The sequence below is a fragment of the Saccostrea cucullata genome, unplaced genomic scaffold, assembly GCF_032062105.1.
Source record: "Saccostrea cucullata isolate Sc308-1 unplaced genomic scaffold, CSIRO_AGI_Scuc_v1 ctg7, whole genome shotgun sequence".
Taxonomy (NCBI): domain Eukaryota; kingdom Metazoa; phylum Mollusca; class Bivalvia; order Ostreida; family Ostreidae; genus Saccostrea; species Saccostrea cuccullata.
This window is the reverse complement of record NW_026935080.1, coordinates 35,697-324,054: the sequence shown is the minus strand read 5'-3', so window position 1 is coordinate 324,054 and position 288,358 is coordinate 35,697. Positions and strand designations below refer to the sequence as shown.

The 288,358-nt window shown below is 34.6% G+C and overlaps 19 protein-coding genes across 25 annotated transcripts; 13 read left to right on the top strand and 6 right to left on the bottom strand.

Moving 5' to 3' along the window:
* The first annotated feature begins 30,294 nt into the window (after positions 1–30,294).
* LOC134241820 (ciliary microtubule inner protein 1-like) lies at positions 30,295–34,529 on the top strand. The gene is made up of 3 exons (XM_062723842.1): positions 30,295–30,582; positions 32,285–32,366; positions 33,590–34,529. Exons 1-3 carry the CDS (start codon positions 30,506–30,508, stop codon positions 33,848–33,850), a joined length of 420 nt encoding a protein of 139 aa, XP_062579826.1. The 5' UTR covers positions 30,295–30,505; the 3' UTR covers positions 33,851–34,529.
* LOC134241819 (lysine-specific demethylase 8-like) lies at positions 34,525–36,082 on the bottom strand. The gene has a single exon (XM_062723841.1). It carries the CDS (start codon positions 36,041–36,043, stop codon positions 34,787–34,789), a length of 1,257 nt encoding a protein of 418 aa, XP_062579825.1. The 5' UTR covers positions 36,044–36,082; the 3' UTR covers positions 34,525–34,786.
* A 4,827-nt stretch (positions 36,083–40,909) lies between these two features.
* Positions 40,910–46,633, top strand: LOC134241818 (chromosome transmission fidelity protein 8 homolog). Its single transcript, XM_062723840.1, has 3 exons — positions 40,910–41,009; positions 41,149–41,269; positions 46,295–46,633. The coding sequence occupies exons 1-3, from the start codon at positions 40,987–40,989 to the stop codon at positions 46,526–46,528; spliced, it is 378 nt and encodes a 125-aa protein (XP_062579824.1). The 5' UTR covers positions 40,910–40,986; the 3' UTR covers positions 46,529–46,633.
* LOC134241817 (beta-catenin-like protein 1) lies at positions 46,531–56,295 on the bottom strand. Of its 2 annotated transcripts, XM_062723838.1 has the most exons (16): positions 56,195–56,295; positions 55,715–55,885; positions 54,621–54,727; positions 54,353–54,491; positions 54,027–54,125; positions 53,714–53,807; positions 52,397–52,488; positions 52,192–52,264; positions 51,187–51,245; positions 50,879–51,027; positions 49,957–50,135; positions 49,597–49,694; positions 49,065–49,283; positions 48,859–48,931; positions 46,920–47,027; positions 46,531–46,800 (listed from the first exon to the last, which is right to left on the bottom strand). In XM_062723838.1, the coding sequence occupies exons 1-15, from the start codon at positions 56,222–56,224 to the stop codon at positions 46,939–46,941; spliced, it is 1,671 nt and encodes a 556-aa protein (XP_062579822.1). In that variant the 5' UTR covers positions 56,225–56,295; the 3' UTR covers positions 46,531–46,800; positions 46,920–46,938. The 2 variants fall into 2 exon arrangements, with proteins under 2 accessions (XP_062579822.1, XP_062579821.1); XM_062723837.1 differs by having other exon boundaries at positions 46,531–47,027.
* Positions 56,296–56,308: 13 nt separating this feature from the next.
* On the top strand, positions 56,309–67,847 carry LOC134241816 (zinc finger CCCH domain-containing protein 18-like). Its single transcript, XM_062723836.1, has 18 exons — positions 56,309–56,482; positions 57,575–59,330; positions 59,604–59,639; positions 59,862–60,003; positions 60,384–60,466; positions 60,942–61,043; positions 61,310–61,452; positions 61,931–62,075; positions 62,468–62,526; positions 62,626–62,748; positions 62,852–62,953; positions 63,053–63,145; positions 63,317–63,385; positions 63,513–63,770; positions 63,961–64,181; positions 64,658–64,839; positions 65,618–65,732; positions 66,295–67,847. Exons 2-18 carry the CDS (start codon positions 57,585–57,587, stop codon positions 66,519–66,521), a joined length of 3,846 nt encoding a protein of 1,281 aa, XP_062579820.1. The 5' UTR covers positions 56,309–56,482; positions 57,575–57,584; the 3' UTR covers positions 66,522–67,847.
* A 622-nt stretch (positions 67,848–68,469) lies between these two features.
* Positions 68,470–97,774, bottom strand: LOC134241822 (uncharacterized). Of its 3 annotated transcripts, none has more exons than XM_062723847.1 (16): positions 97,625–97,774; positions 87,603–87,746; positions 86,758–86,939; positions 84,972–85,036; positions 84,011–84,396; positions 81,205–81,280; positions 79,260–79,614; positions 79,059–79,166; positions 75,905–75,992; positions 75,570–75,602; positions 73,448–73,714; positions 73,132–73,352; positions 72,619–72,801; positions 71,439–72,352; positions 69,443–71,173; positions 68,470–68,515 (listed from the first exon to the last, which is right to left on the bottom strand). In XM_062723847.1, exons 1-15 carry the CDS (start codon positions 97,638–97,640, stop codon positions 71,035–71,037), a joined length of 3,177 nt encoding a protein of 1,058 aa, XP_062579831.1. In that variant the 5' UTR covers positions 97,641–97,774; the 3' UTR covers positions 68,470–68,515; positions 69,443–71,034. The 3 variants fall into 3 exon arrangements, with proteins under 3 accessions (XP_062579831.1, XP_062579829.1, XP_062579830.1); XM_062723845.1 differs by lacking the exon at positions 97,625–97,774 and adding an exon at positions 87,844–87,985; XM_062723846.1 differs by lacking the exons at positions 75,570–75,602; positions 97,625–97,774 and adding an exon at positions 87,844–87,985.
* Positions 89,742–90,371, top strand: LOC134241836 (octapeptide-repeat protein T2-like). Its single transcript, XM_062723862.1, has one exon. It carries the CDS (start codon positions 89,742–89,744, stop codon positions 90,369–90,371), a length of 630 nt encoding a protein of 209 aa, XP_062579846.1.
* Positions 97,775–97,843: 69 nt separating the features above from the next.
* On the top strand, positions 97,844–121,163 carry LOC134241821 (protein ELYS-like). Of its 2 annotated transcripts, none has more exons than XM_062723844.1 (39): positions 97,844–97,957; positions 98,336–98,501; positions 98,781–99,037; positions 99,915–100,044; positions 100,529–100,669; positions 100,826–100,894; positions 102,366–102,474; positions 102,582–102,701; positions 102,895–102,979; positions 103,538–103,703; positions 103,947–104,076; positions 104,201–104,291; positions 104,676–104,769; positions 104,895–104,956; positions 105,217–105,342; positions 107,007–107,097; positions 107,210–107,299; positions 107,466–107,606; positions 107,864–107,968; positions 108,318–108,411; positions 108,526–108,646; positions 108,777–108,890; positions 108,996–109,097; positions 109,301–109,491; positions 109,644–109,738; positions 109,947–110,128; positions 111,735–111,882; positions 111,979–112,114; positions 112,221–112,289; positions 112,496–112,588; positions 112,673–112,857; positions 113,737–114,100; positions 114,184–114,296; positions 114,408–116,026; positions 116,134–116,992; positions 117,222–117,257; positions 117,391–117,453; positions 119,785–120,187; positions 120,454–121,163. In XM_062723844.1, the coding sequence occupies exons 2-39, from the start codon at positions 98,390–98,392 to the stop codon at positions 120,617–120,619; spliced, it is 7,272 nt and encodes a 2,423-aa protein (XP_062579828.1). In that variant the 5' UTR covers positions 97,844–97,957; positions 98,336–98,389; the 3' UTR covers positions 120,620–121,163. The 2 variants fall into 2 exon arrangements, with proteins under 2 accessions (XP_062579828.1, XP_062579827.1); XM_062723843.1 differs by having other exon boundaries at positions 117,219–117,257.
* Positions 121,164–122,444: 1,281 nt separating this feature from the next.
* On the top strand, positions 122,445–128,911 carry LOC134241814 (uncharacterized). Its single transcript, XM_062723835.1, has 4 exons — positions 122,445–122,707; positions 123,117–123,191; positions 124,698–126,664; positions 128,524–128,911. Exons 2-4 carry the CDS (start codon positions 123,158–123,160, stop codon positions 128,590–128,592), a joined length of 2,070 nt encoding a protein of 689 aa, XP_062579819.1. The 5' UTR covers positions 122,445–122,707; positions 123,117–123,157; the 3' UTR covers positions 128,593–128,911.
* Positions 128,912–132,849: 3,938 nt separating this feature from the next.
* On the top strand, positions 132,850–141,811 carry LOC134241812 (general transcription factor IIH subunit 2-like). Its single transcript, XM_062723833.1, has 14 exons — positions 132,850–132,950; positions 137,487–137,601; positions 137,851–137,937; positions 138,088–138,193; positions 138,616–138,721; positions 139,454–139,544; positions 139,785–139,872; positions 140,019–140,095; positions 140,196–140,226; positions 140,474–140,531; positions 140,710–140,813; positions 141,070–141,172; positions 141,326–141,365; positions 141,522–141,811. The coding sequence occupies exons 1-14, from the start codon at positions 132,895–132,897 to the stop codon at positions 141,657–141,659; spliced, it is 1,200 nt and encodes a 399-aa protein (XP_062579817.1). The 5' UTR covers positions 132,850–132,894; the 3' UTR covers positions 141,660–141,811.
* Positions 141,812–141,962: 151 nt separating this feature from the next.
* Positions 141,963–148,894, bottom strand: LOC134241813 (pleckstrin homology domain-containing family B member 2-like). The gene is made up of 6 exons (XM_062723834.1): positions 148,771–148,894; positions 144,640–144,757; positions 144,051–144,196; positions 143,726–143,835; positions 142,247–142,357; positions 141,963–142,151 (listed from the first exon to the last, which is right to left on the bottom strand). Exons 2-6 carry the CDS (start codon positions 144,704–144,706, stop codon positions 142,106–142,108), a joined length of 480 nt encoding a protein of 159 aa, XP_062579818.1. The 5' UTR covers positions 144,707–144,757; positions 148,771–148,894; the 3' UTR covers positions 141,963–142,105.
* On the top strand, positions 148,012–166,754 carry LOC134241811 (neprilysin-like). Its single transcript, XM_062723832.1, has 22 exons — positions 148,012–148,327; positions 156,547–156,692; positions 156,809–156,838; positions 156,968–157,129; positions 157,381–157,464; positions 157,724–157,938; positions 158,230–158,409; positions 161,254–161,349; positions 161,501–161,640; positions 161,855–161,948; positions 162,451–162,579; positions 162,772–162,870; positions 163,027–163,104; positions 164,334–164,437; positions 164,543–164,601; positions 164,707–164,758; positions 164,871–164,938; positions 165,214–165,347; positions 165,745–165,810; positions 166,015–166,113; positions 166,223–166,299; positions 166,542–166,754. The coding sequence occupies exons 1-22, from the start codon at positions 148,299–148,301 to the stop codon at positions 166,639–166,641; spliced, it is 2,241 nt and encodes a 746-aa protein (XP_062579816.1). The 5' UTR covers positions 148,012–148,298; the 3' UTR covers positions 166,642–166,754.
* Positions 166,755–167,146: 392 nt separating this feature from the next.
* LOC134241839 (uncharacterized) lies at positions 167,147–184,610 on the bottom strand. The gene is made up of 15 exons (XM_062723866.1): positions 184,501–184,610; positions 181,991–182,141; positions 181,645–181,884; positions 181,409–181,547; positions 181,199–181,306; positions 173,693–173,884; positions 173,252–173,371; positions 172,946–173,145; positions 171,213–171,353; positions 170,809–171,045; positions 170,437–170,575; positions 170,220–170,327; positions 168,918–169,109; positions 167,640–167,759; positions 167,147–167,495 (listed from the first exon to the last, which is right to left on the bottom strand). Exons 2-15 carry the CDS (start codon positions 182,123–182,125, stop codon positions 167,290–167,292), a joined length of 2,277 nt encoding a protein of 758 aa, XP_062579850.1. The 5' UTR covers positions 182,126–182,141; positions 184,501–184,610; the 3' UTR covers positions 167,147–167,289.
* A 1,052-nt stretch (positions 184,611–185,662) lies between these two features.
* LOC134241810 (uncharacterized) lies at positions 185,663–190,889 on the top strand. Of its 2 annotated transcripts, none has more exons than XM_062723831.1 (8): positions 185,663–185,767; positions 186,756–186,904; positions 187,709–187,936; positions 188,139–188,277; positions 189,135–189,242; positions 189,442–189,630; positions 190,018–190,146; positions 190,434–190,889. In XM_062723831.1, exons 2-8 carry the CDS (start codon positions 186,767–186,769, stop codon positions 190,643–190,645), a joined length of 1,143 nt encoding a protein of 380 aa, XP_062579815.1. In that variant the 5' UTR covers positions 185,663–185,767; positions 186,756–186,766; the 3' UTR covers positions 190,646–190,889. The 2 variants fall into 2 exon arrangements, with proteins under 2 accessions (XP_062579815.1, XP_062579814.1); XM_062723830.1 differs by having other exon boundaries at positions 185,665–185,771; positions 186,764–186,904.
* Positions 190,890–192,683: 1,794 nt separating this feature from the next.
* Positions 192,684–220,204, top strand: LOC134241809 (active breakpoint cluster region-related protein-like). Of its 2 annotated transcripts, XM_062723828.1 has the most exons (25): positions 192,684–194,537; positions 200,078–200,193; positions 200,607–200,744; positions 202,300–202,491; positions 203,615–203,728; positions 203,868–203,901; positions 204,233–204,285; positions 204,502–204,621; positions 205,294–205,415; positions 207,530–207,597; positions 209,642–209,751; positions 210,269–210,334; positions 210,768–210,915; positions 211,379–211,440; positions 211,681–211,723; positions 211,964–212,032; positions 212,542–212,741; positions 213,099–213,155; positions 213,451–213,560; positions 213,782–213,843; positions 214,169–214,246; positions 214,702–214,728; positions 216,611–216,745; positions 217,304–217,409; positions 217,729–220,204. In XM_062723828.1, the coding sequence occupies exons 1-25, from the start codon at positions 192,995–192,997 to the stop codon at positions 217,967–217,969; spliced, it is 4,014 nt and encodes a 1,337-aa protein (XP_062579812.1). In that variant the 5' UTR covers positions 192,684–192,994; the 3' UTR covers positions 217,970–220,204. The 2 variants fall into 2 exon arrangements, with proteins under 2 accessions (XP_062579812.1, XP_062579813.1); XM_062723829.1 differs by lacking the exon at positions 214,702–214,728.
* A 4,651-nt stretch (positions 220,205–224,855) lies between these two features.
* Positions 224,856–242,051, top strand: LOC134241808 (uncharacterized). The gene is made up of 16 exons (XM_062723826.1): positions 224,856–225,006; positions 226,149–226,344; positions 226,494–226,607; positions 226,817–226,939; positions 229,964–230,130; positions 230,665–231,573; positions 231,683–233,131; positions 233,276–234,440; positions 234,527–234,653; positions 234,886–235,039; positions 236,552–236,714; positions 237,025–238,322; positions 238,527–240,011; positions 240,175–241,240; positions 241,329–241,436; positions 241,521–242,051. The coding sequence occupies exons 2-16, from the start codon at positions 226,149–226,151 to the stop codon at positions 241,529–241,531; spliced, it is 8,535 nt and encodes a 2,844-aa protein (XP_062579810.1). The 5' UTR covers positions 224,856–225,006; the 3' UTR covers positions 241,532–242,051.
* Positions 242,052–247,561: 5,510 nt separating this feature from the next.
* Positions 247,562–253,974, top strand: LOC134241807 (metabotropic glutamate receptor-like). Its single transcript, XM_062723825.1, has 5 exons — positions 247,562–247,729; positions 249,828–251,273; positions 251,478–252,750; positions 252,844–253,059; positions 253,149–253,974. The coding sequence occupies exons 2-5, from the start codon at positions 249,834–249,836 to the stop codon at positions 253,181–253,183; spliced, it is 2,964 nt and encodes a 987-aa protein (XP_062579809.1). The 5' UTR covers positions 247,562–247,729; positions 249,828–249,833; the 3' UTR covers positions 253,184–253,974.
* Positions 253,975–259,798: 5,824 nt separating this feature from the next.
* LOC134241806 (RPA-interacting protein A-like) lies at positions 259,799–265,555 on the bottom strand. Its single transcript, XM_062723824.1, has 7 exons — positions 265,425–265,555; positions 264,319–264,486; positions 263,982–264,066; positions 262,254–262,374; positions 262,050–262,113; positions 260,623–260,760; positions 259,799–260,226 (listed from the first exon to the last, which is right to left on the bottom strand). The coding sequence occupies exons 1-7, from the start codon at positions 265,506–265,508 to the stop codon at positions 260,197–260,199; spliced, it is 690 nt and encodes a 229-aa protein (XP_062579808.1). The 5' UTR covers positions 265,509–265,555; the 3' UTR covers positions 259,799–260,196.
* Positions 265,556–268,175: 2,620 nt separating this feature from the next.
* Positions 268,176–278,197, top strand: LOC134241804 (inositol polyphosphate 5-phosphatase K-like). Its single transcript, XM_062723823.1, has 12 exons — positions 268,176–268,363; positions 269,882–269,986; positions 270,759–270,852; positions 271,122–271,238; positions 271,575–271,682; positions 271,841–271,908; positions 272,563–272,674; positions 273,701–273,810; positions 273,890–274,052; positions 274,498–274,644; positions 276,673–276,855; positions 277,254–278,197. Exons 1-12 carry the CDS (start codon positions 268,338–268,340, stop codon positions 277,263–277,265), a joined length of 1,245 nt encoding a protein of 414 aa, XP_062579807.1. The 5' UTR covers positions 268,176–268,337; the 3' UTR covers positions 277,266–278,197.
* Positions 278,198–288,358: the final 10,161 nt, after the last annotated feature.

The following is a 288,358-nucleotide window of genomic DNA, read 5'->3' as shown; positions in this document are numbered from 1 at the left end:
CAAGCCCCGCTTCTTGTCTCTATTTGTCCCGACCCGCAAGTGATTTTTTTTATTCGCGCGATGTTACAACGCACTTTGAAAAATTACGCACTTTGAAAAAAAATTCAAAGTGTGTTAAATTTGGGACCAAATCAACGCACTTTGAAAAAATAAAATTTCTTTTCAAAGTGCGTTAATATCGACCATATTAACGCACTTTGAAAAAAAAATGTGTATGCTGTATATTCTTGTAAATCTTAGGTATAATAAATATTTGAACCTGTTGGATAACTTTTTAGTGATAAGGTCACTTCAGAAAGTGAAAGTGAGCGATTTTGATTTTTCCATACTTTGAAAATTCTTACTTTCTTAAATGTTGTATTGTACTTAATTTTTTCCTGTTTGCATGCTTTTTATGTAAAACTAAAATTTATTGAAATTTTTCAAAGTCATATCAGTTATGCAAATACATATATTTGGGTGTAGCATAGGCATCGGAACCGGGGGTGGGGGTGGGGGTGGGGGCTTAGGCACACAAATGTTTTGCAAAGATGTACATGTACATAATATAGGCACTGGAAATTAGGGCTTAGCTTGGGGGGGGGGGGGACACGTTCAGTTTGCTACAGACGGCTATGTGTGAAAAAAAAAAGTTGGCCTGAAAGACCTTCTACTCGTCTTTCCTTGTTCTCAATGAGGTTAAATCAATACATGTAAATTAAAAAGTTTTGCGAAAGATAATTATTACAAATTGATTCTCTCAATTACTAAAATATAAGTCTAGAATTTTTGTTTTAGATACATTTTTTTCAAAGTGCATTAAATTTCCCCATGGTAAAAAATGTTGATGTACACTCTTTGAAATTTTTTTCAAAGTGCGTTGAGTATGTCCCAAATTTAACGCACTTTCAAAAACATTTTCAAAGTGCTTTGATTTTGTCCCAATTTTAACGCACTTTGAAATTTTTTTTTCAAAGTGCGTTGCCACAGCGCCTATCGATGAACCAGTGCATTTATGTATAAATAAAGTACATTAACTATTTGTGATTTTTATCTCGGACAAAGATATTGAAAATGTAAATATTCAGAAACATTTACACGAGAAGAAATATCTTGCTGTGACCTTCAGTTCAACGTCATGCTCTATGTACAAGAAGGCAAGCTATTTACAAATTAATTGATGATCCAAGGATATCAACAATCCTATTCCAAATTCAACAATTCACAAAGTCTGTGGTTGATACTATAACCTTAGTAAAGACAGTCTATCTTTTAGTCAAATATTGACTGATGTTTTATACAAACTGCCAGGCCATTAAATTATTTTAAAACTGAACTGTTATGATTTTTTTTCCATTTTCCCGATCATGACAAGGAGCACACGATACGACCAATTGATAAATATGCTTGCGTTTCCTTGACACCAGGCCCCGGGATCATGAAGCATCTTAAGCTTAAGTCAAAAAATGCCTCAGATGCTGAATTTTTTTAGAGGTCAAGCAGCCAAAAATGAAAAATGCCTTCCGATTTTGTCTCATCAGTCTGCTGTTGTATGCAAATTATGAGTTTCCGTTAACAACTTTTAAAGATTTTATAGATAATTGAAATTTTGACTTAAGTCTAAGTCTGTTTCATGATCCCGGGGCCAGATCCCACCTTTTTAGAAGTCCGAGTTTGCCGCGTCTCTGCTCCCAATCTGTATTGTTTTATATTAAACGAATCTTTGAGCTGGGTTACTGTTCGTTATCTTGGCCATTTTTCATTTGAAACATTAACTTGTGGCCATACACTAGGCATCATTGCAGTCCAGTTCAAAAATAATCAACCAGTGGAAACAAACCACCAATTACGTCACATAATTCTGATTTCGTCTGCCTCTGCTAGAAAGGTGGATTGAAAAATTTCAAACTACAATGAAGCGCATTAAAGTGGTAAAATTTTCCGTTTGGATGAAACGTTCTGAGTCATGTTTTGAACGTCAATTATAACAGAATGGCACGCCCATTTCTTAAGAAACGAACAAGAAATATTCGTCGTAATGTTTTACGATACCCCACACTTTGCGACAAGCAACATAGGTTACACCGAAATGGATATTCTTAAAGTTATAAGAGAGATTTAGAGAGTTCCAGATTTTGTGAAACACGTATTGCAACGACTTTGTACATACAATGAAGTGCATTGAAGTAGTAAAATTTTCCGTTTCGACGAAACGTTCTGAGTCAGGTTTTGAACGTCAATGACAACATAATGACACGCCCATATTTTTAGAAACGATAAAGAAATATTCGTCGTAATGTTTTAGGACACCCCAATCTTCGCGACAAGCAATATGAGTTACACTGGAATGGAGCTTTAAAAAAAATTAGAAGAAAGAGTTAGACTCCCCGCTTCTGTAAAACACAAATTGCAACGAATATGTACATATTTTTGAACTTATCATATCTATTGAAGTTACCACAACACATGTTTCGGTCGAACACGTGTTTACTCGGTGTTTATTTAGACCGTCAATTTCATTGGCTTTTATATTTATGGAAAAGCTGTTCTACATGTATTCGAATAAACAAATTGACCGTTTCATCCATTTCTGAAGAAATGGGCGTGTCATAAGATGACAACAAACGTTCTAAAGATAGCTCAAAACGTTCCATTCGAACGGAAAATTTTACCACTTCAATGCGCTTCATTGTAATTATGAATTTATCATGTTTATTGGAGTTTCCATAACACATGTATCGGTCGAACACGTGCTTGCTCTGTGTTTATGTAGACCATCAATTTGATTGGCTATTATATTTTTAGAATACCTGTTCTACGGGTATTCCAATGAACCATTTGACCGATTTAAACTTTCTAAAGAAATGGTCGTGCCATTGTGTGACAATCAACATTCTAAAGATAGCCCAAAACTTTCCATTCAAACGGGAAATTTTACCACTTCAATGCGCTTTATGTAATAGTAAGATCATATGAAGAGAAATCTTCGTCATGAAGAAGATTTCTCTTTCTTCATATGATCTTATTGATCTTATTGACTTAGAACAGAACCTCAGCCAATCAAATGAATGGATTAAAAATAAACTCCTCCCACGGCTGTGTCATATATAAGGCTCAACTTGACCGGTCGTTGTACATATCGAGCACGCAATCAACATCGAACACACGCGGTTTCAGAATGGACTCCCAACCCAGTCAGGTTAGCACGAGATTATATGAAATAGCTTGATTTACTGGGGAAATGGTATGGTGAAGATATTAAAGTTACTGGAACTAAATGAATACCCATGTACAATGAAGCGCATTGAAGTGGTAAAATTTTCCATTTGGACGAAACGTTCTGAGTCATGTTTTGAACGTCAATAATAACATAAAGACACGCCCATTTCTTTAGAAACGAGAAAGGAAAATATTCGTCGTGGGACACTACACTTTCCGCGACAAGCAACATGAGTTAACTGAAATGAAGATTTTTAAATAAGAAAAAGCTATATATAGAGTTCCCGCTTATGTAAAACACGCATTGCAGCGAATTTGTACATAATTATAATTTTATCATGTTTATTGGATCTAGCATAGCTCATGTATCCGTCGAACACGTGCTTACTCGGTGTTTATGTAGACCGTCAATTTCATTGGCTATTATATTTATGATATACCTGTTCTACAGGTATTCTATTGAATCGTTTGACCGATTTTTCCTTTCTAAAGAAATGGGCGTGTCTAAATATAGCTCAAAACGTTCCATCCAAACAGAAAATTTTACCACTTCAATGCGCTTCATTGTAACAAGAATCGTAATATCTATATTTTTGAAAAATGATTGTGTTAAGATGACAAGACCCTAGTCAGCAGGAGTGGGTATCGCTGTCTTATATAAAATAAAAATTTGATGAAAATTGTGATTTAATCTGTTTTTAAAGACAAGGTTTGTCTATGATATACATGACGATGGTTGTATTTTCTGTATGTACCGAAATGTGAAAAAAATAATATTGAAAAAGGCGACAAAAGATTACAGTGGGAAAAAAGTGTAGCAAGGCCTAGAAAGTTTAAATTTCATTGTAAACAGCACGTGGGTTTTGAATAGTTTCTTTTTGTGTGCTGAACAAAGACCAATGAAGACACACCCATATAACTGTCAAGTGAACCAATCAGACACCGTTGAATTTTTCAGAAATAGAAGAATTCTTCACCATGAAGAATCAATTCTTCGCGAGAAATGGAAGCATTTGATTGGCTGAATAAGTAGGTTATGTTCTAATGTAGGATTTCAATCCAATGTTTTCTCGGCCGTCCGCGTCGAATTGTACCCGCCCATTTCATTGTCTATCATTGAATGTTTTGATTTTAACAGATAGAAATGACGTAAGCTGCATATTTCCAATTTTGCCAGTAAATGTTCCGCGGTCGTATCATAAAGGTTTATTGTTTACCGGTACTGATTTACAAATAAATCAGCACTGTTTCACATATTCACAATATTTACAATTTATTTAGTCCATCTCCATATGTTTCATCCCAACTAGGGGATCACTATCCAAGGTGAAGAAGTTCAAATGCAGAGTCTTTGTATGCCATAAGGTCAATGATGCCATCCTGATACTTTTCTTTCATTAACTGCAATCTTCTCTCATACTTTTTTGCTGGAGGTCTAATGCTCCCTCCGGCTTCCCTTTCAATCTTTTTTTTATCTCTTTCGCATTCTGTATGTCTTTGAACATCTTCACCACAATGTTGGGATGTGCGTTTTGTGCCATTCTTTTGAGTTTTCCATGCCATCCTTCACGGCTGTTGTTGGTTCGTGGTCCCTCTGTTCCGAAATGATTCCATAGAAGTCTGTCACCATTGACCCATTGTTCTGTAACATATTCTTTGAAGGATTCTGTAGCTTGAGTGAGGTCAGCTTCATCCCTGTCTTCTAGGGCTCTGAACCAAACGTCTTCAATACAGTCGAGAGGAACAGGGGGAAGAGTTGCTGCTCTTCTAACCAAGGTCTTTATACGTTGTCATCATCTTTGTAGAGGATCTGTAGTCCAGTCTGTTGAGCTTTCGCCAAATAGCTTGAGTGAAGTGAAAAAACCCCTTGGTCGTTATGCCCGGAAACACTTCTCTGATGGAGTTGTGAACTTCTGTCTCGAAGTCAGCTAGGGCACAGGTGGGTAAAAACTGTAGCGGGTCAAGGTCGTTGATTTTGTCTTGAAGAAGGGTGAAGAATCTTGTATAGATGGCTTGACTCTTTCCTGGTATTAGGGCATACACAACAGGTGTCATCACATCATCACTCAGAATACGAATATGAAGGGTGTCGATCTGGTGGAAAAGGCTGGGGCAGGTATAGGTGTCCCGTCACAGAAAAGGGTCGCTGAAGCTGCAAAGTCTCGTAGATTATCCGTTGTTGCCAATTCCAGGATCCTGCTGTTCTGAATGGTGTCGTCTGTAAGAAGAAAACGTTCCCCTGTCTCTGTTTCTGTCCATTTCCCCTCACATCGGATGTCAGCAGCTGTCTTTGGAAGTGGTGGAGTCTGTTTCTGGCGAGCTCTGTAAAGTAATGAATTGGCCTTGTTGAACGTTGGCAATCTCTCGGTGACTTCTCTGCTGGTGTCATTCCATTCGTTGTCTCGCAGTCTGTTGGGTTCTTTTGTGAAGATGGAAGGTATAGGTTTTACTTCTTCTGTGCTTCGCATTGAAATCTGGTTCATGATCTGTTTGGCAACAACCTCGGTGAGATAGAAATGTTAAGGTCATACCATTTATCAGGAAGTTCTTATTGTAAACATTTACGTCATTTTCTAGTGGACAGATGTGTCAGACTTTGTGGTATCTTTTATTTCAATTGCATTGGTATTTCACGACCATATGAATGGGAGTAAATGCATGTTGTTAATTAATATTACGTTATCAATTTAGCTAAATGAACCAAACTTTATTTCAATTGCACTGGAATATCACGATTTTCCATATGAGTGGGATTAAAATTAAAGCATATTGTTAACTGATCATCAATATAGCTAAATGTCGAATTGAAGGCCAAGGCAAGAATATTTTATTTCATATATGAAGTTCACTGGAATATATAAAATTTCCATTTGAATTGAACTAAATAATTATTAATTAATATTATGTCGTCAAAATCTCAACCTGATGGCCAAAGCAAATGTTTGTCTCTTTATATATGGAAGTTTTTGAATCAATTTTGCTTCATATGAATACAAAAATAAGTATGATATTGATGTTACGCAATCGAAAATAAAGGAAAAAAAACTGTTTGAAAAGGGAATTTTAGTTTTTTTTTCTCTACTCAGAACTGGAACAAAAACTGTAGTATGGTATTAATTTTGTTGTATCGTGATAGAAGATGCACACAATAAGAATATTGCTAATATCAAATGGAAGGAAAAGTAAACAATGTGTCTTGTTAGAATGATCATCGTTCCGTTTCGAAACCACTTTTGAAGCTATTGCTTCCATGCAACTGCAGTTAAAAAATACGATGAGGAGATTTACCTGATAACTTACAAATAAACAAATAAAACCAATTACGTGATTTACTAATAAATCTTCGGCATGGCTACAATTTAAATTAAATTGTCTACAACGAGATTACAAGTACTGAAATTACAATAAAAACAATTTTTCTCTTCGAAATAGCACATTCAGCCCCATGTGAAATTCATCTGATAATTTGTCAAATAACATAAAATGTACTAAAATTTAAATCGAATTTGTACAAAATGCCTGAAAAGGGTTTTTAAACTGCAGAAACAATATGTGTTTGAAATCACAAGATTATGTCAAAATTAGCAGCTAAAATACTTACGACTTTTCAACTTTATACACGACCATTCCCAACGATAAATTCAAGTCCAGGCTTTTTGATATCATTGACAGCTGCTTTTTCAATAAAAATGGAACTCGTAAATAAACTTCCTTTGTCACTGGTTTTTTGTAAAATAATTTTGTTTAAAAAATTGTTGATGTAGGCAAGAGAAGCTCAATTCTCCATGGCACCTGATCCCACCTCTGATGTTTTAGAGGTCTGTGTTTGCTCTGTACCTATTTTGTATTGTTTAATGGACTTTTGAGCTTGAATACTAATCTTTATCTCCATATGTTTCATTGAAACGTTATTTTTAAATAAGAATATTGTTTTATTACGACTTAAATTACATATACGAGGGTTGTTCGAAATGTTCGTGGACTTCTATCATATCTTTTTTTATTTGACGTCATATATTATCCAAATTTGGTAGAAATATTTAAACAATAAATCCATATGGTTTGTATTAAATTCTTTTAAAGTATCATGATTTATTAAAAACTTATCCGATATTTTAAAAATGAAAAACTCGGATCGGGGAGCAGGTCAAAATTTAAATACTTAAATTAAATTTAGTATTTGTTTTATTACTTCAGTAGCTAAAAGTTAATGTAATGCATTGCTTTGTTTTAAAGATATCAATTTCTATAGACAGATAGTCTTGATCAAAAAAGCAAAAAATCCTAACGGCGAAAGACGTCACGGATCAGTGAGTAGTACTGAATAAAATTTTGTCTTGCATTTGGAAACTTCTAAAACAAACTCCTAAAATGCTAAAGATTAGTGGAGAAACCAGGAAAAATGTATATAAAATGAGCCGTGTATTTGTTTATAATGGAACAGACAATTTTTGAGGGGTAAAGGCTTTGAATTGGACGATGGACGGTCTGCAAAGAAACAGATTATAGTTCAAAATCTTGTCAAAAGAGTTAGTAACGTCATGAAACTTGATGTGTGCTTCACTGTTGCGGAACTTGTGAAAGCAAAGTTACACGGTAAAGAATTTGAAAACATCTTATCTAAGGTACTCGAATTATTGTTAGCAAACTAGGTGTCGAGTGTTATGGATACGTTTTAATGAATGAGGAGTACGATGCAAACCCATCGTCTCAAGCCACGGTCCAGAGTCCGCATAAAGATCTCTCCTACAGAATGGGAGAGGATCGTACATTTTGGCCGTGGTTTGCGACGATGGATGCAGTGAGTTTGAAAAACTTTCTCGACGTGGCGTTTGACGTTACAATGTTTTAACCGTGCTACGTGGTTACAATACATGTTGCTTTTAAGATTGGCTAACATGAGTTCCATTTAATCAAATGGAATGAAATTTCACACATCTATAAAATATATGTTTCTACATATAAAAATGTGCTGATATTTTTAACTTTATAAAAATAATATGATGATGAGGAACATTGTCTGCGTATATTTTGAATAATTCCCGTATCTTTAAAATCGTGTAATGTATACATATTCAAAATCTTGTGATGTATATTCAAAATCTTGTGATGTATATGCAAATCTTGTGGTGTATATGCAAATCTGGTGATGTACCAGGTATATGCAATATCTTGTGATGTAAGTTCTATAATCTTGTGATGAATATTTTCAAAATTTTCAAAGTGGTGATGTTTTCAAGTCTGACAAAATCACAAGAGTGTATTTAGATTTATAGCAAATGATTTCTAGTCAAATTATAGGATTTTTCTTCCATATGAAAAAAAATATAACATCTTTAAAGCTATATAGAATGCTAAACTTTTGTGAAAATAAAGGATAGTTTACTTTTGTTTCTTCATAGCTTATCTTGCTCACGACAAGCTGATGAGCGTAGGTATAAGAACAATATATCACTTTTCAAAAGAATAGGTTTGTCATTTTGAATAATTTCACAGGTTTGATAATTTTCCATAATATCTTGAAAGGATGCTTTGACTTGTGCTAAATATATGTCACAAATATGTAGCATTCGTAATTTTTCTGAACAGATATCATCTGTTTTAATACCTCTTACCCATATTGATTCAACAAAAGCATTTAAAACCTTATCAGTAGCAAGAATGGAGTCTGTTAACATGAAATATCACAAAATGTAAATATCTTCTCATCGTATTTCTTTTTGAAAAAAAAGGAAAAATGTGGAACGAACTTTCTTAACACCCTTCATGTTCTATAATCTTGTGATGAATATGCAAAATCTGGTGATGTTCATTCAAAATCTTGTGATGTGTCTGACACGTCTGTTTCATATTTGGATATTCTACCATAAAAGACGTCAATGGTAATATAACAACAAAACTTTATGATAAACGCGAAGACTTAGTTTTTGTCTCCCAGTTCTAAAACGAGGCAAGCTATTGACAAACAAATGGTGAAACAGGATATAAACAATCTAATAATAGTCGATCTATACTTTGCCAATTCTATGGTCGATACAATGATCTTGTCACCAAATAAGATCTATTATTAATTCGATTGTTGGCAGACGCTTTTCATACAAACTTTTGGGTCATTATCTTCACTGGGAATTTAGTTGACTAAGAATTTTTATGGGACCGCTCGACCGGGAATGCTTATTCCCCCTTGGCACCTAATCCCACCTTTGATTTTTGGGTCTTTTTTTTTACTGTGTTCCTAATTTAAATCGATTCCATGGAAATTAAAGCTTGATTACTGTTCGTAATGTACATATTGTTTTCTATACGAAAACCAAAAGAATACAAATTGTTTTAACACAGTTCATTTCCTTAAATGAGACATACATACCTGTAGAACTTTTTTTATGCTCTTTGATAATTAGAAAAATGATACAATATTCCCAATTTATCCGGTCAGCATTTTTTTAAGACAGTGAAGTACACAGAAACTTTTCAATGGACCCTTAATCTACTTTATTTCTACATAAATGTACTGGTTCGTCGCTAGGCGCGGATAAAAATAATTAGGCGTACGTGCGTGGCGGGACAAACATCTTGTAGCATGTGGATTAACGGAATTAAGAGCATGCAAATATAAGGTATACCGGTAACTGACATGTAATTTGATTTCACGACGATGATCAATCGATTGGCTTGCGTGATAATTTTATGCATAATTAACGCCTTCGGCGTTTATACAAATTATCACGCAAGCCACTCGATTGAACACATCATGATGTCAAAAAATGAGGGAGGAAAAAAGGAAGGGTGAGTGAAAGCCCTTGAGGTGGGAAAGTGTCCATCTCCATATTTAAATTCTGTATAACTTTATCAACTACATGGACATGCCATATGGAAGGAAAAATTTGAATAAATATATTTTAAATCCATAGATATCTTTAGTATGGTTATTTCATTTCGTAAAATTGCTTATAGAATTTTAAAAAAAAATGTAAGTATGATTTTCTGAATTATTGTGCACTTTTCAAGGATAACGTTTTACACTGTAATACAATAATAAAAGCATAATCACTAATAAGATTCCTATATTTAAGCAGTGGATGATATTTTCCTTATTACACTTGTTTTGAATGAAAATAGAAGAAGGTAACATAAAAGTTAACAAGATAGACAAGGTTAAATGTTTTTGTTTTTAAAAGTGAATCAATATCAAAATGATAAAAAAAATATCTATACCCATTGAATGGTCAAGTCATGTGAATACACATATGAAGTTTGAAAGCCCTAGCACCTACTGTTTAAAAGATTTACATGTATGGCAAAGGTTAAAGTGTAGTAATTTTTGTAAAGGTATATGAAACTCCAAAGGTCAAGACCAAGAGGTCAACTTTGGTGGTACCCAAAGAAAAGTCTTGTCACAGGGAATACCCTTGTGAAACATGAATGTCATCGCACCATCCACTCAAAAGGTATGGGCAAGATTAAAGTTTTTGCGGACAAACAGACGGACGGACAGGACAAAAATGTTATACCCCCGAATCTTAAATTAGGGCTGCATAAAAATGGGAAACAAATGAGGAGATGAAGAAGAGATATGGAAGAGAAGATAAATGGCTTGAGAGAAAGTTTATGGGGAAAAAAGAGCTAGAAAAACGATGGGAAAAGTGAAAAATAATGGTAGGGTGTACGCTAATGAAGTTGAGAAAAGAAAGGATGAGGAAAAGTGTACTCACCAGTCCGTCCCAACACTCACCTACATCAACACTGGATATCTTCAAAGTTGTGATTTTCTTATTATAATGGAAAGACTAAATGTCAAAATTTAGTCATACATTTGTTGCATTATGTAATATAAAAATTCCGTGAATGTATCATTAAATTTTATTCAGTGGAGTAGGAGGAGATGCAGATAAGAGGCGAGTACCCTTCAATCAACACTTTTTAACTAGACGCGGAGGTAGTGTGAGTACTAAGCTCATTAAATGATGCCCTCGCCTCCCATATAATTATAATGGCAAAATTCATGTTTTGCCCTGGGAAACCCGTAATAAGTGTCAAATCAAAAGGGAAAATACTAGTAGAAGATGCACAATGCACTATGTAAGAAACATTCTTTGAAAGTCTCAACTTTTACTCAGTGGTATAGGAGGAGTTGCGGATAAGAGAACGATGTCCCAACGCGTAAGACGGTGTAAGGGACAGACAAACAGACGGATGGACAACCCGATCATGCACTATATACCCTCCCACTTTTCAAGCGGGGGCATAAAAATGGCAGTGCCAATGTTTTGATATGGTAAACCAGAAAAATGTTTCTTTTCAAAAAGAAAATAGGAGGTCACAATGGAATTATGCAATAATCTGCGGATGTATCAATATTTTTTTCAGTGGTATATATAGGAGGAGATGCGGATAAGATATGGGTGCCCTTCAGTAGAATATAGAAAGAATGACAGTGTCCATGTTTTGCTATGGGAAACCCGAAACATGTTTCTGATCAAAAAGTAGAATAGGAGGTCACATTGGCACTAAGTAATAAAGATTCTGTTTTCATTCTGTGGTATAAGAGGAGTTTTAGATAGATGATGGGTACCCCAAAGCGTAACAAACGGGCGAACGAACCGACAGACGGGCGGTTGTACAGACGGACGGACATCCCGATAACTATTTACCCTCCAGCTTTTCAAGCGGGAGAGGTGATAATAAGAGGTGTAAGAAAGATTCTGTGAAAGTCTCACTTATTCAGTAGTATAAGAGGAGTTGTGGGATAAGAGATGAGTACTCCAAAGCGTAACTGACTGACGGACGTACAGACGTTCATCCCGATTACTATATACCCTCCCACTTTTCAAGTGGGGATATAATAAATCTGTAAAAGTATAACTGAACTTTTTTACCACTATATTTACATTTCCAATGTCTAAATGTACTTTATTTCCCCATCAATGTATTGGCGCGGTTGGGGCGGAACAAACAGATGGACAGAAGCAGGGCTTGTAGCACGTGGATTGGCAGAACCAAAGCTTGTAAATATAAGGAATAACTGTCAGATTTTTCAATTTCATGACGATGATCAATCGATTGGCTTGCGTGATAATTTTATGCATAAACGCCTTCGGCGTTTAAATGCAAATAATCACGCAACCCAATCGATTGATCACATCATGAAATCGAAAACATAGGTAATCAGAGATTACAGAGCTCACCTCAACGAATGTTGTCTTTAAGTAAGGCAAAGTCACACAATTAACCAAAAAAAAGTGTACATTCCAAAAATGAAAATATTTAAGCAATTTTGATCTGATACTTTGAAATAGACCTACATAAAAAATTTAAACTAGTTCTTCTTCATGAAAATGTAATCAAAATCCAGCATCTGAAGCAAATTTGAGAATTTTCATCTCTTGATGAAAACTTTAACCTGTTCACTCAACCGCAAAATGTAGGTCAGATTCAGCATCCGAAGCAAGCCTGGTAGTGTGCATCCTTAGATGTATCATCCATGCAAGTTTGGTCAACATACAGCTTATAGTTACTTGGAAATGAAACATGCACCAAAAATTTTAACCTGTTCACTCAACCACAAAATGTAGGTCAGATTCAGCATCCGAAGCAAGCCCGGTAGTATGCATCCTTAGATGTATCATCCATGCAAGTTTGGTCAACATAGGTCTCATAGTTACTTGGAAATGAAACCTACACCAAAAACTTTAACCTGTTCACTCAACCGGAAAATGTAGGTCAGATTCAGCATCCGAAGCAAGCCCGGTAGTATGCATCCTTTGATGTATCATCCATGCAAGTTTGGTCAACATAGGGCTTACAGTTACTTGGAAATGAGACCTGCACCAAAAACTTTAACCTGTTCACTCAACCGGAAAATGTAGGTCAGATTCAGCATCCGAAGCAAGCCCAGTAGTATCCATCCTTAGATGTATCATCCATGCAAGTTTGGTCAACATAGGGCTTATAGTTACTTGGCAATGAGACCTGCATCAAAAACTTTAACCTGTTCACTCAATTGGAAAATGTAGGTCAGATTCAGCATCCGAAGGAAGCCCGGTTGTATGCATCCTTAGATGTATCATCCATGCAAGTTTGGTCAACGTAGGTCTCATAGTTACTTGGAAATGAAACCTGCACCAAAAACTTTAACCTGTTCACTCAACCGGAAAATGTAGGTCAGATTCAGCATCCGAAGCAAGCCCGGTAGTATCCATCCTTAGATGTATCATCCTTGCAAGTTTGGTCAACATAGGGATGATAGTTACTTGGAAATGAAACCTACACCAAAAACTGCACCAAAAATGTTAACCTGCTCCAAAAACATTAACCTGGTCATTCCTTTGCTGAAATTGCAGCATCTGAAACTTTGACTGGTACAATGAAACACACTAGAACCATCTTCCATGCATGTCTAATCAATATAGGACATAGAAGTACTTAAAAAGAAAACTGCTCCAAAAAACTTAACCTTAACCTGGGACGCCGACGCCGACGTGGACGCCGACGCCGACGCCGACACCGACGCCGACGCCGAGGGTATTACATAAGCTCCCCCAACTTCGTTGAGGTGAGCTAAAAACAAGACATTTATTCCTTAAGTCTGTACGTCCGTCTGTTTCGCTTTGGGGTACTCATCTCTTATCTGCAACACCTCTTGCCACTGAATGAAAGGATAACTGCACTTAAGGATATGCGAAATTTGCATCAAAATGCATCAAAATAAACTTTCAAAACAGACAATTGCAGAAATGATCAACATCTAATCTACAACTTTACTTAATTACAATAAATAAAAGTGCGTATTTACAATGTACGAATCTGTTTTCTGAGGTTGGGGTCAACACCATTTCTTCTATCTCCGTACGATAATGAGGACGCCCACTTTCTTTTCTGACTTTATACATAGTCAGCGCATGTTTGCCTATTGTTCTCCTTTTTAACAGTAGTTGTATATTTGCATAAGTAATGTTGTGTTTAAAGGAGATTAATAGACAAACATGCGCTCATGGTTAAAAAGTGAAAAAAACTGCTTCTTCTTTTTCTCGCTCTCTCTGTTGTAACCAAGGGTTGTGACACGTTGATTATTATAATTCACCACGTGATGTCTTTCCTCAGGTAATGTTGTGAATACCTAATTCCGTCACGTGACTTATTGATAGCGCGTTTTGTGATAACTAGGAAACTGTTGTTCGAACACGTTGAATAGTCAGCCATCGATTTAAAATATTCTTTACTTACATGGATAGGCTCATACGTTTTAAACCTTTGTAAATAATGTACTTGTGCCATACAGAATAAATAGCAAGATGGAAAATAGAGATCTCATATTTTTTAATACATGTCATTGTTATTCATCCAGTCTAATTTTAGATCCATTCTTACGATGTTAGCTCCTCCTCTTATACATACATACAATGATGCGCATTGAAGTGGTAAAATTTTCCGTTCGAATGGAACGTTTTGAGCTATATTTAGAGTGTTTATAGTCATCTTTTGACACGCCCATTTCTTTAGAAATTGATAAAACGGTCAAGTTGTTTCTTCAAATACCTGTGGAACAGGTTTTCCATAAATATAATGGCCAATCAAATTGTGGATCTAAATAAACACCGAGTAAACACGTGTTCGACCGAAACATGTATTGTGGTAACTTCAATAGACATGATAAGTCCAAAAGTATGTACATATTCGTTGCAATTTGTGTTTAACAAAAAACATTTTTTTAAAGCTCCAAATCATAATTGTCGCGATTGTATTATTACAAAAATATGTCTTAATAATTGACCTTTTTTTTCAAAACATTTTACCACTTCAATGCGCTTCATTGTAATGTTTAATCAAGGGCAGATAAGTGTAAATTCTCTGTATTCGGAAAACCGTAAGGACAAAAAACATGAAATTATTTATTGTATTACAGTCTAAAATTATTTTTAACATTTTAATTATGTGTCAAATAGACATACTTCTGTAGAAAATATAGTGCCATTGTGCCCCTCCTTTTTTACTTTTTGATCGGACACATATTTTGGGTTTCCCAGAGCAAAATATGAGGCATTTTTTCATAATATCGAAGGATACCCATCTCTAATCCGCAACTCCTCCCACTTGTATACCATTGAATATTTAATGCTACTTTCACTGATTCTTTATTACATCAGGCCATTGTGAACTCCTATTTTACTTGTTGATTTGACACTTATTTCGGATCTCCCAGCGCAAAAACATGGACTTTGTCATTATAAGTTCATGGGAGGAAGGGGTATCCTTTAGTAAGCTTATTGCTAACAGTGCCTGTATTTTTCAGTGCTATAGGAGGAGTTGCATCGTCTCAAGCCACGGTCCGGAGTCCGCATAAAGGAGAGGATCGTACATTTTGGCCGTGGTTTGCGACGATGGAGGAGTTGCGGAGAAGGTACCCTTCATTGTTATGCCTTTAAAAAATTGTTCCTATTATACAAAGGTATACGAAAAAAAGTATAAAACATTTCTAATGTTTTGCTGAGCGGGCATAAATCGATGAATTGACCGCTGAATGAGATATTGGACCGGTTGATGAGATGTTGGACCGCTTACATCACATAATGGGCGGAGCTTAATCTCATTTTCATTCGTTAGTGTTCAACAGTGACGTCCTGAGGTTACATCAAGGAAGATAGTACAAAGTACATGTACGTCAAAAAAAGAGAAAGGTATAACAAAACATTTATTGACATTTCTGGCAAAATTGGAAATATACAGTGGTTGTGCATTACGTCATTTCTATCATGTTATCAACCTCCATCATTTTGGTTATGGTAGTACCCATGACCTCTTGTTTGCATCTGTTCTGCAGGTCTTCATGTGTTATCTTCTCGAGCCAGAATATCCTCATTGTTCGAAAAGGCATGTGGATTGAAATAGCAGATCGAAATTCATTTTCAATCCCCCGCTTTTTCAAAGCAAAGAGTGAATGTATGATCCAAAAAACTTTAACCTATAACTTTTGATTTAGTAGAGCTATGACTTTCATATTTCACATGTGTATTCCTTGTGACAAGACCTTTCTTTGGGTACCACCAAATTTGACCTTTTGACCTTGAACTTGGAGTTTGACCCACTTTTACACAGAAATTTCAAACTTTTTTTGGCCATATTTGATTCTACGAAGGGTTTATACTTCACAAATGTATTGTTTGTGGCAAGACTTAACATGACAATATATTTTGATTTGACCTTGGGATTATAAGAATGCAAAAACGTTAACCTTGACCATAAGTTTTGAACTGAAAACTTTCAACTTTATATGTTAAAAATGTGAGAAGACCCCCCCCCCCCACCACCAACTTTTAACACAAAGATAGTTTTATATATTTTAAAAAACTTTAACCTTTGTCAAATATTTATTTCTCCTTAAATATTTTATATTTCACATAACCTTGTTGCAAAAAAATTCAAACTGGATACCAAAATTGAAATTATTGACCTTGACCTTGGAGATTTACATACTTATGAAAAAACTTTAACCTTGACCATAACTTTTGAACAGTGAGGGCTAGGGCTTTCGTACTTCAGATATGTAATCTTTTTGAGAAGACCTTTCATTGGATACCATTAACTTTTACCCTTTGACCTTGACCTTGGAGTTTTAACTACTTTTTAAAAAACTCTAACTTTGGTCACAACTTTTGAACATTAGATACTAGGACTTTTATATTTCACATATATATTCTTTGTGGCAAGTTCTTTCATTGGATATCAACAACTTTGACCTTTTGACCTTGACCTTAAAGGTTTACGTACTTATGTAAAAACTTTAACCTTGACCACAATTTTTGAACGACAAGGGCTATTGCTTTTATACTTCACATATGTAATCCTTGTGAGAAAACCTTTCAACAACAACTTTGACCCTTTGATCTTGACCTTGGAGTTGACCTACTTTTTAAAAACGTTAACTTTGGCCATAACTTTTTAACGGTCAGGATAAGGGTTTTCATCCTTCAAAAAAATCAACTTCAATGATAATTTCTATGAAACGACATATGATAGGATGTTCATATTAGACACAATATGTCATAAAAAATAACATCTCACCAACAAAGACACCGAAAGCGGGGGACCACAATTCTTTGAATTTGCTTGTTTCAAAATATGTTTCAATATGCATGTATCCAAAAAATGAAAATTCAAAAACTTTACTGGACATAATCGAGGGTTGATCCAAAAGTTCTTGGAATTTCTTCATATTTTATTCATTTATTGATGAAAATGGTTGAAAATTACAAAGAATATAAACACTTGTTGACTGTTGTTTAATAAAAAATATTTTAAATGTCGACGATAGAAATTCTATTTCAGTTGCCATAGAAATGGATGTTTGAAAATGCAGGTGAGACATTTACTTGCTCATTATTTTTTTCATTCTTAATGAGAAATGAGAAAAACAAGAGGCCCATGGGCGTTATAGGTCACCTGAGTATCATGTAACAACTTTCGAACAATTGAATTTGGTTTGTGTTTTAAACCAGAGGCCATAAAATTTCAAAATCTTGAAAGAGGCACCATTGCTTGTGATAACTGTACACTTAGCTTGCTTTCTTTGGTTACTTAATACCCAGAGGTAGATCAGTGTAACAAAGAGAAAATGCATTTCCACTTTATTACCAGTTTTGCACCCCAATCCACGGGAACCACTGACCCTGAAGGCACATATTTTAAAATTTAGATAAATTTCATCACAAATCTTATTTCATCATAAATGGTTGATTAATTAATACCAAAGAGCAGATGTCAAAGCATCAATTTATTTTCAGACTATCCCACCCAATACCCCTGACCCAGAATTCAAGCATTTTCACTAAATAATTCAATATATTAATCATTAGAGCCCCACCCTAACACCAGAACCCCTGATCCAATGGCCATAAAATTGACAATTTTGGAAGAGGCATCCATTCTCATCATAACTACAATGTATGTACAAAGTTCATTGGTTTAATATCCAGGAGCGGAGGTGATTTTAAAGAATCAATGTATTTTCACTACATAATCAATAGAGCCCCGCCCTAACACCACAACCCCCAACCCAGGGGGTATAAAATTCACAATTTTGGAAGAGACACTATTGCTCATCATAACTAGGCTATATACTTAGTTAGTTGTTTAATACCCAGGAACAAAGAAGAAAATTTTTAATGTATTTTCACTAAATAATCAATAGAGCCCCCCCCCCTTACACCAAAACCCCTTACCCAGGGGCAATGAAATACACAATTTGGTTGGGGCACTCTTGTTCATTATAACTATACTCACAGTCAATAGAAATGCAACACCCTAATTTTAGGGTGAAAATTATATACGGGTTATAACTATGTACCAAAAAAGTTAGGACATCTTTTACTTTGCCAAATCAGTTATTTAACAGTTGAATGAATTTCTTTCCATTACCGGAAGTTGCTTTTTAGCCCTCTTAACAGAAATCAAAATTTTGCATTTTTAATAAAATTTTAACAATATTTTGGGTTTTCAATGTTTTGAAGCTGTTAATAATAAGTATTGTACTAAAATCCCGGGAAAAAATCCTTCTTTCTTTACCGGATGTGATGCCTATCCTCAAAATGACTAATAGCAAGAAGGGGGGATGTTTAAAGAGTTATGTGTTACCTGCTAAAGTTTAATGATAACATTAAAAAATGAATGTATTTAGGTAAAAAGTAAATTCACAAAAAAATTAATGCTTCATTTAAACATTAAATGTTATTTTTAGACCTTAAGGCCCTGTCACACCAAGCTGCGTTCACACGGAGTCATTACGACTTTGTTAAATTTTTAAAATCGCCGTGGAATCGCAGGAAAATTGCACAAAATTTTCACAATATGAAGATATCACGGCGTCTCTACAGCGACGGACGCGATTCTACAGCGATCTCACGGCGTTCTACTGCGTTCCCACGGAGATCTCTCGGCGATTGACTGCGCTTTCGCAGAGTTTTCACGGCGCGTTAGGAGTTTTCACCTCGTGTTCACGGCGTTCTCACTGCGCTGGCTGCGTTCACAATACATTCACAATGCCTTCTATACTCATTGATACATATTCAGAAGGAATGTAAAACATTTTTGTTTAGAGATTCAAGTTACACGATGAAAAAACTTATAATCATGCCAAGAAATAATCTTCATGATTAAAAATGTTCTATTTAGATAATAAAGTACACGTACTAAGTTATTAGTAGTTTTATGATTACACTCCTTTTTTTCAATTTTATCGGTTCAGATGTGTTGTTAGATTTTCTTTGATTTTATTATGAATGTAAAAAAAAAATAAACATACTGAAAAGTTTTCTACAAAATTTAAGTGAAACAACAAAAAAAAAGTTCTGGTGTAATTTTCTCTTCCATTTTTTTCTCACTTGCAACAAATACGTTGGAATTATTGCTGATCAAATATGATCCCATTGCTCTTGTTTTGTGAGCTGGCTGACAACGCTCTAACAACGCCGTGAAAGCACATTGTGATCGCCAACGGACGCTGTAGAAACGCCATGGGAGCGCAATGATCGCAGTGACAACTCCGTCCTGTCGCCGTGTAATCGCAGTCGAAAAAATCACGAGACGATAAATCTCATTAAAAGCGCCGTAAAAACGCGATAGAAACGCAGTGACATCTCCAAGGACTCCGTGAGGTCTCCGTGGAAGCGCAGTCTACTATCACTGCGTTCGTGCCGTGATCATATGCGTCTTCACGGCGTTCGTACGGAGCTCCCACTACGTTGCTGGAGATCTCACCGCGCTGCTATGGCGATCATTCTACGTTTCTACTGTGTTCTTATTAGACTGCGATCACACGGCGCGTACTTTGTGCATGCCCAAAGTGATCGCCGTCCCCTGGCGTTCTAGGAGACCCTACGCGACCCTACGGCGTTCAGTGGAGATCTCGCCGCGTTGTCACGGCGCTGTAGGAGACTCTACTGCGATCACCTCGGCGTTTTGCATTTTTTGAGGACGCCGTGCAGTCGCCGTAAGGACGCAGCCCCGGTGTGACAGGGGTTTAAAACCAATTAATACCCGGTAACTCTTAAAACATCCCCCTCTTCCGACCATTTAATTAAAACGTGCTGGTCCGCCATATACAACAAATGCAGCCTGATTTCTACCATGCATTAGGTTTATTAATGTCTTAATCTGAGCGAAATTAATATTCTTTGGCATTTTTTAATGCATGTTTTTCAGATACTGCGGTCGAATTTTCTCTAACTTGGCATACTTTAGCAACTCTTGGACTTCCGGTCAAGAAACTGTCATTTATGCTATTGAAACACATGAGCCTGATGAGTCGTTATATAGTGTACATTTGCATCTGCAGCTCTTTTTTTTTCTTTATTTTGAGAATTTCCAGCATTAGCAATAAAAATCAGTCATTTTGAGGAAATATAAGCATCACATCCGGTAAAGAAAGAAGGATTTTTCCCCGGGATTTTAGTACAATACTTATGATTAACAGTTACAAAACCTTGAAAACCCAAAATATTGTTAAAAATTTTATTAAAAATGCAAAATTTTGATTTCTGTTAAGAGGGCTAAAAAGCAACTTCCGGTAATGGAAAGAAATTCATTCAACCGTTAAATAACTGATTTGGCAAAGTAAAAGATGTCCTAACTTTTTTGGTACATAGTTATAACCCGTATATAATTTTCACCCTAAAATTAGGGTGTTGCGTTTCTATTGACGGTGAGTATATATTCTAAGTTAGTTTATTTAATACCCAGGAGCAGAGGAGAAGATTTTCGAAGAATTACTGCATTTTCACTATACAGTCAATAGAGCCCCACACTAACACCAGAACCCTTGACCCAGGGGCCATGAAATTTACAATTTTCGAAAAGGTAGTCATAACTATGTACTTAAGTTTGTTTGTCTAATACTTAGGAGCGGAGAAGAAGATTTTCAACGAAATAAGGCATTTTAACTATATTATCAATATAGCTCCACCCTAACACCAGAGTCCCTGACCCAGGGGCCATGAATTTCATACTTTTGGTAGAGGACTCAGTGCTGATTACAATCATGCCAACAGTTTGACTGCTTGATGTCCAGGAGTGAAGAAGGTTTTTAAAGATTAATTTTAGTGGTTTTCGCCCCACCCCTCGGGGTAGAAGGGGGAGGGCTATGAAATTTACAAATTTTGTTCCCTTTTACCCATTAATGCTGTATTTCAAATTTGGTTGAAATTTGTTCAATGGTTCCGGAGGAGAAGCTAAAAATGTTCAAAAGTCAAGTTTACGACCGACGCACGACCAAAGACGTACGACGACGGACGAAAACATATAGTTTACTCAGATGACCAAAAAAAAAGCAGTAAAACGTCTGGAATTTTGAATTTTCACCTTGACCTTTGATAAACTAAAATTGACCTTGATATCAACAGGTGTCTTTCCTTATTTTCCAAGAGTAACAAACAGTAGGTCTTTTAATAATTTACTTGTTATATCATCAAATAAAAGTTCTTACAAACAAAACCAAAAGCTTGACCTTTTGACCTTGAACTTTGATTTGATTTTTTAACACAATTTCCACTATCTTCTACCCATGTATTACACATGGAGTTATTAAGTTGAAATGTACTTGTACTTGATGAAAAGTACTGACATAATTATGCTGTCAGGCAGAATGTAATTTAACTTAACGTTGATTCGCTCAAAATTTCTGGAATTATCAAGTTTGTGACAGCCTTATTTTCTACAATATTCCTTTCTTATGTTAAATCAATTGGATTGAATTAAATGTGCATTTTTTATTGGCAGTTTATGAAAAGTCCCATAAGAACTACAACACCTGAACAAACTTGATTGCATTGTACATCAGGCCAAAAAAAATTTATCAGAACCAGGAGCTTGGTAGCAACCATTAATATTCACAGATATCTAATGGAAAGTTTTTGAAATTTCCAATGAAGTCCTATTATCTGGAACTACATGCAATGTATGTCTACATTCATGTCAAGTTGAGTGACATTTTGTTGTATGAATAGCACATTTTGGGATTTGTTTTGAAATTTAAACAAGAGAGCCACAGGCCTTATAGGTCACCTGAGTATCATGTAACAACTTTCCAACAATTGAATTTGGTTCGTTTTTTAAACAAAAAACCATGAAATTCACAATTTTGAAAGAGGCACCATTATTTATCATAACTATACACTTGGCATGCTTAATTTGGTTACTTAATACCCAGAGGTAGATCAGAGTAACAAAGAGAAAATGCATTTGCACTTTATAACCACCAGTTATGCACCCCAATCCACAGGAACCACTGACCCTGGGGCCACATAATTATGTCAAAGTTTAAGAAATTTTATCATAAGTTTTAAATTTCATTTCATTATAAATGGTTGATTAAAACCAAAGAGCAGATTTCAAAGCATTACTTTTTTTTTTACAGACTATGTACATGTAACCAACCCCCACTCCGCAGTGCCCCTAACCAAAGGGCCCTAAAATGAACCATTTTGGAAGAGGCGCCTTTCTTTTCATCATAAATATGTACCTAGATCATTTGGATATTACCCAGGAGCAACGGAAAAGAATTTCCAAAGAATTAATGCATTTTCATTATATAATCAATAGATCCCCACCCTAACACCAGAACCCATTGCCATGAAATTCACAATTTTGAAAGAGGCAGTCTTATTCAACATAATCATGTACTTGGTTAGTTTATATAATGCCCAGGAGCAGATAAGATTTTCAAAGAAATAATGCATTTTCACTATATAATCAATAGAGCCCCGCCCTAACACCAGAACCCCTGACTCAGGCCAGAAAATTCACAATTTTGGAAGAGGCATTCTCGCTCACTATTACTATGTACTTTGTTTGTTTAATACCCAGGAGCAGAGAGGAAGATTTTCAAAGAATTATAATTGATTTTTTTTTTCAATACATAATCAGTAGAGCCCCGCCTTAAGTCCAGAGCCCCTGACCCAGACGCCATGAAATTCACAATTTTGGAAGATGCAGTCTTATTCAACATAACTATGTACTTGGTTATTTTATCTAATGCTCAGGAGCAGATAAGATTTTCAAAGAAATAATGCATTTTCACCATATAATCTATTTAGCCCCACCCTAGCACTAGAACCCCTGACCCTGGGGCTATGAATTTCACAATTTTGGTAGAGGACTCAATGCCGATTACAATCATGCCAACAGTTACACTGCTTGATGTCCAGGAGTATAGAAGATTTTTTTTATATTAAAAATTGCATGAATTTAAGTGGTTTTGGTCCCATCCCTCAGACCCCACGGGGGCAGGGACCATGAAATTCATAAATTTTGTTCCCCCACAGATGCTTTGTGCAAAAATTATTGAAATCGGTTGAGCGGTTGCAGAGAAGAAGCTGAAAATGTTCAAATGTTCAGGTACGTCACTCGTCAGCTTTTTAGAAAAGTTCACGCAGAACCTCTTACTTCCAAACTTTTTAAAATAATTCAATTTTTATAACATATCTAAATTCAAAATGTATATTACTCATTATCCAATGAAAAAACTGCTCAAAAATCCACAAAGAAGCAAGATTTATGAGGGACTATATCTTGTGGTGGAAGGATATTTAGCAGAAAATTCTGCAAATCTGCACATTTATTAAATTTGATACCTCGGAACTTTAGTCTCACATACTTTTACTCGGGGAATATTTTCCATTATGATATGCCAGGAATATTTAAAGACGACGGACAAAAACGGAGAGCAATAGGTCACCTGAGGTGACTTAATAAATCGCGCTCAGTGGCAAATAAAACGAAAATTATGTCATTATTATGATTGCTTGATCTCTTATGAATCTTTGTGTGAGAGTTTTACTGCGTTAAATGGAATATTAGTTTATTAGTTGATGATTTTATTGTTTATCTTAAATTGTTTGACAACGTCAAACAATCAAGTTATAAGTTTTGTGAAAATTTTGGGACACCTTGGCCTGAACGCGTATACTACTGATACAGACTGGATAAAAATGTATTTATCTAATTTAATCAACTGGTTTTCCAGTGGCTTGAAAATTTAATAAAAATATTTTCCTTGGAGGTTGATTAAAGGTGTGGCCGCCTTTCGGAGGATCTGAAATATAAGTGTAACTAGAAAACTGACCAGTCAGCAAGGGCCCCGCCATGGGGTAGAATTAATAGGGTGCAGCTTACGGAATGATTAAAAAATGTACGAAGAATAAGCAACAGCAACAGCAACTGTATTCTTAAAATTTCAAGATAATTCCTGAATATTCAAAAACCTGAAAATAATATCCTTGTATTTACATTAGCCAGTAAAGAACAACTTAATATAGAATGTATATTTAAACAATTATGAAGCTTGTGTTATATAAAATGCCAGCCTTCAATGAATGCAAATATCATGAAGGCTTGACCTTAACTTCAAACAAACAGTAGTTGCAGACAGAGGTTTTCATTAATCTTAAAGTGACAGATAAAGAAAAGCCTACTAAATTTTCTGCAGCAGGCTAGATAATTAATCCCAAGGGATAAATTGTACCTCTCTCATCATTTTCTTCTAAAGTTACAATAAGAACTTTTTCAGTATTAATTATAGAATGGGGATTTTATTCAACTATCCTGAAAATTAATAATATTCTTGAATTAACATAAAGTGAAAAAAGTAAATCAAAAAATCTTCTTTAATCTATTTCTTGTTATTAGAATTCAGTGAAATCCTAACTATTAAACAAAAATAAATTATAAAAATTTATATTTAAATCCACATTTCAGAGTGTTCATAGCATTCCAAATTGACTTAACTTCAAAACAAACTTCATTTGCAGACAGAGGTGGTAATTCATCTCAATTTGACAGATAAAGATAATGCTCTGGATTTTCTTCAGGAGGAAAGCTAATTAATCCCAAGGGACTCATAGCAGCATTCAGTTTACAATGGGAACATCTTCAGCAGTTATCTCTCTTTGCCAATGCTTTCGTATATAAAGTTAAGGAATCTACCCCACCACCCCAGCTCCAAACCAGGGGACATAGAGAACCAAACTTAGCATCAAAATATGTATTTCTGCCTACTGAACTACCATACCAAATTTGTACTTGATTGGGCAACCATAAAAAAGTTGCCCATTCATTCTTATGCATAGTTAAGGAATCTACCCCACCACCCCAGTTCCAAACCAGAAGACATAAAGAACCAAACTTAGCATCAAAATATGTATTTCTGCCTACTGAACTACCATGCCAAATTTGAACTTGATTGGGCAACCATAAAAAAAGTTATTAGAAGAAAACAGAAAATTTGTGGACGGAAGAGTGACAGACGGACAGACAGACAGACGGACGGACAGAGTGATTACTATAGGGCACCCGCAAATCCTTGCGGGGCCCTAATTATAAAAATTTATATTTAAATCCACATTTCAGTGTTTTCATAGCATTCCAAATTGACTTAACTTCAAAACAAACTTCATTTGCAGACAGAGGTGGTAATTCATCTCAATGTGACAGATAAAGATAATGCTCTGGATTTTCTTCAGGAGGAAAGCTAATTAATCCCTAGGGACTCATAGCCAGCATTCAGTTTACAAAGGGAACATCTTCAGCAGTTATCTCTCTTTGCCAATGCATTCTTATATAAAGTTAAGGAATCTACCCCACCACCCCAGCTCCAAACCAGGGGACATAGAGAACCAAACTTAGCATCAAAATATGTATTTCTGCCTACTGAACTATCATACCAAATTTGTACTTGATTGGGCAACCATAAAAAAGTTGCCCATTCATTCTTATGCATAGTTAAGGAATCTACCCCACCACCCCAGCTCCAAACCAGAAGACATAGAGAACCAAACTTAGCATCGAAATATGTATTTCTGCCTACTGAACTACCATACCAAATTTGAACTTGATTGGGCAACCATAAAAAAGGTTATTAGAAAAAAACAGAAAATTTGTGGACGGAAGAGTGACAGACGGACAGACAGAGTGATTACTATAGGGCACCCGCAAATCCTTGCGGGGCCCTAATTATGAAGATATTTCAGAACCAGAGGATACTCAGGCTTTTCATGAAAGAAAATAGAGAACAAGATGTGTCTGTGTAACACTGATGCCCCCGTATGGCAACATAACGAAGATTAAACTTTTCTAGAATGCAAATTAAATATATTGGTACTCAAAGTAGGGTATACTCACTGGAAATACAATTTTGAAATATGAAAGTATGCCAAAATCTCCAAGGTCAAGGTCAAAAGGTCAAGGTAATTTGTATCCAATGAATGGTATAGCCACAACGAATACATATGTGAAGTATGGAAGCCCTAGCTCTAACCCTTCAAAAGTTATGGTCAAGTTTAAAAATTTTGAAAAATAAGTCAAACTCCAAGGTCAAGGTCAAAGGGTCAAATTTCTTGATATCAGAAGAAATGTCTTGTCACAAGGATTAAATATAAAAAAAAATTAAATCACTAGCCCTAACCCTTCAGAAGTTAAGGTCAAGGTTTGTCAAACTTCAAATCACGATAGAAATCCACAAACTTTTGGATCAACCCTCGTACATAGGCGTCGGAAGCAGAAAAAAGGAGAGGGGCTAAAGCAACAAAAAATAAATAAATAAATAAACCCCAATTTTCAATGCCTATATTATGTATATTTTTGAAGAAAAGGGGGGCTAAGCCGATCAAAGTTTTACATAGAAATATGTAAGAAAATTGTTTAAAAATCTTCTTCTCAAGAACAACAAAGACATGATTGACCATACTTATATGGAAGCATCCTCGGGTAGTGCAGAGTCAAGTTTGTTCAAATCATGACCCCGGGGATAGCGGGCCACAACGGCCGACCAAAGTTTTACATAGAAATATTTAGGAAAATTCTTTAAAAATCTTTTTCTCAAGAATAACGAAGTCATGATTGATCATATTTATATGAAAGCATCCTCAGATAGTGTAGATTCAAGTTTGTTCAAATCATTACCCCCGGGGGTAGGGCGGGGCCACAATGGCCGACCAATCTTTACATATAAATATATAGGAAAATTCTTTAAAAATCTTCTTCTCATGAATAGCAAAGCCATGATTGATCATATTTATTTAGCAATCTCAGGTAGTGTAGATTCAAGTTTGTGCAAATCATACCCTTTAAGAAACGGTTGGGACTAAAACTTTTTAATTATAAAATAATTTCTTCTTTTTTTCCTAGCCAAAGTGCTCAGGTGAGCGATGTGGCCCATGGGCCTCTTGTTTTCAGTGGAGGAGATGTGGATAAGAGAAGGATGCTCACCAATATTATAGAGAGAGAATGACAGTATCCATGATTTGCTTTGCTATAGGAAACCCGAAATATTTGTCCGACCAAAATGTAAAATATGAGGTCTCAATGGCACTATATATACAACAAAGATTTTTTACAACTCCCATTAAATTTCATTCAGTGGTATACAAAGCGTTGCGGATAAGAGATGGGTACTCCAAAGCATTACAGACGGGTGAACGGACGGGCATCCCGATCACTATATAACCTATCACTTTTCAAACGGGGTTGGGGATGGTGGGGGTACATGCGAGTTTTGGAATTTGAGTTTTCATTTTGTAAAAGTTTTTGACTGCCAAGAACCCCTCTAGGATGAAAATGCAACTCCAAAAACTTATTCCACATCTACAGAACGTTAATAATGTATTCCAAATGATGAATAGGTAACTTTGAAAAATGAAATGTAATTTATAATACTTTTTTGTTAAAGATAAAATTCTCTTTGTTTAAATACTTCAAAGCTGTGCTCTTCCTTTTTTATTTTTTGATCGGACACATATTTCGGGTTTTCCCATAGCAAAACACGGACATGACCATTCTTTCAATAATATTGAAGGGTACCCATCTCTTATCCACAACTCCTCCTATACCAGTGAATCTTACACAAATTCTTTTTTTTTACTCAATACAATATTGTGCGCCTCTTGAGTTATTTTACTTTTTGATCTGTCACTGATTTCGGGTGTCCAAGAGCAAAAAGGCTTTGCAATTATAACCATATAGGAGGCGGGGGTATCATTTGATTAGTGGGCTCATAGCTCAGTACCTTTAGTTTACTATAAAAAGACGCTAATGGTAACCTAAGAACAAAACTTTTAAAATGAAATAATATATGTCAAGGGTATGCTCTATAGGCATGATTTTGCTATTAGCGCTTTTTGAAAAGAAAGTTAAAGATCAGTTTCACAGGTCAGGAAAGTGATAACATGGTATTTTACAAAAGTCAGTATGTAGAGCAATTATATCTTATGAGAAAAGAAGAAAACACTTGATGTGGCCTTCAACTCGATTAGATATATCGACGACGTGTTGTCAATTAACAATGGTAATTTCCATTCCTACGTCGATACGATATATCCTGGTGAGCTTGAGATAAAAGATACCACAGAGTCTGACACATCTGTTTCATACTTGGATATTTTACTTGAAAAAGGCGTTAATGGTAATCTAACAACCAAGCTATGTGATAAACGTGATGACTAACTTTTCTATTGTCAACTTCCCTTATGCAGCAATATACCTTCATCACCTGCATACGGAGTGTATATATCTCAGTTGATTCGATACGCAAGAGCATGCTCTACGTATGAACAATTTCTAAAACAAGGTAAATTATTGACAAGCAAGTTGATGAAACAAAAATATCAGCAGTCTCGTTTAAAGTCATCATTTCGTAAGTTCTTTGGTCGATACAGTGATGCTGAATGACGTTTCTCATACTAATTGTTAGTCCATTATTTATATACTGGATTGACGACAGATTTCTCCGTTATTTCCCGATCATGACAAGGAGCACACGGCGAGTGTGACCGGTCAGCAGGGGATGCTCACTCCTCCATGGCACCTGATCCCACCTCTGATGTTTCGGAGGTCCGTGTTTGCTCTGCTCCTATTCTGTATTGTTTTATGGACTTTGATATTGAATACTGTTCGTTATCTCCATACCCAAAAGGACCCAAAAGGAAATCAAAAGAATTGGGCAGTAAGGAATCTTTTTCTTGCCAGCGTCTACAACGGCACGGGACATCGATTAAATACGGCCTCATCCTAAGGGCTACTCTCCACGTCCCGCAGTGAGATTCGAACCCCATAGGAATCAACTGCTTACTCCGCCACTCCAGAGCAAAGGCTCTAAACACGTAACCACACAAGCGACGTGTAGCAATATGCCCTTATCACCCATGTTTGGAGTTATACGCTTTCTGTTGAATCGATGCGCAAAGATATACTCTTTCTCATGGGTAAACTATTGACAAACAAGCTGATGAAACAAGGACATCAAGACACTCAAGACAACATTCTCGTTCAAGGTCTATGTTGGATAATTTGAATGTTAAGTCGAAAACTGCATGGATGACTTTTAAAGCTTGATTCTTATCCATTATCTTCATGTTTCAAGTAAGAGACATTTATTGACTTAATTCGAGGGCAACATGCGTTTTGTCAGACCTGAGGCCGTTGGCAGACAGTTTGGTTCGAGGGTTGATAAAACGCATTTACCCGAGAACTCAGTCAATAAATGTTTTGTTACACCTTTTATTTTTTTTTATTTTTTTTACTATATTATTTTCTACTGTCTTTCGTGATATTACAACAGGACCGTCACTTTTGAACACGAACGAATGAAAATGAGATTAAGCTCCGCCATTCTGTGACGTAAGCGGTCCTACATCTCACTCAGCGGTCCAACATCTCATTCAGCGGTCCAACATCGATTTTTTTTGTCCGTCAGCAAAACATTAGAAATGTTAGCATTTTTTCGTATAGATTTGTATAGGAACAAATTTTTAAAGATGACTGTTTAAATCTTGCATCCTAGTATGTATCTGCCGGTGGTCATGGTGTGAGAATATGAAATCCCACTAATACGTCTGTACAGAAACACAAGTACAAACAGCATTATTTTTTTCACAGAAACCAACCGGTCTACCCAACAATTTAATGAACCTTTGTTACAAGTTCAATAATGTGGTTGAATAATACGGTGAACATGCATTGTTGGCCATTGACATATACCTGCCAGCGCCCCGTCTAAATCGATGTGCTTTACTATTTACTGAGAAGATTTTCCTCGATAAAGCGTTTAAAAGTAAGAGCGATAAAACAGTTTTTCTAATCTATCCTATGTATGTACCTTTAATTTGAGTTTATGGTGTCTAGTTGTGTGCCAGATTGGGGAGGTGTGCGTTACAATAGCGGTCACCAGGGACACGATAAACACAGCTTGTAACGGAAGTGGGCTAGTGTGTATTGACAGTTTCGGGGTGTTGGATTATCATATGGAAGATCAATCTTCTTAGGAATAACGATGGCAGCCGCAGCAAAACCCGGACCCTCGGGAAAAGCGCTCGCCGGGTGTAATTTCGTGGCCCAGGACCAAATTTGGTGAGTCTCCGCGTATCACTTCCTTTAGCAAAAGAAAATTATTAACATACAAGTAATTAAAATACATGTAAATTTGTTTTGATTATCTATAAGTTTAAGATGTACAACACTGTGTAATTGGTTATTTAAACTCAGATCCGTATGAAGATTTTATCTTTCTAGCTATACATTTATATACCTGCATTTATTAAATAATACGATTCTATATTGAATTGCAGAATCCATTTAATTTGAGCACCGATTTAAGTTGTTTGGATTTTAAACAGATATTCAAAGAGATTTGTTTGACACATTGATGTCTGATCTTTTCAAAAATTGCTTTAAACACTTTAAAGGCGAATTGAGTACTTGTTGGCAACAAAGTACACGAAATGCCATTTAAATAATAACTTAAGCCAAATAAAAAAATAACTTCTAAACTGTAATTTTGATACGCTTTTTTGAATGCATCATTTAATTCTTTTCTCTTTTAATGTACACAGTATGTTTAATTTTTGAATTTACAAGCTTGATGACTTTTTTCGATATCGTTGCTAATCAACAAATGTATAGAGTATTGACGAAGTAATATTTTGTCTATGAATAATAAAAGATGTTCGATTTTTTTTTTCTACGCCTTAGATCCAAGGGTAATTTACGGTCTTTCATGTAGATTTGGTCATTAAATCAAACATTTTGAATATTCAACTGGGTGATGATATAATATTCACATTTACAAGCTTTACACAGTAATTCGTACAGGCCCACATATAGGAAGCAAATTTATTTAAGAAGGGGAGGGGGGCAACATAACATTTTCAGCTTGTGGAGTTACTACCAAAAGTTCAAATTTCACCAACAAGAAAATAATAAAAATGTTATTTTTAGGGGGGCATAAGTATAGAGCAGCTATGATTAAATAATTCTCTAGTATATATTCTATATTTCGGCAAAATTATTGGGGGCACGATCCCCTCTCCGATTCTTAAAAACATAATTAAGAGTAAAGTTAATTCATCAAGACCCCCTCCCCTTTTAGGAGTAGGTTGGGACCACTTATGTAGTTAAGCTTTTTCAACGCTGGATTGATTTTTTGCTATTTTCTAGCCACAGTCCTCAGGTGAGCGATGTGGCCCACGGGCCTCCTGTTTTGTTCGTGGGTTTCATCTTCGACCTATATTCATTTACGCCATGCTGGTCAAAATAAACTCTAGATTCTGCGTATTATGCTGCATACTATTTCCTCACTATGCGCAGGGGGAAATTTTAACAAATTTACAGACGTAGACGGGGGATGGGGGTTATGAGTTCTTTTTCTAAAAATATTTCTATAAATACCGCTTCCACTCCATCTCCCCTTCCCTTCCCCATGAAAACATAAACATGACTAGAAATAAGAGCATGAATCCCCATCCCCTTAATTTTAAGAAATATGCGGAACTTCGCATATAATTTTTTTTTTACATAGTTAGTTTTTGTCATTTTTTTCATAACCAGTTGATTTTATAGTACAGAGGGGTTGACCTACTTAGTATATTCTTATTCCTCATTTACAGAATTTACATGGGGAGCGCTTAGATGATTTCTTTTAAAAACTTGTGCCGACCTTTCCCCCGTCTTTGAATAAGAAAAGATGTTGCTTCGGAGCCAATTTCCTAATTAAATTAAGACATATACGGTTTCATTTTATTTCTGATATCTAATGAGGTTTTTACATTGACAGGAAAGACCACGTTAATCATGAAGAAGTAGCGTCTAAATCTTGGCCAAACCAGTGGGGATTTCTAACCACTAAATACGAAGATGTGAGTATGTTTAAGATTTTTTATTTGGTGTTTTTTGATTGGTTACTCAACCCCACCCCCCACCCCCAAAAAAGTTACTGCCTATTTTCTTCTTTTGGAACTTTTTAAGTTTCGTTTAAAACCAGCTGAAATAAATCATATAATTTTCAAAGTCAAATCCGTTATCCCATTCAGTTGGCTTATACTATACAGTACACAAATGTATTTTTTTTTTTTAAATATCAGCCAAAGTATTCCAGGATGCACCAAGGCTACCATCTTTTTGTTCAAGAAAATCAGAAAAAGTTAATGGATCTAATGAAAATTTACTGAAGAACTAAGTGGTACCATAAATTTAATACCGTACTAGTTATAAATTTTATGATAGTATCTGAAACAAGGACTTAATGTGAGCTGGAACACTTATCAAAGCTCTATGTCTGATAAAAGGTTAAACTGACTTTTCTTAGGGCTCTAGAAATATGACTGTGCAATTTCAATTTTTCATAGTCTTTAAAGAGAAATGCTTAAAAGGGATACCTGGATTAAAGACATTTGAGTTATATTAATTTCCTCAGCACAGTGTGGTTCACAACAAAAGAATGAATTTCATCTTGCATCAATCATATTAAGAAAAAAAATCAATATGTAATTTTAATAATTCTTCAGCTAAACATTTTATGGATTTCTAGTTAGTCAAATATTTTTATGTTGTTATGAAAAAAAAATCTCTGGGTATGCATTGCGTCCTCACAATGCCAGTGGTTCTGAGTCAACACGTTGCCTCTCCACTTGGGACCCCCGGCATTGAGGAGAAGTATGCATTGTGGCACATAAGCCTCTATTTTCCTGGTTGTTTTACGACCAAAAGTGGTCGCAATTTAAGCTCCCAGTCTACATTTGCTCTTTGCGGTGAAATAATATAATAATAATAATATCTACAAAAACCTTTAAAGATAAAAAGATACATTTCAAAGGAAAAATAAGGGACCAAAATATTAGGCCAGAATATCAACAACAAATTAAAATTGCTTCCTACAGCATAGCATATTTCTTTCATTGCAAATAGCATTTCATTTTTTAAAATATAGACAGCCCCGTGCAATGACAATTACATACCTCTTAATGTATACTTAGTAACTATCAATATTTGCCTATTTACACAGATATTGCAAAGTAAATATTCAAATATTTGATCAACCTTCTAAAACTTCATGACACCATTTTCCTTTTAACAATTTCAGCTAGTAAAAGATGACTTTCCAAAGAAAGATGAATCACAGAAGGCAGACTTAAAGAGCCTAATGCAAGTTAAACCAGTCACACCCATTGAGGAGTACATTCAGGTGGATCCCTCCCCAAAACCTGTCCCTAAAACCACTGCTCAGGCCATAGGGTGGCGATCTGCAGAAAAGACCCTCCAGTTAGAAAAATATGGGAAATATGCAAAACCCAAAGGAGGGCTTGTCAAACAGTTAAATTGGCCCATGGAGGGCATTATGTGAAAATTAATGATATCACAGTTTCTTTAATGATCATGAGAAACTTGCTCATAAATATGAAACCAGTATTATTTATGACTGATTTGCCTCTGGTGCATTTTATGTGTGCTAAAATGAAATGTTTTTATTTTTCTGTATGTCAAAATCATCAGGAATTTTTTGTTTTAACTACTATATAGGAGATTTGTGAATTTTGTTAATGTGCTAACAGAATACTCCTTGTAATAAAATAAAATATAATACTGTATTAAAGGTTCATATTAGTATTAGATATGCATGTATATGTACCCATCAGATGATATTGAAATTAGAACTCATCTTTTTAATTTACCAAGTCATTTATAAAGAAAAACAGTATTGTGTAATGACTGTGGACTGTTTTGAAGTGATGTGATTTTTTTGTGCTATTTTTACGGAGATTTGATATGTTGTAGATAGATAGCCTTTTTTAAAAGATTTTTTTTCCCTCCATTTTACGCATTTAGTGTACTTTACTTGAACGTTGTATGAACAATGCACAGTCTTTCATGATAGATATAGTTTTAGAGCTACTTAATGAATGCTTTGTTATAAATCTTTATTATCACCTGTTCACATTCCATTAGTATGCACTCAGGCATGCTCTCTGTATTCAGATTGTTGTTCTTTTATCAAGAAATAAAAAATCATAAAAACAATGTAATTCAATGTTCTTGTATTAACAAGCCATTTCTTTCAAAACAATGAAGACTTTAGCAAGATTGTGATAACAAATATCCCCTACATTGAGTTACTTGTCTGCATCTTTCAAATTTAGTTGTTTGTCTTTTTTTTTAAATTCACACATATATATTCAACGTAAAGGTACCATATGAAATGACCAATTAACCCTGCCTATCAGCTTATAATTGCATTAAATAAATTTCATATGAAAAAATAAACATCAAATTAGTAAAATGTCTATTGCCACCAAAAGCTCACTGAAAAACTTACTGACAATGATTTGACAAAATGCCAGTATTCTTTGGGTATATACAACATTTCTCCAGGTTTAAGAATACATTCAGAATAACAGGCATCTTTAAACAATGGGAATTGTACATAATCAGGATTTTCAATGTCAACTTGGCTTGTATTTTTCAGTAACATGGTATCATGGGGATAAACAGATTTTGTGAATTCCGCAGAATAGAGACGAACATATTTCTCTCCAAACACTTGGGATAAAAAATTTTCTTTGGGGTCTTGATGAAGGGGGGACACAGTTCCCCCGGGACCAAACCAAGCATTAATGTCCACTTCCTCTTCGGAACCTAAGTAGCAGTAGTCTGGTATTATAATATCCTCCTTCATTTCCGGTACCTGGTCGAAAAGCTGGTGTTGAGCCAGATATCCTGTAGGAATATCCTCAGAAGAATTCTCGATGAACTTGTCAATAAATTTGCCAACAGTCATCAGGCTCTGAGTCCAGTTATCTTCCGTGTACTTTGAACCAATCTCTATGGGGACTAACCGATGTCCTGCCAGGGAATGTATTCTCTCCAGATTCCAGGACCTCGCCCCTGTCATGGCGGGCCAGTGCTCCATTAACCCAGTTAATATCACTGGGGTATGGCTTGTTAGATACTGACTTTGAAAAGTTTCTAGAGAAGGACAACAGCATCTTCTGATCTCTCTATTACTGTCCACATGTAATTTTTCATTCTTCAATTCAGACTTACATTTTTTAACTTTTTCAACTACTTCATTATTTTGAACAATTAATTTCCTTTTGCTGATTTGTTTTGTCTTTGTAAATTCTTTATAAATATCATTGAAAGCACACATTAATCTCTCAAGGACATTGTCTAAAACAGGTGCTCCCATTAATATCCCTGTATCAACCGTCTTCATTAGCTCTTTGTAGAAGTCCTCGCACGAATCATCATTTTTTGTTAAATATTTACTGACACTTAATACCGCTGATCCTATGGTATAAACATACCTCCAGTTGATGTCAACATCTTTCCAGTAACCAGTATTTAGTTTCTCCCAGGTGTAATCCAACACAGGTTTACATAATACGGATGCAGACACATAATCCCTGTTGTAGAATGTGGTGCAGCAGTAATCCAGCATCTCCAATAAAACATCATCTAACATCTGCCTGCTCTTGATCCCAGCCAGTAAATCTGCCTTATTCCCAGGGAGGAGGCTCAATATGGCATCTGTACTCATCACCTGAAGATGAAATTCTGTACATTTATATACGTTGTGTAGAATGAACAATAAAAACACATTAATCCTTCAATTTATATTGATCAAAAAAAAATTAAATATCTATAGTCAATTTTCTTTCCATATGAGAAAAATGTCTATAAGTTGTTCTCACCACAAGATCCATACAAATTTCACTCAACAGATGTTTTCTTTGTAAATGGTAATTGCCATATACTGATTTTTTTAAAAATCTTTTTCTTATTTTATATTCAATTTTTTAAGGAGCTGTAAGGAACAGCTATAATTATGTTTAGGTGATATTTAAAAACATACAGTCCAACCTATTTTATTTCAAACACAATGGGACCCAAAAAAGCTTCAAAATATCAAGATACCCCCAGTATATAGATATCAAGGGTAAATTACTTAAAGAATGTAGCATTTGGAAATCTGAATCATTTCAACATATCCAAGGTATTTAAGATACATTGTATCCGTGTTTGAGATACCAGTACTTAAGTTCAAATGTACATGAAATTGTAAGTATACAAAGCATGGTATACATTTTAAATATGTGTACTTGTGCATGTACTCCATTTACAAAACTACAAAAGCATCATAAAGTTTGCACAAAGAGCTTAGACAGTATTCTAATAATTTTTGATTTTTGATGTTATTCAGCTGACAATCACATCTCTACCCCCCCCCCCATTTCAGGTAAGGGGGTGCAGAGGAGAGTCTGAGTGGAGTACCCCCTCCCCAGAGACAAAATATCTTTTTACATGAGTTTGGGTTTAGCGGGTTCTACATGCTGACCCCAATGGAAATTAGTAGATTAAACACTAGCCTTTCCAACTAATGTTATGTATGAGAAGAACAGTAACTCTAATATATTGCAGAACTGATCAGTGTTCATTGACTCAGAGAGAGTGTAAAGTGTCTTTTGGTTTTGGAAAAAACTATGTGCACTGAAAAGGGAAATTTTATGCACTATTCAAAAAATGTTAGTAAAAGGCATTATTAAAGCTTACTCGTCTATTGTCTGAGGAACTATCAAGTAAATCAAGAGTATTTTTTGAAGTTTCAAAAATGCTTAAGTACATGCACTAAGGTTTCACACATTTTGTTCATGGATAAAGGTACTACATGTATTCCAAAATGTAGAAGAATTACATGAATTTGATGATATACATTTTATTTCTTGCAATTATGAATTGAAATTGCCATACTTCACTTCATTACATTATAATTTTTAATAGGAGAAATCTAGCTATATTTTTATTTATTTCATGTTTCTCAATACCGTATAATCTCTATTAACCACCCCGGCCGCTTAGAAAATTGGGCGGTTATTTTGGTACTCTATTTATGATATTCAATGTCATGTTTTAACTTCAAAAAATCTTTTGAAAAAAAAATAAATACAAGGAACCAATAAAATAATGTCTAACTTTACTTAAAGTGAAGATAATCCACCCAAATTATGCTACATTATACATTTTCCATAGAAAAATTGGATAATAGATAAGTTTAATTTTCACTTTCTTCAATATTTTGATACAATTCTCATTGATTTTAATCACTGTACACTGTACAGGGGGCCCTTATTTCCTGACAATTGAAAAAGACCTAAGGGGGCGTTATAGGGGCAGGGGCGGTTAATAGGGATTATACAATATTTTCATTTGTTTTTAAAATGGAGTTGTCCCTTCATGTCAAAGTTTCAGCCAAGCAAATAGATTTTATTTTTTTCTTTTCATTTGGGATGATTTAAATAAGTGTTGTAAGAAGACAACATTTATAAAATAAAAACACTAAAAATAAAATCAGATATTTTTCAATATTAGATTGCCTCCTTTTCTCATATCTGTACCATTGCTAATTTTCATGATGTTTTTTTAACTTTACCAAAATAAATGTAACAAAATCTCTGAGTTTTTAATAGTACCAATATATTCAAAATTTTTAAATTGAATGCTAACACTTTGTTTCAAAAGGTACCAAGCAGTATACTTTGCAGAACTAAATCATGGAGTTCTTTTGGTGTCCAGATAGGGCCATTTGCTGAATAGAAAATCGACGAAACGAAACCAGTTAATGCAACGCCCAAGCAATCCGCAAAATTAATGTGAAGTCAAATCGAAAGTACTTCTGGTGACAAATTGGAAGCTCAACAAAGGGTTCAGGAAAAAACATGCCATCGCGGTAACACACAACTAGCCGTCACGCTATCACAACACTGAACAACACACTGTCATGCTAACACAATTTCACACAACACGCCATCGCGTTAACATACATCAGGCTGTCGCAATAACACACAACTCACGATGGTGTGTTGTGCGTGTGTTGTGCGAACTTGTGTTAACATGGCAGTGTATTGTGCATTAGCGCAACCACGTGTTGTGCACACTTGTGTTAACGTGACAGTGGTTGTGTGTTAGCGCAACAGCGTGTTGTGCACACTTGTGTTATCGTGACAGTGGTTGTGTGTTAGCGCAACAGCGTGTTGTGCGAACTTGTGTTAGCATGGCAATGGGTGGCAGCGTGTTGTGTGTTAGTGCAATAGCTGAACGCACTTATGGGCAGCTGAAAGGGCAAAAATTACCATAATGAGAAAACAAACAGTCATTTTAATTTCAATGACCATAAAAACTTAACAAATGATATACAATGCATAATCAACAGACCTTTTCGCAGAACAAATATACATTAAAGCAAAATCAACGACCACGTACATAACAAACATATATAAATGCAAAACCAACGATCATCTATGCAGTACAAACGTACATAAAAACACGACAAATGAAAAAAAGTTAACAAACGTGCACGCGGTAAATCTAGTCTTCCAGACTCCCGGCGGTCACGGATTTTTTTTGAAATTTTTTTTTTTATTTTGATTTTGTTTTTTGTCGGTGCACAGAAACTCTTCAAACTTCTCAGGCACATTTTCTTTTTAAATTAATTCAATAATATGTAAAAACTTAAACAAATTTGCGTAATTATTACTGAATCAGCAGTATCACCTTCAAAAATGCGGTAAATGTAGTACTCCGTTATAAATATGAAAACCAAAAACGGACATCGATACAGAGAGACGTATAAGGTGTCGTAGATGGAATTAGTATTTCAGTGAAAATTGGTGGTGTTAATAAAAAAAAATGAAAATTCAAATTCATAATATCAAAATGATTTGATTTCAAAAAAGATTTTTATCAGAATTTTCATAAATATAGCTAAATCTAACATTGTACTTATGGTAAAACCATGCAAAATAAAAGTATTTCATTTTTATACATTGACGTAGCATCGTTTTTGAAAGGAGGGGGTAACCATGCAGAGAGAGAAAAATCAATCTAGCTGAAAAAAGAATTTAAAAATTGACAAGCAAAAACAAATAGGAAATAAAAACAAAATAGCCCAAACTCGAAAATCCTATTTTGTGTGTGTGAGTGAGGGTGTGTGTGTGGGGGGAGGGGGGGGGGGTAGGTTCAACTTCTTTCAGTACCAATTTCTTTCCTAATATACATGTACTACATAATCCTTTTTTGACCTTATACTCTTAAAATTAGGAAATGTTGCTACGTGCCTGTCATATAATATGTCACTGTAAAGTAAAGTTATCATAATAGATTCTTGTAATATTTAAAGAATTGGCGAAAACCAATTTATGTAACCAAAAAAAAAAAAATGATGAAATGGCCTTCAGAAGAATGAGATATTTTTTTCATTTTATGTACATTCTTTTCTTTCATTTGAAATTTTTAAGATAAATTAACCCCCCCCAAAAAAAAAAAAATTAAAGAGGGATCCGAGGTAGAACCACGTCCATGTTGTAGAGCCTGGGAACATAAACATGATGTGGCAAAGAGTTCTATGCGAAAAAAAAAAAAATGTGTGGGGAATTTTAGTGCATACAAATTATCTGGCATGTAAATGAGGGTTTTCGTTTATTAAAAAAATATACCTCAGTTTGTTGTTTTTAATCGTGATTCAAAGAAAACATCAGTATCCTTTTTTCAGTGGTTTTCGCATTTACAGCTGAGTACTAGATTTACTGCTTTTTGGCAGATGGTACTGCTGATTCAGTAATAATTTGTTAAAGTTTTTATACCATTAAATTTAATGAATTTTTTAAACCTAGTCAAAGAGTTTCTGTGCGCCGACAAAAAAGAAATCGCCAAAAAAAGAAAAAAAAAAAAAAAAATTCGGGACCGTCGGGAGCCGGGAAGACTAGATTTACCGCTTGCACGTTTGTTAACTTTTTTCGTTTGTCGTGTTTTTATGTATGTTTGTACTGCAAAGATGATCGTTGATTTTGCATTTATATATGTTTGTTACGTACGTGGTCGTTGGTTTTGATTTAATGTATATTTGTTCTGCGAAAAGTCTGTTGATTATGCATTGTATATCATTTGTTAAGTTTTTATGGTCATTGAAATTAAAATAACTGTTTGTTTTCTCATTATGGTAATTTTTGCCCTTTCCGCTGCCCATACGCACTGTTTGAGCTTTTGCAAATGGCCCTATCCGGACACCATAAATTCTACCTTCTTGTCTCAATCTTCTGTTTATTTCAGTTACCAATAACTTTCATCAATATGCATTAAATAAAAGAATTTTACCTCAGTACTCCTCACACATTCATTGCTCCAATTTACATCGGATATGCAGATCGGAAACTAAATGCTAAAATGAAACCGATCAATATCCATTACCCGGAATGATTTGTCATCGCAATGTTTATCGATAAAAAGATTTTCACTTATCATAGGCTGGCCTTAAAAATTACCTGAAAAAATATTTAAGCTGTTTATTATAAATATCAACTATTTGTAGCATATCTGATGTGACAAGTCCTCCAAAACACACAGGAAAATAGGGATTCAAAATCGGGATCGACATGCAACATTTCCAACAAAATAGCGGGAAACGTTTTTTGTTTGTAATCAACCGTAATGGTCCAAGTTTTGATTTCCATGTAAGTAAAAGTTTTCAGATCAGGTGGATTAGTAATTACTCAAAGAAGTGCATTCAACCTTCTAGAATCACCATCTGTAACTCCATATAACCACTGATAAGTTACCAATTTAAAAAGTGCATTTCTTCTTTCTTGATAGGCCTGGCAGTCAAAAAGAGTGTCCAGAATGGGCAATTATTGATCTTCAGGGAAGTCTTGAAACGAGAAAACCAGTTCCTCTTGGTGGAAAGTTTGTAGGAGATCTTCATTTTACGAAACAGGTTAACATGGTTTATTCTAGCTACATACATGCCAACTTTTGAAAATTCCCATGGGGGATTTTGCGCGTGACGACATTTTTCATAGATTTAAATTCGCGACATTTTGTCGTGAAATTAAATGATTATGACATGATCCTTTTTTTAAATTTATAATATAATTAATATCACTTATTAATACTACTAAAGGATAAAAATAACACAAAAATAAGGTTTTTCTTTCTAAAATGGAAATATTTTTGCTCAAATAGGTGCCTCTCTCACTAAAGAAGGGATAATTAGTTATACATATGTAAACTTTTTTTACCAGCTAGGACACATAATTTGGTGAAAAATTGAAAACTGTACAACTTTTGATACTGTAAAGTACTGTTTCTGGGAACATTTATGAGATTTTTATATTTTAATTAATTAGAAATTCTAATCAGATATGTAATTTAAAGAAATTTTGACAAATTGCAATGCATTTATTTTTTATTCAAAGAAATAAATCATCGGTTTTGAAGAATTAAATCATCAATTTTCTAACATAAAGATACCACCTATCCCAAAGAAATTAATTTTTTTTACAGTCTTGAACTTTGGCAGGCTTGATGGTGCTATGTGGGTATTTCTTAGTCACATATGCATAAAATATTGTAATTACTTTTGGGAGATGGGAAGGGAAAAGAAATTCTAATTGACATAGACTTTATTGTTTCATCAGGATTTTTTTCATATTATTTTAACTGGCAAACTTTACAATATTTTTTCATAATAGGTAGATAAAGTCAGCAGCTATGCTTTGTAGTTTTCTACTTTCGTTTTCAAATAACGATCTCCTTGGATTCCGATTTTATGGTTTGTTTATTATTTAGTTGTCTTTAATTTATGTTTTCAATAAAATGTCAAACAATTATCCCTTAATCTATGTGTTTCACCTTGTTTACCCCTTAAAACTGAAAAGATAATCCCCTAATTAATTGCCCCATGCTATAAGCTACGTGCACCTGGACGACTCCATGCGTTCAAGCGTGAAGTGATTTCCTGTGGCTAATTAACCATGTTAACACCTAAATAAACAATGAAACTTATCTGTGTGCATTGAATAAACAAGTCTGATATTGTTATCCCAATTGACAAAATTCAGCGGTATAGGGAAACTTATAAAATCGGAAATTTTGGGTGAATTTTTACAAATCGGGAAATTAGGTCAGTTTTTCTCTCCCGATCGGGAAGGCGGAATGAAAGGGTAAAATCGGGAGAATCCCGCCTAAATCGGGAAAGTTGGCATGTATGTAGCTAAGGATTTTTTGGGATTGGCGCTCCTCATGTGATTCTGTAAATGACAAAAGATAATTAGTACATGTAAACCCTCTATACTATAAAATTTTATAGTATAGAGGGGGTAGACCTATATATAATTATTTTTCGTCATTTACAGAATTACATGGGGAGCGCCTATGATTTTTGGCAGTCGGATACATTATATGATTATAGCTGATGGCAATGTGCAGGCACAGGTGCTGAAGGACATGACCCCCCTCCCCCAATATAGACCCCTGGACCTTTTCGATTTTTAGCTCACCTGAGCCGAAGGCTCAAGTGAGCTTTTCTGATCACATTTTGTCTGTCGTCCAGCCGTCTGTCTGTCTAGCTGTCTCTGTCTGTAAACTTTTCACATTTTTGACTTCTTTTCGAGAACCACTGGGCCAATTTTGACTAAACTTGGTACAAAGCATCCTTGGGTGAAGGGAAATTTAAATTGTTAAAATAAAGGGCCAAGTCCCCTCACAAGGGGAGATAATCAAGAAAAGACAAAAATAGGGTGGGGTCATTAAAAAATCTTCTTCTCAAGAACCACTGAGTCAGAAAAGCTGAAACTTATATGGAAGCATCCTAGGGTAGTGTAGATTCTAAATTGTAAAAATCATGACCCCCGGGGGAAGGGCGGGGCCACAATGGGGAATCAAAGTTTTACATAGAAATATAGATGAAAAATCTTTGAAAATGTTCTTCTCAAGAACCACTGGGCCAGAAAAGCTGAAACTTATATGGAAGCATCCTGGGGTAGTGTAGATTCTAAATGATAAAAATCATGACCCCCGGGGGAAGGGCGGGGCCACAACCGGGAATCAAATTTTTACATAGAAATATATAGGAAAAATCTTTGAAAATCTTCTTCTCAAGAGTCACTGGACCAGATAATCTGAAACTTATGTGGAAGCATTCTGGTATAGTGTAGCTTCTAAGTTGTTCAAATCATGACCCTCGGAGGAAGGGCGTGGCCACAATGGGGAATCAAAGTTTTACATAGAAATATAGATGAAAAATCTTTGAAAATGTTCTTCTCAAGAACCACTGGGCCAGAAAAGCTGAAACTTATGTGGAAGCATCCTGGGGTTGTGTAGATTCTAAGTTCTTCAAATCATGACCCCCGGGGGAAGGGCGGGGCCACAATTGGGAATCAAAGTTTTACATAGAAATATATAGGAACAAGAGACCCATGGGCCTTATAGGTCACCTGAGTATCATGCAACAACTTTCCAACAATTGAATTTGATTCATGTTTTAATCCAGAGGCCATGGAATTCACAATTTTGAAAGAGACACCATTGCTTATCATAATTATGCACTCAGCATGTTTACTTTGGTTAGTAATACCCAGAGGTACATGTAGATCACAGCAAAAAAGAGAAATGCATTTCCACTTTATCATTATCAGTTGTGCACCTCCCACAATAACCACTGACCCTGGGGCCACATCTTTCAAAATCTTGGAAATTTTATAAATTTTATTTCATCATGTTGTTGATTAATACCAAAGTGCAGATTTCAAAGCATCAAATCATTTTCAGACCCCCCCCCAAAGTACCTCTGTCCCAGGGGCCAGGAAATTAAGCATTTTTGGAAGAAGCAGCATTCTTCGTCATAAATATATGCCAAGATCATTGCCATTATACCCAGGATCAAAGGAAAAGATTTTCAAAGAATTTGTGCATTTTCACTATATAAACATTAGAGCCCCGCCCTAACTGTAACACAAGAAGCCCTGACCCAGGGGCCCTGAAATTCACAAATCTCAAAGAAGCATCCTTGCTCCTCATAACTATGTACACAGTTCATTGATTTAATACTCAGGAGCAAAGAAGAAGATTTTCAAAGAAATAATGCATTTTCACTATATAATCTATATAGCCCTGCCCTGCCACTAGAACCCCTGACCCTGGGGCCATTAGATTCACAATTTTAGAAGAGGCAGCCTTATTCAACATAACTATGCACTTGGTTAGTTTATTTAATGCCCAGGAGTAGAAAAGAAGAATATCAAAGAAATAATGCATTTTCACTATATAATCTATATAGCCCAATCCTGCCACTAAAACCCCTGACCCTGGGGCCATTAGATTCACAATTTTAGAAGAGGCAGCCTTATTCAACATAACTTTGCACTTGGTAAGTTTATTTAATGCCCACAAACAGAAAAGAAGAATACCAAAGAATTACCACATTTTCACTATAAAAACCTATATGGCCCCGCCCTAGTAAGTACTAGAACCCCTGACCCTGGGATCATTAACTTCACAATTTTGGAAGAGGCAGTCATTTTCAATTCAACTATGCACTTGGTTAATCTATTTAATGCCCAGGAGCAGAAAAGAAGAATTTCAAAGAAATAATGCATATTCACTATATAACCTATTTAGCCCTGCCCTAGCACTAGAACCCCTGACCCTGGGGCCATGAATTTCACAATTTTGGTAGAAGACTTAATGCTGATTACAATCATACCAACAGTTTGACTGCTTGATGTCCAGGAGTAATGAGGAAGATTTTTAAAGATTGCACTAATTTTAGTGGTTTTTGCCCCCCCCCCAGGCCCCAGGGGGGCAGGGACCATGAAATTCATAATTTTTGTTCCCTTTCACCCATAGATGCTATATGATAAATTTGGTTGAAATTGGTTTAGTGATTTCAGAGAAGAAGCTGAAAATGTTCAAATGTTTAAGGACGACGGACGAAAACAGATAGCAAAAGATCACCTGAGTTTACTCAGGTGACCTAAAAATCTTTGAAAATCTTTTTCTCGAGAACCACTAGGCCAGAAAAGCTGAAACTTATGTGCACATGGAAGGATCCTGGGGTAGTGTAGATTTCAAAATGTCTAAATTATGATCAGTGGGATAGGGTGGGGATGCATTATGTATTACAAGGGGGAAATCTGGTAAAGAACAGAATGGTCAAAGCTTCTCAGGTGAGCGATGTGGCCCATGGGCCTCTTGTTTTTATAAACTATCTTTTAGCAACATATTTGTGATGAAATCCATACCATCAACCCTAAATTACAAAAAACAAACAGTTTATAGAAATTCGTAATCCACTATAAAAGTCTATTACGAATTTCTATAAACTGTGTTTATTGTAATTTTTCGAAGAATGAATGAAATAAATGCTATTGTGTTTGCCTGCTTGAGTGACCATAAAATAAAATACAGGCATGGATCAATTGGAAAAATATAACATATATTTTAATGAAAAGTGCAAGCACTAAATTTTATTTGCACCAATCCATTCCTACTTGGATTTGTGCTAAAATACATACTGTATACAGGGAAATTTTCGCCCCTTTCGCCCTACTTTCATTTGGGCGAATTTAAAACGGGGCGAATTCAAAGAATACAGTATAATTTCTTAAACAAAACTATGACTGGGCGAATTTAAAAACGGGGCAAAATTTTTTTGCAAATGTGAAAGGGCGAAAATAAGACGGGGCGAAAATAACCCTGTATACAGTAATGTGCCAATTTTCTCATTTTATAGTATATATACACTTTTGAATTAATAGTTTTCGACAGCAGTGATGTTTGAATTATCTTTGCTTTGGGTTGCTTTTTAAAAACGTCTTGTGTATATATTAGTAGTGCTAGTAAGTCACTAGTTCGAATAATTTAACTGTGTCTCTGGACAAGCCGTCACAAATGAATTTATAATAGGCACATTATTAGGGATGGGTAAGTCTATGCATATTCAGAATTTTTTTTTTTACAGAATGTCCCTATTCTAATTATTGGACACCACATCCTGTATGGAAAGGTTGTGGACCTGGAGAAGCCGTATGCTGTTATTGTAAAAGAGAATTCCTCAGACACTGACAATCCAATGGATAGTGATGTCAAGAACGACAGCAGCGTCAACTATGTGGTGAAAGCTCTCATCAAGAAAAAGCTTCTGTTCAAACAAAGACCGAAGCCCATCATCGCTAATATACCAAAGAAACTGTGATATATATACTCTAATAGTATTATTTATTTCAAGATTTCTTCATGTATCAAACTTATACATGGATGTACATAGACAGCAATGAATAAAAATATCATAATCTGCAAATGTAAGGTTTTTTCCAGTTCAATGTTGAGTTCAAAGTTATGGTGTTGAACTGACAAAAACAGCTACACTTGATTCAGTATTGAACTTCTGCATGTTGTCATACGCTTAGTTCATGGATTCACTATTTCATGCAATACATATGTGTAAGGCTTTGAAGGACATCAACCCTACAAAGCAGAAACAAAATTCTTCCTGCTGCATTTAATCTGCATGGTTTTAGTCGCCACTGAATTTATTCTCACATTGGGTGTTGAGTTGTTTATGAATGTATCAACATAACACTGACACATTTTACTGAGTTTTCATTAGAACTTGTCCACTAGCTGCATAATTCTGTTCTGTTCTTTTTCTCTGGCTTCTGGGTCCTTCGCATCACCAATATTACCCGCATATTCTACAAACATAGCAAAATTGTATAAACAACAAAGCTAACAATATACCTGTACATGATTTTTGAGTTGGCTCGCGTAGCGAGCTACTCCTTGTTGACATAGCCGTTTCAGAGCTGTAAAATTTCTCACGCATTCATCAAGGTGATCCATACACCAAATATTATAGTTCTAGCAACCAGAAGTCTCTGTCGAGACTGTAGCTCTACTGGTTTGTACTTATCAAAAACCATTGCACTATTTTATGTATCTTTGTGTAGTCTACTTGTGTGCCAACTTATTTTGAAATCAGACCAAACCTGTAGAAGGAGTAGTGTTTTAAAGGAATTTCACAGAGAATTCTATTTTTAGTAACCACGGCAACACCGTTCACCGAAATCAAAAACCGATGCACTATTCTATGTATCTTAGTGTAGTCTACTTGTGTGCCAAGTTATACTGAAATCAGACCAAAACTGTAGAAGGAGTAGCGTTTTAAAGGAATTTCACAGAAAATTCTATTTTTTGTAACCATGGCAACACCGTTCATTGAAATCAAAAACCGATGCACTATTCTATGTATCTTAGTGTAGTCTACTTGTGTACCAAGTTATACTGAAATCAGACAAAAACTGTAGAAGGAGTAGCGTTTTTAAGGAATTTCACAGAAAATTCTATTTTTAGTAACCATGGCAACACCGTTCATCGAAATCAAAAACCGATGCACTATTCTATGTATCTTAGTGTAGTCTACTTGTGTGCCAAGTAATATTGAAATCAGACTAAAATTGTAGGAGGAGTAGCGTTTTGAAAAATTGTTTACAGACAACGGACAACAGAAATGACGGACGGACGCCGGACGCATTACTATCGCATAAGCTCTTCTGGTCTCTGACCAGTAGAGCTAAAAATTGCTTTTGCTTGAGTGATTGTATAAACTTGGATGTAAAAACTGTATAAAATTTCATACTGTTACATTGTTTATGTCTTCATGCCTTTAAAGAAATTTTTGATTAAATATCTGTACGATGTACAATTACTGCGTATGAATATATGTTCAAGCATGTTAGGCGGATGCATCTTCCCATCTGAAGTTTATTTATAATTGACCTAGAATACTCCCTAACACAAACACCTGCTGCTCTCATTAGCTGCAGTAGTGGTTGAAAAATCTTTTTTTAGAATCCAGATTTGCTGTGGGAATCTTTAAACTAATTACTCCATAACACTGACCACTGCAGCTAGTGTGCTTAAATTCATTACAGAATCCAGGTTTGCAGTGCTGCTTTTCACAGTAATATGTACGGAAGCCCATTAGTGCCAACCTGCATATACAATGTATAAAGGAAAAGCAAAATACACTTTATTTTTGAACCGAACATGGAGACTTATGATATTCAATCGTTTAAGATGCAAAATAAACTGAATATAACGTATGGTGTCCAGATGTATGAAAAAGCTAAATTAACACGAGCGAGTCAACTCGCAGGCCCTTCAGGCCTTTGATTATTCTCAAGGATAATGAAATGTTTCAGGGCGGAGGTTCTTCATTTGGACTTTCATATGACTTGAAAAATGTCCTTTGAAGAATGGTTTAGTGCAAAGTTTGTCTAAAATTGCCTATATGTATGGGGGTGGGGTGGAAAAAAAGAGATGATAATGGACAACGCAAAATACAGAGATCAATGGCTGGACTGATGGAGATGAATGCATTTCGATCCTTAAAATTCACTTGCTCCTTGGCTTAAGTGAGCTATAAAATCAGGTGATTTTTTTATTTTTTATGCAAACTGTATTACGACACCCACTTTTGATCAAAAGTTGCAGGAAGCAACTGCCTTTCAGATGAGATCTTACCTCTCATAATACTTCTGATCGATTTGACTGATCCTCCCCTCATATTCAGAATCTGCATTACTCTCTGTTTTATCTAGTGGAAAAAAATAATACACAAGTGTATTAAAAAAAAATCCTAATAATTTCATGAATACCAGAATATAGATATTTTAATAGGAAATTTTAATAACAATACTTTTAAATATCAATGATAAGAAAATACTAACTGAGGAGCCTCCGGTCACACTTATTTCTAACATGATGTAATCTACCAGCTGGAGTGTAAACAGTCCGGCATCGAGGCGTCGGATGTAGAACTCATCTTCCATATCCTCGTCCATGTCCTCTCCTCTCATCTTCAGACGATGTTTCTCCTGCTCTAGCTCTGTATCAATCAGTCGGACCTTGTCCAGGTACTTAAAATGCAACTCTAATAACCGTTCAACCTATCAAAAAATAAAAATGAAACATTTAATGAATACAAAGTAGCCAGGCAACATATAGGGGGTATTCATCTTTGATTCCATCCTCGTTGCCTAAGATATCATTGGTGTTAACATGACATTCTGGCATTTAACTTTTATAAAATCTAAAGACATTTTTATAAGTCCTTCTGTTTAACATGCATGTATATACTTTAACTTCAGTAACAGATGGCAGGGGTATGGAATTCATTTATGCAGTTGCAATATCTTACAAAATTGTAATAATCTTACAATTACATGTATTTCTGAACAGGGAGATGAATTCATAACAAACCTTTTCGTGGTCATTTTCTGTGAATTTACTGAGAAGTCTCTGCCTCTGTGTACCTTGACAATTCCTCAGCAAGGAAGCAATGATGTTAGTGATGTGTTCTGAAAGATTATGAGTAGAATTATCTTTTTTTGAGAAAAAAATCTTAATCATAGTGCTACTTACATGTATAATCAATCCTCTTATTATTACAGATAAATAATCCCCATAAGAGAGGATTTTTGAACAAAATCCCCAAAAAAAAAACCAAGGCAAAATTTCATCCACAAAAATTTTGCATCACAGTTTGGTGCAGTTTAATGCATTTTCCCATTTATCAAATTTTGGCAGCATCATTTTATTTTGGAAATCTTATTTTCATACCTTCTAATTCAGCAGGTGATGGCCCTGCTTTCCCTTTGGCAGGAGTTTTCATGAATAATGGGAAAATTGTTCGTAGTCCTAAAATGTCGACAAATTTCTGACAGTTGTCTGCCCCTTCCTGGCCTGTCATGGCATGGTTTAGAACTTTGATTGCACTATTTCTTGACATTTTCTTTTCCCTGAAAACATGAAAATGATTATAGGTGCATTTCTGAATGCTACTTAATTGTACTGTCTAAAAAAAAAAAGCACATATTTTAATGGGTCAAATTAGTTTGGATACAAAGCTTGGGAGGTCTGACCCCCCTCCTTCAAAACACATTTTCCCCCCAGTGATAACCTTGCTCAAGGACAGATAATGTAATATTTCCATTTCTAATGTTTTTCTCTGTAATAACTCTGAAAGTTAGTGGACTTGATTTCTTGATAATTCTACCTGAATTTAAAATAGGCAGGTAGATAGGTCAGGAGCTGAGTAGGCCTAATGTGCATGCAAATCTTGTGCGCATCTGTCTCTGTGTCTGACGCTAATAAGGCCAAATATGCATGTAAATCTCGTGCGGCTGCCTATGTGTTTGACTCAGTGGGCGAGGACTATTGAAATTGCCATGGGAGTCCTCGTGTAATTTAAATCTATTTTTACATTTTTAATGTCTAAATCTACAATTTTATTTCACAATGAAATGGAAATATAAGGAATCACTGTCTTGTTAGTATAGTATGCCAGGGACATCAACGATAGTGGGAAACATGGAATAATTTATGCATAACAGGCTTATCTTATGTTTCCCACTACCGTTGATGTCCTGGTATACTATACTAATTAGACAGTGATTCCTTAAATATACTGTTATTCAAAAAGCATAAATTTGAACTCCATAGAAAGTTTACAATTTCTTAATATTTTAGAGATCAATATCACCTTAACATGAGATTCATGAGCTGCAGACCTTCCCCTCGTAAGAATTTGTTCCTGTTTTCTGGCCTCATTAAGCAGGAACACAAAGAGTTAAACAGATTCTCCATCATCTCTATTTCTTCTTTGTTGGTGGCATCATGTCTCTTGTAGGCCTACAGAGATCAATATATAGACACACAGATACATAGATAGATACATGTATGTAAGGCCAAGTCATGCTTGTCAAAATCAAATTCTTATTAATATGACTGTCAATTTAAAATTCAAGCCAAATTTATAATCCAATTTACGCAAAGTTACATGTAACTTACTGCGAGCTGCTGCAAAAGTACATCAATGCCATCCAACTCCCCCAGTAACAGTCGATTGTCTGGTATAACATAAGTTTAAGCATTAAAAATGTCATTTAAAAACATTAAATTGTTTCACTTCAAATGGGCATGGACACACTTAAATTGCTGTTTTGTTATCAATTTTGAATTCTTATTCTTATCTGAAAATAGCATCAGTTCAATGAATAAGCCTTATATGCATATTCTTAATATTATAATACTCAGTATGACAATTGCATTCTTCATGATAACCTTACACCAAATAGTGCATCATACGTGTTTGAAAACATTGGTATGAGCTCTTCTATACATTTAGCTGACATTGCTCAAATCACTGTACATTGAACAACTTTTTTGCTTTTGTGCATATTTTAATTTTCCTTGATTATACTTTAATATCATTTATGAAGCAGATTTCCAATTTTCATTCAAGAGTATGAATAAATTTTACCTCATAAAAGTACATGTACAATGATGTAAGACAATCAAATACTGTAGACGTACTTTTTTCCACGGGGTCATAATTCTGCGGAATCTCAATTTCTGTTTAATCCTTGGGTAGAAAATTACGCGGATTTCTTAGACTGTCACTAAATGCCTTACATTTACATTAAGTATGCTTGGATAAATTTCCGCGGAAAATTTGTGACCGCGTACATAGCGTAAATAAATACCACGCGGAAAAAAGTACTTCTACAGTATTCTCAGAATTCTTAGTTTTTTTAAAAAATAATTTTCAAATGAAAGAAAATTCTAAACAGCTTTTAATTATATATCAGTCTGAAACTCTCAAGCAAAATATGTACTTGAAGGTCATGAAATTCTGTCAGAAATTTTAAAGATTATTTATAAAATTCAAATCTAAGTTCATGCCCATTTAAAACAATTTAAATACTTTAGACATGTAATCATTTAGCTCAAACTCAGCATTTGCTAAATATGAAACTTAAAGAAGATAAAAGAGAGGAACAAATTTTATCTTACCATCACTATTCTGTAGTAGAATGGCTAAAATTTCACTGGCATACAACTTGTTGGCATCAAATGGCATTTTAGCCTGTAATCATTTTCAAATGTCACTGGTTAACAAATCATTTTTACTAATTGCTTGGTCTCTTGGTTCTTCCTTTACTGATCATTGCTCATCATTAAGTACAGATAAATATCCTTTAGAAAAACTAATTCCCACCTTTATCCTCCTTAACAACCACTGCATCAATCCCTGCTGTGCTGCATCTGCTGACATTTCTGGGCGATATTCCAGGAGGTTCTCAATGATTGCTAAACCAGAATAATTTGAAATCAGATATTTTTAATAAGGATGTTCTTTTATTGAAACAATCTTTTACACTCTTTAATATATGTTCATTATAAATTTATATAAGTGCTGTTGAACCACAGCATGAAAGAATATCCCTTTCAAACTATCTTAAACAAGAGATGTTTGTAAAACACTTATGCCCCCCTGGGCCCCTCCCCCCATATTGAAATTTTTCCAAGTCCAAAAGGGAATAGCTCTGTCAAAAATGGTGTGATTGTACATGTACCCAAAACAGAACTTGACGAAGATAGTCATCTGATAAATCTGTATACCAAATTTCATTTTAGTATGTGCAACCTCTGCAAAGAAAATGAAAGGAAACTGCAAATAATTGGATTTTTTTTTCTAAGTCCAAGGGGCATAACTCTGTCAAAAATGGTACAATGTGAATATAATGTAGATATTCATCATAAATCTGTATTCTAAATTTCATCTCAGTATTTTCAACGGTTGTGAAAAAAAATGAATCGAAATTTCAAATAATTGGAATTTTTCTAAGTCCAAAGGGCATAACTCTGTCAAAAATGGCGTGATAGTACCAAAAACAAAACTCGACCAAGATATTTATCTGATAAATCTGTATGCTAAATTTCATTTCAGTATGTACAACTATTGCAAAGGAAATGAATGGAAACTGCAAATAATTGAAATTTTTATAGTTCAAGGGGCATAACTCTGTCAAAAATGGTGCAATTGTAACCAAAACATAACTTTACCTAGATATTCATGTGATATATCTGTATACCAAATTTCATTTCAGTATCTACAACGGTTGCAAAGAAAATCAACGGAAACTGCAAATAATTGGAATTTTTCTAAGTTCAAGGGGCATAACTCTGTCAAAAATGGTTATTTAACAGAACTTGACCTAGATATTCATGTGATATATCACAAATTTCATTTTATCTACAACGGTTGCAAAGAAAATGAACAGAAACTGCAAATAATTGGAATTTTTCTAAGTCCAAGGGGCATAACTCTGTCAAAAATGGTGCGAAATAAAGAACTTGACCTAGATATTCATGTGATATATCTGTATACCAAATTTCATTTCAGTATGTGCAACGGTTGCAAAGAAAATGAACGGAAACTAAGTTGACCGACAGACCGACCGACAGACAGACAGCAGCAAAGCAATATGCCCTCCCTTCTTCGAAGGGGGGCATTACAATTTGACAGTAATACCTAGTGTGTTGTGAACTCCATCGGCTTCCTCTTTGTTATTTTCATCTAACCTTTCCATGTTCTGCACAAGAATTGCAACAATCTGTCCATCAACCTGCAAGCAGAAGAAACAAAATAGAGAGTGCATATATGAAAATTACAAAGTTAATATACACTACAAAACTAAAGATGAGAAACTACTAATATTAAGATTATTTAGTTATACAATAAAAACCTCTTTATAAGATGAGACAATCGTGTTTTGTTGTCAATGTGTTATAGCTGTGTTTTGCTGTACAAACAAAACTGATTGTTTTGTACGAGAAATGTTTACCATGACATCTGTAAATGCTGTTGCTGCCTCATCATTTTCATTCAGTGTGTCTACATCTGTCATTTCTTGAAGCAAGTCAACAACAGCTATAGATATATCTAAGCCTAACTAAGGAAAAATAACTCTTCTAAACAAATCTTTACTTCCCTTATCACAGAAATAACAGAAAAATTGATTCATATAAATTAAACTCCTAATCACAGATCAACACATAGTTGTGACATTAAGTTAAGATCAACACCATGTTACACATACTTCTACCCTAAATTCACCAAAAAAAAATTTGATCATTGCTAGACTCCTTGTATTTTTTAGTAGAGGATATCAGTATTTTCATGTGAGAGGAGTTGTAGCAAGGACTGCACAGTATTGAGATCCACCAGAATCTGATAGAGCTCTGGTACGGTCGCAATGACATGCATTTCCTGAATTATGTCATTTAATTCAATTTCTGATTCCATAAATCTGAAAAAGTAAAAACAAAATATAAATAATTGATTTTAAAAAGAATAGAAGCTAAATGTAAGTGACTGTAGATAGATACACTTAATAAATCTGTGCAGACAGCTTTTAAATAACAATGGATCCTCTTACTTTTCTGGAAGGTCTGGATATTTTATCCTTTGCTCTTGATTTTTGTAAACTTTTTTCTCAAAATTCAAAAGCATCTTTTTGAGATTGGTTTCATCTAAAGCTTCAGTCTATATTGAAAAAAAAATAATGCAAAGCAACCTTCAGTAATAAATTTTACAGTGTGACTATTTGGGCAAAACCACTTGTTTGAATACATTAACAAAATATCCTATTGTGGTTCCATTATATTACCCCCTGGGTATGATTTAAACAATTGTATTTATTTCACTTGTAGCTGCAGAACTGTAACATTATGTTTTATATACAAAAACTGTCTTTGACACACTAATTCCGAGCCCATTTTTGCATTTTCTTTGTTTCACACTGTGCAATCCGACACCTCTATTCCGTCTGTCTCCCAGTGCATGTCAAAAAAGTCTTTGACCATAAAGCTACAGATCCCGTAATGCAAAAAATGTGCAATTTACAGTGCATGATTTGTTGCACACTGTTAGCCAAAATTTCTCCACTTTTCAATTAAGGTAAATCATCTACCTTTCACTCCCTAATTCCATGCACATTTTAAAATCAATTTGTATATTTCAATCTCCTCTCAACCCATTATAGTCGCCTCTAAAGGTGATAAACTGGTTTGGTTTGAATTGTCTGAGGGACTGCAAAAAAGTCAAATTCAAGTGAGGTTATCACTTGTACAGATGACTATAAATGGTTGGGAGGTGTATTGAATATACAGAATTGTTTTTAAAAAATATGTCTTGAATTATGAAGGGAAAGGTAGAATGATTTACCAATGCTGAACAGAGGCAAAATCCTCCCAAACAGTGTGCAAAAGTCTTGTGCTGTAAATTGCACATTTTTGCATTTTGATGCATTTCATAAAATTTTCATTAAATTTGATTTTATTTGCCATTGAAAAGGGATTATTGTCTTTCAATTGAATAAACTTTAATTCCCTTCACCCAAAACTGGTTTATAGCAAGTTGGGTTGAACTTGTCTTTGCCCCAACTGATCTGAAGTCTTTGGCTCAGGTGAATTTTTTATTTTTATTTTTTTCAAATTCTAAGTGGTTTTTAATTTTCATCTGGTTGATTACTTCTGTCTCTGCCTCCACTAACTGAAGTATTTTTTCCCTTTCCTCTTCACTAATTCTGGAGTCCTCAGAAGCTGCAGCTTGGCCTCTCTTCCTTTTATCAGCAACTGGATCTGGGATATCATCATCATGGAATCTTCTTTTGCCTTTAGCAGGTGGCAATGGTTTTTCGGGCTTCATGTAAAATGAAAAAAAAAACATATAAAGCATCAGAAACATAAATACAATACAATATGAATAATTTAAAGTTGAAATATATTGAAAAATATGGAAGCAAAACTGACAAGACTAAATTAAAACACAGCTATATTTTTATCGAGGAAATTCGAATTTTTCATTAGTAATGAAATAGCATTTCAAAGACAAGTATAATCTGTTTTTTTAATTTCAGATGAAACATTTTTCTTTTAATACATCGAATATTTTAATATATCCAATAACCAACGCTAGATTCTTTGTATATCGAGCTAAAAACGTGTGTACCTGAAAAGAAAGTAGCTCCCCGACGTCCATTTTGAATTCAGTCTTTAGACTTTTCCATATAAATGAGTGAAAATATTAGATGATCTCCGATGTATATTTGCACGTGATTTCAACAGACCAATCACAAAATATAAATGGCGACGTCTATAGAGTCGGTCAAGTTGTGAGGAATTACGGTTATTTTATTATTTTCCTGTAATTAAGACTTAACTAGATAAAATTCATAGCTTAAAACAAAACCCAAGATCACCAAATTAAAGATCGGCTTGTATTTTATTGGATCCACTGGTAAGAAAAGCACATAAATTGCGTATATATTTAGAGCACATTGTTCCATCATTATTTTCTAATATTTTATGGGTTTATAATTTCTTTTACACAGAAACTACACTTTTAATTTTTCTGATAGTGTTCATAATAAGAGGTGCTTAGTTTCAGGATGGTGTATTTTGTGTATTATTTGTTTTTTCTAGGTTTGCCTGAATACCTTCATTATGATAAAAATAACAAATAGCTAAAATTGGCACATTTTAAAAATATCATGTTGGATGTATAATATGTTTTACAGTGTGACCGTTGGGGCGAGCGCAGTTGTACCATAAAAAACACTTAAATTGATCAGCCACTTCGAACGTCAAGCCGCACGAGACATCTCGACTAGCTGTGACGTCATATGACGTCACAAAGCTCGTTGGAGCTTACGGAGACAGCCGAGCGTCTGTTTGAAACTATAGAACTAGTGCAATATTTGTCAAAAAACATTGCAGAGTTATTTCTTGTTTATTTGAAAGATTTCTACAAACTGAAAGCCTGATATATATGCTTTATGTTATTATTTATTTATTTATTTATTCGCGCAAAGGACATTGGGTAGTGCAGGAATTCTGGGAATGTTTCACAACAAAATTTGCTTGACGTATGTACAATTCCGAATTTCCTCTGTTCTTACACGTTAGTCTATTGAGCTCGCTTTGCGACGCTTGCTGCGCTCGCTATAAAAAGAGTGAAGGTACGACACTTGCTATCTTAGATTTCAAGAGGTGCCTCGTTTTACGCTTGATTTTAATCAAAGTGTATCCACACCTAGTCCTTTCCTTCCGGTGTCGTGTGAGATTTAGATTTAAAAATGATTATATAGGACCCTTCAACCGTTTTTCAATTTGAACTTGTTGTATAAAAGATGCAGTAAACCAAAACGTCCTTGTTAGTTTGCACTGAAACTGAAACTCTGAAAACAACAGAAGTGCCAATTTCTTATGATGAAAAATGTAGATGCATCCCAATAATACACTAAAAATCTAGAGAGAACAAGTTTGGCATGGTTTCTTATCTCTGTAGATTTTCTGTGTAATATAAGGACATTTTTTCTTTCTTTTTAAGTGAAATCCTAATGGATGATGATGCTAGTGCAGTAACACCAACCAGGGATGAAAACTCTGATGTTGACCATACCAGTGATGAAGTAGCAAATGGTAATGTTAACAACGATCATAATGAAGAAATTTCTGGGAAAGTTAACCTGGAAGACAATGAAATCAGTAGTCCTTCACAAGGCAGAGAAGTAGAAGAGGAACTTGGGGGAGAAGATAAACAAAATGAGGAAGATTCAACCAGTCCTAAAACTCCTCAAAGTGTCAATGATGACAATATACCTAGTCCAGGTATAGAAAAAACAAGTGAAAGTAACTGTGATGAATCTGAAAGTAAGGAAGATAATGACAATGTGGAAAAGGAGATTGAAGATGATGGAACTTGTGAACCTGAAAAGGAATCTGATGCTGATGGTGATTTGTCAGACTTAAGATACGAGGAGAATCAAGCTGAAGAAAAATCTTTAGACACTGAAAAATCCTTAGATAATGAAAATGAGATAGAGAATAAAAGTGATAATGTGAGTGAAAATTTAGAAGATAGTGAAACAGTGAATAGCGCATCTCAGGAAGATGTAGAAAACACGCAGTCTAGTAGAACTTCATTTGAAAATGCAAGTAGAACTTCACTTGAAAATGCAGCAGAAACATCAAATCAAGAAGTTTTACCAACTAGACCATTCGCTGATATTGGATCAGTTGGAAGTGACAATGATGAAGGAAGCGTTTCTGAGGATCAATTCTTAGACAGGTCAAGTCAGGAGGGGCGAAGTGATGGGGAAGCATTTCCGCCCTGTTTAACATTAAATCAGGGCAATCTTAGTAGTAGAAACATAGAGGGAAGTGATATCGACAGTGAAGAAGACAATGAATGGGATGGGGATCAAAGCAGACAAGTTGTCGAGGAAGGGGAAACAGGTGATGACAATACACAAGACTCAGTAAGAGAAAATGAGGAATCAATGGATGTAGATGAAAATTCTGGTTTAAATGTCATGAGAGGAACCGATGATGTTTCGAGTGAGGATGAAAATGAATCACAGTCAAATGAAGTGTCTCAGTCTGAGTTTAGTCAGGGAAATGAGGAAGACAAGGGGGAAGAAGATGAAGGAGAAATTGTGGATAAGAAGGAAGAGGTGGACAATCCTTTGTCACCGGCGGAGGATATCAGTGAAAGTGAGGCAGGCGAACTGTCTGATAAGGAAGAGGAGGAAGAGGAGAAAGATGTGGCAAAAGAAAAACTTCCGGAGGAAGAGGATGACTGGAATTTAGACTTAACCAAAAAAGGGGATAATGTTCAAAGTGATAGACCTCTTGCAGAGGCTGAAGATATAAATAGTCCGGAAAGTGACCTTCAGGAAAGGGAGAAAACTCCCATCAGGGACTTAGAATCAGCAGCCTCGCCAATATCTGAGGACGGTAACTTGTCAGATATTGACCTGGAGAAGCGGCGACGTGAAATGTACAATGACATATCAGATGAGGAGGATTCTTTTAGTGATGATGGAAAAGTCGACGACTATAAAGTAGACAGTGTTGTTAAAGAGTCAATCAAGTCAAGTGACACAGCCTCCAAGAGGTCAGAGGTGAAGAGAGACAGGAAGGTGGAAAAGTTTCACAGTCAGACCAGCATGGGGGAGGAGCAGGTAGAGCTGGATTATGATGAGGAAGTCGGGGAGGACGAGGGGCGGGGCCACGAGGACAAAGAGAAAATAGATGACAGCAGAGCGGGGGAAAATGAGGTCGAGAAGAAAGAGGCTGAGGAGGTAAGTGTGTACTATAAAGATAAGTAATGAAGTTATAAACATGAACAGAAATAAACAATTGTTAGATAGTTAGCATGGTTACAAACTGTTATTTATGAAGACTTTTATTTATGATTCATCAATATTTGAAATCTGTGTGCAGCTCTTCATTTTTAGTGGAAAAATTCCACAAAAATACACTGTGAAAAATATGGTTTGGCTGAAGTTTATGAAGGTAGCATTTTTTGAATGTTTTTATGTAAAAATTTAATAAATAAATTTTGTCCTCTACAGGGTGAAGCACATTCTGATGATGGTGAACTAGATGATGTAAGTATAACTAGAATTACATGTATATCGTAAAGTGTTTTCAACTTTCTAGTCTTCACTTTTTGAATTTAGATATTAATTATGCTAAAAATAAACATGTTTATAAAGTTTATGTGAAGGTATTTGATCATCTAATATTTTAAAATTCTATATTTTTGATGTCAAAAGTACACATATGCCAATAAAAACTTTTTGTTACGAAGTTCTCTGTATGTATGTTAGGATGAGGATTGTGAGGAGGGAGAAATCAGAGAGCCGGGATCCAGAAAGCCTTTTATTCCCCCCATCTGTCGATTCTTTACCAGAGGGGCCTGTACTTGGGGAAACAACTGTAGATTCCTTCATCCAGGTGTCAATGATAAAGGTCAGTTTATTTTGAGGATCTTTCATAACTTGTTTAATCCATTGTAAATTTTAATTTATATTATCACTGAAGATCACTAAATTTTTGCTTGCTACAGATGCTGTATCTTATCTTCATTTGCCGGATGAGTAGTGTCCTTAAGAATACTTACATACTCAAGAATGAAATTTTTCACTAGCACACTATCATGTATTTATAAATATAAAAGTTTTCGTGAATAAAAAGTGATTTACGGTATTATTATATTATACCATGATATTATTTGTTGTATTTGAAGTTTTAACCACAAACTTATTTGTTTCATGTTTATAAGTCACTTTTTATACAAAAAAATATCCAAACATGCCCATGATTGATGTGTTCCAAAATTTATCATGTAGGCAACTACAGGATGATTGAGCGTCCAGGGTTTGGACCTGCAAGTTATGGGCAGGGCAGTGGTCCTTGGCAAGGCCCAGGAGAGGTATTTCTAAAGGCATTGTTTACATACAAATAATGCAGTTACTTTATCTGATGTAATGTTAAATCTTTAAAAAAATAAATTAAGAATACTTTGATCTATTTTAAATGATGTCAATTACTGTAGATTTTCATTTATAAAATTTTACATCAAAGGAAAGATCCCTCTAACTACTTAAAGGGGCTGAGGGGTGGTGGCCATTTTCAGACTATTTTGACCTCCTTTAGAGGAAGAGCTCCATATAAATATATACAAAAATGATCAAATTTTAAAACTTCAATGTATGAATTTTTTCTTTGCCAAATGATAGTTGACAGCACAAGATATCGTATCTTAAAAAATAAGTGACCAGTAAATCTGGTTGTTAATTTGTGGTTACTTTGTTGACCCCCCAGCCTCATTAAAAATGTCATGGAATTAGAGCATTTCAGTGAGCAGTGTCTTGGTCTTTGTTTATTTTACTGTTGTTTCGTGATAGAAGCCTGCAGCAGAAGAGGTTGAAGAGGAAGAGTTACCTCCCCCTCCCATGCCTCCAAAAGTAGAAACAGCCTGGGAGAGAGGCCTAAGGCACGCTAAGGAGGTAAGTGGTCTGATGTTTCTTACTTATAGGATGTTTTGGTTCAAAAAAGATCAATATAAAAATATTTAGTTACATAATAAAATTAAATTTGTTAAACTGTTTTAACTTGTTGCATGAAGTTCTCTTTCTGTTAAACACAGCACAATTTGAAACAAAGTTTTGAAAATTCACAATTTTTAATTAAATTGTTCATCTGATAAATAAATTATTAAATGTTCAAACTATTATTAGAAATTTGCTGAGGATTTCACTGTTTCCTGTTGCAGCAATTAAAGAAAGCTAACATGCGAAAAGAGCAGGAAACAGATTTTGAGCACAAGCGACTTAATTTATCTGTAGAGGAAGAGCGTGAATTTAACAAGGAAAATGACCGCTACAAAACCTTGCACAGGGACCCATATTATGACCAGTAAGCTTACTGACATCAGAGTTATAGATATTCAGATTTTTTCTGCAATTTTTTCAACATCTGATTTTAGATCTTGTATTTGATAGAAAAACTGGACTTATCTTCTGAAATCAAGTAATTTCTACAAAAAATGTTCCTGCATAACTTTTAATGAAGTCCATGAACTTTTGACAATTTATTTTTCTATTGTGTCTTTTTTTCTAAATTAATTTACACATGGAGATCTAAAACAAATTATTTTCTCAAAACATTATTTCAGTTCATCATTAGACAGTTATTTTGTATTAGAAATCTACTTCATGGAAAAATAAATCACACTGTTTCTAAGTGCAAATACTTTCTACTAAACAATTGACACACACATCCTACATTTTGTTTATCCTTACAGTTTCTTTTTGCTGTGAAAATGTTATAAAAATTTATGATTAGTTTTAGAGTTCATATTTACCCCCACTTGACAGAGTCTTTAAACTTTCAGGTATGATGATGAATATTATGACAAGCTGCCATCAAAACGATCTCCTAGTCCTATTGGATGGCAGCGTGGTCAATATGAAAACTTTGAGGTCCGGTGGACCAGGGAGCCAGAGTGGGTACCACCTCCAGTGTCTCATTATCACAGGGTAAGATTCCCAGTGGGTACCACCTCCAGTGTCTCATTATCACAGGGTAAGATCCCCAGTGGGTACCACCTCTGGTGTCTCATTATCACAGGGTAAGATTCCCAGTGGGTACCACCTCTGGTATCTCATTATCACAGGGTAAGATTCCCAGTGAGTACCACCTCCAGTATCTCATTATCACAGGGTAAGATTCCCAAAGGGAATACCTCCTCTACAGTTCATGGGAAATCCTAAATTAATCATATGAACAATTGCATGATGTTACCCCCTATCCAAAATTTGTAAACATGTTAAAGTGTTTCCAATGCTAGAGGTTCCAATCAATTTTGGAAAAGAAACAAAAGGTACTGTAATGACAACAAATATTCTCAATGTTATTATATATTTTGTAGGAAAGAGAGCATCATAAATTTGTCAGGGAACCTTTTCCAGGCCGGCATCCAGCAGAAAGGTATTTTAATATTTTATGATTTTTATTGCAAAGTAATAAAATAATTAAAGAATAAAAAGTAGATAACTTGAATGTAAATGTACATTGTAATTTTGATAGATTTGAGAGGAAGCCGACCTCCCAGAGAAGTAAGCCGTGGGTAGAGGAACCTGCCCCCAGGGAGACGAGGGATGCCCCCGTACACAGACACACAGCTGATGTATGGCACGACCCTTGGAGAAGGTGAGAGTTGGAAATCAGTTATCTCAGTTCGCAACTTCTACATTTACATATATGTAACTAGTACATTTTTATGTGAGATTCATTTGCTAAATTCTAATTGCAGGTCAAAGTCACCAAAGAAGAAACCAAGAGGTTCAAGAAGTAGGTCAAGGGGAAGACGGCGATCTAGAAGATCTTATAGTTACTCATCTTCATTTTCATCAGGGTAATCAAATCTGCATAATCTTGAATAGTTTTGCACACAACTTCATACTGAGATTTAAAAATTTGTAAAATCTCTTAATACTATTAATTCTGCTTCCAGGTCATTCTCGGGTTCATCACGTTCAAGGTCAAGATCATCATCCTATAGTTCATACAGTAGTCGTTCTGGTAGTCGTACCTCATCTAGTTCAAGGTAAGTTTTCTAATCAATTGTATTCATGAAAATGTTGTTATTGGAATTAAAATGTGAATCTACTGCATCAAATCTTAAGTACAATCTTCACAGAAATTGGTTTCTAAGGGCAAAATATGGATAATGAAATATTGAAAAAAACAGAACTTTTCGAAATTCTCCCATTTTCAGATCTCCAACCAGGTCACCAATGAAACGTATGGGAGGTCCACATGGCAGACATCCTCCAGGAAGACAAGAGTAAATATCTCAAAAAATGTCCAAAAGTGTTATTTTAAAAATGTGAAATGTATAAGCAGAATTTACAAATTTGTTAATTTTATACATAATGAAATAAAAGTGTATGACCAACACATTTGATTTGTAGTGGAGGAAAACCAAGAAGTGCTATTTCTGGTCAGCAAAGACAGCCTGGACCAATCAGAAGACAGCCAAGTCAGAATCAAGGTGGTCCACCCGGCAAAGTACCACCTGGTGGTCCCCTATTGGGAAGACAACGCTCTCAACCAGGAATACCTGGGGCCCCCCAGCAAGATCTCAATCGTGGTAGGGTCCCTAAGAATAAACCAGAGCCACCCTCTCTTCAACAGCCCCCACAGCGGCTGGGCCAGGGACCACCTCAGAGGTTAGATGAGTGTTCAATTCTTTCACAGTATCACAACCAGTATTATTTCCTCCCTTATTCTCTTACAAATATTAAAAACGACACACAGCATATTAAACAAAGTTTGGCTTATGTCCAGTATTGTACATGCTGCTGCTATATTTTATATATACTTGTGCACTTGTCTTGAAACACTGGTTTTGATTGGTAGAGCTGGACGTCAGTCTCGAGGTCACAGAAGCAGCAGTGGATCTAAGTCGAGGAGCAGGTCCTCCTCGTCAGGGTCCTCGCGGTCCTCCAGTGCCAGCAGTGTGTCCTCAGCCAGCAGTCACTCCTCTAGTAGCTCCTCAGGAAGTGCAGACTCAGAGCACCTGTACCGAGGAGTGGGCGGGGCCAAAGAGGGATCACCTGTCTCTCCCAAGAAGAAGAAAGGTAGGAAACTCTTAGAAGAGAAGTAAGATTTTGCTTTTTAGCTCACCTTGATGAAGTCAAGATGAGCTTATGCTATACCGTCGGCGTCCTGGTTAAAGTTTTAGGAGCAGGTCCATTCCCAAGTAACTGAGCCCTACCCTGACCAAACTTGCATGGATGATGCATCTTGGGATGGACACTACCAGACTTGCTTTGGATGCTCGATCTGACCTAAGTTTTGGTACAGGTCAATCCCCAATGAACTTTAAGACCTACAGAACTTGCTTGAATATTGTTGTCAGGATACATACTAACTGTTAAGAAAATATGATGTGAGATTTGCATTACTTAAATTGATAACATTCGTTGAGTTGAGCTTCATAATCTTTGATTACCTATGTTTAGAGCTTATGAATGGCAGAATTTCACAAGCTTCACAAGCTTTGGTCATGCATTTCATTTTGCATTTAAGTAAAACTCAATAAATTTATTCACAGCAAAAACAGGAAAAGGCCCTCAGCCTGGTAAGCCAGAGAGGAAACCTGCAGCAACTGTTGGCAGTAGGTCCTCCCGAGGAAGTCGCAATGAACCGAGTCAAGCTCCAGTGACATCCAAGCCTAAAGATCCACTGAAGGTGGTGGGATCAAAACAGAACATCAAGTTAACTCTTCTGAATAAGGTACTTAACTGAAACATTTATAAGTACAATTTATTTAACCCCTTACATGGCATATACGCATTTCTACGCCTCTGACTTGAAAAACAAGTATAGTGTGAAAAAACATTCATAACTTTGTTAAAAGTAGACATATCAGAATAGATCTTGCACCGTTGGAAAGAGAAAATAAATACGGAAAAATAATATATAAAAATATTTTAATTGGTTGTACCAGTTTTGCTAGTTTGAGTAAAACTTTGATCACTATTTGAGCGATTTGCCATTCCTGAAATCAATGTTGGGGGGTAACACATTATATGTAAAAATGCTAAATTCTGGTACGTGTTTACATCCCAACCCTAACCAATCCCCCCAAAATACTTAAAATTAGTTTGTAAAAAAAAATGTACAACATTTCATGATTTTCAATGTCCACAACAATACAATATTTTTTTTATATATTTAACTATGCAAAAAACTAGAATGAAAATCATTGTTTAATAAATGAAAATTCCAGCATGATTATGGTGTATTTCATTGCCGTGGCAACTGAAATGAAATTTTTATAATCATTTTCAGAAACAACACAATACCTGCTTTCAGAATATATTGGTATATACAAAAATTACAAGAAATACCCCCAAAATAAATTGAAATCTTAATATCAATTTGTCTAAAAATGCTTAAGATCTTTGCCATGGAAGGGGTTAAGCATTATTCCCTATTAACACACCAGGACAGACTTTTCCAAATTTTCTTCATCAAAGTTGTATATTAATTTTGTGGCTCTTTGTATTAGCCAATGGAGAAGGATAAACCTGGTGGCATGGTGTCCAAGAAGAGGCCCTCGGTAGATGTTGATGCTCCTCCTGCCAAGAGACCAGCCCTGTCTGCACCAGTACCCTCAAAACCAGGTAAATATACAGTCAAACCTGAATCATTCAGACACAACTGGTTCCAAAGAAATTTACCAGATAAAACAACATTCTGGATTAGAAAACATTTAAAACAGTTGAATTTGCTGAGATAGACTGAATGTTTACTTCATATAAGGCAAGATTATGGAATTCACAACATCCAAATTTTAATAGACAAGCTAAGCATATCATGTTACTTTTCTTGCTTTAATTTACTGCCAGTATATGTTGGCTGAAATAGAGTTCCAGAGATCTTTCTCTGGGGGGAACAGGGAATTTTTATTATCTACTGCAGGAAAACAAAGAGACTTGGTGGTCATTGACAACCATAACACTATAAATTGCTTATACATGTACTAGATGCTGAAACAATAGTTTTGTATTACGTCATGATTTACAAGGAAAATATCAGCTGTCAAATCAGTTAAAAAATCAATTATCAAGTGAATTTGATTTCTGTGGAACTGATTAACTATGCAATCACTTACAATATTCAGTAGGAGAAAATGACCTAGGAAAAGTTTCGTTGACTTGATCTCTCCTTATGTAATTTTTACAGATAAAAAAGCAAAGAAACCAGAAAAACCAGCTGTTGCAGCTCCTCTTTCTCCTACAAAGGTTGCTGCCAAACCAACGCTTCCTACAAAGAATCCCCCCAAAGGACCCCAGGCTGCCGCTAGTGCCCCCAAAGAGAAGAAGAGCACATCCTCTCGCAGGGAGGAGCTCCTCAAGCAACTGAAGGCCGTGGAGGATGCCATCGCTCGCAAGAGGTCAAAGTTGAATTGATGAAGGGGGACATAGGATATTTAATCTCGGAACTTGTCATGGCATTCTTTTAAAGGAATGTTTCATAGATATTCACTAAGCTAGAAATATTTCTGTCATTCACACGGCCCTGTCACTTATATATCAGGTTTTAAGGATGCTTTTATGAATGATGAAAATTGAAAGAGAGAAAGAGCATGTTTTTCCCTCATGCCTGCGGATCCTCATTTTATGAAAGGAAAATATGAATACCAAATTGTTTCTGATTGCACTGATGTGCAAAGATTGAAATAGGTGAATGTGATCTTAATATCATTTTATATGGCACATAAATACTATTTGCTATAAGATATATTTGTATATGTATATATTGTAAATATCATATTGTAATTTTATAGACAATAGCATGGCAGTTTAATGAGTGTCTGTGTCTTGTAAAACAAGTGCTTGTGAAGGATTTTAATTCATTTATTATTACAATTCTTTTCTTTGTTCTCACAAATAAGTCTACAGTGTATACTGGTATTTCACTGTCCATGCAATTTATTTAGATCAGTAAATATAGTTTGTAATGACTTTGATTTCATTATATTTTCAAAATTGTTTTCAAAATGTCTCTTAAGGTCAGACGACACATTCCTCAAAAATATATAATTTTTCCTAAGAATTTGTCATTGAAGCCTAGGTACTTAAAGAAGTTTCCTCTCAAAAAATTAGGGTACCTTACCAGGCATTCGGACAATATACCACAGGGTCGTATTTCTTATATATTTCTTATGGGTTGTCTTCTGAAGGCCTGTATCACAATGTTTGGTGTACTTTTTGCAAACAATGTAGATATCAGAGAAGAATGACAAATATTAATATTTTTTATATAATACTAAGAGATACAAAACATATATTTGAGGAATGTGTCGTCTGACTTTAATAGTGTTTTGTGTAAACTGATTATTTTTCTATGATTGACTGGATTTTTTTTTTAAAGTAAGGAAACTTTGTGGCACTATAATGGGTTTAACTTTCCTAAATAGAAGTCAATATGATATTTGATTACTAGGTGAATATTCAAATGAAGGCAATGAACCTCAATTTGTACACATTTACTTTTATTACTATACACTCATTGGGATAACATATTTTGCTTTGTACAAATTTGGACTTGTATATTAGCGAAACGGAAGTTTTAAATATGTACATTTTTATCAACTTGCATGAAGCAAGTACTATAATTTCCTGCTGTTTGTCTAGCTCTTCGATATTCCACATCTGTTGATGTCGAGAGATGAATTCTGATAACCTGCCTATATTTTACTAGGATTTCAAAATAAAATCAATGATTTAAACATGGTTCTGTGTCATTTATGTATAGTACATGTCTTACCTCTTGTACGGATAACTAATTTGCATTGGAAATCTGCAGGTGTTATTTTTGTACACTGTGCAGTGTAAATGATGACTTTGAGGACACAGAGAACATGTATGTGATTGTATCCTGGCAAACAAAGATTACTGTGAACCAACTTATATTCACGCTGACTTTATTTTGCGATTTACCAGGGGTAAACTAGTTCATGATGATTAAATTTCGCGATCAAGCCCTTTTTTGGACCTTTGCCAATAGATACAGACTTAAAAGACTGGTTCGCGGGGAGAAATATTTGAGATACTGAAGCTCTCACAAACATTTCTCGCACACGAATAATAGTTGGTTTACAGTCCATGTATGGAAATAACCTTGTCAATGTCCCCTTGTTCCAATTTAGAAAGTTTCAAACAGGTCATAAATATAACTGTAAGTTGTGTTTGACAAAAGTTCATCATGGTCCTTACTGATACAGGTTTTTCTTCTGTGTCTTGAACCACCACATTATCTATCCAGTACTTAAAAGGCCATTCAGAATGTGAAAAAAACAATAGAGGTATTCTGTAAAATATATTTAATTTAACTTGTAGTAAATAATACAAGTGTTAAACAATTAAAATAGAAACAGTTTTAGGGCACTTGATTTAAAGACCTGCTTTTAATTTTGAATAGGGATGTCAACGAGTACCCGGTTAACCGGGTACTCGATCGAACGTCCGAGTATCGAATACTAAAATCGGTACTCGGTTACTCGGATGTATATTTTAAAAATATTTCTAAGCTTATTTATTAATGCATTAAAACATCGGTTTTGAAACGTAAAATGTTCATTGCACTTGTACATACAGTAATTAGGGTTTCCTATGCCTCTAAATGACCGTTATCGCCTGTGGCAGTGTTTATACAGTAATTATCGTGTCCAAACACCTTTCGACTGTCGTCTTCCCTTATATTTAGTTTGCTTTAATTATTTGTTTTCATTGAACATCGTATAAGGTCCATTATATTTAAACAAATTAAATAATTTTGTCATTCTCCAAGAAGCCGTAAATTCCATGGAGATAACTATTGCACGTGCGATTGTTGATTTGGATGCATTTGATTACATGCCAATTAATGCAAATCCTTTAAAAATCTTATGTCCATCGTTGCTCTAAACTACAACATACCGTAGGATCAAAGAGTGTACGAAGATCGTATAAATCCGCTCTGTTATAGGATAACTTGATCAAGTTTATACCGTATATATAGCTCAGACAACTTATCACTTGGACATCAAACGCACCAAAGAGTTACATTACAATTACGGAACAGATTATTTTTTAAACAAAAACACTGTGAACCATTTCTGATTTTATTTCTCGTATTTATCTGATAAATAAATTGAACTTTAAAAAATGTTAGATTAAATTTCGTCGGTTACAAACTGGTCATAATTGTTACAACGCATTTACAGGTAACCTCCCATCGGTTTTATTTCTACAAGAGTTTAAATGTTTTACAGTTATCAATTAACTTGTTCATATTTATTTACACCTTTACCGAGTACCCGGGTACTCGATAGTAACAATCAATTGACCGATCCCTAATTTTGAATGATTTTTTTGAATACATGCAAAATCAATCATTCTTTGAACCCTATTTGGACAAAGACGAAATTTCTTACATTTTTAATGTATAATGTAAAATAATATACCGGTACATACATCTATGGTTGATAAAGTAAATTTTCTAAGCATTTTCCATAGAATTTGAACCATGTAAAAAAATATGTATCAGTACATTCCATAGAATTTGAACCATGTAAAAAAATACGTACCAGTACATGTATTTATAATTAAAAGGAAAATGGTATGTATGTTTTTAAAATATTTGCTGTCTTGTACAGGACTTTCGGAATCATTCAATCTCAAGATCTCTTAATTATGACAAAATCCTACAGATCTGAGTTTACAGAACACAACCTGCAAACAGAAAATGCTAGTTTCTGGGAAGCACTGCAACAAATTGCATCTATGGTTTAACTGAAACCAAAAAAAATCTATTCAAACTATACTTTGAAAATGGTTGAAGGATATGTAATTATGTTTAATTGGATACAATGAACTTCTGATTATCAAAGAGTTATTTAACTTAGTGTCTCTGTTTTAGTCAAACAAATCCTGAAGATATGTATTCTTTAATTCAATCATAAAAAGGTTATTAAACAAGCCCAACCTTAAATATTGCATGTACTGGATATTAAACAAAATATTCATACAATTGACATTTTTTCCTCTGACAAAATTATACATCAGAGTTGAACATTGCTTCAATGGTTCAATTTTCCATCTTCTTTTACTGCTCCAGTTATGTCTCTTGTTTATATCCCTTTATATGATGAATCTACATGCAGTGCATGAAAATAATTTCTGTTCCTGAACTAAAATGATAGCACACTTCTGAAAGCACAACTAATGAAATAACCATAAAAATATTTTTCCGTGAGGAAAACATTTGTGAAAAAATATATTTTTGGCCATAATTAATGCTGTACATTTTGTTGTTTAAATTTCACAAATATTTCACAACCATTGATATTCAAAATATTGCATACTGTACAAAAGATCAATACACATGTATATATAAATTGAAAATGCAGATTAATATCTGAAGAAAAAGTTTTCCTTTCAATAAAAAAATATAACTTTGGCCTTGTGAAATTCATCACATGAAAGTCAATATCAATAGTAAATCATTAATAGCACAAATGTCAGTGTCCAATGTCACAGAAAATATCAATGTTATAAAATATCACAGAGTTGTAGAGAAGAGAAAATTAAATAGAACCATTTTCTAAATTGTTACAAAATTAAATGACCCATTTAACAAATTGTATAGGTCTGTCATTCTGAATTTTTAAAATAAAATTTCATCATGACAAACAACTGATCCTGCATCATGTTAACAAAAACTGACTTGATATGTATTAGGCTGATATTTTTGATCATATTACCCAAAATGTTTTTTTTTCTTTTTTACATTTTGAATTAATAAAGTAATGTACATGCATTTACATGTAATTTGAAAGAAAAGAAACAATCATTCAACTTCCTACAAAATATTGAATCAATTTAAAGTAAGTAAATGATTTTAGGAATGTTTGCAGGAGAAAAAATAAGAAAATGATTTTTAAGGTTCTAATTTTCCCTCTAGGGCCTGAATTTCCTCTGTCACAGTCCGGCATTCCTCATCTAAGTGTGAATACTCTTGCTCTAGTTGTTTCTGCAGACTGGGTTCACAGCACAACTTACGGTCTCTGAGGCAGATTCTGAGAAACAAAAACAAATAACTCATTTAATTTTAAATTTCCATTTCAATTTCATTTATGTTTTTACTTCTGCACATGATTAATTAAGCATATAACTTTTATTTCTTTAACTTAACAAATACTGACAATTAAATATAATTCAGGGATTACGCAGCATTCCATGCATCAATCTTAACACACAAGTCTTCTTTGCATGACTTTTTATACATATATCATAATTGTATATGAATACATGACAAAAATACTATAACTGAATGGCCCTCACCTGCGCTGTTTAAGTTCCACTAAATGAGTACGTAGTTGCTCAATTTTGCGCTTCAGTGCATCAGGACTAGCACAAGACAAGTCATCCATGATAGAATCCGATTCGAAGATGGCGGAATCACACTGGTCCCTGTTAGACTTGGAGTGTGTGATAGTTGTCAGAGTACCACTAACACTAGGGATGATAACATGGGGTAAACTAGGATCTTTGTCCAAGCCACTCAGAGTGTTATGCACATTCATACTTTGTTCCAGTTCAACAGTCTTGATATTTTCCACTGAGATTTGATGTTCCATGTTGTCATGAATAGGCTGTATATCCAACTCCTCATTGGAAGATCTTAAGTCTTTTAATGTGGATGACTGACTTGAAGAATCTGTCTCAAACTTATTTTTACGTTCCAGCGAACTATTTTCTGACCCCGCAGCACTGTTATAGGCAGTGTCCGTGGGGGTCCTTTCATCACTGTCTTCCTCTAAATTATGCCTGTCTCTTTGATTTTCATGAAGTTTAGACCAAATCTCATCAAACAAACTGCTATCATTGGCTCCCAGAAACCCTGTACTGAAGGAATGTGAAAATGTCTTGGTCATAACAGATCCATTGGTTGAAGACTTGGTAATCCTAGACATTGTAGCAGAGGATTTTCCAGAACTATTGGTTTTCACTATTGTAGAACTAAAGAATTCTTCATCTAGACTGTTAAAAGTTCTAGATTCTAAATATCCATTGGCAGTTCTTTGCACTTGTGTATAGAGTTCCCCAGTTAGTTCCCCTGGGACTCGTGGATTAGATATAGCACTATCGTTAGCGGTGTCGTCTGCTGCCTGGGACTGTTGTGACATCACAGAGATCTCCATCACTGAGTCATCAGGGTCAGAGGTCGTGGTATCAGCATGTGCCAGAATGGTCTTCTGTAAACGAATAATGAAGTACAAATTTAGAATTTTACTCAATTATTATTTATGAAGCGGAAACCTTTACTTTTGCCAAATAACCAAGAAAAAATAGCACTAGTATATGCAAAAACAGCCTTCTCTTTTGAGGTTTAGCAAAATTAGAAATTAACATCGACTTCAAAAAATTGGGGAGGGTGAAGGGGGGGAGAGGGGTGTTAGCTAGGAACAAATAATAAAATTGCTTAATTGAAAAAAAAAACTGTTTATATATGTAAAAGTACCTCATCTACTGTGTCATAAGGGAACACGTCTGACAGAGGACTGCTGAGATTGTCTGACTGGATGTCATGGTAAGGAGATTCATCATCTACCCAGAATTCCTTGAGTCCGGCAGGAAGACATTCCGTCGATGTCTGGTTCATGAACACACGCAGCCAGCATGCCATATCTTCTCTATTTAAAGGCTGAAAAAATTATCACAGCATTAAAATAGTGAATCTCTATGGGACATGGACAGTAGAGTCTATTTAGACTCTTGTCTGTAAGAAGATCCAGAAACCATTTTACTTTACATGGCCACATAATGTGATGCTTGTGGAGGATGGTTATCATTTCTCTATTCCTGCATGCCTTGATTGAAAAGATAACAATTATGTGAAAAAGACAACTGCTAAAGGCTTAGTTGGTTTGTACAATGTATATTATTTAGTTTGATTTACCTTTATGTAAACTTTACTAGTGCAAATCCTCAAGCAGATTAAGTGTGGTTTGTCTAATCAAGAGATTTAACCTACCTCTACTGTGATTTTTTCTCTGCCATTTTGTGAGATCATCAGCCCTAGTTCACTCTTAGTCTCCTCCACAGCTTGCTTCAGAACACAGGGGTACAGTGGGATTTCTAGCTCACACACAGTGCTGGACTCGTTCCTATAACACTCAAACACATTGCCTCGCACCATACACCATCGCTTACCCCACTTCCTCTTGTTGAAACTACTGTAGATATTCAGGTAACCTTGAAAATAAAGACCAAGATTTTGGGAAAACACTAGTTAAGAAATATAATTTAATACTAAAGATGAAATGATTAAGGAGTAGAGCTTTTCTTACCTTTATAAACTATTTTCCTATCACAGACCAAATCTTCTATAGAATTACAGGTATTTTTATTAAAGCTTGCTGAAGAGGCAATGGTATCTTTGGGAATGAGGTCAAGTTGGCTGTTGTTTTCACTTCCTGTTTCTACCAGGTTGCCAAGGCTACTACTGTTTGGCAAAGTGGCAGCCATTTTCTTGCCCTTGTTTTTGCCGATAGATTCGAAGAAGGAGCTTGCTCTAGAAGCTATGGAACCCATCCTACTTACTCGGTGTCGATCCTCTGAAAAGAAACATTTATCATGGTATTTTGGTGAAGAAAGTAAATTTAAAAGTTACCAGTATACAGTGTAATTGACTGTTTATATGTGGGAGCATCACTGAAATTACATTTATATATATAATTATTTCAGGAACATCACGAAGAGCTGGAATTAAAAGTCTTTTTCAACAAATTATTTCATCTTCAGAGGTCTAAATAAGTGATCAACATTTAGTAATGATTAAGTTCTAGTATATAAAAACACTCCAAAATTTAGATAAGCAGAATATCATAATTTAAGTTTATTATCAAAATATTTAATGTTTTATTCTTATCCCAAGATGCTCCATATCATAAATGTGATAACATATCAAGCATTTTCAAACTAATATTATTTTTTTTGTTAAAATTAAATCCTTGCGTATTATAATCTTGAGATAATTCATACATTCTTTTGATTACATATATTTTTGGATTTTTCATTCCCTGGTAATGATTAATGTACAGTGTAACAGTTTGGTACGAAATATTGATACTTTGGTGCAGGGGTGTGAAAAAAGTCTACACTAATTTGAAGAAGGAAGATAAAAACTGAATAATTTTGCATATATTTTGGGTACATTTTATTTATGATGTTTTACAATGAGTCATTACATCTCTCACTGGTACTAAGCCAAAACTGATTTAAATTTCACTCCTTTTTTTGCACTGACTTCTTAGTCATCTAGAATTAAATAGGGATCAGCTTATTGTTAACTTGAGCTAAATAGATTTAATAACAAATAAGGATGTCTTTAAACAGACATTTAAAAGTGATACAACACTGATTTATCATAACAAGTTTAAAATTAGGAACACGAAATATAGTAAATATGTTATTTCACACATCAATGATACATGTTTATATATGTGTACAAATACCAAGTCATGTACTCATAAAAAAAATGCCAGGGAAAGGGAAAAGTGAAAGAAAGCAAATTCTACATTCTAACATGGCAATGTTTTGGCTGAAGAAAGTTAAAGATTTATATTCCATAACATTATGAAAAGATTTATCTTTATTTAAAAATAACCCACATTATTTTAATTGCATCAAATTTCTTCACAACACCCACTCCAAAGTTTTGATTATATACCCTGTCAGACTAAAGAGTTATGCTGAGCAATACTGAAATGATTAAGTCCTAGTGGTTCTAAGGGATCCTTATTAGCACTGAAAAGCAATAAATCTAACTTTTGATCTTACTTTTTCTTACACATCAAATGAAGATTTGGATAATCATATATTTTCTATCTCTTTGATTTCAGTCTCATTTCTACAATGTATTTCACAAGATGTCAAGTATGCTCCTGAAAATGTCACAAATATTTTGGAAAACATTCATAAGGCAACTCAAAATTACATAATAAATTCCTTTGCTTGTCATTCTTAATACAATGCTAGCTATGTGTTTATAGGAAAAACCTATCATCATTTTGTCAAACTTTATGGCGCCTTTTGAAATCTAACCTTTATAACAAAATATGTGATAAATCAGTAGAAAGGCATTTGTTTTGCAGTGGAAGAACAACCTAATTGATTTGCAGATTTAGGGATAGACAATTTTTTAGTCCAGAACTTAGCATACATTATCAGGTAAAAAAAAAAAAGAATGATCATACACTAACACCTAAGTATGCAAAAACCTACTAATACCCGCAATATATCGATGTTTTACAAACTGATGCACATAAACATCCCAACGAAAATCGGCAAAATGTCAGGCAACTGATATGCAAGGTAAAAACGATACATGGGGATTTAAATTGCACACATTATACAAAGCAGGCATAAGATACAACAGGCAAAAAAAAGTAAATAGTGAGCTGTTTTAACCTTCCTCTCCGGTCACAAATAACTGAAAGAGACCTGAAAGGAAAACAGGCTTAACATTGAATTCAATCAATCAAAAAAATGAATTTAAAAGTTTCCAAAATATTGCAAGGTATACTATTCCTGGAAAGGGATATTTTTTTTTATTGATTTTTCTTTGAATTCCCCTACATCTGCTGTAGGTAAGATAATATATAGAAGAATCTGTCTGGTTACAATATATTTGATACGGCTAAGCTGTGACCTGGCCATTATATCTGCTGTGGCGCGAAATCAATTTTCTAGGTGATGTTAGTTTTATATATATGGATTTTTATGCTTTTGAAAATTTTACTTACTGCGACTTTTCCTTTTCATTGAAGAGTATTCGGTTTCAGAATTGCTGCTTTCCGTGGATATATTAGAAATGGATTTCCGGAAATCTGGCTATAAAAGAAACCAGAAGTCTCTGTCGAGACTGAAGCTCTACTGGTTTGTACTTATAGCAAAGGAAGAGAAAAGTACTTCAGCAGTTGGGAATTGAAACTTAACAACAGCAATAGACAGAATAATGATCCTTGATAAAGTCTCTTTATGTTCTTAGTGTAGTCTACAAGTTTGCGAAGTTATATTGAAATCAGACCAAAACTGTAGGAGGAGTAGCATTTTAAAGGAATTTCACAGAAATTTCTATTTTTAAGAGGGCTGTTCGGAAATTATTGAGACAATTACATTTACTCCATAAAGGACGGAGATAATTTCATGAAAATTCATCAACATCTTATAAAGAACGAATAAAACACTTAAGCAAAATTTCCAATTCCTACAATAATTAGATAAGTTTTGGTGAAGGAATAAATATGCATATATCTATCGACCCGGAGCAGCCTCGTAATGTCATTTAACGTTACGTTAGCTGTAGATTGTTTCGCATGTGAAACGATCGGGAAGCGTTTAATACTCTTCCTTCTTTGTTATTACATAATTATATAATATTACAAAAATCAAACAGTCTCTTTTCTTAAACTATGTTTCAAAAATGTATGATGTTGCTACCACAGTCAAAAATTTTCATTTGTGAGAAAGGATGACTTAGAATCATGCAGTGCCAATTTATGCAACGCGGGTGAAATACCGTAACGATATCAATACTGTACGTAATAACTCATGGTCGTCCAGATCTTTTAATTTTACTCGAGTTAAAATAATTGTTCAAAAAATGTATACCAATGAAATAACAAACCCTAACACATAAGTTTATTCTCGTTGTTATTGTTTTAGCAGGTTGTTCAGTCTTGAAAAGAGTCCTACATTGCGCTTCACAAAATTTTAGGTATGCTGGATGCTCCGCCCTTGACGTCAAAATCCATTTTTTCGTTGTTAGCAGATTTCTCTACCGCGCTTGATTTTTTTTATGATCTCCGTATTTCTGATCATAATTCCATCAAAGTTGCACAACATGAATTTGAACTAAAGCTGAAAAATTATACTTTTAAACTGAATTATTTTCGCTCACATTATGGATCCACGAAGAGTTAGAATTTTGGGGTTACATATTTTCAATATCTGATTCCTGCTTGCTCATACCCCTACTATTGACATATTTATATACCATTGTAGAGGAAATATTTAATATTTGTAAAATATTTCTTGCTCTCATTAATTTTTAGTGTATGTCAAACGTATATACCAATTTTCACCGAAAGACGTTCATTAGAAAGCAAAATATAAACAATGTCTCAATAATTTTCGAACAGCCCTCGTAGTTACCACGGCAAAACCGTTTATTGAAATCAAAAGCTGATAAATAGAATTATGTATCTTAGTGTAGTCTACTTGTGTGCCAAGTTATATTGAAATCAGACCAAAACTGTAGGAGGAGTAGCATTTTCAAAGAATTTCACAGAAATGTCTATTTTTAGTAACCACAGCAACAACGTTCATCGAAATCAAAAACAGATACACAGAATTATGTATCTTAGTGTAATCTACTTGTGTGCCAAGTTGTATTGAAATCAGACCAAAACTATATGTGGAGTAGCAATTTAAAGGAATTTCACAGAAATTTCTATTTTTAGTAACCTGGGCAACAACGTTCATCGAAATCCAAAACCGATATACAGAATTTTGTATCTTAGTGTAGTCTGCTAGTGTGCAAAGTTATATTGAAATCAGACCAAAACTGTAGGAGGAGTAGCATTTTAAAGGAATTTCACAGAAATTTCAATTTTTAGTAACCACGGCAACAACGTTCATCGAAATGATCAACTGATAAATAGAATTATGTATCTTAGTGTAGTCTTCTTGTGTGCAAAGTTATATTGAAATCAGACCAAAACTGTAGGAGGAGTAGCATTTTGAAAGAAATTCACAATAATTTCTATTTTTAGTAACCACGGCAACACCGTTTATCGAAATCAAAAACCGATATAGAGAATTATATATCTTAGTGTAGTCTACTTGTTTGCTAAGTTATACTGAAATCAGACCAAAACTGTAGGAGGAGTAGCATTTTAAAGGAATTTCACAGAAATTTCTATTTTTAGTAACCACGGCAACAACGTTCATCGAAATCAAAAACCGATACGCAGAATTATGTATCTTAGTGTAGTCTACTTGTGTGCCAAGTTATATTGAAATCAGACCAAAACTGTAGGAGGAGTAGCATTTTAAAGGAATTTCACAGAAATTTCTATTTTTAGTAACCACGGCAACAACGTTCATCGAAATCAAAAACCGATACGCAGAATTATGTATCTTAGTGTAGTCTACTTGTGTGCCAAGTTATATTGAAATCAGACCAAAACTGTAGGAGGAGTAGCATTTTAAAGAAATTTCACAGAAATTTCTATTTTTAGTTACTACGGCAACACCATTTATCAAAATCAAAAACCAATACACAGAATTATGTATCTTAGTGTAGTCTACTTGTGTGCCAAGTTATATTGAAATCAGACCAAAACTGTAGGAGGAGTAGCATTTTGAAAGAATTTCACAGAAATTTCTATTTTTAGTAACCACGGCAACAACGTTCATCGAAATCAAAAACCGATACACAGAATTATGTATCTTAGTGTAGTCTACTTGTGTGCCAAGTTATATTGAAAGCAGACCAAAACTGTAGGAGGAGTAGCATTTTAAAGAAATTTCACAGAAATTTCTATTTTTAGTTACCACGGCAACACCGTTTATCAAAATCAAAAACCGATATACAGAATTATGTATCTTAGTGTAGTCTACTTGTATGCCAAGTTATATTGAAATCAGATCAAAACTGTAAAAGGAGTAGCATTTTGAAAAATTGTTTACAGACAGACGGACAGACAGACGGACAGACGGACGGACGCCGGACGCATTACTATCGCATAAGCTCTTCTGGTCTCTGACCAGTAGAGCTAAAAATGAGATTGATTTTTTTTTCTGAAGAAAAAGCTTTTATAAGATTGAACAGAAGTTCAATTGTTCACTAAAATCAAGACTTTTTCTACATGATTATGTGATAAAACACCCTACCTTGTTGCCATACTCTCTACCATTTTCGACACCATTAAAGGTTGAACTTCTAGCTAAGTGTTGGTGCTGCCCTGGAGGAGGTTTTCCCTTACTCATGGCATTCATAAACTACAGAAAAAGAAGTTCCAAATAAAACTGTATTTATTTTTACAGATTGATAAAAAAGGCATTTAAAAAAACAAGACCAGTAATCTCCCTTACCTCTACCCACAATTGTGCCCAGTCCTTGAAATCCACGGAGAACATGTGAGTTTCCAGACTGGGGTGAAGCAGACGGACATCGAACCCTCTCTTGTTTTCCTTCTCCAGATAGGAGGCCTCGTACCCAGTCAGTTGGATGACCAGAGCGGGCTTGGACTCGCTCTTCTCTGGCTTGTAACACACCATCCTGCCATCTGTCAGTGCGGCCAGCTTCCTCGTCCAGGATAACTTCCCTTTGTACAGGAGCTCTCCTGACAGAGTCACATCTTCCAAACGTTTGTATGGAAGGGTCACGTCCCACTCTTTGGAGGAACGGCTGATTTTGGGTTTAGATGGCTTCTTCTTCTTCATTGGCCTAAAATATTATTTTTTTTAAATTTTAATTGCTTGCTGTAACCATGTTAAAACAAAACAAACAAACAAGAGGCCCATGGGCCACATCGCTCACCTGAGAATCTTTTGTCATATTGTTCTTTACCAGATTTCCCCCTTGTAATACATATTGTGGCCCTGCCCTACCCCCTGGGGTCATGATTTGAACAATTTAGAATCTACACTACCCCAGGGTGCTTCCACATCAGTTTCAGCTTTTCTGGCCCAGTGGTTCTTGAAAAGATTTTCAAAGATTTTTCCTAAATATTTCTATGTAAAACTTTTATTCCCCATTATGGCCCTGCCCTACCCCCGGGGGTCATGATTTGAACAATTTAGAATCTACATTACCCTAGGGTGCTTCCACATCAGTTTCAGCTTTTCTGGCCCAGTGGTTCTTGAGAAGAAGATTTTCAAAGATTTTTCCTATATATTTCTATGTAAAACTTTGATTCCCCATTGTGGCCCCGCCCTACCCCCCGGGGGTCATGATTTGAACAATTTAGAATCTACACTACCCCACAATGCTTCCACATGAGTTTCAGCTCTTCTGGCCCAGTGGTTCTTGAAAAGAAGATTTTCAAAGATTTTTCCTATATATTTCTATGTAAAACTTTTATTCCCCATTATGGCCCTGCCCTACCCCCTGGGGTCATGATTTGAACAATTTAGAATCTACACTACCCCACAATGCTTCCACATCAGTTTCAGCTTTTCTGGCCCAGTGGTTCTTGAAAAGAAGATTTTCAAAGATTTTTCCTATATATTTCTATGTAAAACTTTTATTCCCCATTACGGCCCTGCCCTACCCCCGGGGGTCATGATTTGAACAATTTAGAATCTACACTACCCCAGGGTGCTTCCACATCAGTTTCAGCTTTTCTGGCCCAGTGGTTCTTGAGAAGAAGATTTTCAAAGATTTTTCCTATATATTTCTATGTAAAACTTTGATTCCCCATTGTGGCCCCGCCCTACCCCCCGGGGTCAATATTTGAACAATTTAGAATCTACACTATCCCAGGGTGCCTCCATATAAGTTTCAGCCTTACTGGCCCAGTGGATCTTGAGAAGAAGATTTTTTAATGACCCCACCCTATTTTTGTCTTTTCTTGATTATCTCCCCTTTTGAGGGGACTTGGCCCTTCATTTTAACAATTTAAATTTCCCTTTACCCAAGGATGCTTTGTACCAAGTTTGGTCAAAATTGGCCTAGTGGTTCTTGAGAAGAAGTCGAAAATGTGAAAAGTTTACAGACGGACAGACAGACAGACGGACAGACAGACGGACAGACAGACGGACGGACGACGGACAAAATGTGATCAGAAAAGCTCACTTGAGCCTTCGGCTCAGGTGAGCTAAAAAGACTAATATCACAAAATAATATAATTTGAATTAGATACATACATGGAGAACATTTATATATGTCTATGATATTTCTGAATTTATGTCTCTTATCAATGAAATTTTACCCTAATAAAATTATATGAAAGTACACTATTTGCAATACAATATGTATAGAACTTCTTACTAGTTATTTATTTCATTTCCTAGAATTAAACAAGGATTATCATACTTTGGGAGTTTTATGTTCATTTTGCTTTCTAGTTCATCCTCATCACAAGATTCGTAAGAAGTCAACTCAGCATCATCTAAAAAAAAAAGGATTTTTCTGATTCACTTTTTACATGAAAATAAAAGCACTCTAGCACAAGTCAGCTATATCGAAACTGTGAATTTTCAAAACTAATTTTAATGTAAAATTGTTTATGCTTAAATGCATGGAATGAAAATTAATCTAGCTATGACAAATTAGAGAGCAATATCCCTTATAACTATTATATTTATTTAAATTTCTTTGTGCAAATTATTCCGCTGATATCAAATTCATAGTCCTTTAAATGACACAAGATACAATGCTTATGAAACTCTGCACATGCATGCTTGGGTGAAATGCATTGTGAAATGGGTTTTCCATTAGCATATTTGAATAAATATCAAGTAGCACCCTCGTAATAATGGGTGGCTATAAAAAGCATGCACCTACTCATCCTTGGCAATCTGTGGACACATAGGGTGTATTAACAAAACACTTGTCACCTTGAACAGGTTCTAAACACTTTTTTTTCATTAAATCTGCATGAATTGCATTCAATTGCACTCAAGATATACAAAGTACATGACAACAAAAGCAGGAAAATTATTTTATTTTGGGTCAATGAATCTCTTTTGTCGTGTCTTTTAAATCTCTACATGTATATCATAGGTTTGCAGCAAACAATTTAATTATAGTCAAATGAAAATGGAATAAAATTAAATTTCATAGTAATTGTATTTGCTTTAGTTGAAAACTTTAGGGAACATGATTTTATACATCTTAAGTTAAAAAACAGTACATAAGTGTGCTGATAAAGTACACGATTAATGTGTATATATATTGATATTTGATTTTTTTTAAAAAAGTCAATTAAAATTAAGGATATTTTCTTTGTGTACTTTCTACTAAAAACCATAATAGCTTGTGCATAATAATAATAATTTGCATGTACATTTCTTGGGACAACACGTTAAAATTTCATTAATAGGCTACAATTCTATTTTTACATGCAATCATTAGCTGTAAAGTAGATTTGGAATCTTTTTGCTTGCATAAAATCTTTCCTCAACCACATGAAAATACACAATTATTGACACATAAATATCATGCTGTTTAAGCAAAACTATGTAATTACACTGCATTATCTCGGCACAGTGAATTCATTAAGATGGGCGTAGGTGCTGGAGCCATTTTTTTTTTTAAATATAAGAAAAAGCTGCCATCACGTGACTTTTTCTAATGCTAGATTTTGTTGGCATGATGTTAATTTTTTACAGTTGTAATAAATCGTCTTCACTAAAACAGTTTGTTGAAGATGAACTTTTAAAGAAGAGGTGAAGGCCATTTCACAGGTATCAGAATATTTATCAAGTGTACAAACCATGACTTACAACCTTGTCACCGAAAAATGAATGCTGTTTTTCTTAAACAAGTTACATAAAAGCTTAATGTGTTCTTTCTCTACTTTACAAATTTTCTTTTTTGACAATGATATCTACATAAAGATCATAGTTAGGTTCCAAAAACGTCATTAAATAATGATATTTGTGTATGTATAGTATTTAAGTGGTGAATGCCTTTCGAGAACAAAAAAACTACATGGATTTTAATACATGTATATCTACTCCAGAATTAACTAGCTTCCTTTTAAATCATAAACACATATTTATCAAAGTAAATGGCTAATGTTGTATCTTATATTCCCCCAGAGCACATGTTTAAGCTCTTCTGTAGGGGCACTCCACCTAAATCCTTTCAACTTTATAGGGCAGAAATTATTCATTCGCACTCAGGTGTCAGTTTTAATCACGTCATTCTCTTGTTTATCTCAAACTTTTGTTTGCAGAAGAATTCTTTATTTCAAATGAAAAATGCCATGATGAAATCCATGATCTTATATCTTTTCTACAATTAGAAATTACATAATCTCCGTCCTTCTGACTCACCGAGAAGCTTTACAAAGTCAAAGATTTTATGCATAGTTAAAGATTTTTTGTGCTTTACAACACAAAATTAGAAATAGAGTCAAAGGTAAATTTCACATTTTCTTTGAAAATAGAAAGGTTCGATGCGTTTGCTTTCTAAGATCCTCTGACAAATATTTAACTGTTGTCAGCTTAAAACTTTACAGGTAGTTGACAAAAATACCTGTTTGTGGTGCAATATAAATGTTACTTCAAAAGAAAGCCCATTGCTTTAAATTACAATATAGATTTTAGATAAATAAAAACGACAAGTTATTGATGGTTAACCACAATCAAATGCCTGGAAAAAACAGACAATTACATTTAACCTCAGGGGTAATGTAATATGTTTACTTAAAATGCATAATTTCATACATGTCTAAAGAGTAAATATTACACTTGGTGCATTAACAGTTGTCAAAACAAGGAGTACATTTTTGTTTTGAACATGTCAAATATTTCATAACTTAATTTATGTTTACAATTGGTATGAAAAGTATTGAAAACTAGAAAAAAAAAACAAGTGGTGTTCTAAATTGTCAAAATAGCAATTTAAAAAAACATTTTATCCAGAACAGTACAGATTTCAAATAGTAATGATTTAAATCAATATATTAATGAAAAGGCTTTAAAAACAAATCCTTAAGCATGGAACTTTATGCCCTTCAATAATTTTAAACCATTTATTAATAAAAGGAATCAGATCAAAATCTAAGCTCTAAATGCATACTTAGAATGAAAAAGATATGTGGGTAACTCAAAGCAGGAAGAAAACACAGAAAATGAAATGTCGGAAGTTAAAAATAATTTTTTTTTTTTACCTGTCAGATCCACACTTCCCTCAGATCTTTCATCCCTTCTCTCAGCGGCATTATAAATGGTTGGGAGGCTGGGGCGGGCCGGGAGGTCAGGGGGTTTATCCCCTTTAATGGAGGACTGGCGTTCAGGAGGTTCTGGCCTAGCGGGAAATGTATTTTTGGTAATGGACCTGTCTCTCTGCAAAGGGGGCTCAGAGTTTTCTCTTCGCGGGGGTAGGGGTGGAGGTATCACCTCTGGGGACTGATCCCCCTGGATACTGGTGGTGGTGGCGTAGTCATCTTTGGTGGGGGATTTTGTCTCCTCGTATCCCCCCGACTGATCAGCTGATTGGGCGAGATTAGGGACAGGTATCTCATATAAGTCTGTCTCATCGCTATTTTTGGATTCACTACAAAGTAAATATTTTATGTTATGTTAACCTGGTTCAAAAATAGAGGTAGACTTTGCTAAAAGTACATAGCAAAGAGCATGAAAATTCAATTTTCTTAGGATAAATATATACCATGCTATCTAAATGGGCATCTGGGAAGTTTTAAAGAAATTTTTCTGACTTTTAAAGATATTTATGCTAACTCACAATCAAATAAATGTTCATATCGCTTTACAATATAGGGAACCTAATCTTTTACTTTGATATCGAAATTCGTAACATGGACTTATATTTAAGCATATCAAATTACTTATGAAACCTGTACATTGTTATATATGTGATCTCAGTTTGTGCATTTCCCTGTATCAGTAAAACAATATTTTTATCTATTTGACAAACTGGAAATGAAAAAGACAATGACAATGCAATAGAACTTCTCCCTTTTAGTTGGAAATTAAATGAGATTTCAGGGTCATGGGAAAATAAAAAGCCATCCATTCTGCATTTTGTTGTGTAATTGCTACAGAAATATAGCCCTGATATGGCACCTGGGTAAAAAGGATCTTAAAAAGAAACATGAGGCCTGTACTAACTTGTGTTCCTGCTGTATTTCTCCGTCCTGGTGATTGAGATCGATATCATCGTAAACTTTCACCTCCTGTTAACAAGAGTTAAAACAATCGTGAATTTTTAAAATCATAAAAAATCAGGAAAAAAAAAGTGGGTGAACGAAAAACAACATTCAAATATGTTTTTTATTAATCTTTTTTTTTTACTGAATCAAATCTGCTGTAACAATGATGTGTTCACTCCAGAAAATGCTACAAAGGAGACCTAAGCGGGGGTGTATTTCAAATGAAGCGAATATATTTTGATGATATCTGAATTAAAACACTTGGCTGACCAAGACCTTCGCATGTAATAATGGCGATATAATCAGGTTCCCACGACAGTCTCACAGAACTTCCATTACCCTGCTACAGTCCTTTCCCAGGCAGTCTCCTTCAAATTTCTCCCATAAAGAAATTCAGAAACACTTGAATGTGGACACACAGAGAATTTAATTTGAAGGTCATTCTCTTTGTTAAAAAGTTCATTATCACATTAAATGGGAAAAAAGAATCATTTGAGAATACAATTTTCATTCAAATTCTGGGTGTTCTATTTCACTTTTTTGTAGTGAACCATATCATAAAGTCTGTTATGACAAAAGCTTAAAATGACTTTGAATTATTATCCCATTTAATTGACTATAAAAAATTATACAAGTCTAGAGTAATAAATTGATATGTAAATATTATCAATCATAAAATATTAAAGATAATCAAACTTGAGTGACAATAATCTGAATTCATTTGAGAGTGAATAAACTATTACTATGACAATTTAATAGAAAAAAAAATGTTGTTTTGAAAAAAAAATGTTGTGTGGTCTTTAAGGATACCCAAAATCTGGCAGAGGACTTTGGGGTTTGATAATTAAAATCTTTTTGTATTTTTAATTAGGTGCTCAAATTATTTTGCAACATTAATAAAATCAGATTTAATTTGCACTTGGGGGGGGGGATTACTTTATGCATTTGCAATGAATTTCTAAACAGATATTATAAAAGTATAGATTTAGGGAAAATGAAAAAAATAACACTCTTTTGATTATACACTGTAATGATTATGATTAAGCCTTCACAATATTTATAGACATACTTTTTTTTAATATCCTACATCCTTAACAATAAGGTCCAATCTTTACAATGTACTGTACAAAGAAATTTCTCCATTAGAAATTTGGGGATGATAAATTTAAAAATTGGATATAATGCTGATGCAGGGCTTTTTCTTTTAATGAATTTAATACATGTGCATGTTACTAAGCCATACAGATGAAATGATGAGAACTAAGAGATATAACCCTCTATCCTGATTGATAGATAATCTGGTTACAATGCTTCATTTTCCTTAAATGATGGATCATTCTCAGAATATCTGAGAAAATTTCTAGAAAACTGAAAACAACACTTGCAAACCCCCAATGATCCATCTTTCTGAATGACAAGACAAACAGAGAGAAGACCTAAAACGTGTCCGAACTTCAAGGCCCAAGTCCAGTCATTATTTATCTTATAGCACCTGTTCTTAATTTAAATAAATTGTCAGTAAATTAAATAAAATTTCCTGTTTTTGTCTAAATGGCTAAACACTGAATTTTTAATTTAAAAGCAAACTGTAAAACATCTTTTATAATGACATTCATGCAATCAGATCTGAATTAATACCTGACAAAACACAGATGTTTCAAAAGGAACCTGTTTGACATTTTCCTTTGATCTAGTGATGTGTACGATGTGTGTATATTTGTAAATAAAAAGATCTAAAAATGCACCTTTCCCTCGATGGCCTCCAGTTCCTCTGGGGCGATAAACGATCGTGAAATTTCTCTCTGATGTGCAGCGAAATCATTCTCCTGCGATTCAAACAAAAAGTGGTCGTGACTTAGTGTTGGGGACTTTGGGTCACCGGCAGCTTTGATGGGGGAAGGAGAAAAGGGGGCTCCAAAGTCAGGTACTGCAAATATAGGGGGAAAAATTTGTACATAATAATACATTCAGTAGTGCATATCACGAAAGTAATAAAATACATAACAAATACATCTTCCTATGAGGTCATAGAAATTGTGTTTAGTTGTGGTGAGTTTTTATGTCAAATTATACTGCTCAGAGGTATATACTTAAAGAGAGAGCTTACCAAACCGCAGGTATACACACAAAATTAACATGTCAGATACTCTACATAACACACACTTTTAACTTTTAGTTTTACTGGAACCCCCACAGTGCAGTTTATAACTGCTTATTAGAGGAGGAAAACGTTTGGAAGACATGAGAAAGGGACATCAAAAGAACCAGGCCCTGCCAGCAAATAACTGTCAATGGCCGACAAACTGTTCATTATCCATCCCATCTAGCTTCTGGACATCACAGTTTGACTTTTAATGTCTTCTTCTGTGCTCTTTATTTGGGCCATCTCAAATATGTAAATTATACGGAAAGGATTTTATACTTCAAGGACAAGGGGACATTTTTTAAACATGCATGCTTTCCTACTTAGTGTGATATTTAAAAAAAAAAAAACTTTGGCTCTCAAAAAATCTGTTTAGATGGTAAATTTCTTGTGTCAATAGTAATTGTGTTGCGAGAGAGTCTAGTGGTGATCATCTGTATATCTTACCTTTTAATCGAGGCGGGACACTAGGTGGTAATTTTAGAATATCGAGTCTCTCCAGATAATACAGACGTTTGTTTTCTGTCTCCTCTGACAACTTTTCTCGAGCCAAATCTTGACACAGAAATTCTTCTATTCCAGGAAGAAGCTCTGAAAAAAAACAATGGAAAAACCTGTATTTTTTCATTTTTCAGTAATCCATCATTCAAAATGTCATAATTTTTACAGATTAATTAGCTGTCTGTACCTATCCAAAGGAGGTTCCAATCGACAGAACATAATGGCCTATTAGATCTGGCTGCCATTGCACCAGGTAGAAAAAAAGAGGAAGATTTTTTTGGTTTCCTCAGAAGAAAATCTTGTTAGAAAGTTTAACTGTCAGATTGCCAAGCAATCTGTAATCTTTGAACAGAATTTGTTAACAAGCTATTTGGTAGGGTAATGTGCAGCATCCAATCTGCTGAATCTACCGAACATCAAAAAAAGGAGACTATGGGGTGAAAGGATGAACTGTTTAGAATAGGAAGATATGCAATGTGTTTCTGTTTATCAAAATTTTTGGGGCAGATTGATAAAACCAGGGCTGCCATCTCTGATAGAACTGTCAAATCTATTTTATATCAAAGTCCTGACTGACGTGTAGTAGCAAAGAGCAATTGGGAGGCAATCCTAATGCCAAGTTATATTTGCACATTAAGAAACAAAATGGAATTGTATTTTTGAGCTTGAGCCAGAAGTTTTACTTTATTAACTCTTTCTTTTAAGAGCTTGATGAGAATTGGTAAGTACATGTATTATATACACTATACACAGTGCCAGAAAATTAAAATTGCTGGGTATTCAAATAAATCATTTTTATGAATTACAAAAATTCCAGCTCAACAATTCTATTTCAAAAATATTGTGTTCTAAATTTTAGATAAAAGTAACTTTTTTCTCTTAACTATCCCAAAATTGACTTGCAAGTATTATGTATTCCTGTAATATATTTATATAAATTATATGATTTATACTGATAAATTACTGATTACACATTGATGGACACCTTGATATCACAGTTTAGTAAATGAGGTATAATAAAGATTAATGAAATAAATATCTGGTGAATGTTACTATCAGAAAACTGTTTATTGAATTGACTGATAGACCCAAGGTGCCAGGTCTTTAAAATCTAATACATCATCTGATATAAGCTTTCGTAAATCTCTTTGAACAATTCAATAGCATATTCATAATTGATACATAAAAGTCAAACACATTACGTCATTAAGACTTATGAAAATCTGCTTATAGTTAAATAGTTTCACTAAATCCCTGTAAGATTTATTAAATGAAGTGTAAAGGGAAAACATGTCACAAAGATGATGAATAACCATAGAATGTACACAAGTAAAATTGGGCTAATTTCAATTCATATAATTCCATTAAGCAGGTGTAAGCTCCAGTTAATTAATTTTGCAACCCTATGTAATAATCTGAATAACTTATGGTTGTGTACTTTTCAAGCATCTTGTGTTAAATTAAAATGGCCATAAAATATACAGAGCCTAAGTATCCTGGCTATATAATCATTTGTATTAATTACGGGGTTAAACAAACTTACCCAGAACAGTGTAGAACTGTACAGTACCTGCATAAATTGCCAAACAAGGTAAAATAATTCCTCAATAAAAAATTAATTTTCTCTAACTCCCACTACAATTACCCTACTGTCAATCACAATGTGACATAATACTATAGCATAATATATGTCATTATGGTGACATCATTAGATTAAGGTGGAAGATGGGACACCTGTGTAAAATATACTGAAAAAGTAATACAAGGGGTATCTATAACATTTTCCAATTTTAAATATTTAAGAGTTTGGATTTTTTAAAGACGTTTAGAAACTGGTTTTGAAATCAGAATGTTATTAAAATTTTGAATATTTTTCATACATTACGAAGATATACAAAACAGATATTGAGGAACGTCTCGTCTGACCTTAAAGAATCATAAACCCTATAAGAGATGCAAAAAAGTCACGTTTCAATATTATATCATAGAAAGTTTTTATGAGAGGATTGAACAAGTTTTAAACAAGAAGGACATTTAGTCTGAGAGAGAGAATAAGAGAAAGAGAATGGGAGAGAGACAGAAAGAATGGAAGAGAGGCAGAAAGAGAGAATGGAAGAGAAGCAGAAAGAGAGATTATGGAAGAGAGGCAGAAAGAGAGAATGGGAGAGACAGAAAGAGAGAATGGAAGAGAGGCAGAAAGAGAGAATGGAAGAGAAGCAGAAAGAGAGATTATGGAAGAGAGGCAGAAAGAGAGAAAGGAAGAGAAGCAGAAAGAGAGATTATGGAAGAGAGGCAGAAAGAGAGAATGGGAGAGACAGAAAGAGAGAATGGAAGAGAGGCAGAAAGAGAGAATGGGAGAGGCAGAAAGAGAGAATGGAAGAGAAGCAGAAAGAGAGAATGGAAGAGAGGCAGAAAGAGAGAAAGGAAGAGAAGCAGAAAGAGAGAATGGAAGAGAGGCAGAAAGAGAGAAAGGAAGAGAAGCAGAAAGAGAGAATGGAAGAGAGGCAGAAAGAGAGAATGGAAGAGAGGCAGAAAGAGAGAATGGGAGAGGCAGAAAGAGAGAATGGGAGAGGCAGAAAGAGAGAATGGAAGAGAGGCAGAAAGAGAGAATGGGAAAGAGGCCGAAAAAGAGAATGGGAAAGGCAGAAAGAGAGAATGGAAGAGAGGCAGAAAGAGAGAATGGGAGAAAGAGAATTGGAAAGAGAGAATGAGTGAAAGATAGAAAGAGAGAATGGGAAGCAACAGAGGAAGAATGGGAAGGAGAGAAAGAGTGAATGGGGGAGGGAGAGAGAGAATGGGAGAGGAAGAGGATACACAATGCAGTGTAGTGTATATTGGCTTTTATATTTTTAAGGGAAAATGTACATGCAAATAAAACAGGTCATTTTGACCCATTTGCATTATTTTCCAGTGTATGTAAAAGGGAAAGGTTTTAAATACTGTTAATCCATTTTAACTCTTTAATCCCTTCTTGCAATCTCTAGAAGTCAAGCAGAAATTAGTCAAATTACCTTAGATTTCTGCACCCAACTGAACTTGATTATACTTAGCTGCAGCCTTAATTAATCAGCTTGTAATTGCATATAAATAAAATATATTTTCACCTTTCAGTCATGCAGCAGATCGTCAAAATCATCTAGCTCAAGTCTAACGGAACGCACATTATGTTTTCTAGGCTCCTTAGTTTTCTCAATTCATAATTACATGCAAAAAGTGCTTTATTTAAATGACAATTACTTTTAATTTTTTTCTTTTATTTATACCACATGACTGACTTTATAACTTTCTGTTGTAAAATAAAGATGGCAATGGTTTGTGCATCTTATCAAGTAAGCATTCTAGGAAAGTAAGATCTGTCATTATTCCAAATGTCAGGCCCAGAGATGGATCTTTTTCTGAATTAGGTTTTCCTCCCTGTGAACTTAAACCCCATTTCTTTGAAGACAGGTAAGAGAGATGGCTACATTCACCGTGCTATACATTACCATACATAGTGATCAATTTATAATGAATACCACTAACCAGATCTACCTTTCTCTCTTTCCTGATTAAAAACTTCTGAATCAAACAAAGCCAACAAAATAACACAATTCAGATAACTTTTCTTTTTATGCTCTTGGAAATAGCAACTAGAATTTTTAAAGAAATGCTGACATGAATTGTTTTTAAAAACAAATTTTATTCTTCAACAGAGAAGTGCATTTTTTGTAACATACACGAGATAACTTGTTGCGGTTGATCATTCATCATTTTGTCTAACATCTCGCTCTTCAGGAAAATATTTGTCTGAAAAAATTACCTGCTTTTTAACAAATAAAAATTACAGCAAAAGTTATTTAATTTTTTTTCTTGCTTAAGTTTTAACATTGAGTATAATTTGACACAGAAATGACAGAATACATACCACTGCCAATATACAAGTGTGGACATAATATTATACAAACAAGCAGGAACATAATTTTTTAAATTCCAATTTGACTAAAAAAGTTTAATTTATCCCCCTCAATGCTGATCCCCTCCCCCAAGTGCACATTCATGCATATGGTATTGCTTTTATTTTTTCACAATTTTTGACTATTTCTGTATATCAAATGGGTAAATGTTGTGATTTCTTTTGCTTCATCAAGTTTAAAAACCAAGCCCTATGTTTGATTGTTAGAATAATCACAGAAACTTAATATGCAATACAGGTTAATATAGTTTTGTTGTTGAAAACTTCTTTGTTTGCAGTAGACATTCCAAATAAAACTACGTACTAAGCAAAGAAGAACTAAATAGGAAGTACTAGCATAAGGAAAATTCTCCAGATATTTTCGACTCATTAGGAGGAGATAAATTTTGTGATGCAATCTCAGCACTATTTCACACCTCACTTATTACTTATGTATCTCTGAACAATCAAGGTTTTTGAACCAAAGGACTGAAATTGGATCTTCTCTGTGCAGGTCTTTAATTATAAGAGACAGTTACCTTCATGGTCTGAGTGTCACATACAACTAAGGTTATTTAAGAAAAACTTGCATAATTGTGCATGATGATATGCAAGAATGCATAAAAATGGAATGTGCAAAGTTGCTCATACTGCCAGTGCATGCACGTTAAGCTTTGAATGGTATATTATGGTCTGACAGTGGATACATTTTTCCTTACATGTCAAAAAAAGTATGAGGAATGTCAACACTGCACAAATGTTACTTTTTATTAACAGCATAGGACACCTGCCCTCCTTAAAATATATGTACATGTCAAGAAAACAGCACATTTTTATTCCCCCAAAGGATCTATTTGTTTCATTACTTGTGACAGAGGGCCCAAGGTCCCTACGGTGAAACTCCCATGAACCAACAGCTGATAATGGACCACAGTGTATGCAGAAAAAGATAATATTGTCAGCTACATTCTCCTTGAGACTTTGCAGCTGCACAAATTTTTTTCTGCTCATAAAAATAAAAGTCAGAAAAAAGCCCTTCTTAGAGAGAGAAAGAGGTGAGATGGGAAGAGAGAGAGAATGCTGAGTTTATGACCATCTCTTATTTGTTTATGCAGCATTTCAGACAATCCTTGTTAACCAATATCTTGTAATAAAGTACATGTTCGTGTTAATATTGACATCAGTCTGGGTCTATTTCTTGCCTGACAAGTGATAATCATATCGAGTGTCCATAATTATGTGTCATCCTTCTCTTTCCTACCCAAGTATTTTACTTCAGTGGTCAGTATCAAAATACAATGGGGAAATTTTATTTTGCACTTTTGATATAGACATGGAAAAGTGGTGAAAAAAATTTAATTTCACTCCAAGAAAAGGTGATAAAGTACTGGGTTCATTTTTCTTTGTATTAAATTCTACTTATTAGGTCAATGAAATTTAATCCCCAATTTTTGATTCAAAACGATTAAAAAAAAATTGTGAATATATATTCAGGATGGGTCACCTTTAAATCAACCCAAATTCATAATGTATGCAATGATATTCTTTATTCTTCACGCCATAAACTGGTAACAAGGTCCTTATTCTATTATCTACCTGTACAAAGAAAAACCAGGTAGATCTCACCTGAATACAGAGACAAAATTACAAGTCAGTGCACTTATGACACCTGCACAGCCCGTAGATTACACGCCCAGGTGTGTGGTTAGAGATACCCTGATATCTGATGAACAAACCACAGAAAACTGCCACCGCAACCAATCTAGTGCCCCTGACTTATCCTGTAAGACCACTCTTCCACACTGTCAAAAGTCACTGAGGTGATAAGACAGTGACCAACTTTATATCAAACACAATTGATTTCAGATTTATGATTGTATTCTTTTTTTTCTAGGGAACAGTCATTGATTCTGGTGTGGTCTCTACAGGGTTGAAATGAGGCTGTCTTAGAATAGCTGATTAACTGAGAAAGTGATCATTTGCATAGATTCTTTTTGAAGTTTAGTTTAATTCAGAAATCAAGGATATTTTATGGGTTTGTGGGATTTATGCTGAATTTACAAATGTTTTCCTTTAATTACAAAGCATTCTAGTAATGTAGAAGCTTTTAAAGAAATATCTGTAAAATGTTTAAAGCTATAATATGTATCAGAATTAGTCCAGACAAAATGTTGTCTCTTGGTATGAAAGACCTTTAGGACATGTGAATATAAATAAATAAAAAGTGCTTAGTGATATTTTAAATACCAGTAGCCAGCCTTCCATAACAAGTGCTTTTATAATATCTATACAAAAAATAAAATAAAGAACATTCCATAACTCATCTAAGTATATATCACAAAAATAACTTTTAATTCAAAGAAAAAAAATAATAAACTGCTTTTGGATAATATGAACTCACACTGTGTCAAGAAATCAGAAAAACTGACAGACAGACATACAGACAAAAGACAGATCAATCAGAATGACCAACTATTTACTTTGTTAAAAAATCTTACATCATAATACAAAATGCTGTATTACAGCCCAGCTGGCACTGTATCAGGATTAATGGTTCGTAGAAATGTCATTAAAACAGTTTATGTTCATTACCTCAATATGAGCAAACGTGTGAAATGATAAAGTAAACTATTCTTTGTGAGGTAACACTAATCCATGTGATTAATTATAAATGGAAAAACGAGGGACTTAACATAAGATATCAGCTTTCAAGTGAAGTGCTCTTATGTCTAGAATTATTGGTTATTTTTATCGATCTCCAATAATGCCACTGCAGATGGTGTATGTTACAAATTATTGCTGTAGAAATAACCATTTATGTACATTAACTGATGGCCTGTTATTATTGCTGACCAATGTATATGGACCACAGTGATCTAATGTTTGTAAATCCTGTGTTCCCCATAGAGGATGAGAGAGAGAGAGAGAAAGAGAAATAAAGAGCTTAGTGAGCCAATGCTGTCAATCAATCTAAATCCTGTTATCTTCAGCATTCCAAAATGATTTCAAATAAAGTGGTTGATAAAGGAATCAGAAGTATCTATCCATTGAAAGTAAATGAGCCCCTCAAGTATCTATTATGCAACTGTTTACATGGGGGCAAATGTTGGAGACTTCTATCATTTTCTAAACACAGCATGTCCTGAACTTAATTGAGAATAAACATCAACACCTGAAAAGGTAAACACAGACAGGAGATATGCAATAGTCCATAAAACTTGATTGAAGTATCGACAGTAGGTGTACCCATAGGACGTTAACAAATTAGTTGCATAAGTCAATCACCAATACAACATGACCTGTGGAACAAAGAAATCAAATGTTTACAAATGGAGAAGGTGTTTTACAAGGATCGCTGATGTCCCCATATCTGTTAATGTTAACTGTAGGAGCATTAGTTACTGACAATCTGCAAACATGTTGCAATCTACACAATGAAACTTAGATATAGATTTATATTTGCCCTACATTTATTCTTCTTATTAAATTACATTTTTAACTTGCATGCATGTTTGCACAAACTAAATATACAGGTAATGCATACATTACAAGGATGTTTAAATACTTTTAATAATGTAAATCTAAAGATCTTTCAAGTTTACAAAAATAAAAAGAGTTTTCCTTAAAATCTTCATTTAGGAAAATTCAACAAAGGTCCTTCAAGTATCTTACAGTTAATACAGTTCATGCATTAAAGTGATGCATTAGTTCCTGAAAACTTGACAAAACAAAATGTAAGCACAACCTTGAGAATGGAAGATGATTTTGATAAACTTATTAATGTATGGAGAAGTCTGAGTCAAATGTAAAACCCAAGGAGTCATCCTGAAATATGAAGATTTAAACATCCACAATCTGTTCAAATCACAAAATGTGCCCAAGCATTCAATACTTGATAATAGGTGAATTCCCCACAATTGATGAAAGAATCATATTTCAGCAAGGAGGTAAACAATAAATGATAAAGGAATGAGGTAAACAATAAATGATAAAGGAATTAAAGTAGTATGGAATTTTTTCAATTTTAAGTTAACCTAGCTTGTTAAAAAAGGACAAAAAAAGTAATTTCATCAGCCAAACATTTCATTCAATTTTTCTTTGGACAAACTTATATCATTATTGAATAAAATATGAAGTTTAATTCAATTTTTTAATTTGCGAAAGGTGGTTCAAATAAAATACATGTCTTAGCTCTAACACAGATTACTGTGAAATCACAAATTTTCGTTGTTTTCGAGGTATGGCGAGACCCACAAATTCATGTCCACCACGAAATGTAAAATGTTACATACATAAGTGCTCATTAATTCTTGATCCACGAAATCAAATCCCCACGAACTAAGAGATTTTCCTCAAACCACGAAAATTTGACCCCACGGAAATATTTGATTTTACAGTATCTCATTTTATTCAATACTTATAAGGAAATTGTGTTTTCTTTCTCAAAATGCCATGATGGTATTATATTATGTTTTAACACATAATGCAGTTTAATTTGCTATTTATAATACTTTTTTATTTTTCTTAAGAAAATATATTGTTTAATCTAAAAGATATGACAGTTAATTAATATCTTATTATACAGCATATTTTTTGAATTCTTGATGAATATCCTCTCTCTCTCTCTCTCTCTCTCTCTCTCTCTCTCTCTCTCTCTCTCTCTCTCCTGCTTTAAACATAAATTATCTATACATACAGACATATATATGTTATTTTCAGCACTAGATGACCCAAAGACCCAAACATCTGATTTACTGCAGGTCGGTTAGTGTCAAAGTGAGTCTCATTCAAGCTCAACTTGGCCTGAATAAAATAAAGGCTTAAAATTGAACGCTTCAAAGCTACACTTTTCACACCCTGACCACAAAAGTCCAAACCCTGTCATTTTAAAACTGGGTAGCTCATTCAATAAATCTAACCTTTAGAGGCTTGAAGTCTCAACACCTATGTGCCAAGTCATTGGACCATTATTAGCACACATGTAAAAACATCCTCAGGACATTGTCATACAAATATAAAAATAATCCTTCCTCAGCTGGTCAATCTTTTACTCCAAAATGTCAGTTAGTGTATTTTTCTTCTCTCTTTTTTCTCTTTTGACACCAACTTTATGTAAAGTTTGCTGACTCTACATGTTTTATCATTATGTCATTTTGTATAACAGTATTATTGGATGTGAACAAAAACTATTTTCTTTGCTAAAGTAATCAATGTTCAAGTTTGTATTCATATGCTGAAATGATTTTAATTAAATGCTCAGTATGTATGCTATGCATCATCTGAATCATTAAATTGAAGAACTCAAATTGAATCTTTTTTTTTTTTTGGAGTATTTTGCATTAATCAAAAATAGTTTAAGTTCTTATAACAATCAAGTTGAAGACCAAAAAAATCTGTTCTATATAACACCATCAATTTTATACTTTTTTTCTCTCCTCTCTTAAATAGATTGCAGGTTGCAAATGTCTGGCATTAATTAAATTTGTACTAGCAGAATGATAAAGAAATTAAAATGTCTTTATGGAAGTATGGATACATTTGTTAATTAGGTCATTCAAAACATGACATAATTTATAAAAATAAAATGCTGGTCTATAGTTTGATAAATTTCTCTTTTTTAAAATGAAAAATAAGGTAAGTTAATAATTATCTAGCATTAAGTAGTTAATTTGTAATTAACATGAGACATATGCTCAGAACAAAATTGATCAAAACTGGTTTCTTAAAAAAAAAATCAAAATATAACATCCTTCATGTGAATCAAAATTATGACGTTCCGCACAATTAATTTTATTTTACAAATGACATTTTAAAAGTAATTTTTTCAAAGAGAAATGTAATTTCCACATCAAAAACAACAACGACAAAAATTCACGCATCAACTTCAACTTATATAATAATAAACAGACTACTTGATGACCAGTGCTTACTGACCAGTAGGCCTACTACTGCAATATTTACATTACTGCCCATTGTTTACAAGTAGTCACCGCTGTCTAAATCATTTACCAAGTCAATTTTTTTAAGTGACGCTCACCTTCGAGTTTATCCATCTGAAGTCTACAAATTCACAGAATAAAAGTATTTGTAATCGTATTTCATCCTTGTGTTTACTTTTTACTGTCACATACTTCGATTGCACACCTTCGTCTAAAACAGCTGGAGCTAGCGTGACTAGTAAGCTGTACCTCTCACATGTAAATAGCCAATTAAATTCAAGGTATTATTTCCCCGGGAAATTCGTCAACCAATAGAATTTTACTTAACATATTGAGGTTAATGGTGCTGTTGAACCGACGATTTTTCAGGGGAAAATGAAAAGAACAAATAATTAACCCTTTAAAATCACCAGGTGAACCTTTGGACAATGGTATATGATTTTTGATTTAATTGTTAACTGTTTATATCACTGTTATATAGTTCTGTTTTTGCAGAAACTGTTTATAAATGCACGTGTTATTTAAAGATGGCGGTTACTGAAGAAGTTTCAAAGAGCAACAACCATTTTTAGATCATTAACAATTTTCAAGCATCATTTATAGCATCATTTATTTTCAAAACTTCTCAAAATGTATTTAAGATTAATGTCGAATTTCATTTACAATTGTTAGAGATTGAAATACCTGATACCAAGAGATTCATTTATCTCGAATTTTCTCTGTTGACATTTTGTAAAAGATAAATGCACCCAGTTGCCTTTAAATTGACTCTACAAGTAATAATAAGTACTTTTCATTTTCTTTTAAAGTTTCTAAATAGAAAACCAACTTAAAGAAATTGGAATATTTGATAGAGACATAGAATGCGACCAGGAACAACCCCACACACTGTATCTGCAATAAAACCATTTACTGGAACTTCCACTTCAGAAGAATTTGATCAAAGTGATGTTGCTTTTGCAGGAGTTTCAAAGGGTAATAATTTTTATTGTAATTTTGAGTTAATGCAAGCCAGATGGTTCAATTATGATCCATAAATTATTTTTCAATATAGCACTAAATCTGAAAATACAGGTGATATTTTCAGAACGAGTTCAAATAGGGAATTTTGTACAGATTTTTATAATATTAATTGCCTCCAAAGTTTAACATAAAAATTAAGAAATTGCAATATATATAGCAATATTTGTAGTTTCTCTGCATGAAATGTAACTTATCTGCATTAAATAAATTTAAATCCCATAAATATTTCAGATGGATCAATATGTTGGCTTGTTAGAGAGGCTGTTCTTGAGGTGTTGGATACAAGAACAAGCCAGTGTCTATCATCTTGGAAATTTGGCGAGATCATCTGTGATCCTCATGCCTACATAACATGTGTAAAGGAATACCATTACGGAAGCAATCGTAAACTGTTGGTTGGAGTTTGTTATTCATCACCGTGTGGTCTTCTATGTATTCTTGACATCCACCTTTCAAAGATCACCAGGACCATAGAGATCCCACAAAAGGTTATTTAAACAAAATCAAGTTCAGGGGATTTTTTTCTCCTTAAGTATGAAGTAATTCTAACCATGAAAACCCAGTCATCAGTAACAAAATTTTGATATCAATAGAAAAACATCAGCAGTACAGGGGTTCAAAATTTTTTTTGTCATGGTCAAGTCCAGGACTTAAAGAGTAAATTTTAGGCAAGTCCGAGGAAGAAATTTCAGAGTCCATATTTACCTATACATCATTAAATTTATGTTACTTATAATTTATTTTCATTTGTTGCATTGAATGAATAAAGACTATATGTATTAAAATATGTTTTAATTTTTATTTTACCTCCATAAACTGTCATATAGTCATACATGAGTATTTCAACACAATACCAGACTGATAGATTACTGGTACATTACAATAACTTTTACAAATACTCACTACTGAATAAACCATCTGTTACAATAAATAGAACTTAGAATGTGCTGTAAGTCACAGCTAAAACCGAAATTTAACAAACTCATTGCCGTTTGTTATATAGGAGGAAACATGAGAAATTGCGTAAAAGCAAGAGTCTAACCGCAACGGAAAATAAAAAGACGGATTGTATTATCGAAACGTTCGTATTGTTTTGTGGGTATTTTAACGCCAACAAACTCACCTTTTTACTTAACACATTTGAGAATTTGCTATAGAAGTTACTTTTAGCTTTACGATCATTTTTTTAACTTATAAAAAAAGATAAACAAGAAACATAGCCAAGTCCCAGGACTTTGGTGAATTCTAAATGCCGAGTCCGGATCCGGAATTTGTTAGTCCGGGACGTCGGGCTTGAGGAATTTTGAACCCCTGCAGTATTGTAATCATTTCAAAGAATTCATCTGACCATTGTTACTCTTGCAGATTTCATCGTTAGATCCTATTACAAACACCGGGGGAGATGAAAGCCCTGTTTGGGCACTGAGTGCACACTTGCGGTATTTCTATGGCATTGTTGCAGTGGGAACTAATGGTGGCATTGTGTATCTGATAGGTAAAAGAGATATGTTGTAAATCTGTGAGATTAATCATATTGCAACTTAAAGCAATATGAGCTGCATTTTTAAGAATTCTATTTTGCTGGTAAAATGTGTTATTATGATTAATCTGTATGTAATCTAAACTCTTATGATCAATAAAACCAAAATAAAGTTTAAAAATGTTTCAGAAGAAATATTTCTGTACAACCGAATATACAGTAGTATATAAGAAATCATTATTGTACAGGACGACAATAATTCAAATTTGCTTCAATCAACGCGTATTAAAAGTTCTTTCATAGCAAATATAAACAACAGAAGTTTATAAATGTTCTATTTTTCTGTCATTGAAATAGTTAATTACAAATTTGCAACATTTTTTTCCGATGTCAAACATGCAGCTCATATTGCTTTAATTAACAGCATTGTTGCCATAAGAATTCATTGTTAAAAGAATTAAATCCGTAATCAAGGTAATGATGCAAGATACATTTCCAGACATGTGCCTGGACGATGATGTGGAATCTGACGAGATAAAACCAAACAAGCTGCAGGTATTATCCCCCCGCTCACGTGACACAGAACAGAGAAGGGTGCAGGCCATGTCCAGGTCCCAGAACCTCTGTATGGTCCTAGACGGTCAGTCACAGTTTATGTCGATTTCTCAGCGCTGTCTTAAATGTGTGCTCTTGTATTGAAATATAACAGAACAAAGCAACAGTTTGTACATTCTAATATTCAGGTTATTGATAATCGTGTAAATTGTCAAAGTGATTTTTTTCTTTTATCACACAGAAGAAGCACAAGGAAATGGATACAAATACAGAAAATGTGATGGAACTGTTATGAAGACATTTAACACAGGTTCAATATTTTTACACTATTACTGTATTCATACTTAGTTAAGCAATAATGATATTTTAATTCGTGTGGCACTGCCTATTGTCATGTACTTCAAGTACATACTAACAGAAGCACGGCTCCGAATGTTCTATCTCATTATTATACGGAACAATTGATGAGGAAATTTGCACTAAATTTTTAGTGTGTAAATAAATGTACATTTGTTGTAGTTTTTAAGTTGCTTTGAATAGTTGTTGTAGTTTATGTGAATTTAACATTTCTAAGAATTCTTAGAAATACAGTATTTTTGTCTCGCCTGCGACGAATGTCGCGAAGCGAGACATAGCGACCATAGATTCCGTCGTCGTCGTCGTCGTCGTCGGCGTCCAACTTTTGGTTAACCCAAATGTCAAAGTTTTATAAACTGCAATAACTTTCTCAAATTTTATTCAGTCTTCTTGAAATTTGGACACAATATTCAGTATGGATAAAAATTTATATCCCAAGTATGATTTTGAAAAAAAAAATTCAAATTTTTCCGTATTTTTTCCTTAAGTTGGACTTAGTTTTTTCATGATAATTTATGGTGAAGACCTATATTCCAGCAACTATAAGTTATAGGGATATGATAATTAGTCAGTGGATACATCATGGGTAACCACAAACGTCAGTACCAGAATTAGGTTTGACCTACATTTTTCTGCATGAGTGACTTTGGTTAAATTTTTGGTGGAGGTCCATATCTCAGCATCTATTTATAATGGCATGATGATTTGTCATTGTACAGGTTAAAGTAACCAACAACATCAGTACCAGAATTAGGTCATTTTGACCTACATTTTTCTGCATGAATGACTTTGGTTAAATTGATAATGGAGGTTCATATTTCAGCAACTATAACTTATAGTGGCATGATAGTTAGTCAGTGGATACATCATGGGTAACCACAAACGCCTGTACCAGAATTAGGTCATCTTGACCTACATTTTTCCGCATGAGTGACTTTGCATAAATTTATGGTGGAGGTCCATATCTCAGCAACTATAACTTATAGTGGCATGATAATTTGTCAGTGGATACATGTTGTGTTCATCAGTATGCAAAAGTTATATATTAAATCCATATAAAATATACCTATAGTCAGTCCAGATAGAAACGTTTTACAGTTCTTATTAAGTCCATGACAATATCTCTTTAAAAACCAGCAAAATGACTCGATCCACTTTTTGAGTTATTCCTTCTGAAATGTCAATAAATGCTTCAGTTTATCAGACAATCATTTCTTACTAACCACAGCGACAGCAGGCGAGACACAGGGTTGCGGGCAACCCTTACGTACTTTTTTATATTAGATATTTGCAGTAGAATATTTTTGGAAAGGTTTCTCTTTATAAAATCTTGAAGAAATTAGTGACAATTGTTATGCCTTTATTTATTCATTTTAAAAAATAATATCATATTTTTTCACCTTGTTGTTTGTATCTTGACTTAGATGCTATACATGTCAGCTGCTTGCAGTATATCCAGCAAATTGGCAGTCTGTTTGTGGGTTTTAGTTTTGGCTGTTATCAAATCTGGAAACTTCATGTCCCAGTACTGGAGTAAGTTTGAAATTTTGAAATCTCACTCTCTGGATATTGGAAATTTTATTTTGTAGTTGTATTCATGGTAGTTTATATGACATTCTGTGGGTGATTTAATCCTATAGATACAGCAGCAGATTAGAGGGAGAAATGGTCCCCATCACACATGTAGCTTACCAGGAACCAGAGAATGATCCCAAAAATTTCAGCTACATCTGGGTCACAAGAAGCACTGGAGATCACCAGTATGTCAATGTTTACTCTTTCTATTAAATGATATTCATCTGACATTGACGTTTTGCATTTTAATCATCAACGTAGAATTTTTTTTATTTTCAAAGCTGTACATCTATGATATTTCAACAAATGGTTTTCAATTCAGTGGTCAGTGTTTTTCAATTTGTATTTTCTACAAATTGTTTGCTTTGTGAATTGTAGAGATGATAGTTTGTCAGGAATTTCTTTGTACCAGTTGGCATATAACAGGAAGACTCTGTATAGCAATTATGGAGCTTTCTATGAGGTAAGGTCAAAAACTGTAGAAAATTGATTGTGATTCATTACTTGCAGTTAAGACCTTTTAGTGAACATTTATTTACATGACTCAAAATTATCATATATCCATCAGTCCATATCTGATTTAAAAGACTAAGCTGACTGACTGATAATTGCCTAAACCAGACCAGTTTATTTTTTAAAACTTTATTTTGGAAAAATTGTTTTTCTTCTGAATTCAACACATTACACATATGCAGGGTTATTGAGTTTAAATTCCGTTAAAGTGGGGAGAATTAAAATTTATGATGCAGAAAAAAACATGTAATTTAAATATAACTGAATAATGGAAAATATGTTTAGTAATTTCTCAAAAAATAAATGAATAAAACTCTGTAGACTTGGTGATAATATACCCTGCTAGTCCGACAGGACTGGTGTAGAAGTTAATTACAAGCCCTGCATTTAAATAAAATCACAATCATGATTTAAAAAATTAAATGAATTCATACAGGTTATTTTGCAAAATAGTGACAGAGGTGAATTTTCTTGTGAAATAGCTTTTACCTGTGTTCTTAATTTACAGGACCTGACCTCAGTTAGCCTGAGGTTTGACCTTGAACTGGTGGCATCTCCTTTGAACCCTAGTGTAAAATCCTCTGTGTCAAGTCGGATCATCACCTGCTATACATTACAAGATCCCTGTTACAAGCCACCCTCAAAACTGAATGAAGAGGAATCTTTTGAAGAAAGTAAGACTGAATTGATACTATATAAATATAGATGACAGTGAATGATCTCAAATTTTTTTTTAAATCTAACAGCATGGCCTGTTCTCTAATTTTTTTTCCCTTATGAATTGATGGAAGTTACTTTCCAACTTGATTTAGTTTTTGATTTCTTGAAAACAATTTTGCTGGTTTTATTTAGAAAAATTCTAACTCTCACTTTAAGCACTGTAACATTATATATTATTAAGCATTATATGTTGACAGGTTTACATGGTCCAGATCTAAGTCTGAGTGTGTTTGTGTGGGAGTGTTCAGATGGATCCAAACAGACATCTCACATGGCAATATTTGACATGAATCGCTGGTACCATGCTCAGATGCCCTACACTCTCAGGTAAAGTCCCTACAGTGTGGATCCTGAACTATCTCTGCTGTGAAGGTTTCGCTTATTACACTTCAAGTGGCGATGCACATGTACTTCAAGTTGAACTTTCAGAAGTGTATACTTTATTTTACAGAGCAGCATCAGGGCCTTTGGACACCTGCTCCTACTTTTCCTTTCTAAGTCTGGATGAGATCGCGGAGCAGTCTGAGCAAGGATCTGTTCTGGTATGTAAACTCTCGCACCAAAGGTGACCTGTATCAGATTTTTAGTATCAGAGTGTTCATCATTATTTCAAGCAACATAATCAGAGCCCTCATATACAAAATGTACATGTAGGCCTTTTTCATATGACTGCTTAACAAAATTGAGTATCATAATCTTGAAAAATCCTACCTCTAGTCCACCATTGCATGATGTCATAGTATGCTTGCATTGGGCAAAATTTTAATAAGCTATGAAGTAATCATTTCTCATTCAGAATTGGAAAGGATCTTCAACTTTGGTCGTTGTTAGCAATGAAGTTGTACATACATTATGCTTTTTATACACCTTGATATTACTTTTTCCCAAGTTGACTATTATTTTTATGCATGACTTAATCTTTGTAGGCTGTGTACCTATCAGTGGACAAACTGAGTCGATTCACCAACACCTCCCTTATGCCCCCAGAACAACACTTCTATCCCTCAGCACTGGCTTTTAGTAAGATTAATGAGACTGTGAAATTTTGGTTTGATTTTTGAGGGAATATTGTTAATGTTTACTGCTCTTAAAAAAATTATTTCATTGAGAGTTAATATTTGCATTAATATCATTGTTTATTTTAGATGCACTGTGTGTTGTTGATGAAGGAGTAGTGAAAGCTCACTATCTGGGAACCCAGCGGCAGGTATACAAGAAACAAAAAAATCCAGACAAAACTCTGTATTTGTCTGTCCATTATCTATGGAAATATGATTTATCTGATCAAGAATTACTAGTTTATTTAAACATCACTCATTTGTGAATGTTTAACTTAACTGGAAGTATGTTCGTAGAATAGGATGCAAAAATTAAAAGGGAATACATGTAGAATTGTAGATATATACTGTAGATATCAAGTTTGTTATAAATTTTGTCAGCCTCTTGGTTATTAATTTATTTGGAAAGGTAATGGCTACAATGCAAAAAGTTGGACCATCCATACTTCTAAATCCTAAGGAACTGTATAACCTGTGTATAGTTGTGGGACTGTTACCCCGGCCTCTGGACTCAGCTGCCAGCAATCCAACCCTTGTAAGTTTTGTCAAAATAAGATACCGTATTTGGCCGAGTATAATACGCATTGATGTAAAATACGCACCCTCCTTTTTGAGTCTGAAACTGGGGAAAAAAACGCAGTTCGGATGTATTATACGCAACAGAAAAATTTACCAAGCGATGTTCTACACTTTGAAAATCGCGGTAATTTGTTACGAAAATCGGCGCGAGGATTAAGTGTCAAAAATTTACTGAACACACTTTTTTTTTTAAAATACACACTTTATAACTTCTCTTAATCCTGACATTCCATATCGCGGCAATCTGGAGAAAATTATTTATTCATTTATTTCAACAAAGTACAAGGTAATATTGCATAAAAGTATTAACAGATTTTTTTAAAGAATAGTTACGGTGATTTTGAAATAATGCGACGCCATATTCTTAGAGGAAATAATTTTATTTCAACTAAGCAAGAGATATTGTCGAAAGTTTTATCAGTTGTCATATTTAATTTTGGTTCTAGATAATCATGCTGAAAATTATCTGACAATATTTTAACAAGAAACGAAATTGAAACATCAAAGTATTTATTTCTTTAAGAAGACTACGCTTTTCCTCTTCTAAATCTTCGCGGATATCTTATTTTCTAAATGATACCACTTTTATTAAAAGTTTTAGCATAATTTATATTTCATTTGTCAACTCTCAATTATTTAAACAAGAGGCCGATAAGTATAAGATAAGGTAAAATTACATTTAACAAGTGTTTAATTGTTTAAAGTGCCGTAATCAACACATGCTCACACATACGAAAGGTCATAAACCGACCCCCCTTTTTAACAAAGAAAATAATCAAAGCAATTAACATGGCAGTAAATAATCAGTGCTGTAACTGTAAAAACACTGCTTTGGAATCGGTAGACATTTAATTGCCCCGAGGGGTGTTGATAGGTAATTATCATTTGACAAGCGCACGTGTGTCACAACATTGGCTTCCTTTCATTGGGACGTATGGAGGGGTGTTAAATATTGTTGCAGATTATCAATGAGTTATTTTAAACCTAAAATTAATATTTATTTTATTGTATTTCATTAAAAAATTGATTTATTACTTTGTCTGGCAGATAAGGTTCATGTGCACTATCATTACGGAAACACGTGACATAAGCATGAGTTAACGTCTAAAAATAACATCGGTAATGGCGGCCTCCTCGGAGACAATCAACATGCAGCTCAAATTACTTTTAACTTACTTTTTCATGTTATTTTGGTATCAAAAGATTGTGAAAGTGACATTTTTAAGAAGCATACCTTCCAACAATAACTTTCCGAAGTTTAAAATATGGCAATAAACAAAAGAAATTGCATATGTCTCTAGGTAATACTACGGTATGTACGTATGATAGCTGTGTTTCACCTGAAAGAAAAACTTGTCAAAATCCCATTGTGATGTAAAATACGCATCCCTTTCTCACAGTAATTTATTTTAGGAAAAAAGTGCGTATTGTATTCCCCGAAATACGGTAATTGGAAAAAAATAAACATCTAAACAAAGATATTAAATTCATTAAAGAAGTTTATAGATTGGATGTTGAAGTGGACAGTTATTTTGCAAAGACAGCCATTGTTTAAAAGAAAAGTTCTTTATCTGATGTTGATGTAAAATGGAGATAGTGTAAGTTTTTGTGTGCTTTTAGGTGCAGATGAAGGAATCCTTACTGACTATGGCTCTTAACTACCACATGCTATCTTTCATTATCAAGTGTGTCCAGGAATGGGCCCCAGGAGGTATGTGTGAAACATAAGCCGTAGTTCATCTATTTTCCAAGACCTGATTTATATTTGTTGAAATGTGTGTATCTGTACAAAATTTTTTTTTTTTTTTTTTTTTTTTTTGCAGAGTTTGTTCATGTTGGCTGTACGCTTAAGTTCCTTTTGGACTGGGTTTGGAATCGAGTTGCCGAGATCAAGAACAACATTGATAACTCATGTAAATTAATGGTCTATTCCCTCACCATATTATAACAGTTTTTAATAAATATTAAGTATTTGTAATTTACTTTTTAAATTGTTGTTCAATGACTCAATGTACATTCTTAAATTTCTTCAATTTTAAATGAATTGAAAATTTAAGAGATCTTGAATTATTTTTACAGGTGTGACGCTGTACGACTTTTCTGGAATCCCACTAGACAGGCGAGCCGTGCAGACTCTCTACCAGTCCAATCAGAGACTGGGCAGTATAGAGGCCATTATCAAGGCTCTTATCACCCAGTCAGCACCCACTACTGAAGAGGGTGAGATTTCACAGAATTAATTATCTCATTTTCTTAAAGTCATCACAACTGTATACACAATTTTAATGTCACTTCTAGGGGTGGGACGATACACAGATCTTGCGATACGATACGTATCTCGATACATTAGCACGATACGATGATAAATTATAAAACCGTAAACCGTATCTTAGAGGAAAATATCGGTATGTATCGGTGTATTGGTATATCGTCCCACCCCAGTCACTTCGTATGTTTGTAAATTTAATTTTTTTCAGGTATTGGTGACTTGCAGGACAAGTTGTCTGTTGTTACATTTATACAGCAGCATTTACAGATGGTTATATGGTTTTACAACATGGGGCTCCTTCCGAATAGAGATGGTTAGTTTTAAAAGGATTGTACACAGTAAACTCACTTCTTTTCTTTCATTTTCTTTAGGATCCCAACTAACAAGATTTTCCCCCCAAACAGAAAAAAATGTGATTTTACGGTATCTATTCATAGTATTGTTAATATTCAGTTATGGTATTCTTACTGCTAATACAAACACTTTATAATCTTGTTTTATATTCTTTTTTCTTTAACTAAATGTACTCACGACACTCGAAAGTATCTTTGGGGTAAATGCAGTGCAATAAAATCACTTGAATCCTAAGAGAATTACTATACATGTTCCAAAGAGTCAGTAAGTACATGTACCTATATCACCGTTGATTTATTATTGTACAGAGGAGGAGGAGAATGATCAGCAATACAAGTACCCTGCTGGATTTCTTATCCAGTCCTATACACAGAAAAGGCAGGAACTCCAGAAACTAGATAGGTTTGTCATAAACAGGAAAAATTTCCAGGGAAACTTAAGTCCTCAATTACAGTGTTTTTTGCTCCTTTCTTCCTCCTCTTTACATAGTAATTGATTTGCGTTTCCATTTGACAGCTCTGTAGGGTTGACGGACGTGTTGATGATTGATGGGATGGTAGAGCAGATGGGGGAGAAAGTGAGGAACCTCTGGTACAGCGAGGGAGGAAGTGGCATATATCCTCCCAATTCCTTGCATGTAAGTAGCAACTTGTGAGTGACCAGCCTTTGTGAATGCTGCCAACATGTGAATGTTTACTGTAATGACCATAGCAGATCTATAATAATCAATGTGTGATATACATGTAATAACAATACATTTTTTGTAGGCTTTGTTGAGTATCTACCTGTTGGATGACATTTCTCTGATGGACAAACATTCCATGGTTCTGTACTCACTTCTGGACATGGTGTCTCTAGCAGACCCTTCCTCCCATGATAAGGTACCCCACTCTTGTCTTTTCTGATGCAAATAATACACAGTTTTGGAATACCTTTTCTTCATGAACAGACAAATATTTTCATTTTAAAATGTTGTTATTCTGTAGCTGGCGTCACAAGTTCAGAAGTTTTCCAGGAAATTTGGAATTCCATATTCCGTTGTGAAACAGGTCCAGGGATTCTGGCTTCTGGATCACAAGGATTTTGAGGTGAGAATCAGAAGAGTGAAAATTAAATGTGCAGTATTAGCCTAGTATTAGGATAAATGTCTTAATTTTATCTTTGTCTTTAGATATTCTGCAAAATATTTTCTTACTGTGAAGCAAATAAGCTGAATCAGAGAGACCCTAATTTAAAGGATAGCAAAATGTGTGTAAATTTTAAAACTTGTGCCAAAAATTTCTATCACTAGGAATCCATGTCCCTAGTTCTGGACCCCCTGGTGACTATGGACTTTGGCAGGTGGCAGCACCAGCGAATCGTCAAGTCCCTGCTGTACCAGGGAGAAAGTAAGATGGCTGCTCGTTATCTGGCAACTGTCCAACCTTCTTTGTCGACTCCAGAAGAAGTGAAACTAAAGTTAACAGTACTTCTGGCCAGTGGGTAAGTAACAGTTAACAGTACTTCTGGCTTGTGGGTATGTAACTCAAGTAGTAGGTATATACATGTACATGTATGTTTCTTGAATTCTTTTTGATGTGTGATATCGACTTGAATAATCCAGATTGGTTAATCACTCCTTTCACTTTGTTCAGGTTAACAGCTGAGGCATTAGAGTACCAGAGATCATGCCAGGATCAAACGCATGCCTTAGATTTACTGCAACACATTTTCCAGGCCTGCCAACAAAGTAAATGGAAGATTTTACTATTCAACATTTGTTTTCTTAGATTGTTTACAGTTTACCAAAAATAAATGCACGATAAAGATTGTAAGACGTCTTGAATAGTAATATGGTTTCAAACACATTAGAAATGGATAATGATAGTTGTGGAAATTATGACACATTCAAGTTTCTCATCTTTGATGGTGATTGGACTATCTATTGTGTTTTAAAGCTAAGACAGTGGACCAACTACTACAGCTCCCGATGACCGGACAGGAGGAGGAGACCCTGGTCCAGTTCCTGACCGCCAGTAATGACCAGTACTGTCAGGAGGTCCTCATACTGCACTATCTACAGAGGGCCTGTTATGTAGAGGCCATCAGGCTCAACGAGAAACTCAAACAAACCGTCATGGTAAAGCCATGGGCATTTGTTACATTCCTTGCATATATAGGATACAAACGTCTGTCTGTCTTTCCTTACAATTGTGTCCAGACCTTAACTTTCTTATGCAGAGACAAAAAAGATTTCTTTTTGAATTGAGGTTGTGTTATGACCTTATATAAAGGTCATTTGGACAAGATTAAGATCACTGGCAGTGAAAGAGTGTGAAAGTAAAATATACAATGTCCCAATCTGATTAAAATCAGATCCTTTGATCCGCTCACATAGATCGCTACACAAGGATCTGAAGAAACCCAATTCAGGGTCATCTCCTGGTGACCTTTGAATTATCCAATCAAATGTTTGCTCTGGAGAATTGGAAAGTATCTCGGAATTCAGTTACAGAGGGGAAAGGACCGATGATACACGAATGGAAAAATCGTGACCTAGTTTCTGTAGCCTGTCAAGAGAAGGACCAGTCTTTTCTGTACAGTAATATAATAAGTACTTGCTTTTGTCTTGTTTTTTATCTCTTTGTTTTGTACGAAACGATAAGATCTCAGACCTGTTTACTCTTACGATTTCGCCGTATTTTGTACGGATTTTTAGTCTAAAATACGCCTCACGTTTTGCCATTATGAAAATACGGAAATCGAAAAAACATAAGTTTGGAATTTAACAGTTAGTTTGCGTTATGATCTGTCTTAGTTTCACCCCATTTTATCATTAAACAAGAGAAAGATTTCAAACACATAAGCGATGTCAGGTTGCCAAAACGCTGTGGTATTTTAAATGACAAAGACCTTGTTGTTAAACCATGTTTTTGTAATCAGAAAAACAGTTTTTCTCTTTTAATATATGTAAAATTGATGGAAAGTGGAATTTAACAGTTAGTTTTCGTTATGATCTGTCTTAGTTTCACCCATTTTTATCATTAAATATGAGAGAGATTTCAAACATATGAGCGATGTCAGGTTGCCAAAACGCTGTGGTATTAAGAAATAACAAAGACCTTGTTGTTAAACCATGTTTTGTGATCAGAAAAGCAGTTTATCTCTTTTAATATATGTAAAATTGATGGAAAGTGAAATCTTACTGGCAAATGCCAAATCTCACGGACAAATCTAATAAAAAATACTGAGAGACAGCGTTATGGGTAAACAGGTCTGAGATCTTCTCCGCAGCTACTTTCACTTCTAATTTCGTTTTCCCGAATGTCGCTTAAGTACGACCTCTCTGATTGGTCAAAATTTTCATGAATATTTTTATTAGAAAGGTCACCAGGAGATGACCCTGAATGGGGTTTCTTCAGATCCTTGTGTAGCGATCTATGTGAGCGGATCAAAGGATCTGCTTTTAATCAGATTGACAATGTCCATGCAAGTCTGGACACCCATCTTTTTTCCACCACTAGTTTATCCCTGAATTAAAAATTACAAGACTTTAAAAAAAAATCTTGACTAAACAATGTCATGATGCAACTTCTATTTTATGTTCTAATCTGACAGATATTTGGGTTTTCCCATAGCAAAACATGAATTTTTCCTTTATTATAATATTCGTTTGGGAGCAGGGAAAGGGATATCATTTAGTGAACATAGTGCTCACTATTAACTCTGTGATAATTCTTTTTAAGATTGATGCAAGTGCAAAAGCTAGAGAAAGAGCCACAGCCAGAAATGCTATTGTAGATGGTTTCCTGTCAGTTTTAACGAGTGTGCAGAAGAAACTTGTCTGGGAGAGTTATCGTTGCCAAAAGAAGCCATCATCATCAAGGAGAGAGGGTATGATAACCACATATTTTGTTAAGATCTGAACATTTTGAAAACATTCTTTCTCAAGAAAATTCAATTTAATTCAAAATATCCTTATTTTTATAGTGAAGAGACCCCAGCCTTTGTCTACCAAAGTGACAAAGAGGACTTATAATATGCAGTCACGGTCCTCTCTGTATGCAGATGTAATGAACCATGTGGAAGAAATGGAGACTGATGATAAAATGGACACGTCTGACAGGTAGGATTAATACAGATGTAGTTAGATAATGATGACAAAACTTATGATATGTTATGAAATAATTTAACTAGCAATACTGTATGACTACATTTCTCCTCTTTTTTAGAACCCCAGACAGAGTATCTAGAAATGCTGTCTTTGGAACTCCTCTTACACCAAGAGCAAATGAAACATTGTAAGTGATTGTTAATCTCTGACAGTGGGAAATATGCTAAATTTGGCAATTAAAGTTAACTGGTCCAATATTTTGCTACAAAACTTTGGGCATTGAGTCTCAATTCTGATATTTCCACTTTGGGGTATCATGAAATGTTCCAATGATTCTTCAGATTGCAAAATATTGCAGCTGTCTTTTAATGAAGACTAAATTTCTTGTTTCAGGAAAACTACCAATGTGGTTTACCCAGAAATTAACCAAACCCCCTGGCAGAATACCAGTCTCAGCTTAAATACAAGTGGGCTTACCCCCATCAGGTAGGAGGAACACATAAACCTCTTTGTTTGACAAGAGTTGATCTTTATTTTGGGTGAAAACATTTAATTTATTTTATTTTATAGATCTAAAATGAGAGTTCAAGGAGCTTCTGCCTTAAAACTGTTACAAACTCCAAAAGTGGAGCGAAAGACACCACGGAAATCTGTTCGATCCTTGTCATCTGCCCCCACTCCCCAGTCCATCCTGAAAGTCCGCAACCTTATCAACAGCAGCTCCCAACTACTGTCACCAGATACAAGCAACAAAGGTACTGTATGTCTGGAAGCACTTAGTAGGGCCCTGCTCTGCTGGCACCTTATAGTGATCAGTCTGTCCGTTCGTCCTTCTGTCAGTCTGTCTGCCCGAGATCTCTTGTCTGGAGCATACAGTGTATCTTTTCTCTCCTTGGCCCAATCTGGCTTATGCGTAACCAACAGAGTGTCTGGGTAAAGGGTGTGCAGTGACCTAAATTGAACAATAGTTAAGGTCATAGCAGAATTATATGAAAAATCCTTGTCCGGAGCATATCTTCTCTCCCCTTGGTCCAGTGTGGCTCATACTTCACTCACAGAGTGCCACTGGTCAATGGATATCCATTTACCTTGAACGATGTAGGTCAAGATCAAAAATACTGTATACAGGGAAATTTTCGCTCCCGTTTTATTTTCGCCCCTTTCGCCCTAGCCTCAAATGGGCGAATTTAAAAGGGGCAAATTCAAAGTATAAAGTATAATTTCTTAAACAAAACTGTGACTGGGCGAATTTAAAATGGGACAAAATTGTTTGCAAGTGTGAAATAAAGCGGGGCGAAAATAACCCTGTATACAGTAGCCTTTCTGTTTAAAAATCTTTGTTCGGTGCATAGTTTCTTTCCCTCAAGTCAAGTCAGCCTTAAACTATGCCAATTGGCTTAGGGTACAGAACATTTATGATTAGCACACAAATATTCCTCTTCAAATTAAACCCTTTTCAGCTACCTTACATTTTCATGTTCGTTGTTGAAAGTTGGGTCCTTTGAGATGGCCACCATCTGAATGATATCTAGTATTTATGTGTTCAGAAGGTATTTCAATGGTAATTTACTTTCTCGTAACAAAAATTATATTGCTGAAAAGTCCCTAAATAAAGTTTTATGTTTTGCTTGAAGATCTGTCCACGGTCCAGGCACCTCCATCCCAAAAATTAGGCTTCAGTGAAGAGTCTATGGCTGTTTCTCCTAAATCAAGCAAGCCTGCTTCTCCGAAAGCTTCATTCCTGATGAATTCTGAGTCAGTTCATGGAACACCCAAAAAATTGAGGTTTGCCATGGAAGATGCTGAGGGGTCAGCTGAAGTGGAACCTCCAACACTGAAAAGAGTTTCTCCTGCTCCGTCCCCCAAAAAACTACGCTTCTCAGATGTTGGTGATAGGGAATCGATTAGTACAACTCAGAGATCACCCATTAAAGTCAGGTCAGCCTTGGCTAGATCTCCAGTCCGACCTGTTAAAGATCGTAGTCCAACACCAGAAAGGTAGGGGATATTTTTTTGTTTGAAATTCAGTATGTAAGGATTTAAAGTGCAGAACATTATTCTTATTCTTGTAAACTTTGCAGCATTTCTATGTCACCTAAGAACCGCTCAAAACTGGACAGGGTGAATCGCTCTCCAAGAACAAGTATATCGGATGAGGAAACCACCAAAAACAAAGTCCAAGGAGAAGACATAGGTACATCTTCTACAAGTACTGAACAGTGTCATAAAGCAATAAAGTCAGACATGAAATGTTGTGTATTGAAAGTACAGTGACGAAACATACATGTATTTTTTTACTTTACAGAAATGGAAGAAGACGGATCTTTCCACTCTCCGTCTGTGCCATATCCCAGCGAGATCAGTGCCATTAGATCTTCACCAAAGGAAGTGGAAGCAGCTGCCTCAAAGACTGGGGAGGTGTCCCCTACCATTGTCATGTCTAACTTTCCCAAAGGGAGGTTCACTCAGCTGAAAAACTCTCCACATAAAGCCAGTCCAAAGAAACTAAACATTGGCTCAGTCTGCAGGTCTCCCACTGTCAAACTATCCCAGGAAAGGACGGCATTGTTCAGTGATATAGAAACAGTGAAGACATCAGAAGAGGAAGTAAGCACTACCACAGGAGTGAAAGAGCCCATCGAGATTGACTTAACTATGGAGGAGGATGAGGAAGAAGAAGACATTCCTAATCAGACTGGTGAAGAGGTTAGTACGGCAGTGGAAGAAGTAAAAGACAGAACTCTGGTGTCTGCAGCGGACAGTTCTGTAGACAACATTCCAACATACGCTTTCGCTCCTCCAGCAAGTACCAACGATGTACCATCAGTGGAGAGGAGAGCTTTCCAACGTTTACGATCAAAGCATCAGTTTACTTTTTCACCACCTGTTCAAGTTGACTCACCTGGACATAAAGATGGAGGTACTAGCTTTGATTTCAGCAAGACAGCTGAAGCAGATAGTACATCAGAAGTAAGAACTGATAACAATGAAGTGTTTTCTTCAGTGAATGGAAAAATAGATGTTTCCCCAGATGAGGAAGTTAGCATTAGAAAAGAATCGAAGGCTCGTAGGGGAAATCTGAGATCTCAGAAATTTAAATTTAGTTTAAAATCTCCACCATCTGAACAGAAACTTCTCGGAAGGAAGACATCTAAATCTTCGAAAAAAGCTGATGGATCTTTTCTGAGTGAATCAAGTGATGCTAGGACAAAAAAATCTCCCAAAAAAGACAACAAAAAAGATGCATCTACGTCTATATCAAAAAGAACACGTAGAACTCCATCTAGGAAATCTGCAAAGAAGTCAGATTCCGAGAAGGAATCTACAGAACAAGAAGAAGTGGAGAGTGAGGTTTCAGAGGATATTCCAGACTCTGGCACACAGCCTGAAAGTGAAGAACCAGAGAGTGATAATAAAGAACAGAGGTCAAGACGGGGAAGGTCAAGGAAACAAAATGTGTCAACCACTCAGACAAAAGAAAAGTCATCAAGTAGATCTCCATCCACAAAATCTCGAAAAGGATCAAAATCTAAATCTCCAAGTGTGTCGCCTTCACAGAAGACTGCTATAAGTCGCTCTAGATCTAGGTCAAAATCACAAGAAAAGGTTGTCAACAAGGCCAAGGTCACTCCTTCAAGACATTCCACTAGGAAGGCTTCAGAATCCTTTTCACAAGATGCATCTTCTAGTGTTGTTGAAAAACCAGTTAGACATTCAGGTAGAAGAGGAGGCTCAAAATCCAAATCTCCTGTTGCAGAAGTGCCTGTCACACCAACCAGACATTCCTCGCGACTCAGAAGTAAGAAGTCACTCTCCCCTTCACAAGACATTTTACTGGAGACCTCTGTCAGATCAAGGAGGAACAGGGGTAAAGCAGTTAATTCTTCCTCCAGAGAAAGAAACAAATCCCCAAAATCAAAAGAGGTAAAATATGAACTTGAATTTCAAATCACAAGCAATGGTGCAGTTGAAAGTTTTATTTTTGGAACATACAATTGATATGACACATGTTTTCTATGTTTTTGTCTTAGGGTAAAGTGGTGAAGATGGAAGAAAGCCCCACTCCAAGAAGAGGAAGAAGAAAACAGCTGAACAGCGAGTCATCTGAGGTAGAGGTTCAACAGACAAAAACTCCATCAAGAAGAACGAAGAAAAAAGATCAAGAGCAACAAGATGACGTCAATAAGACTACTGAAACAGAGATTGGTGCAACAGTAACAAAAACGGTGACCACTCCTAGCAGACATGGAAGGAAAAAGCAAATAGAAGCAGACGAACAAGAAAAAGAGTCAGAAACTGAAACTAAAGAACTTCCTGCAACTCCAAGCAGACGTGGTAGAAAGAAACAAACAAAAGCAGACGCAGAGGAAAAGGAGTCTGAAGTGGAAAATATGGAAGTACCAACTACTCCAAGCAGACGTGGAAGAAGGAAGCAGACGGACACAGACATGGAAGATAAGGAATCAGAAATGGAGAGTGCAAAAATCTCCACCACTCCCAGCAGACGTGGAAGAAAGAAGCAGACGGACGCTGAACAAGAGGATAAGGAATCTGAAGTGGAGAGTGCAGCAGCAACAACCACTCCAAGCAGACGTAGCAGGAAGAAGCAGACAGACGTGGATATAAGTGTTCAGGAGATAGAGGTTGATGCAGTGGTCACTCCAAGCAGACGTGGTACGAGAGTTATTGTAGAAAGAAAAGTTACAGAGGTACATGTTGTTGCTCAAACCGAGGTCACTCCCAGTAGGAGGGGAAAGAAAAAACAGTCACTAAAGGAGCAAGATGTGGAGGAGGCAGAAGGAACTGAGACGGGGAGTGGATCAAGGGAGGTTGAGGAGGCAGAGAGTCAGGGAATGGAAGTGGAAGAGATGCTCAACAATATAGATGATGGTTTATTTACATTTACTTTATTGATATGTTACATAGATTATACAATTTCTCCTTGAGTCATTTTTAAACAAAAAAGACTTTTGAATTGTTGTTTCTAAAATCTTTTATAAGAAATATGTGGTAACAGTGTTAATGTGCTTAAGATTATAATTTAAAATAAGAATTAACATGTAGATTATTTTAAAATCAAGTACAATAGAAAAAATGAATGTTTATTTTACTTCAGCAGAAACCGATGATCAGATGTTTGAAGATGAGAATAAAAGTAAGTGTTCAAATATTTTTGTAAGCAATGTACTGTATATACTACATACATTGTAAATTTTATTTTTTCCAAGATCTATAAGTAGACATTTATACTGGATATGAATCAGTAAGTACTGTAATGTATTTTTCAGATGACAATGCAGCTTCTCTGTCGTTTGAGTTTGCCTTGCCTGTTGGTGTGGAAATAGATGAAGGTAAAACAATAGCTGTATTCATGTAAGATTCTGTAGGAGAGTTCCACAACTGTATTTGTTAACTGTAGTGGTGTTTCGATTATCGCCGACATCGCCGAATCTATCGCTGAAACCAACCGATTTCGATTAATCGGATTGAAATTTGAGATCGATTAATTGGTAAAACCTGTAAATGTACGAGTTTACAAAGAAGGAACTGTTGTTGACATGAATAGTCGAATACACTACATTGGCAAAGATGGCGGCGCCCTGTGTCGCAGACAACGAGGACGACCAGCGAGAAATACTTCCCTACCCCGGCACTAAATCGAAGTCCGCCGACGAAACAAAACTTAGACATGAATTGATGTAGGGCCGTCACTGCCCTCAAATTTGGACCGAATATCGGACCCATTCCCAATGGCACAAAGTGCTAGATTTTCCCAATTTCATACTTAAAAATTCCCCAAAACGTGTTTTCTTGTTTATATCACCTAATTTTCCACACATGCATCCTTTATTTGATCCATTTAGCAGTAATGCATGTTTGATTTTAATCTGCAACAACCCTGTCATGATCGTTTCTTTCGAACTCGAATTTCCTCTGTCATGGAATAGAGATCTATAGATAGGTCATACGTAGATTGGGTTGGAGAACTTATTTACATTATTTAACAAGGATAACCATTATGAGTTAGTTCATAAAATAAATAAATATATTTTTAAGTGAACTATAAGTTAAAATAAAATCTTGAATACTATCAGTATCTATTTCATTTGCATGTGTTAAATGTCCAGAAAAAAAATAAATTGTAGATCTAGGCAATTTTATGACATTAAAAGCAAAATTTTAAATAGTAACTTAATAATTTCAATAAAATTATTCTTTATAATCTTTATAATGTAATTGCCAAATTTCATGTTAATAAGTTGTTAGTTACATTGAATAGTAAAAAAATAAACATTTTATAGAGTCATACATCCTTTATTTCACATATGTTTCAAAATAAATATGGAAACCGATTAATTCGATTAATCACTAAAATCGGACTCCGATTATTAACTGATAATGGGTTTCAGATTTTTTCCGATTATACAACACTAGTTAACTGTCGGTCACCAAATTTTTTATGTGAACTCGCAAAAGTTTTTTATACCCCCCGCAAACGAAGTTTGGGGGGGGTATATAGGAATCACCTTGTCCGTCTGTCTGTGCAAACGTGACGGTCCATATCTTTCTTACGGAGGGACATTAGAATCTACTACTCCACACAAAGATTGCCCATGACCTAAGGGTGTGTCATGTCCTTGACCCAAGGTCATTTGGGGAAGTTCAATGTCACTGGAAGAAAAATGTCATAATTCGTGTCCGGTCCATATCTTTCTTATGGATAAACTTGGTAGGTTCTTATTTCATGTAAAGATTGCCCATGACCCAAGGGTGTGTCATGACCTTGGGGGAAATTCAAGGTCACTGGAAGAAAAATGTCATAATTCGTGTCTGGTCCATATCTTTCTTATGGATAAACTTGGTAGCTTTTCATTTCACACAAAGATTGCCCATGACCTAAAGGTGTGTCATGACCTTGACCCAAGGTCATTTTGGGAAGTTCAAGGTCACTGGAAGAAAAAGTTCATAATTTATGTCCAGTCCATATCTTTCTTATGGATAAATTTGGTAGGTTCTCATTTCACACAGAGATTGCCCTTGACCTTAGGGTGTGTCATGACCTTGACCTAAGGTCATTTGGGGAATTTCAAGGTCACTGGAAGAAAAAGTTCATAATTTATGTCCGGTCCATATCTTTCTTATGGATAAACTTGGTAGGTTCTCATTCTATACAAAGATTGCCCATGACCCAAGGGTGTGTCATGACCTTGACCCAAGGTCATTTGGGGAAGTTCAAGGTCAGTGGAAGAAAAAGTTCATAACTCATGTCCTGTCCATATCTTTCTCATTGATAAACTTGGTAGGTTCTCATTTCACACAAAGATTGCCCATGACCCAAGGGTGTCATGATCTTTACCCAAGGTCATTTGGGGAACTTCAAGGTCACTGGAAGAAAAATTTCATACTTCATGTGCGATACATATCTTTATTATGGAAAAACTTACTTCTGAAAAACCCAGCGGGGGGTATTTTGTCCCGTTTGGACAGTTCTAGTTTGTAATAATAAGCAGGGGGAAAAAAAACCAAATTTTGCTTAAAGTATATTATCTTTAGAGATATAAATAGACCAGAGAGAAATTGCTTGAGGAGATGGTCTTGAGTAATTGTATGAAAAAAAAGTTCTTGCGAATAAAAAGTGATTTTCAGTAAACTTTTTTAAAGACAATTTTATGTTTTTCCAGATTCCAAAAGAGAGCTAGAAGCTAGTTTTGAGGCTGCCAATTCTTTCATCTTCTCCCCACCACTGACGAGGGGTTTAAGCAAACGTCTCAGTGTAGAACCAGATGGTCGAACCAGTATATCCAGTCGGCTTAGTCTAGAACCGGAATCCAGAAGCAGGCCTTCCCAGAGCAGAATAAGTCAACAGGTACCTGAATCAGTTCCCCCAATACTTCTACCTGCAGATCTTGTAACACCCAGGCCACCTATTCATGAAAAGATATCCATACCGAGGAGAATGTCTTTACGAGGTTCCAGAAGTGTGACTCCTGAGGCTCAGGATAAACCCGCCGTGCCCAGACGAGGGGCCTCCGAACCTCCAGACAATCCTCCCGTGAACAAAGTCAGGAGAAGGGGGAGGAAAAAGTAAGGCTTATTTTCCTCGTAATACTATAGTAATAAAGATTCATTTATAACTTTGTCAATACTGTCTTAGAAGCAGACTTAACAAAAATGTTCAAATTGTTTCCGTCATGCCAAACTCAATAGAAAAACGTGTATTAATTAAGGCATAGCTAAATTTTTTTTCTTCAAAACTGTAAAAGCCCTAGAGGAGCAAGGTCAACAAATAATGATTCATCTGTACTATGTATAATTTATGTTTTACATCCCACTTGCTGTCGTTTTGCTAGGAGAGAGCCCTCCCCTGTGGATGACGTCAGTCTGATTCCCGAGATCCCTGAGGAAGAGGAGCCGGTGATGACGAGGAGTCTGAGGTCCAGACGGGGTCACTCTGAGGAGCCCAATACCACACAACGCAACGCGCGGCGAGGGAGGAAGAAGGCCTACAGAATTTAATTATTAGCCCAATACCACACAATACAATACACGAAGAGGGAGGGAAAAGGCTTACAGAATTTAATAATTAGCCCAAAATTACACAACGCAACACTCAGCGAGGAAAAAATAGGCTTATAGAATTTGATAACAGTGCATGGGGAAATAATCGAGATTTTTGAATACATAAAGAACCGACAGAAATGTATTTGTACTTTTCATCACTGTCTTCTCATCAAGAAGTGAATGCAATTATTGTATATTTTTATGTTAAGCAGAATTTTTGTAAGTTCAGAATGTGCAGAGTTGTTTGGAAGGAATGAATGCAGAGTTTTGTAGGTTAAATAATACAATTATAGAAAATTAAGGACAAGTCAAAATTATTGTTAACTTATTCTAAGAAAGTATATACATGTATTTGTAATGCAGCAATTGTTAATGTGAAGGAAGATTTGCATTGTGGAATTTTTTTGCTGGGCAAAATGTAAATTGAAGACAATTGATGCCATTGAAAATTGATATTTGTTGTCCTTTTTCATAAAATAAAAGTTAAAAAACAAAAAAAAAAAAATCTTTTTTATATTCAACGTAAAGTTCCATTAGACAAAACAGATCTATACTGTTTTGTTTCAGTTTTATTTTTTCGCTTTTGCTATCTGACATTGAAAATGATCATATTAAAAATGGAATGAATTCAAATATATAACAGAAATTTATCTGGGCAAATTCCTTTCAAGCAAAATTGTTAGCTGGTGTGAAATGGCGAAAATAAAATGGAGGGAAATATTCCTGTATACAGAAAATAAGTACTACAGTATGACTTTTTAGGACGGCAAAGAAGCATTTCTCTGCTTTTATGCATTCTCTAGGACACATAGGATGAAGCATGTCATGATAATTATACAGTCTTTGCAGCATTTGTCCGTCTGTAACTTAGCTAATCTTGCAAAATTTGAAACCACAAACAGGCACCTAACGTTACTTATTTTTCTTTTAATAAAAAAAATATATACCATCTACCTAATAATAGAGGTAGAGAGGTAATGTAGGTGCCTGTTTGTGAAAATGAAGCCTTTCTTTTGGAAGAAGTTGAGGGGTGTCACAACTAAAAAGTTGGTCAAGACTACCTCCAGTTTGGAAAATGTATGGCAATGCATCATGGATTTGTGTCAAGATCATACTAGTAGACATAGGACCATCTAATCTCTACAACTGAATACAGTGTATTAAGATGACTAAAATCTGGAACCTCCTATGTCTATGAGTGAATGCTGTTTTATTGAGCTACTGCTACTGGACTGTTTTTCCAATTTTAAGTACTAGTATATTCTTTTATTTTCAATAAAATACAAGATAATTTTGAGGCAAAGATTCTGCGTATACTTCACAGGATGGTAATTTATTTTATCAGGGACATACATACTCAGTATATAGGTCCATGATTTTATTTACAGGATTATACATTATCAACAATTTTCATATATACACCAGTATGAGAAAGAAAATTATTTTTACACAGTTAATTTGATATCGGGGAAGAGGGGGTGAGACCTAATTATGCTAATGGGAAGTCACTGGCATAATTAGCTCAACTAGGTCAGAGAGTAATAAGGATATTGTTGACCTTTCAATTATCTTTTTTATTAACCCTGAATAGCGGGGATTTCTTTGTTTCTTGTTAGCTTATCCGGATTACCATTGGGTCACCAACCTAAGACCGGACTGGTTTTATCAGTTTAACTTATCAAGCAAAATTCTTCTTAATACTTTTTACTCATTTCGTCTCGGTATGGTAAATCTACAAGTTTTTCGCCTTGGTGTAAAGCGAAAGTAGACTTGTGACGTAAATGTACGTAATCAATGTACTTCCGGTTTTGGCTGGAGGTTTGTCCATTGTCGATTGAAATGTCTGTGTGAAAGTTTTATCTTCTTATGGTGTTTGTCCACCAGGAAATTTCACAATTTTAAGCATTTCTAAGAGAGGTAAATAATTTAGAGAGCATCTGAAGCGTAACCTAAAGCCGTCCACTGTTCATAGCATGTAGCGTGGACCAGCCAGTTCCAGTTTTTGCAGAGGGAAAATGTGGTCTCACTTTTAGACCAGAGAGCGTAAGTTGAAGAAAGTATCGTCTTTATATCTTAATCAATTCTCCAACAAGTTGCATTTTAATCATTATCATTCAAATTTTACTTAAGATGCAATTTTCTATAGATTTTACAAAGAAATTGATCATGTTAAATAAGAGTTCCTGCAAAATTTTTATTGACCTTTTATTAAAAGATAACTGGTACTGCCCTTTTGCAGGTCAAATGAAAAAAATCTAGGTTGGTTATAATTAAATGACATTTATTTCATAATTTGTCTTGCATCATAGTTCACTAAAATATATTGAGTAATTTGCCCTGTTAAAGAATACTCTTTATTGAGAAGTTGATGGCACTTTTTACTACTCCTTTTACCTTTGTACATTTAAAGTTAGTGACCCTAATATTTTATAGGTGTGTCCTTTCATTTTAGGCAAAGATAAAGTTTTCCACTGAGTACCTGGCTCAAGGAAGATGGAAATGGAACAACAGGACTGTGGTACAGCAGGTAATGAGCAGCTCAAATCAATCAATGAGTCTCCTACATTCTGCTTTAACCTCAGTATTTTTCTTTTTTAGTGATCTATATGAGCAGATCAAAGGACTGTCCAGTAATCAGTCTTATTTTTAGCTCACCTCAACGAAGTTGGGGGAGCTTATGTAATACCCTCGGTGTCGGCGTCGGCGTCCCAGGTTAAGTTTTTTTGAGCAGTTTTCTTTTTAAGTACTTCTATATCCTATATTGATTAGACATGCATGGAAGATGCTTCTAGTGTGTTTCATTGTACCAGTCAAAGTTTCAGATGCTGCAATTTCAGCAAAAGAATGACCAGATTAATGTTTTTGGAGCAGGTTAACATTTTTGGTACAGTTTTTGGTGTAGGTCTCATTTCCAAGGAAGTATAAGCCCTATGTTGACCAAACTTGCATGGATGATACATCTAAGGATGCATACTACCAAGCTTGCTTCGAATGCTGAATCTGACCTACATTTTCCGGTTGAGTGAACAGGTTAAAGTTTTTGGTGCAGGTTTCATTTCCAAGATACTATGAGCCCTATAATGACCAAACTTGCATGGATGGTACATCTTAGTATGCATACTACCAGGCTTGTTTTGGATGCTGAATCTGACCTACATTTTTCGAATGAGTGAACAGGTTAAATTTTTGGTGCAGTTTTCATTTCCAAGTTACAATGAGCCCTAAAATGACTAAACTTGCATGGATGATACATCTAAGAATGCATACTACCAGGCTTGCTTCGGATGCTGAATCTGACGTACATTTTCCGGATGAGTGAACAGGTTAAAGTTTTTGATGCAGGATTCATTTCCAAGTAACTATAAGGCGTATGTTGACCAAACTTGCTTGGATGATACATCTAAGGATGCATACTACCAGGCTTGCTTCGGATGCTGAATCTGACCTACATTTTTTGTGGATGAGTGAAGAGGTTAAATTTTTATGAAGGTTTCTTTTCTGAGTAACTGTTAGCCCTGTGTTGTGCAAACTCGCATGGATGATACATCTTAGGATGTACACTAATGGACTTGGATGCTGAATTCGACATACATTTTCCAGATAATGGACCAGGTAAAAGTTATGGGTGCAGGTCTATTACCAAGAAACTATAAGGCTTATATAAATCAAACTTGCCACTTGCTTCTGATACTGGATTTTAATCACATTTTCGTGATAAAGAACTAGTTTGAAGTTTTAATATAGGTCTATTCCAAAGTATCAGATCAAAATTGAATAAATTTTGCATTTTTGGATGTACACTTTTTATTTGGTAATTGTGTGACTTTGCTTTTCTTAAAGACAACATTCGTTGAGGTGAGCTCTGTAATCTCTGATTACCTATGTTTGCTTTAATGAGAAATTAAAAATGTAATTTATTTTGAAAAAGAATTATCAAAGAGGCATATTTAAAATGTGAATAGAGCCAGATCTAAGGCATACTTGAAAAATGTAAATTATGAAGGAAATCATCATTGATTTTTAATATTTTCAGACCAGACTGTTCCAGATTCACCGAAATCCCAACAAGAGGCAGGGAATACAGATGTGATGTACCAACATGAAAGTGGACTGTTGGTTAAGAATATGGAAGTTGAGACACCAGAACAGAAAGTGGATAATGATGTTTCTGCAGACACCGTCCAATGTGAAGCCTCATCAGTTGTGACTAGTGATGCTGACAAGGAAGAAAATGTTCCAGATGTGGTAAACACAATATCAGAAATAGTGGATCCTAACTTGGAAGTGTCCACAGATCCTGTCGATGATGGTCTAATAAACGAAATAGCCAAGAAAGTGGATACTGAGGACAGGATGACTTTCTGCATTGAGAAACCTGCTGAGTCTCTCTTGCCCGTCACGTCTCAAGGAGAGAAGATAGAGGAGGTCCTAGTCGTACATCCAGTGTGTGCTTTCGCACGCCCTGTTAATATGGAGTATGATTTAATAGAGGAGACAGATGTCATGTCTGAACTAGCCAAAGAAGTCCAACATAAAGTAAATGATGCACAGGAGAATTCCGCCTCTGGTGATGATTCTGCAACAGCATCTAATGAGGAGGAGAAAGGGGAAAAGATGCCATCAAGTGAAGGAGATAAAGTGAATGGAAACTCTGGAGAAGTTGTAACTGATGAAGGTATTGCTCCTGTTGTAGAGCAAGTTGTTAGAAGAAGCCAGAGGGTATATAATTCTTTAGTGGGGCCTGATTATGCTGTGAAAGTTGTGGCCCCACTTCCTCTGTATAGAAAAAGTGCACTTCCTGCAGAAACTTCAGTGGTGGACAGTGCAAGAAAAAGACCAAAGCCAGTAGTTGCTCTGAAAACTAAGAAAAGTCAACTAAAGAGTGGTAGAAGGCCAGTCTCTGCCAAGTCGGATGTGAGCAGAAGGACACCAGTGCGTATGGAAAGCTTAAAAATGTGTAATCCTACAACTTCCCGTGCTTCAACTGTAGTATCAACAGCATACCGCAAAGATGGAAAAGGTGTCAAAAAACTGCCAAAGTTTTTGTCTCAGTTTGGTGTAAATTCAAATGGTGCAGAGAAAACAGATGTAAAGAAGACAGTTCCTAAAAACAGAGGTAACACAAGCTTAGCGGATGCAGAATCGGGCAGAAGTGCAACACCTGATAAACCTTTAGCAAAGTCAGCTTCCACAGCAAGTTTGATTAGAAAACTGAAGATGAAGGATGGAAGTGAGGTTCCAACTCCTAGGCGCAGTCAGAGAATTTATAACTCCTTAAATGGACCGGAGGAAGCAGTGAATGTTATCACACCTACAACTCGGAACTGCAGGCCCAATGATGAAGTGGTGTACAACTCCTTGGTGGGAGAAGAGAGGGACGTCAAGCTGGAAATCCCAAACATTAGGAAGAGAATTATCAAGAAGCCTAAACCAGCAGACAAAATGAAAAAGACAAGGATGTCGTCTGATGAGGAAGGTAACCCTGGTCAAGGCTATGGCAAGTTTGATGGGTCACTGGCAGAGTCCCATTCAGGGATACCACTGGCTACTCGTATAGCACATGAATTTTCCCAAACAGCAGACGCAGGTGAAAAAAGAAGATCCACACGCTCTCAGTCCAAAACAGAGGAGAAGGAACAATCAGAGGAAGACAGTGTTGACAAAATTAATACAGACTCTATTACGTCTGCTTCCCCTCCCAGTGAGGCCAGCGTTCTAGTCGCCTCCTCTTACTATACCACGAAGAGGGGCACCCAAACAGAAGTCACTTATTCAACACCATCTACACTTTCGTATTCAACAGCTTCGAAGAAAAGACCCGCAATGTCTGCCTCTGTTCAAAAGACTGGCACCACACAAAGAAAGCAGAACCTCAAATCAGCTTCTAGTAGGCCAAGTTCAACCACCTCGGGAACTTCAGTAGCTTCAGAGAGGTCTCTGCGGTCCTGCACAAAGACAGCTAAGGGTTCTGTGGACACTGAAAAAAGCAGTACTCAACAGGTAAATACTGAAGAGCATTTAAATGATTTTTGTTTGGTGTTGATTGAGCTTATGTGATTTTAATGTATCCACCTATTTCTTTGTAAACACTAAACACTACACATGTACTCTTACAAATTTTATTTATGTTTTTTTATCTCATTTCATGATCAGTTAAGTTGAGGTGGACTTGTGCCCCCCCCCAAACATTTAGTTTCAGGTTCAATTTTTATACCCCCCGCAAACGAAGTTTGGGGGGGTAATATAGGAATCACCTTGTCCGTCTGTCTGTCCGTCTTTCCATCTGCAATCAAGTCCAGTCCATATCTTTCTTACAGAGGGACATTAGAATCTACTACTCCACACAAAGATTGCCCATGACCTAAGGGTGTGTCATGACCTTGACCCAAGGTCATTTGGGGAAGTTGAAGGTCACTGGAAGAAAAATTTCATAATTATTGTCCAGTCCATATCTTTCTTATGGATAAACTTGGTAGGTTCTCATTTCACACAAAGATTGCCCATGACCCAAGGGTGTGTCATGACCTTGACCCAAGGTCATTTGGGGAAGTTCAAGGTCACTGGAAGAAAAATTTCTTAATTTGTGTCCATATCTTTCTTATGGATAAACTTGGTAGGTTCTCCTTTCACACAAAGATTGCCCATGATCCAAGGGTGTGTCATGACCTTGATCCAAGGTCATTTGGGGAAGTTCAAGGTCACTGGAAGTAAAATTTCATAATTCGTTTCTGGTCCATATCTTTCTTATGGATAAACTTGGTAGGTTCTCATTTCACACAAAGATTGCTAATGGCCCAAGGGTGTGTCATGACCTTGACCCAAGGTCATTTGGGGAAGTTGAAGGTCACTGGAAGAAAAATTTCATAATTTGTGTCCAGTCCATATCTTTCTTATGGATAAACTTGGTAGGTTTTCATTTCACACAAAGGTTGCCCATGACCCAAGGGTGTGTCATGACCTTGACCCAAGGTCATTTGGAGAAGTTCAAGGTCACTGGAAAAAAAAATTTCATAATTTGTGTCCGGTCCATATCTTTCTTATGGATAAACCTGGTAGGTTCTCATTTCACACAAAGATTGCCCATGACCCAAGGGTGTGTCATGACCTTGACCCAAGGTCAATTGGGGAAGTTCAAGGTCACTGGAAGAAAAATTTCATAATTCATGTTTGATACATCTCTTGATTAAGGAAAAACTTAAAAAACCCAGGAAAAAAAGCATGTGCATTTTCCATGTCAAAAACCCAGTTGCAGGGCTTTTCATATATGAATGCTTAACAATTTTCACATAAAGTGGCTTTTTTTTAGGGAGCCATTAAAGTAACTTTCAACCTTTCAACATTACAGGATTGGATAATGCTTACATCTTCAGTTATTCTTTGATTTGCAGAGATAATTTTTCCATTAAAGTAACTTTAAGTGCATTTGCATTATTTAGCTATTCTGGGAATGCTGTCTTTTAGCTTAGATTTGTGTATGAATAGACACTTATTATTTGGAGCAGGTTTATTCCCTATCAAATGCAGTCCCAATTTTGACCAAACATGCATGGTTATTGTAGGTTGGGATGCTTTCTACTACAAATTAGTTATTACTACTTCATGTATTAATTACAGATGTTATATTTAAGAGATATTTTAAATCATAAAATGTCAGATAAAAAGAAGATTAGTTTGTCTGAATTTCATCCCTAACATTATTAGTACATGGTTTGCATAAAATCTTCCATGCTTTTTGCCCTGTTCTGAGAATTTTATTGTTTGTAGTTTTTTAAAGTTTGACTACTCTTCATTCTCTATGCCATTTTCATGAAACATTTTATATAGCAAAAATCACATTCATATTTACATGTATATTTCAGAAGGAAGAGTCACCTGCAACAAAATCTGCTTCGCTGAAAAAGTCCAGATCAAGCAGCAAACTTAACTAACAAGAGCTTATGAAGCCAGTGCTTTTCCTGTTGGCTTTTGTGGCATTTCAAGTGGCATGTTTTATACTTAATGTTTCATACTTTTTTGAAGAACTGCAGTAGTTTTAATTCCACCATTAGAATGGAAATTCAGGCAGTTTTACCTTCTGATGGATTGAATGCTTTAGTAGATAAACATTACACCTATTCAAAATATTAAAAACAAAAATGAAAACTGGTACCTGTATATATATCTTTCAAATGGTACTGTACAGACTATATTGATTGATGTTCACATACATTATCACAGAAAATTCAGAAATAAAATTGATGTGTTTAATGGTTTATTTTGCATTTAAAGGGAAGAGTAGCTTTAAAGTTTAACCATACTACCAGGTACTCAACAGCAACTTCTAGGGCATTTCCGACAGGAAAAAAAGCAGAAAAACAAATTGAATGAAATATTTGTATTTAAGGTTATCCGATCCTCAGGTTCAGAAAATCAGGCATTGAGTAATTGAAAATGCTCAATTGTATTTACCCACAGTGTTTCTTTAAACTTCATCTTTAAATTTAATCATATTATATAGGGAAAATTAGTAAATCATAATTTTTCAGGAAATGCGATTTGAGATATTTTTTGATTGATAATTGATCAAGAAATACATTTTAGGAATAAAATTCATAGGTATCCAGGCTTTTAAAGAAAATTGCATGAATTTTACACTTATATAGTACTTTACTTTCTCCTACTTACGTCCATCGTTTCATAATGCATAGTATATGAAGTGTTTCCTTTCAAAGAAAACACCGTAAATCACTTCTAATTGCAAATCATGCTTATAAACATTGGTAACTAAGGCTAAATTAAAAGAAATTTGATTTTTTTTAAATATGCAAGGTTTACTTAATTTTATGAGGTTAAAATGTCAAATTCTTTAATACCGTTTGTTAAAACTTGAAAGAACATTGAATCATATAAAGAGGCAGAAAATGAAAATTGTTGCATGAAAAAATTTCAATTTTAAGCTTTATTTTAAGACTTTTTGAATTAAATTATAAATTAAAGAGTTATCCTTCCTGGCTGAGGAACGTATATCCTTAAAAGAAGGAATTTCCAGCTGTACCATTTCACAGTGATGCACACTGTAGGTGTCGGGATTTCATGAGACCAGTTTATCTATATGAAGTTAAGAAAAATGTCAAGGAAATGTAATTAGTTTTATCACAGTAGCTTTTATAACCATCAGTTATAAAATATATTCAATTTACTATCAGGAAATTGAAGAAAATAAGGGGGGATAAATCAACAACACTAAGCCCCAATTTTCAATGTCTATCTTCGCAAAAGGGAGAGGATGAGCCCCTACCTGGCATAAACCTAAATTTAATTTTCATAAAATCATCACAGGTACTTGAGGACAGGAACCCCCCCCCCTCCTTTCGATATAGACCCTTTGGCCTTTTCAATTTTTTTCTCATAAATTATCTTCCATTGACATATTTGAGATAAGATCTATATCAACAAATCGAAAAATTACATAAAAGAAACGTTTTATAAAATCTACCCTACATTCTATATATAAAAATTTATATAACAGTTTAAGTTATAGTTAAGTTTAAGCAATTTTTTCTGAATTGATAGGATAGATATATCACAGATGTGTCATCCATATATAATTCTTGTGAAAAAAAGTCTAAAAGACCAGGGGTTCTATATTGGGGGGGGGGGTCCTGTCCTCAAGCACCTGTGAAAATCATCTCCCTCTAAGCTATGTTGGAGCCACAAAAAAATTATTAACTATAAAAGAAAATCTAAAGTGCATGTATGAAGACTATTTATTTGCAAATTGATCAGAATATCGGATAAATAAAATTATTCCCATATTTATAGTGTAGAGGATCGAGGATCCGTGTTTAAAAATGGTGAAAAGTTTTACACAGGAATATATTAGACGTGGTAATATAAAACAGGTGCTGGCCAAATATTTTAACACCCCCCCCCCTCCCTTTAGCCGAAAAATGTCGAAATTAATAGACACATACATGTGATATATATAATATATAAAAGCCCATGCAACAACGGTTCAAAAGTTGGGCCAAGGTTGATTTTTTTTAAGTGTGTCAAAATCAAAAGTCAAATGGTCAAAATTAATGGTATACCTAAAGGAAGGCATGTCACAAGAAATTCATGTTTAATAAGTACAGAGTATGAAATCCATAGTAGTTATCAGGTGCCTGTGGTAGTTATGTGAACTTATGTCCAAGATTAAAGTTTTTCAAAAGTAGGTCAAGATCAAAATTTCTATAAAATATAAAAATCATAGCTTTAACCAACCAAAAAGATATAGGCAGGGATAGAGTTTTTTTGCAGACAGTCAGACGGATGGACAGGACAAAAACTAAACATCTCCAAATCTTCGATTACGGGGGCATAAAAAAGAAGACATACTTCAAACTTTAACAATAGGGTAAGATAAAACTGCATTGTTTTACATTTTGGTTTTGAAATATGAAAAAAAAATCGTATATATATTTTTTTCAATTCTTATCGGATTGTAGTTAACTTACACGTCATTAATTAAAGTATTTCCATTACTTTTTTAGCTCACCTGAGCTGAAAGCTCAAGTGAGCTTTTCTGATCACCCATTGTCCGTCGTCTGTCTGACCGTCCGTCCGTCTGTAAACTTTTCACATTTTCAACTTCTTCTCAAGAACCACTGGACCAATTTAACCAAACTTGGTACAAAGCATCCTGGGGTGATGGGGGTTTAAATTGTTAAAATGAAGGGCCAAGTCACCTTACAAGGAAAAAAATAGGGTGGGGTCATTAAAATATCTTCTCAAGAACCACTGGGCCAGAAAAGCTGAAACTTATATGGAAGCATCCTAGGGTAGTGTAGATTCTAAATTGTTAAAATGATGACCCCCGGGAGTAGGGCAAGGCCACAATAGGGAATCCAAGTTTTACAGTGAAATATATAGGAAACGCATTCTTCTCAAGAACCATTGGGCGGGAAAAGCTGAACCTTATGTGGAAGCATCCTGGGGTAGTATAGATTTTAAATTGTTAAAATGATGACCTCCGGGGGTAGGACGGGGCCCCAGTAGGGAATCCAAGTTTTACAGCGAAATATATATAGGGAAAATCTTTAAAAATCTTCTTAAGAACCATTGGACCAGAAAAGTTGAACCATATGTGGAAGATTTCTGGGGTAGTGTATAGAATCTGAATTGTTAAAATTATGACCCCCGAGGGTAGGTCGGGGCTCCACGCAATAGGTATTACAAGGGAGAAAGGTAAAGAAAGGAATCACCAAAGTTACTCAGGTGAGCGATGTGGCCCATGGGCCTCCTTTTTTTTTTTTTTTTTTTTTAAATAAGGCTATATTATTAACAGATACTTGTTAAAATGGCAATTTTTGACACGTTCGAACTATTCTTTTGAGAGAAGTAGACAGGCTTGTATTGGATGTAGGCGAAAACCTATAGATCCACTTCTCTAAAAGAATAATGTGCGAACGTAAGGCCATCCTTAAAAAATTGTTTGTTTGGAATTGCCGCCTGAAGGGTTTCAGACACAGGAGGGAGGGAGGGAAATTATTTTATTATTTAAATTGAAGATAAATTTAAAATTTTTGAAAAATCTAAGAGACATTTTCTGACTTTTAAAAAAAGTAGACAGAATTGTAATTTTACATAGATCTGACATTATCTTTTGGTGTTTTGTATGGTGCATGTGACATATGAATAATAGGCAAAAAAATTGATTAAATAAAAAAAAATCTTCCTACTTTTGTTCAATAAAATTTTTTCAGGAGGGGGCATTTCAATGAGGCGGGAGGCAATTCCAAACAAACTATAATTTTATTTTGGCCTAATTAAAGCCCCCCCCCTCTCTCTCTCTCTCTCTCTCTGAGTCTCTCTTTCTCTCTCTTACCAAAGGTTTGTTTGTTTATTTTCTGTTGAAAGAATTTAATGTGAATCTGCAAAATCTCATCCCCACTTTCAAATTTTAAATAATGCTTTCGTCCAGTGTAAAAATAATAATTTAAAGAAGTAGGAACTTTTTTTAGTAATGAAAGTTGTCATTTATATATGAAAATAACACTTTAGTTTATCACTGTAAAATAAAAGATACCTTTATTTAAAAAAAAGAAACTTTTCCTGATATACAAATAAATAGAAAACTGTATGTTTACATCCCTGCAAAACATAACCGTATCTAGTTTACGGAATGGTTCAACTATTAATATCAAGGGCAGATCACTCTGAATAGTTGCATGTCGGACTAGTCAGCCTGAAAAATAAAAAGATACAGAATGGCAGAAGAAGAGGAAAAGGGATACAGATGGGAAACAGAATACGAGCGGACTTGGTATAATTCAACCACCTTATTTATTTTCCTCGACAGCTCCCTACTTTATTTGTAGTTTTTATTTATTTTTAATTAGTATATGAAAATCAAATGATACTGATAGGACCATGTGGTTTATGATTTTATGAATTCGGTTGTTGCGGTCTGGAAGATTGGATTTGGGCCGTGGATATTGGCCTGGATAGCTCAGTCTGTAGACTAGTGATGCAGGAGTCAGTTCGAGTCCTTTCCCAGTCATATGAAAGTCCTGCCAGGGGCTAGTAAGAATTTGGGATGTGTCTTTGAGGGGGACGACCATTTCATTAGGAATGTAATGGTTTGCACTGTGGACATTGGCCTAGGTAGCTCAGTCTGTAGAACACCTGAATAAAGATGCAGGGGTCCTGGGTTCGATTCCCAGTCCAGCCATATATTTTCTCCTTTCTTGTTTACATGTGGATTTCGACCTGGAGAGCTCAGTTTGTAAAGCACCTGACTAGTGATGCAGGGATTTGGGTTCATTTCTCGGTCTGACCATACATTTTTCTCACATATAACACTTACTACATGTGGTGTCAAGCCGTGCTATGGAGGAGCATGGTCATTGTCTTCAGTGGACAATCACATTTTTGAAAAGGGGAGGAGGGAGGTTCAGTCGCCTGTGGCAAAGTAGATCAGTTTGAAGGGCACCTTACTAGTGAGGCCCACGTCTTAATCATAAATTCATATGATCTGGTCCATTGCCATACATGCTAACTTTTGAAAATTCCCATGGGGGATTTAGCGCGTGATGACATTTTTCAAAGCTTTAAATTCGCGACATTTTGTCGTGAAATTAAATGATTGTATGAAATGATCTTTTTTAAATTTATTATATTGATATCACTTATCAATACAACTTAGGAATTAAGTCAACACAAAAAATAAAGTTTTTCTTTCCACAATCGAAATATTTTTGCTAAAATAGGTGCCTCTCTCACTAAAGAAGTGGTATTTAGTTACATATGTAAACATTTTTCTTTCTACCAGGACACATAATTTAGTGAAAAATTGTACAACTTTTAAATCATTTTTTTTTTTCAAAGGCTAAAAAAATATGAGGTTTTGATACTGTAAAGTCCTGTTTCTGGAAACATTTTTAGCTCACCTGAGCCGAAGGCTCAAGTGAGCTTTTCTGATCAAAATTTGTCCGTCGTCGTCGTCGTCGTCGTTGTTGTCGTTGTAAACTTTTCACATTTTCATCTTCTTCTCAAGAACCACTGGGCCAATTTCAACCAAACTTGCCACAAAGTATCCTTGGGTAAAGGGGATTTTTGTTCATTTTTCCAAGGGGAATGTAGAAAAATTAATGCCATTTTTAAAAAATCTTCTTCTCAAGGTTTGCACTGTAGTGTAGATTCATTTGTTCAAGCCCCCGGGGGTAGGGCGGGGCCAAAATGGCCGATCAAAGTTTTACATAGGAATATACAGGAAAAATCTTTAAAAATCTTCTTCTCAAGAACCACTTGGCCAGGAAAGATAAAACTCATGTGGAATCATCCTCAGGTAGTGTAGATTCAAGTTTATTCAAGTCATGACCCCCGGGGGTAGGGTGGGGCCAAAATGGCTGACCAAAGTTTTACATAGGAATATATAGGGAAACCTTTTCAAATCTTCTTTTCAAGTATTTCAAAGCCATGATGGTAATATTTATATGGAATCATCCTCAGGTAATGTAGATTCTAGTTTGTAAATTATGCAAATTTCTGACTTACGTTAACTTTCAGTTCTGATCTGATATGTTTTTTTTCCTAGCTGATGTGCTCAGGTGAGCGCTGTGGCCCTTGGGCCTCTTGTTGAGATTTTTTATTTATATTTCAATTAATTAGAATTTCTAATAAGATATTAAATTTACAGAAATTTATACCACACTTTATTTTTTTACAGTCATGAAATTTGTCAGTTTTGATGGTGCCATGTGGGTATTTCCTTAACATGCACATACCTAACACATATTACTTATGGGAGAAGAGCTAATTGACATACACTTGATTGTTTCATCTTAATTTTTTCATATTATTTTCATGATTTTAACTGGCAAACTTTACAATATTTTTCATTAGGAAGATAAAATCAGCAGCTATGCGTTGTAGTTTTCTACTTTCGTTTAAAAAAAAAAACGATCTCTATGGATTCCGATTTTATGGTTTGATTAGTATTTTATTGTCTTTAATTTATGTTTTTAATAAAATGACTAATAGTTATCACGTTAGTCTATGTGTTTCACCTTGCATACCCCTTAAAACAAAGTAATTGCCCCAAGCTATAAGCTACTTGTACCTGATTAAGCGTGAAGTGATTTCCCGTGGCCTAAGACCTAATTAACACCTGGTTAAATAAACAATGAAACCTATCTGTGTGCATTGAATAAACAAGTCTGACATTGTTATCCCGATTGTCAAAATTCAGCGGTAGGGAAACTTTTATAATATGAAATTTTAAGGTGATTTTTTTCAAATCGGGAAATTAGGGCAATATTTCTCTCCCGATCGGGAAGGCGGGATGAAAGGGTAAAATTGAGAGAATCCCGCCTAAATCGGGAAAGTTGGCATGTATGCATTGCATATTTCTTTTTCTTCTTTTCCATTGCACAGTGATTTAGCTTCAGAGTGATTATAACTTTTAAAGTTATACCAATGTTGAATTTTCAAATGAGTCTGTACATACACTGCATACACTGTCAAGCTGAACTCACAGTGGTCTACTTTTTGCATTTTGTCATTATTTTTCAAATTGTCAGTTATTTATATTTTTGAAGGTCAGAGGGTTTGGATTATCAAACCTTGTCAATACTTCCCATACTGAGGCCTTATAATGACTATAAAACAAAAAATATGTTGCAATGACCTACAGGCTATTTCCTAAATTTTTAGCTCACCTGAGCCGAAGGATCAAGTGAGCTTTTCTGATCACATTTTGTCCGGCGTCTGTCTGTCCGTCCGTCCAGCTGTCCGTCTGTCTGTCTGTAAACTTTTCACATTTTTACATACTTCTTCTCAGGCTGGGCCAATTTCAACCAAACTTGCCACAAAGTATCCTTGGGTGAAGGGGATTCAAGTTTGTTCATGGGCCACGCCCTTATTCAAGGGGAGATAATTGGGAATTAATGAAAATTTAGTGGTATATTTTAAAAATCTTCTTCTCAAGAACCACTGTGCCAGGAAAGATGAAACTTATGGGGAAACATCCTCAGGTAGTGTAGATTCAAGTTTGTTCAAATTGCCCCCGGGGGTAGGGCAAAAGTTTTACATAGAAATATATAGGAAAATTCTTTAAAAATCTTCTTCTCAAGAATGACAAAGCCATAATTCATGATATTTATATGGGAGCATGCTCATGTAGTGTAGATTCAAGTTTGTTCAAATCATGTTTTACATAGAAATATATAGGAAAATTCTTTGAAAATCTTCTTCTCAAGAATGACAAAGCCATAATTCATCATATTTATATGGAAACATTCTCAGGTAGTGTAGATTCAAGTTTGTTCAAATCATGACCCCTGGGGGTAATTTTACATAGAAATATATAGGAAAATTCTTTAAAAATCTTCTTCTCAAGAATGACAAAGCCATAATTCATTATTTATATGGAAGCATGCTCAGGTAGTGTAGATTTAAATTTGTTCAAATCATGACCCCTGGGGGTAAGGACCCAAAATGGCCAACCAAAGTTTTACATAAAAATATATAGGAAAATTCTTTAAAAATCTTCTTCTCAAGAATGACAAAGCCATAATTCATCATATTTATATGGAAGCATGCTCAGGTAGTGTAGATTCAATTTTGTTCCTTGGCCGACCAATGTTTTACATAGAGATATATAGGAAAATTCTTTAAAAATCTTCTTCTCAAGAATGACAAAGCCATAATTCATCATATTTATATGGAAGCATGTTCAGGTAGTGTAGATTCAAGTTTGTTCAAATCATGACCCCCGGGGGTAGGGCGAGGCCAAAATGGCCGACCAATGTTTTACATAGAGATATATAGGAAAATTCTTTAAAAATCTTCTTCTCAAGAATGACAAAGCCATAATTCATCATATTTATATGGAAGCATGTTCAGGTAGTGTAGATTCAATTTTGTTCAAATCATGACCCCCGGGGGTAGAAAATGGCCGACTAATGTTTTACGTAGAAATATATAGGAAAATTCTTTAAAAATCTTCTTCTCAATCATTTTCTAAAAATAGCAAATCCATGATTGGTCGTGGGACTACTTTTGGATTTAAACTTTACAATAAAAAGCCATTTTATACTAGTCCTACCCTTGGTGCTCAGGTGAGCGATGTGGCCCATGGGCCTCTTGTTCATGTATCTAGCCATATGTTTTACATACTTAGGGGCTTCAAACCATTAACCTTGTCAGTTGATGCATCTTAATGTGCCTTAGAGCGCCATAGGTTTGCCAAATTAGAAGTAGGGAACAGTGATTTTTTTATGCAATTTATCAGAAAAGTCATTTTACTTTCTTGGACCTATTGTTTTATGAAAGTTTGAATTAATTCTTTCCTTTGTAGGGAAGCTATTCAAGAAGATGAGAAAGGCTCACTGCAGGCTAGCGTAGATGATATTGTCAGTAAAGCCAAGAGGAGGAAACTCCTTGAGAAAATCAGTAATGTCCGACTTGGTATGGTAAGTAGATATACCAGTAATCATCTGAAAAAAATCAGTATTGTCAGACTTGGTTTGATAAGTAGAATAATCATATAAAAAAAAATCAGTAATATCTGAGTTGATTTAGTGAGAAAAAATAATTTTTATTTAATGTAGTTCTTAAAATTCTTATTAATTTTATCAAAAATAATTTGTATTTCATTTTGTTTATATTGTCTTTTCAGTCTTTGTCTATGTATCTGTATTAATAGGTTTGTTTTATTTCAGATGAGACATTTATTTCTTATAATTGACATCTCTGAAGCCATGAGTGACCAAGATCTGAAACCAACCCGTCTCTTGTCCACCTTAAAAGTAGGACCACAATGCTTCGTATAATAATTTATTTGTAAAAATAGGATTTAATAATTGAACAACATTTTCATTAGTATATATTGCCTAAAATGCAAATGAAAAATGATCATGACGTGTATTTAAATTCCTGATAATTTTTTAAAAATTCAGCTTTTGGAGTATTTTGTTGAAGAGTATTTTGATCAAAATCCAATCAGCCAACTGGGTATCATTACCACAAAGAACAAAAGAGCAGAAAAGATATCAGAGCTGGGAGGTAAAACTGTTAAAATGACTGTAAACCAATTATTATTCGTTTCATATTCTATATTGCCAGTTTGAAATCAATTCCATGATGATGAATTTTTACGAATGAGGAAATATTCTCTAGTTATTAGAAGAATTAAATTTAAAATATAAATCCTTGCACTTAATAGTTTATGAATTCAGTATTCTAAAATAATTAAAATTGTAAAATTTATTATTATGATGTAAATTTCCTGTAAAACATGTACAGGACACAAAATCAGTTTACGATATATCCAGAGATTTGCTCTATCCATAAAATTTAACATGCATGGATATGGTTAATTTCACAAGGGATTAAAAAACTTTGATTGTTAACATAACGATAATGGTTCCGTGAATGTGATATATTCAAGAGAGTTCTGCTGAATAAGTTATCTTTTTCTTCTTCAGGAAATCCCAGAAGACATATAACCATGTTACAGAGCCTTGCAGATCAAGTGTGTCATGGGGAACCTTCTCTCCAGAACTCATTAGAACTGGCTAATCAAACTCTCAGGTATTCAACAACTTGGATGTCACTGGAAAAAAAAAATTTTTGTATCTGAAATTGTCTTCGAGTTTATTTGGGAAAAAGTGAAATTTCCTCATATGACAATAATAGTGAATTGCATTTTTTGAATATGTAAATCATTAAATTTTTGCAACATCTTATTTTTGCCAAATAGTCATTAAACCCTCATAAGCAGGACAAAATTTCCTTAAATTATGGTTATTGCTCTAAATAATCTCAAGGTATTCTAATATTTACAAGAATGAAATTTTCACAAGTAAGCTGTCTCGTGTAATTGTGCCAAAATAGAAGAATTACACGCTTAGTGTGGACTTTCAGTAAGGCGTGGCATTTCCTTAAATTAGCTTCTGAAATTTACACAGCTTCCCTTCACTGTTGAAATAAACATATGATAGAAATGCGGCCGAATGTCAACTGGTATAGTAAATAGCCAATTAAAAGTTCTCTCACGGCACAGAGGTGGGGCATAAGTCATCTGATCGTTATCAACAACAATTTTAAGTTCCTATGTTATTAATTTCGTAACCAATGAGAATCTACTAGTATTCTCCATTACGTAGCGCCGAGAAAGTCACGCCTACTGAAAGTCCAAAGATAGGGTAAAATACTCCTAAAGTTCTTGCGAATAGTCCCTAACTGCCTATATACTGCTATACTATTTATATAATACTATATACTTATTATAATTCCTGCATCTATATTCTCTTTGCTCTGAAGACATATGCCAGGACATGCCAGCAGAGAAGTGTTGGTGGTGCTGGGAAGTCTGACGACATGTGACCCAGAGAATATACACAGCACCATCTCCGTAAGTTTACAATAGTAGTCTGGGGTGGGGGTGTGTCTATTATACACAGTTATAATCTCTGTAAATGAACAGTTAATAGTAGGTGGGAGTATTGAAAAAATGAGACCTGCATTTTTATCTTGGAATGCTTTTATGAAAACAACCATTTTTGCCCACAGCTTGAATATTTCTTAATCTATCAAGAATTTCGACTGTTCAATGGATGAATTTTCAGTATATTTCTACTGTATTGGATTTCAGGTCCTTAAAGATGGAAACGTTAGGTGTTCTGTCATAGGTCTGGCAGCAGAGGTGTGCATCTGTAAAAAGTTATGCAAGGAAACACATGGTAAAAATTCACAAATCTAACATTTTAATAATATTGATTTATGGACAAAATGAATCATTTTGAATTCATTCTGATCTTTTGTTTTTAAGTTGCACTTTATTGAAGTAGAGCCATTGCTTAACTGATTTTTGTCCTCCTGTGTTTAGGTAGCTACAATGTAATTCTGGACGAGAGTCATTTTAAAGATCTCCTGACACACCATGTCACTCCTCCACCAGCCACGGTCAGTAACAAATGGCTGGTTGTCCTTGTCACTGAATTAAAGCACTGATTACTTTGTCAAATTTTATCGTCTCATATCTTGTTGGGTTTTTTTTCTTCAGGCAAGCACAGAGTCATCACTCATCAGGATGGGTAAGGTTCTAAAATCGTCTAAAATGAATTTTAAACATCCCTTTGTCTCAGAGAAAGGAAACATTTAATCTTATTTTTAGTGATAATGCAGAAACTGTCAAAGCTATTGCAGTTTGCTTTTCTTGAGAATATAATAAATAGTAATATTAAGTTAGGAAGCAAATATTTTTAAGAAAAAGGAAATGATTTTTGTAAAGAAGCTCTTTAAATTGAAGATTTCTATCTAGTTTTTTTTTTTTCATTGCAGGTTTTCCTCATCATCAACTCAGTTCAGACAAAGAAGAGAGACCATCCATGTGCATGTGGTACCTTGTCATTTAGTTTATTTACCCCTCTCATATAAATTGTTTGTAAGATGGACAAAGTTATTGCCCTTTGAACATTTTCTTGTTTGAAAAACTTGTCTCCTGAAACTTTTTATTTTCTTTACAAATTAAGAATATAATATTTAATAGATTTATTTTCTGTTCTTCTATTTTACAGTCATCTTGACAGCAAAAATGGTCAGGGCTTCAGTAGCACAGGATATTTCTGTCCCCAGTGTAAAAGTAAATACTGTGAGCTGCCCATTGAGTGCAAGGCATGTGGTGAGTTTAACAACATATACAGTTGATATCCTGTGTCTCAAACATTGATACTCACTATCTTCATTAGATACCATAAATATGCCAAAGTGATCTGAAAGTCCCAATTACATATTGTTTTTGTATTTTACACCCCAATACCTTGAATTCTTGAATATCTTGTGTTTCTTCATGGAGCCATTGAATCTGAGATAAGAAGATTTGACTGTATTTTAGGTTTTCGTCATTATACAGTTTGGTGATTTTGTGTAAATTTCAGGTCTAACTCTTGTGTCAGCCCCACACCTGGCTCGTTCATATCATCACCTGTTTCCATTAGAACAGTTTCGTGAAATTCCTGTAGCTCAGATTGGATCAAATGTGTAAGTTAAACATACTGCCCTTAAACTCAGGTATTCACCAAGAATCTCTCTCTGTAATCTTTGTTTTAAATATAAATGTAAAAGTTCAGTATTAAAGGTCTTAGGGTTGCTATAATTCACATGGAAATATTAAAGTGTGCTTTTCTTTTGTAGGATATGCTTCTCTTGTCTATCAACTGTTCAGGAACTTAATGTAAGTTCAGTGAATAAAACAGAATAAAATTGTTCTTGCTGAATTTAAAAAGCCATGTACTCAGATTTCGTTTACTTTCAATGTTATGGATTGATTTACTCTGTGTAATTGATCAGAATGAAAAAAAGATAAAACCTCTTTTCTTTTTATTTGTAGGTGTACGTATGTAACAATTGTGAGCAGATTTTCTGTTTGGACTGTGATTTATTTATCCATGAGACATTACATTCCTGCCCTGGGTGTGCTAGCTCTAGACAAACACAACAATTAGCCAAAATGGCTGGCTTTTCTTGACAGGAATAAAGAACTACAACAGAAAAATGACTTAAGTTTAATATTTTTGAAAGACTGTAATGAATGGAAAACATACTAAAACCCTCTTGAAAAATTGACAATATACAGGTAAAGCTAAAAAAAATAAAACACATATTTTTAGGTTTATCAAAATCATAGGAGTTGGCATACCTACATGTATCAATATTAACTGAAATTTCAGTAAATAAAAAAATATGTTATACTTTAATAATACATTATAATTATATGTTGTATTTAATATTTTTCTATTTAATGGAATTTTCAGAAAAACTGATAGGTATACCAACCCTGCTATTAAAACACATTGAAAAATATTCTCTCGTTCAATGAATTAATATACCGTATACATTTCACATAAATTAGCAAAAAGTCATAAACAATTTTCTGAAGACTATCAATATTGCACAGAAGTGATTTGGCCGTCATCAAAAATCATCCACTTGATTATTCCTACAGCATGAGTACCAGCAACTGAAATGAATGATAAAGACGATAGGTTGCATGTCTCAAAATTCCTTATACTGGAAATTCAACGGAGTGATATAAGTTGTAATAAAGATACAGACCTTTGATATTCTAAATTAAGGACTTCCTCTTTATTTAAATTTCGCCTTTCCCAGCGTGGTGTCGGTAGATCTTTGCCTGACTGAGCTTTTGTTAATGCGCCCAGCCACATCCTATAGAAAGAGATACAAGTATTGATGGATTATAGTGGTCACTAATGGTTGCAAACCTGTATTTGACTGCATTTAAAATATTCAATAATTTTACAGTGTAGCAGGAGGGCAAATAGATGGTGAATACTCTTGAATTCAGTAAAATCTTTTATTGTGAGATTTTAAACGGCAATTATTCATCACTGGCATTGATTAAATAAAGAAGAAAGTGTAACTTAATATACTGGAGCAGAGGCTGGTGGTAAACGGTAGTCTATGTAAAGTTTGTAGTTTGAGTATTTTTTAGCAATCCTAAATTCAAATAAAATAAGCTAATGCAGAGAATGTGTGTTCCTTGCTGAAGAAAAAAGGAAGGAAATGTGCGGATCAAGAATGGATCGAAGGGGGGGGGGGGCTTTAAGAAGAGCAGGGGGGAGTTGTGGTAAAAAAAAATGATTGCTAAAACTTTAACTTCAAAGCTTCTTGAGATATCGCCTGGAAATAAAAGTTACACACACAAAATCTATGAATTTACGACCTTGACCTTTGACCCATTGACTTTAAAATAAGTAGGGGTCTCCCTCTGACCAAAGGGTATTATGGTATAAAATGACGTTGCAAAAACTCAAAGGCTTCTCAAGATGTCGCGCGGAAACAAAAGTGTTACAACTGACTGAATTTATTTCTTTTATTAGTACCTTCGAACCTTTGGCCTCAAATTCAAGAAGGATTTTCTCAGGTCAAAGGGAGTTGTGTAAAATTTCATCGCAAAAGCTCAAAGGCCTCTCAAGATATAGCGTGGAAACGAAAGTGTTACAGAAATACAGACAGACGAACGGACGGACAGAGAGACAGAAATACCGAAATTAATACCCCCCCCCCCCCCACTTACAGCGAGTTAAAGAGCACTGCAATGTGGAGCGTCCCTTCGCAAAGAGCATGTCTATAAATCAAGATCAATCAGCAATCCTCGGCTGACCCCGCTACGCTCCATTCAAACGTGTGCGAGATACGAGCCACCCGAGGAGCTCAAAGTGAAACAAGATAGCAGTCGACATCGATATTACTTCACTTCCGTTTCGCACAAGGACAAACAAACACACACAAGCGCATTTCTATACTAGTGTACACCCCAACTCTGTTGCAAGGAGATAACAACGATGCCTTTAAGATATAGTATGGTTTGGGAAGGAGGTATATTTTTCTTTGATCCAACGTTACGTCCTCCCAAAGTTCCTGTAAAATGTATGCGTTCCCTAAAAAGGGCCGTCACGGTTGGATTGCCTGCAAATCTTATAGGGGGATTTTGCGTAAATGATGCACTTGTACCCTCCGTACATTGTTGTTGACAAAATCAACGCCAAAGTTTGTACACGATTTTGAACTCACCTTGCTGTTTCCGCGTCATTTGCGCAAAGTTTAATGGCCCTGTCACCGGTCAGAACGATTTCTATGAGGGCTGATGAGTCTATCCCGTTTGGTGGGAGAAGATACTGGCACTGCAAGTGAAGAATAATATAAAATCAAAACACAGAGATACATGTACCGTCGCCAGAATTAAAAAAAAAAACATGCTGGTGGCAAAGTATATGGACAAAGAATTGAAGCAACATTGACTGTTCCTGGCTTTGGAGCATGCTACGGAAACAGCTGTGGAACTCCAAAAAGCTCAATAGGAATTACGTATATAGGTGTATCCCTTTTTGAAACAAACCTGACGTCCAGTTTTGATGACGATACAATCTGTTTTGAGATCGTATGATTTTTGAGGACGCGAAGCCCGTTTATTTTTGAACACCCTCACGGCTCCTCCCGAGCAGACGACTATCCAACTTTTCTTCCACTTCCGAAAAAAGGCCTCTAAAAGTGTAAAAATTGCTGTATAAATTCATTTAAATATAATGATTCGGTTATTATTTATGTTTGGACAAGAAATAATAGCAAAGTTTTGGCCATACAGTATGATTTTGTTTTGCACCGAATCATTGTTGCCAGAGTATAAGTTAATGTTTACAGGTCAATAATGACCGTTCTGAATTAGCTCTTTAATTTCTAGAGCCCTGTAATTTAACAAAAGAATTAAAAAATTTCGATTTAAACTTACTTGACCAGTTGTTTTGTAATACTGATCTTAACAATGGGTTAACTTGCAAAATATTATTAGGTCCAATTAATTGTTTAAATTTATTCAGAAACCGTTATTTCAATAAAGAAAAGCAGAGCTTAAATTCTTAAAAAAGGCATTTTTATCATAATAAATTGTCTAACATGCATGCATATTGCATTGTTGTTATGGTGCTTACTTTGTCTAAATATCCATCCAGCTTTCACTATCATTCCATCGCCTTCTTGTGTGAAAAGAGAGGCCATTTTCCATCACTGGGGACAAACAACCGTGTCCCGATGGGAACTCTTATCCTGCTAAGGATATAGACTGTATATAGAAACCTTTATCCCACGAAGTCCAGTTCTGACTAAGTTAATTCCACAATGCAGTTTGTTCATGTGTATTGCCTGGTATTTCTTTGTCACCTATTTAATCCTTTAAATGACCCAATGATCCATATGCAAAATGAAATCGATTTTATTTTAAAATACAATACTGTTTTCTCTACTTGAGAAGATTATTCCACTGATACCATTAATCGACTTGGAAAACTTGGAGTGTACATTTTGAAATGGACGGCTTGAATTTTCGTTAGAGAGTTATTAGTTTCTTTTATTATCACTAATGATTTAGACTGAATATGCGTTTTTTTCTTTGTTTTGAAATGATGATTGTAAGTTGCAAAAAGTAGCTGCATAACTGTAGCTCTGTTGGTAAAACAGAGAGTTATGGATCCAGTCTTTTTAAAAAACCTTCGACTTTTGGACAGTAACAGGAATAGAAGTATAACGCACATGTATATTTTATCAAGATCGTGAGGGAAATGTGTATGAAGATTTATTCAACCAAGGAAAACCATATTCCTCCGAGGGCTTCACTCGACGGGAATTTGATTTTTCTTGGCTGTATAAATCCTTCCTGTTTTCTGAACATTTATACAATAAAACAATTGTTTTTTACGCCAAAATAACGAAGTACTTAAAAATTAAATGAGATATAACATAGAGACTGAATAAATCTTTCTGTCTCTCGCACGATCATGCAATATAAAATGTATATTTTATTTCATGAGCGGAAACCATTCTTCGGGACTGAGAAATCAATGCGATCCTCACAACGTCAAGGGTATACTGAGTCCACTCGTCGCAACGCGTTGACTCAGGACCCCTCTGACATTGTGAGGACAAGGAAATATATACACGTACGTGTATAGAATTTGAGAAATAATACCAAAAATGTGCAACCAAAAAATACGGAGTTGCGGAAGATCGAAGATCACAATAATGGGTGGCTATTTAATTCTTTGGTACATGTAGGTCTGTCAAATTCTTCAGTGCCACAGTTTTGTAGCTATCACAAAAGAAAAGACATGAAAGTTAGCAATAAAAGAAGGGTTTTTGGTTTTGTAGGGTTAAAGTCCACTTACCTTTTAGAAATAACCCCCCTCCCCCGAAAATCAGAGATTTGCTTGCTCAAAGGCTCAAAAAAGGTATGTAATCGATCAATATGTCAAGCATAACATTGATTTTGAATCCGCGCGTTGTGAAGCCATGAAAATGTGAGCAACCATCAAGTTTACGAATAAGGCAGCCATACCCAAAGTATAGCAGCCTGTGTATAACTTGCTTTATTTCGTAATCTTTAACTTTGTTTCATAAATTGCTTAACATCCCCATTTATTAAAATAAAGATTTACTTTTATATCTTATAAAATAAAATTATAGATATCTGAATAGAAACCAAGAAACAAGAATGGCTAAAAAGTGCCGTACAATATGGAGAAAAACTACGTCTTTGTCCAAATAATTTAATGAATTGTATCAAGATGAAAGAAATCAAGTTTAAAAGTAAGGAAGAAAAAAATGAAGGGCTAGACCAGGATTCAAACCCGATCTCCCTGAACAAAAGGCGCTATTGTCTTGCGATTGAGCAATCTGGCCCCTGGAATCAAACCTGCCTGGTCGCTATATTCCTCCTTCAATAAATAAATACCGACCTACCCCCTCCTTCCCGAATAGATAACCAGGATCATCCAAGACAGGTCTGCTACTTGCTAGGGCATGGACGGCACCTCGCGTAGCAGGACCAAACCAGGATCGAATCAATGCATGCCCCCCCCCCCCCCCCCCCCCCCTGTTCTCGGCATACTGTAAAACAACTTTTATTCGCATGCGAGAGATATCCGCGATATCCGCGAACCCCATTAAATAGCGAATATTAATCGCCGCGAACCATTTCTGTAAAGAATTCTTCCTCAGTCGCGAAAAGAATGAAGGCGTACAAGGTGATGTCAATCCCCCGCTCTGAGAAAAGACATTTCTTAATTCTAAAAGTTCATGATAGCTATATTTTTCAAAATAATATGGCTTTATATATATATCTTCTTTTACACATTTAATTCTGTATTTCATTGTTTTAATATTTTATTAATAATTTATTTTGTTCACTCATGTTTTTAAGATACCGGTATGTGAATACAAAAAGTAAAAAGCGTCACGTATGAGTGATTACCGTATGACTCGAACTCTCTCCACAGCGCAGGGTTTGGCACAGGACCGACCGCCTCAACCACTACGCAACCACTAAGTATATGCGTTATCGATGTCTGTCAGTGGGATTTAAATGAACGGGTTTGTTGAAGCGTATATTTTTTCCAGAAATGTTCGATTTTCATATAGAATGGGTTCAGATTCCATTTTGGACAAATGATATAGATTTCACATTTACGTTTCTATCATTTAAGTGTTAACGAAAAATGGAGACTTGACCCATTCATGTTCAAAATTCATTTCTTATGGCTCTAGTAAACCCATTTTTACAAAATACGCTTAACTGTCGACTTTGAAAAAAAAGATTGTCAAATGATAAGTCGTTCAGTAAAATAAATAATAAAATGATTTGAAGATGACATTACTGAGAACATGATTTTAGAAAGAAAAAAAACTTTTCCGTGAATTTTGAAAATTGTGAAACATATTATCTCAGAGTGGGGGATTGTCCACGCCTTCTACGCCCTCTTTCTTTATCGTCGCGGATTGATTTCAAATCGACAAATCGCGAATAAAAGATAACGCGAATAATGTTTGGTTTACAGTAGGTGTACGTGCTTTACCAGTTGAGCTATCTGGCTACAGGTGATCACCGTAACAAGGGAAACGAGAGGTCTCATATTATGTATATACAATAACTGTGTGAGGGTAACTTAAGAATTCAATCTGTTTTGTCAATACACTGAGCATCTCTGGTTATGTGAATACAGTTTATACCGGTATGTTGTTTTTCCCCCAACATTCAAATGGAAGGTTTAAATTTCATAGGGTCGCAGACTTTTATTACCAGACTGATAACATGGGTCCGTGCGTGCTCTGTTCTGTTGGAGACACTCTCATATTACATAAATCTTATTACTATTACGCTTCCTTACTGTTTCACGTGATAACTGCTCCGTGCTCACACTGCGTGGTGGTGTTCTAATTAGACTCGTGTAATCTCTAATGCCCGATATAGTACAGATTTTTATGTCTGAACCAATTTTTAAACTGATAACATACTACAAAAATTTCAAATATCTTATTTCAAATAATTTACGATTTAAATATAACTCGTAAAAATCGCAAAATTAGACGTCAGATGTGAGAATTAGGATCAAGATTCTGCAAAGAACACGCGGAGTATTTGTTGCATAATCGTAAAAAGGAAGAAGTGACGACCTCGTTGTGACGTTGATGTACATATCTGTATCTTGGTTCAATAATCTTGATTTTTTTTTCTGGTTGACCTTAGCTTCATCTTAGGCATGCTCGTGTCATAGTTTTTGAATCCTTTGTGTATTACGTATACTGGAATATTTTTAAGATGGAATCTGGTGAAAAATATAATTCAAGGTAAGAAAATAAATTAATTTTTCTCCATTGATGTTTTATTATTATTATTTTTTAATATTATGGAAAGTCTTGGTCAAGAAATTATATCTCAAAGGATGTGAGTAATTTTTTTTATTTTCTCAGTCAATAACAGCTAAATAAATGTTTTAAAAACATTTTAAGCGATACAAATGTTAATTTTGTTTTCCTTGGAAACAAAATAAAAAAAAACAGTGATGAAATTCCCATCTCTTCTTTGTCGATCATGTATAATTTGGGGGTGGGGGAAGGGATGTGAAGAACGGAAAAATTAATTTGATTTAATTTTTTTGAAATTGTAGATTCTTTTTCTTTGAACATCATTAAATATTTAGATTTTAAAAAATCAAAGGAATTAACATAGTACTAATCAGAAATTTAGTATTAAATATATTTTGCTATTAATGTTTTGAATACATGTGTACCTGTATATGAAATGTAAACCGATCAGCTCAGTTCTATAAACTGTGGATCCTGACTGCATGAGATTTCTGTAGTTACAGCAGAGGCGAATGTTTGATACATCCTCTCAGCAGCAATGTAATATGAGGAATTATTTACTTGAGATTCTCAGCATTCATGCCACGGCCAATAACTTGCTTAATGATGCATTACGAAGGAGCACTTATTATTACTGATTCGTTAAGTTAATCATAAAAATAAAAGAGGCAGATTAAAAATAAAGAAATCTCAAGTTTCTACAGCGTACTTTCAGAAAAATACTAGTATATGAGGAAAAAAGAAATGATATTTTTTAAAAGAAAAGGTTCGACGGATGAAATCAATACTTAAATCTCATCCCTCTTACTCCCCACTCTCTCTGTACCCCCACTTTCTTACTACCCTCTCTCACTCCCACACTCTCACTTCCCAATTTCTCCACTCTCTCTCTTACTAACTCTCTCCTCTCTCAAACACACACTCTCTCTCCCCACTGTCTCTCTTACTCACTGTTTCCCCACTGTCTCTGTCTAACTCCCCCCTCTTCTCTCTCCCACTCCCCACTTTCTCCCTCACTCCCCCACTCTCTCTCACTCCTTCTCCTTCTCTCACACTCCTCTTCTCTCTCTCATACTCCTCTCTCTCCCCTCCTCTCTCTCTCACACTCCTATCTCTCTCATACTCCTCTCTCTCACTCCTTCTCTCACACTCCTATATCTCCTCCTCTCTCTCACCTCCTCCCCTCCTCTCTCTCCCACTCCTCTCTCTCACTCCTCCTCCCCTCTCTCTCTCACTCCTCTCTCTCTCTCTCTCTCTCTCTCTCTCTCTCTCTCTCTCCTCTCTCTCACACTCTTCCTCTCCCTCTCACACTCCTTTCTCTCACTCCCCTCTCTCTCCTCCTCTCTCTTTCTCTCACGCTCCTCTCTCTCAGACACTCCTCTCTTCTCTCAGACACTCCTCTCTTCTCTCTCTCACTCCTCTCTCTCTCTCTCTCACTCTCTCTCTCTCTCTCTCTCTCTCTCTCACTCTCTCTCACTCCTCTCTCACCCCTCTTCTCTCTCTCACTCCTCTTCTCTCTCTCACCTCTCTTTCCTCTTCCTCTCTCTCTCTCTCTCCCTCTCTCTCTCTCCCTCTCTCTCACTCCTTTCTCTCTCCCCACTTTCTCCCTTATTCTCTTTATTTTTTGTCCGTCTTACTTGGTTACTACTTTACTTGTCCTTATGGGAAAAAATATATTCATTTTATATGGATTTTATAAAATTTATCACACTAAAAATAATGGAAAAATACTTATTCTAGAATACAGAGAAAATTGTTGTCGTTAATATAAAAGAAATCATAACATTTCTATTCTTGATTTATTACTTTAAATTGGGTTTTGCAGAATTGTTTATTTTTTGCAGAAAAATGAATGTGAAATAAAATAATAAGGGCGATAACACCAAGCAACAGAAATTACTCTTCCGAATTCACAATTAGATCATTGTATTAAATTTTTGCGGATTAAATTTCAAATGCTTGAAGAACAATGTTTATATACTTACTTACATGCAAGGAACTTGAAATGTCAGCTTGAATTCCCAGCTGGATATTATTGTTGTACTGTTATGAAAAGTAGATATGCGACTAATGCCCTCAATGAGGAGATTTATAAATATTCTTTATCTGACCAAAAATATAATTAGGGTTTGACATTCACTATCATTTCCCTATTATGCATTCAGTTTATATTTTATATTTTTATAATTTTTTCTCCTATTCAGTCATTGCGTTGCGTTGAATGTTAACCAAATGCACTTGCATCATAACTCCCTTGTTCTGCATATTACCCGGTATTTCATATTTTCTTTTATTGTATATAATTTTACTGTATATAAAATATTCGTTTGGTGTTTTATCCAAATACGTATATACTGTTTATAAAACTACAGGTTATCTTTACTTGTTGCATGGATCTACTCTACTAACCATAGATTTCTACGTAGCGTTTTTGAATGGACAGTGTTAAATCATTTACCGCGTTGGACCATCAGCGTAATTTGAGTAAACGTTCACCTTAATTATAACAGGTTCTTGCCATGCTTAAGGGGGGAATTGAAATCATTTAGAATTAAGCAATAGAGCCATTCAATAAAAAAGAGAAATATAAGTAAATTGTGGGTTTAATATTGTTCCAAAATTGTTTCTATAGTGCAAACGCACCCTCCTTAAGCTTACATAGAGTTAAAAGTTTGTAAATCGTAAAACACTTAAAACAGGCTTTCAATTCTAAGTCAGAATGCGGTTATGACAATGACTGGGTTTACGAAAGCATATTAGTGCCACGTAACATATTTTTTTAATTTGGTAATTCCAACTTTAATCTTGGCTCTTTCAACTTAATCCCAAATTAATGTTGGTAATTCAACTTTGAAATAGACTTTAGTTTGTAATTCCAACTTAAATCTATATGGATTTTCCAACTTTTAGTCTTCGCCTTTTTAACTTTAAAATTGACTTTTCCAACTTAAAAGTTGGCGTTTTCAACTCTAATATGCATCCGTAAACGTAAGTGTTGGAAAAGACAATTTTCAAGTTGGAATTATCAACTAAAAATATACCGGTATTACATGATACTAATATGCTTTCTAGACCGCCACCAAACTTCCCCAACCCAGCTTTAACCATATCACATCTAAAAGTATTATGAAGTTTCCAACAATCTATTGGAATTCCAAAACTTTGCGCCTCAATTTTCTTTTCGTAGTCACACGAAGCAGAATTTGACCAAATTCATATACGTGAAAAGAAGAAAACGCTTGCTGTGGCTCTCAGGTTTATAAATCCATAAAATTTAAAGGCGTAAAAATTTAACATAATTTATAAAACGGCTCGTATAATTTTTTAACATGGTATGTGTAAAAGTAATGCTTATTGCTACTGACTCCATGTTATATAATTAGTATACTGTTAGTATTTTGAACACCAATCACAATCATCAATTGGGATCATACAGGTAAATCTCAATTAACTTGTATATAAATTATACAAACATTGTCAATTAATTTATAAGTTAGACCTACATGGTTACTCTTTTTTTAGTATTTTTTAACACGCATAACTTCTGATAATGACTTAATAATTACAGCTCTTCCAATTAAATGTAGATGCGTGTTTTCAATCAGCTTGATGTTTTGAATAAAACTTCGACCTCTTAATACGCTGTACTTAATTAAATACTTTCACTTCAATTATGTTAGTTTGAGTTGTCTCTCTTTGTTTTCGGTAAATATACCAGACATGCACGTGTATGGCACGCCAAATTCACAAAAATGAGATAAACCTAGTTTCACAATTGATAAACTTATATTTAAACTAAGTTTACAAACCGTAAACTGCGTTCAATATAGTTAACGATTCGTTAAGTATGGTTTTCTTAAAACATATTTAACTGCACTATAGTTTACTGCTAATCAATATATTGTGTGTTTGTTTTGCTTTCGAACGTGTGTAAACTAGAATTTTCTGGATTATAGTTATTAATATTTTTCACAAATTTATACAATATTTACGAGATTGCCACTAAATTTCCTTTACAAATCGTGAAACTATATTTATCAAAATTAAATTTTGCAATCGCAAATGATAGTTTTCGGTGTTAAGTATAGTTTACGGTTGTGAAACATAGATTATCGCGTTAACCCGTTTACAGAAAAATATTAAAATTTGTTAACTATAGTGTACAGTCCGTAAACTATAGAAATAAAATTTTTAAACTAATTTGCTTGTGTGAAATGTGCCTAGCTATGTTTATAAATATATAAGGGCACATTGCTCATGTATATATAGGTTATTTTAAAAAAAATTATACCATGTGCGGACTTCGGGGGGTGTAAAATCTGGGTATGAAAAGTTAAAGATTTGAGGCAAAGGAAAGTTTGTAATTCCAACTTAAATAGGTTTTTGACGATTTTCTTTACTTTTTTTTTTTTTTGCTTGTCAAGAAATTTTTGATTTTTTTTTACTAAGTCGGACTTTGGAAAAAAAATTCTGACTTGTATACAATTCATTATGTAATTTGTTTGCATTGTTTATATTGTTATATCAAATTAACATGTGTTTAAACTCTCTAAGTGTTCTCTCTTAAAGACATATTTTAAACGTTATTTGTACACGTAAAAATATACCGGTTTTGAATTTTTACGGACATATTCAATTCGTAAAAGATCAACGTATAAAAATTTAAATCACCTTTTTTGACCCAAATTTAAAAATATACACATAAAAAAGTATGGTATTTTATTTCAGTTTCCATAGTTTGTTTTAATCAATATTGCATTTATTAATTTCAATTTTATGCCTGATGAAATCAGGTGCTTTGATCCTTTTCATGCCAGCACCTACTCCGACACAAGACCTTGATTTATCCAGTCACATAGTAGCAGATCATTTCACAACCAAATTTCAAATAAAAGATTCTCATTGAAACTTTGAGAAGAAAACTGTTTGTCATGTACGTCTTTTTCCGCTGTGCTTTGCCCTCAAAAGCTCAATTTCAAAGAAACTATTCAATTTTTTTATATTAAACTATGTATATCGCACAACATATTTTAACTTTTATTTCCTTTGAACTTAATCACACCTTATGTCGATAACATTCAAGATAATCCAAACTTCATGTGCCGCTATGTACTGATATGTGCTGATACATACTATAGGCCTACAGTTTGTAACTGATATATTTTGTTTTACCTTTCTTATTTAAGTTTTCTCATATTTTACTCAGAAAAAATTCAAGACTATAAGTTTCTTTTAATGGTTATATTTTTTTTACAACCAAGCTTTATAATTCATTGATAAACTTGATGAAAGCATATATTTTTACAACTTCATATGCTGATACACTGTACACACTTATGCAGCAACATGTATAACAAATGTCATCACGTGCATACGGGGTTTATATCTTCAAGACATTTTTATACAACTTTATATCGATACAGTTTGATCAACTTTCCTGCTCCTCACGTCTTTAATTTGAAATTTGCATTATTAAAGAAACAATATTTTATTGTAAGCCTAAAACGAGGAATTTCCAATTTTTGACAAACAAGTCACTGAAAAAACGAATATCATATTTAAGAATAAATCATCATGTAAAATCATAGTTTTGAACCTAATAAATTCTATGGTTGGATATCTGCTCAATAAAAATTTGATCAGCAATTACAATTTATCATTGAAACTTTAAATACTGTATTTGTACGTTTTTATAATGCAGGGTACAATTGTTAGACCATTATATACGAGGGGTGATCAAAATGTTCGCGAACTATAACTTTCAAAAAAGAAATGATATAGGGTTTCGGTGTTGAAAATGTTTCAAAAGTTCAGTCCTCTCATTCTTAATACAGTCCTTTTCTGCAAACATTGTAAGTTACTTCCTCAAAAACCTTTGCGCGGATCACGTAATTTTTATAATGGTTTGACAGTCACGTGACATGCTCCTTAGCGTTCTGTCACAGAAGCTTTAATTTTTTTCCGACTCTTATATTTCTAACCATGCAAGTTACTTTTTGCAACAAAAACAGTCTAATTGTCAGAAATGGCCTAATCTCTGAAATAGTATGGGTGGATAAAGATATCCTTTTGCAGAATGAGCATGGTGACCATCAAAACCCAAGTCCTCTGTCTTTTAAGCGTCGTTTATTTCATGTGGATAAAGTATGGGTGCCTTTACTTTATCATATCTGATCTGTTTAAAGTCTAAAGTGAACGATATTTTAGGAATTTGATAATTATATTATTGTAAAGATATTCATTATTTTTCCAAACTGTAAGTTGGCGATCTTTCATATCAAACTGCTTAACAAAGGATAGGTCTCTCTCCAAGTTTGCTTTCACAGGGCAACAGAACAAACATCATTTTTATACATCTCCCTTCCTTCACTCAAACAATCAATCCAATTAATGACAAAGGTTGTGGCAAGTCTTTTGTCTTCACAAACCATATACAAATTATTATAAACTTCTACAAAGGAATTTCCAAGATATACGTATAACTTTACAGCCGTTCGTTTCTCGAATAAGACTGAGTCAACCATTTTTTGTCACAAGTGATCTACCTTATAACGTCATTTTCACATTGGGAAAAACTTTCCATTACATATGCTATTAATAGAACATGTGTATGACTTTATGTGTGCCGAATTTCATTCTGAACTGAATCATGTGAATTGTGGTTTTGTAAATATAGAGATAGTTCGCGAACTTTTGATCACCCCTCGTATACCCTGAATTGTCCACGGATTTCCCCGTAATGTGACCGGTCGGCAGGGGATGCTCAATCCTCCATGGCATCTGATTCCATCTCTGATGTTTTGAAGGTCTGTGTTTGCTCTGCTCCAATTTTGTATAGTTTAATTGACTTTTGAGCTTGAATACTGGACATTTTCTCCATATTTTCATCTAATTTTCACAAGAAGTGAAAGTCGCGGGTTTTTCGGGTGAGACTTTAAAAGCCGAGGTCCCATATCACGGAAGGCGTTGAAACGATAATGAATCCTTACTGATCATTGGCTCTAAGTGCCAAGTATAGGTCTAAATCTAAGATCATTGACTAGCGATGTCTCTATATGAGTCAGAAATTCTCGAATGGGACTTTAAACAACATACAATCAATTAGTCAAGTAACTGGAATTCTAGTTTCAATAGGAATAAAATGTTTACGGATTTTTACAATCTAAAGCAAAAAAAGTTCAAATATTTCTTAATATCATGTTATTTTAATCAAACGATTCTCTTCTGATCAGCTGTTTAAAATATTCGGTTAATGTTGAATGAAGTTTCCATCTTAGTTTGAGTTCATTCAAGCTCATTTGTAATTATAAGATATTTCTTTTCTATTTATATTATAAATATTTTGAATTATCTCACGCGTTGAACCCTTCGTGCTGAGAGGGCAACCGTGCAATAGACTTAATCGATTTAAAACACATTACACAAAATTATATATTTCATCCATATTACTTCTTCATTTTTCTTCCTTTAATAATGACGGTTCTTTTAATTAAAACAGACTTTTGCCATGATAAGATGTAAGTTGACTGAAAGAAATGTAAACGCACAAATATTTTTAGCCTTGGTATCAATGGAATAGTAAATCTTGGTCAATGTGAAATTAATAAATGTAATAATTTTAGATAAAATAGAAACATATTTTTATTAGATACATATGCATAGATACGGCATACATGTACACGTATTATAAATACATACACATGTATATATCTGTCCGTCCATGCGTCTGTTTGTTACGGATACCCATCCATTATCATCATGTCCTCTTTTACCACTAATTGAAATTTTATTAGACTTTCACAGAATCTCTGGTACATAGCACCATTGTGACCTACATTTTTTGTTACTTTCTGATCGAATACATATTTGGGTTTCCCATGGCAAAAAAAAAAAAAAAAAAAAGAGGAAACTATCATTCTTTCTATGATATTGAAGGATATTACTTGAGTAATCTCTTATCCGCAACTCCTCCTTTTCCACTGTATAAAATTTAATGATACTTTCAAAGGTTCTTCATAACATAATACTCGAACTCACATTTCTGCTTCTTTTATTTCAACACACTTATTTCGGGTCTCCGAAAGCAAAACATGGATTTTGCCATCAGAATAACACAAGAGGTGGGGGTATCATTTAGTGAGCTCAGTGCTAACAGTACCTCTACTTGTTATTCGAATAATGTATTTTTTTTTTACTTTTAGCGGGAAAGAATTCTGGTATAAGAGACGTTCATCGACTGAAAAGATACTCCTTTTGCTGACCGCCATTTTAATTCTGTTTTGTGTGATTCTAGTTTGTGTGGTTGTATATTTATCAGTTACAAACACTCCTACAGAGAATCAAAACGGTAATTCGCACATTAAAATACATGTACTAGTAAATTCTTTAATAAAGAACTTTAATTCTGTGAAGATTTTATATTACAATGAAAATCACGTAAATGTACTAAATTTGCCCTTTCAGTTTGTGATACTTTAGAATGCATAAGAGCAGGTAAGATTTGAAAGAAATAATTCCATGTAATCATTGATACAAACATTAAAATACGGTTTTTACTTTTTAGACATTTATTTGAAGCTGAATTTATTTTATTGACATTCATAACTGTTGATATCATTTAAGCTGCTAGAGTTGCAGACGGCATTGACTTTTCTGTGGACCCATGTGACAATTTCTATGAGTACGCATGCGGAGGCTGGATGAAGAGTCACGTGATACCCAGTGACAGATCTTACATGGCTAGCTTTACAATTTTACGCGACACAATACAAGTAAAGTTGAAACGTAAGGATAAGCTTTTTATGAAATTTCCTGACGTTGAACATGTTTATTTTTGCCATAAAGAAGAGAGTTTCAAAATCTTCGGATTTCCGAACATACGCAATATAAAAATGCATTATATCATACATTGAATTTGTACATGGTACTACAGTATTCAGGATCTAAACAAATGAACATAGGGTAGATGTTGTTTAAATAAAGACATTGTATCCAGGGAATGCATTGGTATGATTTGATTTGCTTTTTTTCCCCAGAGCTCTTGGAAGAAGATATTACCAGTAATGATCTGGACGCCGTTGTAAAAGCCAAGAGACTGTATGGTTCCTGTATGAATACAAGTATGTCGACTGAACGTTTTCCTTAGTCTAACGATTGGCGAAAAATTAACTTGCCCAATTAATTTTTTTTCTAAAAACACTTTCCTAAAACCTGAATAAAGTAAGAATTTAAAAAAAAATCCATGAAATATATTTGTATTGCTTTTAAATAAAAAAGTTTTGAAACATTGGCATGCATTGAAGTTGAAGTCCATTTACAGCATGGAACATAAGCTGGACAGATTAATTTCATTTAGTCAACATTTCTTTATATTCACAGCTGAAATAGAAGGCGAGGGAATATCTGTTGCTCTGCCACTGTTAGAAGAAGTCGGAGGTTGGCCAATATTAGGGACAAACGAGGGAGGGAACTGGAAGGAGGATAATTTTTCTCTGGCCTCTCTAATCGTCGTCATAAATAAATACAGCAACGTTCCATACATATACCCTTACGTTTTAGCTGATAGCAAAAATAAAGAGCAACGTGTTTTATATGTGAGTACAATTAATGTTAACTTTCTGAAAAGGATTGTACAATGCTATTATCGATGAGAATTCGGTTTTGCAAAACACGCAAAATATAAACGGTGTATATGTATATAAAATAAAAAAAACCCATTGATTTACGGCGCCCATAGTCTAATTCATCGAAAGATGGTATAGGAGATTTCCTATATTACAAATTGTCATATATATGTACATGTGCTCTAACATGTATTTCACTGCTTCTTCGAATTCAAGTTTCTCAATGTACAATTGAGTTGTTGATATTTCTGTATTGTCCAGCTTGACAACCCCGGCTTCATTATGCCAGATAGGAACCACTACAACAAACCAAAGGATAACCCTCTGATGAAGGCCTATTTGGAATTAGGGGTCAAGGTCGCTGTGGAGTTCGGAACCGAAAGAGAGGCAGCACAGAAGGACATGGAAGACATCTTGGATCTAGAAATAATCCTGGCAAATGTAATTAATGTATTTTTGAAATTTGAATTTCAACCTAAAAACGTCTTGGAATGAAATAATTGTGCAAATGGCGTATATTGTTTTTGTCCTCCCAGTCTGTTTGTCTGTTTATTTTGTTCTGTTTGTCTGTCATTGTCTCTCTTTGTATTATACTGTTGACCGTTAAGGCAACTTTATACCTTTGCCATAACTTTTGAACCATTGGATCAAAAACAAAGACTTCATATTTGGTATGCATACTCCACCAATGAAGTTCTTTCAAATGACACCAAGTTCAATGACCTTGTGACCTTGACTGTGACCTATTTGCTAAAAATAGCTTTTTCGAATTTTCGCCATAACTTTTGAACCATAAGAGACGGAGACTTCATATTTGGTATGCATACTCCACCAATGAAGTTCTTTCAAATGACGCCAAAGTCAATGACCTTGTGACCTTGACTGTATGGCCTATTTGCTAAAAATAGTTTTCAACAGATAACGACCGATTTTGTTTGACGCCATAACTTTCACCAATGTAACCATACATCGGCCGAGAGATGCATCGAGACCTTTATAATTGGTATGGCAACCACTTCATTTTTCTCAATAAAACGCATTGGTTGCCATCGCTGGATAATGTGACTGATACTTTAAGGTACTTGGCCGATGACCTTGTGACAACACTTGACCGATTACCACCGGTCTACGACCGGCCGGGAAATATTTTTTAATTCACAAAAATTGAGCTTATCATAGTTTCACAGTCAATAAACTAGGTTTATCGGTTGTAAACTATAGTTTACGGAGTGTAAACTATAGTAAACAACGTTAATCTATATTTTACATTTCTAAACCATAGTTAACGCGATAATCTTTCTTTCAGAACCGTAAACTACCGGTATACTTACATGTAACACTGAAAACAATCATTAGCGATTGCAAAACAGATTATCATGATTATCTGATAATACAGTTTCACGATTTATAAACTAGGGTTTACATCTCTTAACTATAATTAACGATCTGATAAATATAGATTCACGATTTGTGAAACTATGCTTAACAACTCTTAACTATAGTATACAATTGTAAATTATAGTTTAGAAACGCGAATCTATGTTTATCAACAGAATCTATTGTTAACGTTTTATTTCAGACAGATTAGCTTAGATTTGCATTCGTAAACTATAGTTAACAACCGTTAAACATAGTTTTACAGATGAAAACTATAGTAAACGAATTGCTAACTATAGTTTACGGTTTGTAAACTATAGTTTACAGTCGATAAACCTAGTTTATCAAATGTGAAACTATGTTTGGCTCATTATTTGAATTTGGCGTGCCATACTTACGAGAGGTGATCAAAAAGTTCGCGAACTAATTGAATAACTTCCAAAAAAGAAATGATATAGGGTTTCGGTGTTGAAAATGTTTCAAAGCAATCCTCTCCGATTTTAATACGCATCTGCAACCATTCTGCCAATGAGCGGATCACGTGTATATATATAGTCAACATGCTCCTTACGTTAATCACATATTTTACATTTTCTAACCATGCAAGTTAAACAAAAACATGTTTCAGAAATGGCCGTAATCTCTAAATAACACTGAAAACAATCATTTGCGATTGCAAAAACAAGATTATCTTTTAATACAGTTTCATTTTGTAAACTATGGTTTACAACTCATAACTTTAAAGTTAAAGTGAACTATAAATTTGATAATTATATTTTTGTAAAGATATTATTTTTCCAAACTGTAAGTTGGCTTACTATATATCAAACTGCTTAAAAAAGGATACAGTCTCTCTCCAAGTTTGCTTTCACATGGTAACAGAACAAACATCATTTTTATACACGTTTTATTCACAAACAAATATCAGATTAATGACAAAGATTCGTAAAGTCTATAGTCTAACAAACTATATACAAATTATTATAAACTTACACAGGAATTTTTAAGGTATAGTTTAACTTTAATTGCTAACTATAGTTTAACGTTTTTTGTAAAGTGATATACTATGACGTTTTTTCACATTGTGACGTTACAAACCTAAAACGTTTATCTATTTATATGTGTATGATTTTATGTGTGCCAAATTTCATTCTGATCTGAATCGTGGTTTTGTAAATATAGAGATAGTTTGCGAACTTTTTGATCACCCCTCGTATTACATTTTCGACTTCTTCTTAAGAACCAGTAAGCCCATTTCAACCAACCTTGCCACAAAACATCTTTTGATAAAGGGGATTTTAATTTGTCCAAAGGAAGTGCCATGTCCCCTTTCAAGGGGGGGGGGGGCTAATTTTTTATAATATTTGTGAAAATCTAGAAGCATCTTTTAAAAATCTTCTCAAGAACAACATAGCAAGAAAAGATGAAACATGAAAGATTTTTTTCGTTATTTTCCGATCATGACAAGGAACACACAGCGGATGTAACCGGTCGGGGGATACTCGCCCGTCCATGATATCTGATCCCATCTCTGATGTTCTCGAGGTCCATGTTCGCTCTGCTCCTATTTTAGATTGTTTTATGGCCTTTTGAGCTTGAATGCGATTCGTTATCTCCACATATTTCATACTTTAGTCTCAATTTTGTTCGTATCAATTCATAACCCCTTAGGGTAGGGCGGGCCACAGGAGGGGTCGAAGTTTTGGAGTTACCTAAAACATTGAAGGATCTGGTTAGTTCAGGACATATAAAAAAAATATAATAATATTTTTATCGACTCCAAGATTTTATTTCGCGTTTGAATATATATACTTTTAAAAAATCTCCTCTATCGTAAGCCTAGAATACATTTTTTTATTTAGCATATTCAGAAAAGACTATTAATGCATTAGTTATGTGTTGGTTTAGATATCGACCCCTTTGGAAGGACGTAGAGACAACGAAAAGCTCTACAATAAATTTTCTGTGGGAGAAATGAAAAACAACCTAACGGAGTCAGATAAGGTGAGAGAAAAGTCTTACTTTTCAAGTAAATAAAAAGTTTACAATATTTATTTCCTAACCTCTTCGATGAATTTATGTAATTACACTAAATCAAGTAAATACTTGTGTATAGAATTTAAAGGTATTAATGCTAGACTTCTTTTTTTTGCAGCTGGGTTTTACATGGTTTGACTACGTTAACCAATTGCTCCAGTTGGTGAACTTCACAGTGCAAGAAAACAACACTGTGATTGTTAAGGACGTGGAATATATGAGAAATTTAATGCACACCTTAGAAAAATTCCCAAAGAGGTTTGTGATTGAATTTGATACAGTACTCTAAATTTTGTTCCAGATCAGATAGTATGTTGAGATGAAAACATGAACACAGATATAAACACCTTTATATGTTAAAAATTTCTAAAAATACAAAAAAAAAACCACCCATCAGTGTTTAGAGTTTTCTTAAAAAAAAAAAAGAACAGAGTCTTCCTCAATTCTAACAAAACATGTTTTCCAACTTAAGAACCATAGCCAATTACGCTGTTTGGAGACTGATGGTGAACCGAATCAAAGACCTTCCAGACAGATTCAGGCAGTACCTAGGGGAGTTCAACAAGGTGATGTGATAACTCTATTTAGATTAATTAAAACGGGTAACATATAGGGGATTTGGGTTTGTATGAAAATATAAGTTTGCTAAAACTTTTTGAAAAAAAATCATGTCAATTTCATTTAATGACACAGAAGCGGCAATGACCAGATACAGATAGTATGTCATGAACTTGACTCGAATTAAAGTCATTTCGACATGGATATTTGGAAATGTGGTTTTCTTATTTCTGGTTCAGATCTCCAGAGAACCAAACCATGTTTCATTGTTCAAAAAATGTATGGTCAAAGAAATTCAAGGATAAGAAGTTGACTTATTCCATGCTTTTATGAAGAATGAATAAAGCAAGACTTCATGTACACAAAGTAATATTGTAAAGGTCATGGCCATGATGTCTCTTTTCAAATGTTGTTTGTACAGGGTCAAATAGGTCATGATAACTATGCCATACTGATACTGAGGTATATTCAGATTTAAATTGACATCTTCAGTTATTTGTATTTTGATAGGTTCTTTATGGATCTACTCACATCCGCTCCCGTTGGCGTAAGTGTGTCGGATTGGTCGTGAGTTACATGGGGTTACCTCTTGGTCGACAGTTTGTAGAGCGACACTTTGATGAAGAAGCAAAATCTGGAGTAAGTTATCATATACGTTGCGCATTCTAAAGTATATACATGTATACACAAAATATTAAATGAATTTACTGAATACCAATTTTTCTGACCAAAATAAATATCATTTTGCTATGACCAGAAGTACTATCTCATACTTGTAAATCTAAAATTGTTGATCTGTTGTCGACTTGGATGCATATTTTCATCTTACAGATAAGCACCATGACAGACTATATAATGGCAGCGTTTGGGACTATTTTGTCGGAGCTGGACTGGATGGACGAAGACACGATAGATGTGGCGGAAGCAAAGGTGAAAGTTTCACATTGTTTCAAAAACCAATTAAATGATTGCAAGGAGAATGTTTCATATCACATCATGAAGAAAGAAAATAGTTCAGTAAAACATCACAAGAAAACTATATTTTATTAAAGTAGCAATTAATACATTAGACAGTTATTTGAATAGGCTAATGCCATGAAAAGAGAAATTGGCTATGACGATAGGATCCTAGACAACGAACTCCTTAACAAGAGATATGAAAATGTAAGTTAATACATGTATTAGTCAATTGATGTATGAGAGAGATGTGATTGTTTAATTAACTTTGTAAAGTCTTATTGATATACAAAACTTCAACAAACTTGATGTTTTCTTCAGATCAGTTGTTTGAAAGTTAGCCTTGTGTTCTTCTTGCTTATGCTTGCAATGAAATATTTATTTAAAAATTAAATCTTAAAATTACAAAATGTAAAACTTATATGACATTGTGTGACATTAAATGACAAATCACGTGTGTCCAGCCGAGCGGTCTATATATACATGTGGACACGTTCCTGCAGTGCAATACTCTGTAGTATAGGACACAAACTTAATCAATATGTTTACGATAATTATTTAAACAATTTACTTAATCAATATATTTACGAGGATTTGCTTAATTAATCTTAACAAAATCAAGGGACAATTTGACCCTAGACCACCTGTCCTACCCTAACCTATGTCCCCGGACAACTGGCCCAACCAACGGTCCTGGTTACTGAACAAGAGGTCTCTAGCCAACTGGCATCTGGAGCCAGTTCACTTTGGCACTATGATACAGGCTTATTCAGCCTTTATTTCCAATACCAAAACTACGGTTGTCGACCAGTCGACGCAACCTATGCAATAAGGCTTATTCAGCCCTAATAGTAACCTTATTGTGATTCGGCTTATTCAGCGTCCCCACTATTCTATCACTCGTACTATTTTATCACCCTTACCTGGCCACTTCTTAGATCTGCTCAAACAAATGGAATGACCACTGACTCTCTATTTCATGATGGAGACAGGTTATTCCATGTCAAAAACCCTCACATCCCTAGTAACAATCATTGGTATAACCCTGATTCATTTAAACAATAAAATGCTTTCTTTGTTTGTTATTACTGGAATTAACGGAAGCAGCTGTTGCAGAAAAAATACATAACCCGCGTAAGCGGGTTATGTACTGCAAATTATTCCATGTAACAATAACCCATTTAAAGTAGGATTAAAGAGATTAATTATTGTGTTAATGATGCATCCCATTGATAACAATGAAATCTGTACAACATGCCTAATGTAGTTCATTGATTAAAGCATGAATTCATGAAATAAAGAAGAAAATATTCAGTGAATGTAAATATTACAAAATGAAATCAAAGGTATATTGATTCATGCGGTATTCTTTTTATTCTCGTTGTACTTTGACTAAAATTTTGAAAGTTTTGCATAATTCGCTTTTAATTTTTCAGGTAACCATACAACCATATAACTACTTCCAAAATATGCTGTCGCTGTTAAAAAGGACAGTTATTGATGACCTGCTAGAGCTGCGATATAGACTTTACAGAATGAGGTAAGCGTCACTCCAATACTGATATGTCCATTTAGTATATATTGAGAACTGTAGTCAATATTTTTCTTTTTTGGACTTAAACGTCATCGAAGGTCTATATTTCAGGTGGGAATCGGCTCCGTCTACAGTGAATGCATTCTACAGTGCTGAAAAGAACAGAATAAGTACGGACTACCGTATTGTCATTAGGCTGCTCTTTTATAGAACATCTTTTCAAACAAATGTTGTGCAAAGTTTTGTTTTATGATTAATCTGGATGCTTTTTATAGTGTTTCCAGCCGGCATACTTCAACCTCCTTACTACCACAAAGATTACCCCAGGTGAGCATCGTTTTCCCTATTCAAAAGCTTTGGATTCAGTGTGATGTGAAACGTACATGGTTCAAAACCGGTTCGGTTCAATTTCGATTCTTTTACGTTTTTTTTTCTTCAGATCTTTGAATTACGGTGGTATTGGAACCTTAATAGGGCATGAGATCACTCATGGCTTTGATGACAGAGGTATCTGCTACAAAGGAAGTACTTTATTTGAGATTGGTGAAAATCTTTCTATAAAAAACAAGTTTAAGAAAGAACAATAAGCCTGAAATGAATAAATCTTTCACCAAATAATCACGTTGACCATTTCACCAGAAATTCATTCTTTTTTCAGTAATTTTGTAGTTAGGGAAAGTGTTATAATGAATGTAAAAAAAAATAAAAGTAAAGATTGCATACAAAGAAAAATGATTCTTTCACCTATGTCATAGCATGGAGTTTCGCTATGTTTATTTAAGGGAGACAATTCAATAAGGATGGAGAGCTACACGAATGGTGGAGTCAGAAGTCTGTGGATAAATTCAAAGATCTCACAACATGCTTTATTGATCAGTACGGGAACTTTTCTTACCCGGAAGCTGGTGGAATGAACGTAGGTGTACACGTGGCTTATTTGATATCAGATTTATACATGTATTAATTCTTTTGTTTCTCTTCGGTAGTTCATTTTCAGAACATTATATTTCTAAAAGTGAGCGGAGACCAACTTATTCTGAAAGTTATGTTCAGACTTTTTGCCCGCTTAGATTTGTGCATGCTATTTCAAAGACGGAATAATATTTTTAATACTTGAGAAATTGTTTCACAGTTTGAAGACTTCACATAAAGTATACTTTGATTTCAACTGAAATATGAAAGAAGTTTTTCTTTCAATTGTCAGATATTAATTTTTTTTTCATCTATGTCAAGTCAAAGGCACTTCTCTCAGTTTGTTCGCCCATCTCCTTTATTGGTTTAAAATTAATTTTATTAATACTCTGTATCAATAGGTAAATGGAATAATTACACTTGGTGAAAACATTGCTGATAACGGTGGGGTTCTACAAAGTTACAGAGTGAGTAAATAACTAGAAGAAAACATCTCATGAAAACCTAGAAAACATTTAAAAATATTTGCATTTTCATGACTAGAATTTGTATCCCCTTTTAGCTGTAAGAACCGTTTTTTAAAATATATTAAATAAAATCTTTTTCGCAGTAGGGCTGTTTTCCATACCTTTATTTTATTGAATTTGACTTCTCGGTTTACTTTTTGACAGGGCTACAGGAATTTCATATCAAACAGAGGAAGTGAAGAAGTTCCACTTCCGGGTCTGAATATGACGCATGACCAACTATTTTTCATAAATTTTGCACAGGTTATGCAATTTTTATTTTTAGCACATCTTTAATATAAAGATTTCTTTTTAAAAATTATCTTGAAAATTTGTACATGATGAATAAATTTCTATTATTTTTTTATGATAGATAAGGTGTACCCTTGCAACACAAGAGAATTCTATAAACCATCTAATGACGGGTCCACACAGTCCGTCGCGGTTCAGGTTTTTATTATTATAGTCATTTACAAACACCTTCATCACAATAAAATGAAATTTACACATAAATGTCAATCACAATTTGAAACTTAATAATTACACATAAATGTCAATCACAATTTGAAACTTAAAAAAGTAAAACTTGTCGGTTCCTTTTTTTCAATTTAAGAACTGTTCACATTATTTTCTCGGTCAGCAGAACTGGATGATAAACAGAATTGAGGGTAAAAGTGAATCTGCTTTTTCAGGGTGACGGGCACGCTTCAGAATCTTCCTGAATTTTCGGCAGCATTCCAGTGTCCCAAGGGCAGCTATATGAACCCCACACACAAATGCAGGATTTGGTAGTTTAGATAACTCAAGAAATAAAAAAACCCACACAAGATTGTCAAAATGTTTAAAGAAATTGTAGTCCATTAATCATTATTATTTATTTTAAATAATAAACAATTTAAATCTTTCATTCCCCTACAGCTTCATTTAATTCATCCATGTTGTGGAAACATAATTGTTTTGTATGCATGTATTTGTATATTTTAAATAAAATTTCAGAAAAAAATATTCAGAGTTTTAGAAAAGTGTGTTTTAATTCCAAAACTTTTTTCTCTTTAAATCTTAAATGACTAACTTAAAGTTAAAATATGATAAATTAATTAAAAACTGACTGAAAGTATGATTATATATGTAACTACAAGTTTCAAATAAAAAGTTCAAATCCCGAGTTGGAGGGGATATAGTGATGCACAAGTTGTGTGTGCGTTAGTTTGTCTTGGTGCGAAACGTAAGCACGTGTTTATTTGCCGGATGGTTTTGTCATGGTTACTAAATTAACCTGCCAAAAATATTTTAAAAAAAATACAAAATCACTTGCACGTACAATTCCTTTAAGATATCTTCGGTGTTAGTGTATTATCTTTGAAAAGTACAAAAAAGTCCAAGTTTATGTCGCTCAATATTATGCAAAGTTTTTTTGACGTAAGATCGGACTTGGACCTGTCAATAATATCGACATTTTCGATGAACAATCCCGGGTCCAAACTCTTCATACTCCTGCCTTGAGATGAGATGTTTATCGAATGATGATAGGGACGCCACGATAGATCCGCCTAACCAGGCAGATTTATTCCGTTCTGGAGGGGCCATAACTTTCAAGGGAAGAGGTGCCAAACCCATGATTTCATGCATAAGTCTTTCTTGAAATCCTTAAAAAGCAATGAAGATGTGATGAATGTTTCTTACAACACAAGTTGTTGCATTTGTATAGTTTTCTCTTTAATTTTCTTTAAAGAGTAATACTTCCTTAAAAAGAAATCAAATTATGGTGAGTAAAAAAAAAATGAACGTACCTCGAAACATGGTGGATGCTCCTGATAGTATTATGGTATAAAACAGGTCTCGGCGAGTGCATATATCACAGGCCAGGATACTCTCATTCACCAAGTGATGAATTCCCTTAAAATCCAGACCTGCAAGGTGAAGTTCTTAATTTTGAAAAGTTTTTATATATGTCCAAAAAATTTTCAGTGGGATATTGGCGAATTGCATACTAGTATTTTTACCGCAAAAATGAAAAAATAAGACTTTATTGTCAACATTTAAGAGACTCTAACAGCGGATTTTCTTGTTTGATCAGTACAGGTTCGTTCATGTTTCAGTTTTGCTGGTTTCGGTCAGTTCTGTTTGTTTTTCGTCCCTTTTGTTTCCTTTTCCAAAAAGAAATCTGCGACTTAAGATGCATGTACATGTATTCCTTATCAACATCGTTGAAATGGTATGCATTCAGTTGAAAGGCATCACGGATTCTACCCCATTTTATGCTTTTGTCACATTTTCCGACTGTTGGTAATCGGTGGTGTGAGCGTACATCGCTCATTGTGCCCCAACATCGGCCTAAAGTATCAGTCAAATTATCCAGCGATGGGGTAAACGATGGGCAACCAATGCCTTTTTTGATAAAAATGGTGTGTTTGCCGGCCGGACTTGCAAAGGCCGAGCTATGCATTGCTAATCATAAAAACGATGTTCCAGGTTAATCGGCCGATGTATATTACATCGCTCATACATTGGTGAAAATCGTTCGTACGTCGGTTGACTATGGGCCATTGTTTGGTCGAACATCGACCGATGTCTGATGCCCACCACTCAACCCCTCGATGATCTCAGATTCAACGGACACTTGACGATGCTCGGCCAAACATTGGCCAATTCTTGAAAGATGTGTTAATGATGGGTTGCCGATGAGGAGCGATTTGGGGCATCGGTGGAGACATCGCTGATTTTTAACTACAACTTATTTTCTACCGATGACCCCCACCGATTCACCAAATGGCCTCAGTCACCGTCCGATTACTGTAGGTGTCCGGCGCGCAACCATGCCATTTTTTTTATCAAAAAAACGCATCGATTTCTCATCATATACCCTATCACTGCGTAATGTGACTGATACTTTAACTCGTGAAGTAAACATTACACAATTTAGATACTCTCTCTCTCTCTCTCTCATGCATTTTGAAAGAACAAATTCTGTCATCACTTTGAAAAACACCATAACATTTACTAACTTAAAAGAAAACGTAGAGACGTGAATAAAAATATATTTTCCAGATTTAATATAATTAATTTACCTAACAATGACGGTTGAAACAAAGCTTCCGGACACATAAATCTTTCGGTGTTCAGTGTGAGTTTGTTCCCATCAGGCAGTGTGTAGGATTTGTCAAGATCCGACGAGGTAGAAGCGGTGCTTCTGTCTTTTTCAACATTAAAGCTGACATAACACAGTTTCTCCTTCATATCCCTGACCAATTCGATCTCGGCTTCAAAAAGAAAACGGGTAACCAAGTAAGTCAACATGAATCAGCTTCTTCATTTCCCAGACCAATTAATATCAACAATTAAAGAACGATTAAAATATCGTACTTTACATGTACATGTATTAGTTGAAAAGTAAGTAACCGAATTCATTTTCCATTAATTTTCCCAATGTGAGTAAAGAACAGCGATTTCTTTTCAGGAAGAGTCATGTTTTAGTCACATTTCCCGGCCGGTGGCCGTAGACCGGTGGTAATCCGTGGTGTGAGCGATGCCCCAACATCGGTCCACATCGGCCTATAAGTCTTTAAAGTACTTAATATCAGTCACATTATCCAGCGATGGGGTATACGATGGGCAACCAATGTGTTTTTTTTTATAAAAATGGCGTGGTTGCCGGCCGGACTTACAAAGGCCCAGCGATGCATTGCTAATCATAAAACGATGTTCCAGGGTAACCGGCCGATGTATACTAGTATTACATCGCTCATACATTGGTGAACCCCCGATGACCTAAGATTCAACGGATGCTTGACGATGCTCGACCTTATATCGGCCAATCCTTGAAAGATGTGTTATTGATGGATTGCCGATGAGGAGCGACGTGGGGCATCGGTGGAGACATCGCTGGTTTTTAACTACAACTTATTTTTTACCGATGACCTCCACCGATTCACCAAATGGCCTCAGTCACCGTTAGATTACTGTAGGTGTCCGGCCGGCAACCACGCCATTTTTTTTTTTTTATCAAAAAACGCATCGATTTCTCATCGTATACCCGATCACTGGATAATGTGACTGATACTTCAATTGTCTTCGATCATTTTTTGCAATTAAGGCAGGTACTTATGTTGAAAATGAACTAATTAGACTCAATATACACACTTTTATACTTATTGATTCTTTAGTCCGAAATAACTGACGTTTACCAGGCTTTTTCACGATTTTCTTATTTTACGTTTTCCTGGCCAGCACGTAAAGTATCGAAATTGTGAATAAAAAACATTTAAAATGGACTAATGATTCTTATGATATATTTTTCCCTAGTTCAAAATGCACGTTTTGTTCGTGTTTAGAGCTTCCTAATTATGAATGACAGAACTGTAAGCCATTACCTGATGAGGTGAAGGAGTAGCCTTTGTTGTGTAAGAGTCTTTGTAAGTGTAACGTTAAATCTCGTCCTGCAAGTTCCACGCGTCTTCTACCAAGTAAGTCCGGTACAGCTAGCAAAGAAAAAAATAGATTTCTAACAAGTACACTATATATATATATTTAGGTCAATGAGTTTACCATGTGACCAATTTATAAAAGAATCTAAAGAAGGAATATCACCTTCATAAATAGGGTCGACATGGCACACTCCTTCTCCCACTGTTACAATAGTTCCTGACGTACGGCCATTAGCGTACATGGAGAGGATCCCCTGGTTCATTACTTGAAAGCCAGGAACATGAAAAGATTCCATCATAACCTGTAATAAAGTTTTCCTTCGATGACTTTTTTGTTTTATAAAATTTCTTATCTCAAAAAGTAAAATAGCATGTGCGGTTAACGATGTACTGAACGTATATTTCTTTGAAGGTAAGTTGGGAACACCTAAATTGATAATTTTATTGGCAAATATTGCTCTATATCTTAAACACAATTTTCATTTTTGTTGATACACATGAATTCATTACATACTATTTTATATATATAGCTTACCTGTATCATTTTTTCTCTGTTTCCTATCGGATTCAGTGTAGCATCTGCCATCAGAACAGGGCTATCTTCAGATTTGACTCGAAGTTCCCGCTCAAAAGCATACTGCCATATTTTTTCCATGTCATCCCAGTTCGTGACGATGCCTCTTTCGACAGGGTAGGTCAGGGATAGCAATTCTTGTTTTTCATTTAATTTGTCACCAATATAGGTGTCTTCATCGGAAATCCCTGCCCTTTCCTTATATTGCAAGGAAAATGAACATTAAAAATACAACAGCATTGAAAGCATGTTACCATGTTACATAGATGACTCACTCAGAAAATAATTGATGAATTCTTTCATTAAAGGGTACTTCAAATAATGATAAAATTACGACACATAAAAATTTTTAGAATGTAAAATACCTGAAATCGTCGTCGACCAATCGCAGAGGGTCTTAGAATTGCTGACGGAGAATCATCTCCACTGAGCCCCGCCAAAAAACTCCAAGAACCGTTGTCAATAACAACAGCGGAAACGCATTCATCGTCACTTGATGTTTCATACATATTTTATGTGATTATCTGATTATCTGAAAGGAAAAAAATATGTCAAGTTACAGTCCAACGTAGACGTACACCAATTTGGGAAGAATTGCACGTAATATATGAACAAGGAACGACTTTCTTTTCTTTCTTAAGAATATTTTAGAATTTTTTAACATAATTCATGAACACGGAACATATCCTTCTTTAAAAGATAAAGGTTAGTATATTTTTCAACATTAATTTATCCACATTAATAAACATCATTGCAAACAATGATATATTACAAGGTCCACTTAATGTTCAACCAAGCCCCTCTCCTTCTTTTCACCAAAATGTTAACTGCATTGTCAAGGATGAACATCAATATCAATGCAATAACATACATATTGAAAAACTAATTGTGCTTCTTTATTAGCCGACCTGTTTTTTTTATAGTCCTTGAAGCAAATTTATACAATAACTTCTTCATGAGAAGGAGAAAACTATTTCTTTGGCGTTCAACATTTAGATACATGGAAATTCGAATTGTCTTTTTCATAAACTTTTCACATTTTCATTTTCTTCTTTAGAACCACTGGGCCAATTTCAACCGAATTGGCACAGAGTATCCTTGGTTAAAAGGATTCAAGTTTGTTCAAATGAAGTGCCACATCCTTTTTCAAGGGGAGATAATTGAGTAAAATGTAAGACTCATGTGGGGTCATTAATTTTAAAAGCTTCTTCTAAAGAACCAATGAGACCTATAAATAGGCTTCCCGACATTTGTTCCAACCATGATCCTCTGGATAGATTGTGGCCACAATGGGTGATAAGTTTTACAAAAGAAAAAACTGAAAAATCTGTAAGAATCTTCAGTCTTTTTATGACATCACATGTTACTTGGCAGTTCCATGATTTGGACAAAGCAGAATAGAACTGTAAACATCTTTTATCTTTCAATGGGAAGACTTGACCCTGGCACGAGTAGAATGACATCAACTACGCAGACGATTCTTACATTAAGCTTGATCATTTTCCAGCACCAAAATTAGGTTATATTGAGTCATGTTATTCGCTCACCAAATCATGAACTGGCTATGTAACAATCGAAATGTTAATCTTCATATAAAATGCAATCATCCAAAAAGTGTCGTTACAATATGTTTCATATTTCATATCGACGCAAATTTTAATAACGTAAAATGTATCCATCCATCCCCTCCCTACCCCCTTCCTCCATCCACCAACACCACCATATTAAGTTTATAATTAGATTCATGGGGTATCGGTAAAATAAAACCCCAAAATACAATTTTTATATTGTTTTACTTTATTGCTGCAAGGAGAAATCATACAAATGAACAACAAATAATTAACCGTATACCCGGTATATGTAAATGCACTGCCATTTGCAGTAAAATACATGTATTTACCAGTATTTATTCTTTATCTATACAAATATATCATTCAACAAATTGACACTAATATTTTTGCAGAAAATATCTGATAAAGCAGTGTTTGAAAATTCTTTTTGCTGCAAGTAGGCAACATTTTAAAAATACATGTACATGTGAAATACACACAGTTATACAAATTTTATTTATATTGCACTCTTTCATTCCACATCAGAACTTGCATTTCCGGTGAACAATGTTCGGACCATATTCCTGATATTCTGCTGGGGTAATCCAACACTTTTGGAAAGTGGATAGAGACGCTTGGATCGATCCTCCAATCCAAGTCGAATAACGCCTTTCAGGGGGCGCCACTACCTTTACAAAAGACGAAGGAGCCAGTGCTTTTAATGTAGAGCTTAATCTTTCTTCAATACCTGTTAAAATCAACAAAATTGGGAAAAAAGAAGTCTATAAAACATGCATACAAACAGATCCCGACGATTTACATGTAAATATTTTACTTGGTAAAATATAGTATACCTGGACACATTGTGGTTCCACCGGCTAGAATGACATTGGTATATAATAAACTCCTCAGATCAATATCACATGACAAGATACAGTTGTTAATAAGTTCGTGGATCCCACCGGATTCCAAACCTGTAAGGAGAAATTCTACTCATAATCGCAGATATACTAGGATTGAAGCTCATAAAATAACAAAAAAAATCAACTTTATAATTTCCCCTTCTTTTTCACACGTTAAAAGATGCGAGTAATATGAATAGCAGGCATTTTGTATACATGACAAACTTATATTCTAGACCTATATATACCATACTTATACTGTATACTACTAAGTTCAGTCTGTCTTTGAAAGCTTATCATGCAATTAAAAACAAATGAACAAATTTATGATTTGAAAATACATGTGATATACATTAAAAACAGAATGATTCAATTACGACAAATATAGTTTACCTAGCAATGACGGCTGAAAAAGGGCCTCGGGACATCGGATTCGTTCATCCCCTACAGAGATTTCGTTCCCATCAGGTAATGTGTACGACTTCTCGATTTCAAAGGAAGACGATGCTTTGACAAGATCATTCTCAAAATTCTTGCTAACAAAACAGAAATCCTCCTTTATTTTCTTTACCAGCTCCATTTCCGCTAAGAAGAGAATCAATGCACTCTTGTTACAGTTGTTTAATGGTGTTATTGTTACTATGGTAAGAGATGGACTATGGCGCATTTCCTTCGAGATGCAAAATAGCAATGACCCAGGAAAGATGTATATTGCGACTAGACAAACACCTGCGAGAGTTTGCTAATTTTCTTGAAGTTGTTGTTTTTTGTTTGTTGTTTAACGCCCCTCTCGAGAATTTTTACTCATATCGAGACTCCACCACTTGCCAGTAGAGAGCTGCACATTTTGTTCTATACTCGGCACAAATGGCAACTGAGCAGTGAAGGATCTTTTGCGTGCAAACTCCAACTGTAGTAGGATTCAAACGTAAGGAACAACTCCTTACTTCGCAATTCTTGAGCAGATGCTTTAACACTGCGTCAAGCGGTCAACGGTTTTCTTGAGGTACATGTAGGGAGGAGAAAGAAACAACCATCAGAAACCATCAGAAAGATAGATTTAGTTTGTCGGACAAAGGGAAGCAACGGCTCTCGTCAAAGCAACAAGAGCAGCAAGACGGACATAAACGCTGGATAGAAGGTATGACTGGGATATCAGAATGAATCTAGAAAGAAAGTTTTTATTCCCCAACATTGTGGAGACCAACAGACGACCAGATGCAGTATTACTATGTCAGCAGTTGAAGACATTAGTCGAAATAGATTTGATCATGCAATGGGAAGAAAACTTTGAGGAGGCACGTGAGTAGAAGAGTCCTAAATGTGCAAAAGAAACGATATGCAAGACTGTGGGAATAGAGGATGGACTGTTTGACTTTCTGATAGAGATGTGCTGCAGAGAGTTCCCAAAGCAATCGGTGTAGAAGCTGCATGTACGATTGGGAGTATCAGGGAGAGCATGAAAGACAGCAATAAAAAGACTGGAAGAGGTAGCAGAGAGGTCATCCTGCAAGAAATGGCACTGTCGAGATGACCTGTGCTGGAAATTGGAATCCATTGAGTAATTGATTGGCCAACACTGCTGAACCACCAACTGGAAAATCTCATGGTTTAGGGTCGAAACAACCAGTGAAGGAAGGAAACCATTTTATAACGATCGAAACCGACAGTCAAGCACCAGGAGGAAAAAAATGACAGGCAACGATAGACACGCAAAAAAGTACTAAGCTGATAGATAAGCAGAAATTCATCTTCAGTGAGCCTGTAAGTGCGTATTGTTAATCTTGGAAACAGGTGACTTCAGGAAAAGTCTTGACACGGGTACTTAGAGGAAGCTTCCCTTCTATACAGTCCCTGTGACATGACATTGAAATTAGCTATGACGAAACAAAATACTCCGTAATCAGGACCCCCAACTCTCCCGAGACGGGGTGGATGAGAGGCTGGAACAAGGAGGTCTAATAGCATATAAGGACAAAGAACAGTACAGTGTATAAGGATAGTGAGAAGTATGGTGCAACTAACTTTAGATTATGAAAAGACTGAAGTCAAATGTAAGTATGGTAAAGTCTGCAAAAAAAATTAGAAGATTGAGCATTCACCATACACAGCGCAAAGAGGCAAATGGTGAAACAGGAGGATCCTACCCAGGGCACAACCCACAGAGCCAGGAACATCTCTCTGTGTCTGACTGACTGATTGATTGTATGTTGTTTAACGTCCCTCTTGAGAATATTTCACTCAAATGGATACGCCGGTGGAGAGCTGCAAATTTTGTCCTATGCTCGGCACTCAGGGCTTTGAGCAGTGAGTGAATTTTTTCGTGCCAGCATCTACTGCAACACGGGACCTCGGTTTATACAGTCTCATCCGAAGGACCGGTCTCTACGTCCCATTGAACGGGATTTGAACCCGTGACGTAAGGATCAACTTACTTCGCAACTCTAAAGCAGTCGCTCTAAACACTGCGCCACTCTACGTGTTCGAGGCAATTTAATGGAGATACTAGCCAGGGTCTGCAGACACAAAGGAATTAAGAAAAGAGGCTAAGAATATCTTGAACAAAAGGAGATGATAATTCAATACTGTTCAAAGAAATGGATGGGGTATTTACTGTACACGAATCACACACTGATTCACTGAAAGAAGAGCTTCTTACTCAATGCCCCGATGAGATGAAAGTGGATCCATCAGAAGTTATGAAGGATGTGAAGGAGACTACATGTAAAGAATCGAAAGAAGTGATCAAAAGATGAAGACCAGGCTCAGCTCCCGAACTAAGTGGGATACTGTACATAGCGTACATAAGAGGTACTTAACGTAACTGAGGAAATAGCTGTAATTTTCACGAGTAATCTAAAGGAAAGGGGCAATACCAGTATGCTGGAAAGATGCAGACTATTGCAGAGGGAATTTTTTGTTCCGAAAGAGAACTCTAAGACAGTCAACAAGTTAAAACAATACCGGTATCTTTGAATTTGGAGGCGAAAATGTTCATGTCAGTGCTAGCAAAGCGAATAACAGGGTTCGTGTTGGACAAGTGATACATAGATATATCTGTTCAAAAGGAAGACATACCAGAGTAGTAAAGATTCTTACAACACATAAATTTCAAAGTATGGTGCAACTATCTAAGATTATGAAAAGACTAAAGTCAAATGTAAGTGTGGTGAAGTCTGCAAAAACATTCGAAGATTGAGGATACACCAAACACAGTGCAAAGAAGCAAATGGTGAGACACATGAGGATCCTTCCCAGGACACAACCCACAGAGCCAGGGACATCTCTGTGTCTGACTGATTGATTGCAAGTTGTTTAACGTCCCTCTGGAGAATTTTTCAATCACATGGAAACGCCGGTGGAGAGCTGCAAATTTTGTCCGATGCTCTTCACTCAGGGCATTGAGCAGTCAGTTATCTTTTTCGTGCCAGCATCTACTACGACACGGGGCCTTGGTTAAGACATTGTACAGTCTCATCCGAAGGACTGGTCTCCACGTCCCACAGTGGCATTTGAATTCGTGACGTAAGGATCAACTTACTTCGCAACTCTAAAGCAGTCGCTCCAAACACTGCGCCACTCTCCGTGTTTGAGGCAATGTAATGGAGAAAGTAGTCAAGGTTTGCAGACACAAAGGAATTTCAAGAAAAGAGGCTAAGATTATCTTGACCGAAAGGAGATGATAATGTAGGAGTGACTTCAATTCAATACTGTTCAAAGAAATTTATGGAGTACTAGTATTTACTGTACATGAATCACACACTGATTCACTGAAAGAAGAGCCTCTAAGTCATTGCCCCGATGAGGTGAAAGTGGATCCACCAGACGTTATGAAGGATGTGAAGGAGACTACATGTAAAGAATCGAAAGAAGTGATCAAGATGAAGATAAGGCTCAGCTCCCGAGCCAAATGGGATACCGTACATAGTGTATTTAAAAGGTGCTTAACGTAACTGAGGAAATTGCGGTAATTTTCCGAGCAATCTCGAGGAAAGGGGCAATACCAGTATGCCGGAAAGATGCAGACTATTGCAGAGGGAATTTTTTGTTCCGAAAAAGAACTCTAAGTCAGTCAACAAGTTAAAACAATATCTTTGAATTTGGAGGCGAAAAAGTTAATGTCAGTGTTAGCAAAGCGAATAACAGGGTTCCTGTTGGACAAGTGATACATAGATACATCTGTTCAAAAGGCAGATATACCAGAGTAGTCAAGATGCCTAGAACTCACAAGTGTTATAAGCTAACCCATCAAGATCTGGACCCAACATGCTGACGATGAGTTGGCGATGGACCTGAACTATATACCAGAGAGGGTTTAGTGTTCTCAATTGCTACTTCGGAAGAATGCAGATCCGGTTCATTGTCGATGGATGACCACTGCATCCTGGCAAAGAGTGGGGCAAGAAATTATAAAGGGATTTACAATCTTTCCTATCCTGTTTGTTTAGGGAATGGGAATAGTGGTCAAAACTGAATTAAGAAAAACAAAAGGGCCAAAGATGGACTCGGTTTTTAATCAGCCACCAGTCAGAGGCTTTTAGGAAGATCTCAGTGACAACAACAGCTGATATATAGTGAAGACATCACATTGGAAGATTGTATTTTCTGTACACGCATGACTGAGGGCTATTGAGCAGTGAGGGTTCTTTATCGTGCCAACGCCTACCGTGACACGGGGCCTATGTTTTTAAGGTCATATCCGAAAGACCCGTGACTTTAACTTCTAGTGCCGAGCGCTTGGCGACGGAACAGTCAATACCTATGTTTACGTCTTAGGTTTGACGCGGCGCCGCGAACGACATTCGAACCCGGGCCTCCCGATCACGAAGCGAGCGCTCTATCACTAGGCTACAGTGTGTACACGCATGAAGTTCAATCCAAAGAAATCGAGATGTCTCGTATTGAGAAAGACGTGTTTCAACAGGCTAGTAAAGATTCAAATCTAAGGAGAATAGATGCCATCAATAGTAGGAAACTCAGTTGAATACTTTGGAAAGTGGTTTAATGAATCCCTCACAAAGGTAGCATCTTGGACACAAAGAAGAAAGCACTTTCTTGGCTGAAATTGATTTAATGGAAGTGGATTACCTGGAAAATGCTAGTATAAAGCATCGTCGGATTGACCAGCATAGGATACTACCAAGACTTATAGACTGCACCTAATATATGAAATTGCAACTACTACAGCCGAAGCCATGGAAAAGAAAGTGAGTGGGTACCTAAGGGGATGGCTAGGAGTTCCATATTATTTAAATCGATTGGAATCTACCGCAACTCAACTCAATTACGCATAGAAGTTACCGTTGTGGTTAAAGAATTTAAAGTAGCCAATGTCGCTTGGTAAAACAGTATACCAAGCAGAGATTATATTATACTTCCGTAACATCATTGGAAACACAAGCACTGGCGAGAGAGCATCGGAATGTAATACTTCCAACAATCATCAAAAGCACAGGACTTGGAAAACAGGAAATCTGGATGAATTGGAATGTATCGGACGGGAATTAACATGAGCAGAACTGTGGCGGAAGGCCATGTACATGTAGCGATGACAATGGGGAAATACAGATGGCGACTTTAGGCAAAAGCCGTGCTGGAGTTGGCTTATTTCCTGGATTTAGAGAGGAAAAAGAAACGACCATCAGGCATGAAACAAAGACAAATATAGTTTGTGAAAAAGGGTGAAGCAACTACTGAATCAAGTGCAGCAAGGCGGAAATTAATCTTCAATGGAGTGAAACGCTTGGGAGCTCAAAGTAAATCTAGACATGAAGTTAGCTTTCCCTACATATAACATCATGGGAACCAATTAACGACCATAAGCAGTAATTAGTGTTCGAGCAGTCAAGACGTTGCTCGCAATGAAGCTAACGTGCCGTGAGAAGAAAATTGTAATGAGCCACATATGAAGAAGGACCTTAATTACGAAGAAGAGACTTCAATTTGCCAGTTTGTCGGAATAGAGAATAAATTGTTTGGCTTTTTACGATAGAAATCGGCTTCACAGGGCTCCCAGCGCAATCGACGTGGATGCTGCTCACAAGATAAAGAGTATCAGGGCAAGCATGCAAGAAAAAGAATAGAAGAGGCAGCAAAGCTAGAGAGATTATCCTGCTGGATATGGTGTCTAGATGATCTGTGCTGAGAATCGGAATCCATCAAGTAATGGATTGACCACCACTGCTCAACCACCAACTGGAGGATGTCATGGTTTAGGGTCGAAACATCCAGTGAAGGGTGGAAACCATCAAAGCAATTAGGAATTACTTATACTAATATGGATGTGCAAGCTTCAAAATTGCCTTCAAACAAATCCTTTTTCTCCATAGCAATGCCTTGTTAACGATATTGTTATTCACAGTTCATAATCTCCATGTAGTTAGTGGTTATTCATACATGTATTCTCAACGCTAGGATGGGGTCATAATAAAGAAACTTAATAATAAAGGCAAGCATTGCCAAGGTTACTCATGAAAGTTTTGTGGTTTTTGGGCCTCTTTAAAAGACACGTATTCTTTCAAGATTTTGTAATTAAAGGCATGACAAAGGATGTATTCGCTTTAACAAAAGAATTGACCTATAGGAGAGATCAATTTCCCGGAAAAAGTGACATTTAAAAATGAATCTTTATTTGTTGTTTTCTACCGTATATATGTCTAAATTTTTTTAATTTGTATTTATACCTAAAATTTATTATTTACCACTTTACTATAAACCTCCAAAGTTGATCGAAACACCATTTTGTCCGTTAAAGCGTTGATTTTTGCATGAATTTTGGCCTTGAAGTCCATCAGGGCAGGCCTGCCCCTAAATAAAATTGTGATATTTTGATAGGTTAGGATGCAAGGAATAATTTAAGATAAGATTTTTTTAGGGGCACCTCTGGCCTGGGGTCGAAATTCACAAAAAACCTACAAAAAATAAGGAAACCAGATTTTCATAATCTGCTTTAAATTTATGCCTTCCATTCTTAGAGTCAGACTAGCTCAGTTGATAAATGCGCTGACTTTTATACATGGGATACTATCTTTTTCAAAGTCGAGGGTTCGAATCCACCTGGTACAACACACATAAAGTTTTAAATTTCGACTTTTCAAAGACTATTTTATTTTTTTTATCCACTTGTGTATTTTTCCTTCAATTTTCTATCCCTTATGCATGCCCATTCTTGATATAAGAAACACTAAAGAGATATCAAATCGTAACAATCCAATGTTTAGTTGTCAGTCAGGTGGAACGAACCTCAGTATAATCACACTTTCTTAACTCACTGTGTGTTACTCAATACGAAGCATTGAGCTGCGATGAATTTCAATTGTATATATTCCTTAAAATTTAATCACATTGATTTTGGCTACATATTTCAGTAAATGCACTTCCTTTGATTTCATTTAGGCCTTTATAATTTGCACACATTAATGACAACTTTTTATTATATCCACAGATAAATAGCCTAGACATAAAAAATAGAATTTCAGAAACAGTAGACATTACCTTTATGCACAGTGAAAAGTAAAGACAAAAAATCTATTATTATATTTGGAGATAACAACTCAGAAAATCAATAAAAAGGGTTCCTCCTATCTCTACTCACTGAAATAAAGATTTAGGAAAAACAAATTGTTATATGTATTCAACCTAATGTCATTAATCAGAACGGAAATCGACAGGCTTTTTGTAGAGAATAAAACCAAGCCCGGTCCTATAGGTCAGATCCCTATTTACAACGAAGTGATCCTTTCGTCTGATTCTAATCTCTTTGTTGCACGTGCCTTTGATGATGAAATTTCAAATGAGATAATGATATATTCTTTTTTCTTAATGAATTGATTCACATTCAAATATAGGTCTTCATATTTTTATTCCATCTTTCAGATATACATGTATACTAATACATACCAGATGTAGTGAATGAGTATCCTTTCTGTTGAAGAAGTCTTTGTAAATAAGAGGTTAAATCTCTCCCAGCAAGGTCTAGCCTTCTCATAGCTGAAAGAACTGTGTACCCTAAAGACATAAAACATATAAAGAATATGTTTATTTAAAAAAGATTGCATCCAATTTTGTGATAAGAACTACATGTATCTGAAACAATATTTGCTTCCATACCTTCGTATATTGGATACACTTGAGCAACACCCTCTCCAATATTCACTACGGTACCACATGCTCTTCCTGAGGCAAAAATGGTGGGTATACCGTGATTTATCACAAAGAAACCAAGAACATTAAATTTTTCTAACATAATCTGAAAGAATAGGTTAAAAAGATAATCAAAAGCAATATTCGAGAAATTGTCATTACTAATTTATTGTTTGTTTGAAGCCAATTTATTAAATGATTACCTGTGCCATTTTTTCGCGATTTCCTACTGGATTCAAGATTGCATCCGTGATGAACACATTCGTTTTATCAGACTTTGTTCTGAGTTCATTTTCAAAGACGTGCTGCCATATCAGCTCCATATCATCCCAGTTTTTAACTATACCTCTCTCAATGGGGTAGCGAAGGGAGAGAACTCCTCTTAGGGACATAGCCTTATCTCCCACATAACGGTCGGAGTACGTGATACCATGTAACTGTTTCTGTATAAAAAGTGTCTGCATCAAAACAACTCCTTAAAGATATTGACAAATTACTAGTATGATGAAATTTTTAAACACTGTATTTAAAATAATTAAATTAAATCACCTGGAATCTGGGTCTTCCTACAACGGATTCAAAAAAGGACCGCGGAGCATCGTCTCCCGCAAAGCCCGCCTGAATGGATCCGGATCCGTTGTCAATGACGACCGCACTCGACCAATCACCATCATCGTCACTCATGACATATATTTCTAATCTTTAAATGAAATGGCCTAGATTCAGTATAAGGTCTGTATGGTTTTAATTGTCGATAGTTAGCGTTCGAGATTAATCAGTCCTGAGCGATCAGAATAAAAAAATAAACCTAGATCCTGTCTATACTTTATTGTGTAATTTCTACCACCACCAAATCTTTGCTTTTCAGACAAGAACAATATTCTTTCATCAATCTTCTCTGATTTGCAAGTGTATGGACGTAAAACATAAAGGGTATTTTGTTCCAAACATTTTTAATGATGATGGAGTTATCGTATTGCAAATATTGAATTTACTGGTTCGATGTACCGGTAAATGCAAAATTTATTTCGTTATTAGATTTTAATTAGTTCAACTTTCTTCCTTACATGGTTAAACCGGTAGTGTCTGGTCTAGAATTGCTAAGTAAGGAGTTGATCCTTACGTCGCGGGTTCGAATCCCACTGTGGGACGTGGAGACCGGTCGTTCGGCTGAGACCGTATAAACCGAGGGCCCGTGTCGCAGTAGGTGCTGGCACAAAAGATATCCGTCCTTGCTCGGTGGCCCTGAGTGCCGAGCATAGGACAAAATTTTCAGCTCTCCATCGGCAAGTGGTGGCGTCTCCATATGAGTGGAAAAATCTCGAGAGGAGTGTTAAACAATATACAATAATTCAATCTTTACAAATGCATGAAGTTGAATTTTATTATTTTTAACATTTTTATTATTTTTAGCATTAATGGAATTGACCATAACAAATCCCGAAAAGTTGTTATTGGCTCATGAATTGAATGTTTAAATTACAAACAGAAAATGGAAGCATGTCTCTTCGAAAAATATTGTAACGTTTAACGCTCCCTTTTGTTTTTTGGCCTCAGTTCCCACTATAAATACTGAATTTAGGGAGACTCTTTTTATTAGATCATGACAAGGAGTACTCGGTGGGCGTGACTGGTCATCACGGGATGCTTAATCCTCCGTGGCACCTGATCTCACATCTGCTGTTTTTAACGGTCGCGTTTGCTCTGTTCCGGATTAGTATTGCTTGGAGCTTTGAGCTTGATTACTATTCATTATCTCCATATTTGATGTATAAGATTGACAATACAAATATAATAAACTTCTAATATAATTGTGTATTATAATACTTTTCTTAATTTTTAATCATCACACATAATCTTTAGTTTGCTGTACATTTGCTGTATATATATTTTTGCAACCAGTTCGATAGATCGGGGGCGTGTATTGTTTTGTCCTGTCTGTCTATTTGTCTTTCTGTTGTCAACTTTAACCTTCGCCATAATTTTGAACCATAAAAGATAAAGGCTTGTGACCTTGACTGCGACCTATATGTTCAAAATCGCTTTTTCGAACCTTCTCTATATTTTTTGAACTATGAAAGAGAGAGACTTTATATTTGGTATACTCATTCTCCATTAATAAAGTTCTTTCTTTCAAATGGCACCAAGGTCAATGACTTTGTGACCTTGACTGTGACCTACATTCTAAAAATAGCTTTATTTTCCGAACTTTGTTTCCGCCGGGCGCATAGTGTTTCACAAAGACACATTTGTTTTGTTCATTTCGATGAACTAGATATATATGAACTCCGAGCCTTTTAGAAAAAAAAAACATATAACTGTACAACTTGCACATCCAGAATATAATCAAATGGTCCTTTAACTGTAGTTATTTGTTGGTTCATTGAATGCATGTAAGATGCCTTTGTACAAATCAACAATTATCTCAGAAAGCTACGGCTAACCTTGAGTACTATTTCTTAAAATAGAAATGATTGTAGCACAGAAATCAGTGAGCCATATCACATAATTATGGTTCTAACTGGTGACCTTAGAAATCTCCCCGGAAACAAAATTTACAATAGGTCTGAGGTAAAATAAATCGTTATTTTAAAACTTTAAAAGACAAATACAAAAATTTAAAAACACAAATACAGAACAAGTAAACCTGATATAATTTATAAAGTAATTGATTTTTAGAAGAAAAAAACTTACTTTCAGGGATTTTATGGTGTTCAAGGTGTACGTCAAGCACAATATTAAAGGCCATAACAATTTTACGTATGAACGAATATGATAATGGATACCTTATTCCCAAATATGGATTTGTTTATCGAAAGGTTTAAAAAGCCGGACATTAGGTGTGGTCCTATATAAAGTTAAAATGTATTTCAATATTTTATAATATCAACATGACTACAAAAAGTATTTTTTAAAGTTTTCGTCATTTCTTATCTCTGCCTGCCAGTGTAGAAAGAATAAACAAAGCCAGTCATTAATTCCACTATTCCAGTTGGGTAAACTATGATTATGAATTAAAATTTTCATTAAATTATAAATATTTGGTTAGGATATTTAACCATATTAATTATTGTTATCGCATGTCATCCTACCATATCGTTAAATTGTCCTTGTAATCTGAAACTTGCTGCAAAATCTTCATAACATTCTTATTATAATTTCGTAGAAGACCAACTGTCTTGTCCATTTCTCATTCGAATGTTTGTAAACAAGCCGAATAAATTAATATGCAGTATGGTGACCAATAACGGACTAAATCTGCTTCTTTCTTTGCCTGCACTTTAAATGTCATAACCCCTTTTCATAGTGCTGTCCGAATGCTAAATTATCGAAGGAACAGTAGCTGCTGTCTTTTTTATATAGAGGAGAAATCAAGGTATTCGCGGGCGGGTTTCGATATCACGACCTTCCGATCATGGTGCGTCTAAGTGCCTTGTAGCTACTGAGTGAGATACTCTGAATGAGTGGCAGTTTGAAATATTGTGAAGGTTTTCATTAATTCGCTAATTATTTTTGAAAAAAAAGTTGCTCCTTGTGTTGATGTTACGTTCTGAATTTTAAATGCACTAGTAGGTGGAGATCGATAAATTCGATATTTACAACATAACTAAGTTAAAATTATTTGTAGGTATTATTTTTTCTGTACACGTCGCAGTGTTTTAAAATTGTACATAATAAATTTTCTCTTTGTGCAAAAAATGCAAAAAATTATGAATTGTAAATTTCATGGCCTCTTGTTTAAAGCACGAACCAAAGTTATTTGAAAATTTTAGACATATATATACGGTAGAAATAAACTAACAAAAATATACTGATTTTAAATGTCATTATCCATAACTAAGTTAAAATTATTTGTAGGTATTAAACTGTTCTCTCCTTTTTAGACATATATATACGGTATATATTGATTTTATCTATGGGTCAATTATTTTGTGTTTTATGTTGTGAATATCCAAATTTTAAGTTTATATATCGTTGACGTTACTCTCTAGCTACAAGTATTCTTTATCACCTTACCACATTGGTGTCACTTGTCATCTGCAATATGGTAGTGAATCTACAATTATAACATCGTCGCAAACCATGGTCAAAATGTACGATCCTCTCCCAATCCGAGAGCTATATGCGGACTCCGGACCGTGGCTTCAAACGATGCAATCGATAAATGAGTTACAATTTTGGCAAGATCTTTCTTAGCTTCCGTATTTTTATATTTTAAGGTAAACTCGTCTATTGTTTGTAGACCATATCACTATTACATGAGATTCTCGGATAGACGGTCTGACAATAACTGAGGGATCAAGTAACTGTGAACAGTAATATAATGTACGTATATAGATGAAATTAGATTTTAGATCATTTGTGTACTCGTGCTGTTAAATATACCAAAGGTCGAACCTTTCCTTCCTTTCCACATCTACGAGGATGGTGGACCATACCCGACATGCCCAATTCAAAATGTTTTTTTTATTGAACTGATGTATGCTGTTTGGCTCTATTGCTTTGTACTACTATTATAAAGTGTTTAGAATTACGAAGGTTGCTAAATTTTGCTTTTTATGCGCCTGGATCGAAAGATCCGAGGCGTATATTGTTTTTGTCCTGTCTGTCCGTCTGTCTGTTTGTCTGTTTGTATGCAAACTTTAACCTTCGCCACAGCTTTTGAACTATGAATGACAGAGACTTCATATTTAGTATGAATACTCCACTAATGAAGCTCTTTCAAATGATACCAAGGTCAATGACATTGTGACCTTGACAGTGGCCTATATGCTAAAAATAGTTTTTTGTGCAAACTATAACCTTCGCCATAACTTTTGAACCATAAAAGATAGATACTTCATATTTAGTATGCACACACCACTGATTAAGCTCTTTCAAATGACACCATGGTCAATGACCTTGTGACCTTGACTGTGACCTGTATGCTAAATATAGCTTTTTTGTCGGCAAACTTTAACCTTCGCCATAACTTTTGAACGAAGAAAGATAGAGACTTAATATTCAGCATGCATACACCACTGATTAATCCCTTAAACATGACACCAAGGTCAATGACCTTGTGACCTTGACTGTGTCCTATATGCTAAAAATAGCCTTTTTGAACCTTCACCATTACTTTTGAACTATGAGAGATAGAGACTTCATATTTGGTATGCATACTTCACTAATCAAGTTCTTTCAAATGACACCAAGATCAATGACCTTGTGACCTTGACTGTGACCTATATGCTAAATATATATATTTTTTTAAAATTTTGTTGCCGCCGGGTGCATAGTGTTTCTCAAACACACCTTGTTTTTTACTGCAAAGGTAATCAGCAAATGTCTGACACGGATGATGAATTCGTCAACAACATCGTTGCAGATCTGGGATCCGGGAACTGTCACGTAGGATTCGCTGGCGATGAAAGACCATGCTCTGTATTCCCAACTGTTCTTGGACGCCCCAAACATCGAGAGGTATATGAAGAAAAAGTGTAGCTCTGCTGTCAGAGCAGTTATTGTTTATTACGCTGTACCACTCCTATATTGAGAAAACATCGCGAACATTTTGCGGCATTAAATGAGCCATCAATATAAAACGGTTTTCATTAGCTCTCGTCTGACCCAAAGGCTTGCAAGTGAGCCTCTCCGACCAAAGACTGTCCGGCATTCGTCTGTCGTTTGTCTTTTTTTCGACTTCTTCTCAAGATCCACAAGGTCAATTTCAACCAAATTTACCACAAAGCGTCCTTGGATGAAGGGGATTAATTTTTAAGTTTGTTAACGGGAAATTTATGCCACATCCTCTTTTTTAAAAGGGGGATAATTAAGAATTCATAAAATTTCTGGTGGTATCACAAGAGCGGAACGAAGTTTTACGCAGGAATGCGTAAGGAAATGTCATGATTAGTCATATTGTTATATAAATAACTATCCTCATTTAGTGTAGTTTCAAGTCTATTACATTTATGACCCCTTGGGGTAGTACTGAGCCACGACAGGAGGTTTATACCATAGGAATATATGTAGGGAATTCTCTTAAAAATCTTCTTCTCAAGAACAGCAACAAAGTCATCATTAGTCATAATCATATAACAGGAATATCCTCAGGTAGAATAGATTCAACTTTGTTCAAAACAGGACCACTTTGGGTTGAGAGACACTAAAGGAGCACACAGGAACAAATAGGTAATATCTTTATATCACTGCAAGCGAAATGCGGTCTTTGACTGTCATCTTTGACAGCAGCATGTATCATTTGTTTCCTCTGAATATCAACAGGCGTCACCAGAAGTCGGTCTGTTTGTCGGTGATGAAGCCCAGGCGAGGCGAGAAATCCTGGCTATGACGTCTCCCATTGAGCGTGGTATAGTTACAAACTGGGAGGACATGGAGCAGCTATGGCAGTACATCTTTACTAGTGTGTTACGGGTATCTCCAGAAGAATTCAATGTTTTTAACTCTGAAGTGTCTTATGTACCAGGTGCTTGTAGAGAAATGATGTTACAGGTGAGCTTTTATTATCTGGTTTTATATGTTTTTCCTCGTGTTTCTTGCAAAATTCAGAATTTCAATTCTGAACAACAACACTTTCGAATGATTTAATTCTACTGCACCATGACCGCTTACAAGAACTTAGGTACTGCGACATTTTTACATTTGAAATTAATATACACATGTTTAAATTATATAATTTTGAATCCCTTTACAGTTGTTAATGGAAAAATTCAATGTATTAGGCTACAATGCCCAGCTGTCGGGCATTTTAGCTGTCATGGGATATGGACACACCAACAGCCTCATTTTGGAATGTGGTGATGGTGTCACAGAGGCATTTCCGGTCTACGAGGGTAAATAATTGAACACAATAATTGAGATTTTTTAAATTTTATGGTTGATGGTTAAGTTTCCTCACACATTTTTAGATAAATACCTGCAAAGCCTACAAGTGGATAAAGAATTTTTTTTTGTTTGTTTTGATTTACTTTACTACTAGTATTTTCAGTTCATCACGGCTGATGAGCGTATGCTCCTATACCCTGACGTTAGCGTTGGCGTCTATTACAAAATTACCATTAGCTCTACCTGGACCAAACTTGCATGGACGAGACATCAAAGAATAGACACTTTCAGACTTTCTTTGGAATGCTAGATCAGACCTACATTTTCGAGATCAGTGAACATGGATGCGTTCAAGATCGAAGCAGCTAACCACTACGACCTTGAACGCAGCTCGAATTAAAGATGATGGAGCAGGAAAATTCCCAAGTCACTTAATTGACTTGTTTGGATGCTGGATCTGACCTACATTTCCAGATGAGTGATCAGGATGTTTTTGGAGTAGCTCTTCAATTATATGGCTTTAGTTATGATAAAACTTGCATTGGTGATTTGGCTACAAGGATGGACTCTTTCACATTTGCTTCGGGTGTTTCGAACAAGTCCATTTCCAAGTAACAATAACTCGGACCTACTTTAACCGAGCTGCTAGGGATTTTTGATCTTGGGATACAACACTTACTATAGAGAAAATATTATATGATTTGCCTTTCTTATAGATAACATTCGTGGACGTGAGCTTTGTAATCTTTTTTTTTTTGGGGGGGGGGCTTCATTATTCTAAGAATAACCATCATTGACGTTTCACGAAGTGTCTACCTTATTTGTTCGCCATGCAAATCATTCACATTGTTCTCTCTTCATTTAGGACACGCTTTTCCCGACACAATAAAAAGAATGGAGATCGGTGGAAAAGATGTAACAATGAATTTACAAAAACTGATGTACGAAAAGGGATATTCCTTTACTACATATTGTACGTTCTTTAAGAAAATATTCCACATAAGTTTTTTTATTACGGTAGGTCTGTTAAAATGAAATGAATCTAGACAGGGATTAATATTGTAATCTGAATCAATTGAATATAAAAAATGTCAAAATCTCTACAATTGCAGAACAATAAAGAAAGTCATGTATTTTTAAAAATTATATCGTGTGCCAAATTTACTAATTAGCTGAAATAGATACGATTAGAAGACTGAAGGAAGACCATTGTTCTGTGTGGCCCGATAGCAATACCCTAGACACAGCGACATCGTCATCGATGCAGCTGGATACATTCACTTTACCAGACGGTCAGCAAATATCCATCGGCGAAGAGAAGTTTAAGGCCCCTGAAATACTGTTTCGTCCATCTTTACGAGGTAGCGATGTCCTTGTATAAAGAGTAAATTGATAAAACTATGATGAGAAGAAAATGAAAGGTTGTACTATGTTTAACATACCGGTAGTTCTACCCAAAGTTCGTTTACAGTACCCATGAATATTAATTTTCCTTTATTCTAAAGCTATACATGTACTCATTTGTTGATGCATGTAAAAGGAATTTTAGATGATACCCTTCAATTAGAATGATGACTCAATCACTGACGTTGAAATATTATGATTGTTATGTAGCGGTCCTCTAAATAAATTGCCAATTTTCTTTTTTATAGTAATCCCAAAGAATTATTTGTGAATAATAACTACATGTAAATCTAAAATCATTAAAAAGAAAGCAAACGATACAGTTATCGTTCTGGTATTTTTAGGTTATGGCTTTGATGAGGAAGGAGGCGTCCAGGATTTAGTGCACGCTTCCATCCAGGCCTGTGAAGCTGACTGTAGATCAAATCTCTATTTCAATGTACTTCTGTCGGGTGGAACAACATTATTGCCTGGTATGTCTCCATCACCATACTTTTTAGCTCACCTGGGCCAAAGGCTTTAATGACTTTCACCATTTCGGATGCCACTTTTTTCGTTGTTTGTCGTCAGTATAGTTTTGTTTAAACTTTAGATTTAAACTTTTAATGTAACAAAATTTTTTTCTGCACCATTGGGTAAAATTTTGACGCAAAAGATTCAACAGTAATGGGATCTGTTTAATTTTTATGAAGTAATTCTTTTCTACTGAACAAACATCGAACATGTGTTTGTGTGTGTAATTCGCAATCTTTTCCCGTAGGTTTTAAAGAGCGACTTTTGAAAGAACTCAGCAACAAGGCCTCGTGTCGAGTCAAGGTGTGGGCGGATCCAGCCCGTAAATATCTGGTGTGGATTGGTGGGTCCATTTACGCTTCTTTGTACGTTTGTCAGTCGAAATGGATCACCAGAAATGACTATCACGAATTTGGACCAAATATTATACATCGAAAATGTCAACTTTCAGCGTGCTAACTCTAAAAAATGTTATTTTGTGTCGACAGCATAAATTTATTTATGTTGCAGAAAAAAGAAAAACTGACATAACTTTTGCAATATTACTAGAGTATATGTTTGTTTATATGCATAATATATATATGTATAAATATCCTGTTGTATCAACTATGATAATCTTATATAAGCATACGTTTGAGCAATATAATTTTTCGTTTGTACGATTTCATTTGATTTTCAATTGTATTCCATAAAAATAAATTTTATATGTTTCCTATAAATCATTCAATAATTTTCCATCGGAATTGTATTTTTTAAAGTTTGTATTCTATATTGTCGATTGTATTGTAAATGAAACTGAGATTTCGTCCTATCTTGTAGTTTTCTTTTTATTCAAGAGGTCCATTATATAATACATCTTCATACACTTAATGCATGACCATCTGATCAATAGTTACTTAATGATAAGGAATGTTAAGCAGATCTGTGAAGAAACACAACAGACGTATCAAATATTATATCTACAAGCGTAGATAAATATACTAGTAGTAAAGACGGTGAATAAATTCTGAATTTTGAAAATAGAACGGGTGAAAATTGCTTTTTAAAAAAGTCCATTTTTAAAGCAATCGGGTATGACTGATGCATTTAAACCATCATAGTAAGATACACGCTAAAATATTGAGTAGACACGTAGTATAACGGGGTGGGTGGGTGTTCAGGTCCCCCATTTTCCCAAACATAACTACATCTATTTTAATTCCGAAAATGTTCATCAAAAGACCCCCCCCCCATTTTTGGTGCATCAAACTGAAATAAGGGTAATATAGTAGTGAATGAATGCAATTTGTTATTGAAATATGTTGAAACATCTCCCCACCCCCACCCACCGGGACGGTATTTTCGAGTATGAACATTTTTTGGCTTGTCGCGTTTTTTTTTTTTTTTTTTAAGGTAAGTTGACCTTTTCTTCACTCCTCCACTCCACCCCTATTCAAAAATGATGCAAAGTTCCTGTTTGGTCCTTATGAACAAACACGAAAAAGTCTCGAAAGCAATAATTCCAAAGGCAAAGATCCATAACTTTCATATGAGTTGAACTACTCATATGAAAGTTATGGATCTTTGCCATGTTACACGAAACAATTAACTTCTTGATCTGTATCAGTCCTTAGCATTACAAGATTTCTACCTCGCTTTGGACTGGGTCTGGTTTTGTCAGATATCCAAATTTTTAAATTTATTTATGCACAAATAAAAATTAAAGGTAGATTCTCAATTTCTAGTCAAGAACTCAAGATGCTGTCAAAATTTTACGAGCGTTTCACTCGATCAGAAACATTGAAAATATGCCTTTTTGTGATCAAAATATATTACATGAATTAACTGCGCTAACTTTACAAACTCTATTAAACAAAATCAATCAATTAGAAAATATTAAATCATTGAAAAATGTAATATATTTTTTTTAATGTTAATTATTAACACATGTATACTTTACTGTATTGCAGACTGGGCAGGTTGATTTTACTATAAATTCAAAGCAAAACCTTGACGTTTTTTCCTTTTAAGGGGGTGGGTGGGTGGGAGGCGTGTACAGGCACTATCAAGATGCATCGTCAGAGAAAGAACTCTGTTGTATGTATTTCTCTGTTACAACGGTACAATGAAGAACTCGACCTTATTCGCGTGTTTATTACACTGTCAATGTATAAATACAAAAGTAGCTTGGAATTATATTATTTTTATTTTTGTAAATAACTTATTGGCGACGAAGAACCCTTTATTTCAATATATTGATTAGTTAACACGTTTATTATCAGAACTATAAACCAGAAATGTAAGGTGAGAACAGATTAAAAGTACAATTTCTTGTAAGTATCAATTCCTGACGTTACGACAAAGTAAGATGATAAGGCTAAACTACCCTGGCCATGTCGTGACGGAGCACAAAAAATATTATTATTAACATGTGAGCGTTGTGGCCCATGGAACTCTTATTACAATGTAGGCCTAAGTGGTTTGGAAAGTTTTCATTAAAATTTATTTCGATTTTCGCTCTCTGTGACTAATTCAAGTAGGTCGAAATTAAAAGCTGGATTAACCAGACTGGACCTCCAACGAAGGTGAAGTACGTAAATCAATAAAATGAAATGTACTCAAGAGTGAAACAGGGATGGGACCGTTCACCTAGAAAAAATTCCGAGGAGTTCCGAAATTAGAACGTAAACAGAAATGGCGGCTATGAAAAAAAAACACGGAAGTGAAACATGACTAAATCTGAGCTTCAAATAAAGGATTTCCTGGGAAATTTAGAAATATCGCGCCTCATCAGAGCATCAGTGTTATGCTTCAAGTAAACGTGTTGTAATGGAGCAGTTGTACAACAAGTTTGTGGAAACATGGAATGCTGAATTTCCACAAGAAGATCCACCGTTACTTGACCTACATGGCTGTATTTCAACTTCAGCTGATGGATTCGAGTCAGTAAACATAGCTCATCTCGGAAAATTTTACAATGAATCAAGAGAAACGTCAAAGAGGCTAAAGCGAGAGTTAAAAAAGGCTGAGCTTATTGAAAACTTTTGGCACACTCTCATGAAAGACTGCAATGGGTTTGAATCTTCCGAATACTCACCAAGAACTAAAAGTGCAAGTAGAAAAAAACATCCCTCAAATACAAATGATTCTGAAAGAAAATCATCAGATGAAGTTGGAAGAAGGAAATATTCTTTGTTAGAAGGTCTTGGAAAATGTGTGGACTCCAGCTTGGAAACTTTTGTTAACATTGGTATGGGTGGTGATGTTATTGATGTAACTGATAATCATGAAATCCAGGTAAACGCAGCAGTAAGCGGTAATCAATATCTTATAATGGATAAAGAGTCAAGTGATGGAGCTATTGGAGATAACCCAGTAACACAGGTATGTGATAATAACAGGCGGGACTCAGGTAGCATACCAAACAGAGAACAACACAGTTCACATAGGCCTTACAATGCTGCAGGACTAAACAATGAAGGAAATGTGTCCAGTGATGATGACGATGAAGCAGATTATGAAAATCAATGTACAAGAAAATTAACAGCGTCCACGGAAAGAACACCTTCTACAAAGCCCACCGTTCCTCCTCGTAGACCAAGAGCTGAACATCCAGCAAGACCAAAACCTCTCACAACCCCCCGCGGTATAAAACTCAGTCCAAGCTCAAGTCATCATAGCCCAAACAGAAGTAAAGGGGAACCGGTTCAAACGAAAGTAAACAGAGGAAAGCATGATTATAACATAGGGAACGTAACAACAAGGGCATGTACACCTGAGACTAACCTAGATGAACTGACAGGAACAAATTCTTTTGAAAATTCTCCCACTACTTCCTTAAGTGAAACAGCCAGCTCTGACAAGACTGTGGAGGTGCTGGACAAAGACATGTTAAGAAAATTCAGGCTAAGTGACGGAGGAAAGGAAAAGCGTGGAAGTGGTGAAGTGATATCAACAGGGTACAAACACCTCAGCAGTGAATTAGACAATGTTAGTAGTCCTAGCGAAAATATCACCGAATCTAGTCAGAAATTATCTCCAGAGAATAATAAAGAATCCAAAAACAGGAAACGATTGAGGTCTAATGACTATGAGAATTTCTCTGTGGACTTTCTCCTGACAAGGAGGACACCTACCATCGACTTGGACGATGAAGATGAGCCTAATAATCGGGACTCGGACATTTACGACAACACGGTCCCCAATGGGACCAAAAAGTCTAGTAACTCTAGCTTCTCTAGTGCGGACTCCACTTCAATCACTAGTCTCACTAGCGGAGAGGTGTGTGATTCTAGCACTAATGGCCCTGATTCTTCTGAGAGTCATATCAAGAAACGAGTTGGAGATGTCAGCACTTCTCAGAATAACCAAAGTAAGTATAAATTACTGCAGGAACTGTACAAAAAATTGCTATAGTGAGATGTGTTTTTATCAAGTAAGGAAAAAATTCAGTATTTTTGCACATTGCACCAGAAGGTCATACATTTCACTTCCTTCAAAATTATACATTACAGTGTTCACAGTCTTTATCATGTTGATCAGTTTTGTGCTTGACTTTTTCATGTTGTTATGAGCCAGTGTTTATTATACAAATCATATCAACCAAACCATATGTGCTTTTGTTAAAAAAAAGCCATCAGAGCCCATCTTTTGGCTACCTACATCCACACATTGACAGCAATCACAGCTGTGCTATAGCATGTATAGCCACTAAAGGTAGGTATTCCATGCACACCTGTTATACAGTAGATTAATTACATGTATATACTCAGGTATCCTGTTACATAGGCGTACACTGATTGTATGCTTAGGTTTTCTACCAGTTACAATCTATTTCTCTGATCACCTTGTTAAGGGAAGGCCCTGTAGTTGTTATTCTAACAGCGAAAAAAATTATTTTGGTCAAAAACCCCAGCTGTTTGTGAATGATGACACATGAAGATCTATCTCTGTTTGATAATTATTATCTTCCTGTTGACAATATTCTTATACCCACAGAAAACAATTCAACTCTTTATACTATGTACAATGTGAACTCCACATAATTAATAATAATTGTATGATTTATATATTCCTAAATTAGATTTTTTATATTAGGTCCATACCAGCTATTAATTTTGTGGTGGTTTGGATACTTAGTAACTTGACTTTTGTCATGCTACTAACTAAATACATGTACATGTATATAATTATATTGATAAATTACTTAACATGTAGTATACTAGTAACTAATTGCATGGATAAATTATTATTTTGGGAGCTAGAAGGAGATCTCTATGTAGGATTATTAAAATGAAAAACAAAAGAAAAATGCTATTTTGCTTGCAGCTAAATTTAATCAATATACATGATATAGAATGATAATGTTTGACAGAGAGAGAGAGAGAGAGAGAGTAGGATATCTCATTGAATTATACACAACATGTACTTATCAATATGTATGATTGATGTTTCTAGTAAGTTTCATCCTAGCATTATGCATTTAATGCTATTAAATCTGAATCCTGGATTCACAGCTTTTATTAAGCTTGCAGATCATAATGAACTTTCAGATCATGCATGTTTAGAATAAAGTTGGTATTATAATTCTCTGCTTGTAAATCTTAGCTTATATTATATATGTAACAGATGGTACGTGATATTTGAAATGTTTTGCATGGAAAGTGAGATTTTGGAAAAGAATTCCAAAATGATTTAGAATCTTGGGCAGATGTGCATATTTTGTTTTAGGGATGATTTCTTATGCTGTAGGGTATAATGATGATGAAACTGTGAGAAAAAGAACAATTGTCTCATTTACATTTTAGTGTAATCTAATCCTACATAATAGAAATGCTATATTATATCCCTGGTAATGAAGAAACTATAAATCTTTTTTATGCGCCCGAATTTTTTCGGGGCGCATATTGTTTTTGTCCTGTCTGTTTGTCTGTTTATCTGTTTGTCTGTTTGTCTGTTTATCTGTTTGTCTGTTTGTCTGTCTGTCTGTTGTCAACTTTAACCTTCGCCAAAACTTTTAAACCGTAAAAGATAGAGACTTCATATTTGGTTTGCATACTCCTCTAATAAAGTCCTTTCAAATGACATCAAGGTCAATGACCTTGTGACCTTGACTGTGACCTATATGCTAAAAATAGCTTTTTCCACTGTTTGTCATAACTTTTTAACAATAGGAGATAGGGACTTCATATTTAATATGCATACTACACTAATAAAGTCCTTTCAAAGGATCAATGATCTTGTGACCTTGACTGTGACCTATATGCTAAAAATAGCTTTTTACACTTTTTGTCATAACTTTTGAACAATAAGAGATAGAGACTTTATATTTGGTATGCATACTCCAGTAATAAAGTCCTTTCAAACGACGACAAGGTCAATGACCTTGTGACCTTGTCTGTGACCTATATGCTAAAGATAGCTTTTCCCACTGTCTGTCATAACTTTTTAACCATAGGAGATAGGGACTTCATATTTGGGATGCATACTCCACCAATTAAGTGCTTTCAAATGACACCATGGTCAATGACCTTGTGACCTTGACTGTGACAAATATGCTAAAAATAGATTTTTTGAACTTTGTTGCCGCCGGGCGCATAGTGTTTCACAAACACATCTTGTTTCATACTGATTCACAAGAACTTTATTACAAAATTATTTCAACTAAGAATTTTAAGTTCTAAACAAATTATAAGTGGTGGATTGAAGGGGGGAGCACACCCAGCATGTGTCCCCCCCTAAAATTATCAAAGTTACCAAAAAATCATATTTTCGTCAAGAAAATTTTAAAATGTTTACTCGCTAGACCTCATTTGAACCATACAAAATCTTTAAAATCCAGGAGCTTCCAGGGTTTTGCCCCCTGCCCCCCCTAGGGATTCACCCACGGCCTCAAGGCAGACCCCAGACCTCCTGCCTTAACCCCCCTTAACTTCACTCCTGGATCCATGTCTGATTATCTCTTTACTTGAATTCAGACCATGCCCCAAAATCATCTTTCTGAAATACATATACAGTGTATATGCATGCATTACTTTTGTCTCATGATTGACTTTGAAGTCCTTTGAAATAAAAATGAGGTATGGTGACAGTTTCCATAATTAATCTATCTGCATGTTGTCTTGCTTAATTTCTCAAAAGTTCTCAAGTATGCAGTGTGTCATCTATCCAAGTAACATGCAGTTATATGAAAACTTTGCAGATATTGAACATAAACATGTACAATGTACATTCACTGGACAAAATATTGACTTATAGCAGGTATATTGAAATAGTATCAGACAGCTTTAAAAAGATTTTAGAGATATACCGGTAATCTTATTTTTATTAAAATAAATCAGCACAAAATACCTGTACAGTACATAGATTTTTTTTAGATAAAATTAATAGCAAGTGCAGTATGCTGCATTTTTATGCTGGTTATATAATTGTTTACTTTAGAATTACCCTATCATTGATAAAGTTTGTTTATGTCTTTTAGGTCTCCGGTTAGACCATATAAATCATATCATACCCAAAGTAATAAAACAGGTATGCAATGATATAAGAATATCCAGGAAGTAAACAAAATATTACATAAAGTCTTTATTCAAATTTTACATTCGGATTCTTTTTATGAGACCCAGGTTAAAAACCATCTTTTGAAAAGTTTTATCATTGGTGATCTGTTTTTTCCCCCTAAATGTTTCCTCATTTTTAAAAAAAAAATTATTTGTACATTGTTGTTTGTGAATTTTAAAAAATATTTTCTCACAGCCTCAAGGGTTCTACAAATTATACCAGCAAATGATATGAGTGAATGGTTATAAATTAAAGAAAAAAAATGGTCCCAATATAAAATTTAATGGGCATTTTAAAGATGCTAGGAGGAGATGGGGTGTATGGTTACCCTGAAGGAAATGGGCACATGACTGGCCTCTAGAAGGAAACTGAGTAATGTTAATTCCAGTTATGTCAAGGAAGTTCCCACTCTCTTTTCTATAGATCCTCTCTCATTTCACAGGATATTAATTATATTTCTAATAATTATTTTTAAAAAAGTATGAATTCCTTGACCTAAATTTCAGAGAGAGAGAGGAAAAATCTTAACTTTTTATTCCAAAGGAATTTAATCTTCATGTAACATTTACATACAAATTAGCCACAGTAGGATTTTTAATCATTTGATAAATAGTTTGACAATATATAATATCTTGGAAGTGAGGAATGGGATAGAGTTAAATGGCTATTTGGTCTTTCAATAATCTCAACTGATATCTCGCATGCTCTCTGAGATAAAATGCAAGTAAAACAGTTAATTCACTGCCCGAGAAAGATAAGACTTAAAAGAACTATAAATCTTTCATAAATCTACCAGTATATGAATAGGAGTTCTATTCTGTATATCTCTACTGTTATATATAAATCTAGATAACAGACTGAAAAATTTACAAAAACTGACTTAATAATCTTTAACGATTTAACAGTTCATGTAAAAGTCCCATTAAAATTTCTGAAGAAAGTTCAAATTGTTTTGGAATGTGGGTGATCAAATTTATTTTCTCATTTGATTTACTTTATAGCTATATGATTCAGTGGGAAATGATTTTGTAAAATGATGAAATTGATCATGTTGGTAGCAAAGAAGATATACACAGCTTGTAATTAGTCATTTCAGATCTTGTGACTGGTTTAGGAAAATGTCCATCTTGGTTAGTCATAAGGATTAAAGTCACCGTCCCCTATTTGTAATTTAAAGACATTTTTTTTTTTTGTCATCACATAATAGATTTATACACGTCATGTTCAGTATTGTAAAACATTTTTAGCAGTCTGAGTTTATTTGTTTTTCCTGACTTTTATATGTTTCCGTGCTCAATTAAGTGTATCAAGCATTTTGAAAATGTCTCTCTCTCTATACATATCTGTCTATTTAAATCAAATTTCGAACATGATGAGTGACTCATTGCCTTGATATTTGAAATAAGATAGAACGAAAGTACATAATATTCCTACACCCTTTTCTCCTTTCCCAGAAAGGATTTTCCATGAACTCCACCCATATCAGCTTGTTTTTATGTACAGTGTACAGATAATAATGGTATATTTTGCAATCAGTGACTATTGGCTTATTGAGACTAAACACATGACCACAACACCTATGATGAATTTTATTGGATTTTTAAAAAGTTTGAGTTTATTACTTAAAATTTATACATAAACAAGTTTTAAAATTGAAATCAACTGGAGGAAGAATGAGGGAGAAAAGAAAATTATGTAAGAATTTGTATCCAAGTTAATATTGTACATTGTAGTCAACATGATGTTTTATATCTACTGTTAGTTCATTACATTTCTTTTGATTTAAATTCTTTTCTTCAGATTTTTTTTTTGGGGGGGGGGGGATAGGGAGATTGATTAGAAATACATAGGAAGAGAAATCTTTTATAAGGAGACTTTTTGCATATGAAGCTTAATCCCATTTGTCCTTTCTTTTTTTGCAAAACGTTTGCAAAAATTGAAAATTGACACAACCAATATATCACCCATGAATTCAAAATAATATTATTCACATGTAGTGGTTTGCCAATTTGGATTTTAATAAACTGTCAAAATACTATAATAATTGGTTTAGAATTTAATACACTCACATCCATTTCAGTATAATCTCGATAATACAGGTCCCTACCTATTATATAGCAGCCAATATTATGTGTCCTTGGATTATATGACCTTGAAAATTATATGAATAAATTACATACAATGCAATGCTAGCAAATTTTGCAAATGGATCATAATACAATTTTTCACCTCTGGTTAAGCTACTGCTATTAAAGAAGCAAAAAATTAACTTCAATGCAGATACATGTATATAGAATCGGTATGAAAGTAAGATTTACCTGGGTAGTTGATTTTTTTCTTTAAATTCATCAGGCATGGATCTGGAAGATGCAGAAAATACTCAACAGAAAGACGAGGCTGATGGGAAAAGTCATGTGACCACGGAGGCCCCAGGGGCAGACTCAGAAGACACAAGTGATACTGAAGTGGTATGTGATTTCAGTAGAAGATTGTCCCAAAATTATGAATGATATTGAGTGCTGACTAAGTTGGAACTTTCATAGCAGAGATTTTTTCTCATAAAAAGCCGTTCTTGGTTCGCTGGTTTAGAAAATCTTAGAACAAACTTTTAGTGGTCATTCTAGTAGATATATAACTGTACAGTAAAACATGCTAAATAGTAAACACACTTTTAATGAATTGACACTTACCGGGTAATTGCTGCAAAGTGATCGTCATTCCCAGTAACTTAAAAATTTATTGTAAAATTAAAGGATATAATTAATTACACTTATAACTAAACAAAATTGTCCATCTCTTGCACTTTATTATAAGCATGTTTCATAGTGTATAATTGAAAAATTATTTACACAAATATTAATATCCTATACATTTATTTTAGCCTGAAATGTCCAGAACTATGAGCCTTAGTAGTTCTAGGAAGATCAGAGACCAGAAAATTCATATGAGGAAAATTCTAGTCAAGGGAATTCTGGAGAGCGAGAGGACCTATTTATCCTTACTTAAAGATATTACAGAGGTAAGTGGACCTATCTATCCTTACTTAAAGATATAACAGAGGCGAGAGGACCTATTTATCCTTACTTAAAGATATTACAGATGTAAGAGGACCTATTTATCCTTACTTAAAGATATTACAGAGGTAAGAGGACCTATTTATCCTGACTTAAAGATATTACAGAGGTAAGAGGACCTATTTATCCTGACTTAAAGATATTACAGAGGTAAGAGGACCTATTTATCCTTACTTAAAGATATAACAGAGGTAAGAGGACCTATTTATCCTGACTTAAAAGATATTACGGAGGTAAGAGGACCTATTTATCCTGACTTTAAGATATTACAGAGGTAAGAGGACCTATTTATCCTTACTTAAAGCAGGGTTCGACATTAACGTTAGTCCGTTAGTCTCAGACTAATACATTTTCATTCGGACTAATAAAATTTGTGGCTAATAAGTCCGAACGGACTAATAAACTTTTCTGGGGGAGAAAAAAAAGAGTTCACCGATGTTCAATTCTCTACAACTTTCACTGGAAAACCCCATATGTAATTTTAGCTTTCTAGCTTCTTGGCGGGAAGTTATGTAATTCTGAGCCAATTAAGCACTTAAGTTTGGGGATTCATTGGTATGAAATTAAACATTTTAATGATCATGATTTAGTATGACACATGAAGAAAGATGTTGGACGTTTGGATGATGTAATCATATAGAGAAAAACGAATGAGATCGAATCGCGCAGTTTCAATGAATCTTGGTATAAAATATTTCATGTAAATGCTATGTTTATTTCAAAAAAGTATAAAAGTACATTGCAATGTTAATTCTAGTTATTATTTATATTTTTGACGGACTCATAAAATTGCCCACAGACAGTAAAATAATAAAGAAGCACTAGTCCGACCAGACCAAAGCCTAAAAATGTTAGTGTCGAACCCTGTTAAAGATATTACAGAGGTAGGAGGACCTATTTATCCTTACTTAAAGAAATAACAGAGGTAAGAGGACCTATTTATCCTTACTTAAAGATATTACAGAGGTAAGAGGACCTATTTATCCTTACTTAAAGATATTACAGAGGTAAGAGGACCTATTTATCCTACTTAAAGATATTACAGAGGTAAGAAGACCTATTTATCCTTACTTAAAGATATTACAGAGGTAAGAGGACCTATTTATCCTTACTTAAAGACATAACAGAGGTAAGAGGACCTATTTATCCTTACTGAAAGATATTACAGAGGTAAGCTAAAGGGGTTGGGGGATGGGGGATGAGGGTGGATGTGGATGAACTGCCAGATGATTGTGTGTTTCAAAAAAAGTTGATGTTTCATTTTCACTGCTTTAATGAATAAACTTTCCTGTAGTCCTTATTCCCAAGAACTAGCTAGTTGATAAAAAAAATGTTTTCTTTTTTTAAGGTAAGGTAAGCATGTTGAATTTTATTGCCAGCACATGTTCATTGATATTGAACAGAGCACACATTCTCACCTGAGGCTAATTGATTTCAATCATTTAAGCAATTAATTGGATGTGTAAAGAATTTCCAGTTGTAAGTTTTTATTTTTTACAGCTTAAAAGGAAGATTCAGAACCAGATAACCAATTTAAAAGAGCCCCCCATGTGTTTAATGGAGGATGTCACCACCATATTTTACCAGGTGGAGGAAATCCATGTTCAGCATGGGAACTTTGTGGAGAAGCTACAGGCTAAAGTGGATGCCTGGTCAGACACACAGAAAGTCGGAGATACGTTTAAGGAGCTAGTAAGTCGCAAAAGTGTACTTGATAGGTGTAGAATATTATGTAACTTATGTTTTAGAAATGTTTAAGTTGCAAATATTTCCCAGTTTAATGTTACGTACCTTTGTCCTTATACAAGTATTGTTTTATGCCTTGTAAAGTAGTTCAGTTTTTCATATTGCATGTGATACTTATACTTCAGTGTTTAAATTATTCTAACTTTATGTCAAATTGAGAGGATTTGTGAAGTAAATCATTTTATGCAGCTGTTATTTTTTATGATCTTGATTGCATTAGTTACATGTATTTGTTTTCACTCTTCATGACCCCTTAAAGTCCTACTTGTCAATATTTACATTTCTAAATATTTTATGTATGATTTTCTACAAATCTGGAAATGGTTCATTTTCTAATAAACTACCAGGGATGTATATCTGTTGTGACATCATATTACCATACTTAACATCAAAACCATATTGCAAACTGTTTTGTTTCAAAAATGATAGTTAAACTACCGTTATATATTTTGTGGCAGGTCATTATGATCAAATAGATAATGTAAATATAATATTTAAATTTAATTTTTGAAATTTTTTGAGGTACTTGAACAACAACGCATCATGCCTGTTTATTTAGCATAAAGTTCTAATACTCTTTATGAAACATGCCAGCCAGAAGTGTCATAGTCCATGTCCTTGAGAATTTTCAAAAAATCAAATTTATTTCTTAAGTAAAATTATTTATGTATGATTTCTGTGTTTTGGGAATTTCACTTTTTTATGGGGTTTGAAATCATAAAATTGCATGCAGGAAGTTTAATTGGTTTTATTAACTGCATGGTTGATAGAATTACAATTAAGACAAAAAAAACAACAGAAAAGTTCCTCATGTGTTTTGCTGTTTTATGAGCATTAAGATTTCCTTGATCATGGTTAATATGATTAAGACCAGATTTAAATTGTCATGTTGATAGCCAAGTTCCTGGAAAGATTGATTATTTGATAAATTTTTTGTCAAAATTGGATTTTCAGACATTATTGTTTTTATAGTAGGCTTATATTATACAGTTGGTTTATATAAATCATTCATTTGTAATGCAGTAAAATCCAAAATTATGAAAATTAAATTTTATTTATTCAATTTCAGATTGTTTATTTTCCTATGTATATGAAATATGTTAACCACACCCATGAAGCAGCAGAATGTATACTGAAATGTAGCAACAATAACGAGGAGTTCCGAAAGCTTGTCTCTTCTGTTGTAAGTCAGTGTTAAATCTCATTTTATATTAATTCTGAAATTTTTGCAGAATAGTGGAAGGTTCTCTTATGCAAAGAAAGTATTCTACTATTCTTCTTGCTGAAGTGGTATTCAATTTACATGCTATTCATTTTTACAGAAACTAACCACTGGGGGCACACATACACTGCAAGGTAAATATGAATAAAATATTATGATGTGATACATGTATAAGGAAACAAATTAGTAATTATAAAATATTTCTAGAAGCATTGAACTTATCATTGTCAGATTTGTATGTAATAATGATGTCAATAAAAAAATTAGCCCAGCTTTGTAACGTAAACCCTAACAAGAAAAATGAAATATATTTTATTTTTTCTTTTCTTGGGTTCTACCATTTAAATTTTGCAAAGCGTTCTTTGTTTTGCATTGCTGTAGAATTTAGTTACATTTAAATCTGCTGTCTTGATTATCCAGTTCTTAGTTTTCAGTATATGTCTGATGTTTTTTTTTTGTTTGTAGAACTTTTATTTACACCTGTACAAAGGCTTCAAAGAAATACTCTAGTCATACATGTAGGTACTACTTATACAAAAACAGGGCTGGAAAAATTATAGAGCATTTCAGTTTTAGAGAGAAAATGCAGATTTTGTTTAAAAGGGGAGGGAGACATGCATGTAAAATTAAGTAGTGTGACCTGCAATGTCATCTGTAAACAGTTATGATTTTTTTACCTTATTTTTTACTTTTACTATTAAAACTGTACATTTTTTTGTTCATTATGCACATAGGATCTCCTGAATTACACACCAGAAGATCATGAGGATTATAAAGTCCTGATGAAGACCTTAGATTTAGCTGACCACAACCTAAAGAACTTTGCCACCAAACCAGATTCAGAAATAGCAAATGTAAGTTTTCTCATTATTGTTTAAATAATCCTGGTCTAGGCACCAAAAAATGACCTGACATATGCATGCTCTTATAATGTAGCTTCCATACTTATAAAAAAGACTTAATATATTAAAAGATGCTGATTATTATTTTAAACTGATACAGAGATTGAATCAGCTGAGAAATTTCTTGTGAGTAAAGTGGTTGATATGTGTAACTAATAGTCTTCCCCATGTCACTTGATTGCACTGATCACAGAACAAGAATATTGCTAACAAAAAATGGGTTTGAGTATTGGCTTAACTAATGATGTTGTAGATTAGAAATGCTAAACGTTACTATGTTTCTAGACAACTTTTACTAGCACAATTTCTTGACACATGTCTTCCCCAAAAAATATATTGTACTGTAGAAAATCTGTACATAAATTCACTTTTTACATGAGAGAAGCTAAAAATATTTTAAAATTGTTGAAATATTTGTTTCTATCAAAATATTTAATGATTAATTTAACCATATTACGGTTTATTACCAGGGTAGGTGTATCACTATCAAGCATGGAGTCTTAATTGAATTAGAACAGGGATACATGAACTTACTTGAATGAAACTGCATACCTATATACATGAGTGTATATCATATTTTGAACAGAACCTGGCAGAATATTTGATATTATCTTTATCTTGCAGACAGAGGACCATCTGGTTAAGAGTGGCTTTGTTGTGGAGATGGTTGGAAACTCCAGAAAACTTAGGTTTCTTTTCTTGTTCACTGACGTCCTTGTGTGTACCAAACACAAGCAAACGGGAAGGTGTGTAATGTGTGATTGTGTTACTATCTTTACTAGTATAACATTTATTTTATTTGGATGAGACTGTATAGACCAAGGTTCCATGTCGCAGTAGGTTTTGGCATGATAAAGATTCCTCACTGTTTAATTAACCCCCTTCCCAGCAGTCACACATTTTAATGCATATACAATTCCCAATTTCTAACGCAAAATCTTGCATATACCGTTTCCCTGCAATCACGCATTTTCACGCACTTTCAGTTCATTTAATCTTCAATTTAATGCCAATTTCCTTCTATTTTATACTTGCTAAAATCTCATAAAATAAGAAACAAGAAAAGTTTTTTTTTTATTAAGATGTTACATCGTAATATTATTTACGCTTAACTTTTGAGAAACTTGTACCGCACTATAAAGTGCTTGCGTGGAAAAGGTGACATCATATTTCTATGACGTGAACATTCAAGTGTATGATGCGTCACAGTTCAGTAAGTTGTAAAGAGTGAATGGCCATGAGTGCCAATGTATAGTCATAAATTTGTAGCTCTCCACTGGGAAGTGGTGGCATCTCCATATGTATGAAAAAATTTTCAGTAGGACATTAAACAATCAACAATTTTATTTTTCTCTGTCAGTGTTTTATATGATAGACAAATTAGAAATCTCTGCTAAAGAACAGTGTTATCATGATATTGTTTATATGAGTGTTCTTGTTCATGTTATGTTTCTAATATCTTAAAGCAAAAACAGAAAAGATAGTTCACACAGAATTAACACTGGTAGATGTATGTTAGAACAATACTGCATAATGACCTCATATTTATTGGTCTATTAGAATGATCTCCCAAGGAGCAATTCTTTATAGCTGGTAAAAGTATATAAAGCCTCCTCATATTAATGAGATAATTTATATTATTGGGAAAGTTGATTCTGCCCTTCCATAGACAAAGCATTTCTTTCCATAGTTGATGCAAATGACAAATTCTTTGAATTGACAAATAACTAGTGTTGGCAACGAGTACCCGGTTAACCGGTTAACCGTCGAACGATGCGAGTATCGGTTAGTAAAACTGCTATTCGGTTACTCTGATAAAAATACATCTTATAAAGTAAATAACTAAAATATAGAATGTTAATTTGTTTTCAAGCGTATACATAAACATTTCTTTAATTTTCTTTACCGTTAGACTTAATGATCTAGTGTTTCACTAATACGATCAATTTGTTTTGATTAGTTTTCACAGTTAATTAATAGCTTTGATTGCCAGCAGGTTAAACACGTTTTGAAGACCTGAGTTATAATTACCTCATTAAGTAATTTAACAAGACTCCATCAAGGACATATATAGCTTGGAAGTATTTTAAAAGAACAGTTGATTCGATACCTGTAAAATGTAATTCATCGTGTACGGTTGTGACTTCAAATTTCTAAATAATTATTTTCCTTGATCATGACATAATTATATCGGGGGTCGAAAAGTAAAAGGTGATGAACGCCATTGTAAACTAGCGTGAAACATTGAACATTTATTTTTCTTCTTCTGATTTAATTAATTTATTAATTACATCAAAATTCTTTCAAGATAGTGCATGCATATGCATGCGTATCTTTAATTTTTAATAATAATGTTCATTCACAATATATTTGTGTTTTATTACTACCGTTGAGTAAAGGAATAAATGATATATATGAATATAAATAAATCATCCGAGTAACCGGGTACTCGATCGGAAGATTGAGCGAGTAACCGGTTACTAAAAATCCTCCGATTTGCCAACACTACAAATAACCCATATTGCATATTTTGTACAAGATAGACTTTCTGAGCTTTGTTCTTATAAATTTCGAGTGCCTGCAAATATATTTCTCTTCTTATAAATTTCAAGTGCCTGCAAATACATTTCTCTAAGGATAATTCCTTTTCTGTCGGAGACAGATAATACTTTGCACTTTTAAGAACATTCCAGCACACATCCTGCCTATTGACAGTTAATGTTAATCTAGGACTTTCTAAATTTATCAAGGATGTGATCGTATATGTCACAATGTCATACAGACTTTCTCTTTATTTATAGTGTCAGATTCCTGTATGAAATATATTTTAATTTAGCCAATGTTGATTTTTTTTTTTCAGAAATCGTGTTAATGTATTTGAAGTCAAATGGTTTCTGCCAGTGCCCCATATCACCATGGAAACTAAGTGTAAGTCATTGAAATTCTTCAAAAATACTTCCATCATGATCTATTTTTACAAGCTTTGTGAAACCTTGCAGATATTTCCAATCAAAGTTTGTTTTCCTTCCTGGTAGAGAAAGTATTCCGTGATAAAAAGGATGTTAATACAGATTTGAACTCTGATGTTGATCCGCTGTCCAAACAGTTTAAATGTGTCAACATACACACTTTATGCAGGAAGTTATTACATTAACCTCAAGGCCCTTATTAGTGAACTCATTCAGTGACGAAGTTCATAACAAGAGAAGAAAACAGTAGATAGTTGTCAATGAGATCTTTCCTTTTTTTAACTGCAGTAACATCATGATTCATAATTTTGTTTTAATACTTTTTTTCTATTTAAGAGTTTTATTTAATTTGTTGTTCTGTTGTACCCAGAATTATTAAGCCAAAGTTAACTTTTCCTCACTATAAACTAGTATGTTGTAAGATCACTGCAGTGCATTAAAAAAAATCTTTATAAATCTTTTTCTGAAAAACAGAAGAGGCATGATTAATCATATTTATATATTATGCACCTAAGGGTGGGTTGGTTGTTTGGACTACAATAGGAGATCTAAGTTTTGCATGGGAATATGTAGGGAAATAAATCTTGAAGAACAGCATGGTCATGATTAGTCATATTAATCTTCAAGTACTAGTATATTGTAATTCTATTTTGTTCAAGTCATAACCTATGGGAAGAGAATTGGGTTTTAATGAAAATCTTAAACAAAAAAAAAAAGAAAGAAATCCAGCAAGGCTGAGATGACATGGGGCGACTTCGATTCGTACCTGAGTATTAACTCTTGATTGACGCCACATGACCGGATGTTTACACCAACAAGTGGTTTTCAAGCGAACTCATGAGTGTGAAGGGTAGCAAAAATAATTCCGTTCAAGTTTGCTCAGTACGATAATTTTATCAATAAAGTGACGATTTTGCACATTTTTTGATTCTTAGAAATTCAGGCTCTATGACCATAAACTGAAAATAAAATTTAGATTTTGAATATTTTAAGAATTATTTAACTAACATACTTAAAAACTTTCAAGTACACAGTGTTTGAATACAAACATAACTTAAATATTTTGTTTGAATTTAAATTTTTTTTTTTTGCCTTATTATTTTTTTAACATTTCATTAACAAACTGCATATAATGCATAAGGTCATGTACCTATTTAAAAAGTGTACTTTGGAAAAAAATGAATGAGCATCTTAACTTTTTTGCAGCTTAACTTTTGAATTTTTGATATTTTTTCAAGATGTATTAATTTGCTGGCCAATAGTTTTAAAAAATAAACCTAAAAAAAAAAAAATCAATACAATAAATGGTACAATATCACATTTGCAGACACACAGACATTCAACACGTAAATTAATTAATTTAAAAAATCAAACATCTGTTACATTATAAACAATGCATACTTGTTTGTTTTTAGTACTATTTTCAAATTAGTTTTTTTCCTCCATGAGATTTAAAAGGCGGTCAGATAGGTTCATTTTGGCGTCATCTGTTGAGTTAATTTTTTTTTTGAATAGCTTTTGATGCAGTTGAAATGTTTTTGCATTTTTTCAGCTCTGAACTTTTGTTTTCGAATTTGAATTTATGTCTCTGCTGTTATCGGGCAGTAAGCCAGAAAAATCTAATCAAATAAACATATATGCATATAGATTATAAAGCGTCATGTAGAAAGTAATATTTTGTAAAAAATAATTCCTACAGTTCGAGTTTTTCTTTGACGCCGCCATATCGAAACTCTTGTAATCCTACTGTATGGCTGGGTTAGCCTGGGTAGAGTTCATAAGGTCATATGACGTAATTTGAGTAGTAACTATGGTTGTTCGATTGAAACTCAAGTAACTCGAGTATGTACTTGGGTACGAATCGAAGTCGCCCATGGTGTCCACAGCCCTTTTGATAAATAAGCAAATAACTGATCTTGAGATTTCATCATATATTCTTGCATCTTATGATGATATTTTAAAATGCATATGGTATATACAGTTATTTATGTACACTTTTTCAGTGGATAAGGTGTTCTCCATTAAAGAAGACACAGAGAGTATGAAGAAGAAGATTGTTCATCTGAAGGCTGAGCTGAGGAAGGAGATGAAGATCCATGACGACAAGGGGGAGGTAGGGGTTTTATGTTTTTAAAGTAAATACAGTAAAACTCCTTTAGTATGAACATGCAAATTCACAGATATAGAGAAGAGTTATCTTGGATCCCCAGATGTATAAATTTAACGAATTCTTTATATGGATATAACGAATTTCAGATATAGCGAAGTAATTTCATAGGTCCCAGTGACTTTGTTATAACCGAGTTTTACTGTAAAATAATTAAAATAATACAAGAACCCATCATACAACTTTGCAAGATTTTGTTTGATTAATTTTCATGTGTGGCAAATGTTTTTTTCTTATTCAATGGTCAACAATCATTTAATAAATTGATTTCATGAGTCGGTGAAACACAAAGTTGACATTGACAAACTGTGTTTATATAAGTGCTTTTTTAAGAACACAGATTTAAAAATAATAAAAGATAGACAGTGATAAGGAAATCCAATTATATTGTTCAATGATTAGTTTTCAAATATTTCATTAACAAATATTCATTGAGATTGATTTAATTAATTTTTTTCTTCAGAGGACATCCTGGTTATCGTCTGGTACCAGGACAATGGAGAAATTAAAACGGAAAATAGAGGAACAGGTTTGTCAATTGTCAATTAATGAGAGAGGAAGATATGATTAAATGAACTAGACATATATTATTGATGATAAATAACAAAGGATTGTTTAGAGATCAGTTTAATTAATATACATTGTACTTGTCAATATTTACACATGTAATGTGTCACAATCGAGTTCCAAGTTTCTGCACCTTATCAAATTGATTTTACTTGACAATGACATTTACTCAGTAGGCAAAAACAAAATCCACTGATGAGATTAAATAGCATCTGTTGTACATTATAGACCTATTATCCAAAGTCTAAATCAGACATATTTCGTTTTCTTTGTACTGTTACAGTCCATAGAGTTACACTTGTAAACTGTTCCTAATTGTATTTATTCATGTATGAAATGAATCCCCTTTGGCTTAACATAAGTACTTTTAATAATTCTTCTCGTCTAAAATGTAGGAAGCTGCCTTGATCCTTGCTTCACCCCATCTGCCATTACAATTCACAATGAAGGAGGACTCCAAAAACCACTGTATCCTAATGTCTACAGATTACGAGAGAGAGGAATGGAGGGATGCAGTGTACGCTCAACAGAACCACCATCATGGTAAGTACATTTACCATAAAGGGGAATACTCTGTACACCCAACAGAGAGAGAGAGAAAGGGGGGGGGGGCTTTGTTCAGTTAGTAGAACCATCATCATCAGACATGATTGGTTTCCATTGCCAGTTAGTTAAGCTGTAAAATAAATTTTGAAGTTTGGCAGAGGTTATAGTAAAGTTCATTGACAGTGGAATAAAGGGAAATAACTGGATTTCTTTTTAATGTGTTAATGACTATATGGTTTCTGCTGTTTAATCTTTAGTGTTTCTTATTAAGCAGGAGATGTAATCATTAGATTATATTGTATTTACTTTCAAAAAACTGATCAAGTTGATAATGAAGTTTTGGGTAAAAAAAATTACCAGAAGCAAAGTCAGAGCTCTATAAAATACATGTAAATGTAATAAGTAGATGACATTGATGATTTAAGAAAGAATTGAAGTTCTCAATCTTTCCTCTCCGCAGGTGGATTTTACAGACAACTGAGTGGACATGATGTTCAGGCCAAAATCAATGAGAGCAAACAGGTAAATTAGAAACCAAATACCGGTAATTATTATTGAGTTGAAACATTTAACTTTAAAAAAATACCTGGTAAAAACTTTTACAGCTCAATTCATTTAAAACTAACAAAGCAAGTTGTAATATATGTTTTTCATAATCTGTGGGTAAAAAATTCAAGGAAAAATGTTGAAACTTTCTATCTTCTCAGCATATTTCAAAATTCAAAAATGTCCATTTGAATCTTGGAATTTGTCTTATTTTAGCTTCCTCAAGTTAATAATGTTGGAAATGTTTTGATGAAGAAAGGTGAGTTGTACAAGTGTGACATGACATGCATTCATGAAAAAATTTTAAGTGAAATATGTATGTTGATATATTAAGCAATTTAAAAAAATGTTTACTTTTACATGCATGTGAAGCAGATGAATTGATTTTACAAAGTAAATTCAAGTTCCAGGGTACTTGCATGTTTATCAAATTTTATTTTAAAAATTATTTTAGTATAAACTTCTTTGATTTGTCTAAAGTTTTAAACCCTTAAATCAGATGATGAGATGCTGAATGGGTCCCTAAATGTCACGATACATAAGATGGACGGCCTGGAGAGTCCGTGTGGTAAGTTCTTGTACAAAAATCTCAGAGGTTGTTCTAGTATTAGAAAAAAATATCATTGGGTTCATAATACCCCCCGCTTGAAAAGCGGGAGGGTATATAGTAATCGGGATGTCCGTCCGTCCATGTGTTACGCTTTTGGGTACCCATCTCTTATCTGCAACTCCTCTCATACCACTGAATGAAATTTGATTAGACTTTCACAGAATCTTTATTACATATTGCCATTGTGCACCTCCTATCTTACTTTTTGATCCGACACATAGTTTAGGTTTCCCATAACAAAACATGGACACATCCATTATATTCATATGGGAGGAAGGGGTATCATTTAGTGAGCTCATTGTTCACAGTACCTCTAGTTTCTGATTACAACTACATTGTAAAAAAATTCTGTAGCACAAATCTTTTAATTTCATAAATATCAAATTAATGTACAAGTAGATATATGTGTATATAAGTAATCTTCATGATACAGGATTTTCACCTTATTTTTATGAATTGTCCTGCAGATACCTATGTACAGCTCCATCTAGATTCCTATGGCTATTTCTTCATGCAAGCCAAGACTCGTCCTTGTGTGAACTCGGTTGAGCCTAACTGGGACCAGGACTTTGAGTTAGAGCTGGAGGGTTCTCAGACCCTGAGGATCCTATGTTACACCGTAAACAAGGAGGGGGAGGATGAGCTCATCGGCAGGAGTGCACTTGAGGTACGCTCATTCGAGTCCATGTTCAGGATTAATCTGTCTAATATTTATTTTCTTATAAAGATGTATGAATTTTCAAAAATTTTATAAATTTATTTTGATGATAATTGATTCTCATTATAGATGGATTGAGTAAAATATATAGATTTTTGTTTGTGGTATAATGTGCAAGAGTTTATCAGGTTGTGTTCCACAAGAGAAAAAGAATGTTGATAGGTTTTCTGAATACCCACATGTGGCAGTTATTGCAATATTTTTTTCAGAATTTGAGTAGACTTTAAAAAAAATTAAATATCAATGTTTCATTGCAGATTAATGTCAAGTTTAAGAAACCATTTCACCATTTCTTTCAATTTTCAGCTCAGCAGAGCTTGGCTCAGTAGCAGTTTCAAAGAACAGAAAATCAGTATGAACACAGTAGGTCTTAATTAGTTGAGCTTTTCTGGAGTAAACAATTAAAAATTAATAACAAGAAACATTCAATAAAACAGACTATTACAGATGATAATCATTTTGAAGAGAGGCCTTTCCATTTAGTATCCATGGAGGCATTAAAATTTGATTTTCAAATTAATGAAAACTAAAATCAATAGTTTTGTACTTGCAATCAAGATTCTTTTTATCTAACCTCAATCTGTAATGATTCCAATTACAACTAAATGTTTAGAGGTATGACCTTTTATACATTTTCTGTATGATTTTTTTTTCTCAGTTATCTCTGATGATCTCGGTGAGACACACACCAGCCACTAAGACTCTCAAGAGATCTCCGTCTAAGATCCAGGGAGGATTGTTTGGAACCAAGATAGGGGTGGTCTGCAAGTAAGCATGGCTAAATATCTTGTCAAAAATATATCTGAACACTTTTGGCAGTCAGAATTCAACTGTAGTGTCAAGGAATTAAAGTAGCAACTTTTTGGAGTTTTACTTATAAAAGAACATGTTGTAAAGTAATTCAGATTATCAGCAGTGTACATAAGAGTTTATCTTTTTTAAAGCACTTGTGAAAAAAAAAATTTTATCTTTATTTCTCTTTTGTCAAGTCGAGAACGAAAGACAATTCCAAGTTTTGTCACTGCATGTATCAAGGAGGTAGAGGCCCGAGGCAAGTTATTTTATCATTTATAGACAATTTTATTTTCTCACCCGTGGCTGACATGAATGTAGATTGTTTGTCAAAGAAATGAAGCCTTCCTTTTAGAGATTGAATAACATACAAAAATGTGCTATGTTATAAAACATATACTGTTATAACAATATGCTTTTATAAATGCAAAGTCAGTGTATTGATTGATATTTAAGATTTTCACTTTTTTCTTGACTTATTTGCCAATTTCCCTCCAAAATCCTATGTACATTATTCAAAATTAAAATTTGTTCACCAACAAACCCAGCCCCACTTTATTATATGGTTTTGTCAATCTTTTCAGGAATGGAAGAAGTCGGTGTTTATAGAATTTCTGGTGTAACCTCAGAAATACAGAGAATTAAGAAAGCCTTTGACAAAAGTAAGGAAACAAAAATTTTACAGTTATACATGTACATCTTTTTGAAGGATCATATTTTAAGAATGAAGCATTTCATGGAAGACTTGTTCATAATACAAAGGCATTGTCAGATTTACAACATATCCTATAATGATTAATCAAATCATATACATACATATACATGTAGGGGAAAATTCACTCTGTTTGAAATGTGTTTATGAAATTATGTTCAACAATTTTTTTTATTTAATACATTTAACATGTGATTAACATTTGAAATTTTACCTGTGTATTAGAAACGAGAAATCATGGTAAACGGCTGGAATATTTATACTCTGTACAATTAAAATTTCTAACACTATACTTGCATACAAAGTATCTTTTATCTTCCATCCTATTTCATAGACTTCTTCATAATCACACAGAGAATTTAGTTGAGAGACTTATTTTACCTCCGATATCTACAATATTTTCAGATTTAGACAGTAAATGGGTCCCAGTGTGTAAATATATTATTTTTTTGTCTTTATAAATTGCTGATCATGGAATGCTCTTGTATAAAGAAATCTTCACCATTGGCTTTTAATATATAATTGCAATGTGCATAAAAGTATTGTATGGATGTTTTTTAGAGTACCTAGGCTGAAATAAATAAATTTCAAAATGAAATATCAAATAATGAAATTATAACTGGAATCTGGTTTTCCTGACAGGAAGCTGAAAATTGATTTCCAGCTTTTTTTTCAGAAATATAATTGATTAATAAAATTAAATTTATTTTTTGAATTATTTATAGTACATGTATAATTTAAATAGATATTGAATTGTATTGATACATCCCAGTTTCAAGCTTCAAAAGCCTTTTGATGAATTCAATATTAGATTTTTTTTTTTTAAAAAGTAGAACAGTATGACTATGATTTTGACACACTGATCATAGCAAATTTATTTTCATTGCATTACTGCATTGATTTTTGCAAAACATAACAAAGATAGCAAGTTGTAAATCATTGAAAATGACATGACTATTTCTGCTTGTGCTTACCCATGGGTAGGATAAAGTACATTTTTCTTTCAATTTATTGGATTATTTTGATATATGATGATATTAGAAATGAATCCCTTTGGAAACACATTTAGAGCATGATGAATGACCTTGAGATTTCTTGATGAAACTACATTGTACACCCTGAGTTGATTCAGTTTTACCGTGTTTTACAGTGTTTGACAAACCAGAAGTTTTCATACGAAATTTGATTTCATAAGGACATTAAGTAAAACAATTATACTAACAGTAGCCAGGACAATCAAAATGTTTTATAAATCAGTAGTCACTTCATTAAAATGTGCGGTACAAAATAATTCACTGCATCATAGTTGGAATTATGGAATTTTAGAAAATATTTGATGCTGTCTAATGTGTAGCAGATAGAAGTCAAAATCCAAACATCTAAACCTAACTATTGCAAGTTGCAACAAATAACACTTTTATGAATCGAATTTTTCTAAAAGAACTAAAATTTAGACCTCTTTTTATGTCTCTGATCTGTTGATTGAACAAAAATCTTTTCCTGCTACTCATTGCAAAACACTTTAATTATAGTAACAAACTTTGATTGTACAACAAGTGCATGTCTGTCCACTTAGTGTTCAGACCTTGTAGATTCAACAATGGAAAAGCAGTAGGAATTACATTTCACAAGCATGTTGTTTGTAACAAAGAACATTACAATGAACAACTACTTAGTTACTGGATGAGGAAATGATTTAAGGGAGATAAAAAAAAATGTTTGTTGAAAGGGGGTGAGGGAGGTTGAAAAGGATATACATATATAATATACATTAGACTAAGAAATGAATCACTTCTTGGAAATTTTTAAAGTCACATTCAGCAGTGCATTGGGTTCATGTGTTTTCATTTAAAATGTATAACACCCACAATCTTTTTTAAATTGTGTCTTGCAAAATACAAATTGAAGCAAATCCATAGTCATTTTAAAATTCATTAATTCATATACATGCCTTATTTACATATATGGTAATTTGCATGGTTGCATTCTCTGTTGTTATCTGTGTTTATTTTCACGAAGTCACATTCAATATAGCATGGCATCTACAAGCACACGATAAAGTGATTTTTGGTTTAATTCCTTGATATATTTTTTGTTAAAAAGTGAATTACCGATTTATTCTTGGACATCTACTATGCACTGCCTTCATCATTTAACAATATCTGGAATACAGCCACTTGGTGACTCTGTGTTTACTAACAGTTTTTTTACCATTTTTTTTAATTGATCATTTTTATCCTTCTGTCACAAACACATGTCCATAAATGTTTATTATATCAAAGTCTAATCTGTCCATATTTCATTCTATCAACAGATCTAAGAGCGGGATTGAATCTCCTTGGAGACAGTGACATTCATGCAGTGACTGGGGTTCTCAAACTCTACTTCAGGGAGCTACCAGAACCTCTCTTTACTGAAGCCAGCTACAAACAGTTCATAGCTACAATAGGTTAGTTATAGCTACAAACAGTTCATAGCTACAATAGGTTAGCTACAAATAGTTCATAGCTAGAATAGGTTAGTTAGCTACAAACAGTTCATAGCTACAATATGTTAGTTAGCTACAAACAGTTCATAGCTACAATAGGTTAGTTATCTACTATAGGCTAGTTAGCTACAATAGGTTAGTTAGCTACAAACAGTTCATAGCTACAATAGTTTAGTTAGCTACAATAGGTAAGTAATCTGCCTTCAGGTAGTGCAATATATGCTGAAGATGAAGTTTTACAAAATTTGGTTGAATCACAATTGCTGTTAGATAGCAAGTCAAAAATTATGTGGATTTCCTTGATTGCCACTTTATGCCTTAAATTTACTTTGCAACAGTTCTCACAGCTACAATGGGCTGATGAAATTTTTCGTGTCTTAACGACCACATTTTGATGAGGTTTTCTTGTCATTACTTCCTCATGCTGATCAAGCTTTGTCAACATTTTGATAGTTTTTTTTAATCATAAAAAAATTATACATAAAATGAACTATTGGTTATTTATAAATTTCTTTGTAGGATTGCATGATGGTGATGCAAAAGAGAAAGTTTTTCTTCAACTTCTACATGATCTTCCAAACGAGAACTACTACTGCATAGTGGCTATAGTAGAGCATTTAGTCAGGTACTGTGTGATTAACATTTATTATTACTTGCGAAAAGGTCATCTAATATCTCGGAGTACTATTTCAGTTTACATGTGGTTGATCTTTGGTATTTCGAACACCAATATTTCGAATACCATGGATATGTCGGAGTGATTTGGAAGTCCCAGCCACTTAATCTTTATGTAATTTACTCTCAATATCTTGAATCCCCAGATATCTCAAAGTTTTTTCTCGGTCCCATCAAGTTGGAGATAACGATGTTTGACTGTACATCAATGATACATGTACCTGAAATGAGTTCTTTGTTTACACCCATCTATTTCTTCTTTGTTTCAGGGTCAGTAAGTACGAGAGTAGTAATAAAATGTCGTTAAGTAACCTATCCACTGTGTTCGGCCCCACCCTGCTCCACCCCGCGGTCAGCGACCACCAGAGCCCCGCCCAGCTGATGCAGGACGCCCAGGACGTGTTCCTACAGGCTGGGGTACTATATTTCCTCCTACAGATAGCAGCCAGGGGGAAGAACATCAGGAGGTGTGAGTCCATAGAAATGCATGGAGAGGATAGGCTAGTATAGGAAGGGCATATAGGGAAACGTGGATTGGGGTAGGCTGATGTAGAGTGGATTTGGATAGAAGAGAATTTGGGATCTGTTGGATGGCTGGAATGGATAGAAAATGGAGGATCATGCCATAGTTGGGAAATATTACTTTCTAGTGATAAATGAAGAAGAATGGACCGTGGAAGTTCTTGGAGAAATAACAAGACTCTCTAGTTGAAGTTTGTTTGCTACTGTTGAAAAGAAATAAATAATTGAAAAAGAATAGTAAATTTATTTAGGTATCTTTAAATAAACTGCAAAATGAAATACTAGTATAAACAGTTTGCATTTGTTAAAAGTGTTACAATTTTGTAGAGAAAACATGAAAAAAATGTGTATAATATTTAATTTTAGTCAGACACATTCACTTTCATTTTAATATACATGTAATACCATGACATTGAAATATCTTATGTACAAAAATCATCAATGTATAGGTACCCATATTGGGAATATTTTTCATAACATTATTGATAAAACCATTTATGTACATAGTTTGGAGGTAGACTTTTTCATGTTTTATCAAAATTATTTCAAACATAACCAAGAGTTGAAGATTTTTTTTGGTTGCATAATAAAGAAAACAGCAATTTGTTTGGGGGAAAAAGAGAAACTTACCTTTCCATTTGTCATGAAATCACTGCACATTGTTTTAAATTTTGAATTTATTTTTTCCTTCATTTGTATCAGTTGGACCAGGCATCCACTATATGTTTTGTTTTTGTTAATTTATGATTTTTTTTTAAAGATTTTTGTGTTTTGAAAAATTAAAAGACCATAGTTTTCCTATAATTGCATTTCGAATACATTTACATGATAAAATGTAGATGTCAAGTAGAAATAGTTGAATTCATTTTGCCCAGAATTTAACTACTGTGATATTATAGAGGACCAGTTTATCCGTCTTCATTTAGTCATGTCTTTGTTGAGAAACAAAACCACGTTTTTAAACAAGTAATGCATTACAGCTTACAAGTTATTCATTACAACAGTTTGAAAATATATATGTTTACTATTTAATTGAACAGCATTTCCTTTTCAATCAAACAAACAAAAAATCACAACTTTGTTTTTTTTCTTTATTTGGAGTAGTGCGGGTATGTGTGTGTGTGTGTAAAATAGGGCTAAAGTGGTTATCCTATATACACTGTACTTTTTTGTGCAATATCAATGTACATTTTAACCAGTGAAAATTTATTTACATGTAATTATAAACAAGTTCGAATAATGATTTCATTAGTTTGTACAGTCATAAATACATGTACCTACCACCTAAAAGTGCTGATTGTTAAAACTACAAGTAGGAAGAAATACTAGTACCTATGTAACCCAGGCCTTTTCAATAGTGCAGTTTTTATTAGTTTTGTTAACCTTTTGTTTCAAACTTGTTCTAAATGTAACATATTAATAATTATGCAAGTTTGAAATACATGTATTTCAACATTGGAAGAAAACATTCTATTATATATGAAATTGTGATGGTTCAAAAAATGAAAATTTGGCATCTGAATCATATATTGGTGAATTCAGTTTAAGCATAATTAATTAAAACAAGTTGTGGTATTTAGCTGTGCAAGATATTAAATTATTAAATATTAACATTTATGAAATAATGTCCTATGTCCATGTTACAATTTTTTTTTTGGGGGGGGGGGGGGGTTCAGACTGTGTGTAAATGTTTTTTTTTCTTTTTTCTTTTTTGTTACATTTTTTTTTCATAGTAGACAGATTTTACCAGGCTTAATAATATCACATTTTCTTAGTACATGTATTTGTATTTGTTCTTTTGATTATACTGTATTGAAATGTTAAAAAATATTTAATTTGTATGTAAGAGCAGTATGTGAAAAAAAAAATCAGTCCAAAAGATATCAATTCTTAGTTTATCAGTTTCAATTTCTTTTAATTATTGAAAAAAAATGAAGAAATTTTAAAAGTGTGTTGTGTATACAGTTATAAATATAGTATTGTATCTAAGTTCATTAGCCCTTTATATTAATTTTTTTTTGCTCTTGTGGTGTATTTTTTTTGTTATTCATTTGTTAACTATGCACAGTTTGTTAATCTTGTATTCAGTCAGTGTACACAGTTTTGTGCTTCTTATTTGATACAACACAATACAATGTAATCAAATTTCTTTGTTGTTAAGTCAGACCCAAAATTAATGTTTAAAAATGAGGTGAAAAAAAATAAAAGATTGTAATATTTTGACTTCTCTTTATATTTTAGTTTCAGAGTATTGTAACATGGCTGGGCCATTACTTATTTAAATCTGTCACTTTGTATAGATATACAATTTAGATGTACAAAAGAGTTTTGAAGTTACCAGTTTTATCCTGGAAACATATTAGGATGTGGGGACAATAGGTTTTTCTACAAAAGCCTGGTTTGCAGTATCCAATCGATTATGATAGGTTGTATCCTATGGATATATAAATTTATGTATTTATTTCTAGGTCATTTTCTTTCATGCAACAACTTTCCAACAAAAAAAATTGGTTCCATTAATAAACCAAGGGCCATGAAATTCACAATTTTGAAAGAGGCACCACTGGTAATCATAACTATAAACTTAGCATGCTGACTTTGATTACCGGATACCCAGAGGCAGATCAGAGGAAAAAAGAAAATATGCATTTCCACTATTTAATCAGAAGTGCTCCACCCCAAAGGAACCACTGACCCTGGGGTCACATATTTCACAATTTTCCAAGGCCTTGAAATTCGTCATTTTGGAAGAGGTACCATTCCTCATCATAACAGTTTACTTAGATCATTGTCATAACTCACAGAAGTAGAGGAGAAGATTTTCAAAGAAATAATGCATTTTCACTGTTATCATTAGAGCTCCACCCTAACACCAGAACCCCTGGCCATAAAATTCACAAATTTGGAAGAGGAACCCTTCCTCATCATAACTATGTACATAGTTCATTGGTTTAATACCCAGGACTAGAGAATATTTTTTTTCAGAAATAATGCATTTTTATATGTACAATATATTCAACGGAGTCCTGCCCTAGCTTCAGATCCCCAGACCCTGGGGCCATGACTTTTGTAATTTTAGAAGAGGGCTCAATGCTTATTACCATCATGCCGCTCCTCTGCTCCTGGATATTAAACTACCTACATATCCAGTTATGATGAGGAAGGATGTCTCTACCCTTCCTCTTCCAAAATTATGAATTTCATGGCCCCAGGGTCGGGGGTTTTGGTGTTAGGGTGGGATCTATAAATTATATAGCGAAAATACAATACGTGTAATTTTATTAAATGATCCTGTCTATAAGCGCCATAACTATGCAAAGTGCATAGTAATGATGAACAAGAGTGCTTTTCACAATTTTTTTTTTAAACAAGTGGACCAAGGGTGAGGAGTTCTGGTGGTGGGGGATGGGGGGGGGGGGGTAGCTACATAGTGATCAAGCAGTTAAGTTAATTTTCCTTTATACTTCTATTCTTTACAGTGTTTCATTATAATTATACAGGTGACACTTTAGGCCCCTATGCCTCTTGTGTATCGGAGATACAAAATTTATTTTTGTACAGTCATTTTTCCAGAATTCCTCTCATGTTTGCATAGTAGCCATATTGGGAAAACTTCAAACAAATCTAGGGAAAGTTTAGTTATATTGTCTATCAGGTATGTCCATCCGTTTTCACGCCATTTTAAACTCCTTTTACAGTGTAGACAGTAGCTAATTCTTTTGATAATTGATATGTGGAGTCCTGATGTTCAACACAATTTTAAGATTTTATTTATTAGGTCCATGGTTGACGCACTGAGTTGTCTACGGATTTCTTCGTTTATCTGTTCAGGACAGATAGCAATGCCGAGACCAATCAACAAGGGTGTTTTCTCTTCTATGGGGTATCTGATCCCACCTCTCGTCTTTTCAGAGGTCCGTGTTTGCTCAGCTAACATTTTGTTTTGTTTCGTTGCATTTTGTACACGATTACTTTTCGTTGCCTTAACTTAAAGGCTTTTGGATGTCGAAAATCAGGGGTACCCGACTCTGGTATTTAACGTAGAAGCATCTTTTGGAATTTGAATACAGTGCGCTGTAGATTAGCATGAAAATCTTAATAGCATAAGAAACGAATTTAACAAGAGGCCCATGGGCCACATCGCTCACCTGAGTACTGTAGCTAAGAAAAAGTAGAAATTGGTTTATTATTATAAAGTTTAAATCCAAAAGTAATCCCATGACCAATCATGGATTTGCTATTCTTTAAAGAATTTTCCTATATATTTCTATACAAAACCTTGTCGGCCATTGTGGTCCCGCCCTACCCCCGGGGGTCATGATTTGAACAATTTGAATCTACACTACCTGAGGATGCTTCCATATAAATATGATGAATTATGGCTTTGCTATTCTTGAGAAGAAGATTTCAAAAGAATTTTCCTATATATTTCTATGTAAAACTTTGGTTGGCCATTTTGGCCCCGCCCTACCCCCGGGGGTCATGACTTCAACAAACTTGAATCTACACTACTTGAGGATGCTTCCATATAAATATGATGAATTATGACTTTGCTAATCTTGAATAGAAGATTTTTAAAGAATTTTCCTATATATTTCTATGTAAAACTTTGGTCGGCCATTTTGGCCCCGCCCTACCCCCGGGGGTCATGATTTGAACAAATCTGAATCTACACTACCTGAGGATGCTTCCATATAAATATGATGAATTATGGCATTGTCATTCTTGAGAAGAAGATTTTTAAAGAATTTTCCCATATATTTCTATGTAAAACTTTGGTCGGCCATTTTGGCCCCGCCCTACCCCCTGGGATCATGATTTGAACGAACTTGAATCTACACTACCTGAGGATGCTTCCATATAAATATGATGAATTATAGCATTGTCATTCTTGAGAAGAAGATTTTTTAAAGAAATTTCCCATATATTTCTATGTACAACTTTGGTCGGTCATTTTGGCCCCGCCCTACCCCCGGGGGTCATGATTTGAACAAACTTGAATCTACACTACCTGAGGATGCTTCCATATAAATATGATGAATTATGGCATTATCATTCTTGAGAAGAAGATTTTAAAAGAATTTTCCTATATATTTCTATGTAAAACTTTGGTCGGCCATTTTGGCCCCGCCCTACCCCCGGGGGTCATGATTTGAACAAATCTGAATCTACACTACCTGAGGATGCTTCCATATAAATATGATGAATTATGGCATTGTCATTCTTGAGAAGAAGATTTTTAAAGAATTTTCCCATATATTTCTATGTAAAACTTTGGTCGGCCATTTTGGCCCCGCCCTTCCCCCTGGGATCATGATTTGAACGAACTTGAATCTACACTACCTGAGGATGCTTCCATATAAATATGATGAATTATCATGGCATTGTCATTCTTGAGAAGAAGATTTTTTAAAGAAATTTCCCATATATTTCTATGTACAACTTTGGTCGGTCATTTTGGCCCCGCCCTACCCCCGGGGGTCATGATTTGAACAAATTTGAATCTACACTACCTGAGGATGCTTCCATATAAATATGATGAATTATGGCATTATCATTCTTGAGAAGAAGATTTTAAAAGAATTTTCACATATATTTCTATGTAAAACTTTGGTCGGCCATTTTGGCCCCGCCCTACCCCCGGGGGTCATTATTTGAACAAACTTGAATCTACACTACCTGAGGATGTTACCCCATAAGTTTCATCTTTCCTGGCACAGTGGTTCTTCAGAAGAAGATTTTTAAAACATGCCACCAAATTTTCATTACTTCCCAATTATCTCCCCTTGAATGAGGGCGTGGCCCTTCATTTGAACAAACTTGAATCCCCTTCACCCAAGGATGCTTTGTGGCAAGTTTGGTTGAAACTGGCCCAGCGATTCTTGAGAAGAAGTCGAAAATGTGAAAAGTTTACAGACAGACAGACGGAAAGACAGACGGATGCCGGACAAAATGTGATCAGAAACGCTCACTTGAGCCTTCGGCTCAGGTGAGCTAAAAAACGAAATGTATTTTGAAGGTTTTCTGTACCTAGCTAAAAGATTAAGAACAATTCTTAAACACGTACATGTAATACAGATGCAATTAATATACATGTGTATGCATTTACATCTGAGCATTTGTGAATTTTCTCTTCACTCTTATAACCTGAATTATTCTCTTTAGAGAAGTTGACAGGCTTTCGCCTTTAGAGACGTGGATGTAAGCGAAAGCCTGTCAACTTAAATTCTCTAAAGAAAACAAACCTGAATTAAACTGATTAAATACTTGTATCATTGATTAAAGCTATCGTTGTTACATGTTTGTAAGTTTACATGTTTGTAAGTTTAAGAGAAATCTATAAAAAAAAATAAAACATTTTATAAAACAATCAGAATGTTCACAATCAGAATCAATATATCTTAAAGAAAAGGAAAACGCCTCTTTCGTAATAACTTTTGTAAATTCATATTGGTACTATAAAATATACTTGTACTTTTTCATGCATAATAATTAACCAACATCGGGGGTCTGTCATGAATGAGTTTTTGTCTCTTTTAACCTCCCCCCCCCCCCCTTCTTCCTGATGTTTATATTTCTTCAAAGAAATTGAAATATATTTTGTTAAAAAAAATCGACTTTATTAATATTTATACAACTGCATTCAACTTCAAGAGATTTCAAGCTGTCCAGTATGTGAAAATTGATTCAAAATTTGATTTTTTTTCTGTTTATTTACCGATTGAACTTGACGAATCCGGTTTACGCGGAATTGCTCAGGTGTGACAACTTCATTAATACCTGTTGGCCCCGCCTACCAAAGTTAAAAATAACTCTATGGAAAACTTGTCCGACAGGTTTCAATGAATAGAAAATGTGCAGGTAGTGTATCGATCCAAAATCTAAAAATAAATCGCGAAACACCCAAAACACGCGAGGAGGGGTAGGGGTATCGCTGGCTACTGTGAATTTCGGACAGCATCCCCATGCGTAGGGGATAGGAATTAAATTTTTCATTGATAAGAGGGATTTTCTACATTATAAAGGTAAGAATCTCTGGTCAATGAAAACATTTATGTATTTTCCTCTGTGTTGAGCCGGTTTGTTATTGTGAAAATGAACGGATGAAGGGTGTGATGGGCATGTAGATAATTAGAAAACGAGGATTTTAAATTGTTTTATTTTATAACATTTACCTTGAATGGATATTATTGAAAATGTTCAATAGTACGTGCAGTCAATTACATTATACTGACCCTCCTGGAACCCTATATTATAAAAATGACAAAAAATATGCATTTTATTTGGATCATTATTTTGTGTATGGTTGATTTGGAAAATTAAGCAAAACCAGACTACATGAGAGGTTTTATGAGAATTGATACAAATATTCTTTAATATGAATAGATTATTTTCAAACTCCTGCTGTATGAGGTCATAATTATACAGGATTGGAAAACGTTATATTCAAGTTTGATATATTGAAATAAATCCCATGTTTTAGGTATAATAAATGGGTCATATAAAAAAAAAATAGAAATGTCTTATTAAAATTTGGCATATTAACATAGTCTAGCAGTGTGTGTCATCTATAATCATTCTATAAAATTTAACTTTAACAATTTAGAGTTATCGCCTCCTTCTTGAATAGGAATAATCTCTCTCTCTCTCTCTCTCTCTCGTTTTGGTCAAAGTCTTATTAGTAAAAGGAATCAAATCTTTTGATTGGTATACCAATTTATATTCTTGTAAAACGGTTTCTTTAAATTGACTTTTTATTTTGATTTGTGGATATAATTTTCATATACAATTTGTAGGCCTATAAGACTTTACATGGACTTAAGGTGCTTTCGGTACATAATGCAGAGAAATTATGTGTTTTTCAATGATGATTTTCTGACACATACACATTTGAATCTGACTTTATTTTTTTTTCTTACATTAAAAAAGACCCCTCCCCCTTAATTTTTTTGCAGGGATTGTTGGAAGAAATGGTTACTATAGATTCCTGTGTTAGGAAATGATAGTTTCACCTTTCATAAAGAAAAAAAATATGATGAAACCCGTACCTATAATTCGTTAAGAGCAACTCTAAATATTTTCTGAATTACATTTTTTAACTGACAAAAAATACTTATCACACCATATCTGCTTTTCTCCTTTAAATTGCTATTCTTTCTTCAAACAGATGTTGCGTGCGTGGTTTGGTTTCGTCTTCTTATTCGTCAGTACCATGGCGCAGACGACAGTTTTGCGAGAGAGCACGTGCCCCGTAGAGGGTCAGAGTGCAACCATACAACAGGGTGCACCAGCGATGATGGGGGGAATCTTCAGTCTTAGAGGTCGCGGGAGTGCGGGGTTTGGGTGTGGCGATATAGACACAGGTATGACTTCTTTCACTTTTAACATCTTCTGTACTGAATGGAAAAAAATACATCAGTAGAGAAAAAAAGATCGACTTTGTCATATATCAATCTTTTTATGCCTGATACTATTTCTGTTTCTTTTTTATCGTAAATTGTTTCTCCCACAGCCATGATGCAGTCCTATGAAGCTATCCGTTGGGCTTTGGACAGACTAAACAAAAAGAATATTATCCTGAATGGACAATTTTTGAACGACAGCTATATTCCTGGAGTGCAACTGGGTATTGCTAATATTTCAATCATGCACATATTTAACGAGTCATTATGTCTGCAGTACTGCTCGTATATTTTCTAATAACTTTAACTTTATCTAAATTTAATCTAACTTAATTTTCTATTTTGTGTCATTTCAAGTTTAAGAATTGAAGATGCATTTCGCTTGTACGGTAGCTGGACCAATAGTAAATGTATTCTATGTTTATTTATTAAGGCATGAAGGTCTATGACTATTGCGGTCAGAATTCCATAGCACTCAGTAGTGCGCAGAGATTGTACCCTCAGTTTAGTGCTGAATCCAGGGACTGTGTTAAAAACGACTCACAACTCATGTTGGGTAAGTACATCAGTAAATACGCATGTACTGTATTGTGATAATACGTTTGTATTAAGCGAATAAAGAATAAACTAGAGGTACTGTGAGCAATGAGCTCACTAAATGAAACCCCCCGCCTCCCATATGTATAATGGCAGTGTCCATGTTTTGCTATGGGAAACCCAAAATATGTGTCGGATCAAAAAGTAAAATAGGAGGTGCACAATGGCAATACATGTATGTAATGAATGTTCCTTGAAAGTTTCATTAAATTTCATTCAGTGGTATGAGAGGAATTGCGGATAAGAGATGGGTACCCCAAAGCATAACAGACAGACGGACGGACGTACAGACAGACAGACGGACGGATGTACGGACAGCTAGACGGACGGACGGACATACCGATTACTATATACCATCCCGCTTTTCAAGCCGGGGTATAATAACGGTATATTAAAAATCATACCCATGAGTAAGGAAATTGCTCCTAATTTTTAAAGACGAAAAGCTCAATGGATGTACTAATTACGTTGGGACAGAAAAGTCAACTATTTAAAACCCTTTTAAGCTTTATTTTTTAAGTTTTACATGCATGTATAGTACACATATTAATATAAAAGAATATCAAGCACATTTTTGTCAATTTGCACTAAATGAATAAACAAACATATATACATACGAGAAGCACTAAAACGTCACAAAACACAGTTTCGTGAGTCTGAAGTAATATTCATCACAAATCACACCAAGTTATTTCCTAAAGAAGTCTGTTATCCTCGTCTGACCGGGGGTTTCACTGACAAATCTTTCAGAAACTATTCTCTCCATTATCCGCAGTTGTTGGAATAATTGTTTCCTCATTTCTGGATCATTAAAGTAATCTGGTACCTTTGCTTGACCGAGGGACTCACGGGCCAATCTTTCGAAAAGTACTTTCCTCCACATCCGCAGTTCTCTAAGACATTTAGCAATGATTTCTGTGTCCTTCGCTGTAGTTGGTGTGTGATTATCTTCTTGACGGCTTCCAAGACCTGCGCAGTGGTGATGGGCGTGGTCTCTCCCTCATCCTCCTGCCAGTCCTGTTCTGGGGGACAGGCACGCGTGTAAGAATTGTTCCGCTGACTCGTCTTTTTCTTATCACTGCTAGGAACTTCAACCCGCTTTCTCTTTGCTTGTGGTGTAGACATTTTAGCATGTGACTGCATGAATGGACCAAAGTTCGATCAGCCCCTGGTTTTCATGCCACCCTTTTATAATTACCCAAGCTAAAATGTTTGGATCACCACAAGCATTCAATACAAAAGATGCGTTAATAGCTGAACACGAACACAATTCCAAGCAAACTCAGGCACGCGTGATCGGTACGAAAATTGTCAACGTTCAACATAAGTGCAAGACAATTTCATATCCATAATTTATTTCACTGATTTCAAACTCAAATATATTATATAATATTAAATATCAATCCCAGATATTTACACGTTTTTGTGTCCACAATTTTACATTTATAATAAATTTTATATTTCATCATCGTACATAAAATATATTTTCAGTAATGTGAATGAGTACGAGGGTTGTCCCGTAAAATCGTGAACAAAGCGTTTTTCTCGAAAAGTAATGGGAGCACTAAGCTGAAAATCTCAGTAAATGTTTTTTTATCATATTTAAGAGCATGATAATTTTTTTGATAAAATATAGGCAAAAATAAAGATTTTATTATGCTTGAATGTGCACGACGTATTGTCCTACGGCGCACGGTTTTTATTAAAGAATACACAAGTTTGAATTCAAAATAAAAGTTTTAAATACATAAAATTTGGATTAAAATTATCCTAATTCAATTCCACAATCAATTTTGTAGTCTTTGTAAAAAATTTAAGGCATTTGCTTAATTTTTGGCAGAAAATTTAAACACAACACACGAAAAATGGCGACGATTTATGACGAGTTCAGTTTTATTTCGATATTGTAATGACACCTTTAGAGATTTGAAATGACCAAAGAACAAAAAAGATTATAAAAATATCACCATATCTTAAGTATACAAATGAAAAAGGAGCTTTCTTAGCGAAGTTTTTTTTGATCGAGTCCCTGGGGAGTACAAAACCTACGGATAAACTCCTAATGTAATAGCAAAAGACGCTGTCACAGTATACCGCCGATATATTTTCTATTAGTTGCATGATGGTGAGAATATTGTCCGTAACTTACTAATAAATCTTCAGAAGATCGCATGAGGGTGCCAATTGGTTCTTCGACTGTTTATGGAGACTAAAGAATGTGATTCAATGAAATTCCTAAATTTAAGTCGGAATCATCCTACTTCATTTTCAGCAAAGATAAAACGTGACGCTGTTTTAGACACTTTGACGTTATAATCCATGCGCCGTAAGGTGATACAATACATGGCATAAAATCTCATAATTTGTTTATTTATGCATATATTTATCTGAAATTTGCTGTGTATATTACTAAAATATGTACTAAATAATAGTGAAAATTTCAGAACGCAGTGATGTTTATTTTTCACACTAGACAACTTGTCCACGATTTTACGGGACAACCCTCGTACTGTTATGAAGTTTAAAACCGTCTCGTAGATTTTAACGTTTCCATAAATGAAAATTTATTTGATTGTACAGTATCTTGGTAAATAAATTAGGAACAATAAAAATCGATCCTGTATTTTCCAACTCTTAAATTTGTCATAATAAGTAATGTACAGTATAACCTGGAGTTCTTCGACCTTGAATTAAATGGAACATATTATACGAAATAGAAGATGTACATTAGTCAGTTATGAAAAAAAAGTTGATTTAAGAAATTATATTAAAAATCAGAAAATAAGAAACAGAAATAAATATGAATATATCAATATTTGGACTTATTTGAGTTGCAAATGATGCACATGAAATATCTAAAAATACAACAATGTATTAAAACTTGTAGACTTTTACGTACAGATTTCTTTCTTTGTACCATTTATGATGGCGAATATAAATCCCTGTGAGGAATTTTAAAATTACCTGCATGTTTCTTCAATAGGTCTGGTTGGATCGAGTTCTAGTTCAGTGGCAGTAGAGCTGAACAGCTTTGCTACAATGAACAATATCCCTCTGGTGTCCCCCACGGCCACAGCTACTGACCTGAGTAACACAGAAAGATTCCCCTATTTCATGAGAACGGTCCCCACCGACGGGCCCCTGATGGATGTGAGTAGAATTCATGTCCCTTTTCTGTAGTATTTCAAAATTAAGTTTATAGCTTGATGTTTAATGGTATTGCAATGTAATTATTTTCAAACTATACGTAGTATACTGTAGATTCCTTATTTTTCGCGAGTACATTTATCGCGAACTGGCTCTAAACCATCAAATCGCGAGAATTATAATTCGCGAATGGACGGTAGATCGACAGATTTTACATAGATTTCAGCACCATAAAAATAAAAGCGAGTAATATTTTTTCGCGAATGATGCTTCTCGCGAAATTAAGCGGAAATTAATTCCTCGCATATAATTAGGAATCTACAGTATGTAACTCCTGTCGACAAAATGTCTAGAGACCTTTACAAACTGTACATTAACAACTGTATCTTGGTATTCATATTAAAAAGCTTTCTTCGAATAATAAATAACTAACTCATGTTTAGTTGAATCAAATTTAAAAATGTGTGGACGGACGTAAAACACATTTATTTGAACATTTTTAATTGTCAAAATTCATGTCTCCTTGTCTATTTGTAGGCAATTGTTGCATTTATGAACGAAGTAAATTGGAAGTATGTTGTCGTTATTTACACGGAGAATACGTACGGAGAGGCAGCTTTGACGGAAATCAAACCTCGTCTGGTAGCGGCTGACAAATGTCTGACCATGGCAATATCCATCCCTTCCGACGACACAAGTGATTCTACAATAGACAAAGTGTTGTCTAAAGCCATGTCAACACAGGCAACCGGAATCATTTATCTTGGAAGCAGAACAGTGGCCAATGCTTTACTAAAGAGAGCCGAAATTAAACCTGGTGCTGGGAAACTTCAGTGGATTTTTACCGACAGCATTTCTCTCTCTGAAAATTTCCCCAACCAGAAATACCCTAGAGGTATTATTTCTGTCCTATCAGGATCTCGTAAAATCATAGAATTTGAGGACCACTGGGTTAGGATAGACGTCAACAACCCATCACCAGAGAACCCTTGGTATAAAGATTGGTACATGACAGTCAATGACTGTCGTCTGCCAAGTAACACCAATCCAAAATTCAACAACAAACCCGAATGTCCCACACTTTCGGAGGCACAGAGGCGTAACTCGTTCGTTCAAGATCAGTTTGTGGAACCCTCAGTTCACGCTGTGTTCGGATATGCGTTTGCATTGAGAAAGGCTCACCAAGACAAATGTAATGGAACTCCTGGACTCTGTTCAGCTCTCTCTGCTATGACTACAAAGGAATTCTACGAAAATTATCTAAGAGCTGTCGACTTTACTTACACAAAGGAAGAGAGAGTTGAAAGTTTGGCATCCGTGGGACTTGAACCATATAATGCTCCAGCAAAAGTCAAGTTTGATGCAAACGGAGATATTTTGAACCCAACATACGATATTTACAACTTCAATGACTATCCAGGAAATCAGCCTTTTAAGTTTAGGAGAGTAAGTAATTTTATAATCCAGCCTGTCTTTCATAATTAATTTGTTTTTTTTTTAGTATTGCAGAATACCTCACCTTTTTAAATTTAATTATTCTAATCTTATTTTGTAGCTGGGATCCCATATAAATGGACGTCTGGAAATCTTCAGTAACAGAATTAGAATGTACGATGACAACAGAGACACCCTGTTGAATCCCCTGCCGTCTTCACTCTGTCCAAGCACGGGTTGCATCCCTTGTTTAGGAACTGTTAGCACTTACCCGTACATGTACCATCCCGGTGATGTCATCATTAACGGAATTTTCACGGTTCATTTGTCTGGAACTGAACCTTTAAGATGTGGAGCTTTCAGGAAAGGACTAAGACCAGGAGCAAAGATGGCAGAAGCTATGCTTTATGCTATCAAAGAAGTAAACAACAGAGGCATTCTTAGAAACGTGAAATTGGGTGGGCTTGGTTTTGATGATTGTTTTAGTCCAGTCCTCGGAAAACTCCTAGTGTCAGAAGTTCATCAACATTCACGAACCATCATGGATTCTTCAAACAATGCCCTTGACCCTAACACAATCGATGTATACATGGGATCATCATTGTACATGCCAACTATTCCCTTGGCTTCATTAATGGACGATTTGAAAAGACCATTACTGGGATATTATTCTTCAAGCATGCGACTTCAGTCTTATCCATTTTACAGATACATTTATCCTTCCAATTATTTCACACTGAAGGCCGTAGTTTTGATGTTGAAAAGACTTGGATGGAACTATGTTCAGGCTGTACAAAGTAATTACGAATATTATGACGTAGCGTTTATGAATTTTAAAACGTTAGCAGCTGAAGAAGGAATATGTGTTGTTTCTCATTATGTATTTGGAAAAGATGGGAACACATCAGAGGTTCTTAACATGCTGAAGCACGAGATGAACGTAAGACCCGTCTTTCTTCTTGCTTCTGATGTTGATACGCAGAATTTCTTAACGAATGTCAGAGCAAACAATGATGGTGGCATGTTCCATTATTTTACACATGGAATGGAATCACAGTTTCTGAAAGGCGTTGAAGACATGGCAGATGGCTTGTGGAACGTCCATGTCGATCCCCTAAACATGCAAGGTTTTTATGATCATCTTTCCAGACTTCAACCAAACACGTACTCGGAGAACCCCTGGTTCAAAGAATGGTATGAAGAATCTTACAATTGTTCACTGGATGCCTCAAATATGAGAGCATACAAAACAGTTTGTGCTGACTCTTCACTAAATCCAATTACGAATAAAATCAGCAAATCTGATGTTGACATTGCTGCATTTCCTGTTGTGGCCGGTGTGTATGCTGCAGCGTACGCATTGGATGAAACCCTCAAGCATTACTGTGGAACATCCTACAGTGGAATCTGTAGTAATTTCCTGACAGCAGCCAATAAAGGCAACGTTTTGCTGCAGAAGATAGATGAACTGGCATTTGAGGTGGAGGCTGGCAAAATATTCAGAATGAAGGATAAAAGTGCCAACTTTATTATTAACTACCAGAACTTCAAAAATGGTGCATTCATACGGGTAAATATGTGTTTTTCAATCAAATGCATGTTTTAATACTAGTATTTAGAATAATTCAAAAACTCGTTTTTAAATTTAGAAATAGTTACTAGTTTATCAACATCCATTAAAAATTTAATTTAAATTTGAATGATTTTATTCCAGGTCGGAAGCTATAACTTTGAGACCAATGACTTGTCGATTCAAACTGGACAAATCAGATTATACGGGGATTCCCTGGCAACTACTATAACTCCCCACTGTACAGAATTTTGTGCTACCTGCCTGTACATGTTTGGTAATCAGAAGTACCTAGATATTCCCGGTGACGTCATTATTCCTGCTATGTTTGATGTTCACTATCCAGGACAACTCCCATACTTATGTGGCGACTTTCGGTCCAAGAACGGCTTCCAAAACACCGAGGCTTTCAAGTTTGCCATTGAAAGAATTAACTCAAGAAATGCGTCTGTCAAACTTAATTCTGGTGTAAAGTTAGGTGGCATTGGTTTTGATGGCTGCATGGACAAAAACAGAGCCTCGACATTATTATCAGCCTTGTATGCGGGAGTATTTCCCTTAGAGAACGGCCGCTTCACAATTCCTTTGGAGAAGTTTACTCATTGGCTGACTTACAGCAATGATTTTACCATTGAAACAGCAGGTCATGAAATGGCCGTCGTAACACCAGGTGCAACGAGTCCAATTCTGGATGATAAAACAGACTTCAAAAATTTCTTCCGAACGATTCCTTCAGATAGTATGATAGCCAAAGCCATGGCCAAGACAGCGAAATCGTTGGGCTTTGAATACATAATTTCACTGAACGCACCAGAAGACGGCGCCAGGGACTCCCTCGAAAAATTTAGGGAGTACGCAAAAGCTGAAGGAATATGTATTGGAGCGTCTTACGAGTTTGTATCTGATGGTACGATGGATCAGCTTATAGACTATATTGTGAAGTCCACCAGTCGAGTTGTAGCTGTCTTTGCAGATCCAGATCGCTATATTGAAGATCTACTAAGAGCAAAGTCCATCAATAATGCTGCAGCAAATATTATCTTTATGGCCAACAGGGTGTGGTCAAATCCAATGATTTCCAATGTTCCTTCAAATCTTTTATCTTTTGCCGAGAGATCTTTGATGTTTGGAATGCCTCAGGTTCCTATTACAGAATTCCGAAACTACCTCAGCACCAAATATCCAAACACATACAAGGAGAATCTCTGGTTCTATGAATATTATCAGGATTTCTATAAGTGCAACCTTGGTGAAAACTGGAAATACCCGTCCCAGTGCGTTAATCCAGACGGTAGACCCATTACTTCATGTAAGTATAGCAAAAAGGTTCGTAAAATTAATCATTGGAAATAAAATTACATTATCCATGTAGCCTATCAATGATTTTTTATTTAGCTTCTGGAGGGTTTATGGAGGATTACACAGTACTGCCAACCATCCATGCTGTGGAAGCTATTGCTTATGGTGTCCATCAAACTCTGCAGATGAAGTGTGGAGTCGGATATACACATGTTTGCTCAAAGTTAGTTTGAATGTGGAAAAAATATGAAAAATTGTACATGAAACTTGAAAAAAATAATCTTATTAAATTTCGAAAAGGCTTCCTTTTCTCGATAATGTTCGAGTTTTCACCTTTAGAAGAAAAAATACTTCGTTTGGCTATATGTGATAAAACAATATGAAGTTATAATATTTGCAATCTTTAATTCAAGAAGCAAACGAATTTGTTGAAAAGATGGAATTTAATTCTGTAGATATCTGACGGATGTAGATACCCATCATATGATCAATCAATTCATGGATAATATGACGTATACCGATATTCTAAATGAAGCATTCCGATTTGAAGAAAGAGAAGTTGAAAAAGGCATGAGAGTGTTTGTTATGAATAACTTCAACCCATCCGAGGTAAATGTAATCTATAATAATTCTTCACGTCTTTCGTAACACCCCTACTAATGTTATTGTGATTTAAATTCAAGACACGTGGTTTAGGTTGATCTATTCAAAGGTTATAGGGTAGAACCGGTTTTATAAATAAAATTGGCAGTAAACACGATATTGCTATAGCCTGTTTCTTTGGAAAACATGTCCTGTAACAAATGTTTCCAGACCTTTCTGAAAGACTTTCATGATTTTCAACAGGAAAAGGGTGGCTAAAGGAGGGGGTGTCAAAATAATAATATTTCTTATACTTTTCGGCGAAAATTAGAGCTCACTAGTGATCGATGCGCTGGTAAAAATGTGCATTATCATCTACACTGACAAACCTTTGTTTGCCTTATATGGCTATTGTTATAAATGCGCACAGAGGATCTTATCACGAGCAACTGGCCAATCGTTGAATGAATAGCAATTAACGCCAAATACATGTTTACATTTTAACTTCGAACACGTAGTTCAGGCCAATCTACGATCATATTAATGGACTGCAAAAAAAAAAAAAAAATGTTCTTACAAACAAAATACAAAGAAACTATGAAAGATGTTACAGGCGTTTTTGATTTGTTGTTAAATGGAAAAATGTTCAATAAAATGTAGTTTGTGTCTAGTTCAGAACACCAGCGCTTCAAGGGTAAGGAAAACGAACAGCTTCTCTTATGCATTTAAATGGACAAAACTTTGTTTACGTTCGTGATCACGTGTTTGGTCAGGGAATTCACCTGGCAATTGTATTCACCGATAGTACAACAAAGGAATTAACTGACGCAAATCGCTTTTGCAGTATGATTTTCAGAAACCTAAACTCCGCCGTTTATTTAATAAATGAATTGTTTGTCGTGATGAGCATGAAAATAATATTTTAAAAAATGCTTTTCATTTACAATAAGATTTTTCTTTTTTCAAGCGTAAAATTCCTGTAGTATTCGTAGTAACCCATAATGCAATACTCATTCAGTTGATTGGTCAGTTAAAACCATGCTGGTGCCTCATTTGCTAATCTGACGCCAAAAAATATAGTCCCGGTTCCCGTGCAAAAATATTTGTCCAAAAAGAAATTTTAATTCATGACAGCAGAAAATTGTATTATAGAGAATACTTATTTAAGTTTGAATGAGTGTAAAAGAGATCAATTGATAGAAGTACATATCTACAGACATTATCAGCTGATTCTAGGGGTGGTGAACACTGAAACGCAACATAACATTTCTGTTTACCATGCCTCCACGTGCTAGTCACTTCCTAGGGACATTTCCGTGAATAATTTACCCTATCTCGCTGAAGTCTCGCTAACTCTCGCCAGAGCCACTGCCAGAGCTACTCTGAACTCATCGGGTTTTATAATTTGCTGAACACCGAAAAATAAAAGGTTCCGAGCACATTAGTAGGGGTGCGTAAGGCATTGTGTAAAAACTAATTCGAAGGGGAAAAAATCAGATCGTTCAATTTTTCTAAGTACGCCTATTCTTATTTGCACAGCAAGGTACATTTGACCACAACACTGTTACGCTGGATACCACTTTCCCTACCCAGAATTATGCAAACATTCCCGCCAAATGTGTTGGAGACTGCGCAGTGTGCTATGACAAAGGTGTTGGCACTGAGAAATTCACATACTTTCCTGCAGACATCATGTTAATAGGTACGATTTTAAAAAAGTTAATAAAAAATAAAATCCCCATTGCTTTCATTTCTATTCGTCTTGAACTTCAGTTTTGCTTTTTTATCGAAAATGTGAATTTTTAATGATGATGTACATTCGTGAGAAATAGAATGCCGTTAAAAAATGAATATTTTATTAATTTGCTATTGACTTTTGACACCTATTCCCTCTTCAAGAAATTAAAAGTCATACCTAAATGGTATAATGTGTTTGACGAAGAAAAGTAAAATGCCTTAAATTTTATGATTTTTGCCAAATATATCACGTAGTATCCATCAATTTATTTCAGGTTTATTTGACGTACATAAAAAAGGCCCAACGCCTTATACATGTGGAGAGATAAATCACAAACATGGCGTACAGCTGGTAGAGGCCTTCCATTACGCCATTAATTACGTAAATAATCAAAATGATATTCTGCCAAGAGTGACCCTAGGTGGGATAGCTCTAGACGTTTGTGAAAGTCCCGAACGCGCTGGAAATCTTGTGGCCAATATACACAGCAAGAATTTGGAACTTAAGAATAATAATAATATCTTGGATCCTGCTAGGTTTGATGCATACATTGGAACAATTGAAAGCGAGTCGTCTATCCGAGTTGCAGATGTCCTGAATTCTCTTGGTATACCCCAAATAAGTTACGGAGCAACGACGCTGAAGTTAATGGATCAGATGAAATACCGCTATTTCATAAGAACTGTTCCTGCTGATGACAAACAGGCTCGGGCAATCGTTTCATTTTTGAAACGATTTAAGCTTTACCATGTTCAAGTTATCCATTCCTTTGACAGTGTTGGGGAATTTGGTCGAGAAGAATTTTCGCGTTTGGCTTTTCTCAACAGAATTTGTATTGCTCAGAACATAACTGTAGGACGAAACGGGCCAGTTTCAGCAACAGAAGCTAGGTCTGCCTTGGCTCAACTCTACAACAAAGCAGATGCTAAAGTAGTAATTCTCTTTGTTGATGACCCTATGCCATTTTTACAGGAAATCGAGAAAGATTTCTCTCTTAGAAATGCTTTTAGATTCATTGGAACAGACAAATGGGGTGAAGATCCAGATATCTGGAATGGACTAGAAAATATAAAGAGAAATAAAACTGCAGTAACATTTGACATTGAAACTGCTGATCTACCACTCTTCGACAAATATCTAGAGGATAAGACTCCAGATAACTACGACTTTAACCCCTGGTTTAATGAGTATTATGAGCTCGTCTACAATTGTTCTCTATCAGGGGGAAGTAATACACCTTGCCCAACAAGAAAGTATGGAATTCCAAGAGCCAAGGGCTATATCCAGGACCGATATGTTCTTTACGTCGTCAATGCCGTTCTTTCAGCAGCTATTGGGGCACAGAAAGCTATAGAAAGACTCTGTCCACCTGATACTCAAGGCTTGTGTAATCTGTTTCGTACAAGTGGAGAGAGGCGTCAAGAAATATTGAATGGTGCCAAACAGGCTCGCTTTGAGGATGCCACAAAACAACCTTTCTTCTTCACGGCAGACGGGCAAAGTGATCGTGGTTATCATATCTGGGAGTCCCTCCAAGTGCCAGGCCAACCAAACAATTATTATCTTGAAGATGTGTGTTATTTTTAAAATATTTTTTGTTATTGATAATTAGGTTCTCACTAAAAACTAACCCGAAAATAATGCAAATTATATCAAATTGTGGGATATACTTAATAACACAATCAATTGCACACATTAGAATTATGATTCAAGATTAATAATTTTATGATTTTATGTATTTGAACAAATAATCACACACTTCTTTGATATTCACAGGTTGGAAGCTACAATGATACACATTACCTGAAGATTGATGCTAGATACGACCCAAATTGGTATGCACCATGCGATGGGGTTGCTTCTTGTAACTGTCCCTTCCCCGAATACCAACCTTCCAGATACATGTTAAACGCATCCAGAAATCAACTTAATGTTGTGTATCTGTCTGACGTTCATGAAGCAGATCCATATAACCCTTATGCTTGTGGAAAGATCGACACAGCTTCAAACTTCCAGAATTTGATGGCTTTCTTTTACGCTCTTAATTTGGTTAATCAGTATGTTAACTTTCCTGCCACACTAAAACTTGGAGGCATAGCTTTAGATACCTGCTCCACAAGAGGTAGGATAGGACAAGACCTGTATAGTTTGCTCAGCGGAGAAGGAATTTGCGGAGATGAGGGGGTTGGACAGGTGATAGACCCATCAACCATTGTTGTTCACTTGGCTAAAAATTCGGAAAACGCCATAGCTACAAGTAGTATTCTTTCTCCATTGAAAATAACCAGCATGAGTCAGAGTGCAACCTCAGTAGAACTTAGTGATAAAACCATTCACAATTACTTCCTCAGAACCGTTCCTCCTGACAATATCCAGGCTGTTGTCATGGCTGAAGTCATCACAGCGTTTGGATGGGACTACATATCGGCTGTTTACACGGAGAATGCGTATGGTAAATCTGCAATTAAAACCTTTTTGGAGAACACAGTCCTGAATAAGAAAACATGTACCACTCTGACATTGTCCATGAAAACTGATGCTACGATTGTGACTGCCCGAAATATCATTGATAGCCTAAACCAAAGAGTTGGAGCTCGTGTTGTTGTCCTGTTTGTAACAGCTCACCACGCCAGACTTCTGCTTCAAGCAACTTCAGAAGCAGGTCTGAACCAACGATTCATCTGGTTTGGAAGTGATACTTGGTCAAATGACATGTCTGTAGTAAAAGGTTATGAAGATGTTGCTTTAGGAGCACTGACTATCCAAATTAAATCCGAAATTATCAACAACTTCAAAACGTTTTTGAAAACTCTTTCCTTTCAAAATCGCCATGGCCTCCCCGATGATTGGTTTGAAGATATATATCAAACGTTACACCAATGTAGGATTCTGACAAGCTCGGTCAAAAAAACCTACACCCAGATTTGTACAGGAAATGAGCAAATCACAGACGCCATGATACCGCAAGATCCATATGTACTTCATACTATTATATCTGTTTTCATGATCGCACAGGGTTTAAACCGAATTGATGCTTGCAAATCGTCTAACTTAGGAATCTACTCCTGTCTATCCCTTCAAGAAAATAAGCTGGATTTGATTTACAATGGCATTTCAGGGGCACAGTACCGTGTTTTGCCAAGTGACTTGGGCGATAAATCGTTCAATTTCAGATTTACAGATGGGGGATACGGTGACATTGGATACAACATTCTTAATTTCAGAAGGGATTCTGCAACTGGACAATACGAATATAAGCAGGTAGGCCATTTACAACAATTGATCATTGTTTGACATCTTTATCCATGGACTATTTAGACGATTTGTAGAATATGTGAAAGCAAAACCTTTACATGTATTTATAAATATTTTACTTGTATTTCTGTAAGTGATATAATTCAAAAATTTGCTTCTTTTTTTACAGATTGGAACGTACCAACAAGAACTAAATATCGAGAAAAGCCTCTACCAGGGTTCAAGTTTTGTTGCACGAGCACTCCCATCGTCTATTTGTCCGATTGGAGGGCGCTGCATGTGTGAGTATGCTAATGGCACCACCTACTTCCAAGAGCATGAGGGAACCCCAGGAGTTTCATACTACAAGTTAGAAGATGGAAGTTACGTCAATGCGCAAACAGGACAAGTAATTCAAGTTGAAAACGCTCCTGAAAATGACGACCGTTTCCGAGATATTTGGGGCATCATTGTTGCAACTTTAGCTGGTATTGGGGTGTTTGCTTCTCTTTGTGTGTTTATCTATCTATTGGTTAACTACCCATTCAAAAGTGGAACAACCGTATTAGGATTTATGTTATCGTTTGGTATTATCTTAATGTATGCCATGGTGTTCGCTTTTATCGTTCATGCCACTGAAGAAGTTTGTGGTCTTAGAAGGTTCTGTCTTGGTCTTGTCTATGCGATCTGTTATTCTGCGTTGTTCTTAAAAGTGGTTGATTGCTGGAGAAACAAGGAGAAAGAAGTTGAGTATGTGTCGCATTATAAAAAACTCGGAAAGCCATTGGGTCTTTTCTTTGTGGCGTGTCTTCTTGTCCTTATTCAGTGTTTGATAAACACGGAATGGTTGATCTTAGAAAGACCCAACATGGAACGTGTTATATACAACAATATGCTTTGGCCTCGTTGTATGCCAGACGATTTCTACGATGAAGGTCTAGTACTGTCTCTCGTTTACATCATGGTCATTATTTGTTTAAGTGTTATCCTTGGTTTGTTTTCGTGGAAATCAACCAAGAACCACAGGGAAGTCAGATGGATCCTGGGTATTTTTGCCCTAGGAATCCCAGTGTGGGTTGTCTCTTGTGTGATTGCCACATTAGGAGAATACAAAATGCGAGACCCTGCCATCGCCATAAGTCTTCTAATGAATGCCACCATCATGTTTGTACTAGGTCCGCTGCGCAGAGTGTACCTTCTCAACAACTTTGACGCCAGAATCGAAAAGGAGGAAGAGGAAATCCGAAGCGTCAGAGGTAGTTATACTAAATCCAAAATGATGCTGATATATTCTGAGTTGTAGATTAGTTATGGAAGATAAGTAAAGCATTTTTATCATTTCAGACTCGATGTACGGGCGACAGTATGATAATGTGGGTATGCTTCACGACACTAACTCGATGCGGGGCACTATGAATGTACAAGAACAAATGTATTATCCGGAGAAAAATTGTAAGTTAACAGTGTCTTTATTGAATAGTGTCATTACATTTTTTGTAATCCTTTTAAAAAAAACATTTTATTCTTTATTTCTAGTACCGTATTAAGGATGTCTTCTTTAGAGAAACAGTGTATTGAGAAACGCTGCTGTAATCATCAGAAAATGGAAAACGCAATCCAATGGAATAGCCAGGTGGCATTTAACTGGTGTCTTGCCAAACATCTTCGGTAGACTTTGTATATCTGGTGCTAAATGCACTCTGAATTCTGTTTGCTAAAACAGGGAAAACTTGCTGTGATAATGGAAATTAATGTTCCTGGTTCGATACATCTCATGTTTAAAATTAATATTTTTTTCCCCGAATCTCCTAGTGCTGGTGAGAATTATGTATTCCGCTGTGAACATTAGCTATGGCTATTGAATGAATGAATGTGATAGGAAAGTGTGGTATTAGATTAATAGATGAGAACCCTATAACACATTGAAATATAGAACCTTTACATCACTGTGTCACGAGTGAGAGTTGTCAGAAAACATATTTATGTACATGATTTTGTATATTGTTTATGATGTAATGAAGTTTTACATATATCGCATTTTGTATTTTTTATAAAATATCACATGATTGTGTTGTTGTTTTTTATCTGGATTCTTGTTTTGAGGTGGGTGATAATATGAATGGCACAGCCTCAAATCCGATTGTGCCTTTGTTTCGACAATCTGTTCTCAGGAACGTTGTCCTTGAGGTCAATACGATGATTTAGCCACCTTCGAAGTGCAATAGTTGAGGCACCTGAGGAGTATGATATCCACTGAGCCCGAAGGGCGAGGTGAATTTTGCACTTAAAAGGTAGCTAAATCATCAATTTGATTTTTTATAGGATCGATATTGATTTGGGGGATCCATTATCAGGAAAACGATGACGGCCCATTAGCCTGCGTGGATATGAAAATCAAAAATCTCGTTGCAACATCTACAGAACGACAATCATATTTCCATAGGGCTCGTCCGTCACACACTATCTTTTCCTCAAATTCCTCTTAAACTTTACTATCTCGAGATACTACTCGCCTCAAATTTTAAGTATTCTGAGTAGGGTGCGCAGCTGGTTAAAAGATATCAAAAGTAAGAAAAGTAGATTTCAATGCGGTGAAAAGGGAACAGTATTAAGTTATTAGTGAAGAAAAACAGTATTCACAATTAAAAAGTATAAAAACGCTTTATTATAATTAAGGTCTGGGATGATTCAGTTTGCTCACTTCCAGTTTGAAATGTTCAACATCTGGAAGCGAGACAACACTGCCCGGCAGTCTGTTCCACTGAACTAATGTAGGAAGGAAAAACGAGTATTTATAGACATTTTTAGACAGCTCATTAGGGTTTTTGTTTTGCTTCTCATATTACTTTGGGGAGTTAACACCCCCTCGATCCCTTTTTTTGTATTTTTTTTATAGTCAGATTTTTTAGTGAAGTCACCCCCTCTTCTTTCGAAACCTTTGCAACGGGCTTTACGGGAAAAAATATAACTATCTTCATCTTTTTCCCGAAGCTTTGATTACTGTTATTATTATTATTATTATTTTCAAAAATCCTCATCTCATACAAATAGATGTATAAAAACATTGCTAGACTTTATCTAAAATCAGAGTACATTCTATATACATTGTACATGTGTCAATTATAGGTTGTGTTTGCTATGTCCTCTATTGATAAGCACAAAAACTATTTTAAAAAATAAAAAAAATTCTTTGAGACGATTCGTCTTTTTCAATGATAAATAGGGAAAAAAATCATTCACCCTTTTGAAAAAAATTAATCAAAGAAATTATTATAGTAGCTTCTAATCATCTTCTTTAAAGTTTTATGTTTGTAGGGTCTTTCACTCGAGATCCGTCTTATAGGATTTTAAAACTGCCCACACCACTTTCAAACAGTTATGACAAAATTCAGTTATATTTTTTTAATGTGCCTTGATTGGATTGAAGAATTATTTAGAGTTTTAGCTCACCTGAACCAAAGGCTCAAGTGAGCTTTTCTGATCCGATTTTGTCCGTTGTCTGTCGTTGTTGTAGTCGTTGTTGTTGGGCGTCGTCGTAAACTTTTCACATTTTCAACTTCTCCTCAAGAACCACTGGGCCAATTTCAACCAAACTTGCCTAAAAGTATCCTTAGGTAAAGGAAATTCAAGTTTGTTCAAATGGAGGGCCACGCCCTCCTCCAAGGGGAGATAATTATAAATTAGTGAAAAATAATGGCATCTTTTAAAAATCTTCTTCTCAAGTACAACTGCGCCAGGAAACATGAAACTCAAGCGGAAGCATCCTCAGGTAGTGTAGATTCATCATTCAAGTTTGTTCAAATCATGACTCCCGGAGGGAGGGCGGGGCCACAATGGCTGATCAAAGTTTTACATAGGAAAATTTTGGAAAAATCTTTAAAAATCTTTTTCTCCAGAACCATTGGGCCAGGAAAGATGAAACTCATTTGGAACCATCCTCAGGAAGTGTAGTTTGTTTAAATCATGACCCCCGGGGTAGGGTGGGGCCACAATGGCTGATCAAAGTTTTACATAGAAATATATAGTAAAAATCTTGAACATCCTTCTTCTCCAAAACCACTGGGCCAGGAAAGATGAAATGCATGTTGAAGCATCTTCAAGTAGTGCAGATTCAAAGAGCGATATATGATAAGTATCTCAAATGGCCCCCTAAAATTGATATCTTACTTTTAATTTATATATTATAGCTTTACTTTGCACAGCTATACATGCGACCTTTATTGTTAATTTTCAATTTGATCAAAATGCCGGTAATATAGAAATATGACATCATAAAGTTCATGTTTTCCCGCAATTTTAGCATATTTTGTATAAAACTGCTTAATTTCAAGCAGTTTTTCTTCCAGAAAATATTGAGCGCAAACGAGAACATACTTTTTTTTTACCAAAGATGTATCTATTCAATACTAATTACTGACAAAAAAAATTATGCATGTTTTACAATGCGCTCTATGTTTCCCATAAGAAAAAACATCAAGAAAAAGAAGTATTTTTGTTTGGTTTTTTTTGGTTAGATATTAAAAAAAATGTTTTATTTCCGTCATCATTTACAGCCAGTGAGTGCTTATAAATGTGAAAAATATATCTGAAATATATCTAATATAATCTCTTCTACAAAATAAATATCAATTAACTATATCTGAATGTCATTCTAAAATGCTGATTTTTAGTGGGCTAAAATTGGCTCTTAACATATATAGTCCTTTGTTCAAATCATGACCCCCCGGGGTAGGGCGGGGCCACAATGGCTGATCAAAGTTTTTTCATAGGAATATATAGAATATTTTTTTAATCTTCTTTTCCAGAACCACTGGGCCAGGAAAGATGAAACTCATGTGGAAGCATCCGCAGGTTGTGTAGAATCAAATTTGTTCAAATCATGACCCCAGGGGGTAGGGTGGGGCCACAATGGCTGATCAAAGTTTTAAATAGAAATATGTAGAAAAAATCATTAGGATTTTTTTGCTCTCCAAAACCACTGGGCCAGGAAAGATGAATCTAACATTGGAGCATCCTCAGTTAGTGTAGATTCAAGTTTGTTCAAATTATGACCCCCGAGGATAGGGCGGGACCACAATGGTTGATCAAAGTTTTATATAGGAATACCTAGGTAAAATCTTTTTAAAACAAGCTAATTCAGAGAATTCGTGTCCCCCGCTTAGGGAAAAAGTCGGCTCCCCCTGACTGAATTTGTAGAATTATTAAATGTATACATGTATACTGAAGCAAATAAAATACATGTATGTCAATATGCATATAAAGATTTGATTGCTTATTCTTTATTATGTGTATAGAAGATTTTTTTATGTGGAATGTTTATCACACTGTAATGATGATTTTATAACCTCATAAATTTTTCATTTCACATGCTGAATACTATCATTTAGTAAAAAAAAAAGTATTTAAAAAAAAAAAAAAAAAAGAAAGGACCGACCGAGGTTCGATCCCTGGACCTCTCACATTTACAGCGAGAGACATAACCACTAGACCACGGAATCGCTTTCCATAGACGTGAAGTATATGCAGAACTGAAGTCACATACATGTATATATTCATGTTTTCATGTTCGGTATTCTCAAAATTTTACACAATCCATGGTGTTTGATTTATTTAGCCTTTATTGAACAGTTCTAATAGATGTAATAAGAACATAAAGTCCGCCGAGAACCTGTTTTATACGCAATAACTCTCCTCATGCCCCTGCGCTAAAAATAGCGACATGTAATACTATAAATATTAATAAAACAAACGGGGCGGGGCACTTTGAGAGGGGCGAGAGACGTCCTAGGGAGTTTTGGTATAAAATTACATTGCATAAGCTCAAATTTTCTTGAAATATCGCCCGGAAATGATAGTATTACATACAGACAGAATGTATAAATTTACGACCTTGAACTTTGACCTTTTGACCTCAAAATCAATAGGGGTCTTCATTAGGCCACAAGGAGTTGTTATATAAAATTTCAATGCAATAGCTCAAATGGTTCTAGAGATATCTTATGGAAACGAAAGTGTTTTAACAGACAGAATTTGCTTATTTATGACCTTGACCTTTGACCTTTTGACCTCAAAATCAATAGGGGTCTTCTTTAGTCCATAGGGAGTTGCTATGCTAAATTTCATTGCAAAAGCTCAAAGGGTTCTCGAGATATCGTGTGGAAACGAAAGCGTTACAGACAGACAGAAAGACGGACGGACGGACACACAAACCCAAATTAATATCCCCCACTTTTCAAGCGGGGGACAAAAATTTTTCTCAAGATCAGCAAAGCTATGAATGGTGATATTTATATGGAAACATTCTCAGTTAGAGTTAATTCAAGTCTGTTCATATCATGACCCCTTGGGGTAAGGTGGGACCATGATTGGCAATCAAATCTTTAAATAGGAATATATAGGAAAAATCTTTAAAACTCTTCTTCTCAAGTATGGTGAAATTATATTTGTATGCTTTATCGATATCGTGACATTCTCAAGTAATAAAAAATGCAAATCCCCCTCTCCCCCAACAAGTGAACTTTTCAATACTGAGTTGATTTGTGTTTTTTTAACAAGCCCATGTGCTCAGGTGAGCGATGTGGCCCATGGGCCTCTTGTTTTTTATTGGTGGCAGAATAGGGTATGCTTTAATACTAGTACTAAGTAGACATACATCCAGCTGATACGATTGCCTGTTTACTATAGCTACTTTAAAAAAAGAAAAGGAAAAGGAAAATGATGTGCGTGCTGGATGATCGTATTGCTTTCATGCCGTGCTTTTAAATGCATTTTTTATAATATTATAAAATTATAAAAATTATCTAAAAACTCTCAAACGTGTACAAAGATGTATAGTTATATTTGATCAGTTTTCTGTTCTATAAAGAAGTTAACAACAATACCTTTTATGTTATTCTAAAGAGCCAGTAAATAAATGAAAATATTATAGATAAATAATAAAAAATTTTTAAAAAAATACCAGTCAACAAAAAATGCCATATAAGAAAAATTCAGAGGAGCAGAAAAATAAAAACATTAATTGGCCTATACAGCATTCAAACATTAACGATGATTAAATAAGTTATGAGTTAATTAAATATTGACAAAGTTGGGTACAATATGAAAAGTTCCCATTAGAAGTATATGCAAAGTATGTTTAATAATAAGAACAATCAAAATCTCATTATTGGTGACATCGGAAGACATTCACGGTCAATATATTTCTAATGACCTGTAATTTTACATGTATTATAGTCGGTATTTTACTTTAATTATTATTTTCATAATTTGGAATATTTTTTTCTTTTTAGGTAAAACTTGTTATTCCTTTAATTTATGAGGTTAAATCGTTTTTCAATAATAAATATTCATTTATTGACGTTTATGAACATCTATGCACACCTCAATCGATATTGTCAATGAACGCAAGCCCAGTCTATTTTTATCCAATCTTCGCGTAAAACTGGTCGGACAGGTTTTTCGAGTCGCGCGCCACTGAGCATGATATTTTCAGATACAAGAATCATCCTCGGGGTTTATTGCTTTCCGAGCATGTAAGAGTCCGAGGTCTCGCAACATTAGTTTACCTGTATACAGGTATTCAATACAATACACTAGTTTGGTTTTCTAAAGACTTATTGGGTGTGTATTTTTAGAACGCCGGTCTGGGTTGGGTTAAATCTTGTTGCCTCCAAGAAAGAGGGATATTCCAGGATTTCGAAAAGTGTGACACGGGAAGGGGAAAAGACAGACCCCCTGAAAGAAAGGTAAGCATTGCTAGCATAGAAATCCATATTCATGAATTTTGCCAATTCCAAACACAAGACCAAACCCTGAAACATGTGTATCAGTGAATGGAATTCCATCAACAAAAACCAAAGTATTGTTTTGAACGAAGAAAAAGGTATTTATATGTTTTTGATAATGCGAAATATTTTATTTTCTGAACACCATTTCCCAACATCTAAACAGAGATTCAAGGACTTGATTTAATTATGGAACAAGAGTATATTGTGACTGAAATTTTGTAAACAATGCACGTAGGACACCACCCTCTGTCTTCAAAAAACTAAGGTGGTACTGTAAACATTCTCTGAAATTAAACAAATTGAAAATATTGACATCTTTCATCAATATTAAGTTAAAAAATTATAATCATGGGAAAAAATTAAAAAAGTAATTGAACGGATGTGTTGAGGTGTGATCAATTCATGTGCAAAAAAAAGTAAAAGATGCAGCAGAATATTTCAGTATCGCACCATACCTTAAAAAAACGTTTAATGTTTCAGAGGTAGGGTAGTCTAATTCTCAATCACCAAATTGACTATTGGCAAAGCAACTTATATGATGGAACCATATATAACTGTATAATAGTTTGTTACATCCTGGAAATCATTGGCCAAACTGGTTTTAGGGCTAATCCCACCTACAAAACCTTTAAAAAAAAAAGGAAAGGCCAATGAGGTGTTACTAAAACAACGGCTTAATTGATTTTTTGGATACACAATATTGACTTTGCCGGGTTTGCCCCCCCCCCCCCCCCCGCGCCTTCAACTAAAAATTGATGCATTTTGACAGTTTCCTAAAAGTTTCAGTTATTTCCAATGTATTCTTTGAGAGAGAGGAGGGTGTTATGCTTACATGTATGATACTTTAAATGTAGACTTGAAAATTTGCCCCTCCCTATTACATCTTTATTTAAAAAAAATCAGTTTCTTTTAAATATATTATCTATTATATTACTTTGGCCTTGTTCATGAGATAAAATTATCATTTTCAAATTAAGTCTTTATTTTTATAGCAAATTGCATTACTTATCTAAAGTACAGCATTCATACATACTAGCTCCCAGGTTTCTCAGTGACGTTGTGTGGAATATGCTCAAACACTTCATCTAGGTGTATCATTTAATGCTGTTTAAGGTTTGTTAAGGCTTTTTTATGCTTTTTATGCATATACAATAAAAACAAAAACAATCCATATAATCTTATCTCTCTCTTCCTCTCCTAGCATTTAAATCATACACACCCTACTATGACACAGTACCTCTTTCCTCCCTTTGCTATGAAATAAAGATCATCACGGTTTAATGAATGTAAAATCAGTAATTCTTATTTTGAAAACACAAATATGCAACCTCCATTCAATTAAAAGAACAATTCTTGTATCTGACATAAAATATATGTACAGATATATTGAAGCTTTTTCATACATTTTACTGCCTTTCACATGTTAAACGGATCGAAAATAATTATTTTCCTTTTTTTTCTATTGGACGCTTCGATTTTGTGTTCATCCAACACTGACAATCTTTAGTTTTTGGTGGTATTTGAAGCGATTAATAGAATTAAATATTTTTAAATAAATTTAGTTCAGTGACGTGGCATCGTTTTTGAACGGGGGGGGGGGGGGCAGCCAAAGAATTTTTTTTACTTACCTGAAAAAGTTGACAAGCAAAAAAAGGGCCCAATTACCCAAACTCGAAAATCCTATGTTCACCAACTTCTTTCAATATCACATCCCTTTCCATATTTTATTACATTACCCTTATTTCAATTTATCGTAGAAAAAGGGGGGTGTGTAACCAGGCTTTCAATGTACATTTTCAATCGTAAAAATTATGTTTGGAAAAAAAGGGGGGCAGCCCCCACCCCCCAAATGCTACGTGCCTGAAGTTCATTATGAAAAAACGAAAATTGAAAAATCATAAATGCATTTGATTTATTTAAAAATATTTAATTGGGAAATATGGAAGAAATATGTGACAAAATAAGATCTTAGATGGCTCCCCCTCCCCCTCCACCTCCTTTTGAAGAAAATAATTGTCTGCCTCTTTTAAACACAAATTTTGCGTTTTAATTTCAGCCAAGGATGGGTCGTTTACATATCCTGCTGTTTCTAGCTGCTGTTCTTCGATATGCTCATGCACAAGGCACCTGTCCTGTTACTGGAAGTGGGGCCTGTCAGTACGAAAAAAGAGCCATAATACCTGTTTCAGACAATTCTCCAAATTCTCATTACTACATAGGCGGTCTCTTTGGTGTTCACGAGAGAGTTAATGATGCTTATGCATGTGACAGCGCCCCCATCCGGGAAGAAGAAATTATCAATTTGGAGGCATTTCTCTGGGCGATTGAAAAATACAAGAACATTCATACCCAGATGTCGATTGGTGGAGTGGCATTAGATACTTGTTCCCGTTACCAACGAACGTTGGAAGATATTCTGAGTTTTGAGACGTGCAAGGTTCAACTGAATGACGTTAACGCACCATCCCCACGAAATCTCTTGGCTTACATAGGACCAGGCGACAACTACGATGCAATGTCGTCTGCACGACTTCTGAAGGATATGAATAAAACCCAGGTTAGCTACGCAGCCTCGTCCAGTTTGTTGTCTGACAAAGGAGAAACCTACGATTTCTTTCTGCGGACAGTTCCCAGTGATGCAGTACACTTAAAGGCCTTGAGTGCGCTAATCACTGCTGCGCTAAATGCAAAATATGTACAAGTACTTTATATAGATAACGAATTCGGACATGCGCAATTCAAAACTTTGAAAGAGGACGTAGAAAAACAAGCACAGAAAGTCTGCATCGTTCATCATGCTGGTATTCCTGCAAATCCTTCCGATGCCGAGTTAACTGCCTTGGCTAATGCTGTGTACGAAAGGAAGGAAGTCAGACACGTAGTGCTTCTAGCACCAAAAGGTCTAGCGAGAACTGTCCTTCAGAAAATGAAAGATAATTTTAAAACCAAAGACCCTGCATTATTTTCGAGAATGATGTTCTTCGGTACCTGGGACGCCAGCGTCGTTGACGGTCTTGACGTGAGCGCCTATGCTACCAGGCTCCGAAGTCCCACTTCATTAGACAATGATGTCGCAGAGTTCTATCTATACCTGAATAAGATAACTCCCAAACTCAACTCTCGAAACCAAAAGTGGTTTAGAGAATACTGGAGCGAAAAACTAAACTGTGCAACCAGAACCTGCAATGAAGATGAAACCCTTGAAAATTTATACACGAGAAGTCCCTATGTACCATACATTCTCGCTGCCGTAAAAGCCGTCATTCAGGGTATTCAGGACGGTGCAAAAAGTGCTTGTACCTCTGGTGATCTTTGTTCAACTTATCTCAACACCAACAATCGTGGTCAGCAGATATACACCGGGATTGTTAACACGACTGACGGAGCTATGCACTACTTCCAATCCAGTGGACCGATGAAAGGGGATGCTTCCAATTCTTTTAGTAATTTAAGAATTAAACTTTACGAGGCTCAAGCTGGGCGGGTAGTTCAGGAAACTGATGTAAGTACTGAAACTTATACTTAGTTACTACAAAACGGTCATTCAATTCTGGCTTATCAAAATAAAAGGGAGAGAATAACAATTAAACGACAAAAACTTTTTTTTCTTTCTAGATCAAATTTGTATATATAACCTTTAAAACGTACATTAAAAAGCTTCCAATGATTAAATACGAGATGGTTATTTTTTTGTTTTTGTTTTTAGATTGCCGACTACAACCCTGCAACAGGACTAAAAGTACTGGCAACATTGACGACTTTTTCATCAACTTGCCCAAACTCACCTTGTCTAGAATGCAACGAAACCTTGTCGACCACGACTTCAACCGCCAGGCCCACCTCACAAGCCATGATGTCCACCACAACGGATCCGACAGAGGGCGGGAAATACGCATTGATAAGGTACCCTTACGACGAGGAAATGACGGGAATATACGCGTCAGATGACGGTAGGGATCTCTACGACACCAGATTTAAAACTGGCCAGAGGTGGATTATTGCTCTGGGTGTTTTAGCAGGTTTAGGAATTTTGGCTGTTCTTGTCTTTGAAGTGTATATCCTGTATAAGTTGATTGGTACCAGTATTGGACGGCAGTGGCGCACGATGTGGCTTGGTCAGTTGTTACTGCTAGGAATACTTTTGTCCTATTTGACTCTGTTTGCTTTTATCTTCATACCTACAAATGCTACTTGTGGTATAACAAGATTTGGGGTAGGTTTTTGTTATGCCATTATTTTTGCTGTTCTGCTAGTAAAACTCATGGTTCTTTTAACATCGAAATCCTCGGAATCCATATTTGCTGATATGGAATCACCAAACTACCTCAAGGGAATCTATCAGTTCCTAATGTTTATGTTTGCTGTCGGAGTCCAAGTGGTCATCAACGTACAATGGCTCATCCAGGTTCCACCATATGCTGTGAAAGTCACCGCAAATTATGGCGGAGAGGAATGGATTTGCAACCATTTTACCTGGCAAGCTAACAAAGGATGGAGTGATATGCAAGATTTTGTGAGGACACCATTTGAAAACCATCTTCTCTCTCTCTTGTACATTATGTTCTTAATTCTCATGACCACCATTGTTGCAATGAAAGCCCACGGTATTATTACAAATCACAGAGAAAGTGTCTTCATTGGGATTGCTGCTGGATTTTCTATTCCGGTTTGGATTGCTTGGGGCCTGGTCGGAGGACTGAACCGCGATGATGCCTATGGTCACGAATACGGCGATGCCTGTATTGCTTTTGGACTTTTTACCACTGCGACCCTTTGTCTCTTTTCTTTATTTTTACCCAAAGTAAGACAACTTGTAAATATGGGCGTCGAGGGAATTTATCTGGAGGATGACCGCGATACCTACTACGCAGGGTCGGTGGTCATGGCGCCACCTAGCTACAAGAGCAGGCCAAGCTCAATGGTGTATGTCAACTCCGCAGAATACTCCAACCCGGTTGTCATTGGCAACGGAGATCCAAGTAAGTTGTAAATTAAGAAATTTATTGACATCCTTCGCATTTGACTGTAAATAAGTTGAAAAATATTCTCACTTATGTTTCCTGTATTTACAGACCACCTTAAACATCCGGGCAGTATGTACAGTGGGCACAGCGCCCCCGTGTACACCAAACGAAACGATATGGGAAGCAGTCGTGTTCTAAGGGTTACTGGAGATTTAACAGGGAAACACCCTACAGAGCGAAAACGCCCAGTGTCAGAAATAGGATACACCGGTTACGCCGGGTCCTACAGGAAAACAAGATCAGAAAGCGGAGGAACACTTAGAAGTGAGTATCACTACCATTCTTAGAATATCTGAAGCCAATCAGCCTTCATTTTTTTTTTAAATAATGATGTTCTTTTTTCTGTTTTACAGAAGCCCGCTCACAACGTGAACTCGGTGCTCTTTGAATGAAAGAAAGAAAAAACAGTTCAAAACTAGACTTTAAAATTCTTGTAAAATCAGTTAAGTAAACAGCCAATCAATCTGTGAAAATAGGCATTATGGACAAGTACCTTAAAGTAAAAAAAAAATGCCTGTTATAGCAATCGAACACTCGTGCTGGTGTATTCGATTGAAGTACGGACTTACTTGCCAATGTGATAGCCAAGGGATATTGACTCGACTATATCGCATTATATGTACCTATTTTCACGTTTACCTTTATACTGTTTTTCACCATAGCTTTTTGATATATTTTTCTCTGTAATTAAAGACAATCTGATTACAATCAGCAGGTTTAATACGCTTCCGCTTCCGGGCGTATTAGAGCAGTTGATTTTAATCACTTTGATGAAATATTGCATAATACAATTTAACAGTATAGTTCTTTCGTCTCTGTTGATGAATCTCATTTTTTATATGGAATTCTTCATGTTTAAGACATTTAATTCTTAATATTCTTTTTTTTTTTTCATCGGGAAGACATTTATGTATACATTTTTGTACATAAAATTATATATGTTTAAAACCAAAATTACATGTACTTGTAATTACATTACTCTGATCAGTGTGATAATAGTGCTTTTGAGAGATGCATGCATGATAATGTGCGAAAAGATGTTTTGTACCTTTGGAAAGGTCATATGTGGTTGTTTTTTTTTTTTTCGATAGTGTGTTTTTTGCTTATCAGATTTGTACGTCAAGACATACTAGGTGAAATATATATTTATATGTAATAAAATCTATTTTGTACAAAAAAGACTGTTTTGCTATGCTCCAAAACGAAAACAAAAACAAGACAAAACGCAGAAGTTATTGAACAAATGATAATTCGCTAGAAATAAGATTTTCCTCAACGAAAAAAAGGCGCCATTTTAATATACTCAATATTTGTTTGGGCGTTTTCTGATACATGTATCAGGAAATAATTTTCTGATAACATAAAATCTATTTTCTGATAGAGAAAATGATTTACTGATATCAGAAATTCGAATTCTTGATAGAAATTTTTTTTTGTCAGATCAAAATTTCGTATATTTGATACCAAAAGACTATTTAAAACATTAAAAAAGTAAATTGATGAAAAAATCGAATATTTGAATTGAAAAAAAAATCACGTTCTGATATCAAAAAAAAAATTGAAAAGGTTTTTCTTATACCTTTTTTAAGGTCATATGACACGTTCCTCGAAAATCTATTTTTTTTTAAGAATTTGGTCATTATATGTCTCATAGAAACTTGGGAATGAAACCTGCACCAAAAACTTTAACCTGTTCACTTAACCGGAAAATGTAGGTCAGATTCAGCATCCGAAGCAAGTCTAGTAGAATGCATACTAAGATGTACCATCCATGCAAGTTTGGTCATTATAGGGCTCATAGTATCTTCGAAATGAAACCTGCACCAAAAACTTTAACCTGTTCACTCAACCGGAAAAAGTAGGTCAGATTCAGCATCCGAAGCAAGTCTGGTAGTATGCATCCTAAGATGTACCATCCATGTAAGTTTTGTCAACATAGGGCTTATAGTTACTCGGAAATGAGACCTACACCAAAAACTGCACCAAAAATGTTAACCTGCACCAAAAACATTAACCTGGTCATTCCTTTGCTGAAATTGCAGCATCTGAAACTTTGACTTTGAAGTAAAGGTATTTAAACAAGTATCCTCACAAAAAATTAGGGTACCTCACCAGGCATTTGGACAAGATACTACAGGGTGATATTTCTTATATAGCCCTTACGGGTAATCTTATGAATGGCTTATATCACAATTTTTGGTGTACTCGTTTTGAAAACAATGTAGAAATCAGAAGCATTGGCGTCGGAAGCAAATTGAAAGTGGGGGGGGGGGGGCTAAGTGTAAGAAAAAATTTTTTTTAGACCTCCAAACAAAAACCTGACAAGCAAAAAAAAAAAAGGAAATGTCCATTGCCCAAAGACGAAAATTCTATTTCGTTGGGGGGGGGGGGGGGATAGGTTTGAACTTCAGTAACAACATTTTTTCCAAACAGCACCACTTTCCCAATTTTAAACCTATACTGCAACGTGTCTGTGGAAAGGGGGGGGGGCTAAACCTACGCAGCAATGTTCAATGTCTATACTAAGTCTATCTTTGAGGAAAAAAAAGTGGGGGGGGGGGGGCATTAAAAGATACAAAACATAAATTTGAGCAACGTGTCATCTGACCTTAAATTGAATTTGGTATCAAAAAATGTAATTTTCTGATTTAAAAATGAATTTCTACTATAGTTTTCTAATATAAAAAATTCGAATTTTGATATCAAAAATACATTTTTTTCATATAAGAAATTCAAGCTGATTTCTTGATATATCTAAAAATACATATCCTGATACATATATTAGAAAATATAACAATCAAATTCAAAGAATTGTAGGCCCCCGCTTTCGGTGTCTCAGTTGAAGGGATGCCATTATTTATGGCATATTGTGTCAAGTATGTACGCCCCATCATATACATGTATCATGGAAAAGTAATAACCAATGTTAAAATTTTTGAAAATTAAGTGAAACACGAAGGTCCAGGAGTACAAAATTATAGCATGTCTGAAACATTATTTCAGGCAACGCACATGTCAAATATTGAATCCCCATCCCATAGGAAATATGATAATTTTGAAAAGTAGGTCAAACTTCAAGGTCACGGGTTCAAAAATACAGTGTGTTTAGAAACTTGAGAAAGGTCTTGTCTTAGGCCATGTACATTATTAATATGAAAACCCTAATTTTTTAAAAGAAGGTAGATATAAGAGGGTGTAGCAGAAATATTTGTTAGAAAATCTTTATGGAATAAAAATTATGAAATAAAGGAGGCTCTAAAAAATGTGTATCCGTTTTCGTCCGTCGTGTGTTAACATTTGGACATTTTTAGCTTCTTCTCTGAAACCACTGAACCAATTTCAACCAAATTTGGTGTATAGCATCTATGGGAGAAGGGGAACAAAAATTGTGAATTTTATGGTCTCTGTCCCCTGGGGCCTGAGGGGTGGGGCCAAAACCACTAAAATTAATGAAATCTTTAAAAATCTTCTTTACTCCTGGACATCATGCAGTCAAACTGTTGGCATAAATGTAATAAGCATTCAGTCCTCTACCAAAATTGTAAAATCCATGGCCCCAGGGTCAGGGGTTCTAGTGCTATGGCGGGGCTATATAGATTATATGGTGAAAATGCATTACTTTTTTGAAAATCTTCTACTCTGCTCCTGCATGGGTATTAAATAAACTAACTAAGTAATAGTTATGATGAGCAAGAGTGCCTCTTCAAAATTTTTGAATTTTATGGCCGCAGGGCCAGGGGTTCTGGTGTTAGGGTGGGGCTCTATTGATTATATAGTGAAAATACATTAATTCTTTGTAAATTTTCTTCTCTGCTCCTGGGTATCAAATAATCTAACTAAGTACATAGTTATGATGAGCAAAATTGCCTCTTCCAAATTTGTGAATTTTATGGCCCCAGGGTTGGGGGTTCTGGTCACAGGTGGGCGGGGCTCTATTGATTATATAGTGAAAATACATTAATTCTTTGAAAATATTCTCTGCTCCTGGGTATTAAATAAACTAACTAAGTACATAGTTATAATAAAGAAGAGTGCCTCTTCCAAAATTGTGAATTTTTTGGCCCCGTGGTCAGGGGTTCTGGTGTTAGGGTAGGACTCTATTGATTTTATAGTGAAAATAAATTAATTCTTTGAAAATCTTCTTCTCTGCTCCTGGGTATTAAATAAACTAAGTAAGTATATACATGTAGTTATATTGAGCAAGAGTGCCTCAACCAAATTTGTGAATTTCATGGCCTCTGTGTCAGGGGTTTTGTCATTTGGTGTAAAGGGGGGGGGACTCTTTTAATTATATAGTGAAAATACATTAATTCTTTGAAAATCTGTTTCTTTGCTCCTGGGTATTACGCCAATGATATAAGTATATATATATTTATGATGTCATCGTCGTAAACCATGCACGGCCAAAATGCACGCTCCTCTCCCATTCTGAGAGAGAGATATATGCGGACTCCGGACCGTGGCTTGAGACGATGTGACGATGTGCGCCCGGCGGCAACAAAGTTTTTTTAAAAAAGTTATTTTTAGCATGTGGCCATGACTGTGACCTATATGCTAAAAATAGCTTTTTCGTACCTTCGCCATAAATTTTGAATTATAGGAGATAGAGACTTCATATTTGGTATACATACTCCAAGTTCTTTCAAATGACTTCAATCTCGGTCAATGAATTTTCAAGAAGAGAATGTCGCTCTTTCCCTTAAAAAGATGAACTTTTTGTAGAATAACCTGTGCTCTTTAGTGTCATCCTCATCACAAGACGCTTTAGAAATACAGAATATTCTTTTTACGAGTAATGTTAATATTTCTGGGATCAAACGAGGAAAGATCCAGATTTTCTTGATACGGCCCCTGCTCTTTAACCTGCGTGTCCACCTCACTCCCATCCGTAATGGCGGGTACATCCTCCAATGTAATGTCCACCTCATCGTCTTCATTAGGAAGCATTGGTCCCTCCACTGTGTAATGGTTCTCGTTACTTGGGTAACTGGCCACACCCTCAGGTATTCTGATGGTACGGCGGATTCGTGCACATCGCTATTAAGCTCGTTTTACCCAGGTGTTTTGCATGTATCCGGACAATGTCATACTAAATATCGAATTTCACTTCATCAAGGTGATAGTGGTCCAGACGAATAGTCTGGTCCCTGTTGAGAGCAGCTTGCCGGTGAGCAAAGGACATTCCGGTTATCTCCTCTCGAAGCATTGGTATCAACAAAGCAAGAAAAGCAGGAGCCTGGCGTTGATCCTTCCATTTAATAATTTAAACTCCCCTTTCACCCAAAGATGCTTTATACCAAGTTTGGTTAAATTTGGCCCTTAAGAAAAAGTTTAAAATGTGGAAAATTTACAGACGGACAGCAAGCTAAAACAGATCATCGTGACCTGCTTTTGAGATTTTACGCTATACATGTATCTAAATAACTCAGGTACTTATTGGCTTGTAATCATCAAACTTTGTCTGTCAAGTGATGCATCTTGAGTCTTTCGAGAACATCAACCGAAAAAAGGGTCTTCAAGACCTACTTTTGAAACTTTATGACTGTATTCAAATATCTCAGGTACTAATTGGATTAGAATCAGCAAACTTTGTCAGTTAATGCATTTGTGGTTCTCAAAGAATGTCAACCAAAAAATTAGGTCACTATGTCTAGCATTTGAAATGCTATGGCTTTATTTAAGTATTTCAGGTCTTTGTTGTTTAAGAATCACCAAACTTAGTCAGTTGATGCATTTTGGATCTCCAGAGAATGTCAACTAAAAAGTAGGTCACCGTGGCCTACTCTTGAAATGTAATGAATATGTATATTTAAATATCTGAGGTCTTCATCTTTTAAGAAACATTCAACTTTGTCAGTTGATGCATCTGTGTCATCAGAGAATGTCAACTGAAAAGTAGGTCATTGTGACAAATGGTAGTTCACAAACCAGGGACAAATTGTAGCTCACCAGCCCAGGACAAATGGTAGTTCACTAGCCCAGGTCAAGTGGTACTTCACTACTCCAGGAGAAATGGTAGCTCACTAGCCTAGGGGTGCGTTCAACAGCATAGCTGCTACGAAAAACTAAGCTCTTGAACGGACAGCTAGCCTAGCCACTATGTACAAGAGCTAGCATTAATATTTGTTGCTAATTATAAGTATACCAAATCCAAGATGGCCTCCTTATTTACAACTTTGCAGCACATATGATTTTAATTAAATGGGAAATTATTTTGTACGTTTTAGTACATTTACATGAAGTTTCACTTGAAATAAACTTTTTTGCTCCAAATATAAGTTTAAAGTGATATATTTATATTCAAAATTTAACACTAAGCAGCTAGATTAGCTTTCCGCTCAATAGAGACAGATATTTACAACCTAGCTGCTAGGTTAGCCACCACCATCTTGAATGCAGCCAAGGACAAATGGTTCACTAGCCCAGAACAAATGGTAGTTCACTAGTCCAGGACAAATGGTAGTTCACTAGTCCAGGACAAATGGTAGTTCACCAGTCCAGGACAAATGGTAGTTCACTAGTCCAGGACAAATGGTAGTTCACTAGTCCAGGATAAATGGTAGTTCACTAGACAAGAACAAATGGTAGCTAACTTCCAGGACAAATGGTAGCGACTGTGATTTCATTAATATTCGTTGTTGAGCAGATCCACGAAACTTTATAATGTATTATTCGTTTGTATAGACAATGCATTCATCCAAGAAATTACGTATCCTTGAAAATATCTGTTTTACAAAATCCATGAAAATTGATGAAACCACAATAACTAGCCCATGACTAATGATAACTCACCAGGCCAGGACAAATGGTAGCTCACCAGCCAAGCCAGGACAAATAGTTGCTCACTAGCACCAATGGTAGCTCTCTAGCCCAGGACAAATGGTAGCTCCCTAGCCCAGGACAATTAAATATTTATGTTATGCTACTTCACAAGGTATCAAGTTTGTAGTGAGGGACCACTGAAATCTTTAGTACAGTGAAAAGTTCTACTCTGACACCTGTGTAATTTATTTCACTGAGAATTCCTTTATTTTCATTATTTATTTTAAGTAAATACATTTACAATAAACAAAATGTACATTGTACATGTAAGGACAAATAAATTCTCATGATCAACAAAGTGAAATTTATTATAAACAATTGTATATAAAGAAAACAAATATCTGTAGTGCATCTCAAGTGTAAAAAAATCAAAATGGCATCCACTTTCTGAAGCATCCCTCACTACAGATCCACTTTGTACATTGTCTAGAAATCACATGGTATTCTACACAATGTCTATGTACAAGTCAGTCATTAGCTGCATTGTTTGATCTCACAACATTGTACAACCAGTTTTAGCCACTGCATAGTAACTAAGGTTAAGCTGCATTTTTACTTTTCTTTGGTCATTCATGGAAATTAGATGATTATGGACATCCAGTCACAAGACTAAAATGAAAGAATTTAAAGCATGATTTTATAAAATAATAATTAAGACTAAAGTCTTTTATAAACACAACGAGCTTTTAATTATCATGAAAGTTTTCTTTTTTATGAATTGTGCAGAGGTTCATTGAAGTCTGTGATCATTTTCAATTCATTCATTGGAATCGTCAAGTTGACATACAAAGATATTAAATCAAATGATAGACAACAGCTTAAAGAAAATATTATGGCATAATGGCTACTATATGCATTATAGTATATTAATTTGTTTTATCTGTTTAAAACATTTAATATAATCTAAAACAAATGGTAGTGTCACTGACTCTAGGGAGTTTTTGACAAACAAGGTAGCAATCTAAATGTAGCTTTAAACATGATCAGAGAAAAATAAATGATTACCTTGCAGGACATCAGGAGATTTTGTGGTCCCAGGTCAGACACAACAGAAAAGGTAGGTGGGGTGGTGCACATGTTTTCATGAAGTTTTACTCCTTCATCAAGCAGCTTTTTAACATTTACAAGGGTTAAGCAGTCTTGCTACAATTTAAACATAGTTTTATATTAATAAAAGTTAAAATACTTATTTTTCTTTGCATCAAAGTAAAAAAAATAAACTCTAATGGCCAGTTGCGTATCTATGGCTCAGATAAGTACAGCTCAGTGGTTGATCCGTGGATCACGTAAGTAAAAATAAATTTCTTTTTAAAAATGTAAGGTTTACCTAATCTTGACTTACTCATATAAAATGTTGAAGGATAATAGGTTTTTTCCTCATATTACAGCACTTCAAAACAAGTTTTAATACTAGTAAATGGATGAAACTTAAAAGGATATATTTAAAAACAAAGATATATATTGATGTTAAATTGTAAATTAAAAATGCCGAAAAAATGCAATACAATTTAATTCAAATCACGGCATCTTTCATCGAAACTCAAACCATAAGAAAATATAAAATCGCAAACAAAATAAAGCTTTTACAAAAGACTGAAGAGAAGAAAACAGGGATGGGGGTCTTGGAATAAGTAATTTAGAAACAATACCAAAACACAAGATATGGGTTTAATTATATAAAAATTTGTAGTTTAAAAAGATCAAATTATAAGACATTATTTTTGATATTAGCTATGTTTTCTATTTTTTACAGCGGCAAAATGGGTTCCTACGGCCATGTAGATAGCCTGATTAATCAGATAACTGAAATACTTTTTATCCTTAGGAAAATCGGCATTACTAGAAATAATTGGAATGTGTATCATCATCAATTCCTAAATTTGATTTAAATTTGGTATACTGAGTATTAGAAAGTTTCTATAAAATTCCTGCTTGTGTACATTTATGTATTTTAAAAGTACCTTCAAAAACTTTATATTACAGCTACATCAGTGTTAAAACGGCACATTGAACAGCTGTTAAAGAATTGTGCAAAAAGAAAAATCCCCATGCAATATGGCCATAAAACTTTTCTTGCAGAATAGCTCTTTTAATACTGCAAAATCTATCAATGCAATCATCATTACCATAAAACATTTCTCTAACATAGAAATATTTCAAATATCGGATATTTTCCATGGAAATGTTATAAAGCCGGGTTTAAACCACCCCTACACCAGGTTCAGAATTTACTAATTCTGACTCCACATGCGTGCACGCGAAAATAAACCCGGAATCATTGATTTGGTTTAAATGCAAAATGTGTCAGTTATTTTAGCTTGGTCTAATTTGATCATCACATTGTAAGAAATATGAAACCAAAGTTTTTTGGTTTTTTTTTTTTCAATTTTTTCATGATATGTATATCTAAATATGGAAAATTTTCTACATACCTCAGTATCCACTCTGACTCCACATTTACAAAATATCACAGATTTGTTTTGCAACATGCAATTCCTTAAAAAGAAAATAAATGGAATAAGAATCTTATCCACATTTTCTAAATCATACTGGTAATACTCAACATTTATATAACATAGAAACTAATTTTTAGTACAGCACATCCACCAGTATTGGAAATAGGGTTTAATAATTACTTTTGACACACTGGACAAATGACATCTTCTGCTGACAAACTCTCAATGGCTGAACACAAAGCATCCTCTTCCTGACGTAAACTGGCCTCATACTTCTCAAACTCGGCCAACATCTTCAATTCTAAGACACAATAGAAATCAATTTTGAAGAGGAAATACTCAATCATGCAAGGATGGCAGACTGAGAATTTTAGAGGAAAATAATATCATCATCAATCATGGTTTTTACATCAACATACACAGTATGTATGAATTTATGACCTTAATATTTGACCTCTTGACCTCAAAATCAAAAGGAGTCTTTTTTCAGCCAACATTTTTAGTTCTGAGACATATATCATAGTTGCCAATCAACACCCGATTTTTAACCCGTAGATTATTTTTTATTTTCATGCTTTTCACCTGACTTTTGTCGAACAACCCAAAAATCTCCCGATTTCCAGATTTGGTTCATCTTTTAACTTCCAGTTACAACACAAGCTTAGATCTACGTAAACAATGCTGATGGATTAATTATCAGTGCAGGTGTAAACAATTAACTGGGTGTTGTTTTGACAAATCAATGTTTGAAGTCAATTAAAATGGCTTCCGATAGAACTAGATCGTTATCAGGGCCAGCAGGAACAAATTGAACCAAACACATGTCTCTGATTAAACCAAGAAAAAGAGAAACAATATTTACTGGTATGTACATATCAAGGAATCTTGGAAAAAAAACTTTCATTCTAGATAAAATAAAGTGATCGAAGACAGTGTAGGCCTAAGTAGGGACTAACTTCACATTTAATACATATTGCAGTAGTTAATTAAGAGAGAGGAAAAATAACTTCAAAACTAAAATTGGTAAACTTTCAAATTTAGCAGAAACTGAAAAGGCTTTGTTTTTTTTTTGTTTTTGTTTTTTTTTTTAAAATGCACACTTACTTCAGGTCAATACTGAAATATGAAGCCTTCAATTCTCTTTTTTAACATGTAAATTTAATCAAAGTATGCATGAATTTTTTGTCATTGTACTAGGGCTGGGCAATAATATCGATATTTCAATATATTGCAATACAATGACAAAAAATATCGTATCGCAATACGATTTTGAAATATCGATATATTGGCAATATTCTTAAGTTAAGGAATTTAGTCATTAAATATAAAAATGGACTTATGAAAGTTTGATATTAGGCAAAACATTGACAGAAGTTGTTTTTGTGGGAACATTTCAGAGCATAACTCAAATGACATCAACAAGATTTTTTTCCGTGTTGGTAACTTATCATAGTTTTGTACATTCTGCACATAAATTAAAGTTAATACAAGAAGAAAATGCCATTTTATTTTCATTTAAAATATTGCAATACATATTGCAATACAATTAAAAATATCGCAATATATCGCAATACGAAATCTCGGGCCAATACCCAGCCCTACATTGTACATTAAAGATTAATTTTCAATAAAAGAATTCTCAATGCACAAATACTTTGTTTATATATGTATAAAATTTAATCATGGTATATATGTCGTGAATGTCGTTACGCGTTATGACCAGATTTTTTACTTTCCAAATCTGGTCATGACCAGATTTTTACATGCTGGAGGTTGGCAAGTATGACATATATCATAAAAAAACTTAAGTAGAAATTTCTATTCTCAATCAACGATGAAAGAATTTTAGGGGAAGAGAGTTTTACGACCAATCTGGTTTTTACTATTAATATACATGTTCTGCCATACCCTCTTGTCTAAGTTCCTCCTGAATATCTTCAAACAAATTCAGTACACTCTCAATATCAAAGTCAGCAGCAGAAAAATCATCCATCTGTGAGCAAGCATTTTAAAAATCATACAATGTAGAATTAACTTACAATGAAACAAATTACATATAGCAATTCAAATCTCTGGAAGGCATGACATTTCCCTTCTTAATGCAGGAAAAAGTTTTAAATGAAAAGAAAAATACTTTATATTTCAATAATAATGTTCATTCTTATTATTTTCTACTATAAATACAGGCTGAGTTGGTTATCATAGATATTATTAGGTGAGAAAATGCAATTTCAAGCATCATTACCTCCACATCCAGTTTCTCCTCCCCCGAACACAGATTCTTCTGCATGGTCTGAAGCTCCTCTCTCATCAGATCTGTGATAAATTCATCCTTTTCATTTAAAGCTGTACTGATGTTACGGAACTTCTCCTGAAGCTTTCCCCTGCTCTCTTTCAGTCTGTCCAAACATCTCTGCATTAAAAAATATAATCTGAATTGCACCTTTGTGCATTACATAATAAGAATATTCTCTTTAATTTTAATCAAGCTATATACCAGTACATTTAAACTAAAATTAAAATAACTTTCTTTTCATTCAAACTTTTAGAATTAAAAGATAATAAGTTCCTCCTCAAATACATGTACATTGTATGTACATAAGTGACTTTCATTTTTAACTCTATAATTGTTTAAAATTACTTTACATAATAATTAATTTAATATATAGACTCTTAGAGGGGCATGGACACAGTTTCAACTGAATTTTTTAAACAATTTTAATGTTTACAATTCCTACCTAAGGCATCATCTATTGATTAGCAAAAATTTGAACATCATTTGTTGATTAGCAAACACGATACAGAACTTCATTTCAAGTTCTTCATAATGTAAACAAGGCTCGTGCTTTGATTTGTTTACATATGGAAAACATCATATTTATAACAAAATGAAATTCAGCAAATCAATAGTAACTTTCGAATCGTATTTAAAATTAACTTTTATTTGAAATTATCAACTTTGAACGAATATAAAATTATAGTATATTAACCTGTGTAAACAAAAACATGACACAGACCTTTTTTTACATAACAAATTAAGGTTTGGAGCTCTAAATCTGTCTTGTATCTGGACAATTGACGTTTTTTTGATATTTAAATACTAGTATTCTAATAAAGCCTCGTTGACTTATTTTACCACTGATCTTTTGATTTTAATTTTCAGCTGACTTACTGTAAACCAACTATTATTCGTGTCATTTTATTCGCGAATTGTCATTATGAAATCAATCCGTAATGATTAATTTTCACGACTGAGGAAACACTGTCTACAAATATTAAGCAAAATAAGTTCTTCGCAGCAATTCATATTCACGTTTTTAAATGAACAAAATTTGGTTTACAGCAGTATACCTTTCTGTAGGTTTCTTTCCACGGAGGAGTCCTAGCTTTGTACAGAGCCCTGTGATCTTTCCTTGTTTTGTCGCTTACTGACATACTTGCTCTCTTTCTATAAAGCACACAAATAATATCAAACTACATGTAAATTGCATACGCAGTTCATGCACAGTTATGAGGACAATATTATCTGCAGCATTATCATTTTAATTTAAAGTTGCAATCCTGATTTATGTCCTTTAGCGTAAATTTCTAATAGTTTACTTCATGAAAAATGATCATATTTAGTCCTGGAATAAGTTAATTTCACTTATCTGAAATTAAGTACAATTTTTCATACAAACATATAAGGTTTTTTACTTCACATTTCTATGGCACAACTGTGTCTCCATACAATAGATATTGGCTCCAAATAATGAAATGAAGAGTTTATTTACTTCTCTATTTAAGAATATAAAACTGACAGACCTATCAATAATAAGAAAATTGAACAATTACTGATTTTAAAAATGCTTTCAAGCTGACACCGGAATGCCCCGTAATCACCGAAATGCCCTTACAAATCACCGTGCCCAACAAAATCACCGAAATGCCCACACATATGTTTTTACATGATGTTTTTCATAAAAATTAATTCTTATTTTTATCATTAAAGTATAACTGACGGTAAAATTAATTATTTTCAGGTTTTGTGCTCGCCTACTTCAAAGGGCGATAACTCGTATTTGATGATAATTTTCTAAAGCGAAATCAACGTAGCCTAATAGATATATATATAATAATAATGATATTTCTCAGAAAAAAAATGATGACAAATGATTGTGACCCGTCACCGTTATTGTTTCATGACCTTTGAATAATATAATGTTAAAATATGGTCTGTATACCTAATCTTAATTTTTATAGTCAAGTGCATATGCTATTATTACAGATACTTATTTCATACGTACACTGTTTTTTTTTTAAAACTAGTTGAAGTTTTGGGGAATTTTGATTTATTTAAGTTTTTTTATTAAATGTTTGTGTTCTTTTCTTTTTTTTCTTTCTTCCTTTTTAATTGACTTTTTGTGAACCAGGTTGGACAATTTATACGCCTGCCGACGCCTGTCTGGGGAAATACATGTAGGTCTGGCGGTAAAATCTAAAATCATTATTTATGGAATTTTACTTTTATGAAATATATCTGATTTTAAGGACTATAAAGTTTATGTTTTACCAAACAAAATGAGAGAGAGAAAGAGAGAGAGAGAGAGAAGATACCGGTAGACCAACTCCTGTGATAATTTACGATCGACATGAAAAATTTTTCCAAAGACAAATGCAATCACAAAAGGAAAAAAAAGTTTTTAAACTCTGTACTGCGTTAATCAATGAAAATGTTTTCATTTTTTAAAATAATTATTTATTTTAATTTGTTACTTGATTAGATACATTGTCTCAGGTCTTACGGATCTTTTCTTTTGTATATTAATTATTTCGCACACATAAATCATGTAATGTGTGTATTAAACCCATTCAACAACTTAAAAAAAATAAAGGTAAATTGTCAACTTTTACTATTTCATTTTCAATTGATGTAGTAAACTGTTCATTAGCAAAAGATACCCTTTCCTGTGTTTGTATAGCGCACGTGCGTAATTTTGGTCACTGATTGTCATGTACCTGATGATGTAACATGACATAAGATTACTACACACCTGTCACTAGATCAATTATTTAATCACTGTGTATACACAGTAAACATAATTATTATTTCAGATATCCAATTGTTTCAAACCAATTGAACATTGAACACAATAAAATCAAATTAATTTTGTCTTCGTTCTATTTTTTTTTAATCTTTTATAGTAAAATATGAAACTTCCAAAAAAGTTTGTCATCTTATATATACAAGAATGAAATAAATTTATAATTTTTATAGATTTTATTAAATTTCTTTCATTTGCAGTTCTTTTCTGTGCTGAAATGATGTATAATGATTTATTTTCCTCACAAATAGTGTGAACATAATATAATTTCATTAATTTACGAATTAGATCAGCAAAACTTGAATTCATACATCATGTACATGTAATATTTATAATACACTATCAACCCTTGTAAATTAAACAATGTACGTACCAGGGACATATATAAGTCCCTGATTATACCAAGCATATATTCTTATATTCAGTGAATAAAAAATAAATTTTGATTAAAGTCATATATGACATATATTTTTGTTTATATACTATAATCTTTCTATTTGATAATAAATGTAACTTAATATATACATTGTTAATAAAGAATTTTCCAGTAAAATTACACACGTGTCCTCCTTTTTTAGAAATCAAGAAAATACGTTAATATTACAAACAATTTTTTTTATCAAGAATAACTTATTGTTTGGAATATATTTATCAAAAATATGAAAATTGAAAATAAATAAAACTACTTTGGCACGTGTCTTTAATCAGTGAGAGTTATCTTTCTTTGATACTTACATGCACATATCTTCAAATAAAAATACTTATGCTAAAATTATGAAATTTTTAATGGCTTTATAACAGTTATTTTCATCAATATTTATTATTTTTTTGTTTATTCTTAACAATATAAGGGGCTTTTCGGTGGCATTTCCTTTTTCGAACACATTCCGGTGAAAAAGCTGCTTTATTCTTGACTGTTTTCAACTGTTCACTGTATCATATTGGAGTTATTCCCCTTTGAACACTAAACCTTATGACGTTTTTCACAACAGACTGAACAGAAACCGAAAACAGACGACTTGTAATGTTATTGTCCGTATCACAGCTGGACAGAGGCTGACCATAATCCGTGATGATGTAATACAACAATAGTAGCATCACGCTTTGCTTACTTTAATGTTTGTTTACATAGTTGAGGGGAAACTGATTTGCAGAACTGCTAAACTCTTGGAAAGTGAAAATGTCTGGTGAAACGAAAACATTCAGGTATGCTATAATGTTGTTGTATACAATTTATCATGTTTTCAATTTTAAAAATGTTTATCGAAATAAACTATTGCTTAGACCCCGCCCACATATAGATATGAATTTACATTAATTTGATAATTGAATTGAATACTGTATTAATCTGACATTGAAATGTATTTTGCTGATGTGATTTTACCCTGATATAAAAGTAGATAGAGAGATAGGCATGCATACTTTTATTACAGCTCTTTATGGTGGTGTGGTGGATGGGATTGTGAAATGACTTCACTTTCAATTTGAGAGACTGAAAGTGATTTTTTTTTTTCAGTTTAGCATTATTTTTTTTCTATTGTGCAAACTATTGCATCTTCCTTAGCCAAATCTCCTCATCGATCCCTCATCTCCCCTTTGGCAGAATAGGATAATTTTCAAAGCTCGTGCTTTGACTTTCCAGGCCATCTGATATTACCCGTAAACTAATGTGTACCACAAATGCACATAAATTCTTGTTTCTTTCATTTTCCGTGGTCATGTTGGTAAACCCTTTTTGTACCCAGGTTTAGGTTTACCATGTTTACATGTAACTGAAAGTCAGGGATATTGATTTGGGTCTGTCTATATACATCCTTCTATTACTGACTTTCTGTCTGTCTAGTGTTATTCTATCTACTTACATGCCACCATTAAAGCTCAGTGTGCAGCCATTAAATTAGCATTAATGACCTTATAAATAACAATTGAGAAGATATTTATTCCCTAATTTATAGCTCACTTTGGTCTAAAGAAGACCAAATATAAATTATATTGATTTTGAGTTCAAAAGTCTAGACCATAAATTTGTTAATTAATTAAGTTTATTTGTAACTAACACTTATGTTTTCAGTGATATTTTATTTTATTTTATTTTTTTTTGAACTTTTGCAATGAAGTTATATATGTGATATCACAATTCTTTATGACCTACAAGACACCTTTTGATTTTCAGGTGAAAATGTCAGTGGTCAAGGTGATAAATTTTGTCTTTTTGCTGCAATTTTTCCCAAACTATATCTTGAAAACAATTTAGATTTTCAATAAAATTATATCACAACTCCTCATAGCTTTAAAAAAATGAAACACTAGAATGACTTGATGCTAGATGGCAGTAAATTGTAACATACAAGGTACATGATCTGCCAAGGGAGTGGGGGTGGTGGGTGGAATTGGAGACTTGTCTAGCAAAGAAAAATGTGGGACACATGTAATTTTTGTGAAATTTCATGTAGGGAGGGGGTAAATTTAAATTTAAATGACTTAATTGTCCATAAGTAACCCCACTGTGTATACATTTGTATTTATTACAATAATTGCATATGTCAAAAATTCAAATCATAATAAAGGTGTTGCTTGTTTTTAAATTGACCATAAAGACCCAAGAACCCCTGTGAAAGATATAGAATTGTCTCTATGTTCTCAAATTTTATTAACACATATTTGACTGTATAGAAAGTTAATAAAGATTTACGGTTTAAAACTTTATAAAATATTTCATTGAAGTTTAAAGTTAGTGACCTGGAATGTAGGAGATGAAGAACCTCTGGCAGATTTTACAGAATTGTTGGATCTAAAGGCAGATTCTCTACCTGATATTTATGGTATAGGGTAAGTATTTCTTATCAGCATTTATAACAGTAAGTTGAACAATTTCCAATTCCCAGGGTGAGAAAGCTCAAATTTATGGTCACTTGTCCCAAAGAACAGTTACAAAAACTACCATGTAGTTTTTGTATGCTTAAAAAAGGAACTTCAAGCTTTCAGTAGAAAAAAAGATTAAAACAAGATGCATATATTCTTTGCGTTAATTGTTCTATTAAGTTCTCAACAGGTCTACTAGCTGCAGAATTGTAGCATTGTAGTTTGATATGTACATGTATAAGTCTTTGACCATAATGCTACAGATCCAGTAATGCAGTCCTTAATTTAAATTTTCTGCCAATCCATCTAAAAATTCAAAATGAGGAAGTTTATCGGTTTGTAGAGCCGATTATAAAGGATCGGGAGATGGATAAAATACACAGGTTGGTTAAAGAGTGTGTCTAGAATTATAGAGTGAAAGGTACTTGATTGAACAAAGCTGGAAAGTATAGAAATTCCCTCCAGCAGTGCACAGAAAATCTTGCACCATAACATGCACCTTTATTTGCATTACAGGATCTCTAGGGTTATGGTCAAAGACTAATATATAAACAATATTAGCACTACAGTTCTGCAGCTATGCTCATGCTTGACAATGTTTAATTTATTCATGGATCAGAATATATTCCATAAAGTCCATAAATTGAATCAAGAAATTTACTTTAATATAATTTTATGTGATACCATATTGAACAGTTTAATACCCATTTACAAAAGCCAATAAAGTATTGAATTGTAGATTGCAGGAGCTGGTATCAGGAGAGTTTGCTGCATATAAAAATTCATGGACAACTCTCTTTACGGACATTTTAGGCCCCAGGGGATTTTGTTTGGTAAAGTTTTCTTTTCGTAATAAAAGTAAAATTAAGAATTCAGTATAAATTCAAGATTTTGTGCATATAAATTATGTTTGTATACTTGAACATCTGCAGTTTAATACCAGTAAAAAGTTTTACGAAAAAAGGGGTATTGGGGGGATTAAATTTTTGTATTTAAAAATTAAAAAGACAAGGGGGTCAGAGAAACAAACAAAAACAAAATAAAAATGACAGGATTGTTTGCTTCATAGTAATAATAATCTTAATATGTATCATTTTTTCAGATAAAGGCAGTGAAAATGCAGGGCCTTCTGCTTATAGTGTTTATCAAGAGAGAATACATTCTCAGTGTAACTCATATAGAGTCTGAAATATCAAAGGCGGGGATGGGAGGATGGTGGGTAAGTGTTACCAACAGCTGTCAGGGTGGGGTGGGGGTGGGGGGTGGGGGGTAGAAGGGGTGAAAGTAAAGTATACATGTATACTGTATATAAAATGTTACTGAAAAATCTTTATTTACAATATTACTCAAGAATAGGAACATAATATTGCTAAACTGGGTTACTTTGTACTTTAAAGTACTGGTATATTATAGTGATTTTACAGTGTTGTGGGAAATCATTATCAATCTAAGAAATTAACTGTGGTGAGCATTGTAGACCAAGAGCTTTTTTTGTTGGAATATACATCTTGAATGCTATAAGGAAGATTTTTTAATTTCGTGTTTGATGTTTTAGGGAAACAAAGGAGGAGTCAGCATTCGATTTGATCTGAACGGAGTTAATTTAATTATCGTTAATTGTCACCTGGCAGCTCACATGAACAACTCAGCCGAAAGGATCGAGGTACAGAAGGGATTTACGGATGTAAATTTAAAAACTGAATTGGTCATATACACATATACATTAGTTCACTGACTTAGACCTTTGAGAAAATTTTAACATTTAAAGATTTTTTTGAATAGAATTCTAAATATTTTACCTTTTTGATTTTTTTTTCACAGGATTTTTTCACTATTTTGGATACTCAGAAGTTCAGAGATAAAGATGTAGATCATATATTTGATCACGAGTGAGTATGTCTGATAGTATAAAAAGAAAACAAAGGTTATAAGCAGTACATATTGTATGTCGGTCTGACTGTATCTTTTTTTAAGGTATTTTTCAAGGCTTTCTATGTTTACCAACTAATATTTACATTTCCAATGTCTTTGTCTTTTTACAAACTGTAAATGTATTTTTATCAATTTTTTGGCTTTCATGTGCAGGGCGGGACAAATAGCTAGACAGAAGCAGGGCTTGGAGCACATGGATTGGTGGAAATTTATAAGGAATAACTCCTTTCATGACGGTGACCAATAGATTTGATAATTTTATGCATATATGCCTTTGGCGTTTACCTGTTTTAGAAACCGAAAAATTAATATTTTTATCCACTTTTTGAATATCTGCTTGAATGACTTTTGAAGTTTTGTCTGCTGTGTCAAGTAGACTTTATTTCAAATTGCACATAAATTGCCAGAAAAATTAATGTGAAACACCGAATCTAATGAGAATTCTTTATGTTTTGTGATGGCTACAAGTACATATAGATGGAGAGTTTTAAATCCATGAAACAAAAAGAAATATTCTTGTCAACGAGTAGGTGTTTTATACATGTAAATTCAATTATTAGTAACTAGAGAATTACCCGTAAAAAAAATATTATCTTTTATTTTACCGGTAGTTTCATATTTTGGATGGGAGATCTCAACTTCAGAATTGACAATTACACAAGGGAAGAAGTAGAAAAATATATCGAGAAGAAAGATTTTGAAACTCTTTTAAAACAAGATCAGGTAAACTGTTTTGTATAATTAAATTTGTGCAATTTATGATCAACTGTAAAAACATCAAGTGACATTTTTAGTTTGGATGTAAACACAGATACTGATAAATGTACTGGTACATGTATTTTATGATTCCTATTGTAATGTGTAAATTTTTTTATGTTATTTTAATTCTCAAAATATATATTTATTTACCGTATATACTCGCCTATAAGTCGGTCCGCCTATAAGTCGGTTGTATTTTTTGACGTTATTTTGGTGGGATTTGCTATTGACCCGCTTATAAGTCGGTACAATTCTTTTGCCAAAATCTGGTGACAATTTCAAGTAAATTCATTGATGTTTTAACCTGGTTTCAATTAATATTTTTCGAAATGACACTGATATTTAATCTTAAATTATTAAACATAAAGGCAATGTCACTTAAAATACAAATAAAATTATTAAAATATGTAAATACTTGTACTTTATATATATACATAATCAAAGAATACATAAAACATCTTATATATCCAGACATTTTCTTTGATAATCGTAGAAATGCAAATAAGATACTTTCCTTTTTTTTTCCAGAAAAATACCATATCTTTTATGACTCGCCTATTAAGTCGGTTATAATGCAGAGAATATTTAACTCCCAAAATACCGACTTATAGGCGAGTATATACGGTAAATATTTGTTTTCAAGTGGTACTTTCTATCTGTTAATCAATGATATATTAATAAACTGTAAAAGTTTTAACTTTATACCTGACATAGTTTTGGAGCTATTGTAAAAAATTTTTGGACATCTTGACCTTTGGCAGAACCTTAACAGATACATGTACAACAAATTATGTAGCTTCATAACAAATCAAAGTTGACAATTCCTGGCACTTCTCTCTAAGCTTCTTTTACTTGTAGTTTTGAATTCACTTAAAAAGTATACTCACGGTAAAGGATATGTCATGTACCTTTTGAAAGTAAATGTTTTCTTTTGTTTAACAGTTTTCTTTATTTTTTCAAGTTCATTATATTTTTTTCTGCCTGTTACAGTTGGTTAAATGCAGAGAAGAAGGCCTCATTTTTTGTGATTTTGAAGAGGGAAAAATTGATTTTCCTCCCACGTACAAATTTGATAAAGGAACGGATGATTATGATAGCAGGTAAAACCAGTTATTATATTGTGTAAATTGACTGTGATGGATCCTTCAGCTACGTAATGGTAAACCCCTTTTTTTACAGTGCTAAGAAGCGAGTACCAGCATGGTGTGATAGAATCCTGTGGCAGGTTCATGAGGATGCCTTTGAGAAAATAACACTATCAGCTGATCTACTAGAGTACAGATCTGTTCCTTTCTATGTTTTAAGTGATCACAAACCAGTGGTGGCAACTTATAAAGTTAAAGTAAGTCTCTGAAATAGCAGTAAAACAGAGAAAATTTACAGGTTAAAATTTAATTTTAAAGTATTTGACGACGATCAAAGTTCAGAATCAAATGGCTTGGGCTATTCTCTTAGATATTGTCAAAATTCATAAGATTCTAAAATGCACATGCACCATCCTCACATTTTTAGCTTATGTATATATACTTCTTTGGAAGTGAATTTCCTAGACTTTTGACAAGTCACTCTTCAGAAAATTTAGATCAGATTCAGCATCTGTATATGTAGGAAAACTGTCATTAAAAATCCCAGGCCTAGATATTTCAATTATTTGAGGATCTTTGGGAGGGGGAAATATAGTTACAGTAACTTGAGAATGATGAGATCTTTTCAGATAAGAGTTGTTTTATGTACTCTATTTCACTGTTTGTTTGTGTTTTTTTTTAACAATAATATTGTTTTTGCAGGTATTCCCATGCCAGCGATTTCCAGCACCAGTAACCTTTGATGTCGAGAAATGTTGGAAAGCTGGTCAAAGTGCAACAGTTAAATACAAAATGAAAAAAGACTCAGAACTAATGTCCTCCAGTAGAGATTGGATAGGACTGTATAAGGTTGAATAACTGAATTTTGTATCTATATATAGCTCATAATCAGTATGTTAGTAGAAATTGCTATCTATTGCTATTGAAATACATGTACATGTAACAATTAGCATACCAGATACATTTATAAAAAATAAAACTCAAGTACATATGATGTCCTGGAGACCTTTGAATTGACCTGGCTATATCCACAGTTCATTTTTCCATACAGCAAAACTCGTTTATAGGTGACGGATATATGGAATTTACGGTTATAACGAAATTGCTATCTAATCCTATTGTATAAATTTAATGACTTTCTATACGGTTACAACGAATTTTATAAAATATAAAACGAAGTAATTTCATAGGTCCCTGTGACTTCGTTATAACCGAGTTTTACTGTATATTGAATGAATTTAAGTATTTATTATGAATTTGCACAACAGGTTTTCTTTAAAATATAAACTACCATATATATAAGAATTAATTTTATTAATAGTACAAAACTGAAGTATAAAAATGTTTTCAGATGAAATGATTTTAAATATAAAAACATACTAGAGCTTATATATCCTAAGTTCAGTCTTTTAAATTTGTGAAATAAAAAATTAAATTGTTACAAAAGATGTAAAATCATAAATTTAAACCTCTGTGGAACATAAAATAAGTTCAATATATTCGTAATTTTGTTTTATCAGAGTTCATTGTAACCATAAAATTTTACACGAAATTGTTAAGAAAGGATGATGTGACCTACGGCCCCAAGTAAATTGACAAAAAATCAAATGTCCAAATTTTACTCTAACTAGTGTTAATTGTAACGGGAACCGTTACAGATGTTCCTCAAACGCTCCCCAAATCGCTTTTTGTGCCTTATTCCTGTAATACGTTTTTTTATTTGCTCAGTATCGAAGGATTTCATCCAAAAATATAAAAGTTACAATGATATCAACTTTATATCATTTAACATTTTGCATGCGCGCGCACTTGCATGCATATGCAAGATGATCAGGGCATATTGACTAAAGATTTCCTGAGAATCAAAAGAAAATAATACATTCAGATATAAATACGATTATTTTTCAAGTATTTTTGTCATTTTACGCATTGCGCATACGCACATGCTTGTCCTTGCATTCGATTTTGATAGCTGCATAATGTAGGAATCCATTATACCTATTCATATTCTAAATTTCATCATGGTTTATTGAGAACTAAGAACGTTATAAGTATTTAAAGTTTCAGCCAATCAGATTGCAGTGCAGGTGCATGCGCGTGCTTTCATGATAATTCTTATATATCATGTTGTAAAACTATCTAATATATTACTATTTTTAAAATTTCAAAGTATTTTGTCAAAAATCAAGAAAGATATTGAGACTTTAGTTTCAGCCAATCAGAGCGAAGCACACGTGCATGCGCGTGAGTTCATGATAATTTGACCATGTCCTCTTGTCTACAATACTAATACAGTATATACTTATATTCTGAGTTTCAACACATTTCATCGAAAAATAGAAAAGTTACGGCTATATCTATTATATTGGTCATTTCACGTATTGCACATGCGCGCTCTTGCAAGCACATGTGCGCAAAATGACCTTGATTCTGCAAATCTACATAACATGTCTACCTACCCTCAATTTTGTTATATCATGCATTGAACAGTTTACAAATTTTACACAAAATTATTACCCAGGAAGAAGAAAAATAATAATAAGAAACAGAGTAAAAAAATTCAATGTCCAAATTTTACTCTAATTACTGATATGTGTACCCTAATGGAAAACTACTTTTAACAAAAGTAGCATAATTTGGAAGATATACATCTTTCATTTGGGTAGGGATACCATGTTTACATTCAATTCCCATTGAATTTTTGCCCCGCCCCACTCTTTGGAGCCCTTAAATTATACGAGTGTAAGTAGGTACATTACTTTTTCTCCTTGGGCTGGTCACTGTATCTTATTGATATCTTCCTATATGTGAAAGGAAAAAAAATTCCCATTATTCATGTTGATGAGTAAATCTGAATATTTATCTCTGGAATTGTAGAGTGATTTCAAACATCTACATGACTATGTAACTTATGTGTGGGCCAAGGAGTATGCAGAGAGAAGTCCTGAGGGGGTGGAGGTGACATTCCCAGGGCGGTACCTTTCTTCCCCAGGGACCTACAGGGTGGCCTACATCAGTAATTACAAGGACACATTGTTAGGGATCAGTGAGGAATTTAAGGTAATGGATGGAGTAGGCTTCTATTGATGAATGTTTGCATAATTGAAAATTTCATCTTAGGGTATAAAATTAGATTACCGTATACAAGACAGGAAGCATGGTTTTTGAAATATTTAAAAACTAACCCTCTGATTTAAATGTATGTGTAATATGAAAATGGGGTTTTACAATTCTGAGATTTTTACATTCTACATGTAAATGGAAGCAAAACATGGTCTATCTTTGAGAAAATCAATCAGTTTTGCCTCATCTGTTATTTATTAAGTTGTTGTGCATGACCAAGACCATTAAAACTTAAATATATGCATTTTGGTAGATGTTGTCAAATATAAAATCAGCAAAAAGCACATACCTCTCCATAATTGATTTTTTAAAATAAGTATATTATTATTTTTCAGATTGTAACCTGAGTACCTCGATGAAGAAAACATTTCCAGTCTGGGCAGCATCCTGATTTTGACTTGCCAAAAAGAACAAAGAAATCCAAAGAAAGTGATATCAATTAACATGCTTACTTATTTGATATATATAGATTTTTTTTATCTCAGGAAACTGATCAATTTAATAAAAAAAATGAGTATTTTTGCTATGGATAGTTTAGCTTACTGGTATGGAAATTTTGACCAGAGAATTTATGTAAACAGAAAAAGTGCAATTTGTGGTGCAGCCTCTTTTGTGCTGGATTATTGAGGTGAAAATACTAGGTATGTACAAAAAAGCTACATATTAAAGTGCTCACAGCAGAACTCATATTAAAAACATTTTTTTTGTACTACTGTGCACAGCTGTGATGGGACATCCTGCATTTGCTTTTAAGATCAAACCAAATATTTAAAAGAGAAGATAATGAAATGCTTGCTATATAAACCTGACATGATAATGTTTTGGAATGAGATGATCAGACAGCTGTAGAAGAACAATGACCTTTCTCTCCTGTGTTCAGATTTTTCTTACCTACTTTTTTGTACCAATGTTTTTTTTTGTTTTCTTTCTCTTACATCATTACAGTTCAGTTGTTGGTACACAGGTATTTATTGTTGTTTTAATCACAGAGTTGTGTAACTTGTGGTATATGAATTACTTGGCTATGAGTTAGATAAACCTATCCAATATTAATATGGCTATGGTTCATATGTTATAATTGTCATTCATATTTATGTATTAAATGCATGAGTTAGAGTGCCAGGTATTCAGAAACAAGCTACAGGAAAGAAAAACACAATTCTGAGAACCCTGGAATCATTTTAATTCGAGGGGATCATTGTGCATGGACAAGTAAAATTTTGCTAGTTCTCGAGGACATAAATGCATGGGTAACTCTTACAGTACTTGCAAAAGATTCAATGAACAAATATGTTCGTAGGGGTGTAACTTTGTGGATTTGGGTTACCCACAAAATCCATGAGCATTTGTACCCCATGAACATAAGTGATTCAACAGTATCAGTTTTGTATATTATAAAAGTTTTATTGAATATTCTAAATAATTATTTGTTACTTACATTTTTTGAGATTAACATTTTTTTTATTTAAGGAATGAATTTAATAGCTACCCATTTTATACGGTATAAACTGGGTTGGGGCAGTTTACAATTGCTAAACCGCGAAGCGGTTTATAAAAAAGCGTAAACTGTTCCAACCCAGTTTATACCATATAAAATGGGTAGCTATTAATTATACCCCCCGCTTGAAAAGCGGGAGGGTATATAGTAATCGTTAATTCCGTCCGTCTGTCCGTCCGTCCGTCTGTACGTCCGTCCGTCCGTCTGTCCGTCCGTCTGTTACGCTTTGGGGTACCCATCTCTTATCCGCAACTCCTCTTATACTACTGAATGAAATTTGATGAAAATTTCACAGAATCTTTATTACATATTGCCATTGTGCACCTCCTATTTTACTTTTTGATCCGACACATATTTTGGGTTTCCATAGCAAAACATGGACACTGCCATTTATACACATATGGGAAGCGGGGGGTATCATTTAGTGAGCCCATTGCTCACAGTACCTCTAGTTTCATTGCTTATAATTTAATTTTCATTCATTCGCTGTAAGAAAAAAAGATAATTGTTCTAATAAAATGACTTCAATTTGTACAAAATTTGAATGTAACGTCAGGCGGATTGATACGTTTTTGACGCAAGTCATTGTGACGCAGGCAACCCATTTTATATGATATGAAGTAAATTTTTTATCCAATCAAATACAGCGTTACAGCCAGAATTAAATTATATGTTCTTATAGTCTTAGAATCTTTATTGGTAATTTAAATTTTATGGTACAAAAGGGTTTTTGTAATGCCTTTGTTTTCTTCAAGAGCTATATCTTTTATACGATATTTGTTTACTAAAAACAATTAAGAATTTGTGTATTCTTTATTCATTTATAACGATGATGTTGAAAAGAGTTTGGATTGGGATTTTTAATATTGACTTTAATGGGATGAATACTTCCAGAATGCTTAAAGTGAAAAAAAAATTTGCCAAAAAAAAAATATTTCAGTGAGCAATGTATAGCAAGAATAATGCATGATATGAAATAAACTTTTTTGCAGGGACTTAAAAATCTGTCACAAAATGCCCTGTGAACATACACATATCATTGGATTAAATTTCTATTTATTAATAATTGATTATTTAAGTTAGCTAGCATATAAAATAAAAACTCTTATTTATATTTTCAGATAAATATAAACAAATGAAGCGGGTTAAGATGCTCATAAAATAAGTAAAACTGAGAAACTTGCATTAGGTGAGTGAAAATTAACTTCATGCAGTTTTTGCATGTTATAAGCATATAATTCTTATTTTTTCCAATTTTGATAAGATCAGGGCAACTTTGATGTCAAAATTTTCTGTTACAAAACTATTTCAAGGACAGAGGATATTCTGTTGTTCAATGTTCATACTAGTAATAGAAGAATTATTTACAAGCTCTAGAAATGATGCAAAATTACTTTATTGTTGTCCTGTACAATATTGTTTTTGTTTTTTTTTCAAATAATACTATATTTGATTGTACAGAGATCTTTCTTTGAAACACTTTAATACTTTACATGCTATTTAGTCTTATTGATCGTAAAGTTTTAAATTATTTAAAAATTATGGCAATGATCACACATTTTAATAAAATGAAATTCTCAAAATGTAGCTCACATTGCTTTCAGATTGTTAATTGATATTTAATATGATTTATTATCCAGAGAACTGAATATAGGTCCTCATAAATTATTGTACTTACTTGTATGACTGAATGCTAATACATGTAGATCGATCTTGATTGGCGGACTAGATTATGAAAAGTACATCTTCACTAGTCAAGAATTTCTATTTCGTTAGATACTCTCCTCACTAACAAGGGTTAAAAGGAGAGTGGCATATCAGAAACCCTTGGCTAGCAAAGATGTAAAAAGTATTGTATGTATACATATATATAATAATTCATTACAACATCAGAAAATAATACAGATTGTTACTGTGATTTTATTTATGTTTTGTTATTTTTACATTGAATTTGGTGCATTATATCTAAGAGGGCTGTGAGTTTTAAAGAATACAAGCTCTTTTAAGGAATATACAATGTAGTTGACATTGTGTTTGTACTCTTTGCTCAATTATAGGAAATAAATGTTTTTTATTCAATTTGAAGTTTGCTTTTCAGTATGTTAGAAGTACATAAAGAATGTATACTTTTTTCACGACCAGTATACGAGGGCTGTTCGGAAATTATTGAGACACTGTTATATTTGTCTTTCTAATGAACGTCTTTCGGTGTTAATTCGCGCATTGAAAAGCGGGAATTCATAAAAGCATATATATATATATATATATATATATATATATATATATATATATATATATATATATATATATATATATACAAACCATCACAACAAGCTTCCATGAAATACTTGTGAAAAGGTCCGTCCGTCTGTTACAAATGACACAATTAAGAAAGTACAGGAAAGGAAGGACAAGAAGGCTGTTCAATTCAAGCAGAACTCCTCTGATCAAACAAAAGCACAAAAAGAGTATGCATATGAGGCCAACAAGAGAACAAAACAAAGTATTTCCTTCAAAAGAAAGTACATTGAGGAACTAGCAACATTTAACAAGCTGCAAAAGCAGGAAACATGAAAGATCTGTATGACATAACAAAGAAGCTAGCTGGGAAGCAAAATAAACAAGAAAGGCCAGTGAAAGACAAAGCAGGGAAACAACTAGAAGGGGATGAAGAACAAAGAAGGAGATGGAAAGAACATTTTGAAGAACTGTTGAATAGGCCAGTCCCACCCAACCCTCCTAACATTACACCAGCAGATGAAGACCTACACATAGACTGGGGACCTCCTACTAAGGAGGAAATCAAAATAGCCTTAAAATATCTGAGGAATGGCAAGTCAGCAGGGCCAGATAACATTTGGCAGAGGCACTTAAAGCTGATTTTGACAACTCAGCCAACATTCCATACTTTTCCTGAGAATATGGGAGAAGAAACAATCTAGAAGATATTTTAAAAAATGATATTCAAGCTGCCATGACCTCAGCAACTGTGCCAACTATAGAGGAATAACACTGTTGGATGTTCCTGGGAAGGTATTCAACAGAATCATACTAAACAGGATGAAAGAAGAAGTGGATGATAAGTTACGCGACCAACAAGCTGGCTTTCGTAAAAATAGATCTTGTACTGACCAGATAGCAACGTTGCGTATAATCATTGAGCAATATGCAGAATGGAACTCCTCGCTCTATATAGGCTTCATAGATTACGAGAAAGCCTTTGACAGTGTTGACAGGGAGACAATATGGAAATATTGCCCAGGATAGAGGGGCCTGGAGGAATCTTGTTAGCGGCATATATGCCCCAAAAGGGGTAGCAGGCATAAGTAAGTACTGTAAGTATATATATATATATATATATATATATATATATATATATATATATATATATATATATATATATATATATATATATTAAATTTCTGCTTCAATGGACTGTTGATACTGTATACAGGGTTTTTCGTCTTATTTTCGCCCTTTCACACTTTCAAGCAATTTTGCCCCCTTTTAAATTCACAGAGTCATACTTTTGTTTAAGAAATTATACTGTATTCTTTGATTTCGCCCTGTTTTAAATTCGCCCAAATGAGGGTAGGGGGAAAGGAGCGAAAATGAAACGGGGGCGAAAATTTCCCTGTATACAGTATGTCAACTGTAGGGATACCCGGTGCAGTCATGAAATCAGCTATTGAAAACATTTTTTAACATTTCGAATATACTAATAAGGGCGAAAATAATAATTTATGTTTATAATTTTTCAATTTTATTTTGACTGCATGTTATGTAAATTTGTTAGAATTCTGATCAGAAATACGGAGATTATTTTTTTAAAAAAATTAAGCGCAGTTAAGAATTCTGATAAGTCGAAAAAATGGAATTTGACGTCAAGGCGAAGCATATTCATATATGATTATATATATTTTTACTCGAGCCCTAGAGGGGCTTGAGTTATCTAAAACGATGCTAGGTCATCGATTTACTCAGTTTAAAAACACAAAACTATATTATTTTTGTAGATAAAAAGATTTCTATAGAAACAGAAATGAAGCTTATCTTGAAAACATCTGTATATTCAAAGATATTAAGTGTTAATTGTCGTTCTATTGATTTTAATGAACAATGAGTGAGGCTATGAAACAGTTTCTATACAGAGATTTGGCGCTTTCTTTTGCGTAGGATCTCAGGTAACTTTTTACACACAAGCCGACAAAGCATCCTTGGACGAGTCCACTGCAGACTCTGAAAGGTGACGTGGTTACCCCATCATTAACAAATTTACAATGCATGGTCAAATTATGGCTTTAAAATGCCCCCCCCCCCCCCAACTGAAATTGCTTTTCACGGGCCTGCAAATGATGTGTACTTTGGGTGACAGTAAAATGATTCGTACGGAATATGTATTGGGCATGGGGGGTAAAGGTATACTTTTTCTCAGTGTCAACTACTTTCAGTACCAGTTTTAATACTACATTTTCGGTATATCACTAAAAGTGGGGTGGGGGGGGGGGGGGGCATCCAGGCTTTCAATTAACATTACCTATAGTATAAGTAAGATTGGGAAAAAAAGTTTTGATGAGCGGTGTTGTCCCCCCCCCGTTGCTACGCCCCTGCGTAGTCACGTGTAATTTAATTGGAGCCAAAATGCTACTCCTTTCCACTTTGAAAAACTTTTCTACAGGATTGTAGCAAGCTATATAGATTGATGTATATAATATTGATTGTGATGTACGTCATTAAGCAAAAAATACAAAAAACGTATATAGTTTGAGGTACACTAAATGTATGCATTAAAAAAAAAATCATTAAATTAGGAAACGGCAAGGTTACTATGCTCTATAAAATATTCCTGAAAGTGTGTCACGGAAATTCATCTTAAAAAGTAGTACGATTAATTATATTTCTTGTAATTAAATTCAATATATGAATTTTGTTTCATGTTTCAAATATGTAGTTTATTCAACAGAAGATTGAAGCCGATAGCCCTCATCTTATACCATTTAGGATATTAATGACACTAGTCTTCCTAATTGACTTTCTACAGCTTGAGTATTTCTGACGTCTTGTCAGTATATACTTGTTTGTTTAAAGGCCGAGGTTTTCAACCGTACGGTTTTCCTCAGGTAAGTTTGGTGTGGGGTGGAGCTTAAAGGGGGAGGAAATAAGCACCTCCCTCAAATTTACCTGGTCTTAGAACCCCTGTCAATCATCTGAAATTACGCCTGGGATTGGTTACTTTAATTTGATTGACTTTTAGTTGCTGCCGTATGTATATCTTGTGTACCTTGTCTGAAGATCGTATCGTCCATCGAATTAACATTCTGGCTTTTGATGCCTACCGCATATGCCAACGTGATGAAGAAGCAGGCAAAGCGTTCTTGTTTAATTCATAAGAATATGGCATAAGTATAATTAATCCATCAAATAAGTAAACAAATGATAAGAAAAATAATGCCTATATTTTATAATTTCAATTTTGATAGGGGGAATTCATTTCATTCACAATTACAATCGATCATTTTAATTTCTCAAAGCATGGGTTAACGCATATTTATTCCTCCATAATTAACAAAATAAACCGACCTGCGTTTGAAGCTAGTATCATGGAATTAAATAAAATTAATTTTTAAAACAAGGATGGCAACATTTTCAGCCGCTTCGATTAAAGGCCGAGGTTTTCAACCGTAAGGTTTTCCTCAGGTAAGTTTGGTGTGGGGTGGAGCTTAATCGAAGCGGCTGAGAAGCCCCGGGGAACGACGCTGACTTGTGTATACTACCTATATACACAGGATGTTACTTGAGTGTATTACCTGTATGCGTTTTCCTACGACATTGTAAAACGAAGCCGTTTTATTCCATGTGTAGGTCAGTTGAAATGCATGAAATAAAGCATGTTTTTTGCGGACAGAATCCTTCTCAAATTCTTTCTTTCAAAATTAATATTTAATACCCGGGTAATTCTAAAATTCTTTCTTTTAAAAGTAATATTTTAAATAATTCGACAATTTCAATATACTGCGTGTTTGTTAATCAAATTTTATAACGGAAATTCATGTAGCACAAAAATCTGTTGTTATAATCTGGCGACAAAAAGGGAAGTAATTTAAATTATTTAAATTACACGTCGTGTACGCAAAACGAAAAGAGAAAGTGGGTCTTAATTAAGTCTCTCGGTAAATAACAATAAAACTTAGAACCGATGTTTTGAGAATAAATTGTTCAGAAATATTATCGTCTAAATCAATATTTTTTTAAAATAAACCCTACGTGATTTACCATAACGCATGGTCTGTAAAAATGGCCAGGGGTTCGGACCGCAGATGATTCCCTGACAGCTTGGCCTATGGGTGAAACGGGAATGGAATCATCAGCATCATACATTTTTCTTTCGGGATTCATAATTTCAAATATTAATTAAATGCAAAGCAAGATGTTATTATAATCTCTTCTAAAACTGGTAAATACACCTGTATAACGTAACTTCGTCACCATGTCTCGATCGAAGAATTAGCGACATGTACAAATTTGTCTTATAAATAAATATAAATTTTACTTGACTCCTGAACAATGTATTTACAATTACAATGTTGCCATCCTTGTTTTAAAAATTAATTTTATTTAATTCCATGATACTAGCTTCAAACGCAGGTCGGTTTATTTTGTTAATTATGGAGAAATAAATATGCGTTAACCCATGCTTTGAGAAATTAAAATGATCGATTGTAATTGTGAATGAAATGAAATCCCCCATCAAAATTGAAATTATAAAATATAGGCATTATTTTTCTTATTTATTTACTTATTTGATGGATTAATTATACTTATGCCATATTCTTATGAATTAAACAAGAACGCTTTGCCTGCTTCTTGATCACGTTGGCATATGCGGTAGGCATCAAAAGCCTGAATGTTAATTCGATGGTCGGTACGATCTTCAGACAAGGTACACAAGATATACACAACGGCAGCAAACTAAAAGTCAATCAAATTAAAGTAACCAATCCCAGGCGTAATTTCAGATGATTGACAGGGGTTCTAAGACCAGGTAAATTTGAGGGAGGTGCTTATTTCCTCCCCCTTTAATGCATTCAGGAAAAAAATAAATCTATGACAAAATGAATATATTTATTGATTTAAGACTTTGTTGTAAATTATGAAATGCGAGAGGAGCACTTGTGAAATTCTGCAAAATAAAATTCATATATTATATCTCGTGATACTTCTCACTACTAATCTCACAAACTTCGGTGCAAAATTGTTTAAAGTAAAAGTATGCCACAATTTTCAAATATAAACGTGTTTATTGAATCATAAGGATCTTTTATTGGAGAGCAAGGATTTGATCTCAAGCATATAATACATTTTAATTTAAAGCACATGTACTGGTATTTAATCAATTTGCGACGCTTTTGGCCATGACAAACGTTGTTGAATCTTAAAATTGTGAATTCCAAATATATCTTATTTACAACGAAGTTTCTTCTTCTTATTTGAGCATATATTAGGATGCTTAGGAGGTTTGCGACAAGCTTCACAATTTCTAATTCTCCATGTAGCAAAGTAACTTCCACATCCGACACATTTTGGAACGTTCTTAAACAGATCTATATTTGGATCAGTTTGAGAAGAGCTCTCAACTGGTGCACTTGAGTGATCTTCAAAATCATCAGCTAATGTTGGAAGTCTTCGTTCTTGATTCATCACATCAGTTTCATCTTCGAAATCATCCGATTTCTCATAATGCACCAAGTATTCATCATCGGGATCGAGATCCTCTGTACAATTTCGCCGCCAAGATTCTTTCATGTTGGAATTGACACCGAAAGAGGAGTATTCAGAGCATTTCGATCCACTCTCAGAGAATGCTGATGATGGCTGTAACTCATCTCCATAACCAGTATCCTTGTCTTCTATTCCATATCCTTTTGAGTCGAAAAAATTTTCATGAATCGAGGGTCTGTATACATCCACATTTGTCTTGGGTGTGGAGGATGAACGTGTGTTAGCATCAACTTCAAGAGAAGACAGCCAAATAGCTTCCAGCTCTGGATCAGTTTCACTACCACTACCTCCTGACGCCTGAGCCATTTCATCCTCAGATAGATCAGATGTGTATCCAAAATCAGATTCACTTCTCATTCCATGAAAACTTCCAGGTCCATCTTCTTTCTCCTCCATTTGCACAGCTGACAGTTTGTTCTGTGTGGGATTTTGAAAAGAGAGATGGACACTAGCTTCCTCTAATTTTTGCAGTACGCTGACAGTTTCGGGTCGTATGGGTACTTCCTCCCCGCTCTCCTTTAAGGTATCCCTGTGTTCCTTGACAGATCCGATATGCAAACAATGCAAATCAGTTTGGCTCCATTCAGGTTTATCATTTCGATTAAGACTATCCTCATCTGCAGTAGTCTTCGATGGAATCCATAGGACCTCGTCATCAGACTCTGTGGTTTCTTCGGCGAAATCTGAAGCATACTCCACATCATCAACATTATCATCGAAATTTTCATCTATGTCTCGTCTCGAGACATTGGCGTTTTGCTCTAATGCAACTAATGGATTCAATACTTCATCTTTTATGTCTTCCACATCATCTTTTGTGTTTGCAGGCTGAATCCACTCAGTTGGATTATCTTTTTCTTGGATGAAGTTTAAATCTTTCTCTGATGATTCTTCTGAATCATGCTTAGTAACGATATTGCTAGCAGACGCATTTGAAGTTTCTCTCTCCGATTCTAACCATACAGATTCAACTTCCGAATCAGTATCAGTGTTGCAATCATCTGAGGCGTACCCTGCCGTGTCATCAGAGAAAGAGGAGAGATCTTCAGTCACTTTCTCCTCCACATTACCAATGCCTACAGATTCAATTTCAGTCGAGAAAACTGTTCCCTTTGTAACACTTGTTCTTTCGGTTGCATTCTTCTCCACACTGTCAATGCCTTCAGGTTCAATTTCATTGAAGAAAATCCTTCCCTCTGTGACATTTTCGATGGCATTCTCTTCCACACTGCGAATGTCAACAGATTCAATTTCATTGAAGAAAACTGTACCCTCAGAAACACTTGACTTTCCGATCGCATTCTTTTCCACATTGCCAATGTCTACAGATGCAACTTTATCGAAGAAAATTATTCCCTCTGAAACACTGGCCTTGACATTTTCAGCGGCACCAATGGCATCAACTGGCAATGCAACAGATACATCGCTTGTATCAGATATGAAATTTTGTACAGTCTGAACCATTGTGTCCTGAAATAAATAAATTGATCATTTAAGTACCTTACAAAGACAACTCTTAAATTTCTTTTAAGAACGATGGTAACACTTTAGATATCAAGAAAATGAATGAATTTGTAACTAACTATAGAAATTGCAGAGAATGAAAAATGAAAGTTTTAACCAAAATGTGCTCCGTAATTAATGTCAGGTTTTTCTGTTTGGGTCATGTCGTTATATACATGTATAACTATATATTCCCTTTAACAGTTTATAGAGTTACAAAAATTTAGCATACACGCATAATATCCTAAAATATTTTGATAAAAACTTACCTTCACAACACTTTTCTTTCTGTAGAAAAGTACAACAATTATTTGCAGGACAATCCACCCGACAACAACCTGAAACAAAGCCACGATTTAGAAAATTCATATAGTATATTATAGGATATGGTAATAACTACCGCAGAAATTGTAAATATTGATACTTTTTAAGTTTTCTATGTAAAATTTACTTCTTTCAGGTACAAATCGACACATACCATATAGTGAAAATTAATTAAACAAGCTCAATATTAACACTTTTATAAAATATATTTTTTCATGTCCAAAAACTTTTTGCACCGGTGTAGAAAAGGTCCTTAAATTATCATATCGGAATAAAGTACAGAAACCATACCAGTATGACTCCATAGGACGTTGGACACACAGGTTCGGGGACTTT

Coding starts and splice junctions, on each gene's coding strand:
- LOC134241820 (XM_062723842.1), top strand. CDS start 30,506: ATGGCAGCCGCAGCAAAACCCGGACCCTCGGGAAAAGCGCTCGCCGGG. Junction 30,583..32,284: donor GTGGCCCAGGACCAAATTTG/GTGAGTCTCCGC, acceptor TTACATTGACAG/GAAAGACCACGTTAATCATG. Junction 32,367..33,589: donor TAACCACTAAATACGAAGAT/GTGAGTATGTTT, acceptor TAACAATTTCAG/CTAGTAAAAGATGACTTTCC.
- LOC134241819 (XM_062723841.1), bottom strand. CDS start 36,043: ATGAGTACAGATGCCATATTGAGCCTCCTCCCTGGGAATAAGGCAGAT.
- LOC134241818 (XM_062723840.1), top strand. CDS start 40,987: ATGGTCCAAGTTTTGATTTCCAT. Junction 41,010..41,148: donor GTCCAAGTTTTGATTTCCAT/GTAAGTAAAAGT, acceptor CTTTCTTGATAG/GCCTGGCAGTCAAAAAGAGT. Junction 41,270..46,294: donor ATCTTCATTTTACGAAACAG/GTTAACATGGTT, acceptor TTTTTTTTACAG/AATGTCCCTATTCTAATTAT.
- LOC134241817 (XM_062723837.1), bottom strand. CDS start 56,224: ATGGACGTCGGGGAGCTACTTTCTTTTCAG. Junction 55,886..56,194: donor GGGAGCTACTTTCTTTTCAG/GTACACACGTTT, acceptor TTTTACATGAAG/CCCGAAAAACCATTGCCACC. Junction 49,284..49,596: donor CAGAAAATGACCACGAAAAG/GTTTGTTATGAA, acceptor ATTTTTTGATAG/GTTGAACGGTTATTAGAGTT.
- LOC134241816 (XM_062723836.1), top strand. CDS start 57,585: ATGGATGATGATGCTAGTGCAGTAACACCAACCAGGGATGAAAACTCT. Junction 60,467..60,941: donor CTTGGCAAGGCCCAGGAGAG/GTATTTCTAAAG, acceptor GTTTCGTGATAG/AAGCCTGCAGCAGAAGAGGT. Junction 64,182..64,657: donor CTCTCCCAAGAAGAAGAAAG/GTAGGAAACTCT, acceptor ATTTATTCACAG/CAAAAACAGGAAAAGGCCCT.
- LOC134241822 (XM_062723845.1), bottom strand. CDS start 87,901: ATGGCAGCCAGATCTAATAGGCCATTATGTTCTGTCGATTGGAACCTC. Junction 86,940..87,602: donor TGTCCCGCCTCGATTAAAAG/GTAAGATATACA, acceptor CTATATTTGCAG/TACCTGACTTTGGAGCCCCC. Junction 79,615..81,204: donor ATGAACATAAAACTCCCAAA/GTATGATAATCC, acceptor ATAATATTTTAG/GCCAATGAAGAAGAAGAAGC.
- LOC134241836 (XM_062723862.1), top strand. CDS start 89,742: ATGGAAGAGAGGCAGAAAGAGAGAATGGAAGAGAAGCAGAAAGAGAGA.
- LOC134241821 (XM_062723843.1), top strand. CDS start 98,390: ATGCGACCAGGAACAACCCCACACACTGTATCTGCAATAAAACCATTT. Junction 100,895..102,365: donor TATGAAGACATTTAACACAG/GTTCAATATTTT, acceptor ATCTTGACTTAG/ATGCTATACATGTCAGCTGC. Junction 107,300..107,465: donor GAACAACATTGATAACTCAT/GTAAATTAATGG, acceptor TTATTTTTACAG/GTGTGACGCTGTACGACTTT.
- LOC134241814 (XM_062723835.1), top strand. CDS start 123,158: ATGGAAATGGAACAACAGGACTGTGGTACAGCAG. Junction 123,192..124,697: donor ACAGGACTGTGGTACAGCAG/GTAATGAGCAGC, acceptor TAATATTTTCAG/ACCAGACTGTTCCAGATTCA. Junction 126,665..128,523: donor AAAAAAGCAGTACTCAACAG/GTAAATACTGAA, acceptor TGTATATTTCAG/AAGGAAGAGTCACCTGCAAC.
- LOC134241812 (XM_062723833.1), top strand. CDS start 132,895: ATGGCAGAAGAAGAGGAAAAGGGATACAGATGGGAAACAGAATACGAG. Junction 138,722..139,453: donor CTGGCTAATCAAACTCTCAG/GTATTCAACAAC, acceptor TTTGCTCTGAAG/ACATATGCCAGGACATGCCA. Junction 139,545..139,784: donor ATATACACAGCACCATCTCC/GTAAGTTTACAA, acceptor ATTGGATTTCAG/GTCCTTAAAGATGGAAACGT.
- LOC134241813 (XM_062723834.1), bottom strand. CDS start 144,706: ATGGCCTCTCTTTTCACACAAGAAGGCGATGGAATGATAGTGAAAGCT. Junction 143,836..144,050: donor TCATCAAAACTGGACGTCAG/GTTTGTTTCAAA, acceptor CTTCACTTGCAG/TGCCAGTATCTTCTCCCACC. Junction 142,358..143,725: donor AATGACGCGGAAACAGCAAG/GTGAGTTCAAAA, acceptor CTCTTTCTATAG/GATGTGGCTGGGCGCATTAA.
- LOC134241811 (XM_062723832.1), top strand. CDS start 148,299: ATGGAATCTGGTGAAAAATATAATTCAAG. Junction 164,438..164,542: donor TATAGACTTTACAGAATGAG/GTAAGCGTCACT, acceptor TCTATATTTCAG/GTGGGAATCGGCTCCGTCTA. Junction 165,811..166,014: donor GGGTTCTACAAAGTTACAGA/GTGAGTAAATAA, acceptor ACTTTTTGACAG/GGCTACAGGAATTTCATATC.
- LOC134241839 (XM_062723866.1), bottom strand. CDS start 182,125: ATGAGTGACGATGATGGTGATTGGTCGAGTGCGGTCGTCATTGACAAC. Junction 181,548..181,644: donor ATCGCGAAAAAATGGCACAG/GTAATCATTTAA, acceptor CTATTCTTTCAG/ATTATGTTAGAAAAATTTAA. Junction 171,354..172,945: donor TTGTTCACCGGAAATGCAAG/TTCTGATGTGGA, acceptor ACATAAAATATG/TATGAAACATCAAGTGACGA.
- LOC134241810 (XM_062723830.1), top strand. Junction 189,631..190,017: donor GTTTCGTCCATCTTTACGAG/GTAGCGATGTCC, acceptor TGGTATTTTTAG/GTTATGGCTTTGATGAGGAA. Junction 190,147..190,433: donor TGGAACAACATTATTGCCTG/GTATGTCTCCAT, acceptor CTTTTCCCGTAG/GTTTTAAAGAGCGACTTTTG.
- LOC134241809 (XM_062723828.1), top strand. CDS start 192,995: ATGGAGCAGTTGTACAACAAGTTTGTGGAAACATGGAATGCTGAATTT. Junction 194,538..200,077: donor CACTTCTCAGAATAACCAAA/GTAAGTATAAAT, acceptor TAAATTCATCAG/GCATGGATCTGGAAGATGCA. Junction 200,745..202,299: donor TACTTAAAGATATTACAGAG/GTAAGTGGACCT, acceptor TATTTTTTACAG/CTTAAAAGGAAGATTCAGAA.
- LOC134241808 (XM_062723826.1), top strand. CDS start 226,149: ATGTTGCGTGCGTGGTTTGGTTTCGTCTTCTTATTCGTCAGTACCATG. Junction 226,608..226,816: donor TATTCCTGGAGTGCAACTGG/GTATTGCTAATA, acceptor TTATTTATTAAG/GCATGAAGGTCTATGACTAT. Junction 238,323..238,526: donor ACAATTATTATCTTGAAGAT/GTGTGTTATTTT, acceptor TGATATTCACAG/GTTGGAAGCTACAATGATAC.
- LOC134241807 (XM_062723825.1), top strand. CDS start 249,834: ATGGGTCGTTTACATATCCTGCTGTTTCTAGCTGCTGTTCTTCGATAT. Junction 251,274..251,477: donor GGGTAGTTCAGGAAACTGAT/GTAAGTACTGAA, acceptor TTTTGTTTTTAG/ATTGCCGACTACAACCCTGC. Junction 253,060..253,148: donor AAGCGGAGGAACACTTAGAA/GTGAGTATCACT, acceptor TCTGTTTTACAG/AAGCCCGCTCACAACGTGAA.
- LOC134241806 (XM_062723824.1), bottom strand. CDS start 265,508: ATGTCAGTAAGCGACAAAACAAGGAAAGATCACAGGGCTCTGTACAAA. Junction 264,067..264,318: donor AGGAGAAACTGGATGTGGAG/GTAATGATGCTT, acceptor GCTTGCTCACAG/ATGGATGATTTTTCTGCTGC. Junction 260,227..260,622: donor ATCTCCTGATGTCCTGCAAG/GTAATCATTTAT, acceptor CTTTCATTTTAG/TCTTGTGACTGGATGTCCAT.
- LOC134241804 (XM_062723823.1), top strand. CDS start 268,338: ATGTCTGGTGAAACGAAAACATTCAG. Junction 269,987..270,758: donor CCTGATATTTATGGTATAGG/GTAAGTATTTCT, acceptor ATTGAATTGTAG/ATTGCAGGAGCTGGTATCAG. Junction 270,853..271,121: donor GCCCCAGGGGATTTTGTTTG/GTAAAGTTTTCT, acceptor TCATTTTTTCAG/ATAAAGGCAGTGAAAATGCA.